General features: G+C 41.7%; 12 protein-coding genes, 1 long non-coding RNA gene and 1 pseudogene across 15 annotated transcripts; 7 read left to right on the top strand and 7 right to left on the bottom strand.

Moving 5' to 3' along the window:
* The window catches only part of LOC119918265, a 67,371-nt pseudogene extending 9,429 nt beyond the window's left edge, over nucleotides 1–57,942 (top strand).
* Nucleotides 57,943–71,797: 13,855 nt separating this feature from the next.
* Nucleotides 71,798–101,137, top strand: LOC119918525 (plexin-C1-like). The gene is made up of 18 exons (XM_038739303.1): nucleotides 71,798–72,944; nucleotides 74,369–74,491; nucleotides 76,927–77,061; nucleotides 77,167–77,206; nucleotides 85,553–85,613; nucleotides 85,690–85,798; nucleotides 85,885–86,050; nucleotides 86,263–86,365; nucleotides 87,287–87,362; nucleotides 89,659–89,700; nucleotides 89,810–89,943; nucleotides 90,191–90,258; nucleotides 90,873–90,885; nucleotides 92,166–92,274; nucleotides 97,684–97,863; nucleotides 97,936–98,091; nucleotides 98,311–98,407; nucleotides 100,825–101,137. The coding sequence occupies exons 1-18, from the start codon at nucleotides 71,937–71,939 to the stop codon at nucleotides 100,881–100,883; spliced, it is 2,679 nt and encodes an 892-aa protein (XP_038595231.1). The 5' UTR covers nucleotides 71,798–71,936; the 3' UTR covers nucleotides 100,884–101,137.
* Nucleotides 77,243–79,229, bottom strand: LOC119918275. The gene is made up of 2 exons (XM_038738921.1): nucleotides 77,450–79,229; nucleotides 77,243–77,352 (listed from the first exon to the last, which is right to left on the bottom strand). Exon 1 carries the CDS (start codon nucleotides 79,051–79,053, stop codon nucleotides 77,962–77,964), a length of 1,092 nt encoding a protein of 363 aa, XP_038594849.1. The 5' UTR covers nucleotides 79,054–79,229; the 3' UTR covers nucleotides 77,243–77,352; nucleotides 77,450–77,961.
* Nucleotides 101,138–111,925: 10,788 nt separating the features above from the next.
* On the top strand, nucleotides 111,926–143,547 carry plxnc1 (plexin C1). Its single transcript, XM_038738913.1, has 31 exons — nucleotides 111,926–113,275; nucleotides 114,516–114,638; nucleotides 117,277–117,411; nucleotides 117,529–117,629; nucleotides 117,706–117,814; nucleotides 117,901–118,066; nucleotides 118,292–118,394; nucleotides 120,495–120,570; nucleotides 121,034–121,075; nucleotides 121,291–121,424; nucleotides 122,196–122,375; nucleotides 123,852–123,960; nucleotides 124,399–124,578; nucleotides 124,660–124,824; nucleotides 125,055–125,157; nucleotides 125,299–125,400; nucleotides 126,860–126,963; nucleotides 127,081–127,122; nucleotides 127,210–127,334; nucleotides 127,459–127,657; nucleotides 129,529–129,675; nucleotides 133,791–133,959; nucleotides 135,236–135,336; nucleotides 136,400–136,475; nucleotides 137,423–137,457; nucleotides 137,617–137,712; nucleotides 139,003–139,166; nucleotides 140,877–141,024; nucleotides 141,224–141,364; nucleotides 141,456–141,530; nucleotides 142,780–143,547. Exons 1-31 carry the CDS (start codon nucleotides 112,268–112,270, stop codon nucleotides 142,882–142,884), a joined length of 4,563 nt encoding a protein of 1,520 aa, XP_038594841.1. The 5' UTR covers nucleotides 111,926–112,267; the 3' UTR covers nucleotides 142,885–143,547.
* Nucleotides 143,402–151,513, bottom strand: cep83 (centrosomal protein 83). Its single transcript, XM_038738915.1, is given in 17 exon segments — nucleotides 143,402–143,891; nucleotides 144,816–145,005; nucleotides 145,300–145,403; nucleotides 145,500–145,629; nucleotides 146,209–146,366; nucleotides 146,478–146,553; nucleotides 147,077–147,226; nucleotides 147,404–147,548; nucleotides 147,908–148,022; nucleotides 148,355–148,486; nucleotides 148,674–148,925; nucleotides 149,240–149,371; nucleotides 150,109–150,201; nucleotides 150,432–150,582; nucleotides 150,765–150,864; nucleotides 150,867–150,970; nucleotides 151,129–151,513. Coding segments are annotated over 16 exon segments (2,163 nt in total). The 5' UTR covers nucleotides 150,964–150,970; nucleotides 151,129–151,513; the 3' UTR covers nucleotides 143,402–143,753.
* Nucleotides 151,514–152,784: 1,271 nt separating this feature from the next.
* On the bottom strand, nucleotides 152,785–160,627 carry hcfc2 (host cell factor C2). The gene is made up of 17 exons (XM_038738914.1): nucleotides 160,407–160,627; nucleotides 159,649–159,797; nucleotides 159,401–159,561; nucleotides 157,835–158,037; nucleotides 157,557–157,641; nucleotides 157,349–157,452; nucleotides 156,998–157,228; nucleotides 156,670–156,873; nucleotides 156,428–156,498; nucleotides 155,726–155,846; nucleotides 155,369–155,422; nucleotides 155,207–155,262; nucleotides 154,992–155,126; nucleotides 154,668–154,853; nucleotides 154,202–154,499; nucleotides 154,043–154,115; nucleotides 152,785–153,950 (listed from the first exon to the last, which is right to left on the bottom strand). The coding sequence occupies exons 1-17, from the start codon at nucleotides 160,570–160,572 to the stop codon at nucleotides 153,941–153,943; spliced, it is 2,307 nt and encodes a 768-aa protein (XP_038594842.1). The 5' UTR covers nucleotides 160,573–160,627; the 3' UTR covers nucleotides 152,785–153,940.
* A 24-nt stretch (nucleotides 160,628–160,651) lies between these two features.
* On the top strand, nucleotides 160,652–171,683 carry elk3 (ETS transcription factor ELK3). The gene is made up of 6 exons (XM_038738920.1): nucleotides 160,652–160,712; nucleotides 162,051–162,260; nucleotides 165,980–166,215; nucleotides 166,355–167,080; nucleotides 168,283–168,405; nucleotides 170,156–171,683. Exons 3-6 carry the CDS (start codon nucleotides 166,009–166,011, stop codon nucleotides 170,249–170,251), a joined length of 1,152 nt encoding a protein of 383 aa, XP_038594848.1. The 5' UTR covers nucleotides 160,652–160,712; nucleotides 162,051–162,260; nucleotides 165,980–166,008; the 3' UTR covers nucleotides 170,252–171,683.
* Nucleotides 171,684–218,738, bottom strand: cdk17 (cyclin-dependent kinase 17). Its single transcript, XM_038738916.1, has 17 exons — nucleotides 218,422–218,738; nucleotides 195,142–195,286; nucleotides 192,792–192,956; nucleotides 186,948–187,081; nucleotides 181,789–181,914; nucleotides 180,552–180,608; nucleotides 180,275–180,389; nucleotides 180,091–180,185; nucleotides 179,360–179,422; nucleotides 178,972–179,095; nucleotides 178,650–178,770; nucleotides 178,015–178,112; nucleotides 177,789–177,894; nucleotides 177,471–177,513; nucleotides 175,953–176,043; nucleotides 175,765–175,842; nucleotides 171,684–175,104 (listed from the first exon to the last, which is right to left on the bottom strand). Exons 2-17 carry the CDS (start codon nucleotides 195,266–195,268, stop codon nucleotides 175,064–175,066), a joined length of 1,584 nt encoding a protein of 527 aa, XP_038594844.1. The 5' UTR covers nucleotides 195,269–195,286; nucleotides 218,422–218,738; the 3' UTR covers nucleotides 171,684–175,063.
* A 3,661-nt stretch (nucleotides 218,739–222,399) lies between these two features.
* Nucleotides 222,400–228,390, top strand: phyh (phytanoyl-CoA 2-hydroxylase). Its single transcript, XM_038738304.1, has 8 exons — nucleotides 222,400–222,554; nucleotides 223,920–223,975; nucleotides 224,466–224,576; nucleotides 224,841–224,944; nucleotides 226,204–226,385; nucleotides 226,487–226,636; nucleotides 226,770–226,904; nucleotides 227,382–228,390. Exons 1-8 carry the CDS (start codon nucleotides 222,489–222,491, stop codon nucleotides 227,433–227,435), a joined length of 858 nt encoding a protein of 285 aa, XP_038594232.1. The 5' UTR covers nucleotides 222,400–222,488; the 3' UTR covers nucleotides 227,436–228,390.
* LOC119917892 lies at nucleotides 224,364–224,909 on the bottom strand. Its single transcript, XR_005447360.1, has 2 exons — nucleotides 224,778–224,909; nucleotides 224,364–224,599 (listed from the first exon to the last, which is right to left on the bottom strand). It is a non-coding gene; the product is annotated as an uncharacterized LOC119917892 (long non-coding RNA).
* A 2,749-nt stretch (nucleotides 228,391–231,139) lies between the features above and the next one.
* On the top strand, nucleotides 231,140–237,309 carry ucmaa (upper zone of growth plate and cartilage matrix associated a). The gene is made up of 5 exons (XM_038738305.1): nucleotides 231,140–231,290; nucleotides 232,132–232,188; nucleotides 232,275–232,370; nucleotides 235,107–235,205; nucleotides 236,760–237,309. The coding sequence occupies exons 1-5, from the start codon at nucleotides 231,233–231,235 to the stop codon at nucleotides 236,846–236,848; spliced, it is 399 nt and encodes a 132-aa protein (XP_038594233.1). The 5' UTR covers nucleotides 231,140–231,232; the 3' UTR covers nucleotides 236,849–237,309.
* Nucleotides 237,310–238,760: 1,451 nt separating this feature from the next.
* mcm10 (minichromosome maintenance 10 replication initiation factor) lies at nucleotides 238,761–248,409 on the bottom strand. The gene is made up of 18 exons (XM_038738300.1): nucleotides 248,184–248,409; nucleotides 247,533–247,575; nucleotides 247,154–247,450; nucleotides 246,813–247,031; nucleotides 246,530–246,670; nucleotides 246,240–246,441; nucleotides 245,958–246,123; nucleotides 245,292–245,459; nucleotides 243,469–243,585; nucleotides 243,089–243,285; nucleotides 242,636–242,730; nucleotides 241,213–241,326; nucleotides 240,551–241,042; nucleotides 239,980–240,107; nucleotides 239,695–239,808; nucleotides 239,318–239,463; nucleotides 239,143–239,185; nucleotides 238,761–239,048 (listed from the first exon to the last, which is right to left on the bottom strand). Exons 2-18 carry the CDS (start codon nucleotides 247,537–247,539, stop codon nucleotides 238,965–238,967), a joined length of 2,730 nt encoding a protein of 909 aa, XP_038594228.1. The 5' UTR covers nucleotides 247,540–247,575; nucleotides 248,184–248,409; the 3' UTR covers nucleotides 238,761–238,964.
* A 1,986-nt stretch (nucleotides 248,410–250,395) lies between these two features.
* On the bottom strand, nucleotides 250,396–260,419 carry optn (optineurin). Of its 3 annotated transcripts, XM_038738303.1 has the most exons (14): nucleotides 260,267–260,419; nucleotides 258,271–258,395; nucleotides 257,779–257,986; nucleotides 257,698–257,704; nucleotides 257,478–257,633; nucleotides 257,011–257,195; nucleotides 256,762–256,861; nucleotides 256,562–256,677; nucleotides 253,928–254,077; nucleotides 253,590–253,674; nucleotides 253,288–253,446; nucleotides 253,006–253,148; nucleotides 252,026–252,102; nucleotides 250,396–251,376 (listed from the first exon to the last, which is right to left on the bottom strand). In XM_038738303.1, exons 2-14 carry the CDS (start codon nucleotides 258,389–258,391, stop codon nucleotides 251,264–251,266), a joined length of 1,620 nt encoding a protein of 539 aa, XP_038594231.1. In that variant the 5' UTR covers nucleotides 258,392–258,395; nucleotides 260,267–260,419; the 3' UTR covers nucleotides 250,396–251,263. The 3 variants fall into 3 exon arrangements, with proteins under 3 accessions (XP_038594231.1, XP_038594230.1, XP_038594229.1); XM_038738302.1 differs by lacking the exons at nucleotides 257,698–257,704; nucleotides 260,267–260,419; XM_038738301.1 differs by lacking the exons at nucleotides 257,698–257,704; nucleotides 260,267–260,419 and having other exon boundaries at nucleotides 256,562–256,861.
* A 1,459-nt stretch (nucleotides 260,420–261,878) lies between these two features.
* Nucleotides 261,879–272,036, top strand: ccdc3a (coiled-coil domain containing 3a). The gene is made up of 4 exons (XM_038739188.1): nucleotides 261,879–262,274; nucleotides 262,476–262,998; nucleotides 263,630–263,807; nucleotides 270,208–272,036. Exons 2-4 carry the CDS (start codon nucleotides 262,601–262,603, stop codon nucleotides 270,511–270,513), a joined length of 882 nt encoding a protein of 293 aa, XP_038595116.1. The 5' UTR covers nucleotides 261,879–262,274; nucleotides 262,476–262,600; the 3' UTR covers nucleotides 270,514–272,036.
* Nucleotides 272,037–274,283: the final 2,247 nt, after the last annotated feature.

The following is a 274,283-nucleotide window of genomic DNA, read 5'->3' as shown; positions in this document are numbered from 1 at the left end:
TGGCCTGTCTCATCTATAAGCCAAATTCACACTTCTATTTGATCAACAGGCCACACAAACCCTTGTGCCCCCTCTCATGCTTATTATAATGTTATCATCCCCTGGTACTTTACTACTGAGCAATTTAATGATATCCAATTAAAACACAGAGCATCATGCTCTCCTTCGCCTCCTAGGGTCACTGCAGGAGGTGTGTGCCTCTTTGTCTGCAGCGTTATCTGAACACTGCAGTGTTTCTCCATTTAGTAGGATTAATAGGTAGGCATGATGCAACTGAGACTCTTGTCCTCTAGGAGAGTGCAAATGTACTCCCAGCAGGATCAGCATACAACCGTAATATTAAAGGCTAAATGAGGTTTCATGGGCATAAGCACATGTCAATGTGGCTATCTATAATGTCTTTCCAGAGAAAGTAAATATATGAAGAGTTTATATAATGTTCTAAAAGTTGGAAACACTTTGCATTCTCGCAAGAGTGAGATGAAAATATGATACCACTCTCATGTATAGGCATGAATATGGAGATAAAGCCGGGGGGACTTAGCTTATCATAAAGAGTGGAAGCAGGGGAAACAGCTAGCAATTGAGTGGCGATTTATTAATTTTTTTTACGTAGAGCCGGTGTTCTAATCGATTTATACTACCTATCGAGATGTGCTACTTAGCGGTTCTGCGCATGCGTATGATCCACAAGCGTGGGCGGTTTCCGCGTCCATAAATCTGTGCAACCTTGCTGTTGGGCATGCCGTGGCACAGTGGCTGTTCGTCAAACAATATCAAAAAATAAAATCATTATAGTTAGTATTATCAGAATACGCTACATCTTAAATAAAGAGGCATAATACAGTTTTTCAACATGCTCCCCATCTCCTTACCCTACACATGGTAGGCTACACATAGTGGGAGCATTATTTGATAGATATCAGAATACGCTACCTCTGAAATGATGTCACAATATAATCAAAAACAGAATATGTCATAATACTGTGAGAGTTATAACTTTATGGGATTGGAAAATGGAACACATAAGGTAGCATTTTTCAATAGCCAGAACGACTTGATAGACTATCGATTTGCGCTTTTTGAGCATATTTCGACAAGGCAGCATATAGCGTCAGAACACCGGACCAGTAAGCTAGGCTAACTGTCTTCTGGCTTTAGCTCCACAGCTAAAGCACAGTGGTATTCATCTCATCTCAGTCTCAGCAAATGAGCTACTTTCCCAAACTGTCTAATTCTGTTTGTGATGCTTAAGAAGAACACAGGTCTATCTAAAGTTTGCTAACATTAGCTACTGTATGCTCGTGTTGTTCATGCGACATTGTTTACATATGGAAATCAAACGCACATTACTCTTCTGGAAGGCATTCATATTGTCAGATGTCAGATATGTTCCGACAGCACTTTATGCAGTAGAAGCAATGGCATGTTGATCTACTGGTCATACCAGACCAACTAAACAGTGGCAGCAACACCCTGTGTATTGAGATGGGCATTGGTGCGTTTCTTGCGCGTGAATTCAACTTTTGTAAGAGGAATATTTATTATTTTCTCTTTCAAAAGTCCATTTGGTCACACTTTTCAAACATACTTTCCAGACTTTTGGGGACCTGTACAGGAACCCATTTATGTGCTTTTGGTAATTGTTTGCTAACATACGCCAACAAGAAAGTGTTCACACTTTCAATCTGCTTCTCTGCAGGAGCTGTCATGTGCCTGAGTGACTCTAAATGGGCCTGAGTGGTCCAGGCGTTTATCTGTGTCCTCCTGTCAACTGTCTGAGCTGCTGCTTGTAGAAACGAGACAATGGGGAAACAGGTTAGTCTTTGAACTGGGAGGAAAAAAAGATCCATCTTGGCCAGGCCTTTTTTCCTCATAATTATCTATGACAAAGAAAAGGATGAAACCTATTATGTTGGCCAGAGTGTCGCTGCCACGTTTCATTTCGCTCCTAAAGAACTCAAGTCTAGCCTTTGAGCTCAGGGCAGTGTTTGATGATCACAGAGAGTCTGGTGCTAGAATGTTTCAATTTGTCATTCGCACATGTGGAGTAACTGTGGAAAGCTTCACCCTAGTCTCTTTTTATCAGCCAAAACATTTCTTTTACTTCACAACGTTATATCAGTTTGCCTGTTCATCAGCATGTGCCCTTAGACTCAATACAACAGCACGTACAGAGAGTCAGGCAGGTCTTTTAATCTTACACATAGCTTTTTTCATCTTTTTTTGTTGAGTTTGTTCCTCTGTAAAACACATTTCCCTTCCCTAACACACTAGTTGTGCTTTCAGGCAAAGGAACATGTCATGCAACTATCAATTATTCCCTGAATTCAGCAGATCATCTGTCACGCTGTTGAGAAGGCAGACTGACACGCACGTTTCTTTCTCCAGGCACATTACTTCTCTTGTTCAGCGCTGAATTTCCCACTGAGGTATTTCGTGGAGTTTTGCTACAGTGGCCTGGATTCCAGGTAGACAGAACAACCAATGGGGTGTGAAGTTTGTTCCTCATTAGAGGTAACTGTATCTCCTGCTTTTCACTGCCACTGGAAAATGTACACATGGAAGAGAGGCGCCTTTGTTAATGTGCGTCAATATGGCATTGTGGCCCAGATTCACTAAAGGTTTGCAGCGGGAATAATGTGCACTTTATCACCAAGCGGAGCGGATCACAAAGGCGGGCAATTCACTTACTGTGTGCAGTGAGAGGAAAGCTGATAACAGTGCTGGTAACAAAATGAAGTCTCTTTGCAACTGTCATGGTCATATATATGACTGCTGTGGAAACCTCATAGCACCAGTTTTGTTGTTGTTCTTTTTTTCAATTTCACTAAAGAATTGCATTTATTTAAATGGTGCCACATTTTCAAACTTTGCAACTCCCCTTATTTACTGTAGCACAATCATATTTTTGAAAGTCTGTGTAAAGAAGTGGCAAAAAGATTTGGTCATTCAAAAAAACAGCTGAGGTGACAAATTTCAGCTCAGTGTGCTGCAGTTATAAAGAGTGCAGAGGTACCAAAATTGAAGCATGTCAGATCATAATGGAAAAACATATGCACCTACAAATGTGGTCGGCATTGTTTGTCCGAGTGGTGAGGCTTAATGAATAAAAATGACAATCTGAAATTTTGTACGGAGTGGAGGAGGAGCCGCTGTGTCGTGTTTATTCCCTAATATTACTCTTCCAACATGGCTGTGTCGCCTCAGTCCAACACATACAGTGTGCTACTTATGGCTGTAAAAATCCCCTGCCATGTTAATTGGAGCTGTTTCCATATAATATCTGGTATCTGTCATGCTGACAAAATCAATACCCCGCCACTTTCTAAAGATGGGCTGTTGCGTTTCCCACATCATCAAGCTGCAAGCTGTTTTTTCATAACTTGATATTTCCCAACAAATACTGCAGCTGAAATCTGAGTAGAAAAAAAGATTTTATTAAATTCTCCAGCCCAGACTTCACAGAGTGGATGGACAGAGGAGTGCTGAACTTTCAGATTTACATCAAACACATCATCCATGGTAGGTGTTTGCCAAAAGCTGCTTTTGTCCAAAGTGACCTAATCACATTAGCAGCAGAATGTTGGACTAATTATAAACAAAGTACGAGCAATTAGCAGCGCTCATGGCCCTGTTCTGAGCCGGCACTGTGTTACTCATTGAACGGTTCTATTGATTCCCCACGGCCATCAGACGGACACCCACGGTTCTTTGGTTCCTTCAGCTACATAAACACCCCTTTACTGGCTGGCAGACCTCTCTCAGTGCTGCACAGCTGTAGTCAAGTTTTGTACCTATTGTGTTCATGTCATGTCAGTTCATGTCATACAGGCCAGCTGTGTAGACTAGAAGGGAAATGATAAGACTGGGTCTGACAGAAAAACTGACCACAGAAGCAAAAGAGTACCAGCTTTATGTGAAAAACCAAGGGAAAACGCTGTGAATCTGATTTACTGTATATAGATTTTGACATAGGAAAGTGTAATTTCTGTGAGAATTTTCAAAGAAATGCTTGTACAAATTTGTAGCAATTACAAAACTACTAAAGCTACAAAACTAAATGCAAAGCTAAACTGCAGTAATTGTTTGTATTGTTGCTTTTATATCAAGCAAAAGCTAGCTGGTGAGATAGCTGTGGATAGCCTTAGCTAAAACTAAAACCAAATTGTATATACATTTAGCTTGATCCATATTTATATTGTATAAATACATACTGGAATGAATGTTCTCATTGACTTCATGAATAAGTTCATCTCTATGAAGCTCATGAGAGCTCAGAAATATTAATAATATTCATCAGTGACAAGATCTCTGGCAATAAGCCAGGAAAAATCCAATTCAGTGCATATATAGAATTTAATCTTGCATTTCATTTAGACTGATGATGTCGTCAGAATGTGCTCCTGTGCTGGCAGGAAACACAGAGTTTTAGCTCATGTTTTATGTGAATAGAAGAGAGGTGAATCATTAACCACACAAGCAGTTTCTGGGGTTTTACTGCATTTCTGTCAGAAGAATCGCTGTCTTGCTGCTGTGTTGGCAGACAGGAAGCTACAATGTATGCACAATGTGGCCCCAAATGCTTGTAAAGGACTAAGACAGTGAAATATGATGTTAACAGGAAACTTCCACCAATAAATCCATGCAATATATGCCACACAGCATAACATTTACACTTCAAAACACAAGTGACTTATATTTTTGTTTTAATCATGTCAATTATTTTGAGATTATAAGACTCATAAATAGCTCCTTAAATGACTATGATACTATATTTTTAGCAGGCCCTCATTTCTAATCCATATCCTCTCCACTTATTACCAGAGATGTTGGAACAGGCTTATAGATTGCACCACTTTGTGCAGCAACTATTGATTTGAGATTTCCTTCAAGTTGACAGGAAACTGAGAAAATTAGGACAACAGTTAAGTCCTGCAGCATTACAGAGCCAGTTGTGTCAAATCTCAAGCATTAATCCCCGATCATCTGTAGAGCGCCAGAGAGAATCAGCATGATGTGAACCAAGTGAAGGACACAGGAGAAAGTTGTTAGTAGAGTGTAGCAGCATTTGTGTCTGCATGATATACAAGTCTGTGTAATATGCATACATAATTGTAGTGACAGCCCTGGTGCTAGAAACAGGCAAACAAATTGGCTAAAAAAGCACCCAAACAATTTCCTGAACAGGAGGTCAGACCACTGCTCCCGTTCTCAAAGCTTTCCCAGAGATCCTTTCACCACCAGTCTCTCTCTAAGGGGCACGTCTGCATCCTAAACCACCAACACCAAGTCTCTCTGGATAGATCTAAACCATATTTCTCATTGTAAGGAAGGAAATGTATTTATGTGTGTGGAGAAGGAGTCCCCAGGGGAAGTATTCAATCTCTTCGTTTACTACCAAAATACAAATGAGATCAAGTCTCAGACGTCCTATTTCCAAATCAGATTACAGCTCATCAATCAAGCTGCATTCATATTTATTTTAGCATTTAACCAATAGCCCCTAAGAAGGGATGTGGGAAGTCTAAAGTGAGCAGAGTAACAATAACACACGAGGCAAAGTAAACTAAAAACTGTTTATTTCCATGTCTTCTGCATGAATCATCAGCCTGTGAGGATGAGACTGATTGTCTGGGACATGCAGCTCTAGCCTCAATCTTTCAGTGCCTTATAAATGCAGCCATCACATGCATATTTAAGACCCTTTTATAAGATCCGAGTCAGCTGGAAACATTAAAAAGTCAGCCAGGGACAGTGTTTTTAACCAACTCATGGAGCTAACGTTAGCTTAATTAACTAGGTGCAGCTGATGAAATTTGGCAGCAATTTTTGATGCTCGCCTGCTACAGAACTGCTTTTGTCTGAAATCAAGGGCCCAGTGTTCTGCATCTGCATTTGAGCCATGTGAGAATAGAAGGCTTGACAGCCCTAGCAACACTAAGTTAAGTGGAAGGCAAATTGAACCATCAGCTATCTACTCTGCCCTCCTTTGTTGTTAGTCATTGCTTTCCATGCTGCTTAGCTACGCCTCAGGAATTTGATTATCCGTGTGATCCAGATGGGAAATGGAAAAAATGCAATTCTTGCCGTTCACAATGATCAGAAAATAAAAGATTTGAGTAACATGCATCCTTGAGGAACAATGTTGTTTCCAAAAATACCAAACCAGTAATAAGAAATCTCATCATCTCTCTAGTTCTCCAGATCAGATGACTGCTGGCCAATTATCAGCACATGACTCATCACTTTTCTTCTCCGTGCCTGTAAACTCATTAGTTACTCTATACTCTAGGCTATCATACCCCTTTTAAATGAATGAGATGTGGGGCTTAATCAGTGCAACTGAGAATAATAATAGATCAGCTTTCTGCCATGCATAATTAGTGATTAGCTAAGGGATAATTAATAATTAGGCTATTTTTGTAAAACAGGGTTACGGTTAGGGTTAGTTAGGTAAATTACATGTTTTAAATGAATAACCCCTTTCAATCCCACACACTTTTCCTACCTCCAAAACTGACCAAAGGAGTTGCCTTTTAAGCTGTAGTATTAAGCTAATTGCTTTCTGAAACAACAAACAATCATAACCCATCACCTAGTGTTGCCCAGGAGAACACCAGCAGTGAAAATTAATACATCTCTCTTAATATCAGTTGTGAACAGCCTCCAGTGTTTAAATTTAAATTTGTTGTGCAGAGAACACCTTCCCTGGGTCACGAGATGGCATTTTGGCAGCTAGATTGGTTTTGCCACCTCAAGCCAAGTTCTCATAATAAATCAAACTGCAATTAAACCATCAGGCGCAGTGTTTTACTCTCCTGAGCCATTAAATCGGTTTCTCCATAAATCTCTAAGGCCGAGGGATTTACTGCAATAATGAGCGGTGTAATTACACTGGTAATGTTGGTTAGACGGAAAGATAATCTTTGCATTGTTTTGACAGATTGGTAAACAATAACATCCCTGTTATAGGAATTGAAATTGCCTTCTACACACTCAGTATCTCCGCCAGGTGTGTCTGGGGGCATGTCGGTGGGTGGGGAACTTGTCGTGTGTCCAGGCATGAGAGAAATGGTGAATGGTATTTGGTTGACCTAAGTTTATTGTTTCCTTAATAAGGAAACGATAAATCCTTTTTTTTTTTTTTTTTTTAAACATTTTGTTGTAACAGACCACACACAAAATAAATCGCCACCCTTACTCCATCTACCCTCCCAAATAGTTACAGCTCGCTCAGTTTTCCCTCCCGGCTCCCATACAGTCATGATGGCAGTGAAGATAACAAAAACGGGGATTTATTCATCTCATATTATGACTAACATTAGTGGATCATAACATATTGGGTATGTAATTAACCTGCAAATGCTTTGTTCAAGATGAGACCAAACTTTTCTATGGATGCCAGTTGTTGAGTCAGGACAAAGCCCAACATGTGGCCTGCAACAGACTAGCTAAGCCTTTTTTTTTGCCTAGCTGATTGCCATATCGTTAAATACTGCTGCAAAGACAAAAGTCTAAACTTTACGATACCCTCAGGCAGAGTTTTTTTTTTTAAAATTGTGAATCACTGCAACCACAAGATGTCCTTGAGCATACAGTCATAAATGCACACACGCGACCAAACACATGATTCCCTCCAGGTTAAACCATGTTTCCATACAGAGTAGACTCACTGTACACTGTACACTACCTGCTCAGCACCAAACGGCAGACAGACAAAGTTAGAAACTAGCTAGAGAAGTACATCTGTCACCATTAACATGACTACAAATGAATGCTAATGTGACTCTGCGTGTCTGCTTTGTCTGTAACTAAGTGTAACTTGGCAGTTGTTTGCTAAGAGGTTAATGCTAACATAAAAAACCTTTTTGACATTATTGGCCATCTAAAGTCGTTAGAGACAGCAGAGAGCATCTCTGCTTGAGACTAGTGTGACATTAGTCACTCATCATTTTGGCTAATGTTGGTGCCAGATTTTGACATTTTTGAAAAATAATGTGTGGAATAAAAAAGAGAATATCTCTGGTTCTGTTGCATCTACTTTTTAATTTTTAGTACTTCACATCTGTACTTGTTGATTCTGGGCCTCTCAGAAAAGAACTTGCTATAATTTTGTCTAACCAAATTAGTTTTCAAAATTTGAGAATTTTAATTAATGTGAATTAGATGACCTGCTGTTGTCAGCCAATCAGAGTCCGGTACTGTGAGCCCTCTGATTAAATAACACAGAGGTCCACCGTGATTTGACTCAACTAATGAAATTATTTCTGTAATCACAGCAGCTCCATCTCTGGGAAATGACTTTCTGACCACAGGGGGTGGACAACATAATGTAAACACATCATGGATAGATGGAAGAAACATGATTACAGCGATAAGACAGCCAGTCTTGCAAGGACTGATTAGCAATTAGCTTTGTCAGGAGGTTTGGCCATCAGCACTTTGAGTTTGAATTTAGGAACCAGTATGACACAATTAACAGAGCTCCAAAAATAGCAAATCACTACTTCCAAGTCTCTGAGAGAAACAGTCCAGAGGAGCTCAACATGTTACAACTGCTCAACAGCTAACCATGAGAGCTGTGACAGACAAATAGTTGAAACTTGACATATACTGATAACTGTCATGCAACTAGTTCTTTGTGTTTCTGTCCACCCTCTGAGAAGCACTAGTCTGCCTATATATATATATAATGCTTCAACTTTTCAATTCACCTCTGGTTGAACACACTTTGCCTCTGTACTATGCAGATGGGCGTCTCTTTGTTTGAACCCAACAAGTGACTGTATGTATCAAGTTCACTTTGAATGACAGTAAAGGTCAGACAAGCTCCACTTTGGACAAGCTCCATGGACACACAATGGGAGAGAGAGAGGCAGTCATTTCCTCGGGGCCCCGCGGCTCTGTAAAATGGGACACCAGAGAGGCTTTGATTTCACATGTCTGAAGATGCAAAAGGACAGAAGCGCGCAGATGTGGGGTTAAAATGGGAAGGGTGTGAGGATTCTAACACCGCATTCATCCCTTTAATTTAGTCTCTAACAATAGTGCCACAGCACTATTCATAAAGAGCCGTATGTGAGGCAGATGAGGGCAACCACACCTTAGAGAGCGATCTTCACTGTGTTCAAGGTGCCTATTTTCACCATGAAGACTGTCAACCTGGGTATTACAGCTTTTATATACAATGGCCTTGTCCACATTAGAGCTACATTTACATTTAGGGCATTTAGTAGACACTTTTGTCCAAAGTGACTTACAATATGTACATTTGTCAGGAGAAAGTGAAAAAGCAATATATTGCTGTAGGTAGAGCAAGGATGTCAATAGAACAAATTTCAAGCACTCATAATTGCTAGGTTAGCCTTTGCTGTTGGACAGCAAAGATAGCTAGGCTAAGATGCTACGCAGTGCTAAGTACTATTTTTAAGACATTTTTAACATACTTTTGAGGCAGATGGGGATTTTTGTTGTTTTTTTAAGTACACACTGCAGAGTTTCAAAGGAAATTTTCACATCATCACATTGGACAATTTGTCAATTGTGTATGCACAGAACTCTAATATGGGCTTAGAAAACTTTCTATGATACCCAGTCTCTTCTGGTAAACTGAACACATGTAAAGCCGTGTAGTATTTGAACAATTTTAATGCAGTCCTGATGGCACAAACTTGAAAAACAAAGAACAGATTGAAATTGACAACAGATGACGGGAAAATCTTACACACTATTTAAAATAAAGAGGAAAGGTCAGTGCATATGATGTATCTGAGACTGATCCTAAATAAGTAGTTTGTCAGTGTCAGTTGCTTTCCATTATTATGTGAGGACAGTCTTGACTGATCTTGGTTTTGCAGCTCAGTTTGTTGTAATGTCTTCGTAGGCTGTGCAATCACTCACTGATATATAAGTTGGCCTCCCAGAAGACATGAATGAATGTATGCAGAGTAGAGACTTAAAGTAAAGTTTAGAGATGATTAACAGGAAAGGAGAAAGTGTTGCATAACTGATCTAAAGAACACAAAAACAAAAATGGTTTGAGGTGGGAGGAAGCAGTATTGAATGTGAATGAATCAAATGTCGCTGAAAATGGCCCTGAATATAAAACATTAACTTGGACCTCGGCAGATAACGCACCTTCAGAAGCAAAAAAGAAAATACTTAATGGATCTGTCATGAAATTTTAAAAGCGCTGCGAATCACCAGGGAGTAAGGTTGTTGAAAGCAAGGAGGGAGATAACCAGCGATGACTCACACGCTGGCCTAAGGACAACGGCAGAGTACACACATGGAGAATGGACAACATGTGGAGGCTGAGAAGAGTCGGAGGTGTGCTCTAAAAATACAGTAGAAATAAGCGTGACCATTCGAGAAACCCACCTTCCTGTGACATAGTCATTTCCCTTTATGGGTCTACTACTCATATGTTTGCGCGTGTCAAGGAATCACGGATTAAATTTCTGATATTTATGCTGACTAGAGCCACAGAACATTGGCTACCAAGAACTTCACTCCAGAAATAAATCCTGTCTTTGGCCAAATGTGTGTGTGCAGAGCTGAGGAACACTCAGTGGGGGAGGTATGCATACCAAAACAGGCAGGTGGCCTTCAGAGACCTCCAGAAAGCTCAAACATGTAAGGTGAATATCAGAGACACCCTGTTCTTTTCTGTGGACAAAAGGAAGCTCCGGGCAGCTGATAATGTGTACAGGAGAAGAGGAAGTGGAGCAGGAAGATGACAGACAAGCAGAGTGCGGGCACGCCGAGGGAATTCAGGTTCTCTTTAATGACAGCTCAGAGCTGTTATGTTGCAATAAGAGAGACTGCTGCCCAAAAAGTGCTGCTCCTTAGTTACATTCATAGACTGTATAAAAAAGTGGACTTAGCCTCCACATATGAAAAGTGAAGCCAATGCAGAAGTGCCTTAAACCTGCATTTTTTTAAATAGCCAGCAGGGGGCAACTTCACTGTTTGCAAAAAGAAGTCAGATTGTATAATAATAATAGTCTATAATGACCCTACTTCTAACTTGATTTATTACCTCAGTAAACACTTTCCTAATGTGATCATGGTCTCAATCGCTAGTTTGAAGTCTTCTCTAATACAGCATGATGTTCATTTTGTAAATTATGATCCCATTTAGAGGAAAATAGATGACAAAGCAGGGTATACTTCAGGGTCTGGCTACCTTGTGATTGAAGACGTAACAATGTATCCCTAGCTCCACCCTCTCGTCCAAATATGGTCACTTCTGGTTCCAAAAAAAAAACAAGATGGCGACGGCCAAAATGCCAAACTTTAGGTTTCAAAATGGTAGTCCACCAACCAATGGGTGATGTCACGGTGGCTACATTCACTTCTTTTAAACATTCTATGGTTAGATTGTATGTTGTTGTAGGTGGAATGAAAAAATGCAATTTAGGCATTTGTTCATGGTCATACCTGCTCTGTGTCTCTCAAAACTATAAACATTCATGTACAGTAACAAGCTTTGATGTGGCATGAATGCATGAAAAGTAAATAGAAAGACATAAACACACAGACAAATAGAAGAAGAAGGAGAGCAACTGGAGAAAAATTGCTAGCTAGCTTCAGTGCCGGGCAGTAGCGTAACACTAAAATGTGTTACAACCATCCATACATACTAGGGCTTCTTGATTTTATTTTTACATAATGCCTTTTACAGTCTCTGAGCCCACCAAGCCTGCACTCCAGGGTTACCAGCATTTATTTGTCAGAACCGTGACCAGTACTCCCCATTCGCATGTTGTTCACATATTGACCCAATCTTTTCCCTACTCAGTCTCCACCTCTGGAGAAGGCAGAAAAGATTACCGACAGCTTGTGAGAAGTGCCGGTGTGCAAGATAAAGCCACCAAAGTGTAAATTATAGAAGTGCCAGTACTGCAACCTACCCCGGCACTGGGGTAGGTTGTAACAAACAAAACAAACAATGCATTTGACATCAACTCACGAGGTCTCTCAGAGGACAGAATTGGTGCCATTTGTAGTAAACAAATGTGGTTACTGTATAAAAGTTTGAGAACTCTAGCTAAAAAAATCAATACGTTACAGTTCCTGAAGCAATAAGTGTTACAACCCCTATATAGTAAGAGGCTTGATGCTAACATTTTATAATCTATGCATAATTAGGAAAATAAATGAGTCAATGCTCTTCTTTCTTACACTGGTGACTGTAAAAGGAGAGGCGTGAACGTGTTTGCAAAAAGATGCTTATTTACACACAGTCCAATATTCACCCTGTTTTACTCTCTTTTGCTCTTCGACACAACTCTTCAGGACAATATGTGGTTAAGTACTCATCTATGTTCACCAGCTAGCCTCTAACTCTGAATGTTTGCTGTCTGGTGCTAGCTGGGTTTTAGGGCTTTTTCACTGAAAATAGCTGCCCGCTGAGGATGGAAATAAAGTTGATGAGAGTGAATGAGACCAATATATTTAAGTTGTGGGCTGTTAAACCAAAACAATGAGCCGAAAGATGCTAAAACACCCCGTAGAGTTAAGGGTAACAAAGTTGTATGATAATCCTCTGTGGGTTCATCACTACAAGCAACCCCTTTGACATTACACATAGTCCATAATGTAAAACATTTACATCACACATAATGTTCATCAATTTTTGTCCCCCAATATAAAAATCAAGGAGGGATTATTTATGGAAAGAAGCACTAAAAACATAATTTCTTTCACACACAGCAAAAGCTACATGTAAACGCCAAATGCCAAGAACGAAAACGCTGACACCTGAAGCTGAAGTCATTTTTGCTTCTCTGTGCCAGTTTTCCATATTGCAGGCAGCTTGGGAAAAACTCTTGTGCAAAGAATTAAAAACTTTGTCTCGCTTCAGCAGGTTCCTATCTGTCCTAATCCCAACATTTTTTCTTTCCCTGTGTGTCACAAAGATAACAAAAATTCATAGCTTCCCCACAGCAACACAACATAGCCCTGAAACTACATAGTTTTAAAGAAATGTTGGCAATTTCATCTTCACCTGGGCCTGGATTTACTGTTGCCAAGGCCTCTGAGTCTGAACTCGACTCAAATTGAACAAATAAGCAAAACTCAAGTACATAGAAGTCACTTAACATTCTATACAGCATACACCCCTTATCAGAACATTCATGTCATTCCAGTTCTCTGAAAGCCACTCGTGAACCTTTTTAGATTTCTTATCTAAAAGACTAAAATCTACCTCCAACATGCTGATTAGAGCTCTTGTGCCACAGTATAATGCATTCTGTGAGTCATACCTTATGGCTGCCCGCCGGGTCTGGCACAGAGAATACAATCAGGGGAGTCAAACAGCCAGCCAACTTCCCTGCTGTGGGCTCTCTAAGCTGTCAAAGGCCAAAGATGTGCCTGGAAACCCGAGCAGCAGGATGAGCTACTGTCCCCGTGCATGTGCATCCCGTTAATTGCTAGGCGGTGCAGAGCGAGGAGCTACATACAGAAAGTCTGATGGACCTCTTCCTTTCCTTAATTACTTTCCAGGACTTTCATTTCCTCCAGCAGGCATCACAGGAAGTTGATTTTGGAAGCAGCGTGATCACTGAAACAGTGATTTGAGTGTAAAAGGTTGGCTGTGCCATCTTTCAGCATGAGCTCACAAAGTAATACTGTCAAAATCATCTGGAGGCATGCTGTTATCTTGTACACTGTCGTCTTCATAGACTATATTAAATTGAAAGGAATTTGAGGTCCACAATATAATACAATTTTGTACCATTTAAAATATTTAAACGCCTACACTATTCGAATGACAAGTTAATCAAAACCTACCCTAACATTAGTCCTGAATGTACTGAACTACTGCTTCACTACACAGTGATTCTTCTCCACTGTAGTCTGATAAAATCCCCCGTATTTAAATGTTGGGTGGAGGACATGCTATCAGTGCTGCTGTAAGTAAAGTTGTAGCTACATTAGATGTAAAACAAGAGGAAAAAATCAACATCACCCAGTCACGCTGTGTGGAAGGTCTGTCCCTCCCTAGATAATGTCCTGTCCTGTGTGTGATTAGTGGTATTTGGTGAACCGCAACTCAGTGTTGTGTGAAGATAATAAAGGTGCCGTGTATATTTTACTTTCCCAGTTATACTTTGATCTTTCACTTTATTTTACTGTACACTGCTCTATAGAGCCTCAGGGATTTGTGTAGACATGGTCTGGTGGTAGGAGGAGGGTTTAGGGAGGCTGAAGAGATTGGGTGTAAACTGCAAGTTATAAGCATTTACCAAAAAAAAAGAAAAAGGAAAACTCTACCTCATAGAAATGTTCCCTTAGCCAGAAAGTACTTAGACTAATAATCAAAGCCATTTCCATATTAATAAATGTCTTGTTCCTTTCCAAGTGCCTTGCCACAACTCATTAACTGGAAAAATGCAAATAAGGAGCATGGAGGTAAAGTGAAAGTAATGTGTTTTCCCTGCAGTAAAGGATTACACAGAGGAGACATGACAAGAACCTTTTATGTGATAAACAAAAAGGCAGATCCAGCTGGTGTTTCTGTCACTTATTGCTTTCATGGTGAAGGAATATGACTTTCTCTTTGTTTTGGTCCAGCAAGGAGTCTTTGTTCCCGATGTAATTTCAGGAAGACATCAGCTGACAGAATTTGTTTGACAAGTGGACTATAGATGAACCACAGTAATAGTCAACGCCTGAGATAGTGACTAAGCGATAAAAAAGCATGGATTTTAGTGTCACTTCTCAGTCCAACACAGTAGCTGTCAGTCTCTCTAGCGTTGTTGTTGTTTTTGTGGCTTCTCCTGGCCTGCCTGCCCTCTGAATGACTGTTCACATCACGTTCCAGACCCACGCGTACATTAGCCTGATTCATGGTCCCTTCCTGGCGTTTGAGGTGGTAAACAGTAGTAGTATTTTCTGAGGCAGACACATGTTGGCCTGCTCCTTTGTTATTGTTCTGCTTTTTGGCCGTCAGACAGGCTGAGGGGAGGAGGGGAGGCGGAATGTTTGAGGAACAACGAGACGAGATGTTTTACGAGCTGGCGCTTCGCACCCCATAAAGCTGATTTCCCAAAAGAGGATCCATCCATTACTCTCAAAGAACATTTTTCACTCTATGTGAATGTGTATGTGTGTCAGTGTTGTCACAGCAATAAACAGCCAGATTTTATTCTTATCATTTGATGAAAGTCAGTTATGACTAACGTTTTCTGTAAGCTATTATTATAATGAATTATTAGTTTGTACTTTATTAAATTATAGCTGAAAAACAACACCACTACATTTTTTTCTTCAGCTTCTGAGAAACTAGGCTTTGTTTTTACCTTAAACCTGATTTTTTTTTTTGCCACACAACATTTGCATTTAAGCAGCTTACTGTTTGACCTTAAAGGTACATTGTGGAGTTTCTGAATGAGATGAGGTAGAAGAAGACTAGAAGCAAACTAGCAAACCATTTCCTATTTACACACCCAGCAGACATTGGCCAACATTAGCATTCAGTTGGAGTGTCTCTGACCACCTGGTGAATTCAAGTCCAGTATTCATTCTCCTTTCAGCTCTGTTTTTGGTATCCACCAACACATAGTGGAAATATTTAGCTGTTTAGATGCTGAATGCTCCACTGTGCTGGAAGGTGCTGAAGACAACAGTGGGAAAGAGTGGCTTCAAGCTCAGATATTGTGTCTGGATCTCTGCAGTAGTTCCTCATATATTTGTCAATTATAAAGTCAAATAAAATGATTACAATATGGTCAATGGACAGAGTATTTACTCAACTTACTCCCCAAAACTTTGCAAGTGAGTACTTCATTTTATGGGTGTGTGTGTGTGTGTGTGTGTGTGTGTGTGTGTGTGTGTGCATGCTTGTGTACACATGAGTGTGTGTTTAGAGGAGACCAAGTCAAAGGTACAGTAATTGGACAAATTTATCTTATTTCCTAACCCAGTTTCCATCCGCTGAGTCAATAAAACAAACAACTGCAAAGTGCCAGAACAGCCACACTCAGTTAATACACTCTGCTCGTTATTAGGGCTGGATTGCTCTGCTGGAGTCCAGGTCAGACATCACGAAGGGCCCCAGCAAGCCCCCAACGACGCCAAGACACCCAGCAGGTCTGCTCTCGCTCATTAGGAACACATTTTTTCCCTCCCAGCAGGGAACAAACAGCTTCTGGATGTGACTTAGCACCACTAAAGTACAAATACACTGAAGTCTAACTAAAATAAGGAACCTGAGCATCACATGAACACTAACTCACAAGAACGTGTACTGCTGTCCATGGGAAAACCATGTCGGTTAGAGGCTCTGAATTGCGGTGTCAATTACTTTTCGATTAATCATCCAGCCCTAATTGCCATCACCTTCAGCTGTACATTATGTTTAGCGCTAATTCGTAAATGTTAGCTTGCTAAATTAAGATGGTGAACATGGTAAACATTATGCTTGCTAAACATCAGCATGCTTGCATTGTCATTTTAAGCATGTTAGCATGCTGACTTAGCTCAAAGCACAGCTATGTCTAAGTACATGTACAAGTACGTCGATGGCATGGCTGTAGATTCTTAGTCTTGTTTTATAAATTGTTTAGCCTATAAAATTTCACTAACAATAATAAAAACTACACATCAAAAGTTCCCTTAACCCAAGAGGATGTTTAAAAATAGTTTGTTTTGCAAGACCAGTAAAACCAAAAGATTTATAGTCTTACAAAAACAGAGAAAAACTGAAATTTCTCTCCTTTTTTTATCCAACGAAGGTTAAAATCAAGGGCAACTGGACTTAACCTTCGTTGGATAACTATTACCTGGATGACTGAGAATCTTCATAGACATCTCCTTTTTTTACTGATTAATTGATCATCACCAAAGGTGTTGATTAACTTTATGCCGGTTGGCTAACTGATTAATCGACTAGTCCTGTCAGCATTATCTAGCTCTGTTAGATGAAATGTAATGAGATTGTACTTATTACAGTAGGCCTATCTAACACCTCCTACACAAGGAGGTCAGGGGTCAGAGAACTAGCAGGGATATAGTGTCTTACTCAGGGACGCTTCAGCTGGGTAGGCAGGTGGGAGGTTGAACTGCAGCCCTCTCTAAAAGCTTTGATGCAAGGCATATAACTTCTTTGGCTGAAATGGAACAGTACACAAGGATTTATGAACTAAGGAATGCTCACTTCAACACACTAGAATGCTAAAAACAACAAGTAAAATCTGTTAAACGTTATTGTTTTTTTCCCTCTCTGTCATATTGTGCATAAAGTGGGAGTGTGTTTTACCATCTGAGTCCTGTTGTTTGCCTGTTGAGGAGAGGGCTGATTCATTAGCATCTGTGGGCTTCCACGAAGGGGCTATGTTTAGATGAGAGCTGTTCATTGTTGAAGGGATCACCGGGGCTGCATGTAGCTTCAGATGTGACAACAAGGACTACCATCCTGCTGTGTGTCTGTTTTTATGCATTAAAAAAAAAACAAAGGGAGGCATGCGGCTACCGGAAGAGGATCAGGCAACTGCAGAGCTGCGTGGATCAAGCGTCCTCGTGAACAGGGAGGCTGTTGGTATTGATGAGCGTTTTCCAGCAGGCAAATAATGAGTTCATCACCAGAACTAGACCACAAGTAGGTTGAAAACTGGAATAGCCACATTCTCATTTGACTTGAGGCTTGTCAGTTTATTTCCTCTGTTCCTCACTGCCTTCAGCAGTGACATGAGAGAACTGTCCTGTCCCTGTTTTAACTACAACAATCTCTATCAGCCATAGCCCAATTTGTGACCTCGGCCATATAGTTCCCTCTGCACACCTTATAGGAAACACTGGTCAGGACTGAAATATCTCAGCAACTACTAAACAGGTGGCCTAAAATTGTGTACACATTCATAGTCCCCAGTGGATTTGATTATCACCTGACTTTCCCTCTAGCACCACCATGAGGTTCACATCTGTGGTTTTGAGTGAAATGTCTTAAAAACTATTGCATAGGTTGCCATGAACTTTGGTGCAAACATTCATGTTCCCCTCAGGATGAACTGTAATGACTTTGGTGTTTACCTGACTTTTCATTTTGCCCCATCATCAGGTCAACATTATAATTTGACATTACATCAGCCTCAGATGTACTTTGTGTTTAGGGCTAATTAGGAAATGTAAACTAAGATGGTGAACATGGTAACATGCGGAACATCAGCATTTGAACATTGTCACTGGAGGATGTTGATATGCTGACATCAACAAGCCAATGCAGCCTTTCAGAGGTGCTAGGCTGTAGACTTCTAATCTTGTTTAACCTGTTATCTATCTCCAGGTTGCATCTTCAAAGGTATATTTTCCAGATCCCAAAGATGTCTACTGTCTGCCAGGAATGATAAAATGTTTGCTCTTGAAAGGTAATGCCTAAAACCAATGTGTAAATCCAATATTTCCACTACTGTGCACCTACACTTTGCTCCTCTTCTTCATTGGACATACGTCAGGATTGCTGCGAGATGGGGCACATTCTGTGGAAATGGAAATCTTGATTTGACCATCGTGAAAAAGTCACATATTGAGTATTCCCCTAAGTTTTGCGTAGGAAATGTTTTGGGACCAAATCAACCACGCACGGACGCAAAGTAAGATCCAATGTAGTGCAACCTCAACTGGTTATTTGCTTCCATATTTTTGCTTAAAAATCATCAGCTGTCATTATGTTGAGTGACTTTTCAAATTCAATAATAATCACTAAGTTTTGGGGAAGAACTTCATTAGGAGATCAGCAGGGCTAACAGTACGCTTCTTAGTTCAAGGAAAGAAGTTGCAGATTGGAGGTCCAAGGTCAGGTTTCCAGGTTCCCGAACAAAACACTGTCAGCCTCACTGCCATGTTTTACAACCGCTCTCCTTTCAGCTGAAGGTTCTACCTTCCTCAGTCATTATTCTTTTCAGTACAGTAACGAATTGACCACCTCAGGCCTCCTTCCTCCTTCAACATGGAAGAGGTCCCGAAGTATGTTTTCCAACAGCTGATTGCTACGCAGAAGCTTTGCAGCTGGCAAGAAACATATGGTCTTTGTTATTGTGTTAGCTACTGGAGAAAACATCCAGGGCGCCAGCTGAGGCCGAGCTGCAGCAGCTTATAGAGGAATGCTGAAACCAAATGATAATGACTCAGCTAACTTATCAGTGGGAGTGAAGTTATTTAAGCCAGACCGAAAACAACCTCCTACTGTTATATTGACTACGCAAACAAACTGAGTAAGAGGAGGAATGATGGAGAGTTATAAAAATAGTGACAGGATGATGGAGGAAAACTAGAAAAATTAGAAAGCAGAGGTCATGAGGAGACGCACAGTGGCAACATAAATGATTTAAGCCTTTTAAATGTTGCTTCTAAGTACCAAAATAATGGGAAAATAAGTCAGTGATGACCTACACAAACTTTTCTTTAACAAGCCTCAGATTGAGAGAAGCCTCAATGCACACACACACCCACACATACACAAACACACACAGCAGTTTACCTGACTTGCCCACCCCCGCTCTGCCGAAGACGGCCAGCTTCACCTCCGGACTTTTGGCCATGACTGCAGCTACGGCCAGCGAAGATCAGCGAACCAGTCAGTGAGCTCCGAGGTCAGCCATCCATCCTCTCGTCCACACAGGAGGAAGCAGCGTCTAAAGGAAACATGCAGGACACAAGTTTATATGTTACAGTGGATTTGCTAACAATCTGATTGTTATGATGATATTTATTGAAGTTATTTCGGCTTTCTTTCTCTGCCATTTGTAAGTAATACAGTCATTTCTCAGCAAGTTGCCGGGCTTACAATAGAAGAAGTGCCAGATTAGGAATGACTGGACTGAAAAAGGCTCATAGTCGGGGATATCAGGATAAAGAACCCTGGCAGTTACATCTGTACACTACGAATTAGTATTACATATTTTTTAGGGAAGGAAATGCTGTCCTTCTACCCTAAAATGGGCATAGGAAAATGTAGGACTTTGAGACCCCGTATCACATCCTGAAACAAAACCACTTTGGTTACAGTTACAGGGAAAATCTGGATTTCGGTTAAATGTAAATGAAGCAAATACATCCTGTCACATGTCCAAGTCATTGGCTGGTTTCCATCTAATTGCAAGGCAAATTAGAAGCAATCTTTTTGAAATGTTGCAACAGAAAAAGAAGTGCATATCCATCAACTGGTTTGAAGCGAATAAACTAGGCTAGTTTGATCATAAGTTGGTGGTATAGGCTACGTTACGCATGGATGTACAGAGAAGAAGAAGTAGATGTTGCAAAACGGAAACAAAAACAGTTGTTTGCCAACCACCCATCAAACCTCAAAGTGAAGAAGAAACAAAACCAGATGAGAAATAATTTGGTCTACTCATTGGTCCACATGTACCTGTTGCTACTACCAGTCATGTTTTCAGGCGTTATAGGAATATTCAGAAAGATGCAGACAGTGCAACTGAACGACATGTTTCCAACGTTGTGCACCGTTCCACGGGCTTTGAGGTATGTTTTGTCCTGTTTGGTGGGCATGACACAAGTGTTACCCAATCAGCTGCGACAAGTTTGTAAACACAATGGTGTTAAAAAGGCAGGGAAATGCAGTGCGTTTGCATGCACAACAGGGTGTTCAGGGAACCACTCTTTTCGTTGAAAAAAACGTTTTTGCTACATTTTCTCGGCACTCCCATTATGTTTATGTTACTTCAGAAGACAATAGGATCTGTGAAGTTACAGTACATGTTAAGGGATAATTAAATATTGATTTATATTGAAATATTAATAATTAAAAATGTTATTTCTGGATATCTGATATCTGAAAAGTATATGCATACTAATGTTTTTATACTAGTTTCAGGCCTAACGTCAAGCATGGGTTTATTTTTTTCTGTGATTAATGTATTTATGTTTGGGCATTTCTGCATGTGCACAGTAATGTGAAACCAAGAAATACCATTCTGGTGTGTGAAAAACACAGAAAAAAAGATCCACTTAGTTTGCTATAATAAAGGCACCCACACTGTGTTAGTCATGTGCAACTGTGCTGTACTTTCAAATACACAGCATGTCCATCAAGTTAAACGTGATGAAACACACACTGTGCGCTTGCTGCTGCTGGCTGCAGAGATTTGATCAGCTGAAGGTGAACAGCTGTCTGGCCATCCACAGGAGGAAGACAACATACCAAGATCACAAATTCAGCAAGGCCTCAGTTCTTAACACCAAAGTGAGCAGTACGTAGCACAGAGACAGCGTGTCGTTTGTTTTGGGGAGTTGTTGACTGGGGTTTTCCATGCAGGTGTGTGAGAGATGTGAATGAAAGAAAATGAGAGCAGATGACAGAGGGAGCGGGGAAGCATAGAATTAAGCATGCACTAAGCTGAAGTCATGTATTCTAAAAGAAAACACAACTGCAGCCTGTTAAAACACCCGAGCACAGATCTGTTTAATGAGAAAACAACCCACTGTGAAGTTATCTCACCAGGTAATGGATTCTAAACTTCTTCCTCACACACACACTCTGTTTTTCTCCTGGCTGCTCATCCAACTTTTAACCAAAAACAAGCGAGAACAGCTAGAATCTAATCTATATCTTAATGATTCCAGAGGAGAGGCTCAATAGTGCATTTTCTAAATAAGACATAAGATGATTTTGTCATTTCTGACCACAACATGGCTGTGGAGATGTATGTCATGCCCTCGACCTGACCCATAAAGCAGCTGAAACACAGTGGCAACCAGAAGTCATGGACCATTATTTAACATTAAGCAAAGACACACTTTGGTGCTGTGTTTTGTTGCCTTGTGTTCCTGCGTTTTTGTACATGTTGCGTTGCAGAAATGTGGCTAGCCAATCACTATCCAAATGGCATGTTGTTTCTAACATTCAAGAATAGCTGGACATGGTAAACATGAAGATACGGCCAGCAGGCGGTTAGCTTAGCTTAGCATAAAGACTGGAAACAGTGGGAAACTCTCCAAAGGTAACAACCAACCAGCACTTCTTAAGCTCACAGATTAACATGTTATCTTGTCTGTTCAGTCCGTACAAAAACCAAACGGTAAAAACGTCACATTGTGGTTTGCGCCAGAATAATTCCTGGTCGGGTGCGGTCACTTTCCGTTGTCGCCACTGATTGTCTGGCATGTTGATGACAGTAAACCCCGGTGTCAACTTTTTTTTGGTAAACACAAATGTAAAAACAACAGTGTGGTTTCATGGGGAGTTATATGCTGACTAGCGTGTTAGCAGTTAGATCGCCAGCTCCCCGTGACCCTGTACACAGGATAAGCGGTTGATGATGGATGGATGGATGGATGGATGGATAATATATTTTAACACATATTTCTGTTTCTGTGGTCAACTACATACCAAATGGCAAAAATAAATCTGATGTGATCTAGTGACAATATCTGACTATCAATAGCTAACAGTTATTTCAAAATTGTTCATTGTATTGTGTTACACACTATAGTGAAACACGTAAAAAGTGATCAAAGGTGACAGGAAACTGGCTTCTAAACATTCATAAAAACCAATATGTAGCCTGCTGAAGTATGACAGCCATGTTTGTGAAATGATCTCTCAGCGGTGGCTGTTACGTAAATTAAACCGCACAAGAAAATCTCCTCACTCACCCCTTCTGTTAGTCTCTTTTGGTAGAAATTAGATATAGCAGGGAAAATGAAAACAGACGTTCAGTACACCCTGTCTGGATAAATAAAAGCTGAAAAATGTGTTTGTGTGTGTGTCAGTGCCAGAAACATGTTAGCCAGCTTCACACTGGTTGAAGTTATGAAGTGGCAAACCTCCAGCGCTTTCCTTCTTCATACACTGCAGCACACACACACACACACACACCCACACCCACACCCACACTCACACTCACATACATTCAGAGTTTAAGCAAACCATTTCCCTTTTACCAACACACAGGCCCATATATGGTGAGGCTGTGTGCCACTTGGTGCAGCTCAAGTGGAGGTCGATCATCCATCACTATGTCTCTCTCTCAGCAAGGGTCATCATGGCAGCCGTCAGCGTCTTTAAATATTGTTGTTTTTATCATTATTAATGTGGACTACCTGCCGGACAGCACAGTCAAAACAGTGGGTGATATAATGTTGTAATAGTAATAACGTCGACAAATGTAATCTTTTGTTCCGCCGTTCCACTTTAGTTTGAGGTGTTTTGAGCATTTATGAGATACGGTCTTTTCCCACCGGAGTTCAAGCAATTGTCGAAAAGCTTGGGTAGCTGTAATCTTTAAATTCTCCAGGACCACCTCGATTATGGCTGTCCAACGGCTAGGAGCAATAACTGTGCCACATACTTTTGGAGACTGTTATCCCAAGGACAACGACAGAATCAGTCATTTCAGCAAGTCCCCAAAACAATGTGTTTACGTACCCTTTTCCAACAAACACTAAACAAGGTGTTTTTTGAAAGCACTGAAATGCTGATGAAGTGTCAGATCTGAAAATGCTTGTATTTGTCAGGTCTTGGACAATCAACAAATTTTGATAGCCAATTTAGATTCAATGGATGGATGACATCAGATTAAACAAATGAGACATAACATGTTAATCAGGTGTCGGTAGGCAGATTTTGTTACCTCTGGACAGAGCCAGCATGGCTGTTTCTCCCAGTTCTAACAGGAAGGAAAATTTGCGGATTCTCAAAATGTCAAACCATTCCTTTAAACAGTGGTGGAAGAAGTATTCAGATCCTTTACTTAAGTAAAAGTAGTAATATCACACTAAGAAAATACTTCAGTACAAGTAACAGTCTTGCATTCAAAATCTGGCTTAAGTAAAAGTATGTAAGTATTATCAGCTAAATGTACTTAAAAGTACCAAAAGTATATTAGGATGTTTTTGGATTAATATTAGATAGATTGTATTTCATGCAGAGGATGTGAACCGTTATTCATAATTTTGTGCAGTTTGTGCAACAACCATGCAACAGGATACATATTACTGCTGCATTCATTTGTATGTTGCATTTTGCAGCTGTAGATGTATAGGGTTGTGTTGATTTTAACTACATTATATACAGTTTAATCTACAGCAATGCATCATATTTTATAAGGTCATCATGTGTTTGTAGCATCACTGTCCTGTGAGAAGCATGTATCTCTAAAAACTTTTCAAGAACTCAGAAAAACAGCCCAGCGGTTTCCAGCTGATCTCAGGTCAGTTTTATTCAGATAAAGAAGTAGAATCATTTTCTCAACCCTTAAAGGAACAGTTCATCATATAGTTTATCAGAAAAATTAAAATCAAAATCACCACATTTGGAGATACATTGATTTTCACTGGACAGGAAAGGTATGAAAAATTGTAATTTAAAAAGAAACGAGTAATTAATGCACATGAGACAAATATAGTGGAGTAAAAAGTACAATATTTGGCTCTGAGATGTGGTGGAGTAGAAGTTTAAAGTAGCATAAAATGGAAATACTCAAGTAAAGTACAGTAATTGAGTTAAAGTACTGAATAACATTCCACCACTGCCTTTAAAAAAGCCCATCCAATAATCTCTCATCTATTTTACAAGGGTAAACCACAACAGCAATAAAACAGAAGGGAGGAGAGAATGTCCTCAGTCATTTTTTGGAACACATTGTGTTGAATGGAAACAGAATATGAATGGAGTAATATCAACCCACATAAACAGCTTGTATGGCTCTTTTCTATTACAAAAGACTTTGTTCAGCTGTCTCCCTCCCTTGCTTCTCGCTTGTACGTTCTTTTCTATCTGTTTTACATCTCGCACACATTACTGCGAGCGGACACAGCGCTGCAGTGTTCCCTCGCTCTCCCACGCAGCAGCTGGGAAACACCAGTAAGAGACGAGGAAGAGGAACACACGGCAGTGTCTCCGCACCGACACGGTCATTCTTCTTTATATTTTGCCAATTATGGCCTCCACACACTCCACCCACCATCCTGACGGTCTCCCTCACACACCTTAGGACTCCAGTAAGGCTGCAAAACTCACAAAACATCTGGGACTTTCTACTTGAGGAGAGAGCAAGTTCTACTGACTGCAATAAAATGTGTCAACTACAGTGCTACAGCACACACAGCGAAGACAAACAGAAATGAGCACATTGTGACAGTACTGTCCATACTGGTCCAGATTACATTATTATAGAATAGAATGTTATCAGAAAGGTGAATATGTTGCTACCACAGAGATGCAAGACAAAAATGAGTGTACACCAGAGGCAGTCATGCATTTTAAAGGAGCAGTCCAACATTTTGGGGAACACTGGCATGCTTGTTTGCTACATCTGCATCCAGTACGTAGATAGAACCACCATGATGGTTGACTGAGCATAGATAAACTGTTAGCATAGCTCCATTAAAAGTGCCATCAACTCCAAAGCATGTATTTACATGGTGTTTCTTGTTGCGGCACATAACTGCTTCTGAAACCACAATCAAACTGATTTTGATCTTCTTAGCTGACTGTAGAGCTGCAACTTGACTTCACCATCTCCTGAGAGAAGGATCTGGCTCTTAAGCTGGGACTCATCCCTGTGTTCCCAGAGTCCTAAGAGTAACTGTCAGAGATTGGTATGGGCTAACTTGAGATGGATGTTTCAAATGCTGTTTGAATAGTAAAAACATTGCAGAGAACATAAAACCATTTGAAATGTCTGCTCATTGTGTCATATCAAGAGGATATTTAGCTGGGAACATAGGACCCTAGGAGCTTATATACGCTGCTAGATGATGCTGTTAGAAATGGGGCTGATGAGGGCAGAGAGACCGAGCCAAAAGAGTAATGTTTTGTTCCTTCACTACAGCCACCACTTCCAAATACACGTAGTCATTTGGGCCATTGTTAATACAAAAATATTGATTATAGCAGCTTTGAGAAGTAGGCCTAAAATTAGGTCTATGAAAAAGGAATAATCCATGTGTGACGCATCAGTATCCTAAAGTTCTTTCTCTCTCTCTAAAATGAGTCAGAGTATTGCAAAAATTCAAAACAACCAGTCTCTCCCACATGAACAATTTGTATGTACACCTACTCACACCTTCACAATGACACAATGAAAACAACTAGAAGGGCCTACAAACTACATTGCTACAATAAACACAAATCAAAAGTAGTAGTAGTAGTAGTAGTACAGTGTTTCAAACGAAGCACAAGACAAATGTATAAAGGAAGAACCCAGGACACAAACTGAAAACGAGTTTCAACTGCGCTGGTACTGCTACTGCTTTTCAGACTGAAGCCAAAGGGTAGCGTACCAATGACGATATAAACATGATACAAAATGGATTCAGCCTGCGACTGTGTTTAAGTGTTTTAAATATTGTTGTTGGTGAAAGAAAGAAATTAATTTTCACACCAAAAATACATGAGATCCGAGGGTCATAATTCCAGAGCCTGGACCAATAAAGAACCTGATGCCCTCGGTCAAGTTTCCGCAATTTAGCTTTTTTCTACCCATGGATCTCTGCTCTACAGGGACTTCATCCAAACTGTCAAACTGGGCACGTGTATCTTTCTTTCCTGCTGTGTGCCCAGCTGGGTTTTGTGTCATTTTTACCCTGAGAAATGAATCTGGGTGGTGGTGCTGTGGTTCAGGGAGATTACAGACCTCTGAGCTCCAAACCAAGGGAGGAGACCTGCAGCACCGCAGGCTATAGAAAGACTGCAAACCACAGGCCTGTCATCAAAATACATACAGTGAACAGATGCACTGCCTCTGGAGAGAAACCAGTGAAACCAGTGCAGAGAAGAATGCTATCTTACTCAAACAGAACAAATTATATTTTAGTCATCTAAATGTAAAAGACTCACTCTCCCCTGTTTGATCAAAACTTTTCATTGCAAGGCACTCCTGTCTGAGAGGATTTTGTCTTTCAGTACTGGCGGAGGGAAGAAAACAAGCTATGCTATGAGTCATCCGAGGAGGGAGAAGTATTCAAATTATTTACTGAAATAACAGCATCAATGAAATCTACTTTGTTATGTGTAAAAGTCCTCTATTCAAAAATGTTATTTAGCTTAAGTATTTGCAACAAATTAATTAAAGATGCCTTTGGGAGTTCTTGTAAACAAAGAAGTTAAATTTACATTCAGTGTTTCTTACCACAACACAAACAAGTGGGACCCACTCCCAAAAACATTCCTCCATAGCGCTACTAGCTCTCAGTACTCCGCAGGGTACCTTTAAAGTATCAAAGTATTTATTGTGCAGAATGGCTCCAGCGGAAGCATTACGGTATATTATCTATATGTATATATATGCATTAATGTGTTAACAGCATTAAGTGTCGTAGTGGGTCAAAGTGGAGATAGTTTTACTTCTTTACTACTGTATAGATTATCTATAAAATTGCATCATATTTTTTTAAGATGATCAGATATTTTTTATGTAAAATCTTCATCTACAAATGAACTAGTTCATTGAGTATTATAACACTGGAAGTACAAGTAGCTCAGAATTGTACTTTAAACCAGATGCACTTTATCTTGATATGTGCATGTCAGCTGAGGGCTGCTTTCCAGGAAGTTTCTGTAATCAAAGAAACACACAGTCATATCAAACCCATCGTCATTTTTGCTGGCATCCCACCTTGTTCGGGACTTTTGGGAGTCCCCCTGGGCTACCAGTTTGGCAAGCACCCATGTAGGACATGCTGACTGACCCTAAATCCCATTGAGATGTGGGCTATTATGCAACACTCAGAGCTGCTTATGAATGCCAATTACGTCCGCGAACTCAATAGGGGACTGAAGAGGGATCGAGGCAAAGTAAGATAACATTCACGAAGATCTAACTGGAGATAAGCTACACCCTTGTGATTGAATTACAGATACACATGACTGACTGCAAAGATTTGTCCAACTTTAAAAATGTTACAGTACTTTCATCTTAAAGAAAATAAAGATAACTGAACCGCTGTAGAAGGTGACACAACTGAACATCAAGCACGAAAATTTAAATCAATTTAAATTAAGATGAAGAATGTCGCCTGTCAAAATAGACAGCTCCATCTCAGAGGAAACGCGACCCTCCTTCAAGGTTTCATTCTGTTAGTAAAATATTAATCTCCCGGCCTGACCACAGGTTTGATCATTTCCACACCTCAGTGTTGCAGTGCTGTCTCCACCTCACGTGAAAACAGCGGCAGGAGGACTCACCAAACCGCTGAACGCAGTAATAATCTCCCCGTGGTGAAACGCTGATCAGGAGGAGAGGAATTTCTCAAAAAAAAAAAATAAAAAAGTTGTCAGGTCCGCTGATCAAAATTGATGTCTGACCTTCCCAGATGCAGATGCAGATGCGGACGCGGCGCACCGCTGGATGAAAGGAGAGCGGCAGAGGTTACAGCTGGACAGACAGTCGGGTAGATGGATGGATGGATGGACAGATCCCGTCCGGACAGACCTCAGTCAGCTCTGACTGAGATGAATGAATCCCTAAAACGGAGGGTCAGCTGAAATATACAGAGCGGAGCTGCTGGAGTTGCCGACACTCTGCTGCCTCTGACCGGGCTGCTGCGTGCCGCTGCTGCACACTGAGGGGGGACAGCGACCTCTAGTGGAAGGAAGAAATAACACAAGCTCCAGGCTCATAAAGAGGAATCCACCCATTTAAACATGCATTGTACCTTAATATAATGAACTGACTATAAATAGCCAAGGCTGAGGCAGATTATGTTTTGTGAAAAGCTGACGAAAAATGCTCCCTCAACATTTTCTTCAGTGAGGCTCTGAGAGAGAACCATATGACTCTAAAGTCAGTTTGTTGGCCTCAAATTGTGCTGCTGTTTCCTAAAGCTGAAAGAAATTTGACTTATTTTATAGTTCCACTCCATTCGGGAACAATTAAATGGTCGTCAGGTAGATTATTTTATGAACTAATCAGGTTTCTTAAATGTCTTAAATTGAAATTGTGCTTTGTAGGCTACTCATGTTGCAATTGCTAAACTGTATTTATGGCTTTATATAGGCTACTTATAGCTCCACACTGTGTTTATTGTTAAGTGAAACAGCCAACGATCTACAAATTAAAAATTACACAGTACAGACTGTGCTTGATTCTTTCTGACCTTAGGTTAAGGCATGGTGACATTTCAATAAACCCACACTCAGCTCCTGTATAAAGAACATCATGTAAAAAAAAATATGAATCAAACAAATAACAAAAAGTGTATGGAAGTGTAGTATAGTGTAGTAGTGTGTAGTCTAGTAGCATGATAATATACTAAAATGGAAAAGAATAATAACTTTTCTATTCCCATACATAGTGCAGCGGTGTTTCAATTGGCCGCTGCAGGACATCCTCCCAGTTAAAGTCGAACAAAAGTGAAATTCTGCCCCCGCGTGGCAACACGCTGACATATAACCTTTTAAAATGTTAGGGCGAACTTGTTAGCACACAGTTACAGATGCTGTGAACCTTCATAATATGAATGACAATCAGAGCAGGCTTATATTTTCCACTATTGGCGAGTTTACTCATGCAGCAATCAAACGTGAAGGAAAGGTGGAGTTTGTTGACAGATTTCAGATCAATTTAGTCATTTATCTTTTCTCCATCAATAAAAACCCAAAGAACCTTGATTGACTTAAATGGAGTTAAAGGAAATGTAAGAATATATTATGCTATATAAGATTATATGGAATTATGCAATGTGTGCTTAAAGCCAGTTCTTGGTGCTCATTGCCCCCACAATGTCAATTCATACAAAATATGGAGATAAACATTCATTATCAAATGCAGTTCTCTAAAAGCTTATTTGATGAAGTATCGTTCTTACAAAATTAAAGCAAAACAGTTTTATGTCTAAAAGAAGTGAGAAGTCAACTTAATTGAGGGTTAAATAGATTTATTTTGTTTTACTTTGAACTGTGGAGAGCTGCACAAAAATACTTTCAACTGGCAGTTACATAATTGATTAGACATCATGAGTCCTGACTGAAGGTGTGTAGGCTCCTTAGTAATGTAAGGTAGCAACTTAGTGCATTATGAATTCAGATACCACCGACCTCTGATAACAAGCTAGTTTCAACACTAGGTACTGGCCTGACCGTCTGTATTGAATTTGTATCTCCAGATTCAAAAGTTCCCTTGTCAACCCCCCTTCCCCACTCGCTTTAGACTCCAGAGAGCAGGGCACTGAACACATAACCTGGAATGAGCTCCTTAAAGGGCCAGTTTGCTGATTATCTGTAATGAGGTGTGTTAATGTAGGCAGGGTGGATGTTAAAGTAAGTAAATACTAACTTACCAGTCCAGAAGAGGGGGAAGAAAACAAAGACAAAAAAGAGACGAAAAACTCTTTCTAGTTTTCTTAAGGCGTCCACCCAAAGAGAAACTTATTTATTTTCAACATGCCCCAACAAGTTTTACTCAGAGCTCTAGGGTCAGCAACTTAAATAAAGAAATCGACAACAATCAACAATTCTCAAACAATCACTGGCTATCAGGACTTGATCATCACATTGATTGGTTTTTACATTACTTTTCATTTTATGGGTAGATGGTCCTTCTGTCCAGTAGTTGCAACACCCCTTTGCCTCAGTTCACAAACAATTTTCCAAATAAGGTAATAAAACATATCATGCAAGTCTCTAGAACTCATGTTTGTATAATCCTTTAAATGTTTAACACATAAAGGCCAAATATAGTAGGCCACACTTCTCAAACAAAATACATGAACATCCCTTCTCTTCTATAATCTTAAATGCATGGACAAAAAAAACAAAATCAGTTTTAAATGCATCACTCCAAATGCAGAATACATTAAATTCATGTCAATTCATGTCATCACTCATTCTCCTCATTTCTTTCTGGCTTCAAAAGGAGAGAAAGGCCTCCCTTGCTCCTATAGTCACAAAATGAAGGTGCTTATCTTTTAACAACTGTTGATGTCACATTAGCATATAGTGCCTTCTTTTATGATCAAACCAATTATTCAGACATCAAAAAACAAGTTTTTAAATGTATTAATGAATATTATAAACTCCAATAATATAGATTTAAAAAATGAAAACTCTGGACCCTCTTCTTATTTTCGCACCTCCTTTCACGCCTCTGTCATATTTATCTAAAGGGTCCAGTTGCCTGCAAGAGCGGACTTTCACTTCCTCTTTACTGGACATCAACGTCTAATCTGAAATATGATCATGTACAACCATAGGTCTCCGGAGGCAAAGCAAAGGTCAGCACAAAAGAGACTGCAGAGACACATTAAAATATAAAACAGTATACCAAGCAACACATCTTTCTTATTTTAACTTTGTACTTCTGCAATCTGAGCTAAGCAGTCAACAATTATCGCTTGTATATGTGTCAGGTAGTCAAACAGTATCTAAGAAGGCCCCCCAAGAAGCAGAACCAATTGCTTCCAATGTCCTTTTCTTCACATTTATCTCATTCTCACAACAATGTACAGTAATATTTATTATGTCACCAACAAACCAGTGTCAAATCTGTTCTCTTGTGAAGTTATCCATGCAGTTGCCGTCAGGGCTAACTTCAAACCGTACAGGAACAGCGCTGACAGAATGTCATATTAAATACTGTTGAACATGACATGACATGACATAGGCCTACTATAATTCTTAACAACTTTAAAGCAACATAGTGTCAGCAGTTGTGGCTGATCAGTAATTAGCTAAGATAACTGCTTGTTAAACCAAAATGTCTCATTTTCAGTCTAGACAATTAACACACACATACAATATGTAAATCAGACAGCTTGTTGTTGGAATGCACCTCACTTTAAATTAGTCTGTCTCCCTGTTTGTAGTAAGATAGTTTAATGTCTCAAAAAGCTCTGTATTAAACGCACAGAAATTAAACTTATGTGTATCTTCATATCTAACTGTTTTTGTAATAACAACAATGATGCACATTTTCCAGAATGGCAGGTTAATGTTTCATTAACATCATTAATGAAACATTAGCAGCCATTATGCACCTTTACTGTGAATGTCGGTAGACCTCATACATTTCTTCTCTTCACCAGAAGAACCTTTTCTCACACACATTCTCCACCTTCATCCCTGCCAGCGTCTACCGCAGAAACCAATGCGTTGCATGCATGTCAGGTTTACAGCTTAGTGTGAGGCCACAGATAGACCACATAAAGCTATGCTACTTCTACAGAGTCACCGCATTTCAACTGGCAGGAAGCATAGCTTTGCTGTTTTCTAGTCGCCTACAGATGTTCTATTTATAGAAGTTGCAAATGCAGTGTTAGTTGTTGACCATGATGTTTATTTAACTTTTCAGAAGCAGCATTTGTGGTTGGAAAAATGTTTTAATGGTTAAATAGGCTGAGTTTCAGGATGTAGGTAACATATCACAAAATCATAGACAACTTTCAGTGGAGTAGGCTGTTAGTTTGATTATGCCTTTTTGCCTCTTTCCAGTCCAGCTTTGCTTTGCACCTACAACAAAAGACAGCAGCTCAGTCTCTCAGAAGCAAAACATTCTTGCTGTGAAGCATGATATGGGTAACTAGAGAATGTTACTAGCAGGTTTTTGATACAATTCAGCGACACTAAGTTAAACAGTGGCCATCCATTATGATGCCTGCTTTAAATGTCCAGTGTGTAAAACTTTAGGAGGATCTATTTGTAGAAATGTAATATAATATACTGTAGGGGAGACCGAGTATGGTTGTAACACTTTTTACTTCAGTAACTATAACTCACTGAATTTTTTAGCTAGAGTTCTCAAATTTTTATACAAAGTACCCACATTTGTTCACTACAAATGGCACAAGAATATCACAGACCTCGTGAGTTGATGTCAAATGCATTGTGTTGTTGTTAGAACCTACCCCAATAGCAGGGTAGGTTGTAACACATGCTGGGGTAAGTTGTAACAATCACACAAAAGAATCTGAAATAGATGCCACACTAAAAGAAAGAATAAAAGAACAATGTTTCTCTCTTGCTGTAACAGACTCACACGCATGTACAAGTATGTGTATGTAATTTATCTATAGAATAAACTTACTTAAAAGTATACTTAATACATACTACTAAAATGTAATTAATTAAAGAACATCTCTGTACATCTTTAGGTCTAACTAAAAAGAGGTGTGTGTGTGTGTGTGTGTGTGTGTGTGTGTGTGTGTGTGTGTGTGTGTGTGTGTTCTTATTCACAGTCACAGTCAGTGCTTGAAGTGGGCCGGTATTCACCGGTACGTATACCAGCACTTCTATGTTTTACTCTTTGGCGTTCTTGCGCACAGGCACTTCCCACAAGCTGCCCATACACTTTTCTACCCTCTCCACCATATGGAGTATGGAACAGGTCGAGTGACGATACACACGCCAACATGTGTCCAACATGTGAATGGGGAGGACTGGTCACAGTGCTGACAAACTAATGCTGGAAATCCTGGAGTGCAGGTTTGGCGGGCCCAGACTGCATAGGGCAATATGGTAAATATTCAAATCAAGAAAGTACCTAGTTTTATGTATCATGGATGGTTGTAACACTTTTTAAAGATGTGTTACAACCCACCCCACCCCTGTCAGCCAATGTTTAGCTAGCTGTATTACCATAGCGGTTTGAAATTAGAAAGGAAAAAATACATCACATGTTGCCTGAGAACCTATATTCCAATCTAATATAAGTGAAACAATTCTATCTGCAATAGTATAGATACTAAACAAAAATAGTCAAAAACTAAAATAGTCAGTAAAGTCAAAAACTTTACTTTCTTACCTCAAAATCATTTTTTTCTCTATATATTCTGAATATGCCTGTTTCCAGACTTGATAACCACCATGCCTGATTGGGGAGGAAAAGGGTAAATACTGAAATGATCACCTAACTCCCATCTCATCTCCATTTGGTGGAATTGGTGTTGTTACAACTCTCCCCGTTTTACAACCATACCTGGTCTCCCCTACATAACTATGTTTTCAGCAGTGTATAAAGACATAAAGAACTGTTATGGGGTTTTTTTTTTACCTTAAAATGAGCCATTTCTATCTACATACTATTACATGGAAGTCGCCATGTAGTGCCAACCATGTTTCAACATTAGCCCAAAAGGACATATTTCTCTACAGAGCTCGTTTCGTCACTACATTTTATAAGTAGGTGTGGTGTCAGAATAATCAAAATATTGTTTTTATTTTCTTTATTGCAAAAAGATGAATAAAGTGTACATGGGGCATAAAGAAGTATACAGAACACAGATTTATAAGAAGACACAAATAATAAAAACTTTGCCAGGGGAAGTCATTATTATATAAAGATATTAAAAGAGGACCATATGTTGACAGCCTTTAGGTTGTTTGAATTAGAAAAAAAATTGATATAATATATTGTAGATGTCTGCGTTTTGTATATACGCTCCGATAATGCTAATCCAACACATCTTTGTAACGTTCATGTTGATTCCACTTTCTAACTTCCAACACGGGCAATGGGATCATGCCAGGAACAAATGAATACAGAGTAAGCCATTGGTTGCAATTTTGCAGCACTCACTACTAGTTGCCACCCAAGCTTACACACTGAACCTTTAACTATCCAGCTCAAGTTAATTCCATCCATCCAATAGTAGATTGATGAAAGAATCAATGAAAGTTTAAATGCTTTTTTAAAATTCAGTTTGTGTAAAGGGTGGAAATGAATGTTCAAATGAGTAACCGATTTATTTATTCATTTTCATTGGAAGATTATCCTAGCCAAGGCCGGTAACATTGATAAAAAGATTTCAATGCATTTACTATCTTACCATTACCATCTTCACTAAGACAGATAAAAATAGCTACTGTAAAAAGACTCTGTCAGTCACAGCTCAGCTTTGGGAAGGAAAAAGATATGGTACAAGATGATTAGACTTAGAGAAAAAGAAAGAGAGAAGGTGATGGAGATGAGAGAGGAGGAGTAGGAGCAGCCCACTGTGACCAGGATATGATTAGCATTATGTTCCTGTGCTGTTCAACACAAACAAAAACTGACTTTCCGTTTTGCTGTTAATTTCACAGGCTTACCTGCTTTACTCCACTCTATTAACCAAAAGAATCTTGCTCATATTTGCTCTGCGACCTTTTCCTCATCTAATGCGCTCACATTTTCTCTTGAATGTTTTGACTGAGGGACACTGCGCAAATTACGCACAACTCCAGTGACAGAGAGCAAAGTGCCACGAAGACCGTCATTGTGTGAGCGTTTTGCTGCCACCGCTGCAAGAAGATGATCCTGCTGTCTGGTCTGTTGCTCATTCTCTGGGGAGAACCGGGTCGGTGCCTGGAAGAGGGAGGAAGCTTTACATTTCATGGAGATTTCCGCCACTTCGCCGTGGCCACCAACACGGTTTACATCGCTACAGAGGAGAGGCTGTACCAGCTGAGCCACGACCTGACTCTGATCCAGAGTCTGACCCAGAGAGGAATCTTGAAGGTGGGGCCTGAGTCCGGTGATGAGCAGTTTTACCGGGTTTCTGAGACGGATGAATGGAACGCAACTTTCGGTGTCAACATTTTATTGCCGTTTGTTGAGAACAACACTGTGATCAGCTGCGGTGTGATCAAGTGCGGCTACTGCGAGCTGCTGGACCTGCAGAACATTTCCAACGTGCTGTACAGGGAGCACATCCAGGTGGGGCCCGCAGGGCGCAGCAACGCGTCCGTCGGCTTCCTGGTAGATGTGGAGAAGACTCGGACCCGGCCCGAGACTTATATTCTGACTGCCTTACAGCAACCCGACAAAACCACAGAGACCAGCTGCCTCTCTGAAACAGCTTCTGTGAACCTTCATAATACGAACAACAAGCAGACGGGAGAAATATTTTCCATTAGGGGGGAGAATACTAAACCTGTGATCATACATGAAGGCGAGGTGGTGTTTGTGGATGGATTTCAAAAGAATTCAATCATTTATCTTTTCTCCAACGTGCCATCAGAGGACAAAGGAAACAAAGTCCGTCTCATTTGGCTTGAGGGAAAAACAAGCAAAGCCGAGACTCTCAGGTCGCTGCGGGGCGCGACTCTCAGTATCTCTGATGGTGGTAAAGGCAGCAGACTCGTGGCCTCCTCGGTGATCCCGGGTGGGCCGCCGGTGATCTGGAGCGGCGTGTTCAGTGTGGACGGAGGACAAACCGACACCGAGCTGGTAGTGTTTGACGTCAGCCCTGATCTCACCGGAGCGGCCGATGCGGATCCAGACTTCTGCATCACCTGTCCTGAGAAGTCAAGATCCACGGTGGGTCCTGATATTGTTCATCTTGAAAGTTCTAGAAAGTTAGAAAGTTGTAACAAAAACAATCCAACGAACCTTGTTTGACTTATGGAGTTAAAGTAAATGTTCGACTATTTTACTAATTTAGATAAATGTCATTATGTGTTTAAAGCAAGTTCTCTGATTCGCATAATGCCTATTTCCTTTGGGGACACAAACTCAAAGATTCTCACAATGTCTAAAAGCTCATTTGATTAAGCAAATAAGTTTCCTTGACTTTAAAACAAAATTAATTCCAAATAGTTTTATGTCTAAAAGAAGTGAGAGGTCAAAATAGTTTGAGACAACTGCACAAAAATACTCATTTCAACTGGCACTTCCATAAGTCCTGACTGAAGGTGTTTAGGCTCCTAAATGTAATATAGCAACACACATCTACTGAAGCTTTGAGATAGTTTAATATGAAGTGCTGTCAATATGTTTCTAACCTGAAAGTTCTTCACTTCAGAATTCATAAACACCTTTGGATCTAAAAGTGATAATAAATGTGTTTGTGTCTCAGCCAAAGCCTCTGAAGCCAAAGGCAATGCTCATCAGGCAGAACTACATGACCTCTGTGCTGGCAGTGAGACAGAAGACCTGGATGGTTTTCTTCATTGGGACAGGATATGGGCAGCTCATTAAGGTGTGTATAAAATGTGATATGCATTCTGTCCAGTAAAATTGCAAAAGATTATGCAACAAGATATTTAGTTCTACTCATTAAATAAGTAACTTGAGTGATGTTACAGTGATGTGAAGAAGTGATTTTTCACCAGCTGAAAATATATTTAAAATAAATGGTAAGCATGAAAATATGTTCTAAAATGCTTGTTATAATTTTATTTGGGAACCGTAATGTATTTTTATTTTTTTTTTACCTCGTTCTGTTACTACTTTATAAGTGCAGGGGGTGTTTTCAGATTATTTCAGTCTGGAAGTTTTTAAAATCTTCTTAGAGTCTGCAAAATAATGTCCAACTCTTGGTAGGAAATTACCAGCTTCATCTCTTTTCTATGTCCTCGGTCATACTTACATCACATTCTTCCTTACATCACGGATATAAAATTATTAATGTGCTGCAGGGCCTCTTTAAACGCATTCACTCACACCCAGGACAGGATTTCACTGAGGCCATGAAGGCTGTGGCCACCGTTTGGCTTTATGTCCCTCAAAAAATTAAATACCCTGCGGTCATAGTGGCCTTGATACACTAGTAAAAAAGAAATATACTTAAGTAGCACTTTTTTTGGATTCACTTATATTTGAATTGTACTATACTAAGCGTATATTAAATGTGTTATTTTGGAACAACTTAAAAGTATGTTAAGTGTCATTTTAGAAATACTTAAAGTCAACTTTAAGATAATTGCAATATATATAATATACTTAGTTAAAATGGACCTATTTTAAGTACCTTTACTGTAATTTAAATATACTTTTTTAAATTTAACTTAAAATAGCCTTTTGTGCTATACTTGAAAAACAGTTTAAATATATTTTAAATGTGTTCCCTGAACATTTTTATTAGCATAGTGAAGGTACTCCGTCACAAGCATACAGTACAAATGGTGGAACCAAACTGAAACTGAAAAATGTCACGATCCTTATCCTTGGAGTGGAGGGTCGGTATCTTTGAGTAGGACTCGTTGCATTTTCTGTGACTGCAGACACTATGGGATTTGGAAACTGCTTTATCCCACAGCATCTGTGGAAGGCAAAAGGAAATATTTTGCCTATCTCAAAGCAATATTACCTCTAATTAATTAACAACCATTTTTTATTTTGTTTAAAGTTGCTGAAACACAATATGACATCATGTCTAACTGTTCTGATAATGCTAACTGTTTAGGTTCAGGTGAAATGGTTTTCCACAAGGGACCTATTGCGGCGTATACCAGTAAAACAAACAGACCAGACCCACCAAAACAACTAAAACGCCACAGCAGGCTGAAACATGAGGATTTACACTGAAGACGCGTCACGCTGAAACATCGTACATATTGAGTCTCTTTATTACGCTATTTCACATACATAGAAAACCAATCACTTACTTTGAGTGATGCATGTTGTAAGTAGTGCAAAAGGTACCTCAGAGACATCAGTGAAAGATGTTGACGACGATGGTAACGGTCAACAGAAAGTTCTTCCCCATGCTCACCCTGCAGCCATGATCAACCCAAGATTCCTCACAGGTGAACACACACACACATTAATACAGACGCCACGCCCCCGGTCACACCCACAGTAACTGATGACGTGACGATGCGCGTGCATGTACACTACAGTGCAAAGAAAAGAGAGGAAACCCAATAAAAACCCAAACAAACCCAGTGTATGGCTCCTACAGGACCCCTCCCAGTTAATGTTCAGTTCTTCCATTACAACATGATCAAAAACATTACATAAACATACTGTACATTCAGCCAAGGAGCTGTATATGATAAAATGTTATTAAACAGGTACATTCAGATTTGCTTAACAACTGTTCTGTCTATGTCATTTCACATTAACACAACAGTCAATTTGTGAAGTACAAAAGTAGCCATTTACTTAATGTAGAATATTTGTTTATTTAGTCTGACCCCGTTGACATGTATTGAGAGCAAGAACAGTGGTGTGCAGGAGCCAGACATACCTATGAGCACATTGAGCTTGTGAGGGTCCAGCTGGTCCTTTGAGGTTTTCGTGGCCTCTGAGCCATCTGAGTGAGGCAATGATCCCAGGAAGCCGAAAAAGAAAAGAAATGCAGTTACAAATGAGATATAATAAATATTCAGTTAGGCCAGTACTTCCACCTAGTTTAGTTCTTCATTTGCGTATCATTATAAACACTGTAATTCTTTTCTTATAGCAAATCTTTATTATTATTCTTTATTTAATTTTCTTGAGCTAAGACAGGAAATTCCAACTCTGGGTTTGGCATTAAGTTGGTTAAAGTTGGCAAAGGGTAGGTTCAACTTTTAAAAATTGAATACAGGATCTATGACCATACAAATGGACATAGTTGAGCAGTATTTTACATAACATCACATGCTATTATATCGTGTGGTCAGGCATTGCAGTACATAAAAACATTATTTCAAGCGCTTCTCACATACCCGTGTACACTTTAACAATGCTGTTAACTGAGTTATTGGTCATTGTAATAATTCCCCCTCCATGGTTGCAGTGAAGAGAAATCTCTAAAAACAGTGTACCTTTAGAAGATATCCACTTTTGAACAGTCTAACACAGATACTTAACCTTAGCTGATGATTCATAGTAGCTTCAGCTAAACTTTAGAATGAATTTATACAAAAATGACAACTGTGGTGATGTCTTTAGACTACATGGGCAGGAATAATGATAACTTACTGTAAACATGGACATGTGTTTTGACATGTGCATTGTATATGACCGAAATTTTAGGAACATTAAAAACTGCCTTACAGCAAAAAGCAACACATTACTGTAACGTTATTTGCGTTTCTTTTGTAACGCGTTACTCCCAACACTGTTTATAAGGCAGACGAAAGTCGCTGTCCCGATAATGAAGCTATTAAAATGCTACCTAATGTTAGCTAACAAATATATTAATCCACGTGCTAGCATTAGCTAATGCACACCAGAGCTATCCACCATGGAAAATATTTCCAAACCCAGAGTGAGCTCAACTTTTGTTAACTTACACAATTGTGTTGTCTTGCTAACAATAATAAACTTACCAAGAAAAGAGATTTTTGCTAGCAGTCTCTGCATCTGTCCTCTCCTGCTTGTACTTGCCAAGCACGCCTCTTTAGCTCTGTGGTGTCCACCTATGAAGGTATTTTTGTGTCTTTTTAATGCAAGCAAAAAAAAAAATGTTTTGAGAGCATATTTATCGCATTGAAATCAAAAATTAAGTATGTGATTAAAAATAAACAGGCCTTTTTTTTGTGTCACAAAAAGTTTTAATTGCTAATTTGTGCTTATTGATTGCAAGTTAAAAAGTTTTCCTTGCGAGGCAGAAAGTTTAGCAAGTTAATAAGTGCTGCAAGTTAAATAGTTTTGCAAGTTCAAAAGTTTTGTGAGTCAAAAAGGTCTAAATAAGAGATTCTATTGGTGGTTTGACTGACCAATCATGGGTTTGCATCGAACGCATGGCCACGCCCACAATCCCCTCGCTCCGACGGCTCCGTCCACTTTCCGGAGACGGAGCTGTATCGTGTACAGGCTAGATGGAGGTAAGTTCACGTTGTGTCGCGCATTTCAATAGAAATGCTTTTTAAATGTAGTATGGCATGAGTTGTTGTTGTTGGCAAGGTCACGGAGTCTATCCACCAACCAATCCGGTCCTTTTTACCTGCTGAAATACCTTTAAATGGCCAATACAACCCAAGTAGTGCAGTAGTCTTGCCAGAAAGTGATTAGCTTCTACTTATTGACTGAAAGGTAGATTCTGCTTCAAAATGACTTGATTTCATTCAGAAGTTATTTGACAGATTATATATAACTCAACTAGTACTTTTACCTCTTAAAATACAAAATACAAAATACAAAACAATACATAAAATGCAGTATTCCACTTGTCAGAAAGAGATTGCAGCCTCTACTTATTGACTGAAAAGTAGATTCTGCCTCAAAATGACTTAATTTCATTCAGAAGTTACATTTAACAGATTATAAAACAGAAATTGTCCCCCTTTTTTATTATCATTTTTTAATGACATACTGACCACCAAACCAAAACTGTCCCCGGTTCTCATTTCAGAAATCTGGTCACCTTACCGAAAGATCCCCCATAGTTCAACTGCTGTAAATGTTTTGCAGCTGAAGCCATAAGACAGAATACAAGAGGGACACGATAAGCAAGGTTTGGTTTTAGCAACATGTTCAACATTTCATAAAGTCAATGCGCTCATCAATGTCAAGCGAGACAGCTCATGCTCGTGAGAGAGATGGAGCGTGGAAATGGACAGAAGTGTGAACGCATATAAAGACTCTTTGATCAAGAATCCAGATGTTTTGTGGTTTCTGATCTACACTGGACACTGGAGTCCCTACTAACTACTGATCCCCTAAAATAAAGTATTTTTGACACTTTGAGGGCAGCTTGATAATTAACTTGTTGGCATAAGTTAAAACCTATTCTTACTTTAGGGGCTCCGTAGTTAACAGTGTCAGAGATCCGTATGAAACGTCTGTATCCTCACTGCGCTGCACTTTAATAAACTGTGATGAAGGTCACATCTCTCTCGTCCAGGTGCCGTTTCTCCCTCTTCATCTCCTGCAGTTCTCATTGTTAGTTCCTGCTGGTGACTGGAGCTGCTTTAACATGTTGTTCAAGTTTGCTGTCTGCTGTAGAGTTAAATGTTCTCGAATTGTTATTAATAATAACAATAATAATTAATAATAACAATTGTAATAATTAATTATAATAATTAATAATAATTTGTATTTTTAGAGCGCTTTTCAAGGAACACAAGGACTCTACACTTTACACATAAACACACAATAACAACAAAACAACAAAAGGAGGTCATTAAAGATTATAAACCTTAAGGCTAAAGCTCATCATGTGTACGCTGGTGACCATTCAAAATCATACTTTTAGTTGGGTATTAGTTTGATAGTCGCGTCTTTCCAGTTCAGCTTTGCATCTAAAACACAGCTATAGATCCCTGCAGTCTCCATAGAGAGGGGAAAAAATGTGCCTGGCCCTGCAGCCACTCTGCCTGTCCCAGAGACATTCTGACACCAAAAAGGCTCCGGAGAAGTGACCATGAGAGGAGCAGCAGCAGGCTGGGTAGGAGGGACTGCGACAGCCGAAGAGGTCGGCGTGTTTACCAGAGAAACTACAGCTCACAATCAGCACCAGTTTGTTGTACAAAGCAACCCCAGGGAAACACAGACACAACCCGAGCTATACACACTGACAATAAATCACAATGACACAATATTAAAAATATCTATATAATACAGTCTGTATGTGTTTGACTCAAACTCACAGTACTTGAGAATAAACCTTTCCCATTACTCAGCACTCTGATAAACAGGGCTGGTCTGTTGTACTGGATTTCTGTATAGTTGTCTGTATAGTTGGCATTAATTAATGAAAACATTGGAAGAAATTGTTATATTCTTCTGTGCCCACTCTAGGGCTCTGTACCCAGCAGCTCAGTCTCTGAAACATAACAAAGCTACATTCTTGTTGTCAGCTCGCTGTGGACAAGAACTATCACACCACCTGTCCCAGGGTGCTCTACAGGGCCAGTGACGACCGCCAAGTGTTCCCCAAAATACTTCTGGATCAAGTGGACCGTAAACATGTCTATGTGCCATTTCAAAACCTGGTAGGTGAACTGTACATGTATAAACAGTCTTTATGTTTGAATTTACAGTGTCGTGATTTAAGCCATGCTTTCAAAGTGTTGTTGAATGTTTGTGTTCTGTTCTAGATTAAACGTGTGCCTGTGTCAAAGTGCAGCACATACACAAATGTGCAGGACTACTGGTCTGCACAGGATCCATACTGTGTCTGGTGTGGCTCTAAAAGGTCAGGGAAACACCATCTGCTGCTGACATCTTCAAACTATTATAAACTTGGTTATAACATCATTTTCTCTTCCTAGTTGCACATTTGAAGATGAGTGCCAAGATTCAGACTGGTTGTCCATTCCTGATGACTCCCGTCAACGCAAAATGGTTTCCTACAGCGTTGTAAAGGACAGCACTGGCCAGGTACAGGTTACGTCCAGGATTTGAACTATAATCAGTTGTGTCTGTCAGTTATTTCTCTTTTAAACTCACATCCCTTCCTTTCTCAGATCACACTTAGCATCCAGACACACCTGACTGTGGGCCAGAGCGCTCTGTCTAACTTCGCCTGTCAGTTCTCTGCAAGCTCCAGCCAGCTTTGTAGTGCAGCAAACAGTCCTCCACGGTTCCCACAATGCACCTGCGTCCTTAAAAAAAGCACACTTCCTGCTGAAGGTCAGTGACTTTTGATACATCCGGTGAATGAAATACCTGATAATCAAGGACCTTCACACCGTCACAAGAATCCTATCAGATAAAAATGTTCTCTACCTGCTGATAAATCTGTGTTGCCTCATGTTATATATTGTTTATTGAATAAAAACACGTGTATTGCTGGAACTTGCTGACCACTGCTGAAACATTCTCTGGATTATTTTCACTTAACAGGCCTGCGTGTCACTGTTAAGATTAGACTTGGGATGACACAATTGTTGGAACGATTTAAGATATCCAACTGCTCTGACATCAGGGGACCAACGACTCCTGTCCTGTAAGTCCACTGCCATTTTCTAGAAATCTAAGTGGAAAGATCATTTAACATAAAAGACAGAAGAAGAAGGTTGAAAAAACATAATCAGTCAGATGCATCACTGATGAAAATGAACTTTAACTGCAGGCATGAAATGTCATGAAAAATAAAAATCTATTTCCTGTTCCCATGCAGTTTTAATACATGGGCGAACAGCTTACGTTTGAGATGTAACCTTCAAGGAAGACTTTAAAGACAAAAATGTGTCTATAGGGTTACTGGACTGCAATTTTACTTTCACTTAATGAGACTTAGCCAAGCCACATTGTGGTGCTAACAGGAAATGAACCAGATGAAGCTCTAATGACAAAAAGAAAAAAACTCTTAACAGAATTAACAGACTGTGAGGTATAAAGACAAAAAGGCTAAAAAGAATTTAACCCCTCCTCCCATATCCCTCCACTTAGTCTCATACAGTCGTCATGGTTGTAATGGTCGTGTTTCTTCATCAGGAAGAATATACAGTATAACTATCTTGTGTTTTATCAAGGCATTATGATTCATGTACGAGTGTTTTCAACAACAGGTGATAACATTTGTTTTCTCTTCAGGTGTCGGCAGTGTATCGAGGCTGGATGTGGCTGGAGCACAAACGGCTGCTCCTGGGCAAATCAAGGAGTGGGGGATGTAATTATGTCTTTTTAAATGTGTTATCTAATATAGGCTTTTCCAGACATCATGCGCGTATGCTAACTTTCCGTGTGCTACATTTGAACAGCACAACATTTTAAGACTAATGACACCAGAACTACTGCTACCAAACATTTATTGCTTCAAAAATTTATTTTATCTGGTTTCATTATTAAAAATGTCTTATGTTTGGAAATATAGATATTAAATTATTATTTTTCAATCTATATGTTAAAGAAATGTATAATAACCCAGCCTGGATTTAGCCTAGTTTACAACAAAGGGGAAACAAGATTAAACAGCTTTCCTCCTTTAAAAGAAACAAAAAGAAGTGCTTTAAGGCAACACCAAAACAATCTTATTTACATGTTGAGTCTAATGTCAGCTACGCAAGCTAATATCAACTGACTCACCACCCTACTGTCTGCTCAGACAGTTTACAAAGATTGCAACTTCATTATGAGGGCAGGGGGAGTTACTGAGTGCACTTTGGCCCAACTGTTACTGATCAGTAGCTAAGCTAACTGCTCATTAAACCAAAACACCTCATCTTCTATTTCTGTTCCATGATAATAAAAAAAAACACGTTACATACATGTCGCTTACAACCAGCTTAATTTTTTCTCTCACTTCACCTGCAGGAAAGTGTTTGCCAAATGATGGAGACAGGGATGAACTTTTCTGTGAGTCTGAACCTCACATTCTTCCCCTGGTGCTCACCTCATTCACATTCATAAAAATTAAAACTAATTATCTTTGTTTGTGTTTTACTGTCAGAGACCGGAGATCTCCTCCATCACTCCCAGTGTCGTGTCTTTCTACGGCAGAAACCATGTGCTGTTGTCCGGTCGTAACCTTAGTGGTGTGACCAGAGTGAGGATCCAGGCAGACGTGGACTGCACGGCACAAGAGTGAGTCACTGTATGGGCGACTGAGATTATCCTTACACTATAAATGACAAATGATATCAAAGATAGCAGTTATTATAGCTGATGTTTGTTTGTTTGTATGTTTGATGTTAAGGCAGATTATGCTGCTACGCTTCCGGCTGCTTTCATGGTGTCAGCATATTTTTGTTGTTGTTGTGTTCCCTACGTGAAAAAAGAGTGAGTCTTGATCTAACTGGTTTCTCTCTCTCATCCTGTATGCTCTGGTCAGATCTCCTGTATGGAACAACACTGGTGTGAATCTGACGTTTCACATTCCCAGTGACGAAAATAAAGGCGTGGTCAAAGCATGTGTTCTCCTCCCAGATGGTAGTTGCCATGGCAACGCTAAGATCACCTACCGCTCTTCACCTTCCTGCACCGCCATTACACCCAGCAGCACCTGGCTCAGGTATGACTGGATATGTAGGTACATGGTATTCTACACAGACAAAAAGAGAAAAAAGTGATGCTGAGTCAATTCTCTCCCAGGATAACTGCCGAACAGCCACACTGTGATATCTGATCTCATCTACATATTTCCAGCAGCAACTGGGCTGTTTGGCAGCAGAAAATGTTTAAAAAAACTTAAATGATGTTAATTTCCCATTATAATATTTACTTGTGCTACTAACTGTAGGTGTGTGTCAGTATGAAAATCCCTCTGCTGCTCTGTGTCCTGTAGTGGGAAGAGGACGATCACACTCATGGGATCTCACCTGGAGTTTGTGGAAGGGGTCATGCACAGCCATGCCCTGCAGGAAGTAAGACTTCCCAGAAACAGCAGCTATCAGGTGGGACTCTCTCCACACACACATACACACACACACACACACACACAGTAACGGAGCCTAGTTTGTTACATTAATTGTGTCACCTAATATCAAATCAGATTATGCTACAATGGACTATGTCATGTCAAACAATCCCATGTCAGTCATCTTATGTGTTAAATGTCACATCACGCAATGTACACTTTTGTTTTGTTGCTTTATGTCATGTCCTTTCCCAATTTGTCACTACACAATGTTAGAAGCTATGGAAGATTTAAAATGCCTACATAAAAATAAAGAAAGAAATTGAAAAGTGAAATACAATTCGCATTGTCAATATGTATTTCCATTACATGTTAGTATCAGCTGTGTCATAATTAAACAAAGAACACATGTTTAAAGGACATATTCAGTTTTTTCTATTAATAAAAATGAACTGTTTTTCATTGTGACATGAATTTTCTATGCCACATTAAAATCAAATCACAACACAGAAAACAAGAGGTGTATCGCATTTCACTGTTCCAGCTGTGCGTAGGTTGAAAGGTTGGTGCACCCAAATGCAGGACTCAATAAGCAACTCATATGGTTTATTAAACAAACTTAAGGTGTACACACTTAGTAGTGGTAGAATTCAAGAATCTAAAATAACCAACTGTCAAAACAAAACAAGTAATCCAAAATCCAAATCCACACAGAACGAGAAGACAGAGAGCAACACACAAGACAGAGCACGACATGCTACAGTGACCGGACAAGGACTGAACACACAACAAACATTTATACACACACAGGGACTAACGAGCAGGGCGGGAGCAAAACAGGTGACCAGGATCAGGACTAACGAGGCAGAGAGACAGCAGAGGAAAACAGAGAGACAGGTATGCATAGGGTTAACTGGGGGAACAGACATATCCTAGGTAATGGACACTAAACACAGAATGATCATAAACCAATAAACAACTACTCAGGCAGAGATTACAATAACACTAGACAGAAACTGAGCATGGAACAAACACCAGATAATACGACAAGAACCGGGCCGGCACAGATCCAAACATGAACAGAACTGAACATAAGGCACAGGCAACTGACACAAGAGAAGAAACATACAACAGACTAAAACCTAATCATACCGACAGACTACAGACATAACAGGGAGAACAGACTGAACTAATAACAGAACACAGAGCAGACATGGGGCAAAAATAACAACCAACACAGAAGTACACAGACCAGGAGTAACCAAAACCCAGACATAGAGAAACCAAATCAAAACACAGAGAACGCAGAACACCTCAGGACAGGATCGTGACACCTGCCTATACTAAATACAAAGCATTGTCATTGGTTTTTCTCTTTTGAAATGGAGATGTTTTGTCCGTGCCAAAATGAAAAACACTCAATTGACCAATCATAGCTTTGGCGGCGGAGCCATGGTTGAACCCCATCTTTGCTGTCAGGAGCTAATGGCAGCCGTGACAGACAGCTTTTTACATTAAAACATAAACATTTAATGTGGGCTAGCTGGCTGCAGGGACACGTTTATTGAATGAACATTTTTTCTTAACGAAGGAATTATTATTATTACACATGTTATTAATACAGGTGATTTTCCAACAAAACAGACACTGTGTATAAAAGCAAACTCTATCACCCCCGTAGTAGCAGCTGCCACACTATTATAGTATAGAGTATAAAAAGCAGAACACTGCTTAACCATAGCCTCAGTTTGTGCCTCTCTCACATAGCTGCTAAAACAACTTTGTACCTGAACGAGATTTGTTCACTACAGTTGCAGTGAACTACACAGGGGCCCACCCATTCTTGTGCTGTATTCAGAGCCAAACAAGATATTTAGGGCTGATGAACATTACGGTTAACTGCGATAAACAGCATGGCTAGGTGCTGACAGCCGCTAAATATGCTTTTACAGACTGTCCTAGTTTTTTCCAGCAGACAGTAGCTTCTCATGGCTGGTTACTTCTACATCACTGTCTATGCTACACTGAGCAGTGGCCAGTCAGCAGTGTTGGGCAAGCTACTTGGAAAATGTAGTGAGCTGAGCTACTAGCTACTCTATATCAAATGAAGCATCACTACATAGAAGCTACCCCCCAGTGAAATGTAGCAAGCTAAGCTACAGCAACGTGGCAAAAGTAGCTTAGTTACATCTAAGTTACTTTTAATTTTTTTATATTTTATAGTTAGGTTATATATATATATATCATCCTGATATACACAGTACAATATCCCATAGAGACTATGGGATCTTGGGATCAATAGAGGCCGGGGTCTACCACACCAGGCAGGACCCCAGGTGCAGACTGGATGCCCCTGAGACAGTACAGCACATAACAGCAGGGTGTAAGATGCAGGCAGGAAGTGCGTACATGGAACGCCATAACCAGGTAGCTGGCATAGTGTACAGGAACATCTGCCATGAGTATGGGCTGGAAGTCCCAAGGTCAAAATGAAAGACACCTCCTAAGGTAGTTGAGAATGACCAAGCTAAGATCCTGTGGGACTTCAAGATCCAGACTGACAAACTGGTGATGGCTAACCAACCAGACATCGTGTTGATCGACAAACAGCAGAAGAAGGCTGCAGTGATAGCTGTGGCAGTCCCAAGGGACACAACATCAAGAAGAAGGAACACGAGAAGCTTGAGAAATACCAAGGGCTGAAAGAGGAGCTAGAAAAGATGTGGAAAGGAAGAGCACCAGTGGTGATCGGAGCACTGGGAGATTGGCTACAGCAGATTCCAGGTACAACATGTGAGGTCTCTGTCCAGAAGAGTGCAGTCCTAGGAACAGCTAAGATACTGCAAAGAAACCTCAAACTCTAGAGGACCTGAGCTTGAGGATGACGCATACCACTCTGCAAGGGGTGAGAGGGGGATTTTTTTATTTTTATATATACGTATATATACACACACACACACTCACATCGTTGGTTACGTATTGTAACCCCAGATTCTATGAGTATAGGCGTAGCCCTCTAAAAGCTGTCGCTATTGGGTTCGTCCCTGCACGCATGCGCAGTCCTGAAGATTTCTTTCTCTCACAGGCCTCTCTCAGGTCCACAAATTGGGTATAAAATACCGGCGAGACCAGAGATCTGCTCCCAAAAGGTCAGCTTTTTTTCTTCAGCCGACGCTGGGGGGACCAGTCGGGCCGAGACGATGAGATGCTTCCTTCGCCTCGTGTCGATGAGGTGGAGGGAAAAAACCTTCCAGGGAAATAATCCGTGACCTGAAGGAGCTAGTTATAACCTTGGGCATGAACGCTGGGTTCGGCCTCAAGGTGGCTGAGCTCCCGTCAGCTCTGATAGCGAGACAAGATGGAGCGACTGAGAGAGCGCACAGATCGCTCACCCTCTTAGCAGAGGTCAGTGCCAAAAGGAGGGCTGTCTTCAAAGACAGCAGTCTGAGAGAAGTCTGCGGCAGTGGCTCAAAGGTGGCCTACATTAGGGGACAATCCTAATCTTTCAAGGTGCTCCCTTTCAGGGGTCAAGCCCAAAAATGCTGACCTATCACTGGGAAGTGTAGGATGGCGCCGTCCAGCTGTGAGAGCGCGTCTCTGCGCCACGGCAGCTGCCACGGTTTCCCCGTCAGCAGCTGAATCATCACTGGAAACCATGATGCGCTTGTGCGTTCTGGTGCCACCAGAATCACTGTTAGGAGCTCCTCCTGAATGTGCGCCAGGAGGCGGGGAATCAGAGGAACCGGGGGGAAAGCATAAAGGAGCGTTCTGGGCCACGGGCTGTGTGAGAAGGCGTCCACGCCCAGTGGCGGCTCGTCCCGTGCGTTCAATGAGAACCACAGTGCGCACTGTGCGTTTTCTCGTGAGGCGAACAGATCTATCTCTGACTCCCTGAATTTGTCCCACAGTTCCTGAGTAAGAGTGGAATTCAGTCTCCACTCGTTCTGAGAGGGACCGCTGGTTCTGAACACCGGGAATGTGGAGTGCTCTGATAGAGCGCAGGTTCGTGTGAGCCCACAGCAGCAGGCTCCTGGCTATCTCTAGTACCCGAGCCAAGCGGACGCCGCCCTGACGGTTTATGTAAGCAGCGGCTGTCATGTTGTCTGTTCTCACCAGCACATGTTTGTCTCTCAACAGTGGAGCAAAGTGTTTCAGCACTTTCAGCACCGTGGACAGCTCCAGGCAGTTTAAGTGGAGGGATGGAGGCTGAAGCCATTTCCCTCCCACCACGTGAGAAAGGCACATCCCGCCCCAGCCAATGAGAGTCGCGTCTGTGTAAACTGTGACATGTGACGTCCCCAGCAAAGGGACGTCTTTCCAGTATGTCAGGTCTGACTGTACTGAGGGAGGGACGAACAGCAGGCATCTTTTGTGCTTTACGGGATCGAGGCGGAGACGGCCGAACCTGGAGCTGAATCTGGGCTGAGTCCAGATGCATTCCCAGATAGATTATTGACTAGGAGGGGAGAGGAGAGCTCTTCTGCCAGTTTATGGCAAAACCCAGGCAGGACAGATGTTTCACGAGCTTCATCGTGTGTAGCGCACAGCCCTCCCTGGACGATGCCATGACGATCAGGTCGTCCAGGTAAAACAACACTCTGACGCCCGACCTGCGCAGCGGCTCGAGCGCTGTTTCCACACATTTGGAGAACGTGCGCGGGGCCAGAGAATAGCCGAAAGGCAGGCAGTTGTATTGAAACTGGGCCCCTCTAAAAGAGAAACGCAGGAATTTCCTGTGTCTGGGGATGATGGGGACATGGAAATAGGTGTCCTTTAGGTCGATGGACGTGAACCAATCCCCAGGACGTACACATTCCAATACGTGCTTGACTGTGAGCATGTGGAATGGCCTCCTCATTATGCATTTGTTGAAGAGGGAGAGATCCAGGATCTCATTCTGATCGTTTTCTTGGGCACCAGGAGGCAACGGGAGTAAAAACCCTCGTTCTCCTCGCCTGGCGGGACTCTGGAAATAGCTTCTTTGTTCATGAGCTCTGTTATTTCTGCCTAACTAATAACTGTGATGACATGACAGTCTCCAGCACCCCGCTGAAAGGAGGAGGGGGGCTGGCGAATTGGAGAGTGTAACCTTTATTTATTAGTCTCGCCATCCACTCGTTCATGGGCAGATTTTGCCACGCGCAGTAACGCTCTGAAAGCAGGCGAGCAAAAATCTGAGGGGCCTCTGTGGACATTTCTGACAGCCAGAGAAGAGCCCTCTCCGCCGACGTGTGAGCTGCAGAGCCACTCGACACGACCCATGGGAGGGCTGAGGTGAAAGGGCTGCAGCGGCGATAGTGTGAAACACTCGGGCCGCTCATTCTCAGTGTCAGACTCGTGCCACGGTGAAAAACCTCCACTTACACACTGATGGGTGAGAGTTGGGGAAGCCGCAGAGAGGCAGGGAGTGTGGGTGGGCTGTTGTTTTTATCTGATATGAATGTTTTTCACTCATGATAAAGGGACAACAGCAGCTCAACAACTGACGCAGCGTGTGTGTGCGCAGCGGAGCTTGCTTGTGTGTGGGAGACGTGTGTGGGAGACGTGTGTTTCATCAGCTGCAGGAAGCTCAGGGGAGAGAGGAGCAGACTGACTGTTAGGAACATGCTCTTTATGGACATTTGGTTGGCTCTGAAAAGAGCCGTTGTGTCCGGCTGTTCCGGGAAGAAAACACACGTCCCCTGCGTCCTGTCATTACCTCCGCTACCTGCGGGGAGGCTCGGCGGGGGGGTTGGACCAGGAGCAAGCTGCTCACCTGTTCTTGACGGCGGGACAGCGCTGTGCAGAAGGAGCTGCGGCCGTAGCAGTGGCCGCCGGACGCCTCGGCCTGGGGCGGGAGTCGCAGCGATAACGCCAGGAGCGCTGTGAGCTCCGTGGATATTGAGGTGGCGCTCACAGGTGTGCCGCTACACCTTATCTGCCTCGTCCGAAGCTTGCTGCAGGTGGGTGATTGCATCCTGGAGAAGCGGCCCAGACAGCCCATCGGGGCTCCTTCCTGATCTGCTCCGGCAGATGGGACGTGTGCAGCCACATGTTCCGTTGCAGCATTATCATCCACGCCATAATCCGAGCCAGGGCGACCGCCACCGCTGTGGAGAGCGACAAAATGGCGGCCATGTCTTTTCCAAACTCGCTGGCAAGCTCGGGGGAAAAGGCGTCGGGCTGGGCAGCGACAGACGACATGGACGAGGCCAGCAGCGATATGTTGTTGATGGAAGCTGCTGCCTGGGCGGCACACTGGTGGGCACAGTCGGTGACTCGAGCCGTCGAGGGCGGAGTCGGCCCTCAACCTTAGTGAAGTGGACATAACCTTGCCACCGGTGCCTTCAGCTTCCCAAGCTCGGCCCACGCTTCAGAGAGAAAGGGCGCTCAGCAGCCGTCTTGATTATATCGGGGAGATCCCGGAAGAAGCCCCGCAGGACGGCAAGCTGGAAGGCAGAAGTGAAGCAGGATCTAACTCGAAATCAAACTCCAGGTCTTCCAGCGGGAAGAGGGGAGAGCCTGGCGGGGAGCCAACAATGGAGGGAGCAGAGTCAGAAGACTCAAGCCCAGCATGGTCCGCCGTGAAGCTAACTGGCTTAGCCCAGCTAGCATCGTCAGCCTCCTCCTCCTGTAGAAGGCATCAACCCGCCGTTGCTTCTCCTCCACGGGCAGCTGTGCACAGTAGGGATACGAGGCCCGGGGAGTCAGATTCAGGCCAGCGTGCTGAGGACCGAGGCAGGTCTCGCAGCGGGCGGGGAGATCAAACCCCATGATGTAGCCGGCATGGCAGGACTTGCAGAGGTGGACTCCTTCCGAGTGGCGGACCTCAACGGTAGAGCGGTGAGTAGCCATAGGAAAAGCTCTTTAGTAGGAGAAATTGCTCATTAGACGCTACTCTGCTCTCCATAGTGACTGCTATGCAGCGCTGAAGAAAAAAGGGGAGCAGATCTCTGGTCTCGCCGGTATTTTATACCCAATTTGCAGACCTGAGAGAGGCCCGTGCACGGCACATGGGCACGAAAGAAATCTTCAGGACTGCGCATGCGCGCAGGGATGAACCCAATAGCGACAGCTCTTAGAGGGCAAAGCCTATACAAAATAGAAACACAGTATAGGCCTAGTTTATATTGAACTAACTTCATTCTACAGTAGCAATAGAAGAAATACTAAGGAGAGAGAGCTAAATCAGACAGAAACTCTCCTACTTATTGCCATATGATTGCAGCTAAATGTATTTCCTCATGCAACAAAAAGAGAACCATTGTTGTTTGTATAAAGTAGCTTAATTATCACATTATATGTGAATTTGTGCTCTGGCAACATTGCAACCTGAACAACTTATACATTCATGGCAATGGGTGAGAAAGAGAGAGAGAGATCTCATGGAAACAAGTGTGCCACTACATATCAAAGTTTCTTCCTCACTAGAGGAAGAGCTCTCCAGGCTGGACCCTGATCCTTCTCACAAGAGGTGTTACAATAACTATCACAGTAGAAAGTAAAACTCAGTGACACATGTCTTTATTCCCTGCAGCAAAGTCATAGACATCAGTCCAAGGATCGGTACGTGAAGTCACCGTCCAGGTTGGTGTGTGGCGGTGGCGCACGTACTGATCCTTTAGAAATACTTGGGAAAATGTAGCGTGTGTGGAAGCTACTCTGCCAATAAAAGAGCTTCCTTACTGAAAAGCTATTTGACGACGCTACCACCAAGCTACTGAGAAATGTAGTTAAACTAGTAACGGCACTACTTGTAGCGACGTTACTGCCCAACACTGCCAGTCAGTCTCCCAGTGTCCACTGAACCATGCCATACACGACAAAGCCACGCCTCCTACAGTCGTTGCTCCTTCACACGTCTATTGCATTTTTTACACAAGCTGGGAGAAAGGGTTCTAACAGAATTTGAGGGTGTACCCTTTAAAACATTCACAAATATAACCAAATGTAAAGACAATACCGAGCTGCCCCACAGGAAATGTGTCTGAGCCTTGTCCATATTTCAGTCCCCAGGCTGTGACTGGACAGTTGATTGTTTTTTATTTTAGAGTCTATAATATGTGTAAATCTTTAATAAATCTTTTTCTGTGTTTGATTTATTTTTATGTAGGCATTTTAAATCTTCCATAACAATCCTCACGATTTCAGTCACCAATGGTTACTGGAGGTAACAGCAAGTGTGGTTTAATACTACAGAAAACACTCCTTCAGCAGATATTTGTTCAGAAGTACAAAAGAAGAGCGACTGTTTAGCGTGCAGCCGAATAAACTCACATTGTTTTAATAAAGAATTCAGTCAGATTTCATGCTGAGTTACCTGAGTTGTTTCATGTGACTCATAGTAAAAGTCACTGTTTTTCCAGATTGCTTTTAATGTGAACTAACGGTAGTATATTAACTTAATACAGCTCTGATAGAGTGTAAGGAGAGTAAACAATAAACAGGAAACTGCTTATATGCAAGCATCATTTCCTGTGATAGCAATTTGAACCCACCGCAAGTACAGCAGACTTCACCACTCACATTCACAAGTACTTCTTAGAGAGATAATTATACAGTAGAAAGTAAATACGTTGCATTGCTAACAGTATGGGACAATGGGGTTTTATTTAATTTTTACGATTATTAGAACTTTAAATTACATCAAATAATGCAATGTTGCATTACATTGGTTCAGTTTACAATAAGCCACATCACCATGGCACCTCATGCTATACACACATTTCCCTTTCTACTTTATTTAATGCAGAATCAACTCTATGACACACCTGCGGCAGGAAATATTGGTATTTTCAAAAGCACTGTGTATTATGCCGTATTCCGTCATGGCACATTGCTTTGCTTAGTTTGCCATGCCACCATCATCATCATGTCATGCTATGCCAAACAGAAATTATATCATATTATTTATAACACTGTTTGTTTTTTTTTACTGCAGAATCTCATCTATGACACACCTGCAGCTGGAAATACTCAAGGGATTTTTTCAAGCACTCTGTCTCTGAAAGTAGCCAATGAAACTTTGGCCTGCTCAACAACAGTAACCTACTATCCAGATCCTGAGTTCACCAGCTTCACATCCTCGAGGACACGGGATGGTGTCCGCATCACCACAGAGGTACAACATATTTCCATGACATTAAAGAGGTAGTATTATGCTTTTTGGGTTTTTCCCTCTCCTTTATTGAGTTATATATCTTTTTTGTGCATGTAACAGGTTTGCTAAGTGAAAAAGCCCAAAGTCCAGCCCAAAGGGACAATGAAAACGCATCATAAAGCTTGCCAAGCAGCTAGCGGGGTCAGGCACGCCCTCAAACCAAGCTAGTCTGAGCGGAGGCCCTTCGGCTCAACTCGCCTTTGTTTGGTTTTCCATTGTAAAAATGTTGTACTTGTACCTGCTTCCAGGTACTTTTTATCGTATCACCTCACCTCCGTCGAGGTTCCATGCCAGCTGAGGGATACTAAAATGTAACGGTGAAAACACGACAGACTGCTGATTGGTCAGAGAGAATATTCACTATTCACTGCATCATCATCGCGTGGGCCAGACAGGCCAGCAACAGAAAGTTTTATATTTTATAGTTTTTGTACGTAATTTCATCACTAAATCCACTTCTGAGAAGTTTTGAGGTGAAATCAGCTGTGTAGATTTTGAATATTGACAGTTTTACGAGAAGTGATGGCGGAACAAAAATGTTCTTGAATATTTCTGGAGTTGAGGAGCTCCGCACGTGGCTGAAGGGGATGCCTGTGCCAACCCGTGGGAGGAAGCCGGCCAGCCGCCGTCACACAGACCGCTGCAGCAATAACTGCAGAGGAAAACACAGCTGGAAGGTTTTCATACCGCTTATCTGTCTTTACATTATGAGGAATGTTGAAACATTTAACTTAAAAAAGAGAAAGCTGTGTGGATCGCTGGTGTGTGTCGCATTGAACATTACGTCGCGGCAGTTGTGTGTGGCGTCGCTATGACGATAAGCTACGGAAAACAGAGCAGGGCCGAGTAGAGTCGAGTCTATCGATTTGCGCTATGGTAGCATTTTCCGGCAAGGCAGCATAGATCGTCAGAACACCGGCAACAGTTCAGTTAGTCCTGATGGTAAGATGTGGAACAATGATGTTGTGGACTTGTGAGTAACTTATACCATCTGCTAGGTTACGGTCGCAGTCTGAAGTGGCTTTGATTTGGATCACACTACCTTGTTTCTTACGACCCGCCCTTCTCTGCTTCTGATTGGCTAGTAGTCCTTACCTGGGAACTGCGCATGTGCAACTCCCAACAAAGATTTTGTACAAGGAAGATGCATCACTCTGTAGCTCAAGAGCGGAGCGTACAACACACAGGGTGAAAAGAGGAGCTGCAGCAATATGCAGTATGAGAAAAATATGGTGTTTATTGAAAATTAAACCATGTAAACCTGTTCTGGTACAACCCCTAATTAAGATTTTGAACCTGAAAATGAGCCTAATACCCACCTCTTTAATTCATAAAAGTCAGCATTTGTCTCTGTTGTCATTTAAGAAAAAGGCAGACAAACTGGAGATGACAATTGCAGAGTTTGTCAGTGTGGGGCGTTCATGACAGAAAACAATACCCCTGCATCATGGAAGTCAAAGAAACTGACTTTTTCATCTGTGAGATTCAAAGTCCACCCGACGCTACATTTCAGCAGTTAATGGTAATATTTCATTCTAACTGCAAAAATCTAAACAATACTATACAGAAATACAACTCCACTTTATTGCAATTGAATGTTTGTGATTTCATGCAATGGCTTTCAAATTGTCATGTTTGCTTCAAAGTAGTAATCATACATACAGTCAACATACGTATGTTGGACCCACTGCATTGGTGAGACATCTCTCATTCCTTAACAGCAGTGCAGCTATGATGATAAAGTTGAATCTAATCTAATGTATCTATTGTTTTCCAGATAAAGTTTGGTGACAAGACAGTAACTCTAGGGCCTCTGTCTTTACATCAGGTCCTCATGATACTGCGTTTGCTGCTGATACCCTTTGTTACAGTTGGTAAGTACACTGAGCTTGACTGATAAAGTGATTTTGGTCCAGTCAGTGTCGTCGATCTGATATATGATGAAGTCTGCATTTATTGCATCAGATCAACACCAGCTCTTTATGTGAAAATCTGACTTTTAATTTATTTTGACAATTCTCACAGTGTATCGCTACATTGTTATAAAGTTGTTAAAGTCGGGAAAAACAGATAGGAAACAGAAGTGTAGGGAAGTTTGGACCTATGGCTGCTGTTTCTACATGTGCTGCCAGTTGCCATAGCAATAGTAAAGGACTGTTGCACCATGCATCCCATGGTGAAAAAAAAACACACAGACAGTTTTCCACTGTGATAGGTGTTGTCTGGAAGGAAAACTTCAGAGAGCAGAAACTGCCTTTATGAAGTTCAAGAGTCAGATTGTGCGACTAAAGCCTGCAGGCTGAGGCAGGCAGTCAGCATACAAAACAGGGAGAGGGTTGTCAGAACAAAATGCAAAACAAGAACAAGACCGAAGCGATAAGGCAACACAGACAAAGATTGTCAAGATGTTGATTATCAGTCTATAATATCATCTGTTGGCTGCTTCAATCCAAAATCATTGCTATTAGCCTTAAAAAACATGACTGTTTTCTTTCCATTGCTGTTTTACGGATTAAAATTCTATTTGTCTGTCTTTTTTTAAATCAGTAACTGTGTTTGTGTTCCAGCGTTGGTGATTATCTGTCGATGGGACAAGAAGCTCACTGCTGAGATGAACAGCTGTGACCATGAGGTTAAACCTGGAGACTTTTTCAACTCCATTAACAAGATGAACATAATACCTCATTTTTATTTTCTTCTCCACCCGTGGGTTACTGGAGTAAAGTTCACTCTTTGGTCTCAAAATCATGTAAATGGAAGAAACTTTAACTGTACAGTGAGTGGAGGAGGGCGTAGTCTTTAGTATTAACCTTTTTTTAAAATCCTGCAACCACTTTTAATTTTGTTTAACTCAGGTGTAGTTGTACCTTGGAGACTTTTATAGATGATCAGCTAAATGTTAGTCATAAGAAATATATATAATTAAATGAGTGAATGCACAACTGAGCTTTGAGGGTTTTTTCATGTACTTACTCGTTTAATTTGTACTCTGCTTTAAATAACAGTAAATCTATTTTGCATTAAACTCTATGTGACTAAAGTGTTTTATTGAAGAAGAATTAAGCATAGTACATCTGGCCCAGTTAACCTATTTTTCCACAACAAAAACTATCTGGAAACTCCATTAAAAAACGTAAGATCCAAAGGATATCAGAGGGAAAACCAAAAAGTATTTTCTCAGTAGTAATCAGTGAGGCCTGGCCCCCAGAAACATTCCACTGCAGTGTCTATTGTTTTTCCAACCTAATTCTTGTCTCATTTGTGGTCTGACAAACAGTAAATTCATCAAATTCAGTGGCCCATATGTATATTTTCCAAGCTACTGCAGCTGTCATATGCCACCATGGCTCATGTCATATGTGGCCGTGGTTTCATCTAAAATCTAAATGAAACTTTCTCATGCCCACTGGTAGTTTCTGGTGCGTAAGAGACAATATTTCATGGACACCATTTTGCCCATGTCCCCTTAGGGGCTCCATAGGTAATGGCCCCTGTGTTGTTGTTTTTGAATTTTTTTTTTTCCAGACTACTCTCCACCTGAATAGAGGGCAACAAGTCCAGAAAGGGCACCAGAAATGGAGTCGGGCGAACAGGCAGACTCCAGGGACAGCAAAGACATGGTGGGTACAGGAGTAGCGTCAAGTGGGAGAGGAACAAGAGGGAGGTCGGGCATCAGAGAGTCAGTGACAGCGTGTAGAGTCGGAATATTTTCACCTCTAAATCTGTGAATTAAGAGTTTATTTCCACCAAACCAGAGAGTATGTGATCGTTGGAACAGTGGGGGCTAGCTGGTTAGCGCTAACTTTTCAGTGGATGTCTGCAGCACAATACAAAGACGTCTTTGACATAACAGCAGAACTGTTATTTCTTCACATTCTGTTGATCATTTTTTGTTTAATGTTTCAACAAAACAGCCATATCTTACACATTTTTCCTTTATGGTCAGACATATTGAGGCTACTTAATCCCTAAAATGTGATAATATCAGTTTGTATAAATGTATATTTATATTTTCAAATTACAAATTAGTTGCAGCCTTGAGGATTTAAGTATTATGCAAGTATTTGTAATTTGTACCAAGATACTTTTTGGTACATTTGTGCCGATCTCGGGCTCCAACACAGGTAGATATTTGAACATTATAATCAATGCTACAATGCAGCAACAAGCAAGAAAAGGATTAAAAACTGACAACAGAAACATACCTGAAATAGCAGCAAGTGAAGAAATAATACACCCTATTTGTAAGATTTACAATGAAACGAACATAAACACCTAGAAGTAATATATCACACCTGCCTACACGGCCTAATATAGCCTATATGATTTGAAAGAGTATTCAAGATATATATATATATTTTTATGTACTTTAGTCCTAAATTAAGGCAATCATTAGATAGAAAATGTGTCCATTCTTGTAATCCATAAACGCTAGTATAGCCTACTGGTTAGTTTGGATATATTCTGAATCCCAATTGATAATTTGAAAATACAAACTAACATATTTTCATACTTTGTGTTTGAAGTTCCCAAAGCTGACACTAGATGTCAGCCAGATGTTAGATGTTATCTTTGCTGCTAAACATGCACAAAGTTGCATATTGCGGGTAATGTCTGAAGGACCAGTGGACATGATTTTTACATATTCATGCGATGAAAAAAAGTATTAAACAGTCTAAAGATCATCACATAAACTCAGATGTCAGGATGATGTTAAAAATCAGCTGGATGCAGCTCACCGACTTTAAACAGTCCAATGTCACATTTGTTGAGGAAAGTAAGGAGGCATCATTTACTGCATTTTCTCAGAGCTCTCTGCATCTGGCACTAAATCACACTGTAGCCTATTGTCACTTTCACCCAACACGGGGGATGCTGGATGAGCATCAAATATGTCATGCAAATCACTGTCAGATCCCTTTCAATGATGGGTTAATTCTCATATCTGGATTAGCCATACAGCTTCACTCAGAAGTCCCTGCCGCCGTATTGGTTCTTCTTGATGTGAATATCATCATGTGAATTGTTGAAAGTGGATTTACCAAAGGTTTTCTAGTCAGCTTAGTGCTGTCAGTGCCTGAAATTTACCGAGAGGGCACACATAGCCCTTCAACAGTTTCTATGGTTAGACTAATGGTTAGTTTAATTAAGTTTTTAAAAAAGGTGTTAAAGCCTTTGTTGCAGACTGTGGTGTGCGTCCATTGAACTATAAGTACTTTAAGTCTCATATTAATATAGTTTGGGTATATATATATCTCTTCCCCTTTTTTGCTAAATCTTGCACTAGTTAAATTACTGTTGGTCACGCCAGTCAGGACCATTTGAGATCAAGGGAGTTTCTACAGTGCTAGTTCCATATCGCTGCATTTATACCTTAATCCATTCCTATGCCTCCAGGTTAGAATGGGGTGTATTTAGACTGTACTCATGGTATCCTCTTTGTGGGCCTATAGCTATGTATTTATTATTATATACAGCTGCCTAGCTGTCAGCTGTTTTCTTTGGTGGGATAATATAGTGTGTAGAAGTGGTTAGCTGGCCCCACTGTGGTCTTGTGTTTCCACCTTGTGGCAGTTCTAAGCATAGAGGTGTTCATTTATTTTTATTTTTCTCATTTAGTTCTTTATTGATTCACTTGCTGCGTTCAATCCAGGTTGCGAATAAAACTGCATAGCTATAAGGAATTATGTAAATGTAACCTGCTTTTCATTTACAGAACACAACCATGTAATGTGCAATGCAATTATTGACAGCTTATTAAATACTGTAAGTCAAAACACAGTTAAACCCAGTGTAACGTTAACTAAATAAAACTGTGACGTTGCATAATCAACAATAAATCTGTCTGTTTTTAACTTACAGAGCGCAGCCATGCAGCCTAATGTACAATGTGTCTACAATTAATGACTTATTATAAGCTTGTAAACTACTGTAAGTCAACAAACCCTGTTGAGTTTCAAACCCAGTGTAAAGTTAACTAAATACAACTGTAAAGTTACATGGTCAACAATAAAGCTGTAACCTGTTTTTAACTTACAGAGCACAACCATAATGTACAATGTAGTTAATGACAGCTGTAAGTCAACACACCCTGCAGACTCTCAAACCACTGGTTTGAGAGTCTGCAGGGTGTGTTGACTTAAGGTTATATGATCAACAATTGATCAACAATAAACCTGTAACCTCTTTCCAGCCAACGGTAATAATTAACTTGATGGCAGCCAGCGGGACGTAAATAATTACGTTAATCGACCACAACAAGTTTGGCAAATGCTCATTCATCTTTTCATAACGAATGACGGTCTAAGTTAACCTCTCGTAGGTCGTAGCTGAAGCAAGAAGCAAGCTCATGCTACGTTACGTACGGAGGGAGGGAATAACTGCAAGCTCATCAGACGATTCCTAAAAAATAAACATTGTTCACGAGTCCCACAACTCGAGTCCGAGTCGAGTCTGAAGTCTTTTGAGGACGAGTCTCAAGTCGAGTCCCCATCTCTGTGAGAAGCCACAGTCAGCTCGGAACCTTTTACCTTATTCACATTTAGTGGAGGTTAAATGTGTGTGTGTGTGTGTGTGTGTGTGTGTGTGTGTGTGTGTGTGTGTGTGTGTGTGTGTGTGTGTGTGTGTGTGTGTGTGTGTGTGTGTGTGTGTGTGTGTGTGTGTGTGTGTGTGGCTATGCTACTTCTACAGAGTCACCACAGTTTAACTGGCAGGAAATGTAGCTGTTTCCTAGTGACCTACAGCTACATTCTATTTGAAGTTGTATGCAAGTGTTAGTAGTACACAAGGTGGTAATTTTACTTTTCAGATGCAGCATTTGTGTTTGGAAAAAGCCAAAAACTCTTAATGCTTAAGTAGGTGGTAGCTCCGTGAGTAGGTAAGCTTGTGTTCAAAATTGTACTTTCAGTGGTGTAGGTTGGTTTGATTGTCCCTTCTTTTCAGTTTAGCTTCACTTTGCACCTAAAACAAACACAGCAGCTCAGTCTCTCAGAAGCACAACAAAGCTAAGCAAAGTGTGATGCAGGTTAATGCCTTTGAGAAAAAAAAATATTAACAGCAAGCTACTGAACAATCTTATGGTATAATGCCGTATTTTTTCTTTTGTTGCTTGAATCCACCCATAACTCATCTGAGCAAAGTCATGTTGCATCATGTCCCACCACTTCACAGTCAATGTAAATAAGTCTAAAAATAGGTGTTTAAAGGTGTTTTCATTATAGATCAGTGATTTTTATTCAAGATAGAAGGAAGAATTTAAAGAGTGGAAGAATTGAAGATGATTTTCCACTTAACTCTGACTTTGCTAGCACTGAAGTGAACGGATTATTACTGCATCTATCTCCATCAGACAATTATGTAGTAGCTGTTAAACTTTAAATCTGTTCTCCTCTTTTCTGCTGTCATTTCATTGCAAAATCACTGTGGCCCTCCTCCACCCCATTCACCTCAAGTTCATCAGAAGTCCACTCCTCATCACATCCAGATCGTCAGCATTCTGTTCATCCCATCACAACCACCACCAGTGTCAAGACGTCTTTAGGACATTACATTAGAACCACTTCACTACCGCCTTTAAATACCATGATATCATGATGGGTGCAATCACCAAAGACTATTCACATTTCCCATATTCAGTGTGCACATGTCAATAAATTATTAGTTCACTGAGATGAAGTCTCTCCTGATTGAAATACATTTTGACAGGGTCAGCACAGCAATAAGTCTCCCCACATAAATATGTTTTCAAAGCTGATTTCTGATTGTGAATTCATTATTGAATAACCCAGAATATGATCATGGTGTCTTTTGATGGCTAAATGTTTCAGGGGAAATTGAAAGGATGTAGCCAACACTCAGGAATGATCTGCCTCACGTGACTGAATGGAAACAATGATAAATGATGTAAAAAGTGTTTCTTGGCGACAGATTCTCCATTTATTGGAAGGAAAATCCTTCCAATAAATGAAGAAAGTTGTTTTAGTTCTGTGCGCTATTACCACCCCATATCCTTGCTCCTAGCTCCTCATTCCTCAGTGCACAAATAAGAGCTTTGGGTCTGCAAGATGACGGACCAGAACAACCTCCGGTTCAATCTAGGATCGAGGAGCAAGGAAAAGACAAAAAGAATTGAGATGCACCAAAAGTCACTGATGTACTTATAGAATTATCCCACACTCATCCACCCATAATGGTTCTTAACTGGTTCTTCAAATGACTGTCTGGTTCTACAAAGAACTACCACCAACTGAAGAACCTTTTTTGTACGGTTCTTTGTGTATTTTATGTGGTTCTTCAAAATGAGAAAGGTTCTTCTTGGAACTAAAGAATAAAGTGTACCTTCACATCCAGCAGTTACAGGCTGCATGTCATATAAATATGAGAGAATTTATTTTCTTCAACTTCCCCTAATCTGTTCTTCCTTCCCTTTAACACAAAATTAAAATAACTGCAGTGGTTTTGACTGCAACACACTTTGACATGTTTATGTTTCCTGCCTGCTGCAAAAATGAAGTAGCTTGTCTCTTGTGCAAAGGTTTATTCCTGGTTCTTAAAAACTGTTAAAATATAAAATGGCATAAACAATAAGTAATTGACAATTTAATTCAATCATAACATAAGATGAGTCTGTGCCACTGAAAACAGTGCAACAGAGGCAAGCTAGGAGATGGGACAGGACTTTGGTTGAGTTCAGATTGCAGGCCAAAGTGACCCAAATCTGAGTTTTTTTTCACGTATGTGCACAGCCCAAGTCACATGGAATCTGGTCTTTTCCAGTTTGGATTTGGGCCAATTCCACGTGTGGTCAAAATCAGACAGAAGTCGGATTTTTTTTAATGCAAACTCAGTCTGGACAGTCAAATCAGAATTCATGCAACTCTGTCGTCACTCTAGAACGACCGTCATCACAATTGTGTGTCAAGTGCATACTATTTGTCTGGATGGAAATTCAGGCAGCAGCAACTCTGTCATCACCTGGTTGCTCCCAGTGATTCTCAGATTCAAGCACATGTTGACCCTACTTCAGGACAAAAAGAAAAAAAAAAAGAAGAAAGTTTAGGTCACATTGTCCTTTTTACCCTCTGAGGCCCACCTTTGTAAAATTGCAGTTTTCAAGTAAGTATTTGGCCTGTAGTATTTTTCATCTATTCTAAAGATGTTGAAGGTTAATATTTAAGAAGGGGCGTTGCTAAACATAAAGTGGAGCTTATAAAGTAGACCACTGATTAGGAGTGAATGAGATCAGGTGAGATTGGGTGGGTCCTTTGTCGTGTAAAAATTCAAGACTTGGGCCAGATAAGAAAGCTTGAACCTTTACCAACATTTTTATTATCAACAAAAACAGACACCAATTAGAATACAAAAGTTCCACCGAAGTGTGTCAGAGATCGTGCAAAATAGAGCCCCATTCTGTTACCAGAACAGAGACCCGAGTCAACATGAAAACCATGTAACAACTGACTTTCACCACCTTTTGGACCTCCTTTTATAGCTCTGTTTCTTGGCTTCACATCATCTCTTGGTTCTCTTTCCTACTGCACCTGAATCCAGTCCAAGATTTTCACGTGCCTAAGCATTTGGTGGGAAAGTCCCTGACTGCCTGCTCCTCCTCTCTGTGTCTTTTACATGCACTCCGCTTGATCATGCCATTTCTTTCATAACCTGACTTTTGTGGAATAAATCTGTGTTGTTTGTGCTCAGTGCTAGAAACAGGACATTCTTACTGTGATGGACTATATTGATGTATGTTTTGTAATACAATTTTCACAAAATCTTCTTCTATATTTTCCTTTGCAAGTGTTTTTGATGCTGCCTCACTGTGCTCCCTCCCTTTTCTCCCAAAGCACACAAGCTTGCTCACACACACGTGCTACTGCTGAGCCTGGACAGTTAGATACAGAAAGGAGCACACACAGCTATAGAGTTTTAACACTGTGATCCTAACTTTACACTATAAAATAACACTTTAAATGATGACAATGTAGACCACCATTGCTCTAGTAATTAATGATAACAATTTAGGCTATAATGCTCCAAAATAATTCACACCTTACCATAGGCAGAGGGTTGCTGAATAGTATGGCTCTATTCTACATTAATGTTATCAGGTCCATCAAGCAATTCAAATTGGCTCCCCAAGGTTTACTTTAATACATTTCAAAAGTAAAATACTATTTATACTATGACATGAATGAATACATGATGTTTATTTACTGAAATGTGTCCATTCATATTGCCCAGTCTGCTCTGCTAATCAATATTTTTATAGTCAATGTCACTGCTTTACATCTTGCATTAGTCCAGAGTTTTAAAATCCTTGACTGAGAGACAGATAATCATCACATCTGTGTTTTGACTGTTCCCACTAATGTTCCTGCAGGAATGCGTGAGTTTAATTTTGTGCACGTGCGTATAAATGCATGTTTACAAGTGACATGTTTTTTTTCAGGCTGCAGTTTATATTCACTGTTGCGTGTTGGCGTTTATAAAACATTTTTACTTTTTTACGTCAACCAAGTGGAGTGGTTTCAGCAACACGTGACCTCAGCTCCACCCATGACCAAGCGCTTTGCCCATTTTTGGTTATCCGGGAGTGACGCGCTGCCAATATGGCAACGACTGGTTCCGCCCAATTCGGGCTTCAAAACTGCAGAACCAGCGGGTGACGTCACAGACACCACGTCCATTTTTATATACAGTCTATGCATGAGACTCTGTGAAGCAACCACTTCACCTTACCATATGAAGTATATTTGTGACCAGATACCATTGACATTGGAGGGCTTGCGTCTCAGAGACATGTACGCGCATGTCGAACTCCAGAGCTAGGGGCAGTAGGTGGCTACTTGTAGACACAGGCTTGCCAGCTTTAAGTGTGTGGTAGTCTTCGCCGAAACTGTCCTGTTGGGCTTTAAGGAGGAGAAGCATTTCTGCTTCACAATTGCAGGTTGCACCGAGGGTTACCGACCCTTCCAGCCACCCTGTGCAGCTCAAGGTACTAAACTGAGCCACTAGGGGTTAAGTGTCTTGACATATTGGTGGATATGTCACTGTGTGGAATTGAACCCAGGTCTCATGTGCCATGTGTCTTATCCACTGCAGCATCACCACCATCTGCACTAGATGGTAACTGTTAAGGGGTGGTGTGGGGAAAGAGTGGACCCAAATGCAACGTTCGGTTAAGCAGGTTTTATTGAGAAAAGGGGGTTAGGGACTGGAGTCGAGGGAGAGGAGATTGCCGGGGAAACGCAGGCACGGGGAATCGAGGAGACTGGGACCAGGGAGCCGGGGACACTGGGGCTGAGGAAGCGAGGAGGCAAGGGAGGACGCTGTGGGGGTAGTCTGAGGAGGAGGGGACTGGAGGAAGAGCCCAGCCGACTGGACAGAGGACAAGGGTGAGTGGACCTCGGGGGAAACAGACAGAGTGACTGGGTTAGTAACGGAGGCAACAAAGCACAGGGAAATTGAGAGAAATCAAAAAAACATGAGAGCCTGAATGCAGAGGTGGCACCGGGTATGTAGCAATGACAATCAAGCAAGGATGGTGTGGAGAACCGGGGTTGAAATACAGGCAGGGATGAGGTTGATAACTGGCAGGTGTGGCAGGCTGACGAGGTGGCTGATGAGGTGCAAGTGCAGGCCGTTGGCTGGGCTCAGGAGCAGAGGGAGAGAGGGAGAGAGAGAGAGCACACACAGGGGAGGAGACAGAGGGAGGCAGGCAGAGAACAGAGAAAACCAAGGAAAAGGCAGAATAACTGATGTAAAGGAGAAAAAACAGGACACTCACAGTCAGCCAGGCTGCCACCACAACAGGGCCCCCTCCTCAACGGACACCTCCCGGCAGCCCTCCCAATAGACTAGGCGGGGCTTGGCAGAAGTACGTCGGGGGGAGAAAATCGCACTGGGGCCTGGCTGGTGGGGGTCCAGGGTCCAATACAAAACACACGGACTTCAGAGAGGGTTTCAGGGCTGGGAAGGGTCAGGACGGAGGGGCTGAACTGGGGAAATAGGGCCAGACTGGGTGCCAGAGGGCAGAGCTGGGGGACCAGGGAGTTCAGGCGGACGTCCCGAGGGCAAAGCGGAGGGACCAGAGGGTTCGAGCGGACGTCCCGAGGGCGGAGCAGAGGGACCAGAGGGTTCGGGCGGACGTCCCGAGGGCGGAGCAGAGGGACCAGAGGGTTGAGGCAGGCGGCCCGAGGGCAGAGCAGGGGAACCAGAGGGTTGAGGCGGGCGGCCCGAGGGCGGAGCAGGGGAACCAGGGGATTCAGGCGGGCGGCCCTGAGGGCGGACCAGGGGAACCATGGAGTCCAGGCTAAGGGGCGAGACGACCTCTCCAACAGGGTACGAGGAGCGGGGCTAAAGCCAGTCGAGGACAACGTAGACATAGATTTTGAAATATGAGGGGAATAATGGCTCCTACGCATATATAAGTTATAATGTTACAATTTCATCTGCCCATTATGCTTTACCGTTTGTTACGGGCACCGTTAAATTACGTCTATGTTGTAGGTAACGGTTTTACCACTCGATGTCACTGAGACTAGCTGTAGATTAAGGTTTCATAGTTATCACCTAATCATAATTATTTCCTTGTATAGGTCCCTTTTTGTTGTTTTGTTGCTATTTTTAGCCGTTAGCCTCTTCAGTATTGCAAACGTTGAAAGAGAGAGAGACAAACAGATGACAAAACCGTAATAAACTGTTTAGAATAGTGCAGTTCACTGATTGGCCATGGGATGCGTAAACGTAATTTTCTGCGACACTGTTTTGATTAGTATGGACTTTACGCCAGAGTAGCTAAGATGCACCTTATGTCTCGGTGGTGCAACCAAACATCGACACAACTTAAGTCTCAAACTAACTAGTTTCAACGTATTGTTTAGTGTGGACTTTGCACCCTAACTTAAGGTAGAACTTACGTATTGCTGGTGCAACAGGCTGCAAGGGGCTAGCCGGCTGGAGGCCAGGAGGGACAGGCTGGAGGCTGGAGGTTAGCGGCGCTTGCGGGTTGGGGGTCAGGACCAAACTGGAGGCTAGTCGGCCAGGGATCAGGCTGGGGGCTAGCAGGCTGGGGGCCAGCGGCACTAGCAGGCCGGGGAACAGGCCGGGGAACAGGCTGGGGGCTAGCAGGCCGGGGATCAGGCTACCTACAGCGGTCCCTTGCATGCACTGACTGGAGGACTTTTGAAAGTGACATGGATTTGAAAAACTGAGGCAATAACTGACTTCAACAAGTTCTGCATGACAACCACAATCCCAGTAAAAACTGTAAGAAAATATCCCTTCAGACCATGGATGAAACCAATTAAAACTCAAACTCAAGGAGAAACAACAAGCAAAAATTATAAAGGCTAATCTATCATACAAGGACAAATTAGAACAGGATTTCGGCAGCATGAACACCAGACAGGCATTTCAGAAAGTTAAAACACTAATTGGCACCACGTCAAAAGCCAGCACTCCTGCACGCACTGACCCCAACTCATTCACTAGAGACCTAAACAACTTTTATGCCAGATTTGACAACATGAACTACACCACTGCGTGAAAAAGATTGCTCAGGTGCCTACCCACCCCCGAGCAGCCACACTTTGTTACAATATGCATTAGGCAATTATCCAAAGAAAGAATTAGAGAATGGATTATTGTGTTACTGATGCTCTTCTCATTCATATTTAGCTTTAGTTCAAGCAGACGCAGGACCCAGCACAGGGGAGCTGAGCCAGGAATAGGCCTACTCAGAGCTGAAGATGAGTAATTTGATTTTTATGCAAACACATACACGCTGCTCTATTTTACGAGACTGCATTTTAGTTTTTGATTAATATATTTTACTATTTTAGCATTCTGACTGATTCAGGCTTGCCTGACCTGGTGTTGTTCAGTGCAGTGGTACCTTGCTTATACAAACTTGTGTCATAAAAAGTTTCTTGAAGGTCTTCATCGTAATGAAATTGACCGCCCCTGGCTGCTCAAGAACTGTGCCCTGGAGCTCTCAACTGTTCTACACTCAGTTTTCAAGGAATCACTAGTAAGTAGCAACTGTCCCCACACGTCACCTGCTGGTCAGATCAACATACTGCCCCCACTTTCATGTGCGGAATTGCATCTCGCGGACGTGTAGCATTAATTCCTGGGTACGTGCACAACCTACGCTCCAAAGGAACGCAGGATACGCGTGGCAGGCATCTTGTGTATACAAACACGTACGTCGTAAACTCTCCACCACTCACTGCCCCATCTCCATAAACAGCCAGCCAATAAAAATTGTTGACAGCTTCAGGTACCTTGGCATCACTATGGACAATAAACTGAGTTATGATCACCACATCACAGACATCCACAAGACTTTTTGCCATATGTAAAGGACTCTCAGTCAAACCACACCTACTGCTTCACCATGCTCTCTCTCACCAATAGGAATACTAGTAACACTTCCTCCAAAATAATCAGTCTTTCCCACTCCCAATCTGCCAGCCCTCATTGACCCCACTTGCAGAGCAATTACCATAATACAAAATCCCAGCCACCCTCTCAACTCATGCTTCACCCTTCTCCTCTCTGGCCATACAGACAGATGCTATACAAAAAAGCACGCCTGGGGGAAAGTTTTGTACCCTGCGCCATAAGAGCGTTGAACTCACAGACAAGTTCATGATGCCACTCTGTGCATAGGGGAGACCGGGTATGGTTGTAACACTTTTTGCTTCAGCAACTGTAACTCACTGAAATTTCACAGCTAGAGTTCTAGCGCTAGCTAACTAGCACTTCCGGTCTGTACGGGACACCCCAGAGTGTCTCAGAGACGGTGCGTCTCACCATAACTACACTTTGTCACCCTTTCTCAAATTGTCAGTATATGACGCCCTGAGATGAGAAGGGCTGAGGGCTCGAAGTACTGGTCACAGTGCTGACAAATGAATGCTGGTAACCCTTGAGTGTAACTCAAGTGAACAAGCCATTCAATTGTTCCATTAACTTCTCACAGAATGCATTCATGTGTAGTTACATCATCTCTCTTGTGTACGTCTTGTAATTCTCTACTTCAAACAACATTTTAATACACATTACCACCTGTAAATAAGTGCATCAAGGCTACTATAAAAATATAGTGCAAATTACAGCAAAACTCAACTGGATTTAAAGCAAGCAACATACCACCTGCATTACTTCTGTGCTTACACACTTCACTTCAGATCAATTAATACAGCTATCACATACAGAGAAATATAAACATTTTCAATGATACAAAACCTTTTAAATGTAAAGCCACTGAGCAAAAATAACTATTACAGGGACAATTCACCTTTAACTGCACATAACAAAATATTAACATCCTCCACAACAAATAAGTAGCCTACAGCTCTGTAACATTTCAGTGTTTTAATATAAGGCACTTCACATTATACCATATTCTTGACTTAAATTCTCATGTTGTTTTATTTGCAGGAGCCCAAATAAAATACTGTGCAAAGTAGATACTTTTCTAGCGTTGTACCTGCAAGACTACCCTCAGGTAATATGAAAACAGCCACCCGCGATGCGGCAACTGCCAACCACGCCGCGTCTGAACCTGCCGCCGACTATGGCGGAGTTTTTAATGTTAAAAAATATTTTCTAAACACTATCAAAACATCTTTATAACACTAACATCAAGCATTTAGATGTCGATATTGACAAGTTTTATCAATTACTAACCTGTAAAATACAGATGACATTCAGAAGCAATGAAAACACAGCGTGTTCAGTTCGTCATCCGGATCGCATCTGAGGGGTGGACCGAAGTTTCCCCCTGAGGCTACCTGGAGCGCACCTGCTCCTGTGACAAAAGTTCCGCCTGGGCGCTGCTTCAAATTAGCCTACCACTTAAATTCACCATTTATACATGAAAATAAAATAATGTGATTGTCATTCACAGTATTTAGGATAATATAAAGCCCTGCGGTTTTGAAAAAAATTACTGCTCCGCTATTTACTTTAAATAAACACAAAATGGTTGCACAATTTTGGGGTGCATCACATGTGTATAGCGGATGGTTGTAACACTTTTTAAAGTTGTGTTACAACCCACCCCACCCCAGTCAGCCAGTGTTTATCTAGGTGTATTAGCATAGTGGTTTGAAATTAGTAAGAGAAAAATGCATCACATTTTGCCTAAGAAACTACATTTCAATCTAATATAAGTCAAACAATTCTATCTGCAATAGTAGGCTATAGATACTAAACAAATATAGTCTTGGTCAAAAATTGTACTTTTCCTCAAAATCATTTTTTTCCTCTAGGCCTATGTATTCTGAATGTACCTCTTTCCAGACTTGGAAGTGGGTAAATAATGAAATGATCACCTAACGCCTATCTTATCTCTAATTGGTGGAATTGGTGTTACAACTCTCCCCATGTTACAACCATACCCGGTCTCCCCTATAATGTGTAGGATGGAGACTTTGTGTGTAGAATTCATGTTGAAGGTGCTCTTGGGACAGACTGTGAAAACAAATTTCCTACTGAGGACAATAAAGAATTATTCTGAATCTGATTTGCTCTGCCAGTTTAAATGGCGAGTCCATGAGCGCACTCACATTTTCTCTGGCACTTCGTACTGAGTCTGACGATGAATTAGACCAAAACTACAGATTATTTCAAAGCCACGAAAAGGGAGCTACAGCGGAGTGAGATCATATGAGTTCACACCGAACCAAAATGTCAGCCGCGGAGGTTGAAACCACAAACTTTTATTATCACTATTAAAATCATTATTGTGTATTTGTTGTTATTATTAAAATTCACCACGCCACTAGGCCCCAGAGCTAATTTTCGGCTTGCACGCGTTTCCGCGAGTTGCGCGCTGCTCTCTTTAACAGAGGCGCACTGCGCGTTTACGCACGACTCCAGTGACACTGGCAGAGAGCAGAGTGCCATGATCGTCATTGTGTGAGCGTTTTGCTGCCACCGCTGCAAGAAGATGATCCTGCTGTCTGGTCTGTTGCTCATTCTCTGGGGAGAACCGGGTCGGTGCCTGGAAGAGGGAGGAAGCTTTACATTTCATGGAGATTTCCGCCACATCGCCGTGGCCACCAACACGGTTTACATCGCTACAGAGGAGAGGCTGTACCAGCTGAGCCACGACCTGACTCTGATCCAGAGTCTGACCCAGAGAGGAATCTTGAAGGTGGGGCCTGAGTCCGGTGATGAGCAGTTTTACCGGGTTTCTGAGACGGATGAATGGAACGCAACTTTCGGTGTCAACATATTATTGCCGTTCGTTGAGAACAACGCTGTGATCAGCTGCGGTGTGATCAAGTGCGGCTACTGCGAGCTGCTGGACCTGCAGAACATTTCCAACGTGCTGTACAGGGAGCACATCCAGGTGGGACCCGCAGGGCGCAGCAACGCGTCCGTCGGCTTCCTGGTGGAGGTGGAGAAGACTCGGACCCGGCCCGAGACTTATATTCTGACTGCCTTACAGCAACCCGACAAAATCACAGAGACCAGCTGCCTCTCTGAAACAGCTTCTGTGAACCTTCATAATACGAACAACAAGCAGACGGGAGAAATATTTTCCATTAGGGGGGAGAATTATCTAGCTAAGATCAAACGTGAAGGCGAGGTGGAGTTTGTGGATGGATTTCAAAAGAATTTAATCATTTATCTTTTCTCCAACGTGCCATCAGAGGACAAAGGCAACAAAGTCCGTCTCCTTTGGCTTGAGGGAAAAACAAGCAAAGCAGAGACTCTCAGGTCGCTGCGGGGCGCGACTCTCAGTATCTCTGATGGTGGTAAAGGCAGCAGACTCGTGGCCTCCTCGGTGATCCCGGGTGGGCCGCCGGTGCTCTGGAGCGGCGTGTTCAGTGTGGACGGAGGACAAACCGACACCGAGCTGGTAGTGTTTGACGTCAGCCCTGATCTCACCGGAGCGGCCGATGCGGATCCAGACTTCTGCATCACCTGTCCTGAGAAGTCAAGATCCACGGTGGGTCCTGATATTGTTCATCTTGAAAGTTTCTAGCAAGTTATGTTTCGCTGACTTCTTACAAAATAAAAGCAGAACAGTTTTATGTGGGGCCATTTAGCCATTGCTTTACTGTTAGGTTTAGTTTTGCATGCTACATAGGCTATGTCTAAGAAAAAGTGAGAGGTCAAAATAGTTAGCCTAAATAGATTTAGCCTAATTACTTTTACTTTGAGACATCTGGCAAAAAATACACTCTAAAAAATAAGACATTGGGTCAACAAAAAGATAAATGTTAATGTTTTCCAACTATAATTTTTAAATTAAGACTGCATGCAGAATTACATTAATTCAAAGCAATGTTTTGAGTATGGTGAATTACCTTTTAGGCCACAATAAAAGGCAAGTAACATGAACTTAATAATTGTCAACATGAATGCAAGTATTTAAGCTGATCCAACATAATGTTTTAAGTTAGGTGAAGAAGCTTTTTGGCCACAATAAAACACATTTCTAAGTAACATGACCTTAATATTTAAGTTGATCTCTGCAAGAGTTGTGTGTTAGCAAGTTATCTTTAGTATTTCTTCTCATCTGAATCATAGTCTAATCATGTCTAGCTAATGTTAGCCAGCTAACTGGCTAACGTAGCTACATGTAGTTTATAAACGTAGCTAGCCTACATGCTAACCAGAGCGGTGGCTAATGGGTAATCCCATATTAAGTTAGCTTGCCAAGACGTTTTCCCTAGCTACCTGGCCAACTATTACTGCCGTATTTAAGTCTACTCAATCAGTGACAGGCTACAGCTACAAGCTAACTTTACCTTGGCACACACACTGTAGGCCTATTATCAACACTGCTCAAATTTCAGAGTAAGGACTTCCAGATTTCGGTATTTGGTTACAGGCTATTACCAAACAGAATCCTGAGCGAATGCAAATATGTGTAATTAAGCATAAAATTACTTACCATTCACTACATTACGCTTCAATGAGTTTCAGCTGTGGCCCTGTGGTCATTAGTCTGGAGAGGGAAACTGTGGGCCGTTTACACATCATCAAATTGTATTTTACATTAACAGAACTTAAAATTAAATTATTTTTTGATTAACTAAAAATGTTAAACTTGTGTTTCATCCAAGCTCAATAAAATAACAATTACAAGTAAAAAGTCTAACAGTATCTCAGAACTTGATTTTTTATTTCACAACAATATATATATTTAAGTAATGACTAAAGGTCCCCTGAATTAGTTCACCTGGCACTTCCATAATCAGTATTAGACGTCATGAGTCCTGACTGAAGCTCCTTAATATAGCAACACTCATCTAATGAAGTTATGAGTAGTGATAATTTAATATGAAGTGCTGTCTGTATGTTTCTAACCTCTGAATTCATAAACACCATTTGGATCTAAAAGTGATATGTGTGTTTGTGTCTCAGCCAAAGACTCTGAAGCCAAAGACGATGCTCTTCAGACAGAACTACATGACCTCTGTGCTTGCAGTGAGACAGAAAACCTGGCTGCTTTTCTTCATTGGGACAGGAGATGGGCAGCTCATTAAGGTGTGTATGAGAAGTTAAGGGATATGCATTCTCTCCATTATTGGAAAAAATGTAAATGATTATCCAACTAGATAATTTGTTCTAGTCATTAAAAAGTATAATTAGGCTAAAGTAACTTTAAGTTACAGTGATGTGAAGAAGTGATTTTTCACCAGCTAACTGCTCGTCATATTATAGATAATATATTTTAAAATAAATGGTAAGCATGTAAAGATGCCCAAAATGCTTCTGTTATAATTATATTTGGGAACTATACTGTATTACTACCTCGTTCTTTAACTACTTTTATATTTAAGTGCAGGGGGTGTTTTAAGATTATTTCAGTCTGGAAGTCTTTAAAATTTTCAGTGTCTGCAAAATAATGTCCAACTCTTCATTGAAAATCACTGGCCTTGCTTTTTTATGTCCTCAGTCACATCACATCATTAATCTGTTTTGTCTTCCTTCCATCACTGAGATAAAATTCATGTGCTGCAGAGCCTCTTTAACACATTCACGCATCCAGGATGGGATTTCACTGAGGCCATGAAGGCCATGGCCGCCATGATCCCTCAGTTTGGCTTTTTGTCCCCCCAAAATTTAAATGCCCTACTACCACATTGGCCTTGATGCACTGCCTCATGCTGATTTTTGTCTTTTGTTGAGATTCTGAATTCTTATTGAGTTGAGGTAAGAGTTTTGAAAGATCAGCAAACATATAAGAAGAAACTAGAGTCGGACTGCATGGCCACAGGTACAGGTGTCGTGCCGAAAAGTGTCTGCTGGAGCTGTATTGCCCAGTCACTTTCTGGCAAGTGAAATAGCCTACTGCATTTTTGGGTTGTATTGGCCATTTAAAGGTATTTTAAGAGGTAAAAAAGTACTAGCTGAGCTATAATCTGTCAAATAGAACTCTTCTGAATGAAATCATCTCACTTCAGGGCAGAAATAACCTTTCAGTCAATAATAAAAGGCTTCAAATCATTTTCTGACAAGTGAAATACTGCATTTTAAGAGTTGTATCGGCCATTTAAAAAGGTATTATAACAGGTAAAAAAGAGTGGATTGCTTGGTAGGCCTACAGAACAAAGAAAATAATGCAGAGTCATAAGGATAATTGCAAAATTGTCTTCATTTTATATATAAGTTCCGTACGGCTCCGGTGACGGCTTCTTACTCAGTTCAGCCAGTGTCGGCAGTAGCCTATAAATGCCGTCAGCTCACCTCCGATGGCTGGCTTTTAACCACCTGCGGTTAGCTTAGGGACCATCAATAAATTACAATTGTTAAAACCGTGTTAGGAGAAATTCATCATTCATTTCAATAGAGGGTGTGCGCATGACGTCACAGAACGCAGTTACGCTCACTGAGTGGCAGAAAGAGGAGCAGCACTTAAAATGAGGGTGTGGGGGAAGCGGAAACTTGAATATATAGGGGCGTGTTATTCTAATGACGATCGTTTTCAGCCGCGGCATTTACCAAGGGCAGGTATTGCGTAGGCCTACACCTGGATTTCAAAGGTACGCACAGCTTCATAAATCACGCGGTGAGAGGAGTGTAAGCATAATCTTACGCCAACATATACACCCGTTTCTACCAAGAATGATAAATGAGGGCCACTGTGCCTGGTCATGGATAAACATTATAGCAGATTTTTAGTCTGATTAGCATTATTTGTCTGCACAAGTAGGCCTATAATCCAAAATTATGAAGGCCTTATCATTTAATCATGTTATTAAGTTGTCCGGTAATAAGGGTGATTTACATCATTTAAGAACATCAGCATGTGAACATTACAAGGTTCAGGAAGGGACGCAGTGAACTGAATGGAGATAAAAGGCCAAATGCATGTAATGGTATAACTGAGAGGTTGTCTTGTCACCACATGATTTTAACTGTGGCAGGAAATGGAGCTGTTTGTACAGAGGTTGTCATATATATTTTAACTAGGCGTTGAACACAAGTGTTAGTTACAGACTGAGGTGTTAAATGTTAGACTTTTCAGAACATAGTGTTCTCATAAGCAGAATCATTTCAGTGATTTGAAAAAGCCAAAGACAGCCAAAGAGGTCGGTGTGTTTACCAGAGAAACTACAGCTCACAATCCGCTGTGTCAGAACCAGTTTGATTTTACAAATAAACCACAAGGAAACACAGACACAACCAGAGCTACACACACTGACAATAAATCACAAAGACGCAATATTAAATATCTATATAGTTCAGTCTTTATGTGCGTGACTTGAACTAATTCAAAATGTACTTTTCCCATTACTCAGCACTGTGATAAACAGGGCTGGTCTGTTGTGCTGGATTTCTGTATAGTTGTCTGTATAGTGGGCATTAATTAATGAAAATGTTGGAAGAAATTGTTATATTCTTCTGTGCCCACTCTAGGGCTCTGTACCCAGCAGCTCAGTCTCTGAAACATAACAAAGCTACATTGTTGTTGTCAGCTCGCTGTGGACAAGAACTATCACACCACCTGTCCCAGGGTGCTCTACAGGGCCAGTGACGACCGCCAAGTGTTCCCCAAAATACTTCTGGATCAAGTGGACCATAAACATGTCTATGTGCCATTTCAAAACCAGGTAGGTGAACTGTACATGTATAAACAGTCTTTATGTTTGAATTTACAGTGTCGTGATTTAAGCCATGCTTTCAAAGTGTTGTTGAATGTTTGTGTTCTGTTCTAGATTAAACGTTTGCCTGTGTCAAAGTGCAGCACATACACAAATGTAGCTCTCTTCGTGACAACACAGACACAGGTCAGTTCTTTGCAACGGGCGTTTATTGCTGTGGGCACATCGGGTCTCTTTGGTACATCCAGCCTCACACCATGTACGCCTTGAACGTCGTATATGCCTTATACGCCGTGAGAACTACATTGTAAGTGAACACAGTACAAATAAATCAATACATTATAGCTTAGCAGAGAAAATACAAACAACATCCAGATCAATAAAGACAATATAATACCTCGTTGGCCGCTTGTCGTGAAAAGAGGTTACTAAGTTCTTTGAAGTCTCTTGAATGTCCATTTGGTCGTCTGCATTAACTTCAAACCACATTTTTAACTTTAATGCAGTTTAACAAGCATCGGAGCTATCTGCTCCGCCGGAATTCAAGGCAGTGAGTGTCGACTTAAACCGTTGTAGCGGTAACACAGACAGAAAACATTAGTTCCGGGACAAACGTAAATATACAGAATGAGATAGATACACTGTTAACCACATATCATTTAGCAGCTTATTCTACCCTTTAGTTCTTAAACATGTATTACATTTTATCTTTACACCAAATTAAGTTATATTTGTTACATGAAATTATAACAGCAATATGAACTGTGCATCATGAAAACACAAGTATTTATGCAACAACACTTACACTCCCACCAAATCCCTAATTAACTTGAAATGTAGGATTTCTATACGTGGAAGGTCAATTAAAGGTGTTGTAAGACTGAATGAATGTAATCTTGTGTATGTGACTCAGTTAGATTCAAGTAAGGTAACTACTTTGTGAATGGGCCTTTCGAGGTAGATTCTTTTAGTTAGTGGCTGTCCTTTATCAGTAGTGTCTCCGACTAGTAGCTTCAACTTCCGCACCATACTGTCTGCACTAGGGTGAACTTCTACGACCCTGGCAAGCTTCCATTCGTTTCTTGGAGAGCTGTCATCTTGTAGAATCACAATGTCATCCACTTGTGAATTCCGTGTTGTTCTTTGCCATTTCTGTCGTTGTTGAAGGTTTAGCAAGTATTCCCGCTTCCATCTTTGCCAGAATTCATCAGCTAAGAACTGCACTCTTCTCCAACGTTTGCGCAAATAGAGATCTTCTTTGCAAAACTGCCCGGGAGGGGGCAGAATAACTGATGATTTCATCGTTAGAATATGGTTGGGTGTGAGAGGTTCTGGTCCATTGGGATCATGAAGATGTTCAACACTTAACGGTCTGCTGTTGATTATAGCCATTGTTTCGTAGAGAAACGTTCTCAGCGATGTGGTGTCAAGTCTGCTTGCGGATTTGTCGAGCATAACGGTTAAGATGCTTCGGATAGTTCGAATTTGACGCTCCCAAACTCCACCCATATGACTTGCTGATGGGACGTTCGTTACAAATTCGCAACCGAATGCTCGTTGACGTTCTTGGTCAATTCCTTTAAGCAATTCAGAAAACAGTCTCCTGGCACCCATGAAATTTGTTCCCTGATCGCATCTCAATTGACGCACAGGTCCTCTAATAGCTACAAATGTTCGAAGCGCGTTCATGAAAGCGTCTGTTGTTAAGTCGTCTAGTGTTTCTATATGTACTGCTCTGGAGCATAAGCAAGTAAACAACAATCCATAGCGTTTCAACTCTTTCCTTCCTTCCTTTACGATGAAGGGGCCAAAGCAATCGAGTCCGCAATAGGTAAAAGGAGGGGACATTTCTGTTCTCTCTTCCGGGAGATCTGCCATTTTTTGGACTTCTGTGGCTCTTCTGTATCTCCTGCAAGTTACGCATTTATAAATGTGTGAGGAGACAGCACTTCCGCAACCAAGAATCCATATTCCATTTGCGCGCAGCTCGTTCATGGTCATGCCTCTTCCTTGGTGATGTACACGCTCGTGATAGTGTTTGACTAGAAGGGCTGACACATGAGATTTCTTCGGAAGTATTGCCGGATGTTTTACGTCATGGTGTAAGGCTGATCGAGATAATCGTCCTCCCACTCTGAGAACATTGTCCTTATCCAAGAAGGCATTCAGCTGGCGTAACTTGTACGCTTGTTCAGGGTGTTTTCTTTCTGGAGCTTGATTTTCTGAATGTCTTCAGCAAAAGCTTCTTCTTGCACCAGCTTGATAATAAAGATTTCGGCTTCTCTTCTTTCTTCAAGGCTAGTTGCTTCCTTTGTTCTTGGCTGATGTCCTTTGAATTCTCTGATGAATCTCTTTAGCCTAGCAGCCGCTCTCACTGCTCTGGACCAGTCCGAAAACTTTGTAAAGCGCTTCACCAGTGAATTCACCTCTTTCATCTTGACTGCATGAACATGGGCTTTGCGAAGCTCAGGATCGGTCATTTCAACTTCTCCCACCATTTCCTCTTTACATGGAAGATTCTGCTGCCAAAGAAAGTCAGGTCCTTTCAGCCAGTTCGACTCCTTCAACTGAACCGAAGTCAGTCCTCTTGAGGCATGGTCGGCTGGATTATTTCCAGAGCTGACATGTCGCCATTGTTCAGGATTCGTGCTAGCTCTTATACGTTGGATCCGATTGGCTACGAATGTGTGGAACCTCTTTGCATCATTGTTCACATAGCCAAGAACCACCTTCGAATCAGTCCAGTAATACTCTTCTAAGTTCTCAATCTCAAGCTCCCTTTTTACAACATCGCCGTTGCGCACTGAAGTCACAGCTGATGACAATTCAAGTCTCGGGATGGTCGTTAGCTTGGTAGGGGCTACTCTTGCCTTCCCCATGACAAGTGAACAACTGATCTGTCCTGTTTCACTTATTGCTCGGAGATAAGAACATGCACCGTATCCATTGAGACTTGCATCTGAAAAGTTGTGTAACTCATAACGCATGACTGAGTCAAAATGTGATGGAAGGTAACTTCTTGGAACATTCAGTGCTGCCAGGTGTGGCAAATCCTTAAGCCATAACTCCCATCTTGGCAGAATGTGTTCGGGAAGATCTTCATCCCAGCCTACCTTTTCTCTACATAGCTCTTGCAGGATCTGTTTGCCGACTAATATAAAGGGGGCTACAAACCCTAACGGATCGTAGACAGAGGCGACTGTAGAGAGAACTCCTCTTCTTGTCAGTGGGCTCTCTTTAACCACGACTCTGAATTTGAATTCATCAGTTTCGATGCACCACTGAACTCCAAGTGCTCGCTCGATGTGAAATTCTCCTAAGGCCATATCTTGATCTTTGGTCTGTGCACGTTCTTCTGGTGGTATTGCGGCGGTTACTTCCTTTTCATTGGACACAAACTTGTGCAGCCGAAGATTTCCTGTTCTGCACAAGGCTCTAGACTCTTCCACCAGATGAATGGCTTCATCGATTGTTTTTACGCTTATTAAGCCATCGTCAACATAGAAGCTTCTTTGGATGAACTTGATGGACTCCTCGCTGAACATTCCATGACCCTGAGATGCCAGATGTTTGAGTCCAAAGTTGGAGCAGCCAGGGGACGATGCTGCTCCAAACAAGTGCACTTTCATTCTGTACACTGAGGGTTTCGAGTCCAGATCGCCTTTGTCCCACCAGAGGAATCTTAAGTAGTCTTGGTGTTCCTTTGCGACATGAAATTGATGAAACATTCTTTCAATGTCGCACATAATGGCTATTGGACCCTTTCTAAATCGAAATAGTACTCCGACTAATGTGTTGGTCAGATCTGGCCCGGTCAGAAGATGATCATTTAGAGAGGTTTCTTGGAAACGTGCTGAACAGTCGAAAACGACACGGATCTTCCCAGGTTTGTGGGGGTGATAGACTCCATGGTGCGGAATGTACCACACTGATTGATTATCGAGTTCATTCCATGGGACCTTCTCAGCATCTCCTAGAGTTATTATGTCATTCATGAAACGGACATAATCCTTGTTATACTGCTCATTTTTTCTCAACTTTCGCTCTAAAGAGGCGAGCCTTCGAACAGCACATTGCTTATTGTCTGGGAGATTAGGTTTGTCCGTCTTGAAAGGAAGTGGTAGTTCGTAGTGGCCATCTTCCTTGTGCTTTATACCCTTCTCTACCTTGGACAAGAAAAGAAGGTCTTCCTGAGAAACGAGGTTGTCATCCGTAGTGTGATCTGCGAAATCGAATTCGAGAACCTTGATGATGTCTGTTGGACTAATCTCTTTGACCTGAGTTCTGCAGGCAAAGTGTACTTCTCTCTTTAACTCAACTGATTGATGCACTGCAGGCGTCACCTGTCGCACTATGATTCTATGACTGGTTCCTATTGCATCACTGCAGTCACTTTCTAGATTTGAGCAGCCGACTATGCTCCAGCCGAGATCAGTTCTCTGCGCGTATGGATGGTTCTCTTTGCCCGCCAGGATTTCCCTTGGTAGAAGAGCTTGCTGACAGTTATAACCAATCAATAGGCCTACTTCGCAGTCCAATGGTGGTGGAATCTTGTCTGCTAATTGTTCCAGATGAGGCCATTTTAGTGCTGTTTCAGAGGTTGGAATGTGCGATCTGTCGGCTGGGATAAACTCTCGTGTGAAAAGTGATGGTAATGGAATCCTTTTCTCTAAGTTGTATCCTCTCACTTGCAGGTTTGTTAGCTTTTGACAGGGTATGACTGTCGACCTTGTAGACATTGTGGATAGTCGCAAACTGACATTTTCTTTGTTTGTGTTGAGCTCCTGGGCCACTTCATCTAGAATAAAGGTTGTGTCGCTCTGTGTGTCTAGGAGCGCATAGACAAGAACTTCTTGATCTGGTCGTTTTGTGGATGAGATCCAGACAGGAACAATTGAAGAGGTTTGTGTGCTTACGCCGTCTTGTACGACTCTGTTTGTGGTTGCAGTTGCAGTCATCTCTTTGATGTTTGCCTTGTACTTTAAGTGTTCTTCTCCCTTTAGAGGTGATGACCTTTGACGTTCACTGACCTTGTCATCGTGCAAACATGTTGGATGTCTCCTCTGGCACCTTTCGCATGTGTTCTTGTTATCACATCTTCTCGAATGATGACCAGCCTTTAGACATCCAAAGCAAAGCTTCTCCACCTGTACAAACTTGACGCGCTCTTGAACTGTCTTTTCAAGGAACCTTCTACACTTGGCGAGAACATGCCCTGTTCTTTTGCAGAAACCACACGATGGAATGCTGCTCTCTGTTGTGTTTGTAGACAGTGTTTTAGCTTGTATGGGTTGGTTTCGTGGGTACCTTGGTTTCTCACTTTCCACATTCTTCAGCGCCTGTACCGAAGATATGGGATCACAAGCAAGATCTGCTTCCTTCGACAGAAATTCTACGAACTCTTTGAACGGTGGATACTCAGCTCTTGTTTGTCTGACTTCCATTGCCTTGCGATTCCATCTGGATACCAACCAGTCAGGCAATTTCAGTAGGATTTTTTGACTCTCATTGCAGTCGTTCAGAACTTCCAATGTTCTAATGTAGGGCATTGCTGTTTCACAGCTCCTAAGAAAGTCTGCAAATTCTCTTAGTTCAAACCCATCCTTAGAGCTTATTTTTGGCCATGCGTGCAGCTTGTTTCTGAAGGACTTCCCAATCACGAAAGGGTCTCCGAAACGCTTTTCCAGCAGCTGCCAGGCTGAGTCGTATGCTGATTCCGTTCCTAGTAGGACAAATCCTTCTACAGCTTTCTTTGCAGCGCCACCAAGGTACTTTCTAAGGTAGTACAGTTTTTCGTTCTTTGGAATGTTTTTCCTATTGATTAGCGCTTCAAAGGATAATTGCCAATCTTTGAATTTCAAAGGATCTCCAGTGAATAATGAGGGCTCTGGAGTTGGAAGACGATTAGCACTTATAGCTTCTGCTAGAACGTTGACCAAATCAGAGCTGTTCTGCACTTGAGGTATGGGCACTAAAGTTGATGGGGCTTGAGATACCAGTTGAAGGCTTTGTGGACTATGAAGGGCTTGCATTGTAGCTGGAAGAGATTGAGGAATGAACGGGGTGTTTGAGGCAAGAAGAGTTTGTGATGCGACTGGTAGGGATGGAGGACTGAATGGGGGACTTGAGGCATTGAGAATTTGTGATGCGACTGGTAGAGATGGAGGAATGAATGGGGGACTTGAAGCATAGAGTGTTTGAGGTTCTCCTGCTAATGCAACAGTATGAGGCAAGTCAATCGCTTTGAAGTTTTCTTCGATTTGGTCGTAGACCTTTACTCGAGCTCTTGCGGCATTCAGTTTCTTCACTTCTTCAAGACGTTCGAGTTTTCTACGCTGCTCTTGCATCGCTTGCTGTCTAGCAAGGTTCTCAGACTCAAACTGTGCCAGTCGTTGCTTATCTTCAACCTCTAACCTTTGAAGTTCTGTCATTTCCTTTTCTTGTTCATCCAACACCGCTAAAACCTCCTGCGATGCAGCAGCTTCGGCAGCAGCCTCATGTTTTTTAAGCGAGTGGAAGCTAGAGTTGACAGAACCACATTGTGATTGATGTGACAGTGGTCTTGATGGAGAACATGTAGAGTTCAGGATCGATCCAACATCAGGCCAGGGATCTTCTGTTGTGATGCCTTTAAGATGCCTTTCTGCCTTTTGAATGATAAATCCTGACAGCGATATACATGTGTCTACTCTACGTCGCAGTTCTGCTTCAGGAGCTTGGACTCTACGTAATTCTTCGTAAACCATCTTTACATCAGAACACGTAGCTTTCATGTTCTCAATTAGCTCATACAATTCGTCTTCGGAGGCCTCATCATTCAGTATTTCTTTGCTTGTTCTTGCGTGATACCTCCACTTCTCATAGAGTATTCTATACCGACGTTGTATGCTCTTTAGCTTTTCTTCTTCGAATTCTTTTCCCTTTTCTGTTAGGGTTCGGGTTCTTTCGCTTCTTCGTAGCCTTTCTACATCTTCTGTAGCTCCAATGTCTATAGTTTCGGCTTGAGCAGATGATTTTCTATTCTCATGACAGGTCTCAGGACTTGAGTTTGACATTTTGGGCTGTGTGTAAGCTACAGTAGGCTAAGTGTGATTAACTAGGAAATTTTAGTAATTATTTGAATCTTAACAGATGTGTGAAGACAGTGAGCGAAGTCTAACTCTGAATACGTAAATGTTGTACCACAAACTGTGTCAGTATTTAAACTTGTTTAGACTTCAAGTTAGCTTAAACTAGGAATTAGTTTGGCAAAACACAAACCTTAATTAACATAAACCTTAATTGTGAATTAAATATGCTCAAAAGGCATCAAAACACTTGTTTTTACACTTGAAATTGAAAAAACATCAATGAAATTACTCTTTAAACTTAGCTTAAGTTATACTTTAACTTCTGTTACCTTTCAAAGTATAAATAAAGAAAATAAATTACAATGTACTTTCCTTTAACCTTACTGAAACGTGTTAATTTGCTTAAGGGGCTTGAACTTTCTTCCTTTTAGATTTGTTGCATGTAACAATCATGAATACCAGCACATTAGATATTTTCTTAAACACAGGCTAAACAGTATGCAAGGGTAATAGACTTAAATCCTTAACTGCAATTTCCAAGTTAAACCACTTCTCACACCACTTGACTTAAGATGGCTTTGGTAGAGCTCTTTCTGGCCTTTATACGGAAAGTCGCACCTTTTAACAAAGTCTTATAACATTTGCTTGTGGTAGCTATGTCGACAGTGTGTCCTGGGCTTTGCTTATCTTACATGCTGGATCTTCATCACGTCGTTACCCGCCGTAATCTCGTCTTCTCTCATACCCGCGCCGAGCAGGTCGAGTTCTCACTGTAGCTCTCTTCGTGACAACACAGACACAGGTCAGTTCTTTGCAACGGGCGTTTATTGCTGTGGGCACATCGGGTCTCTTTGGTACATCCAGCCTCACACCATGTACGCCTTGAACGTCGTATATGCCTTATACGCCGTGAGAACTACATTGTAAGTGAACACAGTACAAATAAATCAATACATTATAGCTTAGCAGAGAAAATACAAACAACATCCAGATCAATAAAGACAATATAATAATACCTCGTTGGCCGCTTGTCGTGAAAAGAGGTTACTAAGTTCTTTGAAGTCTCTTGAATGTCCATTTGGTCGTCTGCATTAACTTCAAACCACATTTTTAACTTTAATGCAGTTTAACAAGCATCGGAGCTATCTGCTCCGCCGGAATTCAAGGCAGTGAGTGTCGACTTAAACCGTTGTAGCGGTAACACAGACAGAAAACATTAGTTCCGGGACAAACGTAAATATACAGAATGAGATAGATACACTGTTAACCACATATCATTTAGCAGCTTATTCTACCCTTTAGTTCTTAAACATGTATTACATTTTATCTTTACACCAAATTAAGTTATATTTGTTACATGAAATTATAACAGCAATATGAACTGTGCATCATGAAAACACAAGTATTTATGCAACAACACTTACACACAAATGTGCAGGACTGCTGGTCTGCACAGGATCCATACTGTGTCTGGTGTGGCTCTAAAAGAAGGTCAGGGAAACACCATCTGCTGCTGACATCTTCAAACTATTATAAACTTGGTTAAAACATCATTTTCTCTTCCTAGTTGCACATTTGAAGATGAGTGCCGAAATTTAGACTGGTTGTCCATTCCTGATGACTCCCGTCAACGCAAAATGGTTTCCTACAGCGTTGTAAAGGACAGCACTGGCCAGGTACAGGTTACGTCCAGGATTTGAACTATAATCAGTTGTGTCTGTCAGTTATTTCTCTTTTAAACTCACATCCCTTCCTTTCTCAGATCACACTTAGCATCCAGACACACCTGACTGTGGGCCAGAGCGCTCTGTCTAACTTCGCCTGTCAGTTCTCTGCAAGCTCCAGCCAGCTTTGTAGTGCAGCAAACAGTCCTCCACGGTTCCCACAATGCACCTGCGTCCTTACAAATAGCACACTTCCTGCTGAAGGTCAGTGACTTTTGATAAATCCGGTGAATGAAATACCTGATAATCAAGGACCTTCACACCGTCACAAGAATCCCATCAGATAAAATGTTCTCGACCTGCTGATAAATCTGTGTTGCCTCATGTTATATATTGTTTATTGAATAAAAACACGTGTATTGCAGGAACTTGCTGACCACTACTGTAACATTCTCTGGATTATTTTCACTTAACAGGCCTAAATGTCACTGTTAAGATTAGATTTGGGATGACACAATTGTTGGAACAACTTAAGATATCCAACTGCTCTGACATCAGGGGACCACCGACTCCTGTCCTGTAAGTCCACTGCCATTTTCAAGAAATCTAAGTGGACAGATAATTTCTAACATTAGTAATGGAAGATAGAGCTGAAAAAGTTGAAAAAACATAATCAGTCAGATGCATCATTGATGAAATTGTAAAAGTCCTGTTCCCATGCAGTTTTAATAGTTAACATATGCAAGCAACTTAAATTTGAGCTGAAATAATACAGAACTGACTTTGATCATTTCAGGGTAGGACTTTAAGACAGAAATGTTTATATAGAGTTATAAGGTTCCCCAGGAACTGGAGTATAAGGCATTGAACAAAATGTCTGACTTTGGTCAGACAAATGGGTCCTGATTATACCAACTGCATCTGTCAATTGGGAGAAAGAGTTATTGATAATAAAAAAAAAAGGTTTTCAAAACATTCCCAAGCACTTATTATGCCAAAACTAGAATAAACCATCAAGACTAGAAGGAACAAAGAAATAGTTGGCTGCAATTGGACTACAAAGTGAGAAAGCCGTTTTCAGTTTTTCCAAAACTGTGTCCAAATTCAAAGGGAGTGACGAATACCTGGGTGGCCTTTTGGTCTAACTTAGGCAAGGGCAAGTGCTGCACTCAAAATGTCCAGTGATGAGAATTGTAAAAAGGCAGCAAAGCCACATTGTGGTGCTAATAGGAAATGAAACTAGCAGCTCTGATGACAAAAAGAAAATAAAAACAATACATAATAAACAGACTGTGAGGTATAAAGACAAAAAGGCAAAAAATAATTTTACCCCTCCTCCCATATCCCTCCACTTAGTCTCATACAGTCGTCATGGTTGTAATGGTCGTGTTTCTTCATCAGGAAGAATATACAGTATAACTATCTTGTGTTGTATCAAGGCATTATGATTCATGTTCGAATGTTTTCAACAACAGGTGATAACATTTGTTTTCTCTTCAGGTGTCGGCAGTGTATCGAGGCTGGATGTGGCTGGAGCACAAACGGCTGCTGCTGGGCAAATCAAGGAGTGGGGAATGTAATTATGTCTTTTTAAATGTATTTATCTAATATAGGCTTTTCCAGACATCGTGCATGTATGCTAACTTTCCGTGTGCTATATTTGAACATGAGTTTAACAGCACAACATTCATTTTTAGTCTGTTAATGACACCAGAACAGCTGCTCTGAATTTCAAATATTTATAGTTTATAAAATTATTTCAACAGACTGTCAGCTCAGCACCTGTCAGCAACAAATGTTTAAATGTTCTCAAAAATGACTCTGCTTCTGTCTGGAGAGGCTTCAGACAGTGGCCACAGTCCACCATCTCATCCCCCACCTCCTCCTCCTCTCTTACCATCCTGGAGAGTTTCTCAGTCATCCAGGTCATAGTTATCCAAAGAGAGACTTCTTCAGTTCTGGAACTGAACTACCAGAACTGAAAAAGTATCTCGGATGAGGGACGGAACGTCTTCTAGTATCTTCAACCAAGTCCAGTTGTCCTAGACATTAACCTTCTTTGGGCATCCTGGAGAGGGATGTCAACAGACTGTTCAGGAGGCAGAAACCTCGCAAAGCAGCTGGGCCGGACTCTGTCTCCCCATCCACTCTGAAGCACTGTGCCAATCAGCTATCTCCAGTGTTCACAGACATGCCATGTGCCAGCCTCCTTCACAACCTCCACCATCATCCCTGTCCCCAAGAAACCAAGGACCACTGGACTAAACGACTACAGACCCGTCACCCTGACCTCTGTGGTTATGTAGTCCTTTGAGCACCTTGTGTTGTGCCACCTAAATCCATCACAGACCCACTCCTGGAGCCCCTGCAGTTTGCCTACAGAGCCAACAGGTCTGTTGATGACGCATAAAAAATTGGCCCTTCACATCATACTCCAGCACCTGGACTCCCCAGAAACTTACGTCAGGATCCTGTTTGTGGATTTCAGCTTTGCTTTCAACACCATCATCCCAGCCCTGCTGCAGGACAAGCTCTCCCAGCTGAATGTGCCTGACTCCACCTTCAGGTGGTGCACTTGACGGACAGGAAGCAAGTTAATTTGGGAAAATATCTCTCTGACTCCAGGACCATCAGCACCAGATCCTCTCAGGGCTGTGTTCTTTCCCCTCAGCTCTTCTCCCTGTACACCAACAGCTTCACCTCCAGTCTGTCAAGCTCTTGAAGTTTGCGGATGACACCACCCTCATTGGGCTCATCACAGGTGGGAATGTCCGCCAACTGGTGGGAGATGACCATCTTGTATCCTGGTGCAGCCAGAACAGTCTGGAGCTCAACGCTCTGAAGACAGTGGAGATGATTGTAGATTTTGGAAAGAGCCCAGTCCAACCCTCCTCTATCATCCTGGGTGACTCCGCAGTCGCCACTGTGGACTCCTTCCGCTTCCTGGGCACCATCATCTCCCAGGACCTCAAGTGGGAGCTAAACATCACCTAAAAAAGGCCCAGCAGAGGATGTACTTCCTGCGGCAGCTGAAGAAGTTCAGCATGCCAAAGACAATGATGGTGCACTTCTACACCGCCATCATCGAGTCCATCCTCACCTCCTCCATCACCATCTGGTACGCTGCAGCCACTGCCAGGGACAAGGGCAGGCTGCAGCGTATCATTTGCTCTGCAGAGAAGGTGATTGGTTGTCAAATTCCATCTCTCCAGGACCTGTACACCTCCAGGACTCTGAGGCGTGCAGGAAACATTGTGGCTGACCTCTCCCATCCCAGACACAAACTGTTTCAGTCACTCCACTCTGGCAGGTGGCTGTGGTTTCCGATGGCAGTGGGCTTGCTCAACAAGGCCCAGGTCCCCACTGTCACTGACTCTCATGCCCCCCTCCCCAAACACACACACACACACACACACACTCCTGACCCCACACTTTTGCACTTTTTAACGATTAACTGTGCTTTATGCTCATGTTGTCATTATTTTTGCACATACTTGTCAGCATTGTATTATAGTATTATTGTAATTTTTGTATACTAGTACATTTTTTGATCTCCTTACTTTTTATATATTTATATTTCTGTTTATGTTCTGTAAACACAAATTTTTACCATGGCAAATTCCTCATAAACCTGATTCTGATTCTGACCCTGCTGTCTGCTCAGACACTTTGCAAAGATGGCAACTTCACTATGAGTACAGGGGACATACTGAGTGCACTTCACTGGGGCCAGCTGCTGCTAAGCTAACTGCTCATTAAACCTAAACGCCTTATCTTCTACTTCTCCACATGTTAAAATAACACATAAAACATGTTACATACAACATGTTGGTTACAACCAGCTTAATTTTTTCCCTCGCTTCTGCCTGCAGGACAGTGTTTGCCAAATGACAGAGTCAGGGATGAACTTTTCTGTGAGTCTGAACCTAAGTCCTCAAATATTCTTCCCCTGGTGCTCACCTCATTCACATTCATAAAAATTGTTTATAACTGATTATCTCTGTTTTTCCGTTTTACTGTCAGAGACCGGAGATCTCCTCCATCACTCCCAGTGTCGTGTCTTTCTACGGCAGAAACCATGTGCTGTTGTCCGGTCGTAACCTTAGTGGTGTGACCAGAGTGAGGATCCAGGCAGACGTGGACTGCACGCCACAAGAGTGAGTCACTGTATGGGCGACTAAGATTATCCTTACACTATAAACGACAAATGACATCAAAGATAGCAGTTATTATAGCTGATGTTTGTTTGTTTGTATGTTTGATGTTAAGGCAGATTATGCTGCTACGCTTCCGGCTGCTTTCATGGTGTCAGCATATTTTTGTTGTTGTTGTGTTCCCTACGTGAAAAAAGAGTGAGTCTTGATCTAACTGGTTTCTGTCTCTCATCCTGTATGCTCTGGTCAGATCTCCTGTATGGAACAACACTGGAGTGAATCTGAATTCAAGTCAATTCTCTCCCAGGATTGGGGATCGTTAATTTTTATTGGTATTGATACCCTTATTGAGGCTGCTTAACGATCCAGTTCTTTATTAATACCGCATTATTATTTGGTGACGGTAAGACCAGCCCCAACAAGCATGAGGTAGGCCTGCACAGTATGAGGAAAATATTCAATGTGCGATAACATTGTTATATATTGAGATGTAATATGACTTGTAATAAATAAACAGATATTGAAGTGTGCATATTAACTGCCTGGTTGTTTTAAAATTAATTATAGGATTAGAATTTAATATTTCACTATATAAACTGAATATCTGACATCACAATACTGAGTGACGTTTAGAAATCAGTCAGTATCAGTCCCTCCTCCTCCTCCTCCTCCTCTCTGCTGTTATTCACAGCCTGCAGGGAACATTACCTAGTTGAAGGAGGAGCGGCTGGTTTGTCTCAGCCAGCAGCTGAGTTTTTAACAATGTTCCAAATTTTAAGACCACAGACCAGTCTATGCTACAGCTTTCTATTAGCTTGTTGGTAACATTGCAAAGCTAACGTTAGCTATGCTTGTAAAAAACATACAGGATGAGAGACTGAGGACAGAGCAGTTTAAAATGAACCCTTTCTATATGTTTACCTTACACACAGGTGTACTGATGAAGTATTGTCTTTTTAACAAGCTTAGCTGTCGGCAACACGATTAGTTGCCGTTCTCAAACACGGAAGGCCTGGCTTGCTTTATTTGACAAAGTATAAAGCACAAATTCACCTCTTGATTACTGTATCATCATTAAATAAACCCCCCTAGGTGACCTCTGTGGTAATTCAGCTCCCGGTAGTACCTTGTCAGGGCTCTGAAGTGGAGTGGACCCAGAACAACTCTCATCACCTGTTGGCGGTAATGTTAAACACTAGCAGGACCTAAGTTACATCACCGTGTTAAAACTATAACTTAGCACAACATCACTGCGCTGTAATAACATTATGCTTTATAAAATGTCACATAATTAACAAAATAGCTATATAATGTCAGTCCAGTGACTGTTACCTGACAGCCGACCTGCCTCTCATTCTCCGGTGCCGGCAGTCACTCACCCTGCCGAGTGAACGAAAGACTGAGGAGGACCCATGTGAGCGGTGAAGGAGTTGTTCATTTGTCACGTGACAGCTCCTACTGTGGAGCAGGAATGAACGACTCAGACTTAGAGACCCACAGTTAAGAGTCGTGAACTAATCAATTCTGTTTCCTGTGCTGCCTGCTTACCACAGCCCTGTAGCTGAGCTGTCACGTGACAAATGAACGACTCAAACAGACCCACAGTTGAGAGTCCTGAACTAATCATTTCTGTTCCTGTGCTGACGGAGCCCATGCAGCTGCCGTGTGACGAGTGAATGTAAGAGTCCAAGATCCTTCACGCATGCTTGAACATGAACGAATCACACACTGAGACAACCCGTTCCTCCCGAGTCATACACACGATTAGGTCTTATGAACGAAACGTTCTTTGAACGACACAACACTGATGATAAACCGTCCCGGGCCTGTTTGAGACCGCGTTTCCATGCCATCAATAAATAAACATTAGTTTTCTTATCCATCGTGTTTCAAGATAAATCAGAGTTGACGCTCGAGACATTATTACATTATAGGACCCGCTGGTCTCGATAGCAGTATCGATAAGTTTTGAGGAATTTTGGAACCGGGTCCTTTAAGAACCGGGTCTCAATCCCCATCCTTACCCAGGATAACTGCCAAACAGCCACACAGTGACATCTGATCTCATCTACATATTTCCAGCAGCAACTGGGCTGTTTGGCAGCAGAAAATGTTCCAAAAAACTGACATGAAATGATGTTCATGTCCCATTATAATATTTACTTGTGCTACTAACTGTAGGTGTGTGTCAGTATGAAAACCCCCTGCTGCTCTGTGTCCTGTAGTGGGAAGAGGAAGATCACACTCGTGGGATCTCACCTGGAGTTTGTGGAAGGGATCATGCACAGCCACGCCCCGCAGGAAGTAAGACTTCCCAGAAACAGCAGCTATCAGGTGGGACTCTCTTTCTATCCACACACACACACACACACACACACACACACACACACACACACACACACACACACACACACAGTCAGGTCCTCTTAGTTTGTTACATTAATTTTGTCATGTCATATCACATCAGATTATAGTACAATGGACTATGTCACATCAAACAGTCCCATGTCAGTCATTTTATAATTTAAGTCATTTCCCATCATGTTATATTACAGTGAGTTTTGCTAGCTTGCAAATCTTTTGCAAGTTAGACACTGTTTAATATGGAACCTATAGGAACTGGTCAATGAACAGTAATCTTTCACATTGTAGTCGCACTGGTTGAAACATTCCTATCGTAATGAGTGAGGATGACTGTGGTGCAGCTGAAACAATTAGGCCTAAATGTAGTTTAAAAGTGAGTTTTTCATTATTACCTGCTCATAGTCTGAATGTGTTATGACAGCATTAATAAAATACATAATGTACAAGATTTTATAATTTAAAATAGACATCTAAATTTTATAGTCAGTTTGAACCTATAGACACATTTTCCACTGCAAAAAAATAATTAATAGGCTAACCCACTGGGTAGACTGTGACTTTTCAATCACAGGTCCATGAGTAAACTGTGTCTTATATTTGATCTATAGGTAGCTGATTGCCACCGGGATTTAGTTTTAGAGCCTATCATAGTCCGCGGTGGCACGCATTCATATTTCTAGCTCCACCCGATTAAAATGGAGGCTCTACCTTTATTTACCCTTTGCCATAGTGAATCATAGTATTTGTGCTCCGTTGATGATGGCTTTTTTCATCCCCACGCACGCGCTTCCATCAGGTTCAACAATACAGAGTTTATTGAACTTATTCTGATCAGCTGTTCCGGAACAGTTTCCCACCTCAGGCTCAATCAACTCAGAGCTCAGGGATAAGCTCAGAGTTTAAGCCTGCTTTCTGAAACGGGACCCTGTAGCCTACTACGAAGCGAGGTAACTGGCTTATCCGTGTAACACCAGGAGTAACTTTGTGACGTCGGGTGTAACTTCCCGATTAACCCGTAGTCTACTACGAAAGGTGGATAGGTGTTCCCCGAGGTCTGTTGCCATGGCAATTTACGCTGCATCTTTAAACTGCTCTGAGCAGGTTATGTTTGTGGTTAGCCCTGCAGCCTCTATGATTTTATGGAGGAGATCTTTATTAATTAACGGGACAGTTTCTTAGATGTAGCCCATCTGTAGGCTATAATTGAATTATGTTTTCACATATTTAGATTGACTATTTTATGTGTCCAAAAATACCAGGTGAGGGTTAATAAACTGAGAAAAAAAATTCTAGATGAAAGTGTGAAATTTACAAGAAAAAAAATCAGAATAGTCACAATAAATCTAAAATCACTCTGGTGTTTTCCTCTGAATACGCCCAATCCACAGCAAAGTCTCTAAGGTGCATCATAGTGATTTGGGGCTAAACTCGCAAGTATTTCCTCACTGCTAAATCCATCAGAGAATATTCAAGTTGTTTACTTGTAGATTAATCTTGGAAATTAAATTTTCTTGGATTATTGCCTCTCTCCGCTGGCTCATTTTTTCTTACAATTACAATGGACCTTATGTGCAGTTGTACCTTTACATCTTAATCATATTACACATAAAAAAAGAGACCATTAAATACAAAATAGAGATTTTAACTACAATAACAACACTGTGAAGATAATTACAAATTTACTCAATGCAATGCCAACAAGCCTCCCTGGCTTTGTCGGCTGCCACAGTATTAGATTTGGCCGTCATTGTGTCTTTAAACTCCTCATATCCTGACACAATCAACGGTTGTTATGAAAAACTGTGCCTGCACAACACGGCACTTTTATGCGAAGGCACACCAACTCCAATTAAGTTAACACTGGGTTATCACCGACTCAACTAACCAACATCGTATTCACTATTGTAGTACCATTTAACATCAGTGTAGGCGGTCAGAGTTTGGCAACCCTGAGTTTGCTTGATAATCCTGAAGTAACTGTGAGTAGATTGAACTCCCTTCATAGTACAGGCCACTGGACTGTCACCTCTATGGCATCGATTGTAAGTGACACGTTTATATTTAATTCCCTACCAACTGACCACGTTATTCAACTCACTTAATATGTATTAATTTTACTTGTGCGCAGGGGCGTTTCCAGACTCTTGAAACATTGGTGGCTTAGCCCAGCCCAGAAATCTTTCATGTTTTCACCCCGCACCCCTGTTGCGCCCTACCCAAAGTACATCTATAAAGCAACACTGCTGATAATTATTAACACTGATAATATTAACTAGTGGGGTCTGGGGGTCCTCCCCCTGTCCCCCCCAAATTTTGGCTTTAAACACTTATTTTCACCTCAATGATAAATTATTTTAATTAATCTGAATTCAGTTAAGAATTATTTATTGACTAAATATTCAAGAGGGGGTGTGGATGTCCTCCCCCCAGAAGATTTTGAGCATTAAACACTTAATTTCCTGAATTTTGGAGACATTTTCTGCACCAATTTAGGGTGGAAATGTCTTTATTTTTATAAAGGGAAGGACAAAATTTAGGTGGCAGGTGACAATTCACAATATAAGAAAATAGAATGTAATGCAGTAATCAGTAGCTTATTCTTTTTTTAGCTTATATCTATATATCGGTTATTTTCGCGCATTTGGGGAATTGTTTTATTTTTTTGGCCCACAACACAAGAAACAGCTCGAGCAGAGGGGGAGGGAGCGGGGACTAGTAAGAGATGTGATTGGGCCGGCCCAATGTCAGTATAGGCCTGCTTTATGGGCCGATCGTTCGTCCATTTTTTAAAAACAGTTAGGCCTACATAAATAAATAATTTCACTTGTAGCCTACTTGATGAGACGAGCACACTGCTCTTCATCAGAGGAAGAAAACCGAAACTGAAAACACATGTGATCAGACATAAATATCACCACAAATGTTCACTTCAGCACCTCCGATAAAGTGCAGCTCACAGCTGCTTTAGAAGTAATGAAGTATCCTTGAGACAGTAAAACAGTAGTGTCTCAGAGCAAGGGGGACAGAGACAGCAGGACACAGAGCGTCAGGTGTCTGTGTCGCAGTCAGGTGTCGTGATATTCTCTCACTACTTTGCGGCGACTGTTAACCGTTAATACATTGACTAGACACTGACCGACAACATTTATATTTAAATGTATTGATTACAATTTTGCTAGGGACAGTTCAGAAGTTGCAGACAAGCCCTGAAGCTGTGAGCAATGCTCCCTCTCTCTCTAAATGCAAGCACGCTGCGTAACGGTGGGGGTGGTTACATGAAATTCAAAAAAATTTAGCAGTATTATTGCGAGTATATAGCCTCCGCTCTATGAAGACCTGCAAGACAGGCTGCATCATGAAGATTATTGCATATTAACATGGAATATATTTTGTTGCTGTTGCTGAGTTACATTCGGGGCTACAGTCAAAACATGACCAAAAACAAAACAACAAACAAAAAAAATTACCTGGCAACGCCAATGCTTGGGCATGCAAAGCTGGGTGGTGATACCGCCAGTGCTGAATCAAATTTGATGTAAAGTTAGATATTCGCTCGTTAAACAGAAACCTTTTAACAGGAGATCCATCATCTACACTAACACACACACACTGACACACTAGTCAGTCTTGGTGTATCCGAAATTCTCTCACACTGCCGACTTCTGCTGTTTCCTTGTTGGAAATAAAGCTTCACAGTGCCATAGTTAAGCCAGTGTGCATCCTCCATGTCTCTGATAAGCACGGCACTTTAAGCTGCACCACTCGTGACACTTGCGAGTTGCAACAGTTTCTTTCCCTGCAACAGAAACTCTCGGCGTAGCGGAGCTTTTACAATTAATTAACCGTGAAGTTTTAAAGCATAGTTAATAGTGAAATCCGGTAATTGCTGCTTCCATACTTACTACATTGTGCATTTTCCCTGTCCCCCAAAGTGGCGGCCGACAATTTGCATTATCAACCAGGTGAAATACAGGCAGCCTCAGCTATGAAACAGTTACTGCTCCACCAAATGACCCAGCAGATTAGCCCCCAGTCTTATCAGACTTCATGAGGAGTGAGTTAGTGTGTAGAGGACCATTAAAACCAGCCCTTGATTTTCCTAGAAGAATTTTCCATTCAGGCTTATCAAAGGGGGAGGATTGTGGTGAGAGCATTGCGGTGTCAGGTGTGACTGTGCAGCAGACCAGCTCTGTTTTCACATTGTGAGTCGCAGCCAGTTTGTGACCGAACGGAAACAATATAAACATCTAAAAAGTGAAGCCAGCCTTGCTCAGATTGGGACTGTAAGCTGCACTTTAGCAGCGGTGCTGAAGTCTCTGTGGCTTTGTGGTGACATTTCTGTTAGCCCTACACTGCAGGGTGTAGTACCCTTTAAACTGCTGACAGTCAGTCGCAAATGTAACTAAATGTGAAGTCAATAGCCAGCTGACCCACAGGAAATGTGTTTGACACTACACCTTGTCCAATTCCCAAAGCTGTGATTGGACAGTTGATTTTTATTTTACCGTCTTTAATATCTCTCCATCAATAAAAGGCTTTCTTTTCTTTGTTTGATTAGTTTTTATGTAGGCATTTTAAATCTTTCATTATAATCCTCACGATTTCAGTCTTCATGTATTTCTTGTCATCATGGTTACTGGAGGTAACAGCAAGTGTGGTTTAATACTACAGGAAACACTCCTTCAGTAGATAATTGTTCAGAAGTACAACAGAAGAGCGACTGTTTAGCGTGCAGCCAAATAAACTCACATTGTTTTAATAAAGAATTCAGTCAGATTTCATGGTGAGTTACAGCAGTACAGCAAAAGAAGTAGAACCCACTGCATGTAGGAGTGTTTTTGCTGAGTGATCGCTCTCAGCACTCAGTGATCTCTGTGACAAATACACTGCTTTTTTGTAAACGAGAAGTGTAAAAAGAGTAAATAAAGTAAGCTTAATGAGATAAAACTGTGGTGGATTATATGCATCGTTTCCTGTGATAGCAATTTGAACCCACCGCGAGTATAGCAGACTTTACCACTCACATTGAAATGTAGGCCTTCTACTTATTTGATATTATACAGAATAATGTAAAAACGTTACATTGCTAATTAACAGTATCAACAACAGGGTTTGATTTTATTTTTACAATTAAATAGAACTTTAAATGACATCAAATAATGCAATGTTGCAATACATTGTATTATTTGATTTTATTGCTGAATCAACTCTATGACACACCTGCGGCTGACAATATTTTTACAAGCACTGTGTATTATGCCGTATTCAGTCACATTGCATTGCTTAGTTTGCCATGCCACCATCATCATCATGTCATGCTATGCCAAACAGAAATTATATCATATTATTTATTACACTGATTTTGTTTTTTTACTGCAGAATCTCATTTATGACACACCTGCAGCTGGAAATACTCAAGGGATTTTTACAAGCACTCTGTCTCTGAAAGTAGCCAATGAAACTTTGGCCTGCTCAACAACAGTAACCTACTATCCAGATCCTGAGTTCACCAGCTTCACATCCTCAAGGACACGGGATGGTGTCCGCATCACCACAGAGGTACAACATATTTCCCACACACATATGACATTAATTCATAAAAGTCAGCATTTGTCTCTGTTGTCATTTTAGAAAAAGGCAGACAAACTGGAGATGACAATTGCAGAGTTGTCAGTGTGGGGCGTTCATGACAGAAAACAATACCCCTGCATCATGGAAGTCAAAGAAACTGACTTTTTCATCTGTGAGATTCAAAGGCCACCCGACGCTACATTTCAGCAGTTAATGGTAATCTTTTATTCTAACTGCAGCAATCTAAACATTACTATACAGAAATACAGCTCAACTTTATTGTGATTGAATGTGTGATTTCAAATAGTAATCATACATACAGTCAACATACGTATGTTGGACCCACTGCACTGGTGAGACATCTCTCATTCCTTAACAGCAGTGCAGCTATGATGACAAAGTTGAATCTAATCTAATGTATCTGTTGTTTTCCAGATAAAGTTTGGTGACAAGACAGTAACTCTAGGGCCTCTGTCTTTACATCAGGTCCTCATGATACTGCGTTTGCTGCTGATACCCTTTGTTATTGTTGGTAAGTACACTGAGCTTGACTGATAAAGTGATTTTGGTCCAGTCAGTGTCGTCGCTCTCTGATATACATGATGAAGTCTGCATTTATTGCATCAGTTCAACACCAGCTCTTTATGTGAAAACCTGACCTTTAATTTATTTTTTACAATTGTCACTGGGTATCACTACAAAGTTATAAAGTTGTTTGTATCACCTCATGCTATACACACAGAACTTAACAGATAATTAAATGTGTATTAAGCATGATGACATTTAAAATAATTAAAATAAAATAAAACAATATATACAATTATTTATATGAAGGCTATGTACATACACATATAGATGCTTTCAACGGTAACAACATAAACAAACGGTACTCCGCATGTGCATTACTCTGGCCCAAACTTAACTTCCGGCAGACTTCCGCAAACAATGCATAAGTAAATAACCTTAGCTAGTATTTCTCGGAAGTCGAATAAAAGAAACGTTACTTGGCCAAACTGAAATGTGATAAAGGTCACAATACGAGACCCGTTGAATAAAAAATTAAAATAAGAGTTTAAAAAAAATAATAATTTAATAAAAGTTTTTCTAGCGACCTGTCTGATTTACCGCAGTGTTTCCCACAGAATGACAGCGTAACTGTGGCGAGCGGGGCGGTGGTGGGGGATCTCTGACACTGACAGCGTGTTGGACGGATTTGTGCAGCAGTGTTCATGATACTAGCCATTCAATACACAGACTGGTCCGCTGTCAATGTGTTTGCGGGAGAGAGAGGGAGCGAGTGAGAGGAGGTGCTGAGCGAATATGCGCTGCGGGCAGCTCTGCAATAAAATACAAATTTTCCCATCTTCAATTGTAAAAACAGAAATCTATATGTGGTAGTCAGCGCTGCTAATGTAGTGGGCCACAACAAATAAATGAATGTATGGGAAACACTGTACTGGATATCACTCACTGTCGTGACTATGCCCTATATTTAGCCGCTACTGGTACAGGAACTTAAATTGCCTGAGGCCAGCATCGGCCCCACAACACAACACAACATCATGCGTTGGCAGTATGGCTCCTACACTCACCATATTAGTAAACACAAACCCAGTAATAAACAAACAGAACGGAAGTTATCTCCGGCCGGGTGAATCACCTTGGCAACGCATCCGATGAAAGCATCACACATGCTACACCCAGAACATTCTGCAGTGCATTTTTTTAATTTGCACCTGGTAGAATGTAGGCCTAAACAGCAGCAACAAGATGATAATATGGTTTCATCTTCAGATTTAAAAGTCTGACAGATGGGAACCAGAGTTAATCTTGACTGTGTTTGAACACAGCTCCTCACAGCTTGTCTTGCTCTTATAGCTCAGAACACGGACTGCGCACCGAGTGCTTGATCCGGGATGTTGATGGGGCAGGTCTCTGAGATGTGGGCTGAGTTCAGCGTAGATAAAACGTAGCAAAACATTTTTTTCAACGGAAGCGGTGGTTCCCTGAACACCCTGCTGTGTACGCAAGCGCACTGACTTTTCCTGCCTTTTTAACACCATTGTGTTTACAAACTTTTCGCAGCTGATTGGGTAACACCTCAGAAACGCCCACCAAACAGGAGAAAACATACCTCGAAGCCCGTTGCAGAAAGTTGCGCAACATTGCAAGGAAACATGTCGTTGAATCCGAAAATGCAAATCGGTTCTAAACATTTTGAGATTGAACTCACCCATGGGCACAACAGTCTCTAATTTCCGTTGCTTGGCCAACATGAGTCCCATTTTGTCCAGACCGGACGTTTAGGAGCAGACTTAAGTCAAAGCTGGGCCAATATGGCTCCCATCCCGGCTGTCTTTCCTCCCCTCTGAGCGGTTACCACACCCATAGGTGTAGCTGTTCGGGTCTTGTGGATCGTGGTCCGCTAAAGCCGGAAAAAACTGATGGGAAACAAAAGTGTAGCGAAGTTTGAAGGAGCTACGGCTGCTGCTTCTACAAGAACTGCCGGTTGCCATAGCAACAGTAAAGGCTTGTTTTCTACTAATTTCAACAGAATCTAGGCATCCCATGGTGGAAAAAAATACTGAGACACTTTTCCACTGTGACAGGTGTAGTACTGGAAGGAAGACAGAAACTGCCTTTATGAAGTTCAAGAGTCAGATTGTGCGACTAAAGCCTGCAGGCTGAGGCAGGCAGTCAGCATACAAAACAGGGAGAGGGTTGTCAGAACAAAATGCAAAACAAGAACAAGACCGAAGTGATAAGGCAACACAGACAAAGATTGTCAAGATGTTGATTATCAGTCTATAATATCATCTGTTGGCTGCTTCAATCCAAAATCATTGCTATTAGCCTTAAAAAACATAAGACTGTTTTCTTTCCATTGCTGTTTTACGGATTAAAATTTGTCTGTCTTTTTTTAAATCAGTAACTGTGTTTGTGTTCCAGCGTTGGTGATTATCTGTCGATGGGACAAGAAGCTCACTGCTGAGATGAACAGGCTGTGACCATGAGGTTAAACCTGGAGACCTTTTCAACTCCATTAACAAGATGAACATAATGCCTCATTTTTATTTTCTTCTCCACCCGTGGGTTACTGGAGTAAAGTTCACTCTTTGGTCTCAAAATCATGTAAATGGAAGAAACTTTAACTGTACAGTGAGTGGAGGAGGGCGTAGTCTTTAGTAACTAGTCTTTAACTCTATGTGACTAAAGTGTTTTAATGAAGAAGAATAAAGCATAGTGAGAGAAGACCCAAATACATCTGGCCCAGTTAACCTATTTTTCCACAACAAAAACTATCTGGAAACTCCATTAAAAAACAAGAGATCCAAAGGATATCAGAGGGAAAACCAAAAAATATTTTCTCCATAAAATATGATGCAATTTCACCAAAATCAGTGAGTAAAGTTAAAAAGTTGTGTTTACAGTAATCAGTGAGGCCTGGCCCCCAGAAACATTCCACTGCAGTGTCTATTGTTTTTCCAACCTAATTCTTGTCTCATTTGTGGTCTGACAAACAGTAAATTCATCAAATTCAGTGGCCCATATGTATATTTTCCAAGCTACTGCAGCTGTCATATGCCACCATGGCTCATGTCATACATGGGTGTGGTTTCATCTAAAATCTAAATGAAACTTTCTCATACCCACTGGTAGTTTCTGGTGCATAAGAGACAATATTTCATGGACACCATTTTGCCCATGTCCCCTTAGGGGTAATGGCCCCTGTGTTGTTGTTTTTGAATATTTTTCCAGACTACTCTCCACCTGAATAAAGGGCAACAAGTCCAGAAAGGGCACCAGAAATGGAGCCGGGGCGAATTGGCAGTGGAACCAGGCTCAGCAGCCTCCCAGTGAACCAAACACAGTCTCCGAGGCCAACGGAGACCAGTTTGACAATGGGGAATACACAGTTTACATTGGCTCTGACCAGTGGCCTGTACTATGAAGGGATTTTAACCTATTCAGAGTCAGCTGTTATCAGGCAAACTCAGGGTTGACAAACTCTGACCGCCTACACTGGAGTTAAACGGTTAGAAGTGGTACTACGAAGGTGGATAAGATGTTGGTTAGTTGAGTCCGTGTTAACTTAATCAGAGGTGGTGCGTGTTCGCATAAAAGGGTGGCCGTGCAGGCAGTTTTTTCGCAACGGCGCATGCTTCCTATTTCTCCAGATGAATTAAGTTGCTTTGGAAAAAAACGGCCCATATTCACACCCAGACCCATATTGAGGCTACTTAATCCCTAAAATGTGATAATACAACACAGTAAGATATATCGGTATAATCGATGCTACAATGTAGTAACAAGCAAGAAACCTAAAAAGGATTAAAAACTGATAACAGAAACATAGTGAAATAAGCAGCAAGCAGAGATGGGGACTAGCCTACACCGGTTTGAGAGTCTGGTGGTGTGTTGACTTACTGTAGCTTATAGTTTAAGCTGTCAGTGATTGCATTGCACATTATGGTTGTGCTCTGTAAGTTAAAAACAGGTTACAGTTTATTGATTTGAGAGTCAGGAGGATGTTGACTTACAGTAGTTTATAAGCGGTCATTAATTGTAGACACAATGGCCCTCATTTATGAAAAGTGCCTACACCAAATTTCCAGCGTACACCTGGCGTACACCCAAAACCACGGTGACTTTGAGATTAATCAATATGGACGTTGGCAAATCCTACGCCAGCTCAGGAGGTGGTGTACATGTAGCAAGTTTTGAGTTAGTGCGGAAAAGCGCAGAAACACAATTCCTAACACCACAAAACGCACGGACAAACTAAAAGATATGATATATTATGACCCACTGTAACAGAAACAACGTTTGAAACATTAATTTTGGTGTTTATATTTGAGCAACATGGACTTTATACAGCCTATATAATATGTGATCAGTCAAAACATGCTTTGATTTGTATTTGGACTATTTTATCGTAGCTTTAGGTGCCTTCTATTTGGGTTTGCTTTTAATAAAATGTGTACCTTCAAATGAAAAGGCTATGAGCAAAAAATGTTGGTAGGTAAATAAATACTGCATACTAACAACGAAGAGCATAAGCGGATGGCTTGAAGCACTGAGACTGGCTGCCGTAATGGACACAGCCCCACGCCCTTTAGGTGAGGCTGGCACAGACATGTCGCGCACAAAGCCCTGCATTTATTATAAGACAAAATTTATATTATGACAGCAACAGCGAGCACCGACACCCCCGCTAAAGGCCCCGCGTCCCCGGACTCTGGTGCACGCTTATCCCGGTTCATGTGTGAGTCCTGGGTCAGTGCGTGAAGCCCAGTCCCGGAGGTGATGGAGCAGCTTTTTATCAGAGCAACATACTTTAATTCGGAGCTTATTTGGGACTTAACTTTGATGGGCGTTTTAGCAGTGCTAAATCTATCTCTTGGAGCACCACAAGTAGCCAATTTATAATTCGAGGAACAGACAAAAACTTCTAGTTTGCACGGAACGCGCTCCACAAACAGACGTGGTGCAGCTCATCATTGTGTTTGGACAATGTTTCACTCTGAACATAAAAGAAAAGTTACAGTGAGTACTCACCGCGGATGGTCAGATCCAAGTCCGTGCGTAATAGTCCCAGGACAGCGCAGAGCACTGTTTCCCAAAGCCACAAAACATTATGAAGGCTTGCTTTTCACACTGGGGGTACACCGCCCAGTATCTGTCCGTATGTCCTCCGTTCATCAAAGTAAACGCTCAGCGAGAGGCTCTTGGCCCGTGCCCTGCTCCTCCGGGATGAGTGCATCCTCCTCTGGAGCTGACAGCGCGCACTGGTCCGCTCCAGCGAGGCTGACAGCGCACGGTGGTCCCCCTGACTACAGCACTGGCTCGCGGACTGGACCTGAACTGTTTATGGCTCATCTGACAGCTCGTATCCAGATTTAAGCGCGTTGAATATTTTGTCAAAAATGTGTCCAGTTTAAATCATCGAAAAAAAAGTATTAAATTGTTTCCAAAAGTATAATCTCGTAATATTAAAATGCACAATATTTTGGAACATTTATGCCGAGGATGGGCTCTAGTAGTGAAACTAAACATTTACTCTTTATTTAAATATGTCAAAACAACATAATATTTTGTTAAGTTTTAATTTGTGGATTTCCTGCTCCAAACCGTTTATTTCTTGCCGTATTGCGTCAGTCCCTGCCGTGAAGTCGTGGGCGCGGCCTCCTGAAGCAAAAGTTATTGTGGGATACAAATTATTTCAGACTGTATTTTCAACTTGCCATAAAATGTATCCCCCCTCCATAAAGCACAGATGATTCAAGTTGCCTTAACCTTTCCTAAGAAAAGAGAAACATCTCCATATTCACCCCTGTTATTAGTCATGATGTGAAGTATACACAAATTTAAAAACTTGACAGTAGGCCATCATCTGTGCATTATAAAGGGGGGATACATACTTTTTGTGTATGAAGAAGTTATGTCTATGAAGATTCTCAGTCATCCAGGTCATAGTTATCCAACGAAGGTTAAAATGAAGGGCAACTGGACTTGGTTGAAGCTACTGGAAGACGTTTCGTCCCTTATCCAAAGGACTTCTTCAGTTCTGACTGACTGGCAGGGAAACTCAGCTATTTAACCTCAGTGGGGTCGTTGACCCGGGATAACAGTAGCTTCAACCAAGTCCAGTTGCCCTTCATTTTAACCTTCGTTGGATGAAGAAGTTATGTTTAAATGTAATGCATCAATAAATTGTTATGATAATAATTTACCCTTTAAGGAGGGGGACAATTTCCAGCAATATCCAAAGGCCATGCAATGGAAACATGGATTACAAGGAGAAAATGTTGTCTACAATGCTGCATTCAGTTTAATGTACAGTTCGAGTCAAGGAGATGTAACGTTGAGGCGAGCAAAGTGTTAAACTGATTACAGTCATGTTGATACAGTATCGATAGCGTATGTAGGAGCAGCTTACTTGAAAAGGCGACTGTCTGAATCTAGCTTCTAAACAGTAACATGGATGACAAAGTGATCGACTATGTGGTCATTTATAACATCACTAGACTATCGCGAAATAAATGTTTGCTTTTGAAGCGAAACTAAATGCTCATCTTGTGTAGACATTCTCAATTGAGTGCAATGAATAATAGGCTACGAAGTTCGTTAATACATAGCCTAACGTAAGCCTGTAAAAATGTTTATAAGTGCTAGCTTGCTCTACACAAACTTCGTTAATAAAACAATATTAAAACGATAAATTAAAAAATTCACATGGTATATTTTTCATTCACTTTGTTGAAGTCGAAGGTCCGCCTTCACCGCTGAATGCACGCGCGCTCCCGTGGCAGGGGAAACACTTTCTGTCGGGGATAACTACCTTGGCACGACACCTGTCAAAATCGTCTTTCTTGGTAACTTAAGTTTGTTATTGTTAGCAAGACAACACAGTTTGTGTAAGTTAACAAAAGTTGAGCTCACTCTGGGTTTGGAAATATTTTCCTTGGTGGATAGCTCTGGTGTGCATTAGCTAATGCTAGCACGTGGATTAATATATTTGTTAGCTAACATTAGGTAGCATTTTAATAGCTTCATTATCGGGACAGCGACTTTCGTCTGCCTTATAAACAGTGTTGGGAGTAACGCGTTACAAAAGAAACGCAAATAACGTTACAGTAATGTGTTGCTTTTTGCTGTAAGGCAGTTTTTAATGTTACTAAAATTTCGGTCATATACAATGCACATGTCAAAACACATGTCCATGTTTACAGTAAGTTATCATTATTCCTGCCCATATAGTCTAAAGACATCACCACAGTTGTCATTTTTGTATAAATTCATTCTAAAGTTTAGCTGAAGCTACTATGAATCATCAGCTAAGGTTAAGTATCTGTGTTAGACTGTTCAAAAGTGGATATCTTCTAAAGGTACACTGTTTTTAGAGATTTCTCTTCACTGCAACCATGGAGGGGGATTATTACAGTGACCAATAACTCAGTTATAACAGCATTGTGTACACGGGTATGTGAGAATTGTTTTAAGACGCGTTTGAAATAATGTTTTTATGTACTGCAATGCCTGACCATACGATATAATAGCATTTAATGTTATGTAAAATACTGCTCAACTATGTCCATTTGTATGGTCATAGATCCTGTATTCAATTTTTAAAAGTTGAACCTACCCTTTGCCAACTTTAACCAACTTAATGCCAAACCCAGAGTTGGAATTTCCTGCCTTAGCTCAAGAAAATGTAATAAAGAATAATAATAAAGATTTTCTATAAGAAAAGAATTACAGTGTCACGCTCTGCCGGTTGGCCATCCTTTGTGTTGTACTTTTGAGTTTAGTATCTGCCTCAGTATGTTGAGTTTTGAGTTGAGTTTTGGGTTCTGTCCTGTCTAGTGTCCAGTATCTGTTATATAGTCTGCTTGTCATGTCTAGTCTCTCTGTTTTACTCTGCTCTCTCTCTCTCTCTCTCTCTGCCTCGTTAGTCTCATGTCTGTCACCTGTGTTGCTCCCGCCCTGCTCGTTAGTCCCTGTGTATATATACCTGGTGTTTCTGTCTTGTCCTTGTCCTGTCATTGTTCATGTTACCCCCCAGTCTGTCGTGTGTGTACTCTCTGCCTGTAACCAGCCTTGCTTGTCTCGTCTCGTCTCCTCTCCCGGTACTTTTGGATTTTGGATTTCTGTTATTCAGCCACTCACCTGTAAGTTTGCTCGCTTTTGTTTGTTTATTAAAACCCTTCGTTGTACCATACCTGCCCCGCTCTGTGTCCTGCGTTTGGGTTCTCCAACCTGCCTCCACACCACGATCGTGACAGAATGACCAGACCACAAAGGGACCCAGCGGACACCATGTCCGATGAACTGCTTGATCTGTGCCGGGAGCTTATGGTGCTGAGGAACATGTGGTATGGGGCTAGTCATGTTAGCCACAAGGAGGCTATCGTGTCCCTCACCCGAACAAAGTTGGCTGCAAATCCTGGAGCGGCCAACTCCTTTCCTAAGTGGGTGTTGGACTTCCTCCGCACCTCAGCCGATTCCCCAGCCAAGTCAACACCAGTTCCTCTGCCTGTTAGCCATGAGCAAGCTAACAGGCTGCCAGCTAGCGTCCGGCCGTCATCTTCCCGGCCTGCTAGCCCTCAAAGGACTTGTTCTCGGCCAGCTAGTTGCAGGTTGGGAAGCATCCTTCTGTCCTGCCTGGCTAATGCTACTAGCCCTCCGCCGGTCCTGCCAGTAACCTGCTCGGCTAGCGCTGCTAGTCCTCCGCGTGTTTGGCCTGGATCCTGCTCGGCTGGCGCCGCTAGCCCTCCGCCTGCCCTGCCTGTTATCTGTTCAGCTGGCGCTGCTAGCCCTCCGCCTGTCCTGCCTGTTACCTGTTTGGCTGGCGCCGCTAGTCCTCCGCCTGTCCTGCCTGTTATCTCTTCGGCTGGCGCTGCTAGCCCTCCGCCTGTCCTGCCTGTTACCTGTTCGGCTGGCGCTGCTAGCCCTCCGCCTGTCCTGCCTGTTATCTGTTCGGCTGGCGCTGCTAGCCCTCCGCCTAGCCTGTCCGTCCGCCTGCCTGCCCTACCTATCAAGGACTCAGGGACTATGACTCTCCTGGCCTACCTGACCATGAAGGCCAGGGAGTCAGAGGCAGCACGGGCAGCTAGCCTATGGCCTGATAGCCCGGAGTCCTCCTTCGAGGGAAGTCGCCTGGCCATCTTTTCGGGTTCCCGTGGTGGTCATCGGAGGCGACCAGGTCACCAGCAGCGACCCGTCTGCAACCAGCGTGATCCCCGGCCTGCTAGCGCTGCTAGCAGCCTGCCTGCCCACCTGCCTGATCCCCGGCCTGCTAGCGCTGCTAGCCGCCTGCCTGATCCCTGGCCTACTCCTGCTCCCAGGTCTCACTCGGCTGTCCTACCGACACCTGTTACTGGTCCCTCATCGAAGGTCCGACTGACACCAGTTCCAAGGTCTCCGTCGGTGGCCAGACCGGTTCCTGCTCACCGTGCCCCGTCGGTGGACCGACCGGCACCAGCTCCGCCGGTGGTCCGATCGACTCCTATTCCCTCGTCGGTGGTCCGACCAACACCAGCTCCGTTGGTGGCCCAGCCGATTCCTGTTCCTAGTGCTCAGTTGGTGGACCGACCGGCACCAGCTCCGCCGGTGGCCCAGCCGGCTCCTGTTCCCTCGTCGGTGGTCCGACCAACACCAGCTCTGTTGGTGGCCCAGCCGACTCCTGTTCCCTCGTCGGTGGTCCGACCAACACCAGCTCCGTTGGTGGCCCAGCCGACTCCTGTTCTCCCGTCGGTGGTCCGACCAACACCAGCTTCGTTGGTGGCCCAGCCGACTCCTTTTCCTCATGCTCCGTCGGTGGTCCGACCAACACCAGCTTCGTTGGTGGCCCAGCCGACTCCTGTTCCTCATGCTCCGTCGGTGGTCCGACCGGCACCTGCTTCGCCGGTGGCCCAGCTGACTCCTGGTCCCTCGTCGGTGGACCGAACGACTCCAGCTCCTCGTGTCCGGTCCATGGTCCCCAGCCCTGCTGTCCAGTCGGTGGTCAGGCCGACTCCAGCTCCTCGTGTCCGGTCCATGGTTCCCAGCCCAGCTGTCCAGTCGGTGGTCAGACCGACTCCAGCTCCTCGTGTCCGGTCCATGGTCCCCAGCCCAGCTGTCCAGTCGGTGGTCAGACCGACTCCAGCTCCTCGTGTCCGGTCCATGGTCCTCAGCCCAGCTGTCTCGCCGGTGGTCCTCAGCCCAGCTGTGCCTCCAGAGCACCCAAGCTTTGGGTGCCGACCTCCGAAGAGGTCTTGCCGTCGGCCTCCTGCTCGGCCCCCAGTGGGTTTGCTGCCTCACTGTTGGCCGTCCTGCCAACCTCCCGAACTCTGTGGCCCCCCTGTTCTGCCCGGGACGCTCTCCTGGTCTACTCGGTCGACCTCCGGGTTGGCCTCCTGAACTGTGTTTTCCCCCTGATTTGCTCGGCCTGTCGGGTCATCCTCCGGGACGGCCTCCTGAACTGTGTTTTCCCCCTGATTTGCTCGGCCTGTCGGGTCGTCCCCCGGGACGACCTCCTGAACTCCGTGATCCCTTTGGTCTGCACGGCCTCCTGGGTCGCCCTCCGGGACGGCCTCCTGAACTGTTCTGCCCCTCTGCCCTGCCCTGCATGTTAGGCCAAGTGCCTTACCTGCCCTGTTTCCTGGGCATGATCTGCCTGTTGGGTGGTTCCCCCCCGGACTGTTTTGTCCCCTTGGCCTGCTAGTGCGACCTCCCGAACTCTGTCGCCCCCTTGCCTTGCCCTCTGGCCACCCTCCTGAGAGTTCCTGGTCTGGCCCTCCTCCTGTCCTCCCTCCGCCCACCCTCCTGAGAGTTCCTGGTCTGGCCCTCCTCCTGTCCTCCCTCCGCCCACCCTGGCTCGACTTGCCCTCCTCCTGTCCTCCCTCCGCCCACCCTGGGCCGGCTTGTGCCTTGTTTTTGTGCTGTTTTGGGTTTTGTTGACCGTCTGGAGACGCTCGTCGGTGGGGGGGTACTGTCACGCTCTGCCGGTTGGCCATCCTTTGTGTTGTACTTTTGAGTTTAGTATCTGCCTCAGTATGTTGAGTTTTGTGTTCTGTCCTGTCTAGTGTCCAGTATCTGTTATATAGTCTGCTTGTCATCTCTCTCTCTCTCTCTCTCTCTCTCTCTCTCTCTCTCTCTATCTATATATATATCTATATCTATATCTATATCTAGATATAGATATAGATATAGATATAGATATAGATATAGATATCTATATAGATATAGATATAGATATCTATATAGATATAGATATAGATATCTATATAGATATAGATATAGATATCTATATAGATATAGATATAGATATATATATCTATCTATATATATATAGTCCCTGTGTATATATACCTGGTGTTTCTGTCTTGTCCTTGTCCGGTCATTGTTCATGTTACCCCCCAGTCTGTCGTGTGTGTACTCTCTGCCTGTAACCAGCCTTGCTTGTCTCGTCTCCTCTCCCGGTACTTTTGGATTTCTGTTATTCAGCCACTCACCTGTAAGTGTGCTCGCTTTTGTTTGTTTATTAAAACCCTTCGTTGTACCATACCTGCCCCGCTCTGTGTCCTGCGTTTGGGTTCTCCAACCTGCCTCCACACCACGATCGTGACATACAGTGTTTATAATGATACGCAAATGAAGAACTAAACTAGGTGGAAGTACTGGCCTAACTGAATATTTATGATATTTCATTTGCAACTGCATTTCTTTTCTTTTAGAGCTTCCTGGGATCATTGCCTCACTCAGATTGCTTAAGGCGCTTTCAGACCAAAAGGGAAGTGAGCATTCGGGCAGTGAGTTTCCCTACACAGTCAATAGAAAGACACGTAGAGCCGAAATATTCTGTCAGGCGGCGTGAAGTGACGCGATAGGGGCAGGGGAGTTGAATATTTTAAACTCAAGCAAAGTAGTTGCATGACGCGGAGTCGAGATAGCCTATCAGTGTTGAGATTGTCCGTACCTCACTGAGGCTTCAGAGCATTGTGTGGAGAGGGCCAGGCAGAGCGGGGGATCTAAAATCTGCTGGCCGGCTGAGAGCTGCTAAACTTGGGGAAGAGGAGCATGCAGCAGCGCTGCAAACATTGGACAATTAAACACCCGTAGTCGGTGGGATTCTGCTCTGACAACTACAACGATTACTCGCGGGAGGAGCTTGGAGTTAACTGCTTTTATTAAATTAGCTTTTTACTTTAGTTTTTGGGATTTCAACGTTGATTTTTCTTCTCTGCATCATGTAGTTATTTCGGCATCAGTTTGATCCGTTTATTGCTATTTAATCACAGCAAAATGTTTACTTTGGGTTCATACAGTTGTAGTAATGACGAGTTGTGTTTATTCACGTTATCGCGTTAAAATCGCCTTCTCTCTTTGTGTGTGAACACTTGCAGTAAATGTACTCACACGAGGAAAGCACCGCAAGGCGAAAATTCGCGGTTGGTCTGAATGCACAATTAGAGGTCACAAAAACCTCAAAGGACCAGCTGGACCCTCACAAGCTCACTGTGCTCATAGGTATGTCTGGCTCCTGCACACCACTGTTCTTGCTCTCACTACAAAATAACACATTTAATATACGCTTAGTACAGTGAATCCAAAAGTATATTTCTTTTTCACCACGAGAGACTTGACTTGGACTCTTGCTCAGAATTGTGAGCATCTCTGGCAGCAAGTGAAGAGGCCATCCGTTGTCAACCACTTATCCTGCGTACAGGGTCGCGGGGCCCAGCTGACATCGGGCGCAAGGCGGGGTACACCCTGGACAGGTCGCCAGTCCATCGCAGGGTCACACATAGACAAACAACCAATTTAAGGTTGGCCTGCATGTCTTTGGATGGTGGGAGGAAGCCGGAGCACCCATGCAGATTCAAACCGTGGGTTCGACGTTCTTGCTGTGAGGTAACAGTGCTAACCACCGCACCACCGTGCTGCCCGTAAAGGCAATCATTAGTGAGACAATACATTCATTCTTGTAATCAATATGAGTCAGTATTAAAGATCAGTTCTGAAGGGGGTGGGAAACGCTAGTATAGCCTACTGGTTAGTTTGGATATATTCTGAATCCTAATTGATAATTTGAAAATACAAACCAACATATTTTCATACTTTGTGTTTGAAGTTCCCAAAGCTGACACTAGATGTCAGCCAGACGTTAGATTTTATCTTTGCTGCTAAACATACACAAATAAATACACAATAAAATACACAAATTTCTTCCATATTCATGCATGAAAAAAAGAATTGAACAGTCTAAAGATCATCACATAAACTCAGATGTGAGGATGATGTTAAAACTTTAAATGGTCCAATGTCACATTTGTTGAGGAAAGTGAGGAGGCATCATTTACAGCATTTTTCTCAGAGCTCTCTGCATATGGCACCAAATCATACTGTAGCCTATTGTTTCTTTCACCTAAAACGGGGGATGTCGGATAGGCATCAAATATGCCATGCAAATCACTGTCAGATCCCTTTAATTGATGGTTTAGGACAATTCTCATATCGCATGGCCCATATAGCTTCACTCAGAAGTCCCTGCCGCCGTATTGGTTCTTCTTGATGTGGATATCATCATGTGAATTGTTGAAAGTGGATTTATCAAACGCCCGGGGGGTTAGACTAAAATTGTATGAAATTATTTTGAAAACTTGTAGGACACTTACAGTTGAGTGAAAACATTAATGCTGCAAAAGAGAATATTACCTCATAATATCTCAGAAATAAATAAAGTGTTAGTTTTCGGTTTCGCTGGGCCCCCTCCCTCCCACTTTCAGCACTTCTCCTTTCACCAGAGGCGCACTGCGCTTTTACGCACGACTCCAGTGACACTGGCAGAGAGCAGAGTGCCATGAAGACCGTCACTGTGTGAACGTTTTGCTGCCACCGCTGCAAGAAGATGATCCTGCTGTCTGGTCTGTTGCTCATTCTCTGGGGAGAACCGGGTCGGTGCCTGGAAGAGGGAGGAAGCTTTACATTTCATGGAGATTTCCGCCACTTCGCCGTGGCCACCAACACGGTTTACATCGCTACAGATGAGAGGCTGTACCAGCTGAGCCGTGACCTGACTCTGATCCAGAGTCTGACCCTGAGAGGAATCTTGAAGGTGGGCCCTGAGCCCGGCGATGAGCAGTTATACCGGATTTCTGAGACGGATGAATGGAACGCAACTTTCAGTGTCAATGTGGTGTTGCCGTTCGTTAAGAATAAAACTCTGATCAGCTGCGGTGTGATCAGGTGCGGCTACTGCGAGGTGCTGGACCTGCAAAACATTTCCCACGTGTTGCATAGCGAGGCCATCCAGGTGGGACCCGCAGGGCGCAGCAATGCGTCCGTTGGCTTCCTAGTGGACGTGGAGAAGACTCAGACCCAGCTCGAAACTTACATTCTGACTGCCTTACAGCAACCCGACAAAACCACAGAGACCAGCTGCCTCTCTGGATCAGCCGTTCTGAACCTTCATAATACGAATAAAAACCAGAATGGAGATATATTTTCCCATGGTGGCGAGACTTCTCAAGCTCAGATCAAACGTGAAGGCGAGGTGGAGTTTGTTGATGGATTTCAGATCAACTTAACCATTTATCTTTTCTCCAACGTGCCATCAAAGGACAAAAGCAAAAGAGTCCGTCTTATTTGGCTTGAGGGAAAAACAGGCAAAACCCATACTTTTAAGTCGCTGCGGGGCGCGACTCTCAGTATCTCTGATGGTGGTAAAGGCAGCAGACTCGTGGCCTCCTCGGTGATCCCGGGTGGGCCGCCGGTGCTCTGGAGCGGCGTGTTCAGTGTGGACGGAGGACAAACCGACACCGAGCTGGTAGTGTTTGACGTCAGCCCTGATCTCACCGGAGCGGCCGATGCGGATCCAGACTTCTGCATCACCTGTCCTGAGAAGTCAACATCTACGGTGGGTTGTTGTAATAGCCTAAACAAACGGGGTTTGAGTGTTAAGATATTGTTGTTTCCACCTGTTGCAGTAGTCTCTCATCTGCAAATAAGAATCTACAGTAAGGCAGATCACTTTATTATTAGGCTATGTGGTCATCAAAGATAAAAAACTAAACACATATCAGATGGGCTTATTTCACTGCAAAGACAAAATTGTTCTATATGAGAATAATGTTAGGATTGGACAGAAACTTAAAATAGCATATATTCTGCATAGGCCAGCTGTAAGACAACTGACACCGTGTATATGGCTAACTTAGACATTATACTAGGCCTATACTAACAATCTGTATTTTTCATATTACAGGATTAGTGCTGTTAGAGTGATCTCAATAAGCAAAGGTCTAACAAACTAGAAAAATATTCCAAGGAAACTATTTCAAACTAAATACAGTAGCCTATTAAATCACATGATTAAAGCCTTCCTGCAGGGAGGTGATGCATAGCTACACAATTTCAACCATTTTCACAATGTAAATTAAACAAAAATAAGGAGTAAACAATATTTCAAAAAGACATCTTGTCAGCAAACCAGTAACAGCTTATTAGAGGAAGGAGCTAGGTTTAGCTTGGCTTATTACAAAATCAAGGCATGTTATGAGGCTAAAGTTAACAGCTGCAGAGGACAAAATCATTAAAATGTCAGTTTCTGTTATATCGCTTACATAGATGTGAATTTATGTGAGCATTTTAGTTATCTTTACTGTGTGTATACTGATACTGTTACCTGTGAGAAAGAACAGTATATAGTTGTTGGCATCTAATTTGGAATACAAATTTAACAAATACTGTTGTTATCATTATTGTTATTTGTTAAGTAGCATTGATTTCATTTTCTTGAAAGGTGAGAGAGAGAAATCCAACATCAAGTTATTACTATAATTAAGCAATATTTATGGCAGACAAACTATCTGGATGTACAGTCATGTGACAGATGACATGTAAACAGAAATAATATTGAGTGAGATGCGTGGCAACATAAATTATGATTTTGTTGTGTCAACACTTCCCAGATGTATGTAAATCAATGGCACAATGAAATGAAGAACAAGAACACTTTTTTCAGTATCTTTTAACATGTGGCCTAGTAATGATAGGTCTATTCCAAGTACCCTCAATACTTCAAAGCTGTACTCTTCAAGATTCAACAAATACCTTTTGGATCGAAATCTGATGATCAGCGTTTTTGTCTCTCTCAGCCAAAGACTCTGAAGCCAAAGGCGGTGCTCTTCAGACAGAACTACATGACCTCTGTGCTGGCTGTGAGACAGAAGGCCTGGGTGGTTTTCTTCATTGGGACAGGAGATGGGCAGCTCATTAAGGTGTGTATAAAAAGTGATATGCATCTGTTGGGAACATTTTTTTAAAACTTAGGATCTGTACTTCAACAACGCAGGTATCACATCATCCTCTCTCTTCTTTCCATCTCCCTGATCGAACAACTATAATCTGCAGACACTCCTTATACTTTCCATACACACAAGTCTGGGAACACTCCACAGTAACCCTCTGCTGGACACAACAGGCTCTTTCATGCTGTGTGTGCTTTCACAAGTGTTCATAAAGCTGCCAAGTGTCTTTCTTAAAGATTCTGATATATTGGCTCACTGGCTCATGTCAAGTAGCACAAGGGAAGACAGCTGATAGTACATAAATAAAATGTTACAAAAGGGGCTTCACTTGGGAGATGAAAGTGAGATGCTGTAGCTGTGGACAAGGGGTAACCTATAATTAATTGGGATGCACATAGAAACCTATGCAAGCAATTTGGTTGTGAGCATTTAACTGGGTGTGTTCGAGTATTAAATTTACCAAATTCAGTTTGTTTAGGATTATTTGTTTACATTAAGTTACTTCATTTCCATTCACTTAAATTAGTATAATCCTTCTATGGGAAACAAGAATTATAGCTTACATTAATAATCATCATCACACTCAGTTTATTAGTCTAACACCTGTCAGTTCTTACCATGAAATCAAATTTGGTGTGAAACATAATGCAGTAGGAGAGTAGATTCACTTCCAGTACAGTATGGGTGTGTACAGGGTGGAGTGGAGATGGTCTAACCAAACTTTTTGGCAGGAAGGGTAGGGTTCAGGAGGGCAGGCACTGAGTCAAGATGCAAGTCAAACACACAGATGACTGGTGTCAAGCTCAAGCAGGCAGACACAGCTGCAGTTTTAGAGCATCAGGGCACAGTGACAAAAAGCTGCCCTCAATACACACTGACACTGATTGAGGAAATTGGGTCCAGCTGTGCAGACAGGTGAGAGGTCAGGTGATCTTCAGAGGAGAGAAACTCACTAAATGGGAAAGTGAAGCATGAAGGAACCTGAAAAACTCCAGGATATATACTGGTGAGTCTGAAGAGGGACAAACTATAGGGATCACCATGAGATTACGGTTTCCACTTACCCTGAGCAGCACAAGATACAGTTGCATCACATCCTGCATATTGGTTAAATAGTACATTGAGGCAACACAGTGGAAGGGACATGATGTCGACATAGTGACAGAAATACCAGCATGGACCTTAACACTCTTCTGTGCTGGTGTGAGTTCTTTGTGGTGTCAAGACAACACAGCATCTCCATTAGGATTGAACAGCTTCAGTGGATCAATTTTTTCTTCAACCTTAATGGTGGTGCTCATTAGCTATTAGCTTGACCTAAGAGATGCCTGAACCACAGACATGGACACCAGGAAACAAACTCTTCCTCTACAGAATCACTTCAGACATTGATTGCAGCAGTAAATTTGCCCATTATGTTGTCTGTACAGCTTTAATATACTGGGCAATAACTTTTATTACATTCTATTTTAAGGAGTTTTTGACAGCAATAATGCTCTTAAAGAAAAAGAAAAAGAAAAAAGTTATTTTATAGTCATGCTAAATTTTTAATTGGTTAGAGTGAGACATGTTTTGGAACCAAACGCCAGACACAGAGGCACAGACTTGGTTTGTCAAGTTTTAATCAACAAAAACAGGATTCTCTGACTTGTATGCAGCAAAGTCCAAAACAAGGCTCAACTCTATGAGCAAAAGATGAAGCCAAACAGAACAGATAACCAATGTAAGGTTACAAAAAAACTGAAAAAGCAACTATAAACAGGCAAAGACTGAACAGAACTGACAACCATTTATACAAGATCAGATGAGTGGGCAAGGAGAGCAACCAGGTGCGACAAACTCTCACACAGACACTCGGGCAGGGAGGGTTATTCACAGGTGATACACATCAGGGGAATCAGACAGACAGGACACAGGGCTGAAACAAACACCACACAAGTTCAAAACCAGATGGAACAGTACAAGCATGCAGGTACAAAATCAAACCCACACAAGAAAACACTAGAGCTCAAAAACCATGAGAAAAGTCCACAACCTCAACATAAATAATACTGAGTGAAGCTCACTGTTAGAGAAAGACAAGAACAATTAAGCCAGCATTATGAAGCCTAGAATCTATTCATAAAAATTACCTAGGTTACCTGGTTAGCCAAGCTGTCCTTCCAAGTTCAAACACCATAACTCAGGAACAGAAGGGGAGATTGTGAGCACATCTCACAGTTGGTGAGTACTGAATAGGTGACAGTTCGACTTAAATTGACCTAAAAAAAATATTGTTAACAAAAACATCTTCACTTTTTCAGCTAATACATTTATGAAAATCCTTAATCAGTTCAACAATGTATATTCACTGGAATCCTACATATGTATCATCAATATAGTGATAACATCCATTTAGCCAAAAAATACACTACCTTATTATTCAAATCAAGTATTCACTACAAATATTATTACTATGGAAAGACATGGATGTAAACTGTTTGGCAGAAGCATACAACTGCTTGGCTGTAATTATGGTTTTATCCACCTATTAAACTTCAACCCTTGATATCTACCAGCAGAGCAGCTCAGTCTCTGAAACATAACAAAGCTACATTGTTGTTGTCAGCTCGCTGTGGACAAGAACTATCACACCACCTGTCCCAGGGTGCTCTACAGGGCCAGTGACGACCGCCAAGTGTTCCCCAAAATACTTCTGGATCAAGTGGACCATAAACATGTCTATGTGCCATTTCAAAACCTGGTAGGTGAACTGTACATGTATAAACAGTCTTGTGAACGCTGGAGGATTTTGAATTTACAGTGTCGTGATTTAAGCCATGCTTTCAAAGTGTTGTTGAATGTTTGTGTTCTGTTCTAGATTAAACGTGTGCCTGTGTCAAAGTGCAGCACATACACAAATGTGCAGGACTGCTGGTCTGCACAGGATCCATACTGTGTCTGGTGTGGCTCTAAAAGAAGGTCAGGGAAACACCATCTGCTGCTGACATCTTCAAACTATTATAAACTTGGTTAAAACATCATTTTCTCTTCCTAGTTGCACATTTGAAGATGAGTGCCGAAATTTAGACTGGTTGTCCATTCCTGATGACTCCCGTCAACGCAAAATGGTTTCCTACAGCGTTGTAAAGGACAGCACTGGCCAGGTACAGGTTACGTCCAGGATTTGAACTATAATCAGTTGTGTCTGTCAGTTATTTCTCTTTTAAACTCACATCCCTTCCTTTCTCAGATCACACTTAGCATCCAGACACACCTGACTGTGAGCCAGAGCGCTCTGTCTAACTTCGCCTGTCAGTTCTCTGCAAGCTCCAGCCAGCTTTGTAGTGCAGCAAACAGTCCTCCACGGTTCCCACAATGCACCTGCGTCCTTACAAATAGCACACTTCCTGCTGAAGGTCAGTGACTTTTGATAAATCCGGTGAATGAAATACCTGATAATCAAGGACCTTCACACCGTCACAAGAATCCCATCAGATAAAAATGTTCTCGACCTGCTGATAAATCTGTGTCGCCTCATGTTATATATTGTTAAATGAATTAAAAATATGAGAGAATATGAAATATTTGTTTGAACTTATGACCACTGCTGTAACATTCTCTGTATTATTTCCACTTAACAGGCCTGCGTGTCACCGTTAAGATTAGACTTGGGACGACACAATTGTTGGAACGATTTAAGATATCCAACTGCTCTGACATCAGGGGACCAACGACTCCTGTCCTGTAAGTCCACTGCCATTTTCAAGAAATCTAAGTAGACAGATTATTTCTAAAATAAATAATAGAAGCTGAAAATTTGACTATTCATCAGTCAAATGTATCACTGGTGAAATGATGCAGTCAAAATAGGTTCCAGTGTGGGTGCAATGTAATACTTTGAACTTTAAGTACCTGCTGCACACATAAATATCATAAAAAATTCAAATCTATGTCCTGTTCCCGAGCCGTTTTAATAGTTAACATGGGAGAACAGCTTATGTTTTAGATGAACACAGAACGTCTCGGGTTACGTGTGTAACCCTTGTTCCCCGAGAAAGGGAACGAGACACTGCATCGGTGACGACACTATGGGAACGCCTCTGGGCGTGGCAGGGCTGAACTATGAATGAAACTACTCCAATTCAATTTGGTGTTACTAGAACGGTAGTGTGTGACGGCGTAACTGGAGGGGTATATAAGCACGCTGGCACATAGGACACATTAGTCCTTTCTATGAAGCAAGGCACTCCAGGCGGGGTGAGGTGTGGCGGACCGACGCAGTGTCTCGTTCCCCTTCTTGCCCCCCCCCCCCCCCCCCGGGGCAAACTCCAGGCATCGGGGAGACACCAAAAGTGCCAGGAGATCCCGCCCTCCTCAGAGAGGTGATAGCGAGGAGAAAGGTCATCTTAAGGGTCAGGTGCTTGGCCTCAGCCAACTCCAGGGGTTCAAAGGGGGCCTCAGCCAGCGCTTCGAGAACCACTGCCAGGTCCCAGGTGGGAACCCTGGAACGAGTCACGGGTCTCATCCTCCGGGGTCCACGGAGGAAGCGCACCACCAGTGGAAGCACTCAGAGGGGCGTGGAATGCTGCAATGGCAGCCACATACACTTTGAGCGTGGACGGGGAGAGGCCGGCGGAGAAACAGTGCTGGAGGAACTCCAGTATCAGATTTACCAAGCAGGTAACTGGGTCCACCGCCCGTTCTCTGCACCAGGTGGTGAACACATTCCACTTTAGGCCGTACATCCTTCTCGTGAACGGGGCTCTGGAGCTGAGCAGCATCTCGACTGCTCCTGTCGTCAGGCCCGCCTCTAGGAACTGCGACCCCTCAGGGGCCAGACCCATAGTTGCCACAGGGCGGGGTGTGGGTGAAAGATCCGGCCCTCCGCTGAATCGCTTCGACATGATCTGCTGCTTCGTCTCGACTTCAGGTAGGATGATGGAGCTTCCAAACATAGCCAGAGTGCCTGCTGAATAGAAAGAAGCTAATATTTCCTGTGTGCCGGCGTGCTTATATACCCCCTCCGGTTACGCCGTCACACACTACCGTTCTAGTAACACCAATAGGATTGGAGTAGTTTCATTCATAGTTCAGCCCTGCCACGCCCAGAGGCGTTCCCATAGTGTCGTCACCGACGCAGTTCGAGTTCCCTCCAAGGGGAACTGACATTGATCCTTTCAGGGTAGGATTTAAAGACAGAAATGTTTATATAGGGTTGTGAGAGGGTTTCCTCAGGAACTGGAGCATAAAGCATTGAACAACATTGGTCCTGTGTATACCAATTATATCTGTCAGTTCAGAGAAAGATGCAAAACAATTGATAAAAAAGGTTTTCAAAACATTACAAGCATTTATTTTACCAAAACTTGAATGAACTGTCAAGACTGGATGGAACAAAGAAGCAACTGGACTACCAAGTGAGGGAGCCTGAAATCCACAGTTTTGTCCAAATTTGCCGTGAATGATGAATAACTGGGTAAGCTTTTGGTCTAATTTAGGCAAGGACAAGTGCTGCGCTCAAAATGGCATGTAATGAGACTTGTAAAAACTTAGCAAAGGCCACAATGGGAATGAAACAAGTGGCTCTGAAAACAAAAAGAAAAAAATGAAACTGCATAAACTAAAGTCAATAAAGACTGAGGTATAAAGACAAAAAGGCTAAAAATAATTTCACCCCTCCTCCCATATTCCTCCACTTAGTCTCATACATTCATCATGGTTGTAATGGTCGTGTTTCTTCATCAGGAAGAATATACAGTATAACTATCTTGTGTTGTATCAAGGCATTATGATTCATGTACGAATGTTTTCAACAACAGGTGATAACATTTGTTTTCTCTTCAGGTGTCGGCAGTGTATCGAGGCTGGATGTGGCTGGAGCACAAACGGCTGCTCCTGGGCAAATCAAGGAGTGGTGGATGTAATTATGTCTTTTTAAATGTATTATCTAATATAGGCTTTTCCAGACATCATGCATGTATGCTAACTTTCCGTGTGCTACATTTGAACATCAGTGTAACAGCACAACATTTATTTTGAAACTGATAATGAAACCAGAACAGCTGCTCAGAATTTCAAATATGAGATATAAATAACAATAGTTATTTCACTGTCAGCTCAGCACCTGTCAGCAACAAATGTTAAAATGTGTAATACATGTTAGCTACTGGAAACAATTAGGAAATTAGTTGATTCTACAATTTTTACCATAGCCTCTTAATTTATTCCTTTCTCAGTATTAAACATTTATTGCTTTAGTCAAGCAAAGAGTCATTTTATCTGTTTGGTTTCATTATAAAAAATGTTCTTATGCTTGGAACTTTATCAACACTAATAGTACCTTTTTTAAATTGAATGTTACTTCCCCTCATTTCTGCCTGCAGGAAAGTGTCTGCCGAATGATGGAGTCAGGGATGAACTTTTCTGTGAGTCTGAACCTCAATTCTCACATTACACACATATAGCCAAAATAGTATGATCCTACTTTCATAATGCCACTGCAAAGATTTGGCTGTGACGTTGACAGTCGAATCAGGCTCCACCCATCAAAGCATCGAATCTTCAACTACCCTATTCGGGGTCAGCCCAGTAGAAGGTAATACATTTAAACCAATTATCTCTGTTTGTGTTTTACTGTCAGAGACCGGAGATCTCCTCCATCACTCCCAGTGTCGTGTCATTCTACGGCAGAAACCATGCGCTGTTGTCCGGTCGTAACCTCGGTGGTGTGACCAGAGTGAGGATCCAGGCAGACCTGGACTGCACGGCACGAGAGTGAGTCAGTTTTTTAATTTTATATATAAATGATATTTTATAGATAGTAATTATTGAAGAAAAATGTTCCTGATTACAAACTGCCATATTCTGCCATTTGACAGTATTAATGAAATCTCTGCCCTCTGCATGTTGTTGCCTGTCCTTTGTCACTAATCTGGAAGCATCTGTTCTTTCAAAAACCCAGGTCATTTAAAGACACTGAAAAACTTTTCACACATGCAAATCTATATAAAAAACTTAAGTTTATGTTATCACCTGTTGTTGTTCAGTAAAAACCATACTCCTTTTGCTCATCAGCATTGTTGCTCAGACAGACCTTTTTGTATCTGGACATCAACTTGAAACTAAAGCTGGATGCGCTTCTGCTTTAGGGATTGAGGAATTTATGCTAATTCAGAATCTCTTCCATAATGTTTGAATGATTTGACTTCATAGGCTTACTTTAAGAGTCTTTTAGAATTTTTAGGTTTTTAGGTACAAACAAAGGCACCCTCCATTTGATCTTGTTTTAGTGTTGTGATATTTTGATCATTCGGACGTGTTAAGCTTACGAAACACCCTCTTGGTGAGTTTAAACTGATGTATATTTGTGTTTAGGCAGATTTTGCTACTGTGCTTCTGGTTGCCTCCAGGATGTCTGCATGTTATTGTTGATGCATGTTATTGTTGATGTCATTAATGTACTCCCCACGTAAAAACAAAGTGTGTCTTGATCTCAGTGAGACTGACTGGTTTCTCTCTGTCTGTCATCCTGTGCGCTCTGGTCAGATCTCCTGTATGGAACAACACTGGTGTAAATCTGACGTTCCACATTCCCAGTGCCGAAAATAAAGGCGTGGTCAAAGTATGTGTTCTCCTCTCAGATGGAAGTTGCCACGGCAACACTACAATCGCCTACCGTTCCGCACCTTCCTGCACAGCCATTACACCCAGCAGCACCTGGGTCAGGTAAGACTGACAACACAAACGTGGACAGGCTTGGGAGACGAAAGACAGGATAAGGCATGAGTGGGTCAACTTGTTTCTAATAGTGATTTGATGAAATTGAAGACGTGAAATCTAATCTTGGACAGATACAGTTTTTCCAGCAGCTGCTAAGAAAATGCTTCATCTAACAAAAAGTTATATCAAAATCAAAGTGCAGGCTTAAGGCTTAATTTGTTGATCGTCACACAGAAAGAAGATATGAGGAAGAAAGCTTTCTGTTAATTTTCTTTTTATCATGGTGACTTCCTTTCTCACATTATTTTAAATGTAAAAAGATAAGCAGCTAAAGTGCTGAGCTCCATTGGAGCAGGAACAAGAAAAGCCCCTTTCAGCAGGTCATTCAGACAATGAGTTCAAAGTGACATATCTAGCATGCTGCCATCAATAAATCATAACTTAATCATTATTGAGACACTAGAATATCATTATGAACAAACAAGACCATCACTGGGATCAGCTTCTGTAGCCCCTGTCAATGGAGAGGCATCAAGAGGCAACACAAGGTTAATAGGAAATGTGGTCTAAACATTATGATTATTGTAAAGATATTGTAACTGAATTGCCATTTTAATTGAATGCGCTGGCATTGCTAATGCTCTAGACAGCACCTGCTAAACTCAAAGGGCTATCAAAAAGGGCAGAGGAAAATTAAGTAGCTAAGCTATTTTTGAATCAGCCTCCAGTGCTTTGTCACTAACTTCAATAGAAACTTATTTTAGGAAACAGTGTTAGTTACTGAGGAACAGTTATAGGTTGAGGGTCATCTTATGGGGAAAGACAGCTACTTCCCAAAAGCTGGGTCTTTCACCATAAGACTACTTCCCCTTTCCGTTCCAGCAACTGAAAGTGGCACTTCTGCCTTTATTTTTAACCTTAACATGCAGCAGTGTTGAAAGACAAAATAGTCAATATAATTTAGAGTTTTATAACAATTTATGTACATATGGCCAGAACATACCAGCCAGAATTATATAAGTCACAATAAACAGAGCTTTTTCCTCAGTGTTACCATTTTAGCACACTGCCCTTGCACGCAGCCATTCCTCAAAGCACATTACAGTTACCTCTAATTAACTGCATGGTGATTTGCCACTCATATCCACCTGTAAGCATGCACAGCTTTCCAGGGTGCTCCCTTCATTGTGCTCATGGTTGTGACTTTCTTTAAACTAGGGTGTTAGTTAGCAGTATGTCTTGTCTTGTCAGTTTGTCCTGCTAGCTGCAGGGCCTCAGAAATGCGTTTTTCGGACACTATATCTCAACAAATTAATTAATCGTCAGAGGGTGATTCCTAACCATTGCAATTACTTATATTCTCATATGTAGAGAACCCTTACATAAAATCCACAAGTGGTAGCCACAGGTGTATTTTACCATCATATTAGGCATTACCATTCTTTCCTCTTCTTTGACTGGCTGCTGCTCTGTGTCCTGTAGTGGGAAGAGGAAGATCACACTCATGGGATTCCACATGGAGTTTGTGGAAGGGGTCATACACAGCCACGCCCCGCAGGATGTCAGACTTCCCAGTAACAGCAGCTATCAGGTGGGTCTGTAGACACACACAAAGTATTGTTTTATTTGATCATGTCATGTCAAATCATCTCATGTCATCTTCTAGTATTATGTCATTAAACATTCCATTATAGCATGTAAGTGGTCACATGACTATACACATGCACAAACACAGAGATTGAAGCATGTCACATATTAGTCCCACTTTGTTATAATATACTTTTTTGTTACGCTGCAGTTATGTCATTCTAAAGTCGTTATCTTCTTTGTCGTCCCATTTATGTCTTATTACGTTGTATAAGCATATGTTATTTTACATCAACTAGTATCACATTGTTTCATTGTTTTATGCCATATTTCATCATGGCACATTGCATTGCTGAGTTTACCACGTCACCACCATCACCATGTCATGCTGTGCCATGCACAAATTATATCATATTATAACACTGAATGGTTTTCACTGCAGAATCTCATCTATGACACACCTGCAGCTGGAAATACTCCAGGGATTTTTACAAGCACTCTGTCTCTGAAAGTAGCCAATGAAACTTTGGCCTGCTCCACAAACATAACCTACTATCCAGATCCTGAGTTCAATAGCTTCACATCCACAAAGACACGGGACAGTGTCCTCATCAACATACAGGTAATGCATATTTTTTTAGCACACATGTAAAAATATAGGACATCAATACATAAAAGCACATCATTGTTTCTGTTATTTCAGAAAAAGGCAGACAAACTGGAGATTACCACAACAGAGCTGTTAGTGTGGGGCGTTTGTGAAAAAAAACAATACCCCTGCATCATTAAAACCAAACAAACCAGCAACGAGACTGACTTTTTCTGTGAAATTCAAAGCGCACCCGACGCTACATTTCATCAGTTAATGGTAAATATTCACACTATACCACACCAAGCTAGACAATACTATAGAGAAATAAAATAGACATTTTATTTTGTAATAGTAACAATACTACTATGCAGTATCAAGTGTGTCCAAAGTCTTCAGAAGTATATTGCCATAGAATATTTACTGAAAGTAAAATTTATTCAAAGCAGTAAACATGTATTTATGCTCTATAAAATTCTTTTCAAATATAGTGTGATTGTTTTTTACAGATAATGTATGGAGACAAGACAAAAGAGCTGACAAAAGAATCTTCTTTGTATCTGTACCTTCTGATGCTGCTTGCCATTCTCCTGGTACCATGCATTATTGTTGGTAAGTACACAAAGTATGGTAGAGTGACTTGAGACATTTTGGTCCACCACCAGGCTTAAAAAACAAATCTACATCAAACCTTAACCTATTTTCTATTTTTATTTGCAAAATTCTCTTTGCCTGCTTGGTTTTGTCTTACAGTGGTGGTAATTGTCTATCGGAGCAAACAGAAGAAGCTCGCTGCTAAAATGAACAAGTTTATGGAAGACCTGGAGCTCGACATCAGGAATGACATTAGACAAGGTCAGTCACAAATTTAGTGCATGTAGTAGTCCAGCGGTAAGGTTAAACGCCATAAATTGCATATGGAGCACAAATTTCCCTGTACGCTTTGAGTTTTTAGCTTTCGTTTTCCCTGGAGAACAGTGACTAGCCAGCTTGGATTCATGTGGGTTACAATGGATTCCAAATGTTGAAAGGAAATGAGCCTGTTGACTATTTGTGGGCCAAACTGGCCCAAAGACTGCATTTTCTCCACAGACTCTGATGGTTTGGGGTGAGCACTAAGATCATGACACTGTTTTACAACACCCTGCTGGAAAGTCTGATCAGATACGGAATGGCATCCTGGTTTGGCACCCTTACTATCCAGTGTAAATCAAAAATTGAAGACTAGTGAAATCTGCAATGAAGGTTATGGGAATAAAGACTACATATTCCTCCAGACTATCTTTGATAAAACAGTAGTCTCACAGGCACCAAACATTCTGAAGGACCCTTCCTGTATTCTGCACTCTGAGTATGAAAAATCACCTTCAGGGAAACTGGAACTAGCAGATGTAAAAGTAAGCAGTCCTTCATCCCTACTTCCACAGCTCTTGTTAATAAACAGTCTGCTCAAAGCAAACAGTCTTGAAGTGCTTCCGGCACTTTATACTTTAGTATAGTTTACTGTTTATGTTGTTTGCAATTAGTTATGAATTTTAACCACCTTGCTCCCAAATGTGTTATTAAGGTTTTTAGAACTTGTGGTTGTTGTTATTTTATTGTTTGTTTTTATTGTTTGTGATTCGATGAGCATCAAATACAACTGAACAGAATCACACGGTTGTTTTTAACATTACTCAGGTTCTAATAGATTCAGTCATCAGTTACTGATAGGTGGTATTTTTTCATATTTGTGCAATACAATGTAAATGTATTTGTGAAGTCCATATGTAGTTATTGTTACTGTAGCCTTGCAGGGCACTGATGCCCAAGAAAAGTTTCCCTCAGGGGACACTAAAGTTTATCTCAATCTTTATCAATACTGACCAGTTTAAACAGTGGAAGAAAGGATAACATTTGGATAAGTATTCAAACTTCACTTGAAACTTCTCAAGCCATTTTACTTTACTGCTTGGGGCTATAACCGCTGCTAGCATAACACACCCCAATCTTCCGTTTTATTGTGTGAAATGTCCTGTACTTGTTCTGTTTTCTGATGTCATATAAAAATGTTGCACAGACATACACTGCAGAGGTGTAAGAACAGTGCAAGTAAGTTGCTGCACCAGTACAGGCTTAGTCTGCCATTTTCACTACCTCTTTTTATTTGCAAACTGATGCCCGCTTTTAAGTTAGCTTTTTGACCTGAGACTAAATAGAAATACATATAATCTGCTTTATCCTTTGTCCTGTTATTCTAGAGTTGTAGTTCTGAGATTTAGTGTCACTCAACACACACAAGTCTGTAGTCCATAAAAGCCACTGTCTTCCACAGGTTTTGTGGATATGCAGACGGAGAAAGCTGACCTGATGGAAAATGTTGGAGCGATTCCTTTCCTGGACTACAAGCACTTTGCCTCCAGAATTTTCTTTCCTCAGGTACAGTGGAGCTGCAAAAAAAGCAAATGTTCATATCTGACAAACTGAAGCTGTTGTTGTGACATTAAATGATCATAGCCAGATTAAGAAAGCTACCTTTTTGTTATTGTTTTTCAGAATGAATCTTTCATGACATTGTGTATCAAAGACATTGGTCAGGTAAGGTTTGACACCAGCTGTTCCTGATGTTGGTACCACTTTGTAACTCTGGCAGTGACGTGTTGCTTGTATCTGACCTGAAAACAGGACGCAGTGAAGGTTCAGCTCGACGGGTGTTGCCAGAGCTTGTCCAGGCTGATCCAGGACCAGCTGTTCCTCACATCTATGGTGCACGCTCTGGAGGAGCAGAAGAGCTTCAACATCCAAGACAAGTGAGTTGTACCTGTTCATCCATTCAGTTATCCTATGGCACAACATTCTACTGTGTTTGAACTCACCTCCTGTGTCCCGTCCTTGCCTACTTTTGTCTCCCCACCTGCATCTACTCGTTCCCAGGAGTACGTTGGCATCATTACTGACCGTAGCGCTCCACAACAACTTATTGTACCTGACGGAGGTAATGGAGGCTCTGCTGAGGGATCTCATGCAGCAGAGCAGCAACGCTCAGCCCAAGCTGCTGCTACGACGCACCGAGTCCATTGTGGAGAAACTGCTCACCAACTGGATGTCCATCTGCCTTTACGGCTTCCTTCGAGTCAGTCCAGCCAGTAATTTTTAGCCATGCTAGCATCAATATCTGAAATACTGAATGTATTGCTATGAACAACTTTGTTGTCACTTATCCATAAAAATATCTTGACATCTACTAGATGGTTTGCCATAAAATTTGGAACAGATATTTGTGTTCCTCTCAGGATGAATTGAGGGGTTCTGATGATTTTTTTTTAGATCCAAGATTTTGGTTTATGACCAAATACTTGCAAACTAATTATTATTATTATCAACCTCAGTTGTATGTTGTGTTTATGGCTAATTAGTAAAGGTTAGCGTGCTGATGTCTCTGAATTTAGCTCAGAGCACCACTGTGCGTAAGTACAGCCAAACAGAGCCACTGTCATGGCTGTTGACTAGACTCACCTTAATGTTAGTAAAAATATTGGAGACATTTGTATGTCAACGTAACACAGGAACATGTTCTGTGAAGCTAAAAAAAAATACCATACAATTAAACCGTACAGATCATGCACCAGAATCCAAGTGAGGAAAGGGTTTAACAATTTGTACAATATACAAGTATTTGGTAAAAGTCACTCAGGCTCTTTCCCAGTGTACATACACTTGATGACAGTTTTAAGGAAAAACTTCCTTTTAAAAGGCAGAACCTGCAATCAAGTTCCACATAGTTGTAATATAATAGTAATGGTAGAGGAGCTCAGTGCACTATGGGATGTCTCCCGGCAGTCTAGGCCTATAGCAGCATAACTAAGGGATGGTTCAAGGCTCACCTGAGCCAGCCCTAACTATAAGCTTTATCAGGAGAGGAGCTTGATAGCTGAACGCTCTGGCTCCCAGTCTACTTTTGGAGACTCTAGGAACCACAAGTAACCCTGCATTCTGGGAGCACAGGGCTCTGGTGGGGTAGTAAGGTACTATGAGCTCTTTAAGATAAGATGGTGCCTGACCATTAAGAGCTTTGTAGGTAAGAAGCAGGATTTTAAATTCTATGTGGAGTCAGTGCAGAGAATCTAAAACAGGAGAAATAAGATCTCTCTTCCTGGTTCCTGTCAGAACACGTGCTGCAGCATTCTGGATCAGCTGGAGAGTCTTAAGGGACTTATTCGGGCAGCCTGACAATAAGGAATTGCAGTAATCCAGCCTAGAAGTAAATGACCATGCATTTGTTCCTATTTTTTCCGCATAAGTTTGAGACAGGATATACCTGATTTTTGCAATACTGCGTAGATGGGGGAAAAAAAGGTGGTCCTCGAAGTTTGTTTTATGTGGGAGTTAAAGGACATGTCCTTTCAGTGTTGCTGGAGGCTGGGCAATGCCATCTACAGTAACTTTAGATAATGCGTCTCAGAGGTGCTTAGGCCTCAATACAATCACTTCAGTTTTGTTTGATTTTAACATCAGAAAATTGCAGGCATACAGATTTTTAGATACTTAAAGCACGCTTGACTTTAGCTAACTGACTGGTTTCATCTGGCTTGATTGGTAGATAAAATTAGGGAACCATCTACATAACAATGAAAGTTTATGGAGGGTTTTCTAATAATATTGTCTAAAGGAAGCGTGTATATATAAGACGAATAGGATTGGCCCGAGCACAAATGCTTGTGACTAACTTTGGTGTACACGGAGGATTCGTTGTTAACATGTACAAACTGAGATCGATCTGATAAATAGGACTTTAACCAGCCAAGAAGTGTTACTTAAGCCATTTGAAAAAACATATCGTCCTCACAAATCTCCTCTGCCCACACACCAGATTAAAGCAAGTACAAAAATGTTTCACAATAAACATTCCCACTCTGGGTGACATCACAGAAAACTCTGCACAGAGTTACAACAGCTTCTGTGCCTTGTTTAACCGACCAACTTCCTTATTCGTACTTTGTGCAGGAAAGTGTTGGCCAGCACTTATTCCTGATGGTGAGCGCTCTGACGCAGCAGACCGCGAAAGGACCTGTGGACTGTGTGACAGAGAAAGCTCTGTACACTCTCAGCGAGGACTGGCTGCTGTGGCAGGCTCAAGATTTCAGCTTCCTGGTACAAACACACACATACACAAACACACATGGCTTAGTCAGTTGTGCTTGTACATGTGAAAGTGTTCATTTTAATGAACACCAAATTCTTAGTTCTGTCTTTGGTGTGTTAGTTTGCTAACCACAAACTTAATCTTTTACGCAGTACCCCCAATCTTCCAATACACATACTTTGTTATCAAATATAATGTTATGATATTACATTTCGAAATTGTGGGTCTTATTTTTTTTCTCATCTGATTGTGGTATGAACACTCTGGTCTGGACTTTCCTTGATAAGACAACATCCTTATTGTGTGTATATGAGGGTTTCTTGCCACATTGTGAGTCAGTGCACAGCAGCTGTTACAAACCACTTCCTCCTCCATGTCTCTTAATGCTCTTTTGAACATGCAAAGCAGCACAGTTTTAAAAAGCTTAATATGGCTTTATTTACTGCATGTTGGAAGAAAAAAAATACCTTGTTGTTGCCCGGCAGAGAAGTTCTGAAATAGAGACTTAAGTTAAAATCACTTTTGTGACGTAGTTTCAAGGCCCTTGGTAAAACAAGTAACAGTGAAACACAGTACCGTCTCATCTTACTGCCAGGCAATATCTGCTTGCTGTCAACCATTAAGAGAAAATGAGAGTTGAAGATGTTTGGTTATATAATGGAAACTAAATATAGAGAAAGGCTTGAGTTGATCAATAAGTTCTCTGCAGCATAGTGGAAACCTCTTATCTTTAGTACCACGTCTGTCCGGGTCACACTGATGACCAGGGGCGGATTGGCCATCTGGCAGTTCTGCCAAATACCAGAGGGGCCTGACCATTTCTTTTGTGTTCCCACACAGGCTTTACTTGGGCGGGCCACTCAGGTACATTAACGGCCGCCCAACGCATTGGTATATCTGGTCATTTAAGTATTTTGCAGAGAAACACTTAGAGAAATGCTATCTATTACGTAATAAGACTCCGACGGTGGATATTTTACAATCACGGACCAGGGAAAGCAACAGTGGACACAATGGTGCAAATGTAACTGGGTACAACGTTGGTTTCGGTTTCGATAGACTTCCTCATTAATAAGCCTCCTCTGCGCACCTGTGGCTGAAAACGGAATTGCGGGTGGAAATAGCGAGTGCTGTGCCGTTTTGTCCGCTTTATAAAACATAGTCCACTGCTGATGGAGAAAGTCAACAGGGTTGATTATTCGAACCAAATCAACCTTTTCTTTATTTCTCACACAGTAGACAAAAAGCACAGCTTCACTATTTATTAAGTTGTATTGTTTCAAACGTTTCTCAAATTACTGGATAATTCAAATATACAGTAAAATAGTACTGTATGTAAAATATAGCTTACAGTAGATCATATTCCACAAGGTGCAATGTGTGCTACAAAATATTGTTAACCATAAAGACACCAGACAGAGTTTTGTGAGCTGGACGCGGGATGAAACGAAAAAAAATGAAATTTAGGGCGGCTGCTTCCTAATTCCTAAAAAGCCTGTATAATTAGGCTATAGCCTAAAACATGTTGCGCTTTTAACTGAAACATCAGCAGTGCAAATAGGCTTCTTGGTGGTGGTTTCAGTGCTTTTCTAAATGTTTAGACTATCAATGCCAAACTGCAAGCAGAGTTTAAAAAGAAAACTATTCCTAAAATATTTTGATTTATTTCATGTGTGAAAAGACATAATAGGAACAATTTGATTAATATAAGCAAATTATTTAAACAGCATTCATATTTAATGATTCTGCCCCCATCTTTTTGATCACTATAAGCAGTTTCCACGGTAAATGAAGATGGCCACAGTGTGGATGCTTTTTTTCTTAATATTGCTCAATCAAAGTAGCTAATTTGCATATGTGGTTAAGAGGAAATTAATTATGTTAATGTACCTCAGATGTCTGAGCTAAATGAAACTAAATTGTTAAGGGAGTTTGAGTATAGTTAGTTTTATTTTATATTCTCATGTTTCCTCATGTGTCTTTACTACCTGTCTTTGTGTGCTTTCCCAACTGTGTGATCATCTTTACCACCCTGATTAGTTTCACCCTGATTGTTATCCTTCCTTAACATTGTCAGTTCTTGTGTCTTTCCTCTTTCAGTGGTCAGGTTGTCTGCATCTGTTCCCCAGTCATGCGTGTTGCTTCCTCCTTCAGTATTCCTGCCTGTGTTCGTCGAGCCATTACGGTTTGTCTCGTTAGATTTTTGTAATTTTGGGGGTGATTTGGCCTCACCCTGCTCTCTTTTTTCATTTCTTTTTTATTAAAGCTCACTTTTATTTCTTAAACCTGCCTGTCAAGAGTTCTGCATTTGGGTCTTTTTTGCACAACCTTTAACACAATCTATATAATGTGCTGCATCTGAGGATGAGTAACTCTGAAATACTTTTTAAACATCTAATTCCAGGAAGAGGAACAACTCAGCATTTCTCAGATTTAATGTATCTGTGAACCCACGTACTGTAAGAACACGCTTTCTTTGAACGCACCCTCATCCTCAGAGCTAAATAGAGAAGTTCCTGACACTAGATACAGATTTGGGCTTCTAACTCTTTAAAATGAAGCAATATCAACTTGTCGCAGTCAAAGCTGCATATGTCTTTGGGTTAGAAGAATTTATGTAATTTTCTGGGAATATATTAAGAATCACTGCATTAAAGGACAATAAATGAGAGGAAAATGTATCTAAAGTATTAGATGAAATCTGACACGCAGCATTGTTGCACTTACTGGTGTTTCTTTTAAACCCCATTCAAAACAACATGGTTTAATGCAGATCAGACACAGCCCAGCTGTAAGGGATGGACCCATGATTTTCATAAAGCATTGAAATACCATTAAAACTGAGAGAGAAGGAAAATATGAGTAAGTGGCCAAGCATGAGCTGGCATGCACAGATACTTGAAACTGAATCCCAACTTTATTTTGCCCTTTTGTAATCATATTCTTTGTAATGCTATGTTTGCCAGCGAAGTTCATGGAACTGCAGCTGCTGGAGCCTGCAAATACTGACGTCAGTCTCATATAACAAGGTCAAATCAAAATGATATAGATAAAGTGACATATGTTGGTATAATAATCTTAAAGGCCCTGAAAACATACATTCTCCTCTCAGTCTGTATTGTTCTTTGAGCGATGTGGTCCTTCATAAACAAACTTTCTATTCTTCACAAGTTGGACCAGTTTTGTTTTATTCACATGAAACATTTCTGTATTTGTGTCTTTAGTCTGAAGTAGGCGGGTCTCCACTGAAAAACTCCACTGAGTTGTTTGATTATGTTGCCAGGCCACTGTCAATCTAATCCAATGAAACCACCCACACAGTCCTGATGAGTTTTAGGGTGTTAAACCGTTTACAAATTATAACTGTGGTTGTTTTTTTTAGGCACACATATTTAAAGTTTTTTATAGTTTAGGAACCATGCCAACTGCAACAGTAATTCTGCCAAAGGTTTTTTTGGATTTTGGCATATAAAATGTACGTTTGCATTAGTCGACACATGAACACAATCTGCAAATGTCTACAAACCTGCAACAGTAATTTCATTTGAATCATCCCCTGTGCATTTCTTATGTAAAACATCCTCGGTATTCTGTGTTACTCTTCATTTCTATTTCCTTCCCTCTGCTGCTACAGTGACCCAACACACACAGCTGTCTTGAACATTTTATCTAATCTAACAAACACCATCTCACTTTAGTGCACGTTTACAGCCATTATACTGTGTGTGCATAAGCCACAAAACTGTAGAAAAGAAACAAGATGGAGACTAATGGTACATTAATTCGAACAACACTGCTGTTAAAGCCTTTCATTAACCACACTTTACCTCAAATTAATGTGTTGGAATATGAAACTTCTTTTGTTTTGAGGCTTTGGTTCAGTTTCTGCATGATGGGAAATCTGAGGTTAGCATGAGTGGTTATTTTGGTGGTTTCTGACAAGTGGGATTGCAAGCAGCTGTGTGCATGTGCTAGTGTGCTGAGCTTTTTAGTAACCATTCACACATAGACTGACATGGATTCTACAACGGAGATAGTTGTTAGCAGGCTGTAAAGATCTCTCGACCAGTAATTAGCAAAAAGTCAATGTCAATTTTGTCGATTTTCTGTTTGCTTTCTACAGAAGCTCAAGGTGCTGTTTGCAGTGGGCAGTGACGGAGAGGTCAGCGAGCCTCTGGAGGTCAAAGCTCTCAGCTGTGACACAATAGAGCAAGTCAAAGAGAAAATCCTGTCCACCTTCAAGGCCAAGTTTGGTTTCCCCTTCAGCAGCCCCATCAGGGACGTTTGTGTCGGTAAGAACCAGCACAGTCTCTTTAGTCCTGTGTCTTTTAAATACTGAGATTACACTAAAGATCAAAACTAACCATGAACCAGTGCTAAGTGTTGCCTATGTAGACGAAGCCGGATCTACTTTCTTCATCTGCCACAGAGCTCCAGTGTTGTCCAAAAACTACACTGCTCAAAAAAAATGAGAAATACATTAATCACACATCAGATCTCCATGAAGGAAATACTTCAGAGTTCAAAATCTGTACTATACATAACACAACCAACCGATTGAGGGCTGGATTCAAAATCACACCGAAATAAAGGTAAAAAAAATTGAAATTACACGCTGATCCAACTTGGAGAAGCTAGACTACCTGTGCAACCTGAATGGGCTGGAGGTACCGCCTCATGCTACCAGCAGTGAGAAGGACACTAGCAAAATGCAGAACTAGAGAACAATCAGACAGGTAGGATAAGGAGAGAGCAAGTGTCTGTAGCCACCGGCTGCAAAACCATTTCCTCTTTGGGGGTTGTCTTGCTGTTGCCTCTCCAGTGCGCTTGGGGCAAGTTCAATCTCAAGATCTTTTGCACTGGTTTGCCACTTTTTCAGATTGAACGACATGTTTCCTCGTTGTGTAACGTTCCGCAACAGGCTTCTAAGTATGTTTCCTTCTGTTTGGTGGGCATGTCACAGGTGTTACCCAAACAGCGGCGACAAGTTTGTAAACACAAAGGTGTTAAAAAGGCAGGGAAATGCAATGCACTTGCGTGCACAACAGGGTGTTCAAGGCACCACCGTTCCCGTGGAGAAAAAAAAATGTTTTGTCAGCGCTGAACTCACACCTATTATCACTTACATTTGCACCAAAACAGGTGGCACTGATTCACAATCATTTATGCCTCCTAACTGCACAGATTCAAATCCCTGAAGTTTAACTGACATGATGTTATACTGTGATGATTAAGTGGTCATTTTTTGAACAGTGTTTTTAAAAATACATCAAAGTGCCCCACGATGCACTGATTTACATGTTCCTTCATTACCGTGAACATGGTTATTATGCCAGTCCCACATACATCATCATGGTGGTGCATCAAATGGGTATTAATCTTAGGCAGAAAATGGTTCCCAGTAAGTGTATTATTTCCTCCTCTTTGTATATGCTTCAAACTACAGTGCCGGGCTGTCTTAGGAAATTACTGCGCCTCTTATAAAAATTAAACCATATATTTTTGAAGATTAATGTCTTTTTGAAAAAAAACCCATTTCATTCTAACTTGGTCACTTTTTCTCGCCAGAGTATGAGAAGGATGGATTGTTTGTCCCTCTTGAGGAAGTGGACGCGAGTTCGGAGGTCATCGGGGACGTGACAATGCTCAATACACTGAAGCACTACAAGGTGAGAAATAGGAGTATTAGAGGGGGAAAAAAGCATTGTGTAAGTGGAAGAAGAGAGTCATACTGTATTCTCTTGCAGAAACTGAGCAGATGTTTCTGTTTGTGTTATGTTGTGGCGTGGGCTGAAAAGAGGATGCTGCTGAGGTGAAACTGAACAGAAACACGGCCACAACACTGAAAAAAGCTGGTTCTCTGTCAGTTGGAGGAAATCTCCTCTCACTTTGAGTATTATTGTTGCGTTCCTGCCTACAGGAGGAGAGTATGCATACAGAAACTGGATTCAAAATCTAAAAAACAAATCAATCATTGCAAATACCTCCCTTTTAATATAGCGCATAGACAACTTTAATCTTAAAGGAAAAGGCTGCATAGTTTCACATGCAGGAGGAACCAGAAGAGGAGAAGTAGCTGTTTTAAATGTAAAAACATCTAAAAGGTGACACAAAAACCCTTTACAGAGGTGGCAGATGATCTGACATCAGCTCTCTGTGTACTGAACACAGTTGTTCATGGAAAGTAACTCAAAAATGTACTTTTACTTTCATTACTTTGTTGTTAAATTGAATCATTTCCTGTGGGCAACAACCGTATTGCATCTCACTGAGAGAAGATGGGAAGCTGTACTCCATCTCACTTTGTCAATAAAGCTGCCTAGAGAGAGTTTTTATATCAACGGAAAGAAATGTACTGGAGGAAGAGTGGTTCCTAATGGCTTCTTAATGGGATCAAGGGAGTCTTCTTGTGCTATGCATCTCCTATCCATCAGTACCCTCAGAGCCTGGGAAAGATAAACTCTGCCCCACGAGTGAAAACCTGGTGGCCTGGACTGTGTTGGCCAAAGCCATCCTGCAACTGAAAAAATCTTTCTTCTAGCAAATATCAAGTGAAGACGTTCTAAGTTCCTCAAAAGCTACCCACTACATTAGAAATGTAAGCCTTCTGAAGTGTAGGGGAGTGGTACGAGTGTTTGTTCCCAGCTCACTAATTTCACAGCAAGGTTTCAAAATGAAAGAAGATGTCATTTATGAACCTTTCTGTGGGATGGTCTGTTTGCACCTCTGTAGGTTCCTGATGGAGCGACAATCAAAGTGCTTTCTAAGAAAACTCATCCTCCTCTGAGCCCGCAGGGAAGTCTGAAGGGTAAGAGCTGAGAAGGGAAACTCTGTTCACATTACACATGCAGGGATAGTTTTGTAAAATATGCATATTCGCTTTTATTTTTCAACAAGAGTAGATGAGAAGATCAATAGGACACTCTGCGCACTAATATGAAGATAGACCCAGGGGGGAATTATTTTAGCTTAGCATAGAGACTGGAAGACATACGGCTTGCCTGGCTCAGTCCAAAGTTAAGAAATATGCCTGCCAGTTGGATCTCAAATGTTAATCTTAATCTGTTCAATTAATTTTACTAAGAGGAAAACAGTTGGTGGGTCCTGTATTCAGAGTAGCTTACTGATGAGGCGATATCAATAAGCTATAGCCAGGAAGTTAAAATGAGGTATCTTTAATTGGAAATAACAGACTTCAGAGTTTACAATCAACTTCACTCTCTAAGCATCAAATGGGTCCAGTCAGCTTGTGGTACTTTTTGTACCAGCCATGAAAACTGTTCTCATAGTTTATTCTTGACCATGGCATCAGTACATGTGGCAAAATAATCTTCACTCAAGGTCTTCTTACTAGTTTTTTCTGAGCTTCTAACCACTTCTTACAGTCTTGATCAGCAAATGGAACTGGCTGAGTTGCCATCATGTGTCCTAAAAAACTGGAACACGGGACATGACTTGACGCCGGAGTCCAGAGACCTTGAGATGCAGTTGAAAGCTCATAAACGGCCAGCAGGTGGACCTTGAGTTGAGATTATTTTGTAACACAAAAGTGGACATTGTGAGTTTGAAATTATTATTTTTTTTTTTTTTACACTGTAGTGGACTAACATCCTAGCTGTTAGTTGGAACACAAGCAGCGCTGAATTATTTTTAATACATTTGGAACCACTGAACTAGGTTCTAGATGGCAGAAGAGGAAGTTGATTTCTAATAATGATGATGTTAATGATTGCTGTTCATTTGTTTTACTTTTAGATGACGAGAACTTCGCTGGAAAATACTTCCACTTGGTAAGTTTGTGTTTTTTTTCTTTGTTTGCACAGGTGAATCATCACATCAGTTTACAAGACAGGGACATTTTCAACACCGCACATGTGTGCATAACACTAAATGTTATAAGGGTAGTGAGGTTAATCAATGTAAGGGTGTTTGATGGTTCTTTTCCGCAGATTGATCCCGATGTAGACGAGGACCAACGAAAGAACCCAGAGAGGAAGAAGTTAAAACTAAAGGAAGTGCACCTCACCAAGCTGCTCTCCACCAAGGCAAGGGGAACAATGGCTCATTTTACTTCAGCACGTACCAACACTAGTTTTATATAGCACATCTGAAAACGGCAGATGAGCACTTTCCGTTCAGGGGAGATGGGTTAGAATCTATCTCAGTATACGATAATGCAGTAACACAGAGAAGGTAAGACTAAAAATGGAAACCCAACACAACAAACATGATAAAATATGATATTTGTTTTTTTAAAGGTGAGAAGTGTGAAATAGAATAAAACCAGTGACAGAATAAAACACAGTAAGAGGACGTTAGAAATGAGAGAGGACTTGAGAAAATCTAGTGGGGCAGAACTAAAGGCAAGAGAAAAAAGATTGGACTTTGAATTGGATATAAAAATGTCAATAGTGGAACAGGACTTAATGTGAGACGGCAGGCTGTTCCAGGGAGCAGCAACAGAGAAAGCCTGGAAGAATATGGAGTTAGCAGATCAGCGATGTATTGTGGAGCTAATCCATTTAAGGCTGTAAAAACAAATAGTAAGATTTTGAAATTGATTCTGGTAACTAACATAGGTGAGCCAGAACAGGAGCAATGTGCTGTCCTTTCTTTCTTCCAGTCAAAACTCTAGCACCTGCACTAGCAGAACTGATACCAGTCTCAGTCTCTTACACAGTTATGTTTACCATCTGTAGCGGTGTTAATGTTGCAGAGGAAGCGTGCTATTGCTGTTACTCTTGTCTACACAGGAGGCGTAGCGTGAGCAGCACATTGGCAGAGCAGCAGCAGCTTCAGTGCTCCGTGTACACAGGATGCATTCACGCACAGTGCTGAGTATAGGTCACCCGCTTTTTGGCAGAGCTCTGAATCGAAGACACAATCACGTGTAAAACTAGAAGGAAAAAATAGACCTCACATTGCATTTAAACAGCAGCCTTTACATGGCCTGTGTGCAGCCTCACTGATTAAAATAGAAGTGTATCTGTTCTGTCAGACACGTTCGAGATGGACAACTGCAAATGTGCGGCTGAAACACTTCCTGTTGTGGTGACCTCTTTTTTTTTTTATTTGGAGAGGTTTTTGTCAGATAAGAAAGTAGATGACACTTAATATTTCCTTTTTTAAAAGAGGAAATAAATAATTAAAAGTGCAGAGTTCTGGTGAAAGAATGGGTGTATATCTGATTATTTCAGAGGGGAGAGAATTCAAACAAAATTTGAAATATCTCGTTTGCTGCTCCTTACCTGTAGATGCTTTAACATCAGTAATTTTTTCTTTTCACTGTGAACTACACAGCAGAGAAGGACATTATTTTGTTTTTTCTCTTCTAGGTGGCAGTGCATTCATATGTGGAGAACCTGTTCAGATCAATCTGGGGGACGCCGTACTCCAGAGTTCCACACGCTGTCAAATACTTCTTCGACTTCCTGGACGCTCAGGCAGACAGCATGAAGATCGCCGACCCAGATGTCCTGCACATCTGGAAGACCAACAGGTATGGCTGAGTCATCAAAAGCTCTGTGGACAGAAGGAAACAAACAAAAAAATAATATGTACAGGTGCTGGTCATATAATTAGAATATCAAGAAGTTGATTTATTTCAGTAATTCCATTCAAAAATTGGATATTATATTCATTCATTACACACAGACTGATATATTTCAAATGTTTATTTCATTTAATTGTGATGATTAAAACTGACAACTAATGAAAATCCCGAAATTCAGTATCTCTGAAAATTTGAATATTACTTAAGACCAATACAAAAAAAGGATTTTTAGAAATGTTGGCCAACTGAAAAGTATGAACATGAAAAGTATGAGCATGTACAGCACTCAATACTTAGTTGGGGCTCCTTTTGCCTGAATTACTGCAGCAATGCGGCGTGGCATGGAGTCCATCAGTCTGTGGCACTGCTCAGGTGTTATGAGAGCCCAGGTTGCTCTGATAGTGGCCTTCAGCTCTTCTGCATTGTTGGGTCTGGCGTATCGCATCTTCCTCTTCACAATACCCCATAGATTTTCTATAGGGTTAAGGTCAGGCCAGTTTGCTGGCCAATTAAGAACAGGGATACCATGGTCCTTAAACCAGGTACTGGTAGCTTTGGCACTGTGTGCAGGTGCCAAGTCCTGTTGGAAAATGAAATCTGCATCTCCATAAAGTTGGTCAGCAGCAGGAAGCATGAAGTGCTCCAAAACTTCCTGGTAGACGGCTGCGTTGACCTTGGACCTCAGAAAACACAGTGGACCAACAACAGCAGATGACATGGCACCCCAAACCATCACTGACTGTGGAAACTTTACACTGGACTTCAAGCAACGTGGATTCTGTGCCTCTCCTCTCTTGATTTCCAAAGGAAATGCAACATTTACTTTCATCAGAGAACATAACTGTGGACCACTCAGCAGCAGTCCAGTCCTTTTTGTCTTTAGCCCAGACGAGACGCTTCTGACGCTGTGTCTTGTTCAAGAGTGGCTTGACACAAGGAATGCCACAGCTGAAACCCATGTCTTGCATACGTCTGTGCGTGGTGGTTCTTGAAGCACTGACTTCAGCTGCAGTCCACTCTTTGTGAATCTCCCCCACATTGTTGAATGGGTTTTGTTTCACAATCCTCTCCAGGGTGCGGTTATCCCTATTGCTTGTACACTTTTTTCTACCACATCTTTTCCTTCCCTTCGCCTCTCTATTAACGTGCTTGGACACAGAGCTCTTTAGCAATGACCTTTTGTGTCTTGCCCTCCTTGTGCAAGGTGTCAATGGTCGTCTTTTGGACAGCTGTCAAGTCAGCAGTCTTCCCCATGATTGTGTAGCCTACAGAACTAGATTGAGTGACCATTTAAAGGCCTTTGCAGGTGTTTTGAGTTAATTAGCTGATTACAGTGTGGCACCAGGTGTCTTCAATATTGAACCTTTTCACAATATTCAAATTTTCTGAGATACTGATTTTGGGCTTTTCATTAGTTGTCAGTTATAATCATCAAAATTAAAAGGAATGAACACTTGAAATATATCAGTCTGTGTGGAATGAATGAATATAATATCCAAGTTTCACTTTTTGAATGGAATTACTGAAATAAATCAACTTTTTGATGATATTCTAATTATATGACCAGCACCTGTATGTAGTGCAGTGGTATATGACCTTGAGCATGTCTACTAAAAACCTGTTTTTCTTCCCTGGTAACTGTCGTCCTGCTACCAGTTTGCCTCTACGCTTCTGGGTCAACATCCTGAAGAACCCCCAGTTTGTTTTTGACATTGAGAAGACACCACATTTGGACGGCTGCCTTTCTGTCATCGCTCAGGCCTTCATGGACTCCTTCTCTCTTAGTGAGACCCAGCTGGGGAAGGTAAAGTCCACGTGTCAAAGTGTATTATTGCAGGAAGTCCAGTTTCCCTTTGTTTGTTCAGACAGCATGCAGGGGTGAAACCAAAAGTCGGTCAATCTTAAAAAGAAAGCAAAATCGTGCATCTACCCAAAGGAGGTTTGCACCTATGAATGCAAAGAAGTTTGCTTGACACTCTTCCTTGAATCTTACTGTGTTCCAGCATGCACCTACCAACAAGCTCCTCTATGCCAAAGACATTCCCAAGTTCAAACAGGAAGTAAAGGCTTACTACAAGCAGATCAGAGAACAGTCTCCACTCACAGACTCAGAATTCAAGGACTTCCTGCTGGACGAGTCAAAGGTAACGTCCAATTCAGTACATCTTTTTTTTAATTTAAAGTGGCGCTGTGATGGAAGGACAGTGAGTGGATAGGTGTTTGTTTTCATTTCAGAAACATGAAAACGAGTTCAACGATGCTGCCGCCCTCAGAGAGCTCTACAAATTTATCAAGCGATACTTCACAGAGGTCAGTTCTTTTCACTTCCAGACTAGCTCGTGCACATTTTTCTTTTCACTTTCATGGTGTTAGGTTTTCATGTTTAGTTTCAAATCACTTTGGATGTTTTTAGATGGTTTTTAAAGGAGAGTGAAACCCTTAGACGATGACCAGTATGAACTGATGAGGATGTTGGAGATGCCACGTCTGGTTTTGTTGCAAAAATATTTTAGTTAGTGTGAACACTCGCTGTCATTCATGTTGACACCCTTCAGTAGAGCTGGCTGACAGACTGACCTATTTCAGTTTGACTATAAAAAGTTGTAAGTTGTATGATTTTGGGTCTGATTTTGTATTATAAAAATCCATGTCTTTTGCTTTTTCACTATCAATTGCAAATATGTCTGTGTGATGTGTGGGTGACAACAGATCTGAACTGTTAAACTAGTGAATCATAAATCTAATTTGACCTCACAACATAGTGGTGTTAAAAGGGAGCTGCGGCTTAGAATTAGTGGCTTATCTACTGATCAGAAGGTCAACGTGACTCTTGGGCAAGATACTAAACCCAAAGTGTGAGTGTGTCTATGAACATCTGTTCCAGTGTGATGAGCCGTTGGCAAAAGAGCTTTAAGTAGTCAGAATACTAGAGAGGTGTCATACCAGCCCTTTTTCCTTAAGAGATTATTGTGTTAATATTTTAGACATGTTTATTTATGGTGGTGATTTCTGCTTCATGAGCACCACATCAGTGGTTTACCCTCATTTTAGATGCCATCTCCTTAGAAACATCTGAGATGTTGACAACAGCCGAGAGCGACTTTGCTTATGAAAGTGACACGAGTGTCACGAGGCCCCGTGTGGAGAGGAAATGAGATTTTGAACCTTCTGATTTCCCTTTGCTTCGTTTATCAGGTTTTCATTTCCTGCTCTCATTTGCAGCGCAGCTCCTCTTCAAAAGCCTTTGAGGAATAGCCTAATACAAATAAACAAGCGGCATTACCGAACAAGCTCCCACCAGTTGTTTTTTTATGAACTGAAACATTCTACAACACAGTACCACAGGAAAAGGCTTGTTGAGCTGCATGTGCTGTCTGGTGTTGAGGCTTAAATTTACATCTTAATGACACAGGCTAACACTTTTTATTGGAAGGTGTGCCTGAAATATACCCCACGCCACTGACAGAATTTTGACTAGATTGTAGTAAAATGTGGATTTATAATATGCCTGTAAAATGTCTTAAAATGGCTCTTTTGGGTACTTTTGCCTTTTCTACAGATCCAAGATAAGCTGGACCAAAACGGGGCCCCTGATGACCTGAAGGAGCAGCTAAATCATGTTAAAAACTTGTTTGATGGACTAAAAAGCTGCTCCTGGAACTGAGCGACCATCCTTGCACTTATAAATGAACTACAGATGACATGAGGAGAGGAAAACTCAGCAAAAGCTGTCAGACATTTGTCCAGCATGCATCCTGCCCTGCTACTATGATGGAGAGAACATCCCGATTTAAACAGTTCCAGAGGAGCTGAAAGGGAGCTGCTAACCATAGCAGAGTTTTTGTCTTGATGCTTTTCACAGCGTCATCTGCCCTGACGTGACAAAGTCTGTTGGAAACTCTGAATCCTGGGATGTTTATGGCATAAAAATGGCCACCTTTGAAGACAATGAAGCGAGGCGCATATCACCTGCTTATATTAAAGGACTTGACTGAATGCAGTTTTGTAACACGTCTGCCGACCAGTCTTGTGTCAGATGGATGTAGTTCTGCAGTTTCACAGTATTGTGTGGCAACAAATCTGTTCAGTTAATAACAGTTGTTTTTCACTGTACTGGGTTCACTGTAATCATTACTCAAGATCCCACACACAGAGTCAAAAGACAGATATCAGGAAACAAGTTTTTTTTCAATACAATTTTAGTAAAACCTGTTGGAAATGACTGTATAAACTTTGTATTCACTCATCTGTATAAAAAGCTTTCCCAAGTGGCTTAAGAGCAAATGTGTGTAAACAACAAACATGTCAATATAACATCAAACCCTGAGGATTTAGTGGTCAATCTTAAAAAAAGGGAAGAAATGCTGAGAAAATCCATTCTCATTTCTCCATTTTTTTATGGAAATATGGCAATAAATAAAGCTTCTGCTCTAAATGCTTCTAAAACACAGCTGGGGTCCTCAATGTGACAACCAGGACGCCATCTCGCTCTGTATTTCAAATGCAAGTCCAGTGGGAAGAAGTGTTGGGGTGTCACAGGTCAGGCTGGGGAGTGAGGGCCCGGTCCCTCTGCACCAGAGATCCCAGTTCCTCCAGCTGCTGCTGCTGGGCGCTTTCCAGATCCTCGAGCCGCCGCCGCAGCAGAGAAAGCTCCCTCTGATGCTGCTCCTCCTGCAGCATGGAGGGAAAACACGCACTTTACAGAAATGCTTCCCTCGATCACACCAACACCCACACGCCTTGTTCAAACAGTCTGTATTTCACACATGCATGCTGCTTCCTCTGGATTCATTCACACTTTGGTAAGTCTGTATAAACCTTAGGTTTCACATTGGCTGTGGGGTTTCACTGTTACCAAACCTTGTGTTTGTCAGTGATTATTTGATCTTCCTCATTTCACTCTCATGACCGTAACATTTGTTCATTTGTAACTTCAGGAGCTCAGCTCAGTACATAACAGGTTGCTATGAGAAGAGGGGGGGAAAAGACTGGGACATTTAATTTCCTCAAAACTCAACGTGTGTTAGCTTTATTGGGCTGGGCGCCGTTTCAGAAAGCAGGTTTAACAAACTGAGCTGATTAAGCCCGAGATGTGAAAAGTTTCAGAACAGCTGATCAGAATTAGTTCAATCAACTAGTTATGTTGAAACTGATAGAAGGTGTGTGAATGGAAAAAAGACATAAATGTGTCATTACAGTAACTGTTGCCATCCTGACTGCCTAACCTTAATGTCCACAGAGTCGCTTTTAGATTTTATTCTGTGCTGAGGATAAATCCACGGTGTCCAGAGATGTTGTCTCTGTCCTTACATCGATGACAGATGCATCTTAAAAGCAGTCATGGTTTAGATTTTGTTTGGGTAATGAACTAAAATCTAAAGTCTCTGAAACCGATAACCCAGACTCTCCCTCATCTTAGGCTTAACAAACCCAGAGTTTTCACTAAACCTGCTTTCTGAAACAGGGCCCAGGGTCTGTCTATCTTTGTGTGTAAAAACTGGTCTCTGTAGCTGTCACTTTTGTGGCCATTTAACTATTCATAGTGTTACCATCCAGCTACACTACAGTCTGATGCAAACAGCTGGTTATGCTTACTGGTATGTTGGAGAATGGCCCTTCAGACCCCAGGAGGAGGAAGGGGGTAGGTGAGGAGGTCAGGAAGGCGGGGCCAGCACCGTAAGGAGCCTGGCCGCCAAATAGGAGGCGTCGAAACTCATTGTGTCGTCGCTGCAGCTCCTTCAACCGTCTGCTGAGTTGAGCTTGCTCCTCTGAGAAAGATGAACGTCTGCACGGGGGGGGGCAGAAATTTGGAGTTGGAAATTAGACAACTTTCCACACTGTTGGCCAGACATGACAAGCAGGCCTGTGACTGGCTCCCTTGTAGATTCCTGTGTGGTTGCTTAATGTCTTTTTGGGAAAGTGAACTTCGACAAAATTTCCTACAAGAAATATCATAAAAATATTAAGGTGACATGTTCCTCAAGAAAAAAGTAAGTTTGACCAGTGACACAGCAGCAACGCCTGGCCAGTTAACTTAACTATATTATATCATTCATTAAATGAGAGATTTGAAGTTTACTTCTTGGCTGCAGCAGCTTCCAGTTCCAGCTCCTCTATCTTGGCCTCCAGCAGCTGGATCTTATCATGCAGCCCCTTCTCTTTGTTCTCCGTCAGCGTTTTCCTCTGCACGACACACCCACACCAACGTTTAGCTCCTAGACAGTGTTATGAGGCGTTTCCACAATCTGCTGAAAGTAAAGAGGCTGGGAGCGGCCGTACCTTCTTCTGGGCCGCTGCTGCCCTCTGCAGTTTCTCTTTGACCTGGGAGTATTTCTGCTGCAGCCCAGCGGCTCGCTCCTGCAGCTTGTGTTTCTCCTCCAACCACTCCACCTGACGGTCCTCCACCAGCCTGGAGCAACAACACACAGAGAGAAGGGGGGGGGGGAGAGTGTTTTAATTGAGTCCTGTTTCATAGTTAATAGGGCTGCATAATCATTTTTTTAATCAATTAATCTGATTCTTAATCTGAAGAGACACACGAAGCACATTAGGATAATGATAGTAGCATATTTTATGATTAGTCTAATTTCCAAATGTCACTGCTGTGTTAGGATATGATTAATAATAATAATAATAGACCCCATCTGTCAGATGCCTGATCAGGAACGCGTTCCTCGTGTTGATAATCCTAATATATTGTGCTTGTGTGGGGAGCCGTCTTCCGCCACAAGTGTTCATACGCAGCAGTTGTGCTGCTGTGATAAACCATTTCCAATTTATAAAGCTGACAGAGCACCTCGTTGTCTAAAATATTCCCAAACTTTATATGGTCATAGACAAGGTCTTTTCAGATGCAGCTTGTTCTCTGGAGGAATCCCTGCCGACGCACGTTATGAAAATTGAAGTCTTACCGTAATCAGTGATGTGAGTGAGTCGCCCCAGGCCCAAATAGTTAAGATTAGCGGATTTATTTCAAGAGCAGATGTACCTCTCTGCCTCGTGCTGGCTCTTCTCAGCCTGGGCTCGGGCCGCCCTCAGCTCCTCCCGGACTCTGTCCAGTGTTCCTCTCAGTCTCTGGTTTGCCTCCATCAGGTCACTTTCAGAGTGAGACAGTGTCCCCAGCTGGACACTCAATTCCTGGTTCTGCTGTTGGGTCAAACAAACAAAAATTCACACACTCCCCTGGGTTTTTTTGTTTTGTCGTGGCACGCCGACTGCAGGACAAATAACACTTTGAGATAGCTGACGTTGACTCACCTGCTGTAGGTCGGCAATCTCCGCTTTCTGTCTCTCAAGCTCGTCAAGCTGTGAGCTTTGCTGCTGGAGTTTGGTTCTGTAAAGACAAAAAAAAAAACATCTTTCTGGTTGTTCATTTTATTATTTTTCCCTTTTGTCTTGCACAATAGGCAATTGCACACCTAACTTAAAGATTACAGTGCTGTAATTTTCACTAAATAAGAATCTAAATGATGGTATAAAATGGCATCGACATCCTCACAAGCTGGGCATGGCAAAACTGGCACAATGTTTTCTGAGCAGTTGGCCACAAAATGTTTATATGGGAACAGAAACTAGAGCAAAGAGTCTGTAAAGGAAACTGAGAAGCGTTCCTTTCATCTAAATTTGTTTCAGCAAAAAAACTGTGGCCTCTACATGCACAGTTCCTTCTCAGTTAAAAATAATAAGTGAACCCAGAGCTTGGTAGTTATAATGTACGTATCACCACGTAGATAAGACGTAGCAGATAACACATGTGGATATTACATTAAAAAAAGGCATATTGATGTTTGCTGACTGTAACTGACTAAGGCAGCTGTGCAGGTTTAGTAACACTCAACATTCAGTCCAAAGCTGACCTTAGGTTTTGCAGTTCCCTGCGGGCCGACTCCTCTCCTTGTTGTGCACTACGGAGACGCTCCTCCCAATCCTCCGACTGGGCGTGGTCTGCAGCTTCCTGCAGCGCTCTCTGCTGTTCCAGAGCAGCGAGACGGTTCTCCAACTCCAACCTAACAACATAAATCAATTGCAAATCCTCTCAAATGAAATGTAGTCAGGCAGAAAAGGCAGAAGTAAAGGCTGAGCTGCACAGAAATGCCATTTTTGATTTTGTACCAATTAGGCATTTATATTATCCACCTAGCTGGAACGATCAATGACTGAAATAAAATTAGGGTGATTCTCACTTTTCCTCGTGCAAGGTTGCAGTTTTGCGGAACTCCTCCTCGCGGGCAGACTGCACTTTCCTCACCATCTCCCTCTCTTTCTCCACCAGAACTTCCTTGTGTCGCTCCACCGCAGCCTTCAACACCTCCACGTCCGCCTGCAGACCTGAGACACAAGTTACCGTGAGAAACTGAGGGTACTGTAAAAGTTACAATTATTCTGTGCTTTGAGAGACTAAGGTCTGGATCAAATAAAATAACTAACCTATGGCCATGAATAGTCAAAGAACAACAAAGAATCTGTTGCTGCAGCAAATATTTTTTGTGTTTACTATTGACCTTTTTTCTAGACAGCTAGTGAAGAAAAAAAAAGACTGTGGGTGGGAGGTGGGGTGACTAATTTCCACCCAGTGACTGAATACAAAATCAAAGGCTGAAATATCGTGACAAGCGAGGAGGGTGGCCCATTTCTCTCTGCAGATTACTCACAGGTGTGTGTGCGTGTGTGCGTGTGTGTCTCCATACCGTCAATCTGCCCCTGCAGTGTGTCCCTCTCCCTCTCCAACTCCCCTTTAGAGCGGGTACACTCCAGTTTGACACTGGCCACCTCCAGTTTATGTGAGTGCTTCAGACTTTCAATCTGAGAACCAGAAAATTAGATAATTTATCTTTTTTTGACATTTATAAAGACTGTCTAACAATTCAACCACATTTGGATAGATAGAAGGAGCATTTCACAACCATAAAAACACAGATTTGAAGTCACATTGTGACAAAAACCACGGAAGTGAACAAAACCTGGGTAGACAAAAGGGTACAAGTTTCCCATCACTGGCAAACCTTTCCAGCTTGATGCATTATAATCCTTTCACTTAACCCGCCATGAAGCCCAGACAGTGCTCTGTAATGACTCCGTGTATACTCGTGATATGGCAGTGGATAACACATGTTAGAGGTCAAGGTGCGGCGTACCTGGCAGGTGAGGGAGTTGGCTTCTCTCTCAGCTTTGTGGAGTCGTCCTGTGAGCTGGCTGTTCTGCTCATGGGTCAGATGAAGCTCGCTCTCCATCCGCTCCAGCTGCAGACGCAGCGACTGACGCTCCGCCTGTCACAACCAACAACCAATCAGATCCAACAATCACCAAAAAAAAAAAAATGTAGATTTTTATGTAGATTTTTCCTGTCCCCTTTATAGCTCCTATAATCTTAATGTGAGATATAATGTGATCCTCCTTAATAAATAAAAAAAACCTAAGTCCTGTAACATGACAGCAGGGCCGCTGCTGTCTCACCTCCAGAGACTTCACTGTGGCCTGAGACTCCGTTAGCTGTCTGATCTGAATGCGTTGGACGTTCTCGGCCTGTTGGCCCGAGTTGTCCTTCTGGGCGCGAAGCTCGGCCACCTCTGCCTCCAGGCCCTTCAGGCGCAGGTGGAGCTGGGCTTTCTCCCTCAGCAGAGCCTCCACTCGTTTCCCATCACGCAGCGGGTCTGAACTCTGGTATTGAGCCACCAGGTCTTCCCTATCCCTCTCCAGACGAGATATCTGACAACAGGAGGGAGGTCGTTTAAATTAGCATCTACAGTATCTCACATTTGTTGCCAGCGGTTTAGACATTAATGGCTGTGTGATGTGTTATTTTGAGGGGACAGTAAATTTACACCGTTATACAAGCTGCACACTCACTACTTTACATTGTAGCAAAGTGTCATTTCTTCAGTGTTGTCACATGAAAAGATATCAAATATTTAAATATGTGACTTACTGTACTTTCACCTGTGAATAACAACAACTTGACATCACACTATTATTTTACTTAAGAGCATAGAACAACCAAAATTCTGACCGACCAAACCTACCTCTGCTTCAAAGCGGATCCTCCTCTCCTCCAGTATACGAGCATGTTCTTCGCTCTGGTGGTCAAACTGGGACTTGAGGAAGGTGAACTCATACCGCAGCTTGTTGTACTCTGACCTGTATTTCTCTGTCTCCTAAAAAGAACCACAAGTACACACATTAGCTCCAAATCAGTGAGAGGAGAGAGGTAGCAATCAAGCACACAATGGAAATGAGCTGCTGTTCCCTTGAAAGCGCAGACTTTCAAATGACTTTCAAAAGGCAATCAATGCTAATCGCTTGACCGTTGCTATGGACTTAATAGTCACAGCTGCTAACGCCAATTTACAGCAGGTACTGAAGGATAAATGTACTTCCTTCTGCAGTAGATGCCACAGCTGTTTATTCATGTACAGTATTCCATATGGTGACATAATCCATAACACCAAACCTAAAAGGAACATTCTGTTTTAGCGTTGTTACTGTCTTTATATCAGAGCTGCATTACATTATATGACTTCCTGTCAATCACAAACTCCGACAGGAAGTAATGTATGTTTCCCCAGGGAATTAATCCCTCGAAAATCAATCAGTACATCCATTTCTTTTCATTTAGAGCATCTCTTTAGAGCAGGACAACCATTCATGACAAGCTAGGTTTACCATGTCTAAGCTTAGAAAATGTTATATATATATATATAATTTCATGTGTATACATTACATAATGTAGTGGGGATTGTAAACTAGACACAAATTTGAAGTAAATGGGTAGTTACTATCATAGATACTAGTGCTCTCTCTCTCTCTCTCTCTCTCACACGCTGAAGTGAGTAGCCGCTGTTTGTACAAAGAACACAGATGGAAACAGACAGAAACAGATAGACAGACCGACCTCCTCCAGTTTACTGAATCTCTCTCTGACAGGAGCCTCCATCTCCTGCTGCACCTGAGCTCTGAGCAACTCCAGCCGCTGAGGGGTCATCACCTGGTCACACACACACACACACACACACACACACTTGTGTTCAGTCAGTGGAAGTTTAACTGCACAGAGGCAATTTATTAATTTATTACATTAAAAACTAAAATCTCAGCCACACCAGAAACAAATGTGTCCTTTTGTGAATCTCGTTCCGCCCTTTAATCAATCAAAGAGCAGCATAATGTATCATAGTTTCAGTAGTGTGAGGTTTTCTTGTCTCGAGTTTGGTTTACCTGCATTCGAAGATCCTCCAGCTCTCTGGTTTTGTCCAGCAGCTCCCCTCGGAGCTCGGCCAACAGCAGCTGCAGTTTCTCCTGCTGAGCCTGTCTGTCACTCAGCAGGCGCTTCAGTTCACTCTGCGCCCGGGTGAACTCATCCTGCAAGCTGCAAAAAAAATGAAAGTGGTGCTGAGACTGAGCAAAGTGAAGACCGACAGGGAAACTGTGAAGCATGATGCACGGTGAAAAACAGGAGGGTTTGATTCATAATTCATACACAACATGACACAAAAGATAAGGACCGCTGAGAGGATCAAAATGTTTCTATTTAAAAAGATTTAGCTGTACCTGGTGTGTTCAGCCTTCAGTGTCTGGTAGTTGGTCCTGTGGTTTTCGCACTTCATCCTTTCATCGATTAGCATCTTCTGCAGCTCCATCTCTGCTCCCCCAACCCAGCAGATAACCCCAGCATGGCTGCTGACCTCCCCATCCCAGGCTCCAGGTTTGGGACGAGAGGGGCAGACTGGCCGAGGGCGGAGGTGGTCATTTCACCTCTGTAGGAAAGAGCGAGGAAGAGACAGGAGGAAGTAAAGAAAAGCTGCTGCGTCGGAAGCCCTCCGTTCTTTAACAGTGAGCAAACACTGCCTGCAATCTATTTAAATGTGGCGAGGTGCTTAAAGAATTAGGCCTGGCTTTGTTGTCAGTTAGTTACCATGGTGGCTTTGAGAAGAGTCCCCCAGCTTCTTGTTAACATCACAACCTCTTAGCAGTCAAGGCGAGGCTATGAATCAATCTCAAGTGATTGGTTGGCGCTACTCTGTGATTGCAACACTACTAAAACCACTTGAGCCACTTAACATTAAGCATCCTATCTCGGAGGTAATTCTGAGACCAATGTCATCCGCTTAGGGGGGGAAATGTACTTAAAATGATATCATTACTGCACAAACTGTAGTTTCATATGCCAAAGTCACAAAGGAAAACCACACGACTGAACTTGATGAGGTTTGTTGATCTCGGGCTCTCTTCAAGTACAACCTAGTAACGTTAATCTAACATTAAACTGGTTACGCAAACACTGGCCTGTGGATCGAGAGTTGTGATTGCGAATTATAATGAGCTTAGATTGCCTGCGGACTTAAGTCTGTAGTTTGTCAAAAGCATCGAGTTGATTCAAATGTCGCGCTCCGAGTCCAGCGACTTAATATGCAGGACACAGGGCTAGCGCTAGCTAACTTTAGTGCATCCGTTATCGGACACTCTCTGCTGGACATTGTCTTTGCAAACCTGAGGCAATTTACAATTAATAAGCAGCGATTCGCATCACGCACTAATGTTTTCTCAATGAAACACAATTCTGAGCGACGCGGCGAGCTAAACAGCTACATGCAAGCTAACTTTAGCAGCAACTTGGCAAGTTAGTTAACCAGTAAACGTTAGCACACCTGAATGTAGCTTGCTACCATGGATAACGTTATGTACAACCCGGCGCCCATTTGAGTTTCAATCAACGAATTACAAACCCATAAAGTATCGTTAAACCACACTGCCATTTACCTTACACACTTGAACAGCTGCCTTCTGAAAGCCACTTACCTCTTGTTCAGTTTGGACTTCTTGCTTCCCTGCTTTCACTTTGCTCTGCTAGCCTGCGCTAGCTAGCTAATCTGTAAACTACAAACTGTGGGATCATGGGAATCTTTTCCCAGCGTGCATTTCTCTCGTTGAAAAAGACTTTCGTACTGGCTTTTGCTGTGTACATATAGTACATAGTTAACATTACTATAGTAACTATCTAACTGATATATCAACTACTCAAGCCTAAACATACCACTCTACATACTGACTGAATAAGTTAAGCATATCATATATATGGAAATCAGCTGAGCAGATGCAAACACTCCGTGGATCAACCTACACCTAATTCAGTAATTTTGAGGTGCCTGAAAAAACTGTTGTTGAACATCATCTTGCTATGCATCAGTCTTGGCTGTCTGAACTGTCCTACTACTGCGATCACTGGGTAACGGTGTCAGTAAGCACCCTTCCTTTACATCCTGTACACAGATTGTACACTATAAGCTACTCAATCATTACATACAGCAAGTACTTCGAAACACTTCTCATTACTCTGCTATGGCCAACTTCAGCATAAAAACGAGTATATGAATGTCATCCAGAGAAAGGAAGTGATAAGCCTATCTCCATTAACAATCAGACAGTTGAACCCACAGACAACAACGGACTGTTTCAACCAGCCCACTGATATCCAGAAACACCGCCAGAAATGATTGTATCCACAAACTCAATGCCCTTTGTTGTTAAATGCTTTGCTGATTTAAACAAACAAGACGCAGAAAGCAAACCATATTGTTCTACAGGTCCCGGTTTACAATTTTATTTGTCCTTAATGAGAACAAATTCACCTCCATTACACAAACACACCGCATCTACAATGATACTGTGGATAGTACATGAGTGAGGTGCATGCAGTGTTGTGAAGTGGATTTCCTCTTGAGGTTTAACCTCATCTTCATTCAAATACAGTGTGCAGCTTAATCAAATACCATACTCGATAAATGCTCTTCTATGGAAGACAGCACAAGCAAGGAATCATTTATTAGCAAGAAAATGAAGAGATGCAGCATCTGAGGTCTGCATACCACGCGTTCCTTCAGCACACCAGTTATAGAGGCCTGTAATAGTCTCAGTCCAGATGTGATGGCGGAGAATACCAATACTTTTTGCCCACTAAATGGTGAGCTAGTCAAACCAAAGACAATAATAGTGTTGACACGCAAATCTTTTCCTGTAATATATCTGCAGCATTTTTGATACCTTTATTCATAAACATTATTAGTAGTGTGTCAAATTTTGATTTAGAACGGAACCTTTTTTACATGTAACTCATTAACAATGTAAGCGATCTAGCGAGAATAATGACAATAAAATAAATGCAAAATTATATACTGATAAATGTGATGCAGAAATGTAATGGACACAAAAAAAAAAAGCTTGTAGTAACTTATGGTTGTGCACAGTGACAAAACCTGTAAACAAAAATCTCAAACCAAACATGAATCATTGTAAATGATCTGAATATAAAACAACAACAGATCATTAGTATTTCATAACTTCACAGAGTCATCAGGATTGTAAAAGTAGTCCACACTAAAAAAAAGATTTTACTTCAGATGTTCACTGGCCCTGAAAACATCTTAACACCTGTGTTTCATTCAAACCATGACATGCTGTATAAAGCAGCAGTGGCTGATAAAACACTCTAAGGCACCTCCAACCTTTTCAGTCTGAAATCACACTTACTTTGGTCTATATCATATTACATATTATTACTTAACAAAACATTTTTAACTAAAATAGCCAAGTGGTCAAGTATCCTGTGAAAATGTATATCTATTTACAAGAGAGTAATTAAATACATAAAAAAATAAATTTAAAAAAGCTATCTAGGAAATATACATCCTCTGAGTGGCGTACATTGGCAACTTCCTGAGTGCACACGTTCAGCTGGAGCTGCAAGAAAAAGGAAATGTAATAAAAAATAAATTCAATTTTACAAAGTGAAAATTAACAGAAATTTTAGGTTAGGAGGTTACTCTGGTTACCTGTCAGCCGCATCCTGGTCTGCCTCTGCACTGTTGTCTGCTTTGGATGCAGGTGTACGCAACTTAGTGGGATCTAAAAAGACAGAAACAGGCAGCTGGATCAAGGTTGAATCTGTCCACAAAATCTTATTACATGCGAAAAAACTCAAGCCCCCCTGCCTTGAATCCAGCGGATCTGCGTCGCGGGGCCGTAGCCCTGTTCATTCTTTGCAGCTATGCGGAACACGACAGCCGGACGGTTGGAGGCGGAGCAGTCAATGTGGGCATTGTCCATGTGGGTGGAGCTGACCGAGCAGGACATCTTAGTGCCGCGGTAGATCCTGATGAATGCCATCTGACCCGGACGCTCTGAGCTTGTGGAGCGGCTCTTCCTCACTGCCATGTACATGGAGTACTCCAGGATCCGGCCTGATGGAGAGGAGGGAGCCTCCCACGTGATGTGGATCGAATCGTTGGCCTGTGCAGGAAAAAAATAAAAAATAAAAATATTGTAGCAGCTCTTAATTTATTTTATCAACAGTTTTTCAGTCTGAAAACCGTCTACAGTAACTGATATCCCCCATGTTGCCCACATGACTGATCACATGTCCTTGTTTTCTGTGTCTGAATATCATGGATATGTCACCTTGGTAATTTTGACAGCAGAGGGAGCTCCAGGGAAACCAGGTTGGCAGGTCTTGAACTCGCTGACCGGGCTGAAGTCTCCCTGGCCAAAGAAGTTGAAACCTGCAACTCTAAACCTGTAGGTCTGACCTGGAGCCAGCTCCTGCTTTTCTCTGCCCTGGTAGTCCTGAGGCCCTGGCAGCTTCCTCTGGAGGAAGAACAAGAACAATGAGCATAGGACACATCCTCATGGATAATTAATGTCCGAGATGTGATAAACAACTGTAAAATCAGTCTTTTGTGAATAAAATAGTTGGGAAGTGGGAAGTTGTAGTTTTTTTTTTACCTCTTTAGTATTTGGGGGCCGGCTGCTGATGGCTGCAGTCGCCTGGTCACTGTCAGCAGGCAGGAAGTAATGTCTGACCTCAGAAAAGAGTGTTTTGAACACACCAACATCAAACCACACTCCTTCATCAGGATTCTGGAGGTAAAGAGTTTACAGTCTTAGTTCAGACCAGGCTGAGTGAAAGAGCCAATAATTACTGTACAGAAGTATCTGACCTGGTGTGTGGGGGCGTACAAATCCGTTGTCTTGTCAGCTGAAACAGGCTGTTTCTCTGTAAAAGCAAAGCAACGTCCGCAGTGAGCTTCACCTGTTTGAAAAACCTCAACCTGCTGCAGTCTGGTCCATCGCTGACATTAGAGTGGGAGCATCATCGTTACCTGGCTGGTGCTGAGTTGAGCTGCTGACCTCTGTCGTTGATGTCTCCTGTCCAGCTATTACAACCAACACACAGATAGAGTGTGCAAAAGCTCAGGATCAAAGCTGAGAAACTGCAGTAACACTAAAGCTAGAGTGAGAAAACAAAACTGTCTAAAGTTTTAAATGATGAGGGCAGTTCAGACTGAACAGTTGCTCTGGTGAAAAAGCTTGCTGCGTGTTTTTGTTTCCCTAACGCTGTGTGTGTTTGTTACTTCAAACATACCTTCACATTTTATTGTCCCAAACAATTACATTTGGGGAAGCACAACAATCATCGTGGGTAATCCAGCATTTAATAACTTAGCTATTAGCCTTACCGCAGCACTTTGTGTCCGAGTCCTTCTCTGTCCCTCTCCCGGTAGTCCTCGCTCCTTCTGCTCGGGTCTCTGCTGAGCAACTGGACGACTTTACTGCAGATTCCTGCTGTGCTGAAGCATCCTGAAATTCAGGGAGGAAATGACTGTTGTGCGAAATAGAGAGCATAGCTAGAGTAAGGCACAAACAAAACAGTGCATAAAAGCACCAAACTACAGTGAATTTTTTACTGTTTTAACTGTCAGGGTTCCTTCACAATGTATTATTATGAAGTTCCTTTACGCAACGTCATGTGTTTACTGCAGTGGCAAGTTTTTGCTTTCTTGTGTCATTTTAGACGATAATATCTGCTTATTGTCTAAACTGTATTAAACTAAAATACTGTAAGAGCAGAGGTCTCAGAACAGAGACATTCTCACGCGCCTCTTTGTCTGTACTACAATTAAAGTTCAAATGGCTTCATTCCCACGTGAAAAAAGGAACCCAATCTACAGGAACAAAATGCAGCAGTGTTTGGTGAAACCATTCTAAACTCAGTGTGAATGCACCGTGAAACAAACACCTTCGGTGTGTTCAAATTCAGTCTACAATACCAGCACTGACACCTCTGTGGTCGGTCTGCTGGTCTCTTCAGGTAATGATAATACAGGGTAGTGTTGTTACATGTAATAGTCTTCATTTACAGATTTAATTAAGCAACTCACATCTACCCGAGCTGATGCTTCCGCGTTTTCATTTGTGGTTCCTTCAATTTCAGGCTGAAGGGACTGGACACCTGAGAAAGGAGGAAGATGTCAGTGTAGTGCCAGAAATGTCTTTAGAATGTTTCCCACCTGCTACAGTTTTTTTTTTTTCGTTGTTTAGTAACCTCTATTTTTTTTCTTCAGCGTGTTTGTTGCCCACTGCCCGCACTGAGGAGACAACTGAATATGTGGCCCCTCCTTACCTGAATTGTCTTCAACCTTCCCCTCAGGTCCATCTGTTCTCATTGGATGGGCGGCTGGTGGATCACCAGCTGCAGTGCTGGGAGGACAGGCAGGCTGGATCTGAAGGATGTAGCAGTCGGCCGCCGCTAGGGGGCGCCACGCCACATGAAGCATGCTGACTGTGGATTTGATGAGTAACACTGCCTCAGGGGTGGCAGGTCGGTCTGAGGACAAAATACAGAATATTACATTGTGTAACTGTATTAATGAAATGTCACCAAAGTCTAACAATTGAAATCAACAAGACATCAGTACAGCCTCTCTAAACAGCCTGCTCTCAGATCTCACCTGTCTCCAGGTACCAGAGGTCCTTGCAGCAGACTTGGTAGTTCCAGCTCTTACGGTATCCGTCACGGCCGCTCCAAATGTAAAGCCTGGACCCGACAGTGGCAGCACAGTGGCCGGCCCTGGCTCTGGGCCTACAGGCATACGGGTCGTCACTGTGGGGTCCCTGGCTCTGCAGCTGGGACTCGATGTCATCCTGCTGCTCTGGGCCCAGGTTGTGCCAGCTCATAGTGTCTGTGACGGTAAAACAGGGCAGCAGTGATTTTGCTGGCCTCTGAATGATGCAGAAAGCCCGACACCCTGCGTGAAAATTCTGACAAGAGTGTGGAATATTCTAAGGAGAAATGTACTGACCTAAGTTGAGTACACATAAGGAGTTGGTGCAGATCCATTCAGTTCCTAAAGCAATGTGTTTGTCTGACTCTGGAACCGGAATCCAGCCACCAAAAACATACATCCTGCAAAAAGAGGGACACGCTGCGGTTTGTCAAAGGCTAGCTCGTGTGTCACATACAGACTAAACTAAACAGAGATATACCACAGACAATAAAGGATCTCATACTTGTTTCCAATGACATTGGCAGAGTGAAGGCTTCTGGGAAGTGGGTTGGAACCCCTGGTTTCAGGAGTCGACCAAACCATTGTGTCTAAAGAAAGGAAAGGGATCATGACAAGGTAGTTTGAATATTCTGGAGTTGTTTCTCACTGCCATTTAGAAGAGTAAACACGCAGATACCTTGTATTTAATTCAAGGTACAGAAACAACTTAACAATGCAAAAAGCTTTATTTTCTAAAATTTGCACATAGTCAAAATAATCTGTCAAAAAAAGACGTCCTACCGAGGTCAAGCTGCCAGAGGTCGTCCAACCGGCATCCTTGCATCCCTCCAAAGATATAGAGCTTCGGGGAGCCGAGGCCAGAGTAGGCAACTGAGGTGTGGGACTCTCGTGCTGAGGGACCGACCCCCTTCGTCTCTGGGATGTTCCAGCCTCTTGCCCCAGATCCTGACTGCAACTCCAGCTCATACAAGTCACCCATGTATCTAAGATGGTAAAGAGTCAAACTCATTTATGCAACTCTCTCTTAGAGAGAGGCTATATATCATAATTAAGCTTGTTCTGGACTCAACTCTAATGACTCCCAATTGGTCCGGAATCAGCAGTCAGCCACTGTGATTGGCTCAAGGTTCATTAGAGCCATTCAAAGGTTATACTTTCAACTAGAGCTGAAAGCTAATTAATCAGAAACTATTTTGATCATAGTTTCAATACTTTTGCAAGGAAAAAGTGCCAAGTTCTTGTCAGCGTTCACAGACAATAGAAAGCATCCTGACTGAAAACATCACCAACTGGCATAGGATGTGCACCGCCCAGGACCGGAGGGCTCTGCAGTGGGTGTTTAAAACCACTCTAAAGATCATCGCTACCCATCAGTGATATCTGTGAGGTGCCGGCACACAGCCCACAGGATACTAGGAGACAGCACCCACCTGTTACGTGCCAAGCTGGCCATGGGTGTTTTCTTCTTGCTACTCATTGCTTGAAATCTGAAGCTGGCCAATCACCATGCCAAGCCTTCAATAAAAGAAACCCGCCTGAAGAGTTCACTTTCTCTGACTCAACTGCTGCATTCTGTGAGAGCACACTTTATAAAGAAACAGTATATGGAGCGAGGTTTAGGGAATTAGGTACGTTTGGGGTACCCTTTACAATTTTCTTCACTCATGTAGTTCACTTTGTCTAGAAACACTAGGTTTAGTGTTGGTGCCACCTTTGTATGTCTTGGCTAATTTATTTTTTGTAGATAAGACTGGTGTGTGGTCAGTATAACTTAAATAAAATAAAACACCTTTAATTGTCACTACCACTTGGTATCAATTTCTTTGACTGTTGTCATTTAAAGGGACGTTTTTTAAAGGGATGCAACACCATCCCAGCCAAAGCCTGTTTACCCTGCTGCCATCTGGCAAGAGATACAGAAGTACCTGCTGTCGTACCACCAGACTACAAAGCAGCTTCTACCCCCAGGTCATCTCCACCTCATACTCTGCACTCCACCATAAATAAATGACATGGAGTTTCACATTACCTTGTTAAAATGTATAACGGTGTAAATTATTTTTATTATATTGTAATATTAAATATCTGTATATACTTTGTTCAATGTGTGGCACGAAGGGGGCTACAACTTCAAGCCCTGTGTTGACGAATGACAAGTGTACCTTGAAACTTTTAAAGATAAATCAATCAATTGGGTAAAAATATCAGAAGACTAATTGATAATGATAATAACCACTAGATGAAGCCTACAAAAACAAGTCTGCCCTGTCTTAATGTGTCTCTGAAAAGCCAAGGGTATAAAACTCCATGTAGGGTGTTTATTGTGTGTACTTGCCCACACAGTACCTTGGTACATTGCCATTGGGGTCTTCACTATCATTGGCCAGCCCTCCAAACAGGTAACACTTGTTACCCACAAGGGTGAAGCTATGTCCAATCCGGGGGCAGGGAGGACAGCCATTCCTGGGTGCTCTGGGCTTCAGCTTCTTCCACAGCCAGCGACTAGCCTGAGTCACACAGGACCAAAGTCACGCTTTGACAATGTTTTAGCAACGGGGTTACAATAGACCACTGAAGAAATGTGCCGGCATTACCTGAAGTTCATAGAGGCTGTTGGTGTATTTCCCAAACTCAACCATACCGCCAAAGACCAGTATTCGAGTGCCTTCACAGACGAAACCATGGGCAGCACAGCCAGGTGGGATGTCACCCCTCACCGCAGGCAGAAACCACTGCCTTGAGACTGGAAGAATGGCCAAATGTCAGCCATTGCATTACACAGAACATCCTGGTGAATGCTGCCATTTAGACATTTTACACACCCTGTAGGAAAACAACTTTTTTTCCCCTAGTAGCTAGATAAATTAGACAAAAAAAAACAGTACACTTTATGGTCTTTATTGCACAATGCACAACATACAATTTAAACAGTATCTTGGACAGCAACCACTTCAAACTTACAAGTGTACTACTAGTGCTCATTCACGCCACTACAATGATGACTAACCTACATAGTGAGAATGTTTAAAGCTATATTCTACTGTGTGATTTAGTGCCACTTTTTCATTAAAGTTCAATTGTTCAGATAACGGTGCACTGATCGTACACATGACATGGCGCCCCTCCTACCAGTCTGTTTAAAGCTAGCAATCCAGCTGAAATACCGCTATCCAGCTCAAGATAGTGGCTAGTTTATAACAACTAACCCATGCTGCAATCAAAATTATGCTAAAAATAAACAACAAACGCTCATGCAAAGGTTGTGTTGGCTTAATGAGTGTTTTTGACTCTGGGCATGCTAAAAACATTAGCCGCTAACCTGCTAGTTAGCGTCCGGCTAACGTTAGCTTACCAGTGTTGTAAACATGGAGGTACTCCGCTATCCCTTCGTTTCCACCACCGAAAACAATAATCAGCTCCCGTATTGCAGCAGCGCGGTGTCCGTGTCTGGACCGCGGTATCACCCCTGTAACGGAATGGACTTTTCTCCATTGCGGCTCCTCGGTAGCTGTGGTCATTTTCCCGATAGGGAGCCCCAAGTTTGGCGCTGTTGACGTTTCAAAGGCGTGGGCGGGGCTAAGTTGGCATCAGGAAATTCAACCAGAGAGGTGAAAACAGAGTTTCACTCTGCCTCGTTTATCGGGGATCAAGATTCGAGGTAACGGAATGGAAATGCATACTACTTATAGCTAATTAAAAAACTGCGGGGAAAAAGACAAATAACTGTTTCCACTGATTACACTTGTCTGTTCTTGATGACAACCAGTCAACAGCTGAAGGGACGCTCCACATACACAAAGTTCAGTTTACAGTATGTGTAGGCATTACTGTTCAGACAGTTGTAGCCTCTGTCTCCTGTTGCTCTGGAGGCAGCTTTCTAATATCTGGAATGAAAAAAACTCTCAAGTTATCATCAGGGGTATCGCAGCTTGGGCTTTCTCAAGCTAAGTCAGGCGATTAAGTTGTATTGCTGAGTGCTGAGTGAAAGTAGGGATATCAGTTGTGTGCTGCAGACTTTGACCATTCTATTTTTCAACTGTCTCGTGTGGGTCGCCTGACTAAATCGCTACAGTACTCGTTTAACGATGCAACGTTTTCCTGTCAACTACAAGATGTTAAGGAAACATTAAATGTTGGCATGGCCTTTGAGCTCAAATTGACATGCACAAATACACAGGGAAGTCCATAGTGCAGTTGGTTGAAACAGATCTGTCTGATTTGTGTCAAGCACACATCCCATCTCAGAACCTCTGTGTTATTTCATTGTCAAAATGGTTCTCTAACAGACCCAGTTCATTTCTATGCTATTTTTTTCTGGTAACCAATAACTTCATTTGTCCACATGGGCCACATTTAGGCCTAAACTATAGGTTATAGTCCATTTCCGTGTAAACTGTCTGCAGTACTGAGCCTCTCTATCCCTCTTAACCTAACTAGAATATTTATCCACCTGTATGAGGTAGCATAAGTTAATTCCAGTATGAATGCATAGGCTGCAAAGAGAAACCCAAGAGAAGTAAAACATAAAGTAAAAACAAAGAAAAAGGGAAGTACAACAAAATACAAGAAACAGATAAACAGAAAATAACAGATCAGATCAGTTAACCCCTTCAGAAATGCATTCATTTTCTTTGGTTTAGCTAAGACATGCTGCACTTAATCAAAGTGTGTGTGTGTGTGTGTGTGTGTGTGTGTGTGTGTGTGTGTGTGTGTGTGTGTGAGTGTGTGTGTGTGTGTGAGTAGGAACAGGAACCCCTCCTGGTGAGCAGGAAGAGGGTGACGTCAGTTGTCAGTTGGCTCAGCGGAATTAAGCTATAATATTGTGTGTGTGTGTGTGTGTGTGTGTGTGTGTGTGTGTGTGTGTGTGAGTCAGCCTCCAGGCTATTTCAGTGCTTGAGTTGAGGTGTGCACAGGTCTTGGCTTGGGCCCGTGTGTGCGTGAGAGAGTGATTTGGGGGGGCATGACAAGAAGTGAGTTTGTGTGTGTGTTTACACAGACGGGAATACTGCGCCAAAGGAAGTGCGCCGGTTCTCCGTCTGCGCGTCCCGACTTCCTGCTCTGAGGCAGGAGAGAGAAAAGCTGCGGATCCGCTTTCAGACAGCCGCAGCATGGAGCCCCAACACAACACACACGCACCGCTTTAAGACACAAACACACACATCACGCAGGGCAGACGGACAGAGGAGCAGCGGCCGTCCAAAGCAGGGTAGGTAAAAGTTTAAGTTTCCTTCTACTTTAACTTTCTATACTTATTGGTTCGTGCATAACAGAGAGACAGAAACATACTTAAATTAGTTGTTGTTATATCTGATGAAACCTGATCAGGCTCAGATGTTCAGTGTCAACTTGAAAACCACATTGAAGCCGCGCATAAAGTGTTAAAGCTGTGCGTAAAAAGCGTTAAAGCTGTGCGTAAAAAGGTGTTAAATCCTTGTGCGTTTTCCGCTTTGGTACAGACACACATGCTTAAAGTTGCCTCAGCTTGTTTGGCTACATTTAATAAAAAGAAAGAAAGAAAATAGAAAGAAAGAAAATATGTTAGTGTACCGGCTGCTGTGGAAAGAATTAACCGTGGCTCCTTTAAAAATCTAGTAGTAGACTTTCTGGTTTGTCTGGACCTCGCAGACTTAATTGCCATGCGCTTCCGGATTGAAGCTGGCAGCAGACAACATCTTGAAAATGAGTCACTGGTGCAAAACAAAGAAGCATTTGAGTTCCAGCAGAACACACAAGATGGATTGCTTCACACCCACACCCACACACACACACACACACACACACACATTTCCAAAAATAAGAAATAACTAGCCCAGAATAAATGGTTATAGAATCTTGTGCAGGTTTTTGGTTTGGTTTGTTTCAGTGGGATTAAAGATCTTAAGTGTCCAAAGTATGCTGGCATGTATATCCGATAGATTGACATTTGAGGGAGGAGTGTTCATGTATGGGTCATGTATACCTTGTTAACTGTCGAACTCTAAGCTATAACACCGAGGGTCAGTACGGGACTGCTTTTATTCTGAAATTCCATAAATCAACATTTCCTCCTGATTTGTTTCTCTCCAGCCCAGACTTGTTAAGAGTGAAACGCCAGAGGGTAAACATAGAACAAACAGAGTCTCACATCAGGACATAGATGTATTCTCCATATGTTGTTGTGGCTCTTCGAATGCGTGGGTGTGTGTTGAGATGTTGCTCTTAAAAACAAGTGTTACCAATAAGGGGAATAAAGCATGGGAGTGTGTGTGCACGTGCACGTTTATTTCCTGGTGGTACCCAGTTACAGGACATCCTACCTCCCAGCGAGGGAAGGCCATTCTCCGGGAAGACGCCCCTGCAGCTGAATGACAGGAAGTCCTGGTTTAGACAGGCAGACAGCACTACAGTTCTTCCATCACTTAACACACACACCCATGCAGGAAAAAGGAAGCGAGGATATGTGTTTCTGTGTGTTCATGGTGATGGGTCATTGTTAGCACCACATACACTTTCCTGTCTATGCTGGAGGGTTTCCTTTTAGGACAGTGAAAGAAAGACATGCATACTGTATGTTTAAACTGAATTCATGGTTGATTATTTTGTAAGTACTGAACCATATGTTGTTATTATGAAAGAACGTAGAGTAACCATCATCATTATGGTGGCAATGTTTCAGGTCCTCTGCTATTGAGGCAGATGTGGTTGACATGGAGATTTCTGTTTCTGCAAAGTCTGCTGTCAAATTGTCATGGTTGCAAATTAAATCTGGCTTTAATGAGTTATTTGTCATTTCCTTTTGGCAGTAAGTAGTTTTGTATTTCCTGCTAATAAGGCACCATATTAATAAATAGCTTTGAGAGAGGGGGAAAAAAGGAGATGGAGAAAAAGACAGGCGGACGCTCACAGACAGTCAGTGGTTTCCAGGTAAACACGTCAGTTAGAACCGTGCTTGTCTTGGCAGAAGGTCACTGACCACATCCTGCTTTATCACCATAGAAACATTCAAAAGCCAACCAATGCCTGGCCCTCTTTTGCTCTCTTTTTCGGTCTGCAACACACACACAAACACAAGAGACTGTACACACAGACGTAAAAGTGAAGTAAAATGAAATCAGATATTTATAAGTGTAGTGAGAGAACCATTAGCAGGAAAACCATTTCTTTTGTCATGGAAAAAAACCCACAACTTTATACATTTTTTGTAAGTAATGGGGATTTCAAGCATATTCAACCTTTACTACATCCCTGAGCATAATATCATTAAACCATGATAAGTATGCAGATGAGTTGATTTAGGTATTCCACAGGTGTTCAATGGGCTTGAGATCAGGTGACAGTGAAGGCTATATCATGGGATTCACATATCTTTCAATGAATCAAACCATGCAGCGGTCCCATGTGCCCTGAATGAAAGCATCTGCAGTTCCTGTGTTTGTTTCTTTTTTCTCTCTTTCATATGGACATAAATAAAACACGCCCTTTCCAAGATTTAAATGTACTGAAGAGGTGAAGTAAGGCCACATGGGCTGTGTCCCTATCTAGGTTGTTCTATGTAGAGGACTATGGTGAGCTTTTGGACACTTCCCGGGTCATTATCTCTGTGCCGTTACTTACATCATTGTTGTGGCAATGTTGGCTGGTGGGCCATTTTTCTATCAGTGCAATGCATGATGGTATTAGTGACCATTGGTTGTACACTACTTTTTACAACGCATTCACTCATACTTGAGTCCACTATATAGGGTATAATATTTCTCAATATACATTCGGACTGCACTGCAAGATGGTAAACACACTATTTAGTGAGCAGTGAGTGATTTCTGACAAAGCCATAGATAATTTCAATTCTAAGCATCAATGGTGGATTCACTCAGACTTGTATTTAGGCTACTACTACCGCCATCCTGCTTTGGAAGGCAGCCAAAGTGTGTGAGTCCACCAAACCAAAGAGCATGAGTTCATACGTGTGAGGTATAGCTTGGATTAAGTATTATAGATTACTGTTCAGAACCACAGTGTTCAGAAACTTACGGCAAAGTGGACTGTCCTGTAGAGCCTGTGTCGTTTACATGTTTGTGTTGTTGTCCGTTTGTGGGCTCAGTGTTTGGAACAGGGAATTCCCAGTCAGAGAAAGGTGGGTGGTGGTGGGCATGGTCAGCACTGTTGGGCTTGTGGTTGTTAGTGGTGTTTGCATTAGCGGAAGGATCGCGGTACACATTTGTGTTGACATTAATAATTCCTCCTCCTCCTTGCTGCCCACCTATCCTCCTTCTTTCTTTCCTTCCTACTTTTTATGTATTTTTTTATGTCTGGCTTTTTTATTCCCTAAATAGTCAAAGAATGTGTGAAATTGTTTCCATATTAAGGGCATTGAGTGACTAGTTATTTTTATCATTTCTTTCACTTTCCAGTGACTTGATTTCCTGAGCTGAATGTCATCACCCTAATCTGTGATGATTCATGGACACAACTGAAATGTGTGACCTTTAACAGTGAACTTTAAAGCTGCACAAATCAATATATTTATAACAATGGATCAAAGAACTATGAGTACTGTGACAGGTGTCACTCACATTGATATCACAAATAATTATCACTTAAGTCTGCAGTCCCCCTCAGCCAACAGAGCGTTTTAGCATCTTTTAGCTCATTGTTTTGTTTTGTTACAGCCCGCAACGTTATAGTTTTGGTTCAGCCTCACTGCTCTCGTCAAACCAACACCTGCTTCTGATCCTCTTTCCTGAGGATAAATGTGTTGGAACCCTCAGCTTTCACCAGAAACTCACAAAGTCTCCTCTGGAAGAACATTGCCCTCTTCCTGATTTGTGCTAGAAAGCAATCCATCTTGTTTGCAAAAAAAGAAAAGATGTTTGAATGGCTTCTTGATAGCACAAAGTAGCCTAATATGTGGTCGTTGAATTGACTTTAATAAGATTCCCTCTGTAGATCGCCTGTGTCTCTGGTTTCACCCCATCATGGAGAGTTCCATCACGCTCTGGCAGTTCCTGCTGCAGCTGCTGCTCGACCAAAGCCACAAGCATCTCATTTGCTGGACGTCCAACGACGGCGAGTTCAAGCTGCTTAAGTCCGAAGAAGTGGCCAAGCTGTGGGGGCTGCGCAAGAACAAGACCAACATGAACTATGACAAGCTGAGCAGAGCCCTGCGCTACTACTACGACAAAGTAGGCAACAAGTACATTTAAAAGCAATTGAAATACAATGTCTAGGTGGCTTGATGATGTTTTATGTCGTTATAGCTATGGAGACCAAAAGTGTTAAAAATGGGTTTAAAATAAGAAATCATGTTCGTTCCCTCCGCAGAACATCATTAAGAAGGTGATTGGTCAGAAGTTTGTCTACAAGTTTGTGTCATTCCCTGACATCGTGAAGATGGACCCTGCGGCGGTGGAGACGGGCCGCAGCAGTGAGGAAAGTGGGGGTGCAATGTCAGAGCCTGAGGCTGACGACGAGGATGGGGTTCAGAGAAACCAGTACCTCCACTCCAGCCTGTACTCCTCCTTCACCGTCAGCTCCCTGCAGCACTCCTTAGAACCACACCGGCCCATCAAGACGGAGCCCAGAGCCGAACGCCATGACGACAGCTCCTCTGTCATCCGATACATAACCAACCGTGGCCACTCCTCCCTCCCCTCCACCCCACCCCCATCCTCAACGGAGGCCTCCCATTCCTCCAGACCGTCTCCTCAGCAGGAGCGCTCTTTGTCCTGCTCCTCCTCCCCGCCACAAAGCCCCGCCTGTACACTATGGAGGGGGCGGAGCCAGAGCCCAGACACTGAAGAGTTAGAGCAGAGCGCTCAACCTCTAAACCTGTCATCTGGTCAGAGGGAGAGAGTGAGGTCACATAGCACGACAACGCCAGAGAGAAGGGGACTGGCCAATATTGCACCCTTGAAATGCCGAAAACCCAAAGGCTTGGAAATCTCCGCCTCCTCTCTCCTCCTTACAGGAAGTGACCTCGTTTCCATTGCTCTCAACAGCCCTGCTTTGCCTTCAGGGTCCCTGACTCCTGCCTTCCTCACTGCACAGGTACACCATGACACATAACACATGTATTACCAACATTTAACTCACACATGATCCCTTCTACTTCTGCAGGTTGTTTTAGGTGAGGAAAGAGAAGGCGAGAGAGGGAAAGAGGAGAAGAAAAAGAAGAACCAGGCATTTTGGGGTTGAAGAAAGTTAAGCTTGTAGACAGGGAGGAGATGGAAAGAGGTGAGCGGAAAGAGGGGAGGAGGCAAGGGAGGGAGGGAGGGAGGAGGTTCATAAGTGAAGCCATATGTTCCTGAAGCTCCTGAGTCACTGGCAACAGCACACTGACCAAACCAGGACGGTCTGACAACATTAAGGCACTCAGCTGATGCTTTCATCCAGACTGAGCAATGATAGGCTGCTGAGTGTCTAGTACATAATTGATGGAAAAAGTGTATGTTGAAGCCTTCACTCATCACTGACCATTTTCTTTAATACAGTGTCGGCAAGAAACACCTGAGCTGCTGGTTAAGTATCCACATCCCCTCCTCCACCACAGGAACTTTTCAGAATTTAGAAACCTACCCCCAGGACATATGTGGTTCTGATTTTAGTTCCTACATTATAAAACAGTCCCCGCAGATGTCTCACAAACCAGTTGATGGTGGTTGCTGGTCAAGCTATGAGCTTTATCTGGGAAAATGGCAAAAGCCATCTGGCAGCATGACAGCACAGCATGAGCTGGTCTTGAAAAAGTGGAGCTGACTTTCTTTCTTTTGACTTTTAGCAGAATTATGCATATTGCATTATGTTAAGCATCGTTAAAAGAAAAATTTAAAACAATAAACTCAGTGGTCACTGCAAACGCACTGAAGAAATTTTTGCTCCTGAACGTTTTAGTTCCTGGCAGCAGAGTCTTGTGTTCCCATGACAGAACCAGAAAGAAAAAATCAAACTGGCCTTAGTGAAATATGAAGCGACAGAAGAAAGACGAGACAGAAGAAAATAGATGTCATGAATTCTGTATGAGCGGAGCTTCCTGACCTGCATGGAGTCAGTCTGCCAAGTCAGTCTGTCTGGTAGACGAGAGTTCACTAGAGGGCAGACTTGGCTTTGAGCTCTGGGTGAAACTGAATGACATGACAACTTCACCACAGACTGTGGACAGCTCTGTGGACTCACTGCCAGAATAAACACCTTCATTTCCATCTTGGTGTATTTATCCTCTGACATTTTCATTTTGGGTTCTGTCAATATAGACTCCGTCTGGTCTGCTGCTCACTCCCAGTCCTCTGCTCTCCAATATCCATTTCTGGTCCAGCCTAAGTCCAGTGGGACCCCTCAGCCCTGCCCAGCTGCAGAGCCATGCCCCCCTCTTTCAGGTAAACCCGCCACATTTCTTGTACTGCTGTGTATGTGAGGAATTCGAGCGACTGCATGTTGTCCAAGCCATCATAGAGAGGGGGTAGCCACGGTAATCGTTCAGTTGGATTTAATGACACACCCACTTTCAGACAATCTTTCCTTAAAGGATGGAGATTCATCGGTTTGTACACGGAATGGAACGGAAAATGACGGAACGAGTTGTGTGCACAACTTCCTCAAGTTAGTACACACTGCTGAACAGTCTGACAAGCACTTTCCACCAATAAGATAAGATCATCCGAACCTGAAACCAACCCTAACCTCCTGATTTTAAACCAGACTGTTTACACACAAGAGGGAGGGAAAATGCCTGTTCCAACTTTGTCTCTATAACGCTGGAAAACATTATTTTGGGGGGGATAATTACCTTAATTGTGTTCTCAAATAAGCTACAGTTTCAGTTCTGACAGTTCTGTGTAAAAAAGGACACACTGACCTTAATTTTTTGTACCAGCCTTTCAGAGAAATCACTGGCTCTAGTTGTTATGGATACGAAATCCATAACTACAGGATCTTTGATTTTACCTTGACAGTTGTAGTGTGTGTGTGTGTGTGTGTGTGTGTGTGTGTGTGTGTGTGTGTGTGTGTGTGTGTGCGCACAGTGTGCCAGGGTTTCAAAATAAGCCACAGATGTTTCCGTTCTAGTGTGGACAAGAAGAGGGGGCGACTTCCTGTTGGCTACAGAGAAAGACAGAGGGTTGGTTGGTGAGAAGCCCCTCCCTCCCATGTCAACTCACTGACATGAAAACACACAACCCCAAAATAAACTGTTAAGCATTAAGTTTAATGTCCCCACGGTGCAATTTAAGCAAGCGCACACTTACCTCCTGTGATGCAGCATTCACTGCCCAAATCTTACTGCACAAATAATTCCGTGAAAGGACAGACTAACCTTGACATTACTGTTAACATTATGGATGTGACATCATTACTGTAGTAATGATAGTGGAACTACTGTATATCAATCTTCTAACATGGGGGTATGCCTGGTTCCCACATGTTAGAAAAAAACACAGCTTGAATGACCTTTTTATGAATAAAACAAGATAATGTCTATTTGCGAACAATATGATGATGTGCCTTCTGGGTGCCCTTCCAGTGAAGAAAATGTGACGTAGTACCCTCTAGGTTGCCCCAGAGTTCGAGAAAACGTGATGCACTGCCCTAATTGGCACCCTTCTGGTAGAAAAAGTGTCATGCAGCGCCCTCCAAGGTGCCCCTTTGTGTGAGGAAATGTGGTAAAGTGCCCTCCAAGGTGCCTCTGTGTGCAAAACACACGATGAAGGGCCCTCAGACGGACAGATTACCCAGGGACCTAAATTCCCAAAGGGGCCCATTGAACATTGTGATACCTAGTGCCAAAGTTACGCTGCACAGAAGTTTTGTTTCTGTTGATGCTCGGAATACCAATCGTCTATGTTGGCTTTCGTATTTTCGATAAATACACAATAAATGCCCCACCGCATGAAGCTGGTGCCCTTTTTGTTTGTTTTCACCACTGCCCCTCAGACAGCTTTCCTCCGCCACTGCTTTGTCTAAATATTTTACTAGTTTTAATCACTCAAAGACTACAAGGGGAAATTTCAGGTGCCAGGTCAAGCTTTCCAAAATAAAAATTCTGGCTTCTGCTCACACATGACTCTGATGAAGCAGAATGTTTGGGGGTTAAATCTTAACTGTTATCAACCTCTAACTGTCCCCCTACAGTTCCCCACACTGCTGAATGGGCCCATCCCGGTGCCTTTACCTTGTGTGGACGCTCCCTCCCCTCTGCTGCTCTCCTCCAGCTCCCACAAGTCCTGATGCCAGGCTGAGCTGGGCCAGATCAGCACAGATAAGGACCAAGCCAATCAGCCTTAAACTCTGATGATGAACTGCACAGGAGTCGGACTTTGTCTGAATCCAATTACATTTTAATCTGAATCCTGTTCCTTTGTATTTATTAGAAGAAACAGGAGCTTCACTCTGAAGCTTTGCTCTCTGAGAAGAGTGTTCAACTGCTCAACTTCTTGATATTTGTGTTTGGTGTTTCCTCTTTTCAAGATGTTTTTTTTTTCTCCTTCAGTGAAAAATACAGACTGGTTGCAAAGTTATTTCTATTCCCTCCCCCCCTCCGACTGATGTCAATATCCACATCACTGACTCAAACAGTGGAAATCTGGGGGAAATCCATGTCAGGAATTATGAGAGAACATGACCTCACTAAGCCAGGAGGTTTTGTAAGTGTAATCTTTTTCTGTACGTCTGTACGCTTAATTTAAAGCTACAGCCAGGAGACGGTTGGCTTATCTTAGCTTAAATACAGGAAATGGGGAAACAGCCAGCCTTGCTCTGTCAAGAGGTAACAGAATCTAACTACCTTTTGGTATGAAAACCAAACTATAAAAATGTGTAGTTTTATGGGGGACTAAAGGTTGCCTGGCAAACTCACAGTAATGACAAGACTCCAGGAAGTTACTGCTCCCATAATAACAGTGAAACCCCTTCAACACCAAAGTGTTTGTACTGATTAAACACAACACAGATTATATGTTTATTAGTGTTTATTTTACTTTATAGCCAGACTGGCTGTTTCCAGTTTTTAACTAAGCTACCAGCTGTAGCTACATATTGAAACTGACAAACATGAGAGTGGCATCAATCTTCTCATCTTACTCTCTGCAAAAAAAGCATTTCCCAAAATGTCAAATTGTTGCTTTGAATTTGATCACAAAATGGGAATAACTGGATGATTAAATGCTATAAGCCAAGTACGACGAATGACACATGGCAAGTGTCTCACCTTTTTTTTTTCTCTACACTTAAGAAACATTTGTCGAGACTGTGGCCTTTTGAGATGAATCCCACACTGACCCCTAGCAGTGCACCTGCTAGCCAGCATGCTAAAACACTCTGGAAGTCTTCATTTTGTCTTCTGTATTGCTTTTACTTGACGCTGTGAACTTTTTTGAATCTTTGTATAGTTTCATGCTTTTTTTAAATGCACTGTTCTTTTAAGCCTTGTACCAGCTGTGCCTTCAATATCATAAGAATTTTATAAATGTATTAAGCTTTAAAACCAGGTTTTAATAGACATTCCAGGTCAAAATTGCACAAAAACCTTTTTTTGTAAAATGGCTCCTAGTTATTTTTATAGAGAAATTGATGGAAATGTATTCTCTGTGATTTGCTTGTGTTTCGCTGTTTTGTTGAGAAAATTGTTGTTTTTTGGAATAAAATGAATTACTTTCCAGAATTACTACATTCCTTTTAATTGGTAATACATACTCTTTTCACCATTCGAAGAATGACTGCTGCACAGACTGTTTATGAAACAGATTAAATTTACTTCCGATGGTTATGAGAAATAAATAGTTCCAGTAAAAAGAGTCACACACCAACTGTTGACCGGCAGCTCAGTGTTTCAAAGGTCGAATTCACAACAAAGCAGGCCTTCCATGCATCAGGCACACAGACACACGTACACACTTACGCGTTCAAACATGTTCACATAAATTCAGGCCTTTCATACACTTGAAAAAGTTTTACAATGATAAATATTTATCCGTTGTAGAAATCTCCTTTCATGCATGTCACTGCTGTTCATGTGAAAAAGCCACCATTGGCAGAAACACAGTTTGCAGTTAACAGTGGAATAATGCTGCATTCTCATGTCTGAAATGTGCAGACATAACGTTTTCAAGGTTTAAGTGAAGCATCCATATATGCAAATACAGTGCATGTGAAATGTAAGGGGAAGAAAAAGGTTTTCTTTTTGAAGCTACCCAGGGAGAAAAAAGTGGCATCAGGTCAATGTAGTCCAGGACGTCTACCATTAATACAATGACTTGTTTCCTGTGAACACAATAATAGTTACGTTATTTGAAATGTAAACCGTTAATGGAGTCTTCCAGCTATATTTGTTCTGATGTTACTGTATGCATTGAATTTTAATTTAAGCTCAATTAATGAGCTGATGAAATAAATCCATGTTGTCAAAGGTTTATAGCTAATGAAATGATGAGAATTACAGTATGTTCATCACACTATTAGCTGCAAACTGATAAAGTTAATGTTTATTACATTAATTCTCTCAGATATTAAGTTTGAGTTTATCAAGCATTAGTTGGAACAGGGAACTTCAGTGTTGCTCGAATCCTTTAAATGTCAAACAATGTGACATTTTCATTTAGATGTTGAGCAAAAGAGCTGCAGTTACAGGAAAATCTCCCTCAGATCTTCTCACACACTTACGTGTTCAACCTGTGATTTTCAATGCATTCCTAGTGTTATTTAGTGCAGAAGCTCATGCACTACACTCACTTCTATTTTTTGCTACTGTGAGTGTAGAAAGTGCTCTCTTTGCCTTTTCCATGATGGATTTTTCCCTGTGTGACCTTTTGAATTTTGGAGCAAAACGGCAGCTCTGGAGTTCTTGCCCTTTGATTCTGAAAGTATTTTAAAGGAGCAGTCTGACATTTTGGTAAATGGGCTTATTTGCTTTCTTGCCGAAAGTTTGATGAGAAGATCGACACCACTGTCATTTTTGTACAATAAACATTAAGCTGGAGCGAGCAGCTGGTTAGGTTAGGTTAGCATAAAAACTAGCAAAAGGGGGGAAACAGCTCTCCTGGTTCTGTCTGAAAGTGACAATATCTACCCAACAGCACCTCTACATCTCACTAACCAACATAACATCTTGTTTGTTTAATTCATACAAAAAAAAGTGTAAAAACTCTTCCTCTTTTATACAAATTAAACAAATGATAACATGTTAATTTTTGAGTTTTAGAGATGTTAGTAGGCAGGGGTAACAGCTAGCCTAACCGTTTCCCCAATTTTTGTCTACTAAGATAAGCTAACAGGCTCCTGGCTTCATATTCATTCTACCAATGCGAGAATGGCATCTAACTCTTGCAAGAAAGTGAGTAAGCATATTGTCAAACTTATCCTTAAAGTGAATGAAACACTTTTTGCAATCACACAACTGCTGAAGTGCTGAAGTGACTACATCTTCGTTGGTCCACAGGAATGAGACAAATACTCACTGCAACTAAATTAAACCAGGAGTGCAAAGCACACCAGTAGACATTTTAGTGTTTAAGTGTTTTCAGGAGATCTTCCATTTGCTTCAGTAAACATGCAGGAAAAAGTGAGAATTCTCAACAGGCTTCACCTGTAGCATCACTGTCAGTTGCAAACAACACAACGGGCAGTTAAATCTAACATTTCAATTTGAAATTTTTTTTTTTCCTTGTGTACAAATGCTGGAGAGAGCGGTGGTCCGACGCCAAGTGGAAAACAACCATTTCCCCTACCCCCACCCCGATCCCCTCTGAAAAACATGCCACAATGACAGTGTTGTTTCACAAGGAGAGGCCAAAGGTCACAGACACAGAGAACACATCTTAATACTGTTGGGTATACTCGGCCTTGTTGAGGCCAAGGGTCCCTGATTCCAAAAAAACACACTGAAGTGCAAGTTAAAAACAAAGTTACTGCAGTGAGATCTCTGAATGCACAAAGAGCGAGAAAGTGTAGCTGGCATCATTTTCTTTTTTTTTAAAGAAATGAAGTCCTGGCAGTTTTGTGAGGGTTTTTGGGAAGGCTTGCTGGCTTCCTGTGGGACCTCACGTGACTTCCTGTTCAGCTCCAGTATTCCTCTTCTTTCATCTGTGCTTTTCGCTCGTCTTCCCAACTGTTTGCCTCCCTCCTCCTCCTCAGTTTTGGTCCCAGCCAGAATGACCAAAAGAACTGAAGAACTCATGTTCGCCCAGTTTGATTGGACTCTTGTGTGTGCTTCTTTAACCCACAGTCCAAAGCTGTTACCACAATCTCCTCGCAGTCCATTTTTTTTAACCCTCAGTGCAACCACCCCAGAGGCAGCAGGCCCTCTAGAAGAACAGTCTGGCTAAAACGTTTTGGAAAAATTATGCAGAGAAATCCAGAGGAATATTTTTTTCCCCATCCAAGACCTTTTGTCCCAGTCTTTCTAAATCTGGAAATGTTGTAGACTTCAGTCACGGAAGCTCGAGGAAAAACAAAACATAAACTCCAAATATATATATATATATATATATATATATATATATATATATATATAAAAAAAAAAAAAATTGAAAAAAACTGAAGCATTCGGTCTCCGAGCACGACAACAAGAACAACAACTTGTCACAGCGTCAACATCAACATCAGTGGAATTTTAACTCAAATGAAGCCGGAGAATCGTAGTCAGAAGAAAAACAACAGTAACCTTACTGACTGCTCAACTGTGCATGGCGTCTCGAGTTCACATCAGGTATACACACACACACACACACACGCACACATACACACGCACACACGGTGTGTTAAATACAGACAGTAGTAGTTTAGCAGCAAAAAATTCAACCTCATCCTTTCACCCCCCAATAAATAAACACAATCTCCAAACAGATTCAACCCATGAGTCACTCATTCAGAGGAGTGTGTGTGTGTGTGTGTGTGTGTGTGTGTGTGTGTGTTTTTATGTGTGTGCAGGTAAGAGCGTTGGGAGGGGCGGGGCGAGTCACTCCGCACAGGGAAGGTGGGCTCATGCGAGAGGTTGGTGGGAAGTGATGAAGAAGTTGGGCAGTCGGCCATCCTCTTCATCAGACCTTAGAAGAGCATGCTCTGCCTCCTGTTGATCTTGCCGTTACCTGGAAGGAAATCAAAAATGCAATACCCATAAGGCCTTTCCTTTACATCAAAGATGTTATACGTAGCCTTCCTCAATAGACCATTACCTTTTAGACAGTTTAAAGGCACCACCAATGTTCAACAGGAAGTTCGGTTTACTTGTACAGAGTCTTGCTCAGCCTGTGAAGGCTGTATGATGCTTCTGGAGAGAACTTTCCACAGTTTGACCCCAAACAAAAGATAACCCTGATGATGTCAGGGGTTTGGGGTCAAGCAGGCTTGAAACTTAAAACTGTTTTCAAAGAAAGTTTGTGTTACAAACTAGAGGTATGGGGTTTGCAAGAAGTGGTCATTTAGGAGGCAGGGATGGACGCTATTCCAGGTGCATTATGGCAAATGTAGTAATGCAGTGTTTTTGAATCTTAACCAATATTCACTTCAGGATATCTCAGGCCCTACTGCTTCAGTTTTGACCTGTATTTTATTTATCTGTGTTTTAAGAATCTCCCATCTTTATAGAAGTCTAATACTTGTCCCTATCACTACAATAATCAAATAAGCATGTTGCTGAGAAGCATGTCAGCCTTTATCAGCCTCATTTTACCTGCTTTCTGATGATTATCGCACAATCATATTGTAAGAAAACGCATCTGTAGCATCTGGATGTGTTCCCCACCCACCTGACTCTGGGTATGAAGAGCTCCTGTAGCCGGGGTCTCTCTGCAGCTGCACTTCTTTTAACGTGAATATTGATACACCTACAACACAGTGGAGAGCTTCAGTTTACAGCAGAGACCAGCAAAGAAGAAAATCTGCAATAATGGAGCCCAAAAAGACAAAAGACTGTTTCAGTTGTGTGTGCGCTCACTCTCAGGCAGTGTGTAAACTCTCATCCCGAGCGGCCTGAAGTAGGAATGTTTCATCGCCTCTTCAGCTGAAATCCTCTTCTTGGATTCATACTGCAGAGACAGAAACAGGAAATGTCAACCACCCTGTGATTTTAGCACATTATGCTGTGGCTGTTATGTCTGCGATCAGTGGTTCACTCAGATAAACTGCGTCAGACTAAAACACACAATTAGAAACGGAACCAAGTGTATGCTCAGTGAAAACTCTGATGGTGCTACCCCTCCTGCTGTCAGTAAGTGGTACTGAAGGGATTCATTTCCAAAATAAAAGGTGAGCAGTAGTGGCACATGAATACAAATTTCTACTTCTGACAGTACCATGAAAGAAGCAGAACAGACTAATTATTAATATTTTACTCTTGTGGGAAGAGGGAGGGAGGGTATTTGTTATTTTGCAATTATATATCCTTTCTCCTTTTCTTGTTAGAATGTAATTATTCATAAATATGTCATTTAACTTTGGCCTTTACAGTTTATTTAAATTGATGAGGTGTGAAAAGACATGCAACAAAGGTCTCTGGCCTGATTGTGGTTCATGGTGGGTGTCTTAACCCAATAAAATAGTTTTTGGTCTATTTTATCTTGGGTTTTGTTTCACTGCTACACAACCAATTGCTCTTTGATGACAAACTAAATGATTAAAGTAAAGCCAGTTACACTAAATCAGTTGCAAAACCTACAATGTTTTAGGCACTTATCAGTTTCTATGGTAAAGAGAATCTCAGCTCAAAGGTCTTCTTGAGCAAATGGAGCTGGTACAAGTGTCATCACATGCCCTAATGTCAACTTTCAGTCACATAATAACAGGCGGGAGAACATAGCCAGTGTCTCTGTCCAAGAATTGTCTTTGACGTCGGATGTGAATGGTCTCCTGGATGTTTCTCTGGCTGCTGATCCATCTTGACCACCAAAAGTTCACATTTGGTTCATGCGATGACGCCTGTAGCAGCTCATTCATTCATTCACCGAAAGACGACTGTGAGATGCCGTTAAAAGCACAAGTGGACCATTGAGCTTAAAATACCACTCCCAAAGGTCAAGAAGGAACATGCAATAAAGGAAGTACATGTTTAGTGCAGCATGTTTACTAATGAAACCACTAATAATTCTCATTGTAGTGATTATTAGGTACTTGTATTGTTTACTTGCTTTTTATGTATGATTATGTTTGACATTTTTTAATAATATGACATAATACAAATAAAACCGAGAATACCAGTGCAATGTTAACAATAAGTGCATTATAAATAACATTGTTCTGCTTATGGAGAAAGAGTAAGTAAACTTTTAATAATTAGCAGTTTGTTTAATTTTTCTAACTTATAAGCCTGTTTAGTTTAGGTTTATTAGTTATTACTTTAATGTGTAACAGTGCTTCAAGATAAGAAAATGAAAGCAAGAACAGGTGTGAAATGAGCTAGATACATCAGTTTACAGTGAATTGTATTCTGGGTATAATGAGGGAAGTAGACACTCACTCGGAGGAAAGCCAGCAGCAGCTCGATGCCCTCACCGTCCAGCCTAGAGGAGACAAAAGGAAGAACAACAGCTTACTGTCTGCCTGCAGCACGGGCTGATGGGAATGTGGGGGCTCATGGGAGGAAGGAAGTGGATAGCTGTCTGTGAAATGTTCAACAGGATTTCCTGCCCGTGGCGCGCACACACACACACACACACACACACACAGTACTGTAGATATTTTAAGTGGCCAGGAAAGAAAACGGAGCTACAGATGCACTAAAAACACCAACAACCCCCCTCCACACACACACCCACACCCACACACACCACAGTACCTGGGAGCGTGGTTGATTATCGGTTGCGGTTTGTATTTGGGGAAGTTGTAGGACTTAAACTCTTCGATGGATGTGATTCCCGGCCAGTTCTCCTCTGTGGGTGTGCCTGAAGTCAAACAATCAGAGCCACTCAGATATACAGGATTTTGCCACATAAGGGTTAAACAGGTAAGAACGTGTGTGGCGTGGGTTGCTGTGGTGATCTGGCCTGGCAGGAGTCACTCACCCAGTAACCTGAAGATGAGGTGGAGCTCGTCCTCGACGGTAGAGCCGGGGAACAGTGGCCGACCTGCAGCCATCTCGTAGAATATACAACCAACACCCCTGCAGACACACACACACAAAAGCAGTTTCATTCCAGGGCTGCTTACTTTTTTTTATCAATTAATCTAATTAACTGATTCATTGTTTGGTCTCTACAATGTCAGAATATAGTGAAAAATACCCATTACAGCCCATTCAGAATACTGGCAAAATTCACATTGAGAGGCTGGCACTGACAACCTCTGTATTAAACAATAATTGATTATTAATATTGTGGCAGCCAAATTTCCAGTCAAACAAGTCAACAGAAGCAGCAGTAGCAAAAGCAGCAAGCAATAATAGCAGGCAGGTTTCAACTAACCCTTATTTTATGATTGATTAATTAAAAAAAAAAAATTAGTATTAGTTGTAGATTAAAGGTTTAGTCATAAACATATATACACACATATGTAACGATATAACTATAACAAATCCTAAAATTTTGGTATTTTATGTTGATGACAATGAAATGATGAATTTCAAAATTCATTTGAAAATAATAATTTTTTACGCATTCACTACCAGGCATTAGTAGTGTGAGAAGTAGGGTTCTCGTACCACATGTCAATCTGTGTTGAATACTCGGAGGATCCCAGGAGAACATCAGGAGGCCGGTACCAAAGAGTCACCACCTCGTTAGAGTAGGTTTTAGTCGGGACGGACTTTGCCCTCGCCAGACCTGCCAGCCCGCCAAAGACATACACAGACATTAGGATTGTTTACACAGTAGCATTATTCTGAAAGAGCAGAACTGGAAATAATCAAATGCATTTTCACATGATTTTCCTTCCCAAAAGCATTGCAAGGACAGCCAGACCACTCCTCCATTCTCCACTGCCCTGACGACAATATCAGCTGCTGCTACTGTGGTCCTTCTTACCGAAATCAGCCAGTTTGAGCTCTCCTCTCTCGTTGATAAGGAGGTTTTGGGGCTTCAGGTCCCGGTGGAGAACTTTCCTCTTATGACAATACGACAGCCCTCGCAAAATCTGGAACAAGAAAACCTGGAAAGATATGGGTAAAACCTTGATGTTATTAATATGTCTTACAACATGCAAAGTTGAGTTAAGGTCGTGGAACTATTTGGTTTGGTGCCACTTTGGTCCTGACAAAACACTACACAGTCTCATCTCTATTGAACACACAGAAAACAGAGATAAAGGCTCACAAGGTTGATGAGAGAATGTTTTTCCACATCAAGGGAAAATAAAATTACATAGAAAGAGACCAGAATAAAGAGATAATCAATAATAGAAAGTCGTCCTTGCCTTCACATTGTGCATGCTCATTATGTTTCCACAGTCGTCCATGTACTGCTTCAGGTCCTTATCCTACAGGGAGAGATGGTTCCATCAGAAATTAAGTAGATATAATGACACTTACAGAACATCTCTTTACAACAGTATAACTTTTATCCATACGTTTCATTTCGTCTTACTGACTCATCAATCGGCTATTCCACACATCCTGTTAATGCAGCAAATCCATCCTCATAAAACAATAATCTATGTTGCTCATCATCTCATCACCCATGAGAAGCTCCTTCAAACTTCGCTACACTTTTGTTTGAATTTGTTAGTTACCGAGCCACTCCCACCAGACCGAGTGCAACCGCCAGCGGTGCAAACGGCCCAGGAGGAGAGGGGATAAGAGCTAAGCTAACCCGGCTTGGACCTAAGGCTGCTCCACTACCCAGTCTACTCCTGGCTAATGTTCGGTTGCAGGAAAAGGGAATGGATGAAATGAGACTCAGGCTAACCCAGCAACAGGAAATCAGAAACTGTTGTGCCCACATCTTACAGAGACAACATAGATCAAACATCCCAGATCAAGCTATTGCACTAGATAGAATGAATGCAACACAAGTGTTGGGAAAACAAAAAATGCTGGAATTGTCCTTCAATAAATGTCTAATATCAGCTACATTTCCATATCCTGCTCTCTGCCTTTATTTTCAATTTAGAAGCATTTTGTCATTGAGAATACGGGAAAGTCTTACCAGGTACTCGAAGACGAGCGTGAGGCTCTTGTCAGTGTGGACGATGTCGTGCAACGTCACGATGTTGGCGTGTTTGAGGTCCTTCAGTAACGACACTGTAGAGACAATGACAGACAGATGTTTACACAAAGACAAACAGATGTATTTCGTAGTAATAATAATTTAGGACACAAAAGCTGGTTACCTTCTCTGATGGCGGTACATGGCGCTCCTTCCTCATGCTCCAGCCGGATCTCCTTCAGCGCCACCAGGTTGTCTGTCAGCTTGCTGCGTCCTTTAAATACTGTGGCGTAGGTTCCCTGAATGCAACACACAGCGCTGGTTCAATATAACTGCATTAATGTGATTGTGAAACCTATTTCCGTCATTAATAGTGTAACTGTAGCACCTCAGCCACACCCTGTCAGATCTTTTCCACATTTCACACGTTTGATAAGTGCAGTGTTTCAGGGCTTCCTCACCTCTCCTAGTTTGTCGAGCTTAATGTACGTCTCCAACTTGCCAAAACCAATCTCCGACTGAAGGAAAGACAGAGGACAAAGTCAGAATTAAGCACAGATTAAGTTAGTGGGCCACTAAGGAGACAAGGTTCAAGTCCCACAATTTTGGATTCTGCAACCTCCTCAATCTGTTTTTTTACCGTTTCTGCAACAACAGAGTAAACCTTTCTATACCCCTTTATGTGAACTCAACACATAATGCAGATGTGGTGTATTCTGTTCTGTTTTCTGCAGAAATCAGTCTCTGTGCCTCTTCTGTGATGCATTTCTGTGCATCTGTGCATGTATGAGCTCCAGGCCTCCTCGCTCTTTGTTTCAGGAGGACTGATTCCAAAACCTGATGTGTACAGTCAGTCTTTTAGTTTAGAGTGAGACACTTAAGGTCCGTTAAAACCCTTTGAGCCCGATTCCTGCAATTTGCTTCGAAAAATGCACTCTGTGTATCTTACACTTCTCTAGGATATCATTTTGGCTGATGTCCATTAGAAAATACATCAATAAATCTGCTTAAAAATCATACAAAAAAGGTCCTTATGACTCCAGAACTTCCATGAGAATCAAGACATTTTCTTCAGTTTGACAGTAATACAGTGATAGTTGTCTGTACATGGGTACATAACAGGAACTGCCAATAGCTAATTTGGCTTACTTTCATTGGCGCTTATCTGCCGAAATGTAGTTGTCTCGATTGATTTTGTTTGAGGGGGGTACTCACAGCGTCAGACTATAAAAATCCCTGTTACAGATCAATAAAACATTTTCTACCATCATCCTCCATTATAGCCGCTGGAAATATCTTGAGCTAACATGGCATCCTCTGTGATGGGCCAGCACAGAATTGACTAAAAGGAAAGCAACAACACATCAAAGCACAAAGGGGAAGAAAACGTTGTCTATTTTGTACGAGCAGTAACTTTTTTAAGCTTATGTGTCTCTGTTGGTGGGCCTGAAATATACACCTCCTGACAGTCGGCAACAACACTGCAAAAGCAAACCACAGCTGACTAATATGATCTAATTCGATGGGCATAAAGATAGGAGGAGGTGAGTACTTGTGACTCCAGATTAATCCATCCTGGTCTCACACCGGGCCAGTTGCCATGGTAACGTGCACAGAGGGAGTCTGGCAACTGCAAAGCAATAAGAAAAACAAAAAAAACAAAAAGGTAGCACACACACAGAACATTAAAACACTGACCAGCGAGGCTCGGCGGGAGCGTCGGCTGAGCGGCTGGTCGAAGGGGGGGCTGCTGAGCTGCAGCTTCTCCAGGTAACCGTCAGGAATTCGGATGTCAGCAGGGAGAGACAAGCGCTTGTTGAGGTCCTAAAACACACACACACATAAAAAGATGTTGAAAATGTTTAGAATTTATACTAGCTTTTCACATTCCTGTAGGGGTGGATCTGGGGTTTCTTTGTGCAAGAAGATTTGCACCTACATAAAAGAAAGTATTTAAAACCAAAAGAGACCAGATTTAATTCTTAATACTTCATACTTAAACACACACTAAGTTCACCACACGAGTCGATGGTTATGAACCACAGTGTTGCTCTTCTGCAACCTGCTCACATCACAGCAGACCATGAGAATATATACCGTGACATGCCTCATATCCATATGTGGTGTGGGGCCATTCAGTCTATAAGTGGGGCGTGTTGTCCAACACACACACACACAGTGTCTAAAATAACTCGCTCTCATCTCCTCCTGCTCCCAGAGAGAGAAGACAGAGATCAGGTCGATCACTATCATCAAGGGGGTAAAATTAAAAGGCGCATGTCGAAACGAGACTGCTGAACAGTAAAACCTGTGTAAGCACAAATCAGATTGAGATTGTGAAAACAAATCCAGCACCTGCAAACAAAACAGCAAGAAAGCTAGGCGAGAATAAAACACATCATCTGTACATTTCTAGCTCATATTCTTAGTCTGTATTTACTCCGGAGGCTGTTATTGTCAATATTACTGGGCTGGAGGACAACGGATCATATCTATTCTAGGATCCCAATAAGATAGTGATGAACTAACAATGCTGACTGATGTGGGAAAAAGCAAGGATGAGTAAAAATACAGTGAGAGAAGACATCTGCTTGGCTATCATACATGCTTTTAAGTTCATCTCCACAATCCCATCAAATCATCCTCTCATTTCATTACTGTAGTCATTTGCCCTCCATGACAATGCTGCTCAGAGAAGATGCCGGTATTGTGACAACAGAGTTCAATAAATGAAAGCTCTGATTATGTAGAGAATTTCTCTGTCTTGAAGAAGGGAAGTATTATATAATGTGACTCCATGCTGCTTTCTCTCTGATGTAGCTCAAAACTCATAATTTTAATGAATTCTGAATTCATTTTCATTTTCTGAATTCTGCGCTAGCCGCAGTGAACGAAAAATCTCCATAAACAATCATAAGTAACAATGTGGTTCTCTTTCTCCTCGTCCTTGTTAACCTTTCCTCACCTAATTCCATTTCTTCCACCTGAAATTAACTTATAAATAAAACTGTAGGTGTTAACTCCTGTGGCCTCCTCATGCGACAGCATGCTGTGTGTGATGCATTATTCTTTGGAGAATGCGGGTCACTTTCAGGCTGTGGCCAGTTCACACTGGAGTCTGATATGGGCCACATTAAAAAAATTTAAACAATCTGATCTGGGCAATAAATCGGAATTGAGCATTAATCAGTCCCTCCAGGGTTTCGGGAAGACACGATCGCAACTATAAACATAAATTCAACACATCTGTGTGGATTCAGCAAGACTTGCAATTTTGACCCATCATCGCCGTTTTCCGCAAAACATTGTCATACGTCAGCAAACTCACTTCCTTGTTTACAGGACACAGCAGACATGTGTGATACCAATGTCTCACATTTGCCTACAAAAATAACAGCAAAGGACCATGAAAAATAGTATACTGATCTTCTTTACCAAAGCAGGGGTAAACTGTTTTGCAAAAGACACAGTATGTGGTCGCTTTACCAACGGCAAACATACGGAGAATGGCAGAAACGCGTGGAGGACGTCAGACGAGACCAATCCCTGTGACACAGGCTGTTTCTTCCCAGTCAATTTTCAAGAGCCAAAAGAATCAAGGTAAGATGGTTTAAATATACATGATTAGGTTAGATTCCTGCAAAAAAAAGGCCCAAAACATCTCAATTTGTTTTTGGAAAGCTGCCGCAAAATCAGGCATTTTATGCTGCAACAATGACTAAAAAGGCTTGTGAAATCCTGGAGGGACCGATTAAGGTTTGCAGTGTGAACGTGGCTTTATATACATGCGATCAGTGCTGGGTCATCCCAAAGCTTTTGTTGATTTTATATGTAAATAAAAGCAAATCTGCATTTATTTACATTACCTAAAAATAATTATCACTAATAATATAGTAAACACAATGTTGGTGCACATTTTGCACGTCTGTTGCAGGCGTGCCATTTCCTTATCACTTAAAATAATAAAATAAGGTAAAATAATAAACGTTCAAAAGTTTGAACTTATAGTCGGATATGCCAATCCATTTATTAACATAACAAAAAATGTAATATTTCTTCAACAATAAACTTAACCATAATTACACGCCGTGCCTCACAGTCAAAAATGCAAAATGCATGCACCTCACTATGTGCCACACCTAAACTAATTAACCCCTGTCTTAAGTAGACTTGTGGCAGAACACAGCGACACCCCATCCCAATACACAGAATGGCTCCAACACACAATATACCACAAATATGAATACATCAACTCAAGTAAGTAAACAAAAAGTAAGTGAAAGTAAAAAAAATACATCACTGAGTTTGGTTAATGTCTTGAATTACATACTGATCTAATTTTTTGAGGTATTAAGGGATAGGGCTTGGTATCATTTTAACATTTCCTTTACTATTGCCAATAACAATACCAAAATAGAGCTTTTTTCATATTTTTCAACAAAACACCCACACACAAGAACTAACTAACAGTCAACGGCCGTCAAAAATAATATTTAATATATCAGGAGCTAGTTAACCACAGAATAAGCAAACTAGACTTGTACTTTACAAATTTTGATACAATTTACTCTTTGTACACATTTTTGGCTGGTGCCAAAAAAGTACTGAGGTTTGATATTAAGCGCTAATTTGGGTGTAATTTTTAACAAATTGTTGAGATTAAGATATTATGTTTTGCAAATAACAACACACTGAAAAAAGCTAATTGTTTTGAATGTTCTACCTCAGATTTTCTAAGTGATCCACTGTTTGGCCTCAAGTGTTGACGATAAACACAAAAGAGTTTAAACCACAAATAACGATCAGGTTTCTACAACTTTCACTCAGGAGCAAAAGTCAGCCTTTAATATAGAAAGAAATAACGATTTGATACTTACCATAATAATTATCGATATCAAAAGATATGAAAACTTTTAACGTGATAAAAATTTTGGCCATATCGTCCAGCCTTAGCTGGTAGAGAGATGTATCTGAAAATCTATGCCTACTATCTATCGGGGTATGTCCACTTGTTTACTTTGTTGAAAAAAATGGACACTGTCCATTCCTAATATTGCACAACGGACTATGACATTGTCAGTCAAGCGGATAATATTAATAAACTGGAAACATTTTAAACATTGAGAAGTGCTTGACGGGCAATGGAAAGGGTTGTATCAGGCCTCCAAGACTATGATAATTGATGTGATGGAACTTAAGACTTCATAAGGTCCTACTTAGAAACACTATATTGGTCCCTGTACATTTGTAATAATATATTTCAAATGGATTGTTTTGTTAATTTGATAAATTTTCCATATAATATTCTGCTGTCACCCCTTCACCCTTTCTTTGGTATTATACTGTATATCAATGTTGTACTGTACGATTGTAGTGCTATATGATATTATGTTTGAGTAAGTGTAAAAGTGTCTTCTTTAACTATGAGATTTGATGTTTTTGAGATTTGGGAGTGTAGAGTCACCACACAACTGAAAACAACTTACTGTCAGGTAAGAGTCAGTAACCAAGCGTTCACTCTGCACTTGACCTCCTTACCGACAAACTACAGCTTCATTAAAACCTCCAGTAGTATCAAAAGAACCACAAGTGGATCAGCGCATGGTAGCTCATGTAACAGAGCTTACGTGTGTGTGTGTGTGTGTCTGTCTGTCAGGTCATTATCTCACAAGGATGTGTCTATGATCACCACATCCTTGCGCTCCTTTTGTTTCGAGCACCTACAAATAAGATAAACACTCAAAATGAGCAGAAAATAGGTCACTGTGTGGGTGTGGGTGAGAGAGAGAGAGAGAGAGAGAGCGCGAGAGAGCGAGCGAGAGAGAGAGAGAGAGAGAGAGAGAGGAAACATCAAGGATGTTGTCAAGGTGGATTTGGTTACATACGCTCCTCTGCCAGCAGGGGGCAGGAGGCCTCCAGGCTGCAACAATAATCTTTTTCAGACTCCTTCATTACATATTTCAAGAGGGCAGAAAAGGCACTGGGAAATATTAGTAGGGCCAGGCGATAAAACAATAAGAATAGTTATCGGGATATAATTTTCCTCGATGGAAATATAACAAATATTCAATAAATGTTAAATTTAATTCATTTGAATCACAGACTAATCAGCATTACATTTTTCTATTAGGATACTTATTTTGTAGAAGGACTGAAAAAAGATGTTACTTAATTTTACTCATGCATATTTGTTGAGAAAAAATTTGATCATTCTAATTGTTTTAAAATATTCTACCTCATAATTGAGTGATCCACTGTTTGGCAGGTGTTTATCATGTTCTGACCATAAAGAAAGAGAGAAAGAGTTTAAAACTTCATTTAACTTTCTGATTTCTCACTCAGGAGCAAACCTTTAAACTTGATGACTTATTGTGATAACACTTTTGGCCATATCACCCAGCCCTAAATAGGAGATAGTTTCTAGTTTAATTTAAAACTTAATCAAAGTAGGAATGGTGTTCTTATGTTGAATAGGTGATTTTGACTGGCATGAATTCATTATACATCCTTGCAAGAGGAACAAAGGAGACTCCTATGCTCTCGAGTCTCCCCCGGACGTCTGACATGTAGAAAATCCTCGTGCTTACAGAACAGATTATCACACAGCGTCTCTTTACCGGCTGCTGCTGTGGCCCTCAGGGAGCAGGGCTGCTATCAGTATCATGACGTCCAGAAACTGAGAGCCCATTAGGAAAAAAACCCATCCCCAAACCCCCTCCCGAATTAGACCTCCCATGAGGCTGAGGGGGGGAGAGGAGTGGGTGAAGAGCAGAGCAGAAGGAGAGGGGGTGATGGGTGGAATGCAGACTCGCTGTGTGAGCCGTTTCTGCAATTATTGAATAGTGTGTGTGTCTCACCTCCATGGAGATCCGCCGGTGGATGCGGCTCCTCAGACAGACGCCGGTTGGAGATTGCACCTCGTCTGAAGACGTTCCCGATGCCTGGTCGCTCTCCCCATCTGAGCCCATCTTCAGGTTTTCATGTACAATATCTAAGAAAAAATGAAAATAAGTAAATACATTAAAAGACACAAAAAGATACAGAGATACATGTTAGTGAGTACTTTTCTACAGGATAAAAAGTGGCGTTGGATATTAATAATAATAATAATACAGCTTTATTTATATAGCAACTTTCATCCAGCTTGTGCAGCTCAGAATGCTTTACAATGAAGTAAAGAAGGGAATCAATAAAAACAGGCAAAGTGCAAACAAAAGAGCCAGCACATTGTCATATTCAGCAGTACTTCCCCCTGTTTTCCTCATGTTCTCTGTTGTTTCCCCCGCCCACATGCTGCTAGTCCTGTCTGTCTGTTTCCCCTGTGTGCTTGGTTTCAGCTGGGCGTGGTTCTCCTCCCTGGCTCCCGCACTCACGTTATCCACACACCTGCAGCTTGTCACAATCACCTGTCTGCAGTATATCAACCCTGGTCCTGCGTGCTTCAATTTGCCAGATCCTAGTTGTGATTTTTTCTCTAACCCGTGTGTGGCTTTACCTCCGTCTGGATTGGATTCACTTCCCTGGCCCCCATTGCCCCTTCAAATATTGTCAGTGAGATCTGTAATAAACCTCACTTTTTGAACTGTGGATGGTACCTGCCTCAGTCTTGCTTTGGGGTCCAGTTTTACGTTCTCATAACACACATAGGCAGAACAGATATGCTAACAACAATGGAATATGTGAAAGACATGAGAACAATAAATATGTACAGGATGAGAATAAAACAAATCAGATTAAAGTTGTCCCTTTACTCTCAATCAGACCTGGTCCAGTCTGTGTGATATGATTGCACTTTGATTGATAATACTGTAACACACTGTAAGTCCCCCATTTACCATTTATAAGCATAATAAATGACCAGGGAAAAAAGGAAAGTTGAATAAACCGTTTTAACAGCAGACATTCTGACTTGAAAAACATATGTCACACCATTATTACTTGCTTGAGCAGAGCCTCCTTAATGTAATTAGTCCCACCTGCTTTGACAAGTCAAAATGTCTGCTGTTGATTCATTTGGGATTGATAAAGAATTAAGAGTGCCTACTGTTGCAAGGCTAGCAAGCTTCGGGTGAGCAAGATTTATTCAGAGCAATAAAAAAAAAAAAAAGCCAAGTACAAGACTTCTGATCAGTGATCCTCACTGGGCAAATACGTCAGTCAAATGCAAATAAGGAGTCTATTTTGCTTTCAGGTTCACCATCAATGTACTGTATCAGGTGAACTGTGTGTCTTTTGACAAAGGTTAACATGCATTTTGCATTCACACAACAGAAATGGGAAACATGAGTGAAAGAATGTCTTAATAATCACATTAATTCAATAAAAGTCAACTTGAGAAATATTTCCAATGGGGATAAAAATTAGTTTGGGAACCATTGGTTTAAGTATTGGTAGAAGTTGTCGTGGCGGTGAGAGTAGCACATATGTATTTGCAGTACTAGTAGTAGTTGTATTTTAAATGTAATACTTCATCAAAATGTAAGACTGAATAGAAAAGCTCTTCTGGCCCACAAACTGCACACCCACATGTGACATTTTTAAATGATTGAATTACACTTCAATCTGCGCCCCCCGAGGCCAAAATATTAAACACTGCACCACTTCCACCAGGGCAATAAAACTACCATAGCACAGCAGGAGCAAACACACACACACACACACTCTTAATGAGTAGCCATGGGTGAGCAGTTCTCTATCATCAGTGTGCAGCGCCTCAGACCATGCAGTCTATCATCAAATGTGAAAGCACAGAGCAAAGAAATAAAAAAAACCTCTATAAAGTTTCTGTTTATGGAGATGAACTGCAATTATTTCAAACATGATAATCCTCATTATTTTACTAAATATTAGCCTACACTAAAGATGGTTAATGACAATTGGTAGTCTAGATTTAAGGAAATAATTACGGCAGTTTTACAACCTAACAAAGCTCCCTTATTCTATTTATGCACCTTATCGACAAACTTCACTTCATATAGTCCTATCTATTACTCTGCGGTGCAGCAAAAAACCAAAGGAACACTTTGTCCCAGAATGTGGACCTGTCTGTGGTCTTCTCGTTAGAAACCAAAGTCTCCTCAGATTAAAGGCAAGGCTGATCAACTCTAGAAATGAAAATGTTTTGGGGATTTTCCTTTGGGGCTGTCCCGTTCTAATCTACTCAGCATGTCATTCTGTTTTTCCACAAGTGGGAAAGAAAATATGACACTTCAGTATTTCACGGGAATTCACCAGAACAGAGAAGGCAACAAGGCAGATTCAACAAAGAGCAGACAGGAAACAGGAGAAGGAGAGGGAAGTACACTGAAGTAACATCGAAGAGCTTTTTTGTTTTTATTTAGAAAACAAGAAAATCACTTCTTTCAGATTGAAATTACACCATTAATGTTATATTTAGGGTCTGAAATTGACTTTTTTTCACTGGTTTGCCAATTTTATCTGTCATTATTGAAACGTATGCGCTAAATGAAAGAATAACATTCAGCTCATTTAGGCATCATTTATTGTAAATAATGGTGTCATTCAAGGTTCAGTACACAAAAACATTACATTCATGTGATATGCACAAGGGACCCATGTCTTTCAGTACAATGACAATCAATCCACCTTACAACAACCAGGTCTCTCATAGGCACCGACAGACAACAAGAAACACAAAGCACGCAAGAACTTGAAGTTCACTACAATGTTTTTCTACAGTCGGTGTCCAACAAAAATAAAACCAAGGATGCCTCTTGCATCTAAAACACAAGCTTAGTGATTCTCCGACAACACTGGAGTCCCATAGGAGATATTTGATTGGCTTACCCTGATATTCTTACTCCTAACCCTAACCAATCTCACTCCTCTTGCCTAAACCTAACCAATCCAACCAACAAAGGCGACAAGTACTAGCCAATCAGAGGCAGAGCAGGGCAGGTCACGCCTTCACTATGCTAGGAAAATTGGCCTCCTGTGGTCCGGCCAGTGCGCTGCTGGCAAGCTAACCAGCTGTCACCGATTGCCACAGTACGCTAACCTTACATGCATCTTTCTGTTGTGTGTTGTCCCTGTCCAGATGCCCTGACGATTGTACCCACCACTGCCAACAAATTTACCCGCATTTGTCGGGTGGCGGGCACTAATTATAGAACCTGGTTATAATCATTAAGATTTTCATGAAATCAAACCCTGGTTTTGATACTATTTAATTTATTATCACCATTATTTTTCAATAGCCATTCATTATATTCAGATTTTGTTATTACCTCTCTATAAAGTAGTTTTCATTGTTAGTGGCGGAGTCAGCCATTCCCACACAGGGTTCAAATTGCCTTCCTACACAAGGGATTTACAGGAAATGATGCATGTATGTAATCCAGCATGGCTGTTCTTAATTTTATTTAATTGATGGCAGTCTCACTGTTCACTCTCCTATTGCTGTATAAGAGCTGTATAATGTACCCAACATTTCCTACTACTGCTGCACATTAAAAGCATCCAACTGACATCCAACTGACATCCAACTGACATCCAACTGACATCCAACTGACATCCAACTGACATCCAACTGACATCCAACTGGGGTGGGTGGGGGGCTTTTACTGTGAACCGATCACAGGAAACACAATGTTTGTCTCACAGAGATCATAACTGCGATCGTTCATCAAAACTGCGTCTAAAAAACAAGACAGCTGTCGTTTTGGGCATTTTTCCTCCACAGGGAGTGATGGATCAGTCAGGAGCAGCCACAGTGAGCTGTCTGCTGTCTGATGAAGAGCTGGAGGCAACAGACAGCAAAATCTCCAAACCCTCAGCAAGGTTTGTCTTTCTTGGTTGCTACTTTTGTCCACAACAAGTAACTCCACATTAAAGCTTCACTCCCAGAGTGATGTGGTTGACCGTTGATGGCATTGTGGGGGTGTTTCTGTATGTAAACAAGCCTCTACTTGTACAAGCAGGTGGATGTAGAAAGGCTGAGATTTATCATTATTCATTGCGTAAAGGTGTGAGCGTGTGTGGTTGAGATTAAAGCCTTACTATGGCATCCTTTAGAAAGTTTTCCTCTTTCCATTTCCCCTGTTTTCTCCCCTGTAACTCCCACACTTTCCTCCTCCTAACCTAGTTACTCTTTCTCTATAAAGCACCTTGCAAATAACTCATTCTCACCCCACTTTACTTCTTCAACTTGTCGCCTCTTTGAATACTTCCAAATGATCTCTCTTCCCTTTTCCTGTCATTTCTCTATATCTCTTTTACATGTTTCTTGCCCTACTTTAAAAACCTCACCATTTTCAATCACTTCCCCATGCCTGCCTTACTTTCCCTTTCACTCTACATGTTTCTTCTTTGTTCCTGTCTTTTGCAAGGTTTTCATAGGCAGCGGCCAATCTGACTCTCTCTATTGCTTCAACACATTCCTTCGCTACCTGTGCTTTTCTAACTTGCGTGTCTCTTCTCCAAAGCCTTCAAATGATCTCATCTGTCCTACTTTCTTTTCCTTTCAACCTCCTTTCACTTCCACATACTTCTCTATCTCCTGCTATTATATATCTTCCCTTATCCTCTCCAAAAACTCCCAAAGGTTTTTCTTGCACAAAAATATTTTCACTTTCTCCCATCATTCCTTCACCTCCCAACAGACAAACCTGATTCCATCTCTTAAAAAAATTTTTTTTTGCTTTTACATGTCCCCCATCTTCTCTTGGAAGGATTTCATTCTCCATCCATTTGTCATCTTTCTTTCCTGATATCTGATCTCCACACATCCTTCTGTTACTTCCCTGCTTTTCTTGAGAGATTTTTGTACTTGTTGAGACTTTATGATCTTTCTCTCTCCCCCTACTTATCCTTCTTGCCGCGGTCTTTAGCAGCTTTGCTAATAAGCACACAGCGTTCAGTAGCAATATGTGGTACATCAATGTCCTACTTAACTGTCCTGTTTTTAGATCCAAGTCCCTCTATCTAGGCCAGGGTCCAGTGCGAGGCTTAGTAAGTCCTTTGGTGTATAAGCCTTTACAAAAATTTGCTTTGAGAAGCACCAGCCAGGGTCCACATTTTTTACTGAAATAATGATCATATCATTGCTAATAGAAAATCTAAATGCTAAAAATTTTAACGTTGAGTCAAACAGACTGTTTGCACAGATTATTGCTGCCTAGCCCTGAATCATCTCATCGCCCTCTTGGCTGCCCCTCAGCTTGAAATCTGCTGCTGCATGAATCATCCCAACATCGTCTTCCCTTCCGACCCTCAGAATGAGACTGCTATGGATCCAGTGTGATGAATCAGTTCACACAGGAAACTGCGTCATGTTTGACTGAATCCCCCATCCAGCTGTCACTCGGGTGAAAACAGCCCTGCTGAGGGCGAAGAGAGAAGAGGCCTAGTGGGAGAGACACCCAGTCACTCGGGCCAAGAGTGTGTGTGTGTGTGTGTGTGTGTGTGTGTGTGTGTGTGTGTGTGTGTGTATGAATATAAGAAGCAGGATGGAAATATCAGGAACGTGACACATTTCTTGTTTGTTCCTGGATGCCATCTGCTCTCCCGCTACTTCCTTCCTTCCTTCCTTCCGTGTGTGTGTGTGTGTGTGTGTGTGTGAGAGAGTGTGAGAGAGTGTGTGAGTGTGTGTGTGTGTGTGTGTGTGTGAGAGTGTGTGTGTGTGTGTGTGTGTGTGTGTGTGTGTGTGTGTGTGTGTGTGTGTGTGTGTGTGTGTGTCTCACCCAGGCGACTGCCGTTGCGTGGCATTGCCATGAAGGACCCCAGGGTGCCACCAATGACGCTGTGTGGCCGGCGGAGGGGGGGCTTCTTGAAGGAGCCGGTGTACTGGTGCAGGAAGGAGTGCATGCTGTGCGAGGTGGGGGGGCGGCCGTTCCTCATGAAAGGCTCTGAAATGCAACAAAACAAAAACTGTCAGAATTTCAGATTTTCTGGCTCAGTAGGTGCATCAAATGAGGAAACAAAATATCAGCTTCTGTCTTCGTCAACCCCTTCAGTGTGTCCTTTGTTTGAAATGCACGCTGTGACCAAGTTGTGTTTAAACAAACAGAACTTTATTTGACATTTAAGTCAAGGTCCCGATGTTTCCAAAAATACCAAACCTCAGGCTACATTACGAAAAAATTTGCATAAACAGGACATCAAATATTCTTCAAAGGTATGTAATGTTGCAGTAACTTAGGTTTAATAACTATGTGAGCAAAAATACATTTCCTGCTATTTAAGAAAAAAATTCAGCCATTTAAAGAGTTGTTGTTATTTTTGGGAATACCCTTATTCACTTTCTTGCCAAGAGTTTGATAAGAAGAAGTATACAATGATACGAGGCATTCCAAGTTAGTTTTACAGTGTGTTCAGATACAATTAGAACAAATTTGACCAAGGTGGTACAAACTGAGGTACAGGTACGCCTATAAATGTTTAAATTTAAGGCAAAAAATTTGGCTTGTTCCAGGGCTTTATGAATTCACTTCATCAATGTGCACATGGTGCTTCCGTTGCTAGCTATGTTAGAGCTAATGTACAGTTAATATATTAGCTGTTTAGGATGAATAAACACAAACTGTCCTTTGGTCAAATTCAATATTTACCACAGACATTAGAGTGGAATCAATCTCCTCATCTAACTCTCCTCAAGAAAAGCAAATAAGTGAGTTCCCCCCCACAAATATTTCTTTAAGGGGAACCCTATTGTTCAAGCAATTCATACTGCCCAAAATCATAATCAGGATAATTAGAATTTAACACCACTGCTTGACAACAGCATCCTGTGACTTTATCTTTCTGTCCCTGCCAACTTTCTTGAGCTCATCCGACCTTACACGTCAACTGCCAAAATTAACATAATGCTGCCCTCAGGTGCTTGTCAGACATATCAGAATTGCATGTTGGGCATCATGCCTAACTGATTTTAACAAGGAGTCGAAAATTTCATGGCTAGTTGGGTTTTTCAAGGCTTTTATGAGCAGAGCATGGAAACCTTTTCAGCAACTGAAATTACTGGTTTATCATATGGAGAACCTATTACTTTATTTATACAATTCCTATCAAACAAGGCTGGCGGTACAACTGTCTCCAGAGTTAAACATGTAGACACCTTTTCCGTCAGGAAAGGCTTCAAAAATAAAGCATTTTAAGAAATAGCTTGATATAATGGCAAATGATTTGCTTTCTTGCCAAAAGTTAGATGAGGAAATCAATACCACTCCCATGTCTATATGCTAAATATGAAGCTACAGCCTGCAGGTGATTAGCTTAGCTTAGCACAAAGACTACAAGCAGGGGGAATCAGCTGACCTGGTGGTTTGATTGATATATTACAATTTCCCTTGTCTATACTTCATCATTGTATGGGAGACAAACTGTACTGTGGTGAATGTTATCTAACAAAGATGTCAAGGAAAGTGTGTGAATGCTTGTTCTCTATATACAGTACTACCCTCTCACTTGCTAAGTTGCAATCAAGCAAAAGAGTGTGTGTGTGTGTGTGTGTGTATGTGGTGTGCTCAAGCAGCTCCCTTACTCTTAGTCCTGTTACATAACTTGATAGAGAGCATCTCAATGGAAGTCTGTTACAGCTGTTACTGACACACACTGTACTCTCTTTCCCCATCAATCTCAGTGCTTCATAATTTAAATACCCCTGAGAGCCACCAACATGCTGAAAGCTCTGTGTGTGTGCGTGTGTGCGGTTTTTAGATGCCTGCTGATGGACAGGAAGATATAGTGAAAATCAGACCAGTGGAATTTCCTTCCCTGGTTGGACTATGGCACTCACACATGCTGCATTTTCTGTTGCAAGAAAGTACTCTGTTGCAGCAGTACTAGTTAACAGTAAGTGAGGTCCTCTTGCTACAAACACAGTTAAGGAAGTCTTTGAGTTACACAAAATGAAAACTAAAAATGCAAATGAGCTGCTGTTAATACACCAGAATAGCTTTGTAAAAAGTTTATTTTTAAAGTTCTTTTTGAAAATATCCACCAGCATTAATGTGTTAGTAACGTGTTATTAATCCCACCAAACATTTACAGATTTGTTCAGAAAAATAAAAACTGAATCTGTTGAAGCTGTACCATTGTCCTTGGTGCCGCCGTCCTCGATGGTCATCTGCTCAGCCAGTTCAGACAGAGACTCGTCAATGGTCTGACTGGGGCGGAGTGTTAACGACAGGCGCTTCTTAATCCTCTTCATCTTCTCCATAGCAGGGCAGTGCACAGCCTGCAGGACACACAGAAACACCCTGTCAACATTCATTCAGCAGTAACGGACTGATACACAAGTAGACAAATGTCTCAAAACATTTAGAGGACTGTTTTGTTGTTGTTGTTGTGGTTTGTGCGTGTGTGTGTGTGTGTGTGTGTGTGTGTGTGTGTGTGTGCGCGCGCGCGTGCACAGCGTTGGGGATTCCAAAAGCCTCCGTACAATCCAAAATATCTCAGCTCATGAATAACATAAAGCTGCTTTTAATCCAATATTCATTCGCTCTGCAAATGCTTGAATAGCACATGAATAAAGCATGGACAAAGCATGAATAAAGGATGAATATCACAGACTTGAATACAGCTGTTTCCACTTACTCACACACATGCACACAGGGAGAAATCAATGAAGTCTAACTGAAGGAGGAGAGAGTCAAAGCAGTTAGCACACACACATACAAACACATCTGCAAAAACATGCGAGTGTGTTTGTGTTGACGTAGCAGTTGCCCAGGTCACAGGAAACACCTTGCTCAATCTGCCTCAAGCCAGTCTCTGCTCATTGTGTTCCTGTGTTAACTCCCCTGTGTGTGTGTGTGTGTGTGTGAGTGTGAGTGGAATGGGCACACTGGGTGAGTGGAGGAAATGCAGCGAGGAAGCAGCAAAAAGGAGGAAGCAGCAGAAATGCCCCGCCCATCCCGCCCGACCCTCGGCGCAAAACGAACTGACCCCTGCCACCGCCATCACTCTTTTTCTCTCTTTCAGTCTCTCTCAAGGTCGTTAGCTCCCCTCATACTCATGAGACACCATCTGCCTGTCTGAGCGCACACACACACACACACACACACACACGCACGCACCCCTTCAGCAATTTGTCATTCACGACACTGCGTGGCGAGAATCACTTCATCAATCAGTGTCGAGGCGCGCGGCTGCAATCTCGCAACAACACACAACCTGCTCATCGGATTCTGTATGTTGTGTAAACACATGCGCATTTACAGAAAAAATTCAAATGCTTGTAGGACTGTGTGTGTGACCTCAATTTCCTCTCAGCTGGCTGGGTCTAATTAAAGCCCAACAAGCTACCAGAGGAGGAATTTATTAATTTTATTAAAAGATTTCTATTTATATTAGTATATGATTATTTTATTTTAACTAACTACTCTGGAAATTGATGCAACAGCAATTAATGTCAATTTCAAACCCTAACTAACTCAGCTGTTTCCAAGCCCAACAATGAGCTGCCATGCTCAACATTTATGGCAACATGAGAAGTCCTAAAAGTCGAACACTGACAATTCTCTAACAAATGAGAAAATTCCATCTGCTAATGAGGTGGCATAGTTGCATTGTGGGTGATGTAGTTGGAGACAAAGAACACATAGAATGAAACAGATTTTGATCTTTGCACAGTATATGCCATCATGTTACGCCAGTAATAGTAAGTCAAGTACTTGTACTCGAGCTGAAAATTCTTTCTATTGCTGGAAATGTAGCGGGAATAACAATAGAAACAGTAAAACAGAAAACAATTAGCAAAGATGACCAACTGACACAAGCACTAAAACACTGAACTATGGCCTCAGAATTGACCAGTGGGCTTTCACATCTCTGACAGCCTCAACAAAATTAGGGTGAGGTTGGAGCAGTGGCTAAGACACATGCCTTTGGTGTGAGAGACCTGGGTTCAATTCCCCACTGTGACACGTCCACCAATGTGTCCCTGAGCAAGACACTTACCCCCTAGTTGCTCCAGAGGCGTGCGACCTCTGACATGTATAGCAAATGTAAGTCACTATGGATAAAAGCATCAGCTAAATGAATAAATGTAAAATAAATGTAGAAATCATAACTAAATTCCCATTTAGTGAAAGGAATTTCCTTTATGTCCATCCATTGTCAACCGCTTATCCTGCGTACAGGGTCGCGGGGGGCTGGAGCCAATCCCAATTGACATCGGGCGAAAGGCGGGGTACATCCTGGACAGGTCGCCAAGCCATCGCATGTCCATTCCCTTAAATTATTAATGTGTTGTATACATTTTCCAGCTGATTTACAATGTGCAAAGCTTGTAGCACCATCCAGTAACCTGTGTGTGATTAGCCCACATTTGAAGGGGAAGTGTGTCAGGATGGTGGCCCAATCTGCATGCAGATCTGATGATGCCATACACATACTCACACTCACACACACAGAGGAAACAGACAGTCCAGAAATAGGGAAAAAATTCCAGCTTAAGAGGCAAAAAAATCCTTCTCATAAAAAAATGCAAAACACTAAAATGACTGCATTGGTGAAACACTCTCTCTCTCTCACACACACACACACACACATTCTCTCCCTCATCCACACACACTCACTGTATGTGAGATAAGCACTCTTTGTCTCCCTTGTAGAGGAGTGTAACAGAGCCGGGTTTTATCTCTGCAGCAAACCAAAACAAAGAGACTCGTGTGACGTGTGTGAGAGTGTGTGAGAGTGTGTGTATGTATCTGTGTGTGTGTGTATTGAGAGTACAGCATCTGGCACATATGAATGATTTGTGCGTGTGGGGGATCCAACATGAAAAGCAGCACAAGCAATCTGCCAACGATAGAGAGACACAGAGGGAGAACTGAGACAACTCCCCCCAATTTGCTTTCTCTCTTTTTTAATCATCAGCATCTCCAGAAATTCTCTTACACACACACACACACACACACTTTGACCCACATTCCTGACAGCCCCCCACCCCATCACTCCTCTGCCCCCTCATGGATGCCTCCCAAGTGCATTGTGGGTAGTCCAAAGGAGGAGACTTCAAAGGGCAGGAGAGGGGGGAGATCCAACAGGCGACAAGGCCTAATTAATAGGCTAATAATTACATACACACACACACACACACACACACACACACACACACAAACACCTTCCCCTCTCCATTCCTTCTTTCCTTTCTTATTCCCTCCCTTTCTACTACTTCTCTCTTCTCACCCAAATCGAATATCAGAATGAGGTAATGAAACGGAAAATGTGGCTTTTTTCATTTATTAAATCTTAGAGATGTGGGTGGAAGTGTGAATGTTCAGAGGCAGAGGAAAAGAAGGAATAAGAGAGAGTGAAAGTGAATTTATTTGGGCGAACGGAGCCATAATGGAGTCTTTGTGTTTGGTTATGAGCCATGAAATCACCAGAGTGACTGCAGGCATGTACAGCACTGCTCAGAGAGAGAGAGAGACAGAGACAGAGACAGAGAGAGAGAGAGAGAGAGAGAGAGAGAGAGAGAGAGAGAGAGAGGGTGGTGGTTCATCTCAACAAGAGGATTGGTTTCAGTAGTTAGTTTTTGTGTGTTTTATGGCAGATTTAAGAATTAAAAGCACTAACTTTTTTAAGTTCCCCAAATACAGGTCAAGAAGTGCATGTTCCCGTTGTAATTCCTTATTAAAAGTATGTCAATGTCAATTAGTTGTCAAATGACAACTAATTGTCAAGTAAGCGCCATAATCTAAATGAGCCTAGTTGTTTTGTGAAGGGCTGGGTTTCTAACCTAAATACTTACTGAGTACTGACCAAATGTTTATTTATCCACCATGGGACGTATTTTCATCTCCACGGTTCTTTAGATGCAGTGGAAACGCAAATAGGAATGTGCAAAAGGGATTTTTTTAGTTCCTGAGATTAGTTCCTCTGGTTGTTAGTTCCTGAAACATTCTGGCCAAAAGGGTGCTTGACAGTCTGTGACAATGCTAATATGCAGATGGTAGGTACTGTACAATATTTACCCTATTTGTTTAGGATGCCAGCATATGCTAATTATGTACAAAACAATTTAGGGGTGAGGCAGATGGGAATGCCCTTACTGTTACCAAATTAAAGGCAGTGTTTCCCACATATAGACTTTACTTGCAAAGTATTTTGCTGGGAAACCCCAGAGAGAGGTGTTATCTGGTAGCCTATTACGTTACAAGATGAGGATAAGGTGGATATTTTACAAGCAAGCATAGAAAAGGTAAAGCAGCAATCAATGGCGAACACTAAGGGTGCTCCGATAGATCGGTCACTGATCATAATCAAAAACGGAGACCTTTTGCTACATTTCCGCCTCCCGTCCAGATTAAAACGGTGAATCAGAAGATGTTTGTTTGAAAACGCTGCTGACCCGATGGACAAAACAGAGGACTTTATAAAACGATAACACACTCACATTTGGCTTTGTGAGTCAGTCTTATTAGTCATGCAAAGCAAAAACACGCTACTTACAAAGTTTTAGTTTTGGTATTTTTATTAAAATATAAGTACTGTGTAAATAACACTTAACAGTTAGCCTACTGTGAATGTCGCTGGATTTACTTTGCGACAACTCCCAGTCTGTTTTCCGCCGCCGTCTCTCGTACTCCTGTGTTACTTTCAATAACAGTTCCACTTCGTTGTCGGTCAAAAAAAAAAAAAATAAGAAACAAGTCTGGTGTGGTTCTTGGTCTGTATTAATTTCTTCTTTCGCTAAATCGTCTGCTTCATGTTTACACTGGCACGCGCATTCCCAGTGTAGCTACCTGAACGGCCACTAGATGTGTGTTTTCAGTCCAAATACAGACAGAGATCAACTCTGATATGCAGCTGAAACGCTGCTGTGGACGGAGAAGATGGTTTTCGTTATAAAACTGTTTTAAAAACGTAGCAGTGTGGATGTAGCCTCACATTACCCCACTCCTCTCTCTACTCCTCTCATGTCAACCCTCCCGTTTCCCCCGAGATTCTCCCGTATTTTTCTGTTCTCACCCGGTATCCATCTGTTAAATGTTTCACTGTAAATCTCCCGTATTTTTAACCTTTATGAAATCAAATAAAAACCTTCTGGCCGTATTTAAAGTGTTTGCTACTCTCTCCCTCTGGTAAAGTCGGTGGCAGCATGTAAGATATGTAGACTGTGCTTCCTGCACAAGGATAAAAAATGAAAACAATCCACTGAAATGATATAGGGCCTATAGCCTACTAATGGCAAACCATATGAAATTAGAATTAATATAGTAGCCTATGTTATAGTAACAATTGACTTTATAATATGGAATTTAGATTGTAGCCTATTTTTATTTATTTAAATTTTCCTTATTTTCAAATCTCACTGAAGGCAGTTTTGACTCTCCTCTGTAGCCCTTCTCTCTCTCCTAAAGCCCACAGAACCTGCCTGAGCTTTCCAGAACAAAAAGCAGCTACTTCAGAGTTTTTCATCGACTCATGATGCCTGTGCTCCTTTATCTCCTAAATATTTTGGCTACAGCCTTTATATTTATAATTTAATTTATAAAGATGCTGTTTGTTCAGTGTTTGTAGTTTATTCCACAGTAAAGCTATAAGATGTTCACAGTAACCAGGCAAAGGCTGCTATGGTTTAAGTCTCTAACACAGAGTGGAATTTCATGATACTTTATCATCTGTTAACTTTAACACTTAATACATTGTTTTTAGGACCAATTAAATAAATATACAGTATACTGTATAATGCTACATGATAAATAAAAGGCTCCAAATAGATCCAGTGATCGGTATCAGCCGATACTGCTTTCAGCAATCGTTGATCGGCCCAAAAACATCCTGATCGGAGCACCTCTAGCGAACACACCAGCACAGATGTCATTCAGTAGGTTACCATGTTCAGTCGTTAAAACAGAATCGTTTTGTGGAAAGAAAATCCAAAAGACGAGTTCTGTGTCTTTTCGCAACTTTATAAAAACACACTGCTGGTGGAGAAAGTCAACAGAGCATGTGTGTTTTTTTGATACAAAACATACCATTAAGGTAAAGTATACTTTATTGTCACATACACGTAGCTGATGCACAAACACTGATACCACTATCGAAAGCAACTCACACCATCTTATCCAAATAACTTTCTCTTTAATACTTCTGTCAGTTCTATAAAAGGTTTCTACAGCTGACAGCGAAAACAAGCCAAACAAAGAACAGAGGGAGAGTTGAAGGGAAGGCTGAACAGTCACCAGTGCCACTGTCTTCTCTAAATGAAAACAACAGATAATCCTGTTATAACCGCTGCTCTAAATAGCCTCACTCATATGAGAATCACAACCACTTTAAAATAGGTACAGTAGAATCATCACTCTCCTTTTAGAAAGCAGACAGGAGGGAGCCGGGACAGAACAGGGCCTGAAGGGAAAATGAGCTCACATGTCTAAGAGATCTATTGATCAAAAAGTTTTATTTGTGGTTCAGTCCTTAATGTTTAATGAGTCATACTGCCCTGTAAGATTTGAGTCTGATCAGATGGATTTCATTTTTAGCCCTGGCCCTAATGTTTCCTGCTGCTGACAAGATGATAGCAGATTGTGTGCAAAATATATTTGTGCACAGTTATTATAATTTTGCTGCTGGTCCTGTCCAACCACACACCCTCACACACACACACCCACTCTGTGTACCGACAAAGTAATTGAAACTTAATACTTGTAAGACTTGCTTATACTGCAGAGCTAGGTGTGTTAATAATTTAAACTTACTGCTTCTGCACTTGAAAGCTGCAATGAATATTGTATGTAATATACTGCATATGAGCTGTTGACTTGTAAGCAAATAACACTCAATATAATAATGATAGTTTGGAGCAAGACAAGACCTAACATTAACCTCCTTGAAGTTAGTACAAGTAGGATAAGTAAAAACTTTTCAAAGAACTCAGAGAGTCACAAATTTAGGGCTTTCATCAACACACAAACAATATAAATGCCATGTCACTCTTCTGCTTCCGCTTCATTCAACATGACTTGAACGCACCATGTAATCAGGAGTGAATGTGAACAATGCCAACACCTATTGGTTATTAAAACTGAAATGTTGTGATGCTTATCCAACTGCGTCTATTCAAAGATATACCTGACTGAACTGTGAGTGTTACTATGTTGACTTTTAAATAATAAAACTTGTTATTTTTCTTTTATAGAAAGGAATTAGCTTGGTCTGTGGGCTACAGACAAAGCAGCAAAGTCATAAAGTGTTGACAGATGAACTAATGCACTGCTGGTTTGGGTCTTCATATGTTGACAGTAAGAAAGATAGAGAATAACACCGTAATCCATCAAGAAGGCAAAAAAATCAGCTCGGCTCAACGCCAAATATCCTCCGCATCTTCCCTATTATCTTTCACAACCTTTGTTATTTATCTGTAAATGTCTCTCATGATCTCTCACACATTCACATCCTGCTCGCTGCCCACATGCACACCATATACAAACATACTAATCAAAGGAGATTAAAAGAAAAACTACAGCTCAGCCAAAAAAGCTAGAAGGCGTAATTCGAAATCACACAGGTGCTCACTTTTGATTTTTCCCCCCCCTCATTTACAAATGTCTGGTTTTAGAGATCACAGGTGAATATAATGTTTGCACAGCCTCAGGCCCACTTACATCACTACAATCATATAGAGATTACACACACACACAGACAACAGGGAGTTTCCCTCCTATTGCCGGGATACATTACAATCAAAGCACCACTGTCTGTCCTACATGATGAACACTACAAAGACCAGGAGCACCAGAGGGTGTCACCTCCCTAAAACTTACAGGGTGGATGAATCGCTGCATCTGATATCTTGGACTACTGTGAAGCCTGCTTAAAAAAACCATTTCTGGTCAATTTCACAATGAGTGTACTTTTTGCTGATTTCCTGCATTTTAGCTCTGTACTTGCCATGGCTTTCCAGCTATTAACGCAATGGGAGAGTGCAATTATCTAGTGAATTAATATTTCCTGCATGTCCTATAAGTGTCTAGATTCTTTCTTTTAGAGGCCTTTTGCCAATAAAAAGTTTAAACCTGAGAATCAAGAAGAGCATCAACCCAAAATATCTTTGGCCTCAAAACTATTAGCACTGTTCTCCGCCTTCAAGCACCCATTTTCGACTGAATTCTTACAGAATACAGTAGTCACAAGCATGTGTTTGTGCAGCTATGAGAACACACACAAACAGAGCATCAGTGCTGCTGCCCGGGTGCAGTGGGCGCTTTCCTCTGAAAGACCCTTTGTTTTGCTTGAGAGAAACTAAAAAGGAGCTTCAGCATGACTGGCCCAGAGGGGTGAGATGAAATAACCCTGTTTGTGTCTGTAGGAGCACAAAAGACCACAATGTTAATATTCATTTTAACAGGAAATTACAGATGGCTTTGCCTGTCATGATAACTACTTTTGCCAGAGGAGATAATATCACACATATAATTGTGATAAACAACATTATTGTCATTTTACAATTTTATGCAACTGGTAATGGTAATATAATAGCATAATAAGGCAAGTACACTCTTTCAAAGAGCAATGGACTTTTAATTCTTAAGAATATTTAGAGGTTGAAAGTACAATGTCTTTCAGGCAGTATTAACAAAAACTGCACTGATATTTAACATTTTGCACAGAGATAGAGAGTCATTCATCCCTTTGTACAGTTGTACAGTTACTTTTTGTTCCCACGGTGAAGCAGACAAAAAGAGGAAAGAAGCAGTGTGACAAGAAATGACAGCAAAACATGTCTCAGCATAGTTTTTTTACTTAGAGGCTGTGATAAAGTGCCATGTCCATATATTGTATGATAATCGTGACAGGTCTACCCATTAATAAAATAAATGCCTTCAGGTGATGAAGAGAGGTAGGAAGAGAAGAGGAACAAGGGAGAACCCTTTCATGAGCTTTAATAGGAGAGATTTAAAGTGAGACTGAAGTGATCCAGGTGGTCAACAGACCCCAGAATCCTCCACATGTCCGTTTATGTTGCTGACTTTGATGCTCCATCCTGACACTTCATCTTGTTGAGTGATTGTAAACATCTACTAGCATCATCTGTGAGAGTGAGGAAAAAATAACGTCAACTGTAGCAGCTGCAAAACTAAATGGTCTGCCATGCAACTAATTTACATCAATAATCATTAGAGTAGCGCAGCAGCAAATACAAGCACCAACAGGGTGATGCTTCTTTATCCACCACGGGTCGTATCATAATCTTTAAGGTACTTCAGATGCAACAGAAACACAAAGAGGAATGTGCAAAAGGGACTTTAGATCTGAGATTAATTCTTCTGGTAGTTAGTTCCTGAAACATTATCAAAAAGAGCATCTGTGAAGAATCTCACATGCTGATGTTTAGCAGGTACTGTATAATGTATCCCATGTTTATCATCTTCATTTCACATGCTAGCATATGCTAATTAGCAGTAAACAAAAATTGCAGGTGAGGCTGACAGGAATTTCTTTAGTTTGGTAGGTATTTGGTCACAAACCAAAGTATTGGACCAATGACTTTGACCTGATGATGGCGCTAAATGTAAAGTGAAGGGATAACTTAAAGTCATGAGAATGATAGGCAGATAGGTGTGATATCAGCAGTAATGCAGGTAAAAGGAGGAACCTGAGCCTGAAGCCAAGATAGCATTTGATCTACGTTCCAACCCTCACCTATAGGCTTGGATATAAAGAATGCTGAACGAATGAGATCACAGATACAAGTGAGCAAAAGGAGTTTCTTTGTGAGGTGGAACAGCATGACGAGTCTGGACATCCAGACGGCGCATAAAGTAAAACTGTTGCTCCTTCACATTGACAGAATCTCAGTTGGTTTGGGAATCTGATTAGGATGCAACCAAGAAGCCTCCCTGCGGGAGTTTTCCGAGCATGTCCAACTGTGAGGAGGCCCCAGGGTAGACCCAGTACAGGAGAAGGGATTATATATCCCATCTGGCATGGGGATGCCTTGGGATCCCCCCATGAAGGGCTGGAGTAGAGGTCAAGGAGCACCCGTGGTCAGCTTGCTGCCACTCTAACCCAGACCCAGATGGATAATATAGAAACAAACAATCAAACAAAAAAAGTAGTAGAAACTATTTCCTGTTTTCACAAGAGCAATGAATACACACTTTTTTTAACATAAAATTGTCAAATCTGGCTCTGACAAATAATATCTCAGTTTGGTTTACACTGGTGGCTCCAACATGTTTATCACTCAACGCATCAAAAGTGTGTTAAGTTGTTTTCAAGGAGTACTATGAAGCAAATAATCTACCAAGGACAGACGTCTATAAAAGCTTACTGCATAAACGGAGAAGAAAACATCAAGAAGAAGAGGAACGAGAAGAACACAGATCGCAACGGGAGAGACGGAAAGAATGAAGATAAAGAGTGAGGGGAGGAAGGGCGAGCTGGAGGGAAGACTTTATTTTTAGGTATGAAGGCTGCAATGTCTCCCAGCTGAATGTACACACATAAACAAACACAACATGTGGCGCATCATTGCCCTGTCACATGACAAACACAAACACAAAGCCCACAAGCCACAAAACATACAGGGTACTCAGCTGACACACACACACACACACACACACACACACACAAGGGTTGATTGCACGCCAGTTTCATCTGTTTGCAGCAAGAACAGAGTGAGGTTCGAAAGAAACAAATACACAGTGTATATATATAGTGTTTGTGTATGAGTGTGTTTGTGCGAGGGGGTTAGCTTGAGGTCACGCCAACGGCAATACATTTCATCCATCTTGCACCAGCATTGTAATCAATCCACACACACACACACACACACACTTAGAAGGAGGTGGAGCTCTCGGCAGCAGGTAGACCGCTTCACTGCAATCCAGGCTGGCACTATTTTGTGCGCTAATGTGTGTATTCATGTTTGTCGGTGTGTGCTGACTGGGAGTAAAGAAACACATAATGTAGAGCAGGGGTCGGCAAATAAGACTGGCATCGCACCAATTTTTTTCAAGTCATTAGATGGCGGGCCAGAACATCGTCAACTGACCATTTATAATCAACCCTTAAATGTGTGTGATTAGCTCAGTAAGTAGTGCACAGGACTCCCGAGGGTTATATGTTCAATCCCCGCTTGCTGCTAGTATTTGTTTTCTCCTTTTTCAACAAAATGATTGTGAACATGTAAAACTCTTCATAATTAAGCATGTGCAGGAGTGTGTGTGTGTCCCGGCGATTGGTCCACATCCCCAGTATCTCCAGGCAGAGGAAATTCCTGCTTTTCTCATTCAGGGGAATCCGATCTCAGGTTTGGCTTTTTCAGAGGTGTGTCAAGTGAGCCAGAGACTCTTTTGAATTTCCTTCATAACTTTTCAAAATAAAAGCTCTCAGCTAAACACAACATAACATTCTCACGCTTTTCTTTTCTAGGCACAATCACTTGAGGAAGTGATTATGTGAGTAACTTTTGCTGTCATGACTGTGATCTGTTTCAGCACCAGCCGCTATAATTATAATTTTTTTGCCACGATCAAACCACGGGCCAGATATTATTCCCGGTGTTGGGCAGTAGCGCCGTTACTAGTTTAACTACATTTCTCAGTAGCTTGGTGGTAGCATCGCTGTTTTCTGGATCAAATAGCTTGCCTGGAGAACTCTTCCTCTAGTGAGAAGGAAACTTTGATATGTAGTGGCAGAAACTTGTTTCCATGAGATGAGACGAGACGTATTTTTCTCTCTCTCTCTCTCAACAAAAACACGATATAGGCCTTTGTTACATTAAAAATATGTCTTGCTTTTTGACAAGCAGTAGAATCTTTCAAAGGAACAATTATTACAATAAGAAACAGTATTACATGACATACACATATACACGTATACACATGACAATGTGATAATTAAGTTACTTTATACAAACAACAATGGTTCTCCATTTGTTGCATGAGGAAATACATGTAGCTGTAATGATATGGCACTAAGTAGGAGAGTTCTGTGTGTATTTAGCTCTCTCTCTTGCACACACACTGTCTGGAGCAGGATTTTAGTCTTTCTTCTTTTGCTACTGTGGAATGAAGTTGGTTCAACATAAATTAGGCAGGTACTGTGTGTGTGGCCCTGCGATGGCCTGGCAACCTGTCCAGGGTGTACCCCACCTTTCGCCGATGTCAGCTGGGATTGGCTCCAGCCCCCCGCGACCCTGTATGCAGGATAAGCGGTTGACGATAGATGGATGGATATATACATACATATATGTATATATACACACACACATATATATGACCTAATTATAAAATATTAAGTAGTGGCTTAGCTTGCTACATTCCACTGGGGGGAAGCTTCTGTGTAGTGAAGCTTCATTTGATATAGAGTAGCTAGTAGCTTAGCTCACTACATTTTCCAAGTAGCTTGCCCAACACTGATTATTCCTGGCGGGCCGCCTATTGCAGAGTGCTGTACAGGCAGGGTGAAAAGCAGAAACTAGAGAAGCTTCAAATGGATCATGCTTTCCAGAACAGAGATTCCCCCCAAAAAATTTAAGCTGCAATAATCAGTGGTTTTTTTGTCAACAAAGGAATTACATTACTAAGAAGGTAGTTCATCATAGTAAGAAACCCACAGTGAAATATCACCTAATCCTGAGCTCTACTGAGGAAGTTAGCATGTTTCAGCTCACTGTTTTGGTTTTATGAGCCAAAACAATGTTGTTTGCAATGTGGTTGTAGATTGTTGTTTATCTTGTTGTGCTGCCCCATGTGGCAAGAAAATCTATCAATTTAGGTTTAAAGTTTGCCATCAATTACATGGTGGAAAGAGAAAGTTTAATTGTATTAGCTAAGTTTAAGTACTGAAGATGATTTTGCTCTCAATCAATTGGCTTTGGTTTTCCAAGGTCCCTTTCAAATACAAAACACAGGCAGATTCTGCAACAACCTTGTGTTTGGTCGCGTCTGTGCTGCTGTTCACTCTGGCATTTATTGTATATACAGTCACTGTGTTGTTTGTGGAGTGAGAGCAGTTGTAACGCTGTCCGCTACATATAAGAGGCAGTTTTATTGTACATGAATGATGTTCATGTGGTACTGGTTACCTAATTTTAGCTTCTGACAGTAAACTAGTGACAAACTGTGTGCAAAGTCCAAGTTTGTTGCCCTTCGCTGCCGTACAAAATTTCCAACAACAGCTTTAAAATTTACTTGTGCTGTGTGCAACTGGACTGTATGGTTCTCTCTACCATCTAACAGTAAATACGCAGTCATTCTTAAACGTATTATTATTAAAGTATTAATGAAAATGGTAACCACCTGTTAACCCTCTTTCTGCTCCTCCAGTCACAACTCCTTCTCCTCTGGTCTGTCTGTTACATAACACTCGTCAGTCAAATTAGATACACAACAGACTAACAAGGGTTAACAAGAAGTTTCCGGTCTGTCCAGCACACACACACACACACACACACACAAAGATGAACACAACGTACAAGGATGTGTTTTCCTGTGTGGATGTTTGGTTGGTGAATCCAAACACACAGCTGGAGATGGCACATTCCAGTGGAGAGAGATGGGAAACTGCGAGCTTAAGATGGCGCGCGCGCACACACACACACACACACACACACACACACACACATACACAAGCTGTGTTATGCAAATTATTTTGTACTGAAAGGAAAATTAAGGTTCCAATGCTTTTCATTTAAAAAGCTCCAAAAAACTCATTCCAAATCAGTCACCTCTGCTGCCAGTTGGGGTCATATACATGAAAAGCTGCCAACTTTAGCTTTAAAATGTACTGAGTTAAAAGAAAACCCAGCTACAGTTGCCCACACATAACACAAAAGCAATACTCAACCACAGAGAGATTTCTAAGGATGGCAGGTCATCTAACACAACGGAACAACAGGACTTTAACCTCCCTCTCTCTATTATCATCTCTCCTCCTCCTCTTCTGTCTGTTTCATAGCTTTCCATCATGCATCCTCATACCCAACCGCTCCCCTGAAAACAGTCCAAATCCATCTCCATTCACCCTGAGGCCTTTGGGAACAGGTGTTCACTCTCCGAGGTGCCCTATTTTTGTGAAAATGTGTGTGTGTGTGTGTGTGTGTGTGTGTGTGTGTGTGTGTGTGTGTGTGTGTGTGTGTGTGGTGTGTGTGTGTGTGTGTGTATTGCTCAAACTATCCGACAGTGGCCCGGGCTCTTTCCTGTGTTTGTGCCAAGCCAGGTGGGACGTCCAGGCCTGAGACAAAGATGCAGCATTTCCCGTAAATTCATTACATCAGATGTTTGTGATTACTGTGATGCACAAAGCTTAAATACATTTCATGAAAACAGAAAGAATAAATGATCATTTCCAACATGGATTGTATGTTTCTCCATCACACATTATATTTTTAATGCCTACAGCTGGGTACTGGGTTTGTCATGTTTTTCACAAAGATACCAAAACACTTTGATACCTTACTTTGAGTTACATTTATATATAAATCAGAAACTAATTGATTAAAGAGTAAACAAGATTACAATACAATTACAGTGTGGAGGTTCTATATCTAAGAAAAACAAAGGAATTAATGGGCTCTTGCTCTCGTATCTGTCCACTAAATGTAACGGCAGATACAGCAGCCAATTATCTTAGCACAAAGACAAGAAACACAGGGAAACAGAAATCTGTCTACAAACACAGGTTATATCTTAGGTTATATGGTATTGTGCTAGACTATTTCTTGAGGTCCAGCGACTTCCTGGACTCTCCGCCTGTTGCCTGGCTACCTAATGGTGACATTAAGCCTCTAGGAAGTTACTGTTCCTGGCCAAGAAATAGTCTGGCACAAAGCTAAGCTAACCAGCTGCTTGTATTAGCTCCATATTTACTGTACAGACAATTGAATAAGTGTATTTCCCCTAAATGTCTCTTGAAATCCTCTATGGTGATACCAGCCAAGAGCAAGTCCGTCAAATTCACATGTGGATTCAAGGTTCTCTATCCTGCTCTGTGGATGCCACAGATATCAGTATCTCACTGCGTGTGAAACAATTGTGGACCCTGCTTATTGACTTTGCTCAAAACTCGGTGAAATGATTTGTCTCATATTTGATTCACTATTTTAAAAATGTATGCATGTCCTCACTTCAGAATATTTTGTACACCAAGGACCTTTTTCTCTTTTCTTGCAGCCTGATAATTCAGAAACATGATGGAACAGATTTTCTATTTCTTGCCTCACTGCAACTCTGCAACATTCCTGAGAGACGATGTTTACTGGTTTTATCTAGTTTCTATCTTTGACACAATTTGCTTGAGGCTGTGGTGTGCTTCCCAGAGATCTCCTTTCAATCAGTCTAGTAGGGCTATACCGAATAGTTCAAATCTCCATTCGCTATGCTGACATCCAAATGCTGCACAGCTTCTTTTTTTTTTTGCATGTCTATTCATTCCATTTAAAGCCGGTATTTCTGCACAGTTGCAAATAAAGAATAGGCTATGATGAGATTATTAGTATTTTACTATTTGTTGAATTAGTTTTCAGTGATGGCTGCGTAGGACTGTTTCCGACTTGTGATCTAAACATTTACGATCACTCCAGAACGTTGTAAAGTCAAATAGTCAATAAAAAAAATTTAAAAAGTGTACTCGCTGCTTTGCTCCGGTGGTAATATGTTTTCACTAAAAGGGTGTCTGAATGAATGTTTGATTGATTGTGGTTGTTCTGTTTTTGTTTTTATACGACTGGTAAACTGAAACTAAACTGCCCTACGGGGATAAAGAAGGTTGTTTGAATTGAATTTTCTCAGCTCGGCTAACGTTAGGTTTGATAACATCCACTCACTTGGTTATCTAGCTAAAATAGCGACAATGAATAAATAACACGGCCAATTTTGAGGAAAGAGTAGCATGATAGCGGGTGATGAGGTCATAAAATATCACAACAGACATTTGAAGCTTCATATGAAAACCTAAAGAGAACTTTTCAATGTAAAAAATTTAATTGCATTCTAACCTCTTCATAGTTTGGTTTTCTGTTGATAAAGTTGAAGAATCTGTAGTTTCTTAGTCTGTTCGGTCACGGCTGCTATTGCTGCCCATGTAGGCGTGTTGCTTTAATCTGATTAGAACAGATTATTAGTGTGTGTGTGTGTGTGCAAACGTACCCAGCTATACTGACCTCGAATTGATCCGACCTTTCAGATAATGATGAATGAGATGCTTACTGGCGCTAATATGGTGAGGTGCATGAGAAACATAAAACCTAGAGTAGTATTAGGAATCTCCGTCCACTACAGCAACATTTCTGACAGAATTCATCAGTAATAGGTAAATTAAGAAGCGACACAGTCTGACTATTGTATACTACTCTTTGGGCTTCATGAGCTGTCCAACTTTCGTGACTGTTTCCTGTGAACTTTTGATGCACTTTGTTGGCACTGATTACAGACTGTGAGGCAATCATTAACCCGCCAGGAAGAAAGAGGGATAATTAGAGATTCCTACTTGAGATTAAAAAGGAAACTCACTTTTACACAAAGACTAGAATTTAAAGTAAGAGGAGGCAGCAGGGTAAGAGGGGGCAATCAGAACAAGGTTACACAGTCTGTCTCAGAGCTCACAAATCCAATAAGAGCCAAACAATATCCTCTAAAAACAAAATGAATGTGAACTGAGTGAAATAAATCAAGTCAACTGGGGCTGAATCATTTCATTGTTGTGATTATGTGAGATGGTGAGATGATACAAAAAAAATAGTTTTAGAGGAGCAGGCAGATGGTGAGAGTTGTGTAGGACGGGATGTACTGAACAGCAGAATGTCAACTACAGCTGACTGTACTTGGCACTAACACTGTGCCACTTATTTGTGTGCCTGTGTTTGAGTGCACATACAATCTAATATTATACTCTTGTATTATGAAACCAGTTTTGAATTTCCTAGCTTAAAACAATTTACAATCTAAAATAAATCAGAGCCATATCACTTAGCAAGCTGTTAAAGTTGTTTACTTTACAGCTGCGTCACATCATTTTCAGTTACCAGTTGTCACATCTACTACTTGACAGACATATGGCGGATAGCAAAAAGTAGTTGGAATCTCCCACTTAAACTTTCTGCATTTTTGGCTATGAACTACCTTGTCCTGTCAGCCTGTGAAGCAAACACTAGCTGAAGACTCGAAAGCGCATAGGTGTCAACTGTAATATTACCAGGTGTCAGTCACAAATCACACTCATTACATGTGACTTATCAGCAATCTGTCATTATGTAGCTGTTATTGATACACATATTACCCCTTTTGAATGTCGTGTTAATTTTCTTTTTTTTCAAACTTGGAAACTGTATGTTTTGGCATGTTTTGCTGTTTATTTTGTGGGTTAGCTCCCTTGGTGTAAGCATATTGCGCAGCAAATTTTGCTAGCAGGTTGAGCGATGTTGTAATGTTGTACAGTACTATTGAGGGACAGTCAAGAGAAACTGTGTGAAGGGTAAGCCTCATTTGAAGCAAACTAAATAACGAGAGTGGTAGGTTGGATGCCGGTAACATTTTTGTCATGATGATTTTTGTGGAACTTTAGTCATACTGCAGCACAGCTGTTAGTTGTTAACATTTTACGGAAGACAATTCTGCTCCACACAAGTGTGTGTGCGTGTGTGTGGGATACGTTTGCCATGGTATGTAAATTTACTTGATAGACATGCCCTGAAGGTAACAATATAGCTACAAAAAAAGACACAGTTCAACTGCAGGAATGAATTTGCTTGGCAACGTTAAGGTTTAAAGTTAATTGTAAGCAACACAGCATTGAAAAACTGTTTTGCAACATAGTATCATTAGCATAACAAAGTGAAAAAGTAACTTAATAACATTCACGCGTCACATCTCCTGAGGCTATTTAGCCCATGTTAAAAACAGAATATAACAGGATTCTAATATCTCCCTCATCCGAGTTCAGTTGTGTGCGTGATGAATATTTCAGCATCCTTCCTGTCAAATGACACCAGTTGAGTTTACAGTGAGTGCTCACAACTCGAAGGAAAGTGACTTCATGAATGAGGTCTGTTTATTTTAATGTGTGACCTCTGCTTATGTGTGGGTGTGTAATCCCTTTGTGCTGCTGCTCTAACAAAGCCATTGGTTAATCTCCAGATTATGAGCCAATCTCAGTCATCAAACACACACACACACACACACAAACATCTTGAGGGCAATTGGAAGGGGCAAGATGCAAAACATAATGGAATAATGATAGACAGTGTGTGAGTGTGTGTTTTTATAATCCCTGCCTGCTAGCGCTCTAACAATGCCATTGGTTAAAGAGGTCATAATATGCTTTGTGGCTTTTTCCTTCTCCTTTATTGAGCTTTTTTTGTGCATATAAAGTGGTTACTGTGATGTAGAGACATAACTCAGTTAAAACCTTATGGATGAAAGATACTTTTCTTACAGATTAATAACTCACCACTCTGAAACTCCAGCCCATGTTGCTAAGCTGGTAAGGGGAACCTGTACAGCTGAACTGAAGCTGTTTACCGGCTTCTGATTGGCTAGTATAATAGAAGATAACTTTATTGTCACATACATGTTGCGACAGAACTTAGTCCTCTCAAGACCTTCAGCCACTGAACATTTAACGTTGTTGTTGTCTTCTCCTGTCTGTGTTAAGAAAATGTTGCCAGGTGTAAAACACTAACATACCTCAGGAGCTTATAGACTTTCAGGACAATAGGCTACAAATTAACTGCATTTCAGTTAACACTGCACTCAATTTCTTTCTCTCATTTTCACTAAAACATGTGTATGGATGAGAGTTGATGACAGTAACAGTACAGTTTATTCCCCTCCTTTATAACAATTTCCCCTGGCGGATAAAAGTTAATATTCCTCTTATATTAATAATACTTACATAGTTGTTGAAGTAAATAAATATTAAAAATCAACTTAAGTCATTACTAGTGTTATGAAATTAATTAATGCATAATAATCGTAGTAATCATGAAACCGTGATTATTTCTCTGACAATCATACCAACAAAATCTGTAATCGTTGCATCCCTACTTAGGTGTGAGTGTGACTGGTTGTTTGTCTATGTGTGGCCCTGCGATGGATTGGCGACCTATCCAGGATGTACCCCGCCTTTCGCCCGATGTCAGCTGGGATTGGCTCCAGCCCCCCGCGACCCTGTACGCAGGATAAGCGGTTGACGATGGATGGATGGATGCGCGCGCATGTGTAACTCCCAACAAAGATCATGTAGAGGCAAGATGCATCACTCCATAGCTAAAACAAAGCCTTCAACACACAAGATGAAAAGAGGAGCTATGACAAAAATATGGTGTTTTTGAAAATGACACCAAGTAAACCTGTTCTGGTACAACCCCTAAATAAGATTTTGAACCTGAAAATGAGCATAATATGACCTCTTTAATCTCCAGATTATCAGCCAATCTCACCAATCTCAACCTTCCACACACACAGACACACGTCTAAGCATAATGGGATGGTTTATCCTGGGGTGCAATTGGAGAGGACGTGCTGCCAAAACAGACAAGAATAATGATAGCGTGTGTGTCTGTGCACCGCGCCTAAAGAGACAAAACTAAGTATCAGAGCAGTATAATAGAGTGTGTGTGTCTGTTTGCAATGTGTGTGTGAGTGAGAGAGAACAAAGACACGCACATACACACACGCACAACATCACGTTTGTGGACTGCCGTTTTGAAGCCTCGAGTTTGTCTGATTTTTTGCAACCAGCTGCACCGGACATGACCATATTTGGAAGAGACTGTGGAGCCAACGGCTCCGTGTGGAGCTAGCTAGCTTGCTTAGCTAGGTGCATCTGTAATTTATTGCATCATTTTAACCGAGATGATAATTTTGTCTAGCGAACAACAGGCTTAAAACAAAACGTATTCACCGAAGAAAATAAACAGCCAACTCCTAATAAGCTTTTTCAACGGCGCTGGTTAAATTTACAGTGGGTACGACTCTAGCCAGATTGACAGGTCGGCATGGTAAAGACTTGTCAATCACAGATAATCCTGCCCTGAATCATACTCTGCTTTATGGTCTATTTTCGTCTAAATGGGACCATAATTTACTAAATGAACATCATGCTGTATTGAAGAAGATATGAAACTAGCGATTGAGACTGTAAACTCATTATGATTAAGTGTTTACTGAGGTAATAAATCAGGTGAGAAGCAGGGTCATTTTACCATTATTTCTAGAGGTGAAAAACCAGACTTCTTTTTGCACCCAGAGGAGTCGCCCCCTGCTGGCCGTTCGATAGAATGCGGGACTTCCGCATTCGCTTCACTTCTCGGACCGGAAGCTTCCCGCTTGAGCGAGACCTATATTTTTTACTTTTTAAGCTAGAAAAAAAGGTGTGTGTGTGTGAGAGAGAGACAGAGACAATGAACTCACACCACTGCACATTCCTTACATGGCTCAAATAACTTTCCTCATAAATCTGTGTGTGTGTGTGTGTGTGTGTGTGTGTGTGTTCTCAAATGTCTATAAGTGTGTGTTCTTACTCCAGCCCACACTAAGTGCATCATTCTGAAGCCCTGGAATTAGCCAGACACCTAAAAAAAACCAATAATTGCTACTTCACCTACATGATGCCCACCCTGTGGCAGTGCAGTTACAGGAAGACATTTCCCATCAGCCCCTGGGGCTGTTAGCAAGACTCACATTCTACTGCTTTTTACATATTGTGTACTTACTCAGGTACCAAAGAAGAGAAAAGGGAGAAAGAGCTTATTGGGCTAAGAAAGGACCTAAAATGTTTGTGTAAGCACAGGGGCACACACACACACACACACACACAGAGGAAAAATGTCAATGGAAATATACAAACACACACCAAAATACCTGATCACAAACACACACACACGCTGAGAAACATGCATGTGCATCTACACAGGAAACACTTATAGTGGTGCATTCACTGAAACACATTCTAAATACACACAAATGCACACGTTAACCCACACACGAAGAAACATACATGTTCATACAGACACGCACACAAAGTAAAACGGAAACATACTGAATTATATAAATACACTGAAAGAGACAAAAGTGCGCCCACACAGAAAAGCATGCAAAAAGAAAAACAAAGAGATGTGCACGTGTAGAAATATACACACACGCACACACACACACACACACACACAGGCATGTACACACCTCTCCGATCAATAAAACATTGCACAAGTTGGAGTTACATAAACGGGAGAGAAAGAGAGAGATATCAAGCTGCTGGCCTGGTTGTCAATAGCAACAGTGTTTTGGAGGCTGATCGTCAGTCAGGTCTGCTGCAAAAGCATGGTGGGATATCACACCACAGATGTGGATTTTCTTTGTTCATACTACTATCTTATAATACAGTTTGACTCTTCATAAATTTGAGGCACTCACAAGAGACAATTTAAAAACTGAACGGTCAAAATCAAAGCAGCAGAGGCCGACAGCTTTCTGCTATAAATGTGTAGTCTCCGAGCCCAAGTCGAGATAACCCCTAATGACATCATCAGGGGTTACTTTATAAGACTTTGGAAGGCATTACACAACTATCGTTACAGGCTGAGAGGTTCTCTTCATGACTAATAGTATATATATGTGTGATCACGCTTGCAAGACGTGTTTGTCTTGTTTCACACAGAGCTTTCACTCTGACTTCTGCTCACACTCTTCTTCTCCAACGGGAAGTTTCCAACCAATCACTGACACTGCAGTTCCATCACATGGCACTTTAACTTCTCAAACTGAAACCACATCTCAGAACTTTCCTCTGCCAGGAGACAACTCACTTCAACGTGCGTTTTCTCATCTGTTGGTCCCAGGAGAAAGAGCGCCAGCGTGTGCACTTGAGTGTGTGCACACATATGCGCAGTACACGCTGTCATGTTCCTACTATACGCAACATAATGCATAGACAGATCAATACAAGCCCTGCTATATGGCCCGCAGGCATGGAGTGGGGAGGGGGGTTCAGGATAATTACTTTGTCCTGTGGGGGTGTATCACTCTCACAGCCAACAGCCTAGATCTGAATGTGGGTCAATACACACACCCTCACACACACACACACACACACACACACACACACACACACACAAATGAGCTGGCTGTTGTTCCAGATGAAGGATGGTGGAAGTAAATTCAGGTCAAACAGGAAGTGGTAAAGAGCCTAAATGCACTACAGACACTTCACCACAGAAATGGATGATATGTGCTCAATATAACTGGTTACCATCTGCTAGATACAGTGATGATATGATGCTGTTGATATATCATGACTGACAACTGCACTGCGAACACCAACCATCCATCCCCTACAGGTAATTTACAAGCAGGATGTGCACTGTTGTGTCCCACCCCCAAGTCACAACAGCATCTTAATGGAACTGACAAAAACTTGGAGGGAAAATCAACAGTCATTTTAAATTCATGAACACAAATCCAACTTCCAAAGGAGGGCATAACAACAAGCGAAGGGATGCTCTCAAGCCAGCAGAAATGCCTGCAGCTCTATGACTTCAATGTGGCACGAGCTAAAACTACAAGCACTCCCATCAACCACAAAGCCAATGTTTATTTATTTATATGGAGTCACAATAAGAAAGGTCAAGTGAAAACACAGCTCTTTTCTATATGCAGACGCTTGAGGTAATCTTTCACTGTGAGTAATGCACCTTTGCTGCTTTAAAGTGAAAGAAAAATCTCACTGCGTTTCCAAAATACATGTAAATGTACAGACTGGTGTGAGTATGAGCATGAATCTGTGGTTGTAGGCTACAGACACACAAACTTTATTGTTAATAAAATATAGTATAGTGTTAAGATATTTATTTTACAGTAGGTTTATGCCATTTGGAGATCTATCAATGACATTCCTGCATTACATGGTGTTAACTGCTTGACCAGAAATCAGACCAGTAGAGCAGGATTGTTGTTCTCTTAACTTCAATCAACAGTGTGATATTTTAAGGTGGCATTTCAGTTATATTCCTGCATTTTGCTTTTATTCTTCTGTATTAATATCCTTCTAAAATTTGCATTAGGGTTCCTGTCGCTGGGAGGGAAGCCTGACTGCCAACACAAAGCCTACTCTATGTAAACAAAACAAAATATTTGCATCTGAAATAACGAAATAAGAGATTGCATGTGTCAAATATGTGGGAGGCGTCAACATAACAGCCATAATTGCAAATGGTTACACGGAAGGTAGCTGTAAAATATGAAATATAGCTAGAGTCTGTCTGGTTGAATTATTCTTCAGCTGCCGTTTCCTCTGTGCTGTCATTCCCACACTGCACTGTTCAGACTTCGTCCTAAGCGGCCGGACGAAATGTAACGTCACAGAGTCTATTGTCGGACAGACTGTGTCTTTTCCACAAGTGACATTTGTCAAATTTACCTGAAAATGGTGAATTCCGTCGTTTCAAACCGACTCTCCGGAGCAGCCGGGCCCGGATGCCCTCCTCCGCTTTATCCGCCCACTGAAGAAACGTTAGCAGCTCAGTCTGCTCGTTTCGATTCCAAACGCTCCGACAGAGGAGAAATACCCTCCGAAACACACAGAGAGATATGAGGGGTGCGAGGACGGAGGGCTAGAGACCGAACCCCCAAAATGTCGTTTGTGTGGCGGTGAAAGCAGTTTAAAGAGGCTGGAGGAGGATCTGTCTGCTGTCGACACAGGAGACGGGAGGGGTGCAAACTAGTTGTGCATCAAGTGCCACACAGTGGTCAACAATGGGACTTCCTGTAAGGTTTCAAAATAAAAGTACTCTCAACGACCATGTGTCGTCTTCTTTCACAACTTTCAAAGTAAAAGCGATAATACTTGTTTCACAGTGTCCGGTCACCGTATACAAAATAAAAGTGGCAAAATAACTAATTTAATTCTATAATGTCTAGATAGCCTAGATAAATACTTATATACATACATGCATACATACATTCTCAAGGTTATGTTTTCACATTTTTTATCATATGACATTTAACAGTATATCCATTTTAATATGAAACTCAACTTGGTTCTGCTCTATTGTTAGCAAACTGTCAGCTTGACGAAGCTGAGAGAACTTAAGGAAATGCAGATAAACGAAACAATGGTAGTCTATCCTTATATGAATAGCTTTCCTTTCCGCTGTTTTTATGTGTTGCAACACTGTGGATTTTCAGCGGTCAAACATTGCAACACTGTAGTAATGTTTCAAAATGCAGTTTATACCCTGTGCCAGTCACTTCAATTAAATATTGAACATAGACAGTTAATTAAGGCAATAAAACAATTGAAACACAATAAGCAGTTTTCATCTTGTTAAAAAAAAAAGTAATATTCAGGGTATTACCAAAAAGGTTAAACATTTTCTGTCATGTTACACAAAATTTCTTTTAAAATGATTAATTCCTTGGAATTAGTAGATGATTTTTTTTTTTACAATAATATTATAAGATTAACCATAGATATGTGTATGAAAAGATTAACAATAAAATAATTTTTTTCTTAATTTCATGTTGAAAAAATGGTTGCGTCATCACAAAGTTGGGGATATTTTCATTTCTGCTTTGATTAATTTTAAAGGCATGAATAAATAACATCAATAGTCATAATTTGTGTGATATGAAGAAACACTAAAATGAGATATAAATTGGACAGGCACTTTAAACACAACCAGTATTGAGTTAAATGTTTGGTCGTGTAGCGCCACCTGTTGGATAAAAGCTGCAGTGACCGTAATTAATTAAATCCTGAACATTGGTAATACAGGTTGGAGTCTGATAACGAGTGTACCTCGACAGTATAATACATGTAGCCCTAGTTACTGGGGAACAAGATGTGAAGTTATGGAATAAGGAGGTAACAATTTTGGATCTTACAAAGCACACATTTTGTAGTTATTATTTATATAAGTACTAGATACCTATTCTACTATTACAGAGTGAGCAAAAAGATGGGGTGCTGACTTCTGCATCACTTGATCTGATGTGATTTTATTTTAAAATGGTGCAATTACCAACAAACCTGCAAACTACATTGTTCTTTTCTAATTCTGGAGTGGTCACAGAGGTCCAGGGGGACAATGTGTTGTCATGGATGCTGTCGGCCTCTGAAGACTGCCTCAGTAGTCATTCACCTCACCAGCAAACTTCATTACTGGATACTTGTTTATTGCTTTGTATGACACACACTGTGTCTACATGCTGACAGTTTTGAAGCTGTTAAAATGTCTTCCCTGTAGAGCAATGTAGTTTGTTGGTAATACAATACTTTTGAAATAAAATCACATCAGATGTAGGCTATTAAGTGATGCAGAAGTCATTACTTTGTGATTTGGGTGAACTAGCCCTTTAACATAAATTATGGTGCTTCAACTGCAGTGGTATAGCTACATGAAGGTCTTGCATTGTTGGTATAGGCCTATCTGTCTATATCAGCAGGCCTATTTATTTAAATCCTATTAATGCATTACTGTCAGAGTGGGCACCGCTGTGTCACCTGCCATTATCACCAACACCGGAGCTCCCCAAGGCTGATGAGTCCCTTCCTGTATTGCCTCTATATTAATGACTGTCTCTGCCCCTCCCCCATTACACAGTATTTCAAATATTCAAATAACACAGTCATACATGCACTTCTCAAGGACAGTAACTCATATCAATCTTTCCATTTCACTCAGTGGACTACAGGGAAGAGCCTACTACTGAATGTCCCCAACTCCTCACTGAAACCTGCAATAAACCCAGTACCCCCACTGCCACTCAATTCATTGAGAAACGGGTCAGAATTGCCAGTCTTTGGTGACATTCAGGACAGAATTCATGTCTGTATTGTACACATGACCATGCATTGGAGCAATGTCCACAACTGAGGAAAAAGACACATGTGGACAAGTTAAACTTTTACTTTTTGCTTTGGTTGTTTAATGCACTGGGCTTTTAAGCAAGAACTACGACAGGCGCATTACTTGCAGACACTGCAACCAAACTCATCCCAGCATTTTGCATATTGCAAAAAAGGAAAAAGCTGTCCAAGGAGATACAGAACAGGCCAAAAAAGAGTTGAGCGAAGCCTTAGCATTGTTAAACCAGGATCACATTGAAAGATACTTGTCGCAAAAAGAAATTAAATGGAGTTTTAACCCACCTGCTGGATCACATCATGGTGGCGTTTGGGAGCGCATAATACGGATGATCCAGAAGGGTTTTGAGTTCAGTGCTTTGTCAACAAAGTTTGGATGACGAAGGATTTCATACAGTCCTCTGCGAGGTCAAAGCAATGCTGAACGACCGGCCCATCACTAAATTATCTGAAGATCCAAACGACCTAGAGGCATTGACTCCTAACCACTTGCTTCTACTGAAAGGGAAACCAATTCTACCACCAGGACTTTTTGAAAGAAGTGATCTGTATGCAAGGAGAAGATGGAAACAGGTCCAATATATTGCTGATCTCCTCTGGAAAAGATGGACTCGGATTATTGTGCTCCGATTATGTTGTTTATTCTACTTTATATTACGTAGTTTTCATTGTAAGTGGACGCAGGAAATAAACGCCTTAAAACTGCAAACTTTGGGAAAAGACTGGACATTGTTTTTCAGGTACACGTTAGAAACATGTTACCTTACCATGCTCACTGTCCATCCATCCATCCATCCATCCATCGTCAACCGCTTATCCTGCGTACAGGGTCGCTGGGGGCTGGAGCCAATCCCAGCTGACATTGGGCGAAAGGCGGGGTACACTGTGGACAGGTCGCCAGTCCATCGCAGGATGCTCACTGTCACAAACAGGGAATAACTTAAAATCACAGTCAAGTCAGGCAAGCTGCTGCTCTGTCTCTTGGCTTGCTGTGGTGCTGAGGTTAATGATTGAGATGCAATTTGACCAATGTTTGCATGAAGGACATGTAGGCCTACATGACCGACCACGGGTGGCGTGCGAGAAACAGCCACCTAAAGAGAAAAGTCAAATAAATGCAAAAACTCAAAATGAATGCTACAAAGTGGTTCAGCAGTATCAGTGTACAGTGGATAGCTGTTATTTCAGGTGCCTTAAATGAGAAAAACAACATGGGCTGAGCCCTGAATGTTTACAATGTCTGCCTCTGCCCCTCAGTAAGAACTTCTGCCCTCTGCCTTCACTGCCCTTAATAAACTGTAGCAATAACACTCAAGTTGAGGCATGTTATGTGAATGTACTTTTATGTTGGATCACTGTTCCTTAACTGTTCATGTACAGATATGTGAAAACAAATTTCCTCTAATGGGGGACAAAAAAAATATCTACCTATAGAAGAAATATAATTTAGCTTTTTCCTCAGAATGGCAAGGATGTACAGCCTACACTATTGGCAGAGCCCGGGGTGGGTGAGACCGCGGGTGTGCTGTCATTGCTGCACTTTGCCACAGTCAGACTTACTGCACAGGTTTCCGTGTTCACACTGGGATCACACCAGAATACAACAAGCTGACTGGAAAATGTCGCGGGCTGCTGAAAGACTCCGGCTGCTGGTCAGTCATCTTGATCGATCACCCGCTGCGATCGTATCCTTTTATTTTGCTTTGATTATAGCCTATACTGAATCATCCTTTATGTTTGATGCTTGTTTGTTTGTTTTTCTATGCTGTATTTCTATTTAAATTGTAATTGGTGTGCCGTCTTGGCGAGGTGTCCCTCGGAAAAGCGATTAAGGGACTTCATGGTTAAATAAAGGTTAAATAAATTTAAAAAAAAATCATCGAGGGTCCACGAACAGCGGAACAGGCTGATCCTCTAGCCGACATCGGCACAACTAGCGGCAGACAGCGCTGATGGGCAATGCCGGTGTCCCACAGGCCTCCGGGGAAATGAGTAGGAATAATTTAAAGCTATTATTATTTAAAAATGCTTATTTGGTTCTTGCACTCTTAAGCACAGTAACATTATAAGCTAACACTGTTATTTTGAATTCAGCCAGCCGCCATTGTTTATGTAACGGGGCCCGTGTCAAAGCGTTTTCTGACGCCAACGTCTTTTTTCAATTCATTCCAATGGGAGCGCCGCGTTTTTCCAAGCTGGTAAAAACGCCAGGAGCTTGACGAGGCGCTGAGCGTTTTTTTCCGGTCGCCGAGAGTTGAAAAATGTTCAACTTTGGGAAAAACGCTGCGCTCGTCACTGTCACTTTTTACCCAGCCGTCCAATCACAGTGCAGGGGGGACGGGACAAACACCGCACCGAGCACATCCGATCTTGAACGAAACGATGTGCCTACTCGCCGAGGTGTTGCCTCACCCGCAAAATCTCATGAACCCACGTACGGACAGTCTGTGCTCTCATGTTTCAGCCTTCTCTTCACGCAAAGCAAAGGCCAGAGCAAGCAGGCCTACGTACTTTGTGGTGACATTTAGCCTAGTTCGGTAAAGTTGGAAATATATTCACAGATTCGAACTTCCGGGATCAATAAGTCGTAAGCAAAACGTTTTTAAAAAACAAACAACGCCTTTTACTATCGTAGTTAAGTAGACAACAAGCTGCAAGTACATCTTCACCGAAATGAGTCGTCCTACGAGCGGCACAAATAACATTGGTCTCTACGTGCAGCCGGCTGTGAGACGAGAGCGCAGGGACCGTCTACAAATTGCAACGCCGAAAACACATGCTGCATAAATATTCAATAACTTACCACTTACACAATGTAGTGCCCCCAGAATCACCTTACACATTCATGATATACTGCTGGCTATACTACGACACTTAGTTTCGGGAAGAAAGACGTCTGTTTTCAGGTCATTTGAAAGTGACAGCCTATTAGCATATGCATGTTATCAAATTACGTTATAAATTACTGCTTTTTTATTTCTACTACTTTTCTCAATCTTAACGGTCTTTCGGGTTGTTATGGTCTCGTTTTCTTGACTGATTTTCTTCAGAGAGCTACATCAACCTCTGCTCAAAGCCTCACCTACAGTCACCCACAGAGACTGAGGTAATGTTAGGTACACCTTTAGTTTTAGAGGACATTGTAACTCCACCACAGCATATGACAGCCTCAACAGTTGTGTCTGGCTAAGTTATTTTCTATCCACAATTCACCTTTTGACTCGAACCCTGATCTGGGGGTGCATTATGTTTCATTTATTGAGAAGACAACAACCAAACAAGCCCAGTTGTTAAGCTAGATTAGGGGGGCTCATGTTTCAGGTCAGAAAGCAGCTTTTTGTTAGGCTAAGTAAAAAGATTAATGTTGCAAAAAAAAGTCTCACATGTCCTACTTGTTAGCACCACTAGGAGGTAGTGACTTTTTTTCTTAGCCAGCAACGGGAATTTACTGTACATCCAGTATGATTTGAATGCAACATATCATATCATTTGTCATTCATTTCCCTCTACAGTACCCTTTACTTCAAACTAAACATTAAAGTAAATAAAAAATGGTGATATTGTTGTGTATTTTTAAAAAAAAATTTTTTTGGTAGATACACTTTTGATACTGACCTGCTGACCCCAGAACAGCGACTCTCCTATGAGGAAAATGGCTTCATCCTCATCAAGAATCTGGTGTCTGAAGAGGACATCGACAGGTTCAGGTGACTATCAGAAACTCTGACAACTGCAAAGAAAATAAAGCTTTTCTCCCAGCGTATAAGCATAAAAACATCGCTGTTAGTAACTGTAGTAACTGAACTACAATTTACTGTGTTAAACCAATTACTGAGAACCGCAAACTCAGTAAACATTAAGTGTCTTTAAGGATATTATTATCTTATTGTATATTTGCACCAAATTACCTGTAGATGTGTTGTGAGGTGCTGAATGTGATCTGTGTGTTCTTCTGTGTGTGCGTTCCTCAGGAAAGAGTTTGAACGGATCTGTCGACAGGAAGTGACGGTTCCCGGTCTGATGGTGATGAAGGATTTGGCGATCGCTAAGTCAGAGTTCGTTCCGGATGAGTCGAGTGAGTTTGGAAGGTTATTAAAACATTTCCAGCCACCAAGAGCTGCAGACCAGATGCCCAGACTCATGTCTGTGTCGTGATTTTAACTTGATGAAAACTTAAAACAACAACTTCAGAACCAGTATTTAGCGTAACTCCATCAGCTGTTTGTAGTAAACACACCGCTATACACTGCTGTTTCTGAGCAATACATTCAATGCCGACGTACAATCTCAGGCGGACATCAGCAAGACTTGTGTGACTATTTGACTGCTGATTGTGATTTATTGGTTTGCAAACAACGGTGGACAAGAGAGGAGCAGTCGTAGGAAAAACACCTGACATCCTCCAGTTAAAGCCAGTTGCCTCTACTTAGAATCCACGTAAGAGATCCCGATCTCTGGAGTGGGAACACATATCATTCACAGTGCAACTGTTGATGCAACTGTAGAGGTTACAAACATTTGGCAGAAGCTTTTGTTCCAAGGACACACAGTCCTTTGATTTATTGGCAGGAGCACTGTGTAAGCCGCACCCACATATGATGTGAAAAATACTGTATACCAGCAACAAATAATCCATGTGAACAAATCTTTCCAAGGCTAAGGATAACATTTATGAAGAAAAAAAACGACTCAGCCCCAAAGTAGCTGAATATTTCTGAATAAAGTTCTTGACATATAACAAATATGTTCCACTTTTTCATAACTAACAAGCAGACATAAACCAGAACAAATGACAAGGGACCAGGAAGAATCAAACAGAACACATGTAACATCTAAATGGGAAACAATGAGCTAGAAACCAGATCTAAGAACTAAGACACAGAACCAGGACTACGCACTAAGACATAAACTTAGAACTAAGATAAGAATAGGAAAGAGACAGAACTGGTAAAGACTAAACATAAGAATAAACTAGGCCGCACAGAAGAAACACAAAACCCCAAACCATGACAACAGACTTAAAACAGGAAAAACATGAACACAAAACCAAAATCCTAAGAGAAACACTGAATGTAAACACAACTTTAAGTGTTTACATGAAAACGTGACAGGGTACCTTTTAAGTAGTAAATATTGAGAGGAAATTAATTAGCCACAATTCTTCTGCAACATGGCATAAAAAACCCTCTTGATATTGAGATTAGTCTGATTTACATGAATCATGGTCAGAACAAAGACATTTCCCACCATTAAAAAACAAACAGGATTGTTTCTTTAGTGTTTTCAAAAACAGATTCAGGTGTTTTTGAGATGTTTCTAATGTGTCTGTTCCAGGTAAGAAGACGTCCCGTCACCCGATGCATCAGGATCTGCATTATTTCCCGTTCCGCCCAGCAGACAGGATCGTCTGCTCTTGGACGGCAATGGAGAAAATTACCAGGCAAAACGGCTGTCTGGTCGTCCTGCCGGGGACACACACTGGCACGCTGCAGGAGCACGACTACCCCGAGTGGGAGGTATAAAAACACACACACACACACACGCCAAATTCTACAGGAAGCATGATTACACATGCAAGGACGTGTACACACACATACACTGTCTTGTGGGTCCTCAGGGTGGTGTAAACAAGATGTACCATGGAGTGCGTGACTATGATCCGCAGCACCCCAGGGTGCACCTGGAGATGGAGAAGGGCGACACCGTCTTCTTCCATCCACTGCTGATCCACGGCTCTGGCATGAACCAGACACAGGGCTTCCGCAAGGTACTACGCTACCCATTTCTTAAAAAAAACTAGCCCCATACTTTTTTATGCCCTTATTTTCCGAGTTACAATAAGCAAATCATCGATTTAAAGATGACTGTGTGTGTGAATGTGTGTAAATGTGTGTTTCCAGGCCATCTCCTGCCACTATGCCAGCGCTGACTGTTATTACATCGATGTGAGGGGAACCACGCAGGAAAACATAGCAACAGAGGTGGAGGAGCTCGCACTCAGGAAGTACACTAAAGGCAACGAAATTACCTTCCAGGTCAGACACTGACTTTCAGAAGGCTTGAAAAGTGTTTGATACGGTTTGGTTTGAATGACAAGTAACAACACTGACATGCAACATAAGAGCATGTCTATGTGGTTACTTGTCATTATCATACAGATAATGAGATTGAGCTCACCAAGCTTGTCAGAGTGATGCATCTTTAGAATCCAGTTAAATATAATTTGGCTAAGAGCAAATGCAAATAGTTGAAATACTTACTACTACTACTACATACTTAGTAGCAAGGTCAGTGGTGACGAGCTATGGGATGTGAGTGGGAAAGAAAGCTGCCATTTCCTGCTTGGTGTATATCATCTTGCTCAAAAAATGTCCATATATGATTAAACTGACTGATGACTGAGCTCTGGGACAGGATGCAGTTGTATAGATGACATGTTAAAGGAAAAAAAAATCATCCTCTTACTTCCAGAAGTTTAGCTTTTGTTGAACTGACCCTTGTTTCCCACACAGGATACCTGGGCTTTCCGAGGCCGCCTGGTTCAAGGAGAGAGGATTTCACTGTAAAGAAGCCACAGACGTGTTACAGAAAGAAAGAAAAAAAACCCCACCATATTATTGCAGGGTGACCAACCACTGAGCTGAAACTAGAACATATTGATATGGTGATGGGTAAGAGGCAACACACAGGCACAGTGTCTTGTCATGCAATCCTTAATCTGCTTTCATAATGGAAGCATGTAATTCTTAGATTACTTAGGTGTTGGTGATTGAGGCTTGATAGTTTATGCTCATTGTAACATTTTGGAAATTTAATATATAGAGAATATAAAGATAGTAAATACTGTTTCAGTAGAAAATGTCAGTTACCTACCATAAACAAATCATTACACTGTCGGTACGAGAGGTAAAGTACTTGACATTCAGTACCCCTCCTGCTACTTGCTATACAGCATTTTACGGCACAAAATGCAGTTGAAATTGCACTTAAAAACAGTGGAATCATGTGAATGCATCTTGAAATGTCTATCAAGCTGTTTAATGAAAATGGAAAGGATATTGCGCCTGTGGTAACTGCACAGAAGCTTAAAGATGAATTTGTATGCTGATTAGGAAAAGTAAGAATTATTATGTGTGAGAGCGAGGGCGAGAGAATAATGAAAGCTACATTTTAAACTAGAGTAGGTGATTTATTTCAATAGCATTTATTTTAACATGTGTTTTGGGAGAGGGTGTGATTTCATTTCATTTCAGTTGGATACTTTCAAAATCTAACTGTCTCTTGCTTTCTGCAACGTTGCCTAACCCAGCTTTATGCAGAAATATGTAAATGATCAGGGTTGAGAGGTATAGCTCTTGTTAATTAACACTAGAGGCCTTGACTTTATAATGTCTTATAAATGTGTCAACATGTTAATTTTAATATAACGGTTTGATGATGAGTGAGTGGATGATGACAATCTTGCTAGGATAAATGTAATATTTTGTTAACATTAATAATAAAAAATGACTGCTAAAACAATGAGACTTAGTTTTGATTTCCTCTAAAGCTTCAGACACAGAAACACACACCTGCCCCCTTTTGACCTGTAATGTCATTTAGTGTAGTGTAATTTCATAACAGTCAGTTATGTCATTATAAATAAAGTCTACAACATAATTAATCTTAAAATGCTAACACTACATTACATACTTTAATCCAATTCATGACATAAGTAATATGTTAAATCAAGTAAGATCTTCAGTTCTATTAACATACATCTACTATATTAACACTATTGTACATTAACATTTGTTTTCTTCTTGTGTTTATACCATGATTTATAGAGTTTTCTGATTTATTGATTGATTGATTTATCTTAAAAAAAAATAAAAAAACGTTCACTTTGTCCAAAGGATAAGGATACTGTGAACTCTGGTGGCCAATGTTAGCACCGACACACCTGAAAACGTAAATCTTTAACTAGAAAACTGTGTTGTGGTTCACGTGGAGTGAGATTGTAAATTGTGCAACCAGAGAGAAAACCCCCCAAAACACAAGGGATTATGGGTAGGAGGATCATCATGCTTGGCACATCAGATAAGACTGGTCTTGTCTGCACTCCTATCTGCAAGAGTCAGATTTGCTTTCAGTCTCTCTCTTCAGGAACGATGCCAGGTTCCAATAATCAAAACAGGTGACTGTCAAGTAAACAAGCTGCTTGAGAGCCATGTGGCTTTAGTTGGCCTAGAATAGGGCAGCCCAACCTAAACAAAAAACCATAAAGCTTCATTAGTTTCTCAGTATTTGTCAGCTGAATTTGCCTTTCACACATGTTCAAACCATACACACTGTTGTAGGTGCATCGGAGAAAGTTGAATAACACTAACAGCAACAGTCACATGTTGGTCTCAGAGGGTTTGGCTGTTTTCAGATGGAGGCCCAGTTATTTCCTGGCTCCCTACAGTGGGACCCTCCGCCCCCACACCTGATCCAGCACAGCTAAGACTGTGTGTGTATGTGGGTGTGTTTAAACAGCGTCTTTGTTCAAACCCAGAGGGAAGCTCTCAGCTCTTAGTTTCATTAAGAAATGCAGGAAATTCATTCACGTGCAGGACGGCAGAAATGTTGGAGTCTTTGTTACAGAAGGTGGTGGCCTCACACTACACACATACATACATACATTTAAATATATACACCTGCACGCGCACACGCAGTCACATAGATGTACAGCTGCACACACAGCAAATAGTTTCTCACACTCAGGTCTAACTGCAGGCTAATTTGTACTGCTAAATGTTTCCCGTACTCCAGATCTGTTGTCGTCTGTGCCCAGTTTCCTTTGGAAGAAACTGAAAAACATACAGATTTCACTACAATTTTTTATAAAGGACTAATCCCACACTCCTCACAGTCAGTTCGATAGCTCGCAGCACAATGTAGCATTGACCACAGGTTAGTGCAATAGACCGTGACCATGCCTACTTGGAATGATACTGAAAGAGTCCAGGACAGCATCGAGATATTGCCACTTGCACACACCGGCTGTAAGGGAAATATACGTCATTCATCTAGAAAGAGCAGGTCTTTAAATTCTGTTATTAAATAGTGTTATAAAGTGGGATAGTTTTGTAGTACGTACACATTATCCATGCAGTGTAAAAAATATTTTCGTTTGAGGAGATTCAGGGTTGATTTCAGCGTCAGACTTTGTCAAGCAATCTTCAAACTGCAAACTGACCTCTTTATCTCGCTCAATACAGTTCAAGCTTAGTGGACTTTGGCCAGCAAACTCAAATTTAACCCGTGATACAAAGAAAATACACAAATCACGGCATCCCTCTACAGACAGCTAACATGGAAGACTGCATGAACTTCATCCACAACTGCAACAGAGCCATTACATAAAACTATTATTTGATTTGATATTATTTGATGTCCTTGTCCTCTCTCTTTGAAAAAAGGGACTTTGTGGCCCTGTCTGCTGGTATGATTGCTTAATGTCTTACAGATGTTACCAAAGCAGCAGAGCAGCCTCAGTTACCTCAGGTTATAATCCATCCTGAGCTCATTTTTCTCTCTCAGAATTAGAAACATCTTGACGAGACTGACAAGACTTACCTGTTGCAGATTGCTTCTCAATTCTAGATTCTGCATAAAAATACTGTTAAGACAGAGAAATAATATGATCAACTGTTTATAGCCATAACAAGCAGCTGTTTTCAGCAAAAAAGCTCTGGTCCACACAGTACAATACCTGCCCAGCACTCAACAGCAGACAGAAAAAAATGACTAATTTTTCATTTTAGCTGACACTTTTATCCAAAGCGACGTACAATTGCTATATATGTCAGAGGTCGCACGCCTCTGGAGCAAGTTGATAGATGTGGCATGTGTCTTATCCACTGCGTCACTGCCACCCCAAAATTAGTGACCAGCCTGTGAACATAGTGGAGGGTTTGCAGCTAAAGAGTCTGATCATTTACTCAAGAGGTGGTGTAGACCAAAACAGAGCTAAAAGGAGAATAAATATTGACCTTCCAGTCATAAGGTGACCTAAAACACAGCTCTAAATGAAAGTCAGTGGCCAATTAACCAATTAATGAAGGTTTAAGTATTTAAAGAAAGTCTTCTGCTGCCCTCTTCTTTTAATTCACCTTACCCCATCACTCCTCTGTTTTCATCTTCTTGTTCTCCCTTGAGGAACTGAAATTCCAGTAGCTTCCCTCCCCTCCCTGAGCCTGTCTCTTACTCTTTCTCCTCCCACTCTCCCTGCCTCTGCCACCTTCCTCTCTTTCCCTCCCTCATCTTTCTCGCCTCTCTCAGTTCAGTGCAGTTAGGTGTGCTGATACGTCCATCAGAGTTCTTACTTTTCTCTCTCAAGATGTCCTGGACTCAAATCTTTGTGCTCTCTTCACTGACCACCCTCCTCATCCTCACCTGTAAGTACCTTGTCTGTTCGGGGGGGGGGGGGGGGGGGGGGGGGTATTTCTGGATTTTAAGGATCAGTGTGAATCCCACAACTCTGTTTTCACTATGAGATATATGTCCAGAGGACAGCTGTGACCCAGACCAATCACTGAACTACTGGGTGGTATGGATAATGATGACACTGAGCAACACAAATTTCACTTGAGCCTTGCCAGATCACAGTGATTAAAGTGAAATTTGATAAATAGCTTCACAAGGCAAGACATTTTATAATTTATAGCAATTATGACACATTATGGTAAATTATGGTATGACTATTTTGATCCTGTTTCAATCTGCCACATCGATAATTTGTAAAGGCACAATTTTGGCCCACACAATCAGTATATTAATGACGACAGAGGTCCTGTAATTCTAATCTTCTCTTTTCTGTAGTCAGTTTACATGTATTCTTTGTTTGTAGTTTGTATTTGAAACATGATTTATAATGGTAAACTAAAGCTGCACCTCGTAGAGGTTTAAATGGTTTTTTTGGCACAAACATCAAACCCTGGCTATCTATTATGTAGATACAGGAGATTTCCACGGTGTGCTTTGTCATTAGGATACAGAAATAAGCATGTTTGAATTTTCTATTTTTCCAGCTCTTAAAGCTAACTCCTTACTAATAAAAGGCCATAATATTGAGACATTTTTGACTACATATTTTAAAATTCTTATACACATGGACAAATCCTTCACACATTTAAAGATTAGTGTATACATTTACAAATCTGAGTATGCACTTACTGAGTGAGTTTTACATGCTTTGGTGCAAAGACTGGAAATGATAATTTCTCCCATTCCTCATAGTTTCCAGTGTGGACAGCGCAGCAGTCCGGGACGATTCAAAAGCAGGCGATACTAAAGGTGATACCTGTTCAGTCCTTCTAACTGTTTCACATTTCCTTGCCCCACATGTCCTGTATATGTGACTTTCACCCTCTGACTTTTAGGGGCAGCACCACAGGTGTTCATGCCCGAGTCGGACGCCTCCAACTTCTTCAAGCGCCGCAGTCGCCGCTCACCCCGATATTACGCTGAGCTCCAAGGTAAGTTCTTCAATATCTGTTTAACGTGTCTATTAAGATAACAGTATTTGGCTGCTGTTATCCGTCAGGAAGAAATAGTTTTGAGCTGTCTGCTTAAGGGCTGTCCATCATCTCTCTGGCACAAACCTAGCAGGTCAGGATTAAAGTGGTTGGTCTGTGGTCTGCAGGTGGGGGTGATGGGAGTATATTTATTTATATTTGGTGTTATATGTGGTTGATTTGCCTCAGTGTTGCCTAAGTAGTTTATGTGGCCACACTGTGGGCAGTCTAAAATATGGTATGTTTGGCCTCCCATAGGCACTTGTGAATATGAATGTGTGTGTGTGTGTGTGTGTGTGTGTGTGTGTGTGGGTGGGTGTGTTGGTTCAATGGTTTGTAGTTGGACTCTGAATATGATGTGGCTTGAGGTTTTGACTGCAAGCTGTGAAAGTTCAAGAGAGAAATAGAGAGAGAGAGAGAGAGTAATGGAAAGTAAAGCAGGTGTTGTTAATCTATACAGTAGCAGCTTTTAAATCTGACACACACACACACACACACACATGCTGGAGGATGCAGAAGGAGTCACAGGGTAGTATGGAGCAGGCTCTCCCTCTCTAAGTTTCTCGGTACAATAAGTTCATTCTCCCACTGCCAGCATCCTGTGCGACACACAGTGCCAGCGCACCTCATACCAAATGAACACACAATGAGAGGTGTTTCAGGACAATCCAACAAACACACAGGAATTTATTTTCATACTCTTATCACCAAATTAACTTTTCAAAAGCTAAACACAGGATTCCTTTACTCATTTACGCTTTTTGGCAAGCTAGCCAAAAGGCTGCTGACAAGAGTGATTTTTATCTTTTCGGAAAAGTATGTCCTTGTTAAATCATCTCTTTTTAGAAAAGTGGGCCCTGGTCCTGGACAAACAGCCCTACATTCCTGGGGAAAAAAATAAAACACTTGGAAAAGGGCTGATTATGTACCTTGCCAGCTCGGTTCATGGGAACCTGAGGGGGCAGCTGTGTGAGTGTTTGAGAGGACTTTTTATAAGGCTTTTCTTTTTGTCAGAAAAGTAATACACATGTTACTTAGGCAGAATGCAGTGCTCTCACAACTGATCATACCTAGGCTGAATTGCATGCACAAGTGTTTGAAATCCTTCAGCACTGCCTAATCCTGAGGATGACATGTTGTCATTTGTCAGCCAATTTTATATTTCGTTATATAATCTTCTTATTCTGATTGAGTCTAAGATACAAAAGACCAACATTTACTGAGGGAAAGGAGATATGTCCTTGCTGCATTGCTCTATTATTCAAAAGACAACACACAAATCAGGTATATGTATTATTTCTAACAGATGCTGGGTGATTGCATAACCACATGTGACAGCTCAGTGCAAATATTCTTACAGCCATCGTTGTCTTTTCCAAACTTCTTGTGATTTTCCCCTTTATGCCTTTCCTTTACTTTATAAGCTTTTATTCTGTGATCAAGGTGGTTTATATGATTTTAGAAAATAAAATTTGTAGTATCAAAATACGTGCTAACAGGCAAGCAGTTTTACATGTGAAGTTAGTGCGAATGTGGATTAGAGAGCCATGTTTCCTACAGAGCAAGTAAACCGCAAGTCATTGGTCTATTCGGAGGGAAATTAAGTTTGCGGAATGGATGCAGGTCTGTGTTTACATGAAAGGTTGTGATGTAATCCTTACCCTTTTCACAAGCTTGTTGTGATTCAATTAAAATGAGGGGGCTAAAATAACAACACAGACAAGGTAGTAATGTCTAATGTATACAGTGGTGGTCTTGTACCGACATGGTGGGGATGTTTGGTTTTGTACAGCGAGGGAGCAGGAGGGAGGTGTAGGTGTTTACACAAATTTCTAATACATTACGGTAATTGGTATGGCTTGACCACATTTATTTGCTTTAAGCACCTCACTAGACCCAGTATACACTTATATAAATCTAATAATTGTCTAAACATGAGGTACTTAAGAAAATATGACATATGATAGATAAATAAAAACATCAACATAGTCAACAAGACTGTACCACCATGCAACCACGCTCTGAGAGGTTGCAGGCCTACTGAGGCACAGTTGTGCTTTGAGCTGAATGCTACCGCCAGTGTGCTAACATGCTCACCATGACAATGCTAATGTGCTGATGTTAAGCAGGCATAATGTAATAATAAACCATGTTTATTGTTAGCATGCTAACATTTGCTAATTATTAATGAATAAAGTGCAGCTGAAGGTTATTAGAATGTCAATGTTTTGGTTTGGTTTCATTCATAAAGTATTGAAATACTGAAATTTTAACCTGGTAATGATGCTTGGTGAAAAGTCAGGGGGATCACCAGAGTTTTTACAATTCATCCTCCTGTCTCAGTTGTTGAGACATTTCACTCAAAACCACAAAAGGCATGGTGGAAAAGTCAAAGGCTAATTAAAGTCCTTAGGTTTTTTTGAATGTCTGTACAAAATCTAATGCCAATATCTGGTAGAGATTTCACAGGATAAGTGAAAACTTTCACCATCTAGTGAGGCTAGAGGAAAGGTCAGGGAATCACCAGTCATTAGGATCCATCCTCTGGGACTATGCATGTCCGTACAAAATGAAAATCAGTTGGGTTGTTTACTGGTAGTAGCAACACCTGTTTCATCTATAATGTATCATGTGAGTTGGTGTATACGGGTAAAATCTTTGGCTTACCTTTCAGCTTTCCTTTCCTTCTCCCCCCAGCCGAGCAGAGGGTAAGGCTTGCTGTGAATGAGCGGAGGAGGGAGTACAATGAGGAGCAAAGGGACGAGTACGAGAACTACGTTGAGGAGGAGCGTGATGGTAAGACCTGGATGGAGCATAACATTAATTCCTGCTTCTGGGAAAAAATAGAGAAATAACCCTCCATCAAACCCTCAGTTTCACCCCTTCCAGAGGACTGAAAATAATAATAATAAATAAGTGTATTGAGACACTGAATGGAACAGAAAGATGAAGCATAGGGTCTTTGTATCAGTAAACACAAGCTAATTTAGCAAGTCTGTGTCATGTTGTGAGGGCTAACCTTAATTGGTCCTTACGAAAAACCTGACATTTGCTTGAATGGCAGTCATCACGTGAGGGCTCACTAGAGAGAACACATTGAGGGAAAAGAGAGTTCTACTTTGGCTCTTGAATGAACTTCACGACACGCACGAGCCTCTGGACCACAGCAGAGTGCCTGAGACTCCACACCAAATCAAAGTGTCCATTTGTGGTCGACCCCAAGCTGACAATCTTCCCTGCGGTTGTCTGTCCACTGTGATATAGTTGCAGTGACGGTTTCTAAACTAAGAACTGCTAACCATAAAGATGTGACTGGGTTTTATATGTAAGATACACAGTGTTTTGGGTGGTTTGGGTCACGGTGTTATTACAGGCAAACAAAAAGATCTCCACCAGGTCACGGAACACACATAGGGTTTTGCAGAGACTGTGTCATTTCATATTACATAAGAGCAAAATGTCAAAACTCTTATCTTTCATATATAGTCTTTAGTCTGTCTATAGATTGTTAGTGCAGGAGAAAGAACAAAAATACCTCTATTATTCGGTATTGAAAGCATACATAGATTATTCCAAGATGGTTCCCCCCATTGCTAGCCTTGTAGTCACAGCAGTTGAATGGAAATCTAGGCTAAAGTAGCAAATTTCATCATGTCACACATTTGGGCCAGCAACAAGTGAAAACAAACACTAACAAAGTGTATCTATTCGCTGAATTAAGGTCTATACGATAAGATGCATACGATGTATGAAGCTTTACTAACACTAAAGCATACACCTAGCTAAATACAAGAGCAGTAGTTTTTACCCTAATAAGGACAAGAATTGGTCGTCTCTGGTTTTAAATACATTTGACTTAACCTGCAATAAAATATACCATTGACATAGTATCACCTTAAAAAGTGGAGAACTTGTTAGTAATCAGTTGCCACATCCAGCAGACACAAAGCATCATTAGCTTTCATTTGGAATCGTGTTTCAGGCCTCCTGACAAATGTACGTCCAATATTCACTTTACTTTTAGCTCTGTTTTGGTCATCCCTGAGGTAAATATCTGGCACTGGACTTGCTTTATTCTCCAGCTTGTCGCTAATTTTGTCTGTCTGCTGTTTGGTGCTGCGCAGGTAGCATAACAGTTACAGCGAGTCTATCTGAGCCGCAGCAGTAAGAGTGAACCAAAACAGTAAAGTTGTGGGCTTGAAAACCAAAACATTTTGCTAAAAGACGCTATAAAGCTCCGCAACACTGACGGGAACTGGGTGATGATTCTTAATCCTATTACATAAGTATTCATATGATCCTTTGTTAACATAAAAATATCTAAAGCCACTTTAACTTTTTTATCCACAGAGCAGAATGAGAGATCGAGGGAGAAGAATGAGCAGTTGCGCGAGTTTCACTACGATGGCCTTTATCCTCGCTACCACTGGTTCCACTGAGCTGTCGCATGGAGGGCAGCCCCTCTCATTGGAGCAGTGCAAATACTGCCATAAGCTTTAACCTGTAGCAGAGCAGAGATTCCTTACACTTTGAGGGCTTAAGTTCTCTGTATTTTTCCCTACTTTAATAAAGGTTTTCTTTTCTCTTTTTTTTTTTATAAAAATAAATTGTGCAATATGTCTCCATGTCAATATGTAAAAATATGTTTAAAGTGTAGTTTCTGTAAGCTACACTTTACCATATAAAATGTAGGTTATATCTTCTGCATGCTTGTTTTTACTCCCCTTTTCCCCCATGTACATACAAGCTATGTCCTTTAGGTCAGCCTGAGGCATTAGCAGAAATAAAGCAACATATTAACAGCTGACAAGTTTTGTCAGAGGGGTAGCTTTATTTTTGCAAAGAAAGTGACTTTATGTCTTTAAGCTGAAATGGCAAATAAAGATGAGTCCCAGTCTGATTCCCAGACCACTGATGTGTTTTAAGTCATGCTAGCACTGTCTGGTATTTGGAGTATTTAAAGGGAGGAAGGAGGTGTGGAATAAAAGAGAAGATGGAGTGAGCTGCAGAAGTCATCAGGCTGAAATGAACATTCCAGGGTGGAAATATTAAACCCAACCTGGGCAAAGGAGAGACAGGAGGACAGGAGGTGGGGGGGGGCAAATGAAAGCCTCAAAATGATGCGGCATGGCACTCAGTACTTGCTAATCACACAGCTTCAAATCCAAAAGCCTTATTTTATCTCTATACTGCGACTCCACCACAGACATTTCCTGTTCAAGGCCATGTGGATTGGCTCGCAGACTTGAGTGAGCGCCACCTGGCATCAACAGTCATCACAGTAACACACGGAGTGTGTTAGATGATGTTTTTGTCCATCCTGATATAGGAGACTCATTCAGATCCTACTGTTAAAGAAATATGAAACGGTGGCTTCTTAAACATAATAACGCCCTGCTGATATAATAAAGAAGTGCTTAGTGTTAAGTATGATTTTATATAAGAAATCTGCCTCATCTTTATATCTCAATGGGTTCCTACATTTCCCAGGGTACCTTTCACCAACCAAAGCAGGAAAAGGCTGCTTTAACCACACACTCTTTCTCAAACTTCATCTGCCTTCACTGTGTGTTGCACGATGTGGGTGAATTATAGGATTTCTAGAGTTTCTAAGTCCCGAGATTCTGAAAAAACAAAATTATGTTAGCTAATGTTTTAGATGGCTGAAAGTTTTTCTGCTCTTAGATGTGACTGTGCGGCCCATGGGAAGAAGAAACAATCAACAAACACCTGCAGTAAATTGAAAAAAATAGTTAGTTCATCACTGCATAGTATTGCCAATATGTTTAAGCTTTTTTTTTTTTCCAAGACTTGCCTTTTCACAATTTTTAGAAGATAGTTTTGTTAAATATAGCGTATAAGTTTAACATATGCTAACTTGTCATTATTGTAGAAAGTTAGCTACTTTTCATGAAATGCCCTTTCTTACTCAGGTATTTCATATTGTGTCACCCTCTGGATTTTCTGATGATCAAGTTTACTACGCACTTCTGCGATTTATTACTAAACTAATCTGCTTTAATATTTTTCTATATGTTCACGTGAGGAACATGCAGTGCGGTTTTATTCTATATATTAAAGGCAATAAGTATTTGAATAAATAAAGATAATGTTGGGTCAAATATTACTAACAACATTAGCAACAGCTCCATTATTTCCCAGTTAGCCATGACAATGAGCCAGCATGCACCACCATTCATTCTATTTACACCTGTGCTTTTCCTACTGTGACATGTCAGGTCATTTTGGAAAAACAGTGTCAGTCACTACCAACAGTCAGGAAATCAGTCACTACATTAGAACATGTTTGCCATCATACTATTAAATGATTCCATACTTCACAGATCTGTACCACTGTGTATGCTCAGCTATTGCAAATTATTACTTTAATCATCTTATTTCCAGCAGATCCAATATTATCACAGACATTCAAATATCCATAATTCATAAGAAAACTAAAAAAACATTATTCTTACAAAATGCAAAAAATGCTACAAAAACACTTATATTACAAAAATAAAAACAAACGTTTCCTCAACAACCAGCTTGGTGCAATCATTTCATGCTGCTGAGGAACTTTCCGTGCTCCTCTCCTCGAGGCTGGAGAAGCTCTCGACCGATCTTTGGTCCAGCTTTCTCCTGTAATAAAACATAAAGGGCAACATCAGGTCTGTTTTCTTTCACAAGAACAAAAAGTAAGAGGTAATCTATGAGTCAGAAAGAGAGAGTTTACCTTCAGCATGCCATCACGCTCCCACTTAAACAGACCACAGTTACTGAAATGATAAAACAACATAAGTTATGTTTTGTCTTTTGGATGTATATGGCATATTTCAATTATGCAATAATTCAGTGTTTCCATAACCAGTAGGAGCCTTGAAAAACTTGAGGGACATTAAGAGTTTAACCTGCAGTGTTTGTTGGGCAGTCTGTCTAGAGCGATGGCTCTCTGTCCACAGGGACATTTGAAGAAACGTTTCATAGCATCGTGCCACCGCAGATCATGATTCTGCTCCACACAACGATCCGCCGGCTTGAAGTAGGTGTAACTACACTAGAAGCAATAGAACATGGGAAATGACAGCTTACTTTTCCTACTTCTAACTGGGAGACAGACAGTGTGCACTAATAGTCTGCACCATGCGCACATTTATAATTATTACACCAAGGTAGCAACATTATCTTGAAGAACAATTTTATAAATGTTTATCAACATCCTAGATAGCACATTTATATAGTTATACATTGACATATCTGAATCGAATGTTTGAATTTAACTCAGTACCTTTTTACAGGTGACAGCGCGACATTTCATCTCTCTGATGCCCTTCATCTTCTCCTCTAACTGCTCCTTCTTCACCAGGGCATCAAAGTAGCGCTCTTGCAGTTGGTACTCCGCCTGAGAAAGAGGAGATTCAGAAAGAAATGTCTCAATTTCAGACACGCTTTGCAATGTTTGTAGAAATACAGCTGGATTCACAGAACACAAAGGAGAAACAGCTGCACATCAAAACGGCTTACGAAAAACGAGTGTTAATAGATGCATGCAGTTAAGGGCCACTTGTCGTACCGCTTGTAGTACAGCCCCGTGGAGAGATTTGGCATTCAGGATCTTTTGAAACTCCTCTGACTGGATGTAGAGGAGTTGATCTCGCTTCTTCTTCTGGGCCGGTTCCTCATCCTCATTGGTTGATTCACCTGCACAAGTAAAATGATGTTATAACAAGCAACAATAAAGACATTTTATGTATGATTTAGCTGCTTAATCCTACATTTTACTGTTCAAATCAAGGGTTTTCAAACTTCTTCACATTCACCAGTGAGCTCTTTGTCCACTGTCATGAAAACATTTCTTTTAACTAAATAATTTTCTTATATGAACTGGTACAAGTGGGCAAACAATTAGAGAGGTAACTAAATGATCTGCAATGCTTCTACCATATACTGCTGTGGTTGGAAATCAGGTGTGGTTGAATATTGATGGCTAAAAAAAAGTTTCTAAATAATAAATAGATTATTTGTATACTGCTATGTTGTTCAAAAATAATGTTGAAATTCAATAATAAGAAGTAAAAGATTTTTTTTTGAGGAAGTAATATAAAAAACGATCACATCTAAACATGAACGTGAAGTGTGTTTACCCGTTGGTGAGGTCAGATTCTTCTCCACTCGGGCGCTGATCTCGCTCTCGTTACTCCTTTTCCTCTTCACAGCGTTGGGGTCTTCCTTTTCAAGCCCCGCCCCTTTGGCTCTCAGCTTCTTCAGAGCAGCCAGCTTGGTGGCAGATAGGCTGAGAGCGCTGGCGGCTGGTGCCGGGGGCGGACTGCTGTCAAAGAAGAGGATGTCGTCACCCTCGGAGAAGCCTCGCCCCAGGGTGGGGGTGTGGGGAGCTGCTGGGCTTTGGGTGGCCTTGGGGACCTCAGAAGCTGCTTTTGGGGACATCAGACCAACCCGGCTCAGTGAGGATGACGACCTGGGTCCAGGGCGAGCTGAGCTCTGCAGCACCCTCTTCTGGATCTCGTCTGCCCTCCGCCGGCGGTTCTGCAGAAACTCCCGCTGCTTCTGTTTCTGCTGCTTCAGCAGGTCTGCGGCAGTGATGGACTGAACCGGAGCTCCAGCTGCATCTTTTGAGACTGAGGATGGTTTATTAACAGGTTAATAAAGGCAAAACATAAACACAAAGCTACTGTCTGAGGCCAACCCTAGCTTTAAATATTGACGTCCTGTAAAGGATGTCTTAAATACCAATTATTATGATTAGCTAGAGCGGTCCAAAGCACAGAGATCTTCCCAGGTCATTTACCTGACTGGCTGCCCCGTGCTAAGTGCTTCTTCAGCTGCAGAGCTCCGGGTGTTGGCGCTGACAGCAGGCTCTTAAATTCATTTGAACAACCTGAAACTTCACCGGACTGCACAGCTTAAAAAAAGACAAAAAACACAAACAAAAAAAATGTTTAAAAAAGGAATTCCTATTTTTTTTTTTTTTACTTTTACTCTGTCCACAGTCACTGTCATAAAACGTGCGTAATTAACTTAATTTAGTTAAGTGTACTGAATGTATTGTAGACAGACATTTTTGTTTGCTGTGAAACCCTAACATTCTTCAAAGAGACAAGACATAGGGAAAGAGGGTTAAATTCTTGATATTTAACAGTGAAAGAAGATATGTGGGGAGATGTGGTCCTTGAAGTACATGAGGTCAGGCTTAGTATAAAAATAAACAGGACATACAACAGGTGTACAAAGCATAATGGGAGTGATGAAAACTCAACCTAGCTCCTTTTTAAAATTTCACTATTTAACGATTACTCCCGCTACTTTTAAAACCCTCTGCTGCTGCTATTATTATTACTACTACTCCAGCTCCACCGCCTTACAGTGATAGATGTGCTCTTTTCGTTTTGTCTAGTGTCAGTTACTGTGTTGTGTATGGTGACTTATCTTGTAAGTTGATTATTCCAATTTTGTCTGAATCGTGAGAAACGCCATTTCGTTCATTTGTATACCCAGTATGTGGATGAACGGCAATAAAGCGAACTTGAACACCGTGTCAGGCCAGTAAAAATGCCTTGCAGGGTTTAGTGGAAACTGAGTGGTTTGCGCAGGCGAGTGTGCATAGGAGTCATTTACGCTCGGGACATTTTCCCACCACTTTTAGAAATGGCTGATTTTGTTCCCATCACTTTTTTAAAGCATAATTTGTTTGCATATTAAGAAAACATGCAATGCAAATTTTCCATTCTCTCCCTTTGAACGTGACAAAAGAGGAGGGAAAACTAAATCATGCCTACATATGTGTTGCCTCAGCAGAGATGATATTACATGAGAAAAGTTGATCTCCAGGAGAAACAGATCTGAAAGCATTATATACATCTATTATATTTATATATTTTGAAATGTCACGTGGTACCTGAAGTTTCCTTTTACATAAATAAAAACATTTCCAACATAAATTTGTGCAGAAACTTTCACCAGAATGCAGGAAATGAAGTGTCTAATGATCAAAATTTCCTGGGGGAGGACGCCCCAGACCCCCCGCTCATATATCTCCCCATTGAGGATATCTTTACACATATTTTAAGGATCTTTTCATCTGGTTCTCTTGAACCTAATATCGCTTATTGTGATATCTCGCGAGCTAAGTGCCTCTTCACACCCCTAATCTGAGCGCCTATGTCCCCACCACTTTTCAACACAAAGTGATGCCCTTGCGAGTGTGTCCTTACCCAGCCTCTTGGCCTGATCGACAAGCTGAGCCGAGCCTTTCACAAACAGCTTGTCCAGAGTCTTCTGGGTAGGTTTGTTCGATTTGGATGCCGTTCTGCAACACACAGACCTTTACTGGAAATGTCAGGCAGCCCGGAACCACACAGTGTTCTTGGCTTCCTTAAGTTGCAGTTAGACTGCGCAAATTGACTCGAACACACATTGTAAAAGTGCAAATATAATCAGTCAGAATCCAAATTGGATACGTTGTGACCTCAGTCTGCATCACTGTCTGCGGCATTGTCTTTTGGATACAATCAGTAGGAGATGCAATTTAATTAGTTTTTTTTTTTTTACATGCACTTTCAATATTATTATTAATCATTATTATTTAGATTGATTAGATACTGTGCATCAAAGGGAGGATTTGTAGAAAGCAGAACAATGAAACAACTTCATGTAACATCACTCACAGTGATGAGGCGCAGGCGGCCGAGGAAACACCGCCGTAGTAGAAACCGTCCTGACACAGCCGCTCTCTCAGGCTGCCGCCCTTCCCCTTCACCTTGTTGGGAGCTTTTCCAGAAAACGACGACTGCAGCTCGGCCCTCTTCGAGCTCATCTTCTTATACTGGGCCTTGACGTGGTACTGACAAAACTGGCACTCATACTGTAAACCACACAGAAACAAGTGGGCTGTAGGAAACGATGCAATACTGGTTCCTGATGAGACTATGGATTTAAAAGTAAGGTTGATTCATTTAGGGAAAGGAAAACTGCAATTGCAAAAGGTTCAACGTGTACACACACACACACACACACACACACACAGAGCAGGAGAAGATGTACCCACCATGTTGATAATCTGAGAGCAGGGGTCTCCGTTCCTCTTCATACCCTTGCAGGTGCCGTAGTCCTGAGCTTCACCCATCAGCAACACCTTCTGTGGGTGATCGACCGTCAGGCTCACCTGCACATGTTCAACACAAGCTTTTATTTTCTGGAAAGTAAGAATCCTCTTACAATTGTACCAAGTGAAAATCAATTTAAAAAAACTAAAAAGTATGAAAAATGCATACAAGAAACAACAAATCAGCTCTTTTCTATTGTTGCCTAGTCTCTCTTTATCTATTTATTCAAAAGCCTCACAGCTGGGAATCATTTTATACTTCTTAACGTATTAACTCACTCTGCCCTATGTGGATATTGTGTGTGTGCATGAGTGTGTGTGTGTGCCACATTCCTCTCCTAACACCTCAGTTTTTCACGCGACGCTGAAACCAGCAACCGTACTGGCTATTTTCACAAACACCACCAGTGTGTTTTCTGCTTTAATTGGCTGACGGTTGCCAAACTGGTCAGTGACAAAACAAATGTTAAAACAGATATATATAAAAAAAGGACAAGGTTATCGCTTCACCACAAGTGGAAAGTAGTTCATTTTTGAGGGAAACAAGTAACACGCAAAGTCCTTCTGACCTAGTTTTCTGTCACCTTGTTTAATCTCCCTGCTCTTCTAACAGCTATGCATACAGCCCATCTTTTTCTAAAATCAGTCGCGTTTCAGATGTTGCGTGTAAGAAAATAATGAAATCTACCATGTTGTCTATAAGAAACTTTTGGGGCAGTGGAGGCCCAAAGGTTAGAGAAGCGAAGCTTGTGACTGAAAGGTCACTGGTTCAATCCCCGTACTGGCAGGATAAAATCTCGGTGTGGAAAGTAAACAAAGCAGTGCTTGCCCTCCCTCATTTACCACCACTGAGGTGCCCTTGAGCAAGGCCCATAACCCCAACAGCTCCAGTGGAGCTGCTTAGTGGCCAGCAGACCAGGCTGCCGTTGTACTGGGCAGCAAAGTTCGTAATGGTCAGGAAGCATCTTATCTTAAAGAGCTCATAGTACCTTACTACCCCACCAGAGCACTGTGCTCCCAGAATGCAGGGTTACTTGTGGTTCCTAGAGTCTCCAAAAGTAGACTAGGAGAACTGCAGGAGAACTTCCCATGATGCGCTGAGTTCCTCTCTCCTCCTCTCTCTCCGTCTATATGCAACCTCATCCCATTAATGCATGTTACTAACTTGACTTATTTGACTATCTTCAACCAAGTCTAGTTGCCCCTGATTTTAACTTTCCTTAGTTGACTTCTTCCTTGACCCGTAGTCTTTGCATTCTCGTCCCTCTCCTTCTGTCGCTTTCTGCGACGGAGGGACAGAAGAAGAGAAAAAGAGAGAGTGACCGAGCAAGCGACCAGACAAGGGTAACTATCAGTTCGGCTTTTACTCGTTGACATGAGCTAAAAGAGCTGAAGGTATGCAGGACAGATGCCCAGCTCGCCTTCTTTCTGCTAGACTAGTAACTAATAACATATTAGCTGGCTTGCTTTGTCTTGTGTTGTTGCACTTGCTTGATGTTTGGTTGTGTTAGCAAAGTTGTCGACTTGCTAGTTTTTGATCATAAGTAACGTAATTGTAATCCTTATTTACGACAGCGCTGAATTATACTCTGAAACGGTGCCAAATCACACCAAATCTTACATAATTTTGCTTTAATATCTATGAAATGAAACTCTCCTGGATGTGTTATTTCTATAATTATTTAATTATTTTAAAACTTAAGGCATTTGTCTAACCTGAAAAGGAAAGGTTTGCATTGCTTTTACAGCGATAACTGTCCACTCACCCCGTCATATCCATCTTTCTGCTTCATGGGGTTTGGGTTGAGGATTCCGATGACGGTGCCCAGCTCCGTCTTCCAGTGCTCTTTATGGACTTCGCCGAACAGGAGCAGCGACACAAACACTTCCAGGTTATGGAGGTCATTCAGCTTCCAGATGCTAAAGGTTTTGCCCTGCAGAGTATTTGCTCAGTCAAAAACATGACAGTACACAATGTATCCAATGACATCATATCACTTTGATTTCCTACCAATCACAATTTGAAGCTGCCAGTCTGAACTGTAATGGTTATAAGTCATTCCACCAGTGACTATACAGTGGGGAGAACAAGTATTTGATGCACTGCTGACTTTGTAGGTTTTCCTACTTACAAAGCATATAGAGGTCTGTAATTTTTATCATAGGTACACTTCAACTGTGAGACATGGAACTGGTCTTCTGAGTCTTCTTTTTAATGGCGAACTAACATGTACTTTGTTAAAACACATGGTATGGATGTTGCAGAATCATTGCTTTACAAAGAAAAAAAAACTAGCAAAACAGAAGAAGAAAAAAGTCAATATTATTGTTGTGTATAATAGATATCAGTTTCCTGAAATCAAGAAAATAGGTGTGATTTGTAACTGTTCACACTTTACAATCAAGGCTGAGAGCTTTGGGCAAAGACCTACACTGCTGCTGCTTTGTGGCGTGACCTTGTTGACCAGCACCGCGAAGGTCACCCAGTCGCTGTCCTCCAGCTTCTCCCGAGCCAAACGCTCCGGCACCTGCGACAGACGGATCACGCGGCGGTCAGTCATCTTGCGGTCCATCTCGTTGGATGAAACGCGGGGGTTTCTGAAACGGAAAAGAACCCATATTTGGACACAAACACTTGACAGAGAGGCCTGGATTTGTTTGTGTAAGAGACTCAAATTCAGGCTTTCAGCTTTCCATCACTTCAGCGTCCTCACCTGAGACGCAGTCCTGAGTATTTCTCAATAGCCACATCTTTAGGAAGAGGAGGAAGACAGGAAGGTTTAGGCTGTCCTGCAGATGCAGCTGGTGCAGGTCTGCTCTGGGAGGGTGGGGGTGAACGCAGAGGAACCTTGCTGGTGGTCTCTTCTGGCTGGAAGGAGCTGCCAATCTTTATCTCCACCAATGGCCCTCTGTCTCCTTATGAGAAAATACAGTTAAACAGTGATTACCAATGACAAAATTATTTCAGCAATATGTAAGTGGCTTGTATAAGGACACGTTTTACCTGGTGATGTGCTGGGTTTTGGGTGGTGAGCTACCCTGGGTTTGCGTTTAAAGGAGTCAGCATTATTCAGCTGATCAAAAAAGTCAGAGGACTCCTGGAGCTTCACATTTTCTCCTCTGACTGGAGTGGATGAAGATGTTGCTGCCGTCAGAAGACAAGGAAAACAGAAGCACAATCAGCTTTTGTTGCTGTTATGTGTCAGTGTACTGAGTGTAAAATAAACAAACAAAAGTGGCCAGTGGACTTGTCAACCACTGTGGCTGGTGAACAACAAAATGCTTACCTGCTTGTGTCTTGGCCTTTTGTGTGGTAGAGGCTAGTTTTGCCGGGGTCAGTTTGGAGGTTGGCTGTCGAGGAGGTGTCGGTTTGGGGGTCACTGGTTTGGGACCTGCTGATCTCCCTGCAGTTGTAGCTGGAGTGGAAGATGAGGTGGAAACCTTCTGGCTTGCTTCCAGCTGCTGCTGCAACCGCTGCATCTGCTCCTGCATGCGCCTCAGCTCCTCTGAGGAAGGAAGACATAAAGCTCCACTGACAAACACACACCCAACCAGCAACACTTAACTGAACTAAATTAACTTTTACATCAGCAAAAAAGATTAGAGTTGAGACTGCAGCGGTACAAACCTTGTAAATCCTCCTTGGACCTGTCCAGGCTCTCAGGGACTTCTCCTCCGCTTTCGTTTCCTTTAGTGTCTTTCTCTTCATTTTCAATATCATCCACATCTCCAAATAGATCCGACCCTGAGGCTTCTGCCCCCGCATCTTGCTCTTCCTCCTCAACACCCTCTTTGTACTCGTCCTCCTCCTCTTCGTTGTCAAACAGGTCATCCAAGTCGTCTGTCTGCTCCTGGCTGTTGTGTTCTTCTCCAACGTTCTCGCTCTCTGCCAGCAGGGCTGTCAAAATGTCCAGGTCATCCTCACCTGGACAGAGAGGATAAAAAGTTATATCTTACCTATTCATAGGAGCTGTGCTTCAAAGTGTTTTAAATCCCATTATACTTACTGTCCATGTCAGAGCTGGTAATGTTGTGCTGGTTTCAGATGACCTACAAGAAGACAGACACTTTACTTACTATTATTGTTCGGAGTGAAGGAAAGACTCATTTTTAATTGTAGATCTATGAAAATACGGTTGTGCAAAACAGTTCAACCTTGGGGTCAGCTTTCTTACATCATTGCACCGTTCCTGTCCTCCTGCTGCTACTATGACCAGATGTCCCTACTTGCTCTTTAATCTCATCTTGCATAATGTTGTATCACTGCTTAATGGCTATATCAGTAGAATATTTTCTGTTACATCTAAAAAAAAAAAAAGAGACTCTACTTGCAGTTGCACTGTTTTAGTTTGGTATCATATTCAACTGTTCATTTTTTAGTCATGTTTAACGCTCACGCCACTGAATACTTTCCCAATGGTCTATATAGTGTAATATAGCATAACACTAACATATAAAGTTATTTACCATAATTAAAGTCCTGCCTTGAGATTATTATTATTATAAACGTTAAGTCTGTTCAGTTAAATATACGGTACAAACACTGCCACTGTTACAAGCGGTGTGTGACCACACTGGTAAAGTATGTTTGTATAACATACAGCACATGATTTAATCGCCTGTGTAATTTTTGTGCCATTTTCTAACAGCCAACTTACCTCTGGCTCGAGTCTGAACGTTAAACTTTGTCCTTTGCCAGCTCTAATGAAATTTAACGGCTTTTTCAACCACGCCCAACCTGTCGATATATTCCTTTCCAATAAGTAGCACCACTTCTAGCTATGTAACTGACATGTCATAGTTTATATTTTACGAAAATTACACATTAGGCCTGGTTTGTAATCTCTATAACCTGCAGCCAGAGCGAGGGAGAAAATCTAATCTGGCGGTAAACGAAGGACCCTGCTGTGTTGTCAAAGTTGCGGTAGGTGTCCAACGATCTGCCTTACTGAAAAACAAAGTAAATCTGGTCGTTGAATTGCTTTTCGGCCAAAATCTAAGGACTGAATTGCTTGAGAGTAAATATTCTTGTGAGATGGAAATATATCAAACAAAACGATTTTCTGATTGTGTGTCTTGTTGCAATATTTGTCTACAGGGAACTCAGAGGAGTCTTGTGCGTTTACCAGACTGAGTGAGCTTTACGGCTCTTTAAAGGGAGCCGCGGTTCTTCATTCCCGCTTCTGTTGGTCTCTACTTAAGTTATATTGTTATTTGTTGCAAGAAATTAATTTGCAGTATTCTTCATCTGCAATACATTGAAATGTTATCTCATATTGATGGTTAAAAAGTGTGATATATCCAGAATAACTATCCTAGTTGTAAAACAAAAACACCCTACTAATGAAAAATAAATAATCTGGTTAATAAATGGGCAAGTTACAGACACATACTGTATATTTCAGTTAGTAAAAGTCATTTGTATAGTGTAATTTGTCCACTGTCATGATTTTTTTTTTTTTTGGCGTACAAACTCAAAGCACATACATGCAGACTACAGAAACCACAAAGATATCTGCATTATAGCCCTGTGTCAAACTGTTATTTACCTTTACAGGCTGGAAGAAGAGGACAAAGATCCAGTTCTTACTATTCTCAAGTGGAAAGATTTTTTACAAGACTACGGCTAGGATGGAGATTACATTAACTCTATGAGACAAGAGTTGACACCGTCTTCGGGCAGTGCAGACGAGCTACCAAAACAACCTTCTGCAGCCATGGGTCCTCTTCCTTACAGTTCGATCCACGATCCAAGTGCAAGAAGTTGATGTACAACTCAACTGAAGATTTATGTGCTCCTTTGTGTTCTATATAGGTCGACCAGTCCATGCATCAACAATAATGGTTGCATTTCGTATGGTGGCTTAAAGATACTGGAATGCCAGTACGGACTCAAAAGTGAGCATGGGGGGAAGAGTGACATTAAAACTGACTTCCACAGTTTCCAAGTAAAAGATGAGGAGCAACCTGTCAACCTGACAAAAGAACAAATCCAGACAAAGGCTTTTCATAGGAGCAACAACACAAAAGGAAAGATCTTAGTTTGCCTGAGTATGTTGTGACAGCAAAAAAAAGTGTGACAATTTCACAAACCAAAGCTAAAGGAAGAGTGTTACAGGACTTAAAAGCAAGTGATGGTAGAAAGCCCATTTTACATCATAATGCCACTGTAAACACAGCACACACAAATCACACCAGTGGTGGCCAATCAGATAAAGTACATTCAGTTCATCCAGTGAATAGACCAGCTTTGTAACAGAGGGCATCTCAACCTTAAGAGATGTGCAAGCAGTCATTAAAAACTACATTCAAACAAGAATATCAGACATTATTGTACTATATGCCATAAGGAGGTCGTCAAACAAGTGCATGGAAGTGTCTGGACTGAAAGCTGGGATCAAGGCTCTCCATGGCAAGTTGAAGACCGTGGTCACCATCAGCGCACACACAAACACCAAAGCGAAAAAACAAGACACCAACACAACTGCTCTGCCACCCACAAAGACAGTACAGAAACAACAGAGACTATAAGAAGCACAAAATAACAGGCAGCAAATCAGTTCTCTGCTGCGGTAGAATCTGTTCAAAATATTATTATATTTGGGAAATATACTTGTCTGCTTTCTTGCTATGAATAAGATGAGCAGATGCATTACATTTTGTCATAACTGTATATACTAAGATTCTCTTTTGTGAATCTTTCCTGTACACATATATTGCACATCAAGGAGAGGGATCCCTCATCTGTTGCTGTTCCACGTTATATTTTACATTATATGAAGTAGGCTTTCTATTCAAATCTAAGTGTTTTTCAAATACTATTATTATCTTCCAGGTTTTGTTCTGTCACAATATGACTAAAAGCAGATAGAAATTTGTGAATTATTTTATTTTCATTGACAGAATTACAACATGGAATCAGAAGGCCTTAATAATATACAGAGTACAGAATCAGCAGGGTGTTGGAGCCTCCTGCACTTACCAGAGCGGTCGCTTACGGTGATAGGTTGATTCCAGAAGTTAAATATATTACGTTCTACTCCCCAGCTATCATCTGCACAGTCAAAATAAAATATATATCTTCATATTAAAGTGCCTACATGGTGCATGCTCCTTGTCCCATCAACATCCCAATCATGAGCTAAAATATCCTTTTTCAGCAAAACATACAGAAAGAATCTCTTAAATTTTACATGAAAATCTTCAAAACATTTAAAAATAAAAAGCCTTCAGCAACCAAACACTTGGTGAATGGTGGACAAATCCAACTTGTAAAGGCTGAACTTACGTAATGTGTGCATGACAGGCAGACAGCGCCAAACTCAAATCTTATCAGTGTTTCTACAGTTTCTGTTTTGATCTTTTCAGTCATCACAGCAACAAACAGACTATGTGCCAGATGACATGCAGCCAAAACCTGCAAGAAAACATTGTCTTTCTTTTCCTGTTCTATTCCAAATCTTTTTAAACAATTTTCAAATTTAACAAAGCAGGGAGGACTCTTTTCAGACTTCCATTTCCTCTGTATGAGCCCCCAATACAGCTTTGAAATCCTTCTACTTAAATTCTACTAAAAGCATAAAGTTCCCATCCTAGAATGAATGTGAATGAGTTTATCATGGAGCTAGGGAGTGTTGTCTCAGGCATCCAAGAAGAGGTACAGATAAAAGCAGAGGAAGACGCAGATTTAGGTGCTAATGTAGCCGGTGTTGTTGTGGATGCTTGTAATAATGGCGGTCTAGTTGATGCAGTCCATGATGTGGATCTGCAGGGAGTCCAGGTCGGGCAGGATCTCATTGCACTTGGGACAGGCGTGTTCGGGAATATTCCCCTGATGCTGCCAGTCAGCACCTGACAGTCAGAGACACTGATCACAAACTGAACATGCTGGACAGATGTTTCTGTTACACTGAACCAAGCCTTTAATTCTGCACTTCCTCCCAGACTGTCCTGTATACCCCGAACAAGTTCCACCAATCACGTGTTTTAGGTTATACTGTAAAGATGGTGGTAAAAGAAGTAGTTCATCCATTTTAAGAAATATAATGATGAGAAGATTGATACCACTCATGTCTGTGTGTTAAATATGAAGCTAGAGGAAGCAGCCAGTTCACTAATCACTAATTAGCATGTTTGTTTATTGCAGAAAAGATAATTTGTGGTTTATATGGAGTTGTGTGCCGGAAATGTTTCTTGGCTGAGCCAGTAACCTCCTCTAGTCTTGTCGTCCTGATTCACCTCGTGTAGAATCCTTATCGGCAAGCCAAGACATAGTTAGCCAGCTAGCTGTTTCCCCCTGCTTCCGTTCTTTATGCTAGTCTAAGCTAACAGCCTCCTGACTCTTGCCTGATATTTAGCATACAGACATGCAAATGTTAGCATCTTCTCATCTAACTTGAAAATGAACAGTGTCTTCCCAAAATGACAAACTATATATACACAGCCTGAGAGGAAGTACGCCAGGAAGGCTACACTTAGGACATGAAAAAAAACTACATACCTCTTCCAACCAGAGCAGCACCAGCTCCGTGTGGATTTCCCCCCACATGTCTCTTCTGCATCTCGTTTAGCGACCGCCTGTGGGAAACATAGTTGCAGAAATGACAAATGGATCCCCACTGAGAAAGGGTTGCAGACAATCCAAGTTGGGATGTTGTAATAATGTGTCAACTTCACAATAATCTTATAGAATGTGTTTTCCAGCGTGTTCCTAAAAACACATATTGCTGTCTACCAAAGTATCTTTGTGGTACTACCACTAGGAATCAAAAGTTAGAAATGTTCAAACCCCACGCATGGCCACATCTGGTAAGGTTCAAAACAACTCTGGTGCATTTTCCCAGTTTCTTTCAGTTTGTTTATGGTGTGAAAGCAAAGCAGACCAACCACAGGCTTTTGTGATCATATACAGAAGCATCTCAAAAAATTTGAATATGGTGGAAAGTTCATTGTTAGTACCGGAACCAGACTGAGAGAGAGGAAACCTTTGCAGGTTTTGAGTTAATTACCTGATTAGAGCTCTTCTCAGGTCAACATTTCTGTATTATAAATTCTTTATGTCTAAAATTCTAATACATTTTGAGATACTGAAGTTTTGATTTCTATGAGCTGTAAACCCTAATCATCAAGATTAAAATTTTTCAATTTATGTGTAATTAATAGGTAATATATGAAAGTTTCATTATTTGAAAAAAATGTTGGAAGAAAAATAACTTTTCATTTCCAAGACATGTATACCTGTATATGTGGTATTAGCATGAATTTGAAAACTAAACTACTATTAAAACTAACTGTCGTTCATGAACTGCGCTGTGTTTTGCTTTGTATTTCAGCAGTTCCTTAACAAAAAGATAGTGACATAAGTGAAATGTGGCCACCACTCTGTAACTATCTCACCATCACCAGAACTGTCCAGTGAATGAGTCAGGAACAGGAAGTAAAGGAGTAAAAGCAAACTTGGCCTTCGGTTTGATTCCATACCGGCCCAGTGAGTCCATCTCCTCCTGCAGATGGGTGTTCTGTTTCTTTACATACTCCAGCTGAGCAGCCAGACGCTCCCTCTCTTCATGGAGCTTCTCCCTCGCCGCTCTCTCCGCGTAAAAGTCTGAGGAGTAAACCTCTGCCTGCACACAGAGTACAACAACAAAAAGCACAATGACCACCATGACACTGGCACACAATAATTTGGGTCCAAAGCTAGATGCTATGGTTACATTTAACAAAGCAAGAACTAAACATCAAAACATTTAGCCACCCACTGACCTGAGCCTGGAAGACAGATATGGTCTCCAGCTCCTTCTCCTTCTGGAAGATCTCCTGCTTCATTTCATCAATTTTGTTCTGTTTAGCAGCCAGGGCCTCTTCGGCGGCAGTCAGCCGGACCTGCAGCTCGTCCACCACCTCCTTCTGCACCAGCAGAGACTGCGGGGCCAGAGGGCAAAAGTCAAGCACTCATTTCTAAATGTTAATATGCTTATAACTGCATTAGGTTTGGTGGAAATTTGATTTGATCATCTGTTGCGAAGATGAGAAAAGGCTCCTTGTTACATGCTATGTAAATTGACCTCTCTCTTCTTCTTCTCCTCTTTGAGTTCATTGTAGTCTTCAAACAACTTGGTGTAGGCATCCTTCAGCTGGGCCAGGTTGTTCCTGTGGGGAAGGAAGGAAGGGGGTGTCCAAATATAGGCTGATCACTACTGGGAAAATACAGGTTTCCAATGCAAATCAGTGTCATATAGTGTGTTTTGTGTGTGTATGTAAACTACAGTTATTCCTGTTTAAAATGCAATTAAATAGATTTCAAAATTTTCTGCAGAGTAAAGGCAATTGAGATTCAAATTAACACGTGACTACTCTCTCTGTGTGTGTGTGTGTGTGTGTGTGTGTGTGTGATGCCTCTGACCTGTCCTCCCCTGCCTTCCTCTGCTCCATCTGGTTCTGGGCCTGCATGCTGTCCAGCTGCAGCTTCAGCCGGTCGTTCTCTGACTGCACAGCCTGTTTCTCCACCAGCTGGGCCTTCAGAGTGGCCACGTCCTGCTCCACCTCCCGACATCTAAACACAAGAGGAAGAAATGAGACACAAGACGTTGGAGCCAAGCATGAATCTCTGGGTCGTAAAAGTGAAGCCAATGCGGAAGTGCCTTAAACCTGCATTCTTTCTAACGGCCAGCAGGGGGAGACTCCACTGGTTGCAAAAATAAAATCAGAATGCATTGAAATCAATGGTAAAATGACCCTACTTCTTACTTGATTTATTACCTCAGTAAACACTTTCCTAATGGGTTTATGGTCTCAATCGCTAGTTTCAATTGTTCTTCAATAAAGCATGATGATAATTTAGTAAATTATGGTCTTATTTTGAGGCAAATAGATTGACAGGTTACTACCATGGCAACCTCTCCATCAGGACAGAGGCGACTCATATCCACATCACTGTGTAAATTTGACCAGCGCCATCAAAAAAATGTGTAAGGAGTCGGCGGTTCATTTTTCTGGTAAGTATAATTTGTTTTAAGCCTGTTTTTTTTTTGTTTTTTTTTTAAAACCTGTCCTGCCCAGCAGCCTGGTATAGAGTATAATGACCTGGATACCATATTGTGCCAGACAGATTTTACTTTAACAAGAGAGTATTAAAATACTCCTTTGTCTGTTTTATTATTTATTTAATTATGTATTGATTTGTCACTGGTCCGGACAGGGGGGCAGACACAGGGATGGGGGGGTACAAACAGACAGCACAGAGAAAGGACAAGACCTGTAAGAGAAGGGAGAAAGGGGGATGGAAGGTGGGGACAACAGGGAAAAGCAGTGGGAAACACCAATTGCAGAAAGCAACGAAACACAACAAACAAACAAAAACAAAAACAAACAATAAAAATAATAATAACAGTAAAAGACAACCAGCCGAACAGCAGCAATAAACAGCTGACATAGTAAGACAACTAAGAGAAAAATGAAAACAAGAAACAGTCACACACACTAAATAAGCAACACACACAGCCACGAGAGCTGGAATAATAATTAATTTAAATAAGTAACTGAAAGAAAAGCATCAGGAATAATTCTACCAGGGACAACCTAAATTTGTTAGTGTCTGTGTGTGAGACTGATTGTGTCTGTGTGCGTGTGGGTGAATGTGACTGTACATGTGTGTGCGCATAAGCATGTTAAAGAATGTAGTTGTTAGTGAGAGTGGGGCGCCACGACTGTGCCACACCTACCCCAGCAACAGGCAGGCAAGAACCCCAGTAGCCAATAGGGGTGGGAGAAAGAAAAAGAATAAATCAAATTAAAAAAAAATAAAAAAGACTCCCAGATGCACCGCGATGCAAACGCAGAAGACCCCGACCCAAATGCCAGTTGACAACGTAATGCCGACGGAATGCAAAAAGCGTAACCCGCGGAAGAGCAGCGCCCGGACCGACCGCGGCGCGCACACAACATAGACCAGTGCTCCCCCCCCCCCCCATCCAGGACCCCACCGCCGCGCAGCGAACAACCAAAATGCCCAAATGCCACGTAATCATCAACACCAATGCACAAGTGACGAGCCCAACGCGCACACTGCGCGAGCACGGCGACACCCAATGCCCAGCAGCCCCCCGCGAATCCCGCGTGCGAGGTCGGGCAAACGAGAGAGAGCAAACGGAACAACACGACAGCGAAAGCCAGCGGAGAGAAACACCAGCAGCAAGTCCCGGCAGCAAACGCGCCGCACAGGTCACCGTGCACCCGCCAATAAAAATCCGCCGTTCCCCCAACCGCTGGAAAAAACTAAGGCGCTGGCGCCAGCCGACATCCCCCATGCCCAGCACGCCCCCCGGCCGCTGTGCAACACCAGCCAAACCAGCAATGAAGGAAAATCAACTAACTAACATGCACCAACAACCCACCCACCCGTCAAGGGCCGAGAACTCCAGGCACAAACCCAGAACAAACCGGAGCACAGCCCTGCCCCGCACCCACACTGCACATCCCCAAAACTAACTATACACCTCAGTATCCAGAGGGGTCCAACAACTGGCCGACAGAGAAATGGGGAAGCATGGATCCGAGGCCAACGAAGCAAAACAGGGACGCAAACAGGTCCCTCCAAGCCAACGAGGAAATGCCTCCCCCGGACTCCAATGCACAAACTAAACGCCCAGCAGCCATTCAGAGACCCTGCCCAGCGACAATCGCCCCACAATCCCACCGCAGCCCACCAAACCGCAGTCGGATCAACCCGAGCAGAGACCCCCACCACCCGGAACCCAGGGCACCCTGCGACCCCCCAAAGCGCAAAGGACCCCAGACCGCATGTCCCGGGGAAGCTGTACCCCGCCCCAAGGAAGAACAACAGAAAGCCGTGCCGGGAAGCTCCCTGCCGCCAGGGAGCGATAACGCGGGAGAACCAGGCCAATCGTTCATTAGCCAAAATTAGCATCCTGGTTAATGTCACAGTTAATGAGAATTACAGATGCACCTCGCTAATCACGCTAGCTAGACAGTGTGGGCTTGCGTGTGTGAGGCTTATCTATATGCTTGTGGGCCTAACCTGTCCTGCAGGTTCTTCTTCATGCCTTCTGCTTCATCCAGCTTGCTCTGGGCCTGCTGCAGCTCTTTGAACAGCGTCATCATCTGAGACTTGAGATTCTCCACCTCAGAGGCTGCCTGAAATATTTGCATTACAATAGGATAACTAAACATCCACATACAGCTAATATATTTCCTGCCACTTTCACTTTGAGTAAATACCTTTTCCTCTTTCCCAGAATCCTCCTTGGTCTCTGGCTCTGCTTGGGTGGTCTGTGTTGATTCCTGTACATTGCTCTTCCTCTCCTCCAGCTCTCTAATTCTGTTGGGCAATTTGTTTTAAAAACAAAGTATGTCAGAGGAAAAACGAAGACTTTTGTGTTTTCTGATGCCATTAGAAGAGTTTCAGCTGTGAAGATGAGAGTAGATTATTTAGCGGTGAACTGTTCCTTTAAAGTTGCTGTCCTCTACCTGGCAGCAGAGGACTGCAGCTCGGCCTGCAGCCGCTCAGCCCGCTGCGTCTCGTTCCTCAGTGACTGGAGGAGCTGGCTGACGGTCACCTCCTCGCTGTCCAGCCGGGACGCCGTCATGCTCAGATCCGGACGTCTGCTGCGCTCTGAACCGCACACGTCGTTCACACCATTGACACCTCCATCCTGAGAAGAAAAAAAACCACAGTTAGATCCCAAACTTCTGTCTCATTTCATCAAAGAGAATAAAGCTGCATCTTTATTAAAAATCTCATCTGGATTTATTTTATACAGCACATAATATTTGTACAATTGATGAATACTACTCTACTTTAATGCTACTTTAAAGTGAAGACTTTTTGTGTTATATGAGGCCTTTCCATGTTGCATAGAAGAACATTTTGAAGGAAACACTGATTATATGAGCGTCTTTGTAATTTATTTTTATGTGTGTGTGTTGCTCCTCACCGAAACCCTGATGATCTCAATGAAGGAGTCGTCATGCGAGTCCTGGTCCGCCTTCAGCTGCAGCTCAGAGTTCATGGCCACCAGGTCGTTCTTCTCTGCTTGCAGGCGAGCGACCTGGGCACGCAGGGCATCCAGCTCTGCACTCTGATTGGATGCCTGGAGATAACATCACACGCCACCAACGCACATTATTAAGTAGTCAAAGTCTTAATTTAGTTACAGTGCAGCTTGACAGAAGCTTAAATCTATTAGTTCATGTGTAATGACACAGGAACATAACACTGGCTAAGAAAAGACTCACCAGCAAGTCTCCCAGGGCTCCCCGTTCTTCCCCTCCACTTCCATCCTCCTGCTCAGCTCCTGGTTTTCGAGCGTCAGTGCTGCCATGCGGCCCCGAGCTTCCTCCAACCTGCTCTCCAGGAAGTCCCTCTCCTCCCGCTGCTTCTCCCGCCATGCAGACAGACCCTCGAAGCGCTCCTTCATCGTCAGGTTGGTCTGACGCAGGGCCTCTGAGCGAGAGACACACATGGAGGATTTGAATAAATGCATCTTGTATGAGCCAAGTCATTTGAATTAGGACCCTTTCCATAGATAGCATGCCTTTTAGGCCTTTCTTGACATGAGCTGTCAGGAACACAATGTCCACTGACCTTTGACCCTTGATCCTTTGGCCAGACTCGTAAAAATATATCTTTGTTGTTGAACAGAGCAGCAGCAACAATTTAAAAGCTCAAATAAAAAATATTCCATTCAGCCCTCAATCAGACAGCCACCTACACACACCTACTCTCACCTTTCAAGTCTCGGTTCTCCTGGATGAGGATGTTCATCTGCTGCAGGGTTTCCTCCAGCGTGCCGGACTGACTAGGAGAGCGAGATATGTCGCCGTTCATCATGGGGCCTCCAGACGCCATGGTGCTGAGAAGAAGACAAGAAGGAGACAGAAAGACACACGTATAAGATGTAAGAAGTTATTGCTTTGTCATTTTGTGTGTACTGCAAATAACTTACTTAAAATAAGGTTGTTTTTTTAATGCTGAAAATAAGTTCTGTGTTAAAAATAAATATGTATCTAAAATAAAAATACATCCACTGGCATCACATTTTGATCCTGTACCTACTTTGAATATTAGTACTATAGTGCTAACAACACAGTATTCACTGAAGAATGAGGGGCGATGATGGACACTGCAGTCTGCCACAACCTCTTTTCAGTTCTACCAATGGACGGCGCAAAAGTTCAAATTGTACACACTGGCTTTAAAGGTTCAGTGTGAAAGTTTTAGAGGTAAACAGCACCTCACGTGCATTCACATGCTCCTCGGATGGCCCCATTTCCCGAGTTGTGAAGTGGTTCTTCCGACTTCAGTGTGTTTCATGTGCTGTTGAGTCGGAATGTGGATTCAACATGGACGCTACTACAAAGATGTGTTGGATTAGCATTATCAGAGCGTATAAACAACATGCATGACATTAAGTTCACTCTACATGGACAGCAAACTAACCGTTATAACCATATTACAAATTACATGTGAGCAAAATATGTAACACGTGATTTTACACGGATCAAAGTTCTTTATATTTCTTTATGTCCCATGTACACTTTATTTCTCTTTTTGCAATACAGATTCTTTGGAGGAAAAGATTTTGATTATTCCAACACCCCGTGAATGCACCATCAGTCACCGGTCACCCCTTGCAGGAGAGGCTATGGTCCTCAATTTGTCCAAATCTTCTCCTTTTCTTACTTCTAATAAACCAGTCAACTACTTCTATTACTACAACTGCTACTACTACTTCAATGTAGTGATGAAACGCTCCCTGCAGAGCATTTGTCAGTTTGGGCTACTGTAGAAACATGGCAGCGCAACATGGAGACTTCCATGTAAGAGGACCCGCGGTGTAAAAATGGCTCATTCTAAGGTAATAAATACAATTGACCTCCTAAATATTACACACTGTGCATTTTTGAACCGTTGCAGAGCTTGAGAATCACTTCTTCCACTAGCAAATAAATCTATTTGTGTTGTGTTATATTGGACTTGTGATCTCTCCCTGTAGAAATGACACTGTGATTATGTTGCACACACCAAGTTAGCAGGGGTCAGCGTTTACTTGATTTAGAGATTAATTATGCTGTCTGAAGACCATCATATTCACAAGAACAAATAGAGCAACTGAATCCCTCATTTTTGCTTGTCTATTAAAATTGTTGTCATTTTATGGGAAGGTTTTTACCACACAATATGACTGAGCACATGCTGACATCACCAAGTGACTCAGTATTCCTGCATGCAGCAGCAGAGGAGCAGCAGCACACAGCCAGTTAAAAGGGATTATCTCATCAGCAGGTCACATGATAATTCAATTACATTACAATAACAGAGAAATCAGTATGCTATAGTTACACCGTGTGGTCTGCTTCTGTCCTCTTACTGGCCTAACTGAAAGACCGTCATAAATAAAGTACAAGAATTATTGTAATGCATGTAAAAGGAGATATCACGGGTAAAGTGTATGTTAAAACACTGAACACCAGTGAGATAAAATGACACTTTAAACCCACCGCTGAATACCACAGACATACTCGCTCTGCTAAAATGTTATATTTTTGTTGATATGTAGTCGTATAATTTTACTTTCACTTTCCTCAGGTGGGCCTAACAGTATGGGACTCTTGGTAAACACTAAAAAGTTACCAGCAACTTACACGACACGGATATGGTTCCACGTGAGCCAAACTGCGTCATATCGAACACTTAAAAAACAGTACAAATGTTTTAACTCACCAGCTCTCTACTCCTGAACTAAACACTGTCCTGATGTTCACTCCCGAAAACACAAATAAACGCCCGGAGAGACAGCAAAATGTCTCGACCAACGTTCTGGTCCTGCTTCTGGTTTTTAAGCAACATCAAGTCAAACCACGTACAGAAACAATAAGCTTCCGGTAGAAGTTTTAAAAAATAAAACCACACTTTTATAAAAATCGGCGTGAAGTTGGTATAACCTTTGCCAGTAATTTATATTAGCCCTGTGTCAATATAATTTATATTTATCTGTATAGGTTACCGTACTAAATTGAAAACTTGACATAAAAAAACAGAAAATACACAGGGAAACAGGGAAAATGAATTAGTAAAACAACTCGAATTTGATTTTTTTTTTTAAACTTCTGTTGCATTTAATTTAAAAATCCCACACATATATATGTATATTCCCTACATGCTGTAGCCTATGTATCATGTATGTCGTTGCGCTGTTTACATAATCCCCAATGTTATTATATTGATATAACCTATATTTGAGCTTTTATTTTGAAGGTTCATTTGACTTACTTCCTGTCCCCATAGGGCCTAATTGTCACAGAAAACGCTTGTTTGTATTTTACTAAGGTTTGCATTTCCTCGATGTGACGTCGCCGTGTAGATCTGAGGATAAACTGCAGCTGCGTGTGAACAGAGCCGCTGTGTCCAAAGGTCCATCCGCATATTTTACACATCAGGGCACGCCTGGCAGCTGAGGGCGGGGCCAGCCATCAACTGACAGCGGGATTTCCCTTCAGGAGTCACCTTGCACTTTGAAAACGGGAAAGGAAAGACTGGAGATTCCCTAACCTGCTCAGACAACCATGTTTTGGTAACAGCAACATTAAAATAATTAAAATAGAATTAATCCTGATGTAATATCTTAAAATATTATTTCATAAAAACACATCATGGTCACTATAAAATAGGAAGCCTAATGGAATACAATATGCCTACCCATTTTTTCCCTTTAATCGAAACGTGTTTACAAAGTGGACCATTAAGCAAATATTAATTATTACAGCTTTTATTCACTTTTTTTCAGATAATCAATTGCAATAGGCTATATAAAAATTAATAATAATACATAGCATATACACAGTGTATACACTTTATGCTACATGCTGTTCATGTCAGTGTCCATTGGATGTCAGTGTCATCTAAGCAAAAAAACCAAAGCTGTAAAAATAGACCCCACTGAAATGTAGTTTCTGTAGTTCTGTGGTTCTGCAGTACAATAGAGATTTATTAGCCAATAGAACTGAATACGGGATATTTACAGGAGTGATAGTGGAGAGAATTATATATTTATCTTATCTTATCTGTTCTATTACTGTTCAATAATCAATAAGTGATGTAAGCTAATTGTGAACATTTTCCAGATTGCACTTAGTCTCAAGTAAGCCCCCAAAGAGCTTGTTCTGGGCAAGCTCTCCAACATTAGAAACCACTTTCCAATATTACTTTGACTTCCCCTTGGACGCTTTCAAATGCGCTATCAGAAAGTGTATATTTCTCAAGAACTGTATCCAAATGCCAAAAGTTTCTGAGCTCAGTTCGACGATGACCGTGCCTCTGTCCACATCCCAAAAATCTAGAAATCTAGTGTTAAAATGTAATGCTTGCAGTTTGCTAAAATAGCCATTATTTGCTACTTTTTATTTAGGATGTATGGGTTGCCCTGCTGTTTGCTTTGAAATGCTGGTAACATTATCGGGTTGAACAGGTTTTAAATATTAACGTTTATGATCCCCGACAAAATAGTCAACTCAAACGCACCAACCATCTCACATGGTCAAAGCGTTGGTATTTACGCACTGAGATGAGACCGTGTAGGAGAATCAAACGACGGAGCGTCACATCAGTCCATGAACGCAGCATCCATGCGCCCTTCTGAAGAGTGTGACTCCCAGAAAACAGATGAGATGGAAACATTTGGAGCACAGCAACAGGTTGGAGTAGTTCAGGTTACTGCAAACTGATTTGACTGGTGAGTTCTGGAGGGGAGAAGAGCTGTTTGAGTTTGGTTAATGGACAAAAACACTGCGGTTGATTATTTTGTGTAAAACATTACATTGCATGGTTTTGGTCAGGTAGGCTACAGCATCCTCAAGCGTCCAGGTAACAAATACAGGGGTTTAGTTCTTTAAACGCAAACGCTATTTTGTTTTAATTTTCAACTCTCTTTCAGCAACGTGGATGCTCGAAGAGACTGGCCTCCAGTATTAAACAGCAAACGAGTTTTTTTCTGAAGCGAAGCATCACCACAGGGATTAACACTGCTGGAAACTTGTAACTCTTCTCGGGCTCTTCAGGATGTTTTCCACGGCTCTCTTCCTCGGCGTTTTTGCGCATCTGGTTACTTTTACGCACGGGTGCCAGCTCCCCACTGAGTGGCGGCCGCTGAGTGAGGGCTGCCGGGCGGAGCTGGCAGAGATCATCGTGTACGCCCGGGTCCTGGCGATCCACCGGGAGACCCTGGGCGGAGGGGCGGGCAGCCTGTACAATTCGCTGCCCTTCGGGTTCGGGTATGGGTACGAGGGCGCGGAGGAAGGGCTGCTATACTCAGCGGAGGTGGAGTTGCTGTGCGACCAGGCCTGGGGCAGCATGCTGGAGGTGCCCACTGGATCAAGACTCAATCTGACCGGACTGGGGTACCTGTCCTGCCAGTCCCACACCGTAATGGAGAACTACTCCTACTTCTTCTTCCTCAGGTGAATTGCATAGCACATTTATCCAAATGGTTCCAACAGACATTTGGCAACACTAATCCAAACAGTGCTTACAACAATCAGAACGTTTTGTTTCCATTAAAACTTTTTGCCAGACAGATGTGCATTTCATTTATTTATGGTTTATTTGATAGAGACAGATGTACACAGAGGGACGCAACAGCTATCCAATGCATGTATCACAGTGTTTATAGCAGATGCTAATTAGCAACACCCTTCCCTAGAAGGGCTTTTGCAAAATAGCAACTAACACTCTAATAACTCTTTTGCATTTTTGTCTTTTGTCATTTTGTTTGGGAGCAAACTTTGATCTACAGTCAGAAAAAGAGTAAAGAACACCATTGTTAAATATAATTTTGAGGTATACCACTTGAAACTTTTCATTCACCATCACCTGTAGTCCCTGGTTATTTTGCAAAAGAATTTACCTGCAAAGTAAACTACCTGCTCATCAAATATGATGCATTTCTAACCTATGAAATGCTATGAAACTTGCAAAGCCACATTTGACTTGGTTGATGCAAATTAAAAACCACAGCTACTGTACATCCCAGTGATTCCTGCAGCAGCTTCAGCTTTCTCCTCACAGCCTTCCTGTTTATCTCCTCTGCAGGATGGATGAAAACTACAACATCCTGCCCCACGGCGTCAACTTCCAGGACGCCATCTTCCCCGACACGTCCGAGAACAGGCGCACGTTCTCCAGCCTCTTCCAGTTCTCCAACTGCACCCAAGGCAGCCAGCCTTTCCACACCTTCAGCCCCGAGTGGGACACCCAAGAGGACAGCAGGGTAAGGCTTCGCATTGTTTCGACCACACACACCTTTTTCACGTCTAGTGCAATGTCATCATGCACAACCTGTTGAAGACAAAGTGTTCTAACTAACAGAATAATGACCCTGAGGACTGCTGGGCAGCTTGATTTAATAGTAATGCATGACAACAAAAGTGGCCCGATTCCCAGGTTAAAAACTTCAGTCAGGTCAGCTTTTTTGGTGTTTGTAGAGGATGTAAACAAACCCGACACTATCTTGTTACCATGAAGATAACACATTAACAGTCCAGACGGACAGCAGGGTGCAGGAGACTGGAGGTGGGGGGGGGGACTAAAAACTATTGTTGGGGTGTTTTGGTTTGTTAGTAATATTCTTGCTTCAGGACCTACATTTTGTAGTTGTAGCAAAAATGTGAATGTGCAGTGCAGTGTATGTTGGAAGAAAAGTGACACAGCAGAGTGAGGCTTTGTGGGTTTGATTGTTTGTGCATGTGGACACCTAATCCTGAGTTGAGTTGTGACTCTGCTGACAGGAATGTGGTGAGGATCATTAGATACACAGTTTAACTCTCCTCTGGCACAGTGCAGAGCTAAACACACACACCTCACTGTTCTGATCTTCAGAAGAACGAAAAATAGAAGAAGAAGAAGAAGAGTTGATTATAGATGATCAAAGCAGTTACTGATAGGTTGAGTTCTGTCCATCTGGCTCTTAAGGCAGACAGGATGCTAGCAATCCAGGGGTCAAAGATCAAATAGCAGAGATCCACATGTTTGACAGGCAGCAGTTTGAAAGAGTGTCAGTCTGCAGCTTCGATTCATATCAGTATGAAGTAACGTTGCCTGCTGACCTGGGACCAGAGATAAGCTGAACTCTGTCAACAGAAGAAGAAAGGTCTTCTGCTGTGATTCAGGCATTTATTATCACACCTGCTCTGAGTGAGCTGAGCAGGTCACACTTCAGACAAGACAGAACACGGCGGCTGTAGATGGAACTACACAAGTCTTTGCCCTCAATTATTAAAGGATACAAGAGCAGCTGTTTAGATGTTGAAAAGGTTTCATTAGGGGCGTAGGACTGGGAGAGAATACATGGCCCTCACGTGGGCCCTAATGTGAGGAGGGCCCACAAAGATACTAGAACGAATAGCTGTGGGTGCAAAAAGGGGCCCATAGAGAATGCTTATATACAGGGTCTAGATATTTGTGTGACGCCTCTGAAGAAACACAAAATGGATGTTTTCATATAGCATCATAGTAACTTTAAATTCACAAAAATTGTAGACTGGAGATTTTGACTGGTTGAAAGTCTCAAAAATTTGAGCTTGAAACGTGACTTTAGAGACACTCCTCATAGTCTTGACTTGACCGGTTAAAAACTTGAGACCTGAATATTTTTGCTTTCAAGCCTCAGGTTTTTACTGGTAAAATCCTGGAATAATAAATAAATAAAACAGACAGGCTTTGTAACGCTTTCAGACTTTAGCCTTTGACTGAGACTTCAAATGACTTTTTGTTATTTTGACTTTACTCATCGTAAAGGAATTGAGACTTGGGATGTGACCTGGACTTGAGTAATTGAAGAATCGACACAGTGCACCTATTTGTGTAAATTGTAATAGAAAAGGGTAAATAGACATGTATTAGCATCACTGCGTTAACAGTCAGGATAGTGCACCTTGTTAAGAAAGACATGGTTAATTGTTTAATTGTAGATTTATGGCACTTTTTTACTGTTGGCAGTCAGAAATGCAGAGCTAAATCAGGAAAGGTGGCGTGGTGTCTTCTTCATCCTTTCTCTTCAGGTTTGACCTGCCGGGTCTGGCCTGTGAGCTATATGGCCAAAGGTCAGTGAGGCAGGGGTTAAAGAGACTGCTCATTTAGAGAACGAGCACTCGCATGTAGAGGCCATAACCTTCAGGCAAGGCAGGACTAAACAGGTGTTTTGCTCTGGGAATTTATGGAGGAGTAAGAAATGGAAGGACTTTCATCTTCCGCTTCATGTCTCTGCCCTCAGTGTTTTCCTTGTCTTTTTGAATTTGGAAGTATCAGATTTGAAGCAAAAGAAAAGCGATCGTCTCCGTCTTTCCATCGGTTCTACTTGGGCTGTAAATGAAAAGAAATTAAAAACAACAAGAACATGATCTCTTTACTAATTTCACTATACAGAATTCTTAGATTTTGACAGTGCTTCCCAAGCTGCGTCACTCGCTTCAGAAGGAAATTAAACACAAAACATCCCTAAAATTGGAGGTGGTTTGCTTTCTGGTTTCAGCCTCATGGGAACCAGACACCCCTCCAGAAGGATAGACAAGAGACCACTTTTCTGCCAGAACCTTCAATTAGCGTTTGTTCAAAACCTCCTCTTATTAGCAGCACTCAGAGCAGATTGAGCCAGAGGTAGAGATCACTGTTCCTCTGTTTGTTTCCTGAAAGATATCCAACCTTTTTCAGATTTTATTTTGGGCCCATTAGCCTTGAATTGATAGGCCACAGTAAGATAAAGACAAATTCTCCTTCCAAATTCTTCTTAATCAGCACATTTCCATGGTTACATGGGATGATTTGACTATAACCACAGTGAGGGACCACCCTAGTTTCAACTGTCATGTAAACACCTTTAACACAACTCTCATTAATACTTAATGTGGACGCTCAGAGGGATTAAAAGAAGACAACACAGTTTTCCTGTTTCACTCAGTAGTTAAAAGCTGCCTCGTCTTTGTTTTTCTTTCTCTATCTGCCTCCCTTTTGTTCTTTTTTATCTGTTCATCTCTCACTGTCTCTTTCTGTCTTGTTTTCTGTCTCTGTTTCCTAATTATCTTTCTCCATGCACACGCACTAAAACACACACACACACACACACAGCAATATAAACCTCAGGAGAGGAGAAAGCCTGGCTTGTGTCTTTGACGTCAATGGTGAAGCTCTAAAGACACCAAATGTGTGCGTGTAGGGGGGACCCATGCTGAGTCTCCATATAAAGTTAGAAAGAAGAATCAAAAGTCTGCAGAAATAAATGAGCAGTCAGGTCAGGCTGGACACACACAGAGGCAGGTCTCTCAATCCCTACAGTTCTTTGCTCTCCTTTTCCTCTTTCACTGACCCTGTCTCCTTTCTTTCGCTCTAATCTATCTGGCGATGAATTAATATAAATGCAGGGAGATGTGCAGTTTTGTCCAGAACACATACTGCCATCTAAGAAGCAGTTTGCTCACAATGAAGATAAGTGCACAATTGTGATATGGAGTACAGTTGCTTAAAGCTGCATTATTATATTTTAGGCCACATGGGGGCAGCACAACTGGCAAAACACAACATTGACATTGATCATTTATCAATTATTAATTAATTATTATTATTTAATTTTTATAAGATGATATGGCAAATCATGCTGGCAATAGTTGCTAATTTATACATCCAGTCATTACAGAGCAACATTAGCATCAATTTTGGGTTGTGTTTCTGGCCAGCTGACAAATATAAGTCTAATCTTTACTCTTCTTTTAGCTCGGTTTTTGGTCTCCACCAACCCCTGGGGAAATATCTTTAGCAGGTAAATGCTCCACTATGTTCATCAGCTTATCTCTAACTGTGTCTGTCTGCTGTTTCGTGCTGAGCAGGTAGCGCACAGCAGGCATATCAAAACCTTTTAACTGAAACAACCATGATTGACACTCAACCAAAACAGTAAAGTTGCTGCTCCCAAAACCAACACAATGAGCTGAAAGATGCTGAAACGCACCACAGAGGCGAAGGAAAACTGCAAAGCGACAATTATCTATATGTGGGTTTGTCAAAACGGACGACTCCTTTTTATTTCATTGATAGTGTTAGAATATTGTTAAGTGCAGCTTTAAATGCATCCTTAATTTTGACATTCTGCAGCTTTGGTAGAGTTTTGGACAAAATAGACACTGCCTCTGTGTTCAAATTGTTGTACACTTGAAATTGAGAACATATTGTACGGGTATGTGTGTGTCTTCACATTCCCTCTAAATACTGTTTGTACAGATGATGCTAAACAGCAGGCAGGTAACACTCGGATGTTTTGACAGGTGGTGTTTGTGTGAGCAGGTCTGTGTAAGGGTTGTCATGCTGAGAGCCTTCCTATGAGTACGAAAGGGATCAAACTGTAATTCTTTTTCTTTTCTTTTCTTTTTTTTTTTTTAACCAATGTTATGCAATATGGTAATAAGGAAAAAAAGAAAAGAAATAAATCATATTTATGTAGCCTAAATTGTTTTGGCCCCATTGTCCAGGTTTTTGGATATCCATCTCCGAGATTTTTGCTTCAACTAAAGTAAAGGTAAGGTGAATGGAATTTTTATTTTCAAAACAAATTAAATGTCTCTTTCCAGAACCAACAGCCCCATCACTTAGGATAACCCGCAGACTTTTTTTCAGCAAAAAGTAGCTTCAATGAAAAGGTTTGTTTTAATTTATGTCAACTGACCCTTAATTTTAAGATTTTCCAGAACATGCTAAATCTTTGCATATCAGAAGTATGCATGTCAAAAGTATATTTCACTATTATAAATATTCAAATCGGTCATTGCATGTAAAGATGGATTTGTAGATGTTTTTGGTGTTTATGGTGTCCATTCTTACTCATGATGCCAGGAAATCCACATTTAGGGGACTGCGTAGCTTAGATGGAAAGCTAGCACTTACCTCAGTGGCTGAATGAGACATCCTGAGACAATCAAGCAACCACCCCAAGCTTTAAACAAATAGTTCAACATTTTGAGAAACACGCTTTCCTCACTTTCTTGCAGATAAGATTGATACCACTTTCATCCCTTCAGGAGCTCAATTTGTAGCATGTAAAACTTCACGTAAAACCTCAACTTATCATTTTTACTCTCCAGTTTCTGTACAGATTAAACAAACAAGATATAACATATTAATTAGTCAGCTTTAAAGGTGGTAGGTAGGTGGATATTTTTTTAAACTTTGCTAGCTGTTTCCATGTTTCCTGTCTTGAGGCTAAGCTAACATAATGTCCCCCGGTTCTAGATCAATACCTGAATCACACACGAGTGATATCTACCTTCTCATCGAACTCTCGCAAAAAAGCAAATGAGTGTATTTCCTAAAATGTCAGACTTTCGTACTTCTTAATAAAATCATAGTCCTCAAAACTTGTGCCAAATTCATACACTAACCCTGCGTTCTATTTACCTTGGAATTCGGAGCTCTGGACTCGGGTCGATGTCATATCCATTAAAAAAACAAGGAAACCTGAGTTGGATGCATTTCATTTGCCACAGAACACAACGGGTCGGACAACAAAATGTACGTGTTGTTTTAGCAACAGCGACCATTGTTGTTGTTAGCAACGTCGACCTAGCCATTTTCGGCAGCACCAGTTGATGAACAACACATTACACGGTATTTCACTCATAGCATGATCGTAGCAACATGCCTTTGGGCAACGGTAGAACAGTAGACTATGTATGCGACTTACTAAATTGAACACAAAGACAAAAGTGCTCAAAATAACTTAAAAACACCAGCTTTTACTGACAGTCGAACTTTGCAGCCATCTTGCTTTCTGAACTTGGGGTCCTCTGCGTTCGACCGAGTTGACGAGTAGGAACTTCCATTTGTCACTTCTGGTCTCGGAACTCAGAATATACCTCGGAAAACAAGTTCCGAGTGCAAATGGAACGCACATTGACTCACATACAGAATACGCTGTGGACTATATTTGTTAGCAAAGTGCTAGTGGAACACAAGGAACAATTAAACCCAACTGAGGCATGATGGCTGTGAAAGGTGTCGGTTTGTAAGGGTGACAATAATGTACATACAGCACATGGTGTGAGTTTAAGGATTTCCTTAGGTATGTTCCTCTGACAAAGTGCAGTCATAAATGAACTGACATGCATTCCCCACTGTGGCTGCGAGAGCACTCGCCCCTGTTAACCCCGCTGACTTGGGTCAGCTCATGAGATGGAAAATTAGGGCCCCTGGAACATCAAAGTACACAAACCTTGCATTGCCAGGGAGGGATGGGTGGTCCTTGAAGCGATGCAATTATGTTACACAGACACACATAAACAGAATTCATCATCCTCTAATGTTTTTGCACTGGAAGTGGATACATGTAAATGACTCCAGTCAGGCCCTCAACTTTATTTCCCCATCCTCCCTCCTCCAAGTGTGTTTGGCTATGCAGGAGAAAAAACATGATAAAGGGAGAAATAATAACACTCTGGAGATCAAAGGCAAAAAAGTTCATTCATTCCCAGTGGCTGCTGGGAAAATCACATCACTAGTGCTCCCGCACTACACAACCAGCTGACGAGAAGGCAGCTGGTGGTTTACTGCAGTTTGGTTTGCCTGTTAAGAAAACAACATGTCATGTATGTTAACTTACAGCACCACTTTCCCTCTCCTCCTTCCTCCAGCTGCTGTGTTCCTCAGTGCAGGCCGCGTTGTTCGAAGAGGAGGAGCGAGGCCGCAGGCTGCAGGAGCGCCTGGCAGCGGCAGAGAGGAGGAACCGGCAGCTGAAGGAGCGCGTTCGGAAGGTGAAGCGCTCCCTGAGGAATGCCCGCAAGGCTGCACGCAAGGCCGAGCAGGAGGCGCAGGAGCTGCAAGAGAGGCTGAAGGCTGCAGAGCGGATGGCTGGGCATCACCTCAACACCATAACACAGGAGGACCCTCCGCCTGGGCGTTATGCGAGCAAGGCGAGACACCAGCGAATGCAACTTTAACTAATCTCACCTGCCCCACACTGTTACCCACCTGGACTGAAAACAGCCATTGGAGATCAAGAGACTGCTGGGCGGTCTCAATGTAATGGACAAATAAATAGCAACTGTCACATCTGCATAAACACACTTTTAAAGTAATAATCTACATAGTTTTCTTGTAAATAAACTCCTCTTTCTCTCTTTTGTATCCCTCATTGCTAAAACACAAGAGTAATTATCAGGACCGTTCCTGGTCATCTGACAAAGAACAAAAAATTTTCCTGAAAGAGAATCAAAAATGTATTTTCTCGATGATTCCTCTTGCAGGCGGAGCCGTACTTTAGGTCTGCTGCATTCTACAACTGGATTCAGTTGCTGCTCAGTGCTCTTCTCAGGCTGTAATCACACAGGATGTGTTTTTGCTCCAACACAAAGCACAGCTATGAGTGACAATAATAACAGTACCAGCAAGAGCTCATTATTATACGAGTGATGCATTATTGTTTGCCATTCAACTGAGATGCATTATGGGAAGCATGGGATCCAGTGTTTGAATGTCAGGATATCTCGACCTCTGCTGCATCGATTCTGGCAATTCTAATAAAAAAATCTGGCTCTGGCAGGAGGCCCAACATCATAGAATATTAAATCTCTGTAATACTGCATGACTTTGATTTTTTGGTCACTTGGGGGCAGCAAAAAACAAGCTGTAAACATAACATTGACATATCACCTTTTAAACCAATAAGGCGAACTTATTGGCGAAGGTTTCTTGTTTACACATTCAGAAGACACACGTAACACTTTGTGTTTCAGGCAACGGGTGAATGTTAGTGAGAAAACTTTCTCTCTCTTTAGCTGCTAAATTCTCCACTATGTTCATTGGCTAGTTGCTAACTTTGCCTGTCTACTGTTTGTTACTGGGAGGCTGGGTTATTAGAGCCTTTTCTCTTTTTTTACAGAAAAAAGCTGCCTGTTACAAATAGAATCAAAGTGATTAGACTGAATCAACCATTAAAGTTGCGGGCTGGAAAAAACAAAACAATGAGCTGAAAGATGCTAAAATACTCTGTAGAGCAGAGGGGGGCTGCAGAGGTAATTCTCTGTGGGTGACCCTTTACACAATACATATAGTAATTTGATCGATTGTTAGTATAAAAATATTGATTATAGCAGATTTAAGAAATTGAAAGGCTGGTGGAGGAATTTTAGTTTTCTCAGCTTTTCGGGAAACACATCGTATGACAACAACTAAACAATTGAGTACAACCAAAGAAAACACATAGAGAAATGCCTTTTATGTAATCACAGCCTAGTGAGGCACTACTAAGAGACATTACATTTAATTTTAATGATGTTGTGATGTATTGACTTTTCTTCAACTGAAATTGTGAGCAGAGAGTCGTGTAGAATGAGAATTCTAGGATGTTTGAGAAGGTTCGTTTATTTTTAATTTAAGTTTTTTGAAGTCTGGAACATCAGCTTGTATGTGGATATTTTTGTATGATGGTTTTTCTGCTTATAAAATTTGATTTGGATGAACATCAGACTGAACGTGAACGTGATATTAACATCTGGGTCACGGGAGTTTAAAAAAACAAACAGCCACACACACTCAGCGTTCCAGTTAAGCCCTACAGTATCACACAGAGTGTAAGGAGGTTAAGGTCAGAGGAGACACTGTAGTATTTGGGGAGAGAAAGAGATGTGTGTGTGTGTATGGTCCATCAAGTGGCTGGAATGTGTTTGTGTGGGCGGCAATGCTCGGAACAGCAGGACGTCGCTGAAATATTCCTCTAATTCAGTCTGGAAAACCAAAAGCTCTGGAGGGAGGCGAGCAGCGTCACATCACGAGACCACTGTGAATGCAAGGATCACCAAAAGACAGCAAAATGAGAGGCAGGTTGGATGCAGAGAGAAACATATGCGTTCATCAGAGGCTGAATTGTATTTTCTCTCTTGTGCCACAAACATAATCAAACGCTCAGTGGCGGTGAGGTGAGCAATAAAGCAGTGGATGAATTTTGACCTGCAGTTGGTGACTGAGATGCTGAAATAACAATGTTTTTACATCGTGTCGGACACAGTCTCCTCTCTGAAGCAGACCTTCCTCTTCTTGGTCTATGCTTAGTTAGCATGCAAGCAGCACAGGTACAGAAATGCTTCATACCACTGCTAACCCTGCAGCAGCCAGACATGCATATCTGATGCTTAGAACAACTGAGGAAAAATTGCTGCAGCGCTGCAGCTGTTACTGCTCAAATAAGTGTTGTGACAAGATGCAACTGACAACCCCCTCAACAATTTAAAAGATTAAAGCCAAAAGTGTGGAATTGTTATGTGGTTACAGGAGCTTTTAAATTATCCTGCTGTTGTACGTTTTTTATTTGGAAAAGAATCCGATAATCCCGGTGAAAATCTGTGCAGTCTATTTGTCGCTTTCAGCGCAATCAACGTGGTTGGCTTCGTTAGGGGGAGTGGTTGAGGGTCGTTTTTCTATCCCTAGGGGTCACCAAAGTTACATTTAAAAAAAATCCTTTCCATAGTGGCTTTAAAAAGGGTGGTGAAGGGAGCTGCGATGCCAAATGGCACTGGCATGAGCATATCAGCAAAGTAACAGTAGGAAGTTTTACACCTGCATAGATATGACCAGATGTTAGCCTACTTGTCAGCTGGTCGACAATAGGCTGGTGAACCTTGAATGAGAACACTGATGCCAATCAGCTAGTGCTATGCTTGAACTATACCTATGTCCCATTTGTAAGCATTTGCAACCAATGTCCATTAACTTTTGAGGGGGGTTTTAGAACTGTTCTAAATAACTCATCCTCGCACCATGGTCCCTCAAAACCCAACAAAAGTCTCTTGATTAACAAATCCAAATTTTTGATTGTGAAAAAAAATGGTGCAGGCAAGATGCACAGTTTTGCACAGTGTGAAAAGCAACTTCAAACCAAGAGACAACAAAGAAAGAATAAAAATATCGTCTCTTCTGCAACTAATCCATTAAAGGAAATGACAGCAGAACCTGAATGCAACCTACTAGCTAATGCTGCACCATGGACACTTTAGAGCAGATGACAGTTTTGACAGCTTGAATTCATCTTTAATTCATTATCATTCAACATCTAGCAGATCTCCTCTGCATGGTTGAGTCAGGACAAGCTTGTACAAAGCATTTTTACTTAAAAGTAAAAGGTCACTGCTGGTGTAACTGTGCTACTGCAAGTAGATGGTGTATAGTTTGGTTTAGTTTTTAGCTTACTAACTGCTAGCAAACAGAGTAGAGGGAAACATCAAGTCACCACCCGCTGTATGCATTCAAAATTATCTGTTTAAATTTCACAGCATGCCACGTTCCTGCCTCTATTTCCTGTGGGACTGTGTGTTATCGCACCGTTTCAGATGATCTGCCTGTAATTAGTTTTATTGAATATATATGTGCTGCTTAGTAAAGAACAAAACAACATGTCACTGTAGGGGAGAGGGGGGAGAGGAGGAGAAGAAACCCTGCGGCCAGAGAAGGGCTGCAGAAGAGGATGGGAAGAGGAGGGGAGGGTAGAGGCTTGAACGAAAGATGAGGCAAAATCATTTTAAGAAGGAGAGGGATCGGTGAGTCCATGCACAAACACACTTACAGCTTGACATGCAAAGTCAACAAGCAGTGTTTGTATCTGTGTGTGTGTACGCGTGTGTATGACTGTGTTTCAGCGTGATGCAATGTATTGAGTGTCAAAGAGATGTAAAATACTTTGATTTCACAATTTTCATTTCAGTGCTTTGGTGTGTGT

This window comes from Micropterus salmoides, unplaced genomic scaffold (assembly GCF_014851395.1).
Source record: "Micropterus salmoides isolate LMB-PRFRI ecotype aquatic unplaced genomic scaffold, ASM1485139v1 Ms_hic_scaffold_23, whole genome shotgun sequence".
In the NCBI taxonomy this organism is placed as follows: Eukaryota; Metazoa; Chordata; class Actinopteri; order Centrarchiformes; family Centrarchidae; genus Micropterus; species Micropterus salmoides.
This window is presented reverse-complemented; position numbering and strand designations above follow the sequence as displayed.

What these genes read in the sequence shown, in the direction of transcription:
- LOC119918525 (XM_038739303.1), top strand. Translation starts at nt 71,937, where the DNA reads ATGATCCTGCTGTCTGGTCTGTTGCTCATTCTCTGGGGAGAACCGGGT. An exon ending in TAAAGGACAGCACTGGCCAG is followed by an intron (nt 85,799 to 85,884) that starts GTACAGGTTACG and finishes TTCCTTTCTCAG; the next exon opens with ATCACACTTAGCATCCAGAC. An exon ending in GATACCCTTTGTTATTGTTG is followed by an intron (nt 98,408 to 100,824) that starts GTAAGTACACTG and finishes TTTGTGTTCCAG; the next exon opens with CGTTGGTGATTATCTGTCGA.
- LOC119918275 (XM_038738921.1), bottom strand. Translation starts at nt 79,053, where the DNA reads ATGACCATGAACGAGCTGCGCGCAAATGGAATATGGATTCTTGGTTGC.
- plxnc1 (XM_038738913.1), top strand. Translation starts at nt 112,268, where the DNA reads ATGATCCTGCTGTCTGGTCTGTTGCTCATTCTCTGGGGAGAACCGGGT. An exon ending in TAAAGGACAGCACTGGCCAG is followed by an intron (nt 117,815 to 117,900) that starts GTACAGGTTACG and finishes TTCCTTTCTCAG; the next exon opens with ATCACACTTAGCATCCAGAC. An exon ending in TCCTGCTGGACGAGTCAAAG is followed by an intron (nt 141,365 to 141,455) that starts GTAACGTCCAAT and finishes TTTTCATTTCAG; the next exon opens with AAACATGAAAACGAGTTCAA.
- hcfc2 (XM_038738914.1), bottom strand. Translation starts at nt 160,572, where the DNA reads ATGACCACAGCTACCGAGGAGCCGCAATGGAGAAAAGTCCATTCCGTT. An exon ending in CCCAATGGCAATGTACCAAG is followed by an intron (nt 158,038 to 159,400) that starts GTACTGTGTGGG and finishes TTACCATCTTAG; the next exon opens with ATACATGGGTGACTTGTATG. An exon ending in CTCAACTCAGCACCAGCCAG is followed by an intron (nt 155,263 to 155,368) that starts GTAACGATGATG and finishes TTGCTTTTACAG; the next exon opens with AGAAACAGCCTGTTTCAGCT.
- elk3 (XM_038738920.1), top strand. Translation starts at nt 166,009, where the DNA reads ATGGAGAGTTCCATCACGCTCTGGCAGTTCCTGCTGCAGCTGCTGCTC. An exon ending in CTGCCTTCCTCACTGCACAG is followed by an intron (nt 167,081 to 168,282) that starts GTACACCATGAC and finishes CTGTCAATATAG; the next exon opens with ACTCCGTCTGGTCTGCTGCT. An exon ending in GCCATGCCCCCCTCTTTCAG is followed by an intron (nt 168,406 to 170,155) that starts GTAAACCCGCCA and finishes GTCCCCCTACAG; the next exon opens with TTCCCCACACTGCTGAATGG.
- cdk17 (XM_038738916.1), bottom strand. Translation starts at nt 195,268, where the DNA reads ATGGAGAAGATGAAGAGGATTAAGAAGCGCCTGTCGTTAACACTCCGC. An exon ending in ACGCAACGGCAGTCGCCTGG is followed by an intron (nt 187,082 to 192,791) that starts GTGAGACACACA and finishes ATTTTTTCTTAG; the next exon opens with ATATTGTACATGAAAACCTG. An exon ending in CCTCATCTTCAGGTTACTGG is followed by an intron (nt 177,895 to 178,014) that starts GTGAGTGACTCC and finishes GTTTGACTTCAG; the next exon opens with GCACACCCACAGAGGAGAAC.
- phyh (XM_038738304.1), top strand. Translation starts at nt 222,489, where the DNA reads ATGTCGCGGGCTGCTGAAAGACTCCGGCTGCTGGTCAGTCATCTTGAT. An exon ending in ACGACTACCCCGAGTGGGAG is followed by an intron (nt 226,386 to 226,486) that starts GTATAAAAACAC and finishes GTGGGTCCTCAG; the next exon opens with GGTGGTGTAAACAAGATGTA. An exon ending in AGACACAGGGCTTCCGCAAG is followed by an intron (nt 226,637 to 226,769) that starts GTACTACGCTAC and finishes GTGTGTTTCCAG; the next exon opens with GCCATCTCCTGCCACTATGC.
- ucmaa (XM_038738305.1), top strand. Translation starts at nt 231,233, where the DNA reads ATGTCCTGGACTCAAATCTTTGTGCTCTCTTCACTGACCACCCTCCTC. An exon ending in CACCCTCCTCATCCTCACCT is followed by an intron (nt 231,291 to 232,131) that starts GTAAGTACCTTG and finishes CATTCCTCATAG; the next exon opens with TTTCCAGTGTGGACAGCGCA. An exon ending in ATATTACGCTGAGCTCCAAG is followed by an intron (nt 232,371 to 235,106) that starts GTAAGTTCTTCA and finishes TTCTCCCCCCAG; the next exon opens with CCGAGCAGAGGGTAAGGCTT.
- mcm10 (XM_038738300.1), bottom strand. An exon ending in CGATCAGGCCAAGAGGCTGG is followed by an intron (nt 241,327 to 242,635) that starts GTAAGGACACAC and finishes TCTTTTTTTAAG; the next exon opens with CTGTGCAGTCCGGTGAAGTT. An exon ending in AGCACGGGGCAGCCAGTCAG is followed by an intron (nt 241,043 to 241,212) that starts GTAAATGACCTG and finishes AACCATCCTCAG; the next exon opens with TCTCAAAAGATGCAGCTGGA.
- optn (XM_038738303.1), bottom strand. Translation starts at nt 258,391, where the DNA reads ATGGCGTCTGGAGGCCCCATGATGAACGGCGACATATCTCGCTCTCCT. An exon ending in AGGAAGGCAGGGGAGGACAG is followed by an intron (nt 253,675 to 253,927) that starts GTCAGAGGCATC and finishes CCTTCCCCACAG; the next exon opens with GAACAACCTGGCCCAGCTGA. An exon ending in TGCTGCTCTGGTTGGAAGAG is followed by an intron (nt 251,377 to 252,025) that starts GTATGTAGTTTT and finishes TCTGACTGTCAG; the next exon opens with GTGCTGACTGGCAGCATCAG.
- ccdc3a (XM_038739188.1), top strand. Translation starts at nt 262,601, where the DNA reads ATGTTTTCCACGGCTCTCTTCCTCGGCGTTTTTGCGCATCTGGTTACT. An exon ending in TCCTACTTCTTCTTCCTCAG is followed by an intron (nt 262,999 to 263,629) that starts GTGAATTGCATA and finishes TCTCCTCTGCAG; the next exon opens with GATGGATGAAAACTACAACA. An exon ending in ACACCCAAGAGGACAGCAGG is followed by an intron (nt 263,808 to 270,207) that starts GTAAGGCTTCGC and finishes TCCTTCCTCCAG; the next exon opens with CTGCTGTGTTCCTCAGTGCA.